At 42.9% G+C, this 288,358-nt stretch overlaps 4 protein-coding genes and 1 pseudogene across 9 annotated transcripts; 2 read left to right on the top strand and 3 right to left on the bottom strand.

The window, feature by feature from the left end:
* The first annotated feature begins 4,621 nt into the window (after positions 1-4,621).
* Positions 4,622-59,891, top strand: SLC7A2 (solute carrier family 7 member 2). 2 transcript variants are annotated; one of them, XM_053916413.1, is made up of 12 exons: positions 4,622-4,772; positions 37,177-37,567; positions 38,040-38,195; positions 42,185-42,350; positions 43,569-43,702; positions 44,686-44,908; positions 47,146-47,282; positions 49,907-50,009; positions 51,849-52,054; positions 53,052-53,218; positions 53,990-54,098; positions 54,612-59,891. In XM_053916413.1, exons 2-12 carry the CDS (start codon positions 37,192-37,194, stop codon positions 54,806-54,808), a joined length of 1,974 nt encoding a protein of 657 aa, XP_053772388.1. In that variant the 5' UTR covers positions 4,622-4,772; positions 37,177-37,191; the 3' UTR covers positions 54,809-59,891. The 2 variants fall into 2 exon arrangements, with proteins under 2 accessions (XP_053772388.1, XP_053772387.1); XM_053916412.1 differs by lacking the exon at positions 47,146-47,282 and adding an exon at positions 46,751-46,890.
* A 7,036-nt stretch (positions 59,892-66,927) lies between these two features.
* On the top strand, positions 66,928-103,472 carry PDGFRL (platelet derived growth factor receptor like). Its single transcript, XM_024562759.3, has 6 exons — positions 66,928-67,130; positions 76,634-76,931; positions 95,562-95,713; positions 99,802-100,095; positions 100,798-100,937; positions 102,319-103,472. The coding sequence occupies exons 1-6, from the start codon at positions 67,076-67,078 to the stop codon at positions 102,505-102,507; spliced, it is 1,128 nt and encodes a 375-aa protein (XP_024418527.1). The 5' UTR covers positions 66,928-67,075; the 3' UTR covers positions 102,508-103,472.
* MTUS1 (microtubule associated scaffold protein 1) lies at positions 103,461-231,999 on the bottom strand. Of its 4 annotated transcripts, XM_024562616.4 has the most exons (13): positions 231,745-231,999; positions 191,537-193,730; positions 188,317-188,512; positions 168,388-168,549; positions 135,239-135,453; positions 127,713-127,779; positions 113,646-113,860; positions 112,782-112,887; positions 111,647-111,720; positions 111,413-111,508; positions 108,933-109,049; positions 106,319-106,416; positions 103,461-105,752 (listed from the first exon to the last, which is right to left on the bottom strand). In XM_024562616.4, the coding sequence occupies exons 2-13, from the start codon at positions 193,586-193,588 to the stop codon at positions 105,539-105,541; spliced, it is 3,612 nt and encodes a 1,203-aa protein (XP_024418384.2). In that variant the 5' UTR covers positions 193,589-193,730; positions 231,745-231,999; the 3' UTR covers positions 103,461-105,538. The 4 variants fall into 4 exon arrangements, with proteins under 4 accessions (XP_024418384.2, XP_024418389.1, XP_024418387.1 ...); XM_024562621.4 differs by lacking the exons at positions 168,388-168,549; positions 188,317-188,512; positions 191,537-193,730; positions 231,745-231,999 and adding an exon at positions 166,378-166,997 and having other exon boundaries at positions 103,599-105,752; XM_024562619.4 differs by lacking the exons at positions 168,388-168,549; positions 188,317-188,512; positions 191,537-193,730; positions 231,745-231,999 and adding an exon at positions 146,538-146,974 and having other exon boundaries at positions 103,599-105,752.
* A 35,448-nt stretch (positions 232,000-267,447) lies between these two features.
* On the bottom strand, positions 267,448-288,092 carry FGL1 (fibrinogen like 1). Of its 2 annotated transcripts, none has more exons than XM_024562830.4 (8): positions 288,013-288,092; positions 282,968-283,046; positions 280,734-280,914; positions 275,340-275,499; positions 274,986-275,083; positions 271,679-271,767; positions 271,332-271,519; positions 267,448-267,702 (listed from the first exon to the last, which is right to left on the bottom strand). In XM_024562830.4, exons 2-8 carry the CDS (start codon positions 283,037-283,039, stop codon positions 267,543-267,545), a joined length of 948 nt encoding a protein of 315 aa, XP_024418598.1. In that variant the 5' UTR covers positions 283,040-283,046; positions 288,013-288,092; the 3' UTR covers positions 267,448-267,542. The 2 variants fall into 2 exon arrangements, with proteins under 2 accessions (XP_024418598.1, XP_045053204.1); XM_045197269.3 differs by having other exon boundaries at positions 287,956-288,081.
* LOC112306812 (U4 spliceosomal RNA) lies at positions 273,672-273,743 on the bottom strand (annotated as a pseudogene).
* Positions 288,093-288,358: the final 266 nt, after the last annotated feature.

Below are 288,358 nucleotides of genomic sequence, written 5' to 3'. Positions count from 1 at the left end.
GAAAAGGCATCTGTAAACATCTCACTCATTTAAACTCCCTGTGGAGCTTGGTATCTGCCCTCTGGTTGTATCAATAATTGACTTTTAATGTCTTGTCTCCCCAGCTGGGAGGTAAAGGGTTGGCTGAGACTGGAGTACTCTTTTCTTTTAAAACAGCCTCTGATCTGATACATTGTGCCCGGTCCAGAATAGGCTTATCTATTGCAGTAAAGGAGAATTGTCAAATACAAATTGAAGGCCAGCCACATTGGTAACTTAAAACTATGTTGGTCCCTCTGAAAAGAAGTCAAAGAAACAGGTGAGAATAATTAGCCCCAAACATCCCCAACATTATTTCAACATGGAATCTGTATGAAAAATTTATCTACATGATTTTAATTGTACAAAGTCTTTGAAATTCAGTGTGACTTTACTCCAGCACATCTCAATGTGGACTAGCCACAATTCACGTGCTCAACAGCCGCATGTGGCTAGTGGCTACCGAAGTCAACAGCACAGTTCCCAAAGAGAAGTTGGGAAAAAGTACTGAGGCAGTTGATGGGGAGTTTACATGATAGAAGGAACTCCCAAAGAGAAGTTGGGAAAAAGTACTGAGGCAGTTGATGGGGAGTTTACATGATAGAAGGAACTTAGTTTGACTCTATAATCAGTGAGAAAATACCATGAGTTTTTTAGAAGACTGCATAACTTGTCTTAACATGATGAAGATAGCAGTTAGGGAGATAAATGCATAGAAATCAAGGGAAAAGATTGTTCCTGTGATAAAGGATAAAGGGAGGAATAGTCGCAGAACTTTGCGCCTGATGGAATATAAAAAAGTAAAGGAGAAAAAGAAGTAAGCAGTAACTTCAGATACCTGGAGTACCAGGGACATAGAAGGAAGTGGAAGAGAGATACCGGTCTAAGAAAGAGATGGATTTGTTTCAACCGTATACTTTCAGGTGCTGGCACGAGGTGTGATTTGGAGCAAGGATGAAAGATGAAACCTGGCAAAGTAGCTTTGGGGATGGATACTATCAAGCAGATTGTGAGGATGAATGGAGATGAGAATGACTCAAGGATTTAATTTTATGAGTTCCACAGTTAGCACGCAGGACAAAAGTTCTCAGGACGGTGGGGAGAAAACAAAGAGGTAGCAGGAGCTGCGGAGGGGCACGATTTCGAGACAAAAAGGGACAGAGCGCAGGAAAGAATTTGAGGCAGGTAAGAACTGAGAAAAACCACTGCACATGATTAGGAAGCTGATTAGGAAGCCATCTCTAGAGCACTTAAAACCTTGGTGAAGACTAAGCAAAAGAAAATAAGGATTTACATCAGCTGAGCTCTTTCTAACCCCCACCAGCTTGCAATCCTTAGAGCAACAGACTCACTGAAGATGTTTGCATTGAGAAGGCTGACTTGGAGCAAATACTGACCCAGTGGGAATCCTGGCAGAAGGAAATAGAGACCAGCACAGGGTGGGTGGAGTTCTGGGTGATTCTTGATTAATGGCCAAGGTAAAGAAAACCCATAAATAAGCAAAGTGAAGGGTACAGGACTGAAAACCATGGCAGAACCATCATTTGGTCTTAGTTAAAAGACAAGCAGAAAAAAAATAAAGATAATTTGTCATTGTAAGGACTTACTGTATTTTTCCAACCACTTGTTCAATCTTTTACTGCTTACCTTGAAGGATGGGCAGATATGGAATGTGTCCAGTGCAAAGTTGCCTTCAATTTTTACGTTTTTGATAGGGAGTGGAGAACAGTGGCCTGAAAGCCCTTGAAAATCTAGTGGCCTGAACTCCAGCCCAGTCCTTTTTCTCTTTCAAGCTTTTTCAATTACAACACAAGCATCAGTGTCCAGTATCCAACAACTTGAAACAAAAATTGGGATTTTAGCTTTGCCTTTGTTGAAAAGGCTTGGGGATAATGGAGTCAAAATTAGAACTAGAGAGAATCAACACATTCAGTCTTGAATGGACATGAGCTTTGCTTTGGGTTGTGTGTGGTAAGTGTAGGAGTACAGGATGTGAAATTTATTCGGCTACATAAGTGTTTGGAAATTCCCTGCAATTTCCTTACAGCTTCAGACAAGGATCAGTGCTTCTGAAATCTTCGGAAGATGACACCTAAGTTACTCCCGCTGAAATGACTAAGTTGCGATTTCTGTTTCATTCCAGAAGCTTGACAGATGAGAGTGAAAAGTGTTGGAGGAACTCCAGAGAAGGGGAGGTGCAGCACCTCGGGTGAGAGCATTACTCAGCCAGGAAGAAGATGCTAATCCCATTCTCAGCAGCAGGAATAGTTGTGAAAGGAAATGTGAATGAAGATGAAGTCAAAATAACTTAATCCACTAAAATATTTTGTTTCTAAATCGTCTATTCTCATTTCCCTCAGCTGCCATAGCCTAGTTTAGAGGCTCATACTAGATCTGTGGATATTCTATTCTTTCTACATCAAAACGCATTTGAAACGTTGAGAAAGAACCAAAGATCAGATGAGGGGTTCAGTTAATCGATCATTTCAAACAGGAAAAGGATTATGTAAATCAAAGACTCCAGCATGTGCAGATAGCCATCAAACATCGAGCTTGTGAAAAAGGACTTACTCACTTTTCCTTAGAGATGAAATAGCTTTTGTTATTTACACAAACGAACACAATGTGCTTTTGTTTTAGGAAGTACCCAATTCCGATGGGCAGATTACTAGACAGACTTGAGATCAGTATTCTGACTAAACTGTCAGTTTCTAAATGCAAATAGTTTATCCCCAAATCATTATGCTCCTGCTTAATCACAAGCTGTCCCTTAAAGGTGTTTGTTTATTTATTTATTTTTATTTTTTGGAGTAAGCCCAGCACTCCAGTTACTTACTAGGGGTTCAGCTTTGGCCATTGTTGCACAAAGCCAGGACTTTTATTTTTTTTTAAGATTTTATTTATTTATTTTAGAGAGGAGAAGGGAGGGAAGAAGAGACAGAGAGAGAAACATCAATGTGTGGCTGCCTTTCACGCACCCCCAACTGGATACCTGACCTGCAGTCGAGGCATGTGCCCTAGACTGGGAATCGAACCAGCAACCCTTCGGTTTGCAGGCCAGTGCTCAATCCTCTGAGCCACACCAGCCAGGGGTCCTTCCGGATGTTTCAATACAAATATGTGAGGGAATAAATAATCTCTTAAACTTAAAAAGAGCAACCTCTATTTGAAAAACACACAGGAACAATTTAGATTGGATCCCTTCACTCTCAGAAATGAGACCAAGTTGACCGAGACCCCTGGGTGATGCCTCCCAGGCTTTGTGGGATTGAGTGAATTTGGTGTCGGGGGGCGCAGCATCACTTCCCTCAGTCATTGATGGTTCTTTGCATAGGGGATCTGTGTTATACGGTAAAAACAGGCTGACACGGACGGGGTCTCCTCCATCACACAGGACACCCCCTAGAACAGACAATACTCTTGCAGCCGCTGTTCTCAACACGGTGCTGTTTCCACTCCCAGTTGTTTAATGTGGGGGATGGATGGCTTCACTGTGTACACTTCAGAAATAGTCACCGTAGCGTTTCCAGGGGTGAAATCTCAAGTCTTTAGTCAGATTCTCTTGGGAACACATATCTTAAAAAAGTTAAGAGTCATTTAGAGTATGACATTCAAAATATATGTGTGATGCATCAGTATGACTGGAACTCGGCCAAAGTTAATAGTAGTGCTGGTGAATGAACAGAGACATTTACCATAAGTTTAAATAAAATAAGGTAAAACTTTCTATCAAACAAAAGTAATAATATACACTTGTTGCCTCGTTTTGGATGAAAATTAACATAGTTTCACATTGTGACTTTCCTCTTATCAGAGACTCCTGAAGTGAACAGTAACACAGATGAGAAACCTTGGTTGTGTAAGTTCTCTTGGTTTCTTGGAAATAGCAGATGTCATTTTCTTAGAGCCCACCCCCAAATGAGCATGGCTACCCACTCACATTGTTGGAGTTTCAGAGTAGCAACTGCTCAACTTTTATAAACCTTCTTGGTTCTCAGCGATGGAGCGGTACTATGTAACAAAGCACACTCACTTGGGCGTCTACTATCATTATCATAATTATACTATTATCGTTATTTTCTTATTTACCAATTCTTTTGAAAATGAAAATAAAGGTGAGATGGCTGGCGGGGTTGGGGGGCGGTAAATGCAGACAACTGTAATTGAACAACAATAACACAATTTAAAACAGAAAAAAGGAAGAAAATACAGGCGGGACAACAACCCCACTAGGAAGAACACTGCTTAGAAGCAGCTTCGGGAAGGCCGCTGAGGTTGGGACCTCCAGGGGGAGCGAGAAATCTGGGACCGCTGTGCCTTCCTTCGCTCCCTGCAGGGCCCGGAATCCCCGGCCCAGCCCATCCGAGCGTCCCACCCGCCCAGCCCCAGGCGAGCGCACGCCCGCGAGTGTCCCCGCCGCAGGTCCCCCAGCCCCAGCGCCAGGACGCCGCCTACCGCCCGGATCGGAGGGGGCGGGAAGCGGGCTCGCGTGGGGGTGGCGAGCGCGGGGGAGGGGAAGGGAGGGGGCGGTGCCGCCCGGCCCCTCGCCCCGCCCCCTCCCGCCCCTGGAGAGGCTACACAGAGGGGCGCCCACGTGCCCAGGCCGCCTTTTGCAGCCCTGCGGCCAGGACGCTCCTCTCCGCGCGGTCCAGCCCGGCGGCGGTCGGTGCTCCAGCCTCCCGAGCCGCGGGACACGCCGCTCTCCGACCGCTCAGCCTCCACCGCCCACTAGGCGCGGCCCTACCGCGGCCCCAGTAAGTTGCCGCGTCTCCGGCCTCGCGCGGGGGCGGCAGGCTATGGGGGGCCTGGGCGCCCGGGCCGGGGCGGAAGGGCTGGGGCAGGGGCGTCGAGGGCTCCCTTCCAGCTGCGCGCAGCTGCCCGTTGTCCGCGCTCCAGCGACGATGAAACGGGAGGCCAGGGGCTGCGGGACAGGGCTGCCGCCGCGAACCCTCGTCCTGGGGCCGCGCTCTGGGCAGCGCTTCTCCCCGTCGGGCACCCGAGGTGTCGGGGTCTGGGCGGGCGCGCCAGTCGCAGGAGCTGGGGGACAGCCTGGTTTGGCGACTCCGCGAGGGCCCTGTAGCCACTGTTGTCACGAGGGTCCCTGGGCACCCCTCTCCGGGAGAGCAGACCGGGCCCCCCCACTTTCTGAACACCGATGGGTCCCTGAAGTCGTCTGCTGCCACCTTGGGTTCGTGGGTTAAATGTAAAACACCGCTTAGAGTTTGGGAAGCCTTTTCACATCTTAGACCTGCCCGGGACTGGTAGGCCAGGTAAGGTGGCCCGTCGTGGTCCGGTGTTTGGGATATGTTTAAAGTAAATGGGTGCAGTTTTAAAACTGTTTGAGATGGGCTGTGCCTTTTTAAAGCTTATCTCATGCAGTCTTCAGCCTTGAACTCGAAATGCCCTTCCTGATGCTTAGGGAATCACGAGGCCCGTTGCCAGAGCAATGTTCCTCCAGAGAACTTGACCACCTCTGTGGACACGACCTCCAGTCCGTGGAGTAACGTGTTGCAGAGTCTGTGCCATAGAGGTATTGAAAAGAAACAGCTCACAGGTCGTCGTCTGGAGGGAAACACAGCCTAGATCTCGAGTTAAAATTGTTCAGTCTTTCACGTATTTATGCAGAACTGCCTAAAAGAGCATTTAGGTGGCAAGACTTAGAGGACTTAACGTGGGGACGTGGTCAGATGTTATTTCAGCAGAGCTCTCTGAAGTCGCGGCTGGGGGTCTAGCCTGTGAATTTAGAGTGTAGGGGTTCTCTGACTGTGTACCTTCTCATTCTTGCCCCACCAGTCTTCAAAACTTCAGTCGCCTCCCCACCGCCCTGAAAATTAATAATAATTATGTCCTCAGCAAATGGCGAACATTTGTATTTGTGGTCTTTTTCTAGGGGATGTACGGGGTGAGAATATTCATGATATACCTTCTCGTGGTTGGCTTTCCCCTTTTGTCTGGCTAAATCCTCCCCCCCCCCCCCTTTAATGGCACTACAGGTCAACACGAAATGATTTCTCAGTGCAGAAGGGCATAAGCATTTCTTATTCCTCCTTTTACCAAAAGGTTGTTAATCGGCCACTCTTGATGGACTCTGGGAGGCCACGTCATTTGTTAGGATTTCTCAGTTTCTCCCTTGCCCCTCTCGTGGTTTCCACTGTGCCTTGATTAGGGAACGTCATTTATCTTAAGGCATCCTAATCTTCTAGGGTTTGCCAGGGCCTCGGAGACCAGCGCAAAGTCTGGGTGGTATCTGTCAGGATTTGGTTTGTGGACTCCTGGGCCGCTGGCGCACGTCAGCAGAGCCCTTTATCACTGTCCGGAGCTGGTAAACACAAAGAGAGGCTGGCAGGGGAGATCTGGTAGCTGCTGGAGTTTAAAAAATCTAGACTACTCGGGAGTTTTCCATCTTGTAGTCTCCCCTGTTTTTGTCATGTGAACACAGGCCTGAGGAATTGTCAGGCTCATGCTTTTTGCTTTCCACGGCCAACCTGCTTATCTTGGCAGGGCGAGAGCCTGGTCCCCTTCCTGGACGGCCCAGCTTCCGTTCTCGTCCCCTGCTTCCTTGCTGAAGTTACTGCTGTTTCCCCTGGCTCCTCTGGCCGGACCTGGCGCCCCCATCTGTGGCCATTTCATCTGTATCCAGCCCACTTTTTCAAATGGGCTTTCCCTTCGAGTGTTCCTTTGGTGACTTCTCTACTTAGCCCAATTTCGGTTTTCCCTGCTGTTTTGTTATGTTTGCTTGCTGCTTCATATCTGTCCTATCAGAAGTGCATGCATTTTTTTAAATGTTCGAAGCCACCTGCTGGTTTTATTTGAGTGTCCTTCAGTGACCAACTTTGAGCACGGAACCTTGAAACCACCCTGGCGCTGCTATTTATTTCCCCAAACATGACATGAACACATGGATTCGAAGGACCTGCTTTTTATGCGCGACCTACTGGATGTGAGAACAAAAGCACTATTTCTGAGGCATGCCTGTGCTGCATATCTCAATTAACCCTTTGATTTCAATTATGCGATACTTCTTGTCTAGGTGGTTTTGAAAATCTAAGTGGTTAACTCAATTCTGCACCTTCGATCTGAGTATTCAAAACCACACAGATAAAGCCATGGCCTTAAAAAAAATGGAATTGTTCTTTTCATTGTCTTCTGTTTTAATAACTTTTCCTTCTTCCATGTAACACAGTGTGTGGCCCACAATATATTCTCTGTATGTCTTCATTTTGACTCAGTGCCGCTGATTGCAGTCATTTGAGAAAGGGTGTTATGTCTAGCTTCAAGTGTCTACTTTTTCTTTGCAAATCAGTGAGCCCCCACTCTGTGCCAGACACCGGACCGCCGAAAGGAATGTGTAGCTTCAATTTTTGAGGGATGCCACACTTAGTTTTACGTTCTGTAAACCTTCGAGGGATTTTAAGAGTAGATTTTGCTTTGTTGTAATTTTAGATGAAGTCACAACACCTGTAAACAGATGGTTTCAGTACTGCCCAGCCCCCAAAACAAGTAATGAACGTAAAGAACACACTCATCCCTGACTTAACGATGGGAGTACCTTCTGAGAAATGCAGCGCGAGGCGATGCCACTGTTGTGCGGACATCACAGAGCGCACGCACACTGTCCTGGAAGGTATAGGCTGCTACACACCTAGACCACGTAGTATAGTCTGCAGCGTGTTGCTGCACAAAACAACAGGAGACTAAATCGTGATGAAATCAGAGAAAACGATCACGAGACAAGACAAGAGGCTGCTGCCAGTGTAACGAGGCATACTGCTTGCAGCAATTTTTTTTTTAATAAGTAGAAAGAGTACACTCTAGAATAACGACAAAAGTATACTATAGTAGATATACAAACCGGTAACACAGTTGTTTATTACCATTTTCAAGTATTCTGTGCTGCACATCATTGTGCGACCGGTAGCACAGTCCCAGCGCCGGCACAGGCACCTAAGTAACGTGTTGTGCCCTGACCATAGGACGGCTGTGCCATCGCGAGGTGATAGGAATCTTTCAGCTCCCCTGTAATCTCTCAGGACCGCCCTGCAGATGCGGCCCATGGCCCATCTTTGACCGAAGCGTCGTTAAGCGGCACATGCCAGTGTATGAAGATGACTGAAAGATGAAAATGAAAGATGAAAATGACTGTGTGTGAAGATGGCTACTTACTACTCCTGCACACGTGCTTGGTGTTTCTGTTTTAATGGTGGTGACAGATTTGCCCCGATGCTTCTCATGTTTCCCTGGAGTTGCCTTTCTGGCTGTTGTTTCAGAAGTGTTGCCTGCGGCTGTGGAAGTGTGGTTGATGCCATTGGCAAAACCAAGCCAGCAGCTGCGGATTCACTTCCAGCAGGCTCTAACTAGTTTACCAGGCTCTAACCAGCTGAGTTAAGATAATCAGAGCATGATTTACCTATTAACTTTTCTTGTCCAACTTGGTAAACATAACTGTTACATATTAACCTGTGGAAGCAAGCAGTAGAGGGTTGTTTTTCATGTGGTTCTGGGACTCCTTAAACTTGAAATGCTTCTGTAACTAATGGCTTCCACTGCCCTTGGTGTTGACTAAGATTTTAGTTAGTGTGGTTTGTGTTTAAAGGCTGGCTTTGAGTGTGTGGGGTCACATCTCTTCCGTTCTTATTTAGACTTTAACTTTGGATGTCTCTCTTCTAGGAATTCTGTGGTTCTCTGTTTTACTGGAAGTGCACAGACATAAGAGATTGTTGAAAATCTTGGGGTTCTTGCATCCAAGATGGAATCATCAAGCTAGAGTGTCCTGTGTGATGATTTAGTGCGGCCAACGTCTTGTATTTAATTGTATGCCACCTCCCCACCCCACCACAGAAAAAGGAAATAAATTAGAAAGCAGAACCCACACCACACGCCCACTCCAGTGCTGCACACTGGCCCTGCTCTGTACAATGCAAGCCTCACCTCGGGTTGGGCAATGGGGCGGTTGACATAAGAGCATTTCATAACCTTTTTCCAGGAGTAAGGGGGGGAGGGGAAGAGACTATTTTGTATTCATTTTTGGAATATTTTGCAAACAATACACAACAAAGAATTTTTATGGCCCTTGTTGATTCTTGCTAGTTTTTCCCACAGTTGTGGGGGAAATTCTTGTCTTTCCTTAACCCACTCTGGTTTCATGGAGGCGACCTAAGTCACCATACAGTTAAAACCCAATGCAGTGCCGTGTGCGTGGTCAAAGCCCACTTTCTTCCGAAGGACAGCGAGCCATCACAGTGGGCAAAGCTTGATGTCACTAGGAGCTAGACAATGTTGCGATTTAGTTAGATGCTCTCTTTATTATTATTATTATTATTATTATTATATATTTTATTATTCTACTTTTGCCCATTTATTTTTTTTGTCAGATATTAAGATCATTGGATCTGTTGCACTTTTTTAAAAAAAGATTGTTCATTCAAAAAGGCAAGTAATAAAATAAAGCTTAAAGCTCGCCTTTTACACCTCCAATGCCTGCGTTGGCGCAAAGATGTCAGTTGGTACCTCGGACATAGTTAGTAGGTAAAGGTTGCTGTGAACGGCGTTTCCTTGCCTTGGCTCTGGGTGTCTAGCTGTCTTGTTGGTAAATGGAGACCATGGTGCTTGTCACTGGTGGAATTAACAGTTAGTGCGTGTTGACCCCCAAGGAAAAAAACGAGATCCCTTTGCATGTTCAGCCTTATTTCTTTACTTCCTTAGTCTGAACTTGGGGCAGATTTTTCAGAATGCAATTCAATTTGTGCCTTTAAAAAATCACGCTAAAACCTCTAGAACTTGGAATACATTTGTGTGCTGGAAGTGGGACATCATCTCTGATCACCTATGATGTATATTTTCCCAAAGCATGTGAGTGACATGTCCCTCCTTCCCCGCCTTCCTGCTGCCTGATTCCTGAAAGAAGGTATCTCTTTGGTGGAAACAATTGGATTTGATTTTTGTGAAACTAATAGGCAAAAGTGTACAGTAGTTAGCAATTGTATGAGCATCCAAATTAGTGAATGCTGTTTGATATATTGGGATTCCCTTGGAATAGGAAATATGACTCTGGAACTTTGATTCTAAAAATATCCTCCGAGGTGTTCTATTTGGAGTCTCCCATGATCAGCGGTTAGCGAATCCTTTTGGGTGAGTACGGGTTGTAGATATCTAAGGCCCAGACCTAGAGTCTGTAGAGAAGCAAAGAATAAGTAGCTTGGTCTCTGTTCTCTGGGCGTTGACCACCCAGTGAAGGCATTGACAGTACACACAGTGGGAAGAGAACGCTAACGACCCCATCGCATGATACGAAGAGCAGAAGGTATCAGGAGGAGAGAACACTCTAAGGTTCTCTTCTTTTGGTGAAGTGTCCCCACAGTGGAGCGGTCGGTCATCACTGTTCAAAACCACTGCTTTTCTCCCTCCTCGTGTTGCTCTTTGGAAAAACTGGGGTCACTTGGACTTCAGTTCTTCTGAGCAGTTGCTCACCAAAATTTGCATTTTGGAGAGCAGTGATACTTATTAATACTTTGGTAAAATTGCTCATTGTTTATTACCTTGGGCCTCTAGAAAACTGTGACAGTTAACTGAAAATTCAAACTATTCTATAAGGTCTTAGAGAGCAAAGTTAAAGCACACTCAGAGATTCTGTTTGAGGTGGAAATTGTTATTTAAAGAAATCCTGGGGTGAGTTCATTTCTATGAGGTCCAAATCACTGTGCAGTGTTATTGTTTAATGGACCTTAGGTGCTCGGAATTCCATTAATCCTAATTCTTTATTTGCAGCACGCTGCTGTCATTCCATTATTGGTTATGGAATGACCAATAAATACTATTAATTTTAGGTTCTTGGGTTGAGTGGTAGATGGATATTCACTGTATTATTATTTTATAATAACCTATGAGTAAATTAAATTTTAAATAAATTTCTCCTGACTAAATTAGTAAATAAAATTTTACTCATGTCTCCTTTGTGTTCTTCCTTCAAGTGGAGAACACCTATATTGAACCAAATTTTCCCCTTTTCTTCAGAAGAACAGAAATTGCTTTTTCCTTTCGGAAATTCCCTTTAGGCAGGCATACCTTTCCAGACCACCACAATAAAATGAATCGTAATCTTTTTGCTGGTGGAAGATCTTGCCTTGAATTTGTAAAAAACGCAGTATCCATGAAGCGCCATGAAGCGAAGGGCAGTAAAATGAGGCGGCCCTGTACGCCCTTCTGTAATGTTCCTGGTCTCCTGAGGCAAAGGGTGCCTACTGTTTTGCATGGGCTCGTGGTCCACAGGATGTTTGCAGCTTACTTAGGTACTTAGTAGTCCTGATAAAGTTTAAATGAAAATGTCCTAATAGTTTGTATCAACTCCGGTTTGAAAAGCCCGTGCTTAAAAAATTCAGGCTACTCTGTATAGGCCCTTTTATCAGCTTTGGTGATCATATTAAACAACCCAATTTTATACTTGTATTTGAATCCAACAGCAAGTTGTATCTGGCTTTGCTAATTCTGTGTAATTTGAGTGATTGTTTCAGAGACATTTTCGTGAGACCTAGAAGGAGCCCTGGGTGAGTTTTGACAGCCAATCCTGAGGCATCTTTAACATTTAAGAGTGTGGGGGCCACATGAGGAATTTACCCGTATTCCAGGGCAGCCAGGGCGAGAAAATGAAGCCACCTCGGCTGTGATGAATCAAGCCAAGTTGAGCTTGCTATTTCAGCATTTAGTTTTGAGATGTTGCATTGATCGGACTTTTATGAAGGAGTTGACAGAAGGCGTCATAAATTCCATCTAAGTCCAAGACCGGCTGAGAGATTAGAGTGCTCATCACCGTACAACAAAACGGTGCTGCGCAGTGTTTCCGAGAGTCCCAGCTTGCAGTACGTGCTGGGCACCGGCTCTGTGCCTGTGTGAGGTTGTGCCAGGTGGTGCATGAGATGCTTCCGTGGACCACAGGTCAGTCCCTGTCGAGCTTCATGGTGCTCAGAGTTACTTTCCTGCCAAATGCTCTTCTCTTTGGCTTGTTAATCTATATTATGAATTTACAGTAACATATCAGGGGGAGAGTTAAAGGTCATATTCTTTATAGAATCATACCAATACCACAACGTGAGACCCATGCAGCTTGAGCTGTCTCAGAAATGTCACTGTGCAACTCTTAAAAGAGAGGACACGTGAATCAAGTGGGAGAAGGAGGGAGTCAGGGTGAAAAGAAGAGATTGCATTGACTAACCGTTTTCTAAGTTTCATACAGTTTTCATCAACTGCATTTGAACTAGTGGTACTTCCAGCTCTTTGATGTACCTAGGAGGAACGCCTCCCCTTTAAGTCTGATATTCTCTCCATTCCGATTATGTTTATGCTTCTGCGGAAGGAAGAAGATCCACACATTTACACATCAGATGCCCCTGCCCCAATAATTTGTGTAAGATTTCTGGGAGTTCACGATGCCCTGAATGCCAACCAGTGGACACTTAGGGTTTCAGGAGCCCAGGATGCGACCCCTGCAGTTCAGAAGCCACTCCATTGCCTGGGAAACCTACCTTAGCAGAGAACCCTTTGGGGCAGGGGGAGGCCTCCGTGGTCATACCCCTTCCGTCTTGGTGACGTAAGGCGGCTCATGGCCTCCACAGAAGAGCGGAGAGCGTGCTCAGAAGCAGTGTGACTCTGGGGGGCCGGGAGTTACAAAGCCTTGGCAACGACACGTGATGACCTTCCCATTTGTGCGATGGTGGGGGTGTTTCCCTGGCCTCAAAGGAACACTTTGCACTTCAATTGTCTCCAGTGTCACCACCCTTGTGTCCTCCAAATTCTCAGGTTCACAAGTTTCTCTGTCTCCCTGTGGGCCAGGAAATAAGTTTGATTCAAAGTTCAGCTGAGATAATTTTAATTAAGGAGTTATAAATACATACGTATGGAAATGGAAAAGAAATGATGGATAAGAATAGTCAGTGCCCTCTTTTCTTCCGTAAAATTGGAGCATCTTTAGAGTGACATTTGAAATCCAACTTTGCAGCTCAAGGTCAGTGTGATATGGATCTTCTTGCAGCATCACTGCAGAGCGTGGTCCGTTTTGAAAGTAGAAAATAACCCTCAGCTTTTCTTTCTTACTCGTCATGTTGATGTAATGATGTCTAATGAATACCAGGCACAGCAAGCAATTTAAAAGTTGTTTTCTCTACTGAAATTCTTATCTTTTGCAAGACTTGCCTTGTAAGTGGTTAAGATTTGTAACGTTTTGTTGCAAAACAAAGCCCTCTATAAATGCATTACATTTGTGACACTGTGGTGGCGTAGGTGGAGTTGGACTGGGTATGCTGTATTCATCGAGAAAACGGCACAAAGCACATTTACATGCCATTGAGGAACAATAGTGGGTGCTGATGACATTTGTACTATTACAGCTTGGACAACATACCCTGGGCTGATCCCGTTTTAAGCTCTTGTGAAACTTAGAATGTCACCTTTAAAGTGAAATCACTTTTTTTCATTAGATGGTAATACGTGAATAAGGGCTTAGCGTCCTGGACATGTGGTTGTACCACTGTAAAAATGGTGAGACACTGTTGTGATAGCTGGTTTCATATCCCTTACTCTAAACTTAATGACGAGCCCTGGCTGGTGTGGCTCAGTGGATTGAGCGCCGGCCTGCGAACCAAAGCGTCGCCAGTTCATTCGCAGTCAGGGCACGTGCCTGTGTTGCTGGCCAGGCCCCCAGTGGGGGTGCGCGAGTGGCAACCACACATTGATGTGAGTTTCTCTCCCTCTCCCTCTCTTTCTCCCTCCCTTCCTCTCTCTGTAAAAATAAATAAATAAAATCTTTAAAAAATAAACTTAACAATGCCTTGCAACCTGTCTTTGGGCAATTTCTGAAGCTTTGGAAGGTTCATCTCTAGTCTGTCTGGCTGGGGACAGTTACCGAGTTGCTGGCACGACGTGTGTGCCAGGCATAGTGCTAAGCAGATTTGGAAGGGAAGCAGGCTTCTGAGAAGAACATTTTAGAGTTCTCTTTTTATAGATTAAGAAACAGGTCTTAAGACATGTAACTCTTCTGAGGTCAGGCAGCTAGGGGCAGAGCAAAGGCCTGAGGTCAAGCATTTTGACTTAACAAAAGCACTGATTCACACGTGGCCATTCTGCTTTTTGGAAAGTATATCATAATCACTATAATATACTACGTATATGGCAGGAATCTCATAAATGGGGATAAAATGCAATTCTAACTGAAAAGCTGTTAGATTTTAATATTTCTTAGAAATTAACATTTGAGTAACACACTTGAGCATAGGACATTTGTGTGATGTTAATTTTTTTAAGTGGCATGCATTTACCCCCTCAAAATGGAAAAACAGAATCTTAACCTAAAGTAAAGACTGCACATATGGGTTCTAAGCCATCTAAAGTCATTAGGGTTTAAATCTCGTAAGTGGTGCTTTTAAGCAAGTCAGTTCTGTTTGGAATGCTATTGTGCTATCTTCTTTAGAAAGCTGTTTGAATTGTTATTTTTTCTGATTATCGCAGGTAACAGATGGTTTGCACTTAGTTCAGTGAACCAAACAAAAAAAAGAGCAGACTTTGCATAAAATTTCTGTTGATAGTGCATTTTGTCTCGCTGAGATGGATCATGTGAACTTTCTGAATAATGAATAACATATTTACATTATTCTGGTCTTTTTTGCTACAGAGCACAAAAAAATGTGAGGGTGAACAACCTAATATTGTCACTTTAAACGTTATTATAAATTCGAGTATTGCCCTATTCTTACTGCATTGCTAACTCTAGGTGCGCCACCCTCCCCGACCACGTCTACAACTGATAAATTGTCCCAGTGACTGAACCCTGAAGGCACCATTTTTTCCACCGAACTACTGGAAATAGTATTAAATTGATTTTTATAAGGATTTTGAGCCTTTAGCAAAGCCTCAAAAACCCACAGTATTTCTCTATCCCAATTTTGAAAGCATGTAGTATAGTCGTGTTCTAAAATCTGGCTTTCTGTTGATGGCCCATTGCCGGCCTGTTCATAGCTGTTGGTTAACTTTTGTGCGCAGTGGTGAAAGGTAGAGGTGACAGTTGCATGAGGCAGGCGGGACGGTGTCACTAGAGTAGAGGTAGCTTGACTGGTGATGAGCGCAGACACCAGCTGTAGTTGGTACCCATGGAAATTTCAAGTTCAATTGAAAGACTCTTCTGTTTTAAGAATGGGCCTGTACTTCATCACACATAATTTAATGCATTACATATTACACCAGGGGCATCAGGAAAGTTAAACTATATAATTTCACTTCTAACTCTGTATGCAGGAGTCACAACTCAAGCCATTTCCAAGAATTTGAAGAAAAGTGCTCTGTTAATTGAGCTAAGTGTAATGTCCCTTCAGTGAAGTAGAAAGAGAAAAAAGAATGCAAGAAACCCTATTCTTTTCTCTTTTCACCTTCAAAAAAATGATCTATGTAGAATAATGTTTAAGGAGGAGAAAGTAATTTTGCTCCAGTGTTCACCTCAGTGAAACTTGTACAGAGATTATTTCCTGAACTGAATTTTCCACATCTTTAAAGGCATTATGGTCAAAATCGATAGTTTTAGTAAATCATGGGATTCTAGGCTCAGAAGAAGCTTACATGCTCCTGTCCTGTTCTAGAAGAAAAATAGCAAGCAGCCCATTCTCATGTATTATTCCCTAGGGTTTCCCACCAAGATCCCGGTGACATCTCTTCACACCTGGTCTGCCGCTGCTCACAGATGCTAGAGACCCTGATATGGAGCTGGGGTGTGCCTGGGGGTAGCCGCCACTGGTGGCTGTTTAAGATAATTCAGCTCATAATTGAGAGAACATTTGCAGCTGGCTCCAGGGCCTCTTCCTCCCCCCCCCCCCCCCCCCCCCCCGCCTCTCATTTTTCTTCTACTTGGAAGTGCAAATGCACAAACTATCCAGTTACACCGGAGCCTAGCGCTCACCAGAGACCCAGTTATCCCAGCTGCGCTCTTGTGGACCATGCTCTGGGTGTCTCCCTTAACTATCTGCTGTCCTTGGCATGTAGGTTGTGCTTTCTCCTTTGGATACAGTCAGCCTTGAACAGCATTGCTACATGCACTTGGCAAAGGCACCGGGGCGCACGCCAGGGTGTGTGGGGCACCACACGTCAGCACCCCCTTGGCAGTATCTTTGCTTTCCTCCTCTCCCTTCTTCTCTTCCTAAACCCCCTTTCCCTCAGTCCTGGCTGTAAAGGCGAGGTTGAGGATAACTGTCAAGGTTTTCAGGGTACAAAAGCAAACAAAAAGTGACTCCAGGGAGTGACACTCTGTGACTTTTTAGAAAAACCTGTTTCCCCATCCTGTTTGCAGTATCGCAGTAGCTGCGTGGAAGAGCACTTAGTGGTGACTCTAAAAATGGGCCAACGCTGTGCTTTCCAGAGATGCCAGCCTCTCTGTCAGTCACCACCCCCAGTCCTTGCTTCTCTGAGTGACTTTTAAATGGAGCTAGAAAATGCTCAGCTCATAATTTAAATGTAAGTAGTATATTTACAGCTTTACAAACTCCTGTTGTTATCAGGGATTGCATTTGGTATTGTAAAAATCTTTCCCAGTGTAGATGCAGTGAATTAGGCGTGTACTAGGTAGTATCTGTCTCTAAAGCATTGATCATGTATATATTTAAAAAACTATTACACTTAAAAAACATCTGGCAGGACATAATTTAGTTCAGTGTTTTAAAGGGTAATAACCATTTTACGAAACCTTCATGTTTCAAGGCACTGAACTCTGGGGGCTTTACAAAGCCGAAACGACAACCCTGCCCACTGAAAAAATTCCCCACTTAGAACTTATTGTTGAAAGTTAGAATTTAGAGAGTTGGAACTGATACAAGTGCCACCAATGTTTATGGCCCTGCACAAGCCACCTCCCGACAGACTGTGACAGACAGAACCAGTGCGTTCAGAGCATTCATTGTTGCCATTCTTTAAGCAAATGAAACCTTTGGCTCAATGGCCCAAAGGTGAACTTTTAAGCTTTCTAATTTAATTTTTCTTTCTTTTAAAACATATGGCCACTGAATAGTTATGGAATGCCCACCAAAGGCAGAACTTTGCTATTTCCTTAGACACTGACAAATAAAACAGGACATTTTTTTTTTTAGCTCTTGGAACTTATATTCGAGGTCAGACTTTCGGTGTCTCTGTACCCAGGACAGAATAATAAATGATATGGCCTTTTTTAGTGCAACATAGTAAGGAATGGTGGGGAACTGTGGAGAACCCGAGAACAGTCCATTTTAAAAATACCGTGTGCCCCAAAACATACATTCGGAGCTGGCAGGAGTGACTGAGAAGACATTTATAAAGAACCCCGCAGCGTCCTTCCCAAGGTGAAATAGGAATGTAGCCCAGAAAGCCTATATCTTTATTCTAGATCTGTTTAAATATGTCAGAACACACTGGTATAAAAAGGAATTCCAAATACCTCTTCCCGTCTTAAAAATTCACAGCGAGGAAGAGACTGGGTGAACGTACAGCAGCTGTTGATGGGCGCTGACTCCTTACAGCTATCTAATTTTGGGATAACTTAAGATTTTTGGAAAAGTCTTACGTTTCCCAGATTTCCCTCTTCTCTGAAAGGCACTCTGAATGGGAGCAGAACTCAGTTTTGCTCTGTAGAATGTTCTTCTCCTGCTTCTTGGATCCCTTATTCATCTCTCAAGCTAGCTTCACTCTCCTTTCACTCATCCAAAAATGTTGTCTTCTAAAAATGATCAAATAAACCTCCTCTCCAAGATTCTATTTTTTCAGATTATGAGCCCCAGCTGCCTGAAGTCCTGGAAGCATAGCAGTCCTGAGGGTAGAGGCAGTGGAGACGGATATATTTCACTGCAATGAGGAACAAAAAATGTCCTGTTCGTGTGTGGTCTGAATATCCCCAGTGCTTAGCATTCTCACTGTCTGGGCTAAGTGGGTAAGCGACAGAGCTTTTCTGGGCTCGTAGGAAGATGTTTTATGGGTGATGGAGAGGTGCATTGGTAGAGCTGTTATTACAGGTATTACCTGCTATTCGGAATGAAATATTCCATACAGGGGTATAGGAAAAAGGAGAAAGAGGAATTGTAGTCGTTAACACTAAAATAGACTTGTTGCATCAGATGAACCTTTAAACTTAAGAAAGGTTTGCCAAATCAATATTTATTTGATCTGAATGGTGGATATGTAATGATGTAATGCCCCTTGACACTTTTCCAAAGTCACCAATATTACAAGGACATACCTGTGGGATTTTTATCTTCTGGTCACTGGGAACATGACTGTGCTTTTGGGGGGAAGAGGATGTGGAGTTGGGCGGAAGGTTTCGGACAATGTGGACTTCGGTGTAAACTACCTGTTATCTGACTTCATTTATACGTATGCAGGGAGTCACGAAAAACTTAGTTTCTAAGTTACAAAAAAGAAAGAAATCATAAACCATAGAATGTGAGTTGGCAGATACCTTAGCTAATGTGAGTTGGCAGATACCTTAGCTAATACCCTTCTAACCAAACCTGGTTGCAGAAATTTCTGGATCACGTGTTCTCTTTTTAAGACAATGACAAATCGGACACCTTTAGAGGTGGGACACTTCTTTTGGGTAGGAATACTCTTCTATTAGGGAGGTCTGTATTTTCTTGGTTCGGTATCATACTATTTTACATTTATTTCCTGTATTTGGAGTTTTTGTCTTCTAGTATGTGGATGGATAGAGTTGTCTTCCTACACATTGTCATTCACACATTCAAAGGAAGCTATCATCTCTTCTCTGTCTTTCTTTTCTTGTTCGTTTATTCCTTAGAGCAGTTCTGTCTCACAGATGAGAAAAGCGAGACTCCAGTGGCTTGCCCAGCACCTGGCTGGTAACTTGAAGCTTATGGGCCAGACTCCGAGCAGGGTTCCCTCTGGGGCCTGCTCCATCCCTGCTTAGTGTGCCTGAGTACTTGCAAATTCTTTAATTCCTCTTCAAGTCAACATGGTTTCCATGGCTCTTCTGGTCTCTCTTCACTGTACATGCTTGGTTAGCATTCAAGAAAAAAGATGGTGGCTACTGGCCAAGCATGCAAACATTCAGAAGGATTTGAGTGGCTGCTCTGTGCTGGGTTCTCTGTAGGTATTTGGGACGCCAGTGAACAAAGCAGTCAAATGAAGTCCCTGCCTTCTGGAAGCTTCAAGTCTGAGGGTTTATACTGGGGCCCAGCCCCCTTCCCCAAAACCAGCACCCAAGAGGAGTTTGGAATAAGGGACTAGAGTGGGACTAGCGGAGTTTGTTGTTGAGTTAATGCAGGAATTCTATAGGCAGACTTCAAATGATGTGTTAAATATACATCTAATATCTCTCTTAGTCTCCCCTTTTTCATCCCTTCAAACAGATTCCTTCTGTTTGTGGATTAAGAAAATAATGTTGGCTTCAACTGAATTATACCAACTTATTGGCAGGCACAAAATGAGGCCCTAGAAAAAAGTTGTTAATAGAAGGAAAAGAGCCTGATATTTTCAGAGGCCATTTGAAATAAAATCTGAGCAAAATTAAAACACACAAAAAAATGTGATTTGCAGGTCCAGAAGACTTGTGTTTTGAATTCAGAAATATTGGGGGAATTAAGAATATTAGGTACTGCAGAACCCAAGAGAGGGATAAGGAATGAACTAGACAAATTGTAAAATGAAAAAAACCTTTCAGAAAATCTTATATATTTTAGGAAAAGCAGTGAAGTCTTCAGCTTTTATATTATATTAAAGCCTTCTTTAATATAATCATCACAGTTTTTAATTAAGTCATCACAGGTTTTTCTAGCTAGAAGAAATGAGTTTTAATATGTGTTAGAATTTTAATACAGACATAAGTTATGATGTTTATCCAGTTATTTTTATTAGTCCTTACCTTTTTACTTACATTTTAATGGCTTATATTTTAATAACTCATACTTATATTTTAATAACTATTACACTTTCAGTATTAAGATAGTGATGGTTTATGGATTTGAAAGGTTAAAGTCTGTTGGAGATGAGGTTTTAAAGTTCCAAAGTCTCCCAGACTTTTTTTTTTTTTTCATAACATCTGGATAATGGCCTTCAAATTATCTTTCATTAGCGGTGCTCAGCTGCCAAGAGCCTGAGAAGAGCCAGAGTTCTGCATTTCTCCTTGTGGCATGGAGGAAAGGGCAGGGGCTTCGGAGCTTCACAACCTTAGGTTCAGAGCCAGCTCTGTGACCTTGAGCAAGTTACTTAACATCTCCGAGCACCAGCTTCACCATCTGAAGATTGGCCATGTCCCCCGGGGTGGCTGGGAGGGTTAAATAAAATAATGTCAAGGGCCCAGACGTAACAGGAGACCAAAGAATGATCCCAATTACTTCTTTTTATTTTCGTGTCCCACATTTATTCCTTTTTCCTTATTTCTTCTGTCCTTCCTTCTTTCCTTCCTTTTTTTTTTTTTTTTTTCCTCCACAGCATTCAAAGCTGAAGGCACAGCATCCTGCAAGTCTTGAGCGTGCTATATTGGAGCCGGATGATGTGATCGTGAGCTAACATTGGCTCTTAACCAAGCAGGGGCGACAAGTTTCTTTCCTTAAGGCATGCTCTGGATAGGATTTCAGCTCAGTTTAGAGTGCGTAGTACATAGCTGGACCATTTACTGGCAGAGAACTTCGTGTGCTTCAGTCGCTGGGATGTGGTTAGTTAACACTTTGCTCCTCAGCGCTCTCTGCTTCCTCAGTCCGGGGCTCTTCATGGGAATCTTTGATCACGGAAAGAAATGTAAACTTCATGCTTGTCTTTTTAGATGGTGCACACCAATCAAAATCTTCAGTGGCTCTGACGAAAGTGAACCGTTAGGGAAGAGAAGTCGTGTGTGTGTGTGTTTAATTGAGAGCCTTCATATTATGGCTCTTAAAAGGCTACTGACCGTATTATAGCTTATTCTGGAGAGTCAGACAGCCTTGATTTTGTGTCCTGGCTTTGATACATGCTAGCTAGTATTTGACCTCTCTAAGCTGTGGTGTTGTGATTTGTCAGCCGGAGACAGTAACGGACCTGCCCCCAGGGTCGTCGGGCACAGGGTCAGCTCTCAGCAGTGGCAGCAGGAATACTGTAAAGGCCATCGTGGCGATGGTATATTTGTGTACATACTGTGAACCTATCTCGTTCTGGGCACTTACCAGGACTCTCGTTCACTGTTAAATTGGTGGTTGAAGTCTCTTTAAGCAGTATTAGTGAAAGCCTCTCTTCTTTTACATTCCTGCTGCCATTTTCTCTTTCCAGGAAGGGAAGCAGAAGTCGCCTGTCCCTGAATCCTGGTCTTCCAGCTCTGCCCCTCCAGGTCAGCCTCCACTGAGGATGGGACCCACCGGCCTCTTCTTTTGCCTCCGACCCTGCTTTATATATATACACTAGGCTGTGGTCTCATTTCTGCTTCCTGGCAGCAGGTCTCTCATTAGCATGGGGCGCCTGGATCCGCTTGGCCAAAGAGGAAAGCCCCAGGCAAAGCCTTGAAGAAAGCCCAAGTCTTTACTTGTGTCCGTGCCCAGAACGGCGTGCGTTGCTAGCATGCAGCCAGTTGCAAAAGGAAGAAATCAAACCCAAATGTGAAGGCACAGTTTCTTAATGCTTTTGTTTCCCAGATGAAAGTGTTTTCTGTCAAGCAACTTCCTGGGGGAGAGAACACCCAGTGGGCATGCTCTGGAAATTGTATTTGAAAAGTCCTTTGAGGTTACAGAATATCACTGAGACTATACACTAATGACTATAGTGGCCACACAAGCTGGGCAAGAGGAGGAGAATGATGCAGGCGATACCTGGGGCCTTGGAGACTCAAACCCTTGCTAGTCATAGAGAAGCAGAGCTGAGCGTGTGTCCTTGGCCCTGAATATACTATGCCACCCTGTTAATGGCCAAGAGGAGAGACTGGGCAGGATTCTTACTGCTTCATCACATTGGCTCAGATGATATAATAAACGGGACTGTTTGTCCCAAACATCTGCTCTTGTTTTTACCTGGGCATATCCATAACCACCCAAAATAAAGATTAGCTTCGTTCGCAGCCTCCCTTGAAGGCTATGTCCAACATGCTGATTAGCTCATAAACTGAGTTTTAAATTTCTATAATTATATTTTTTCACTTCTATAAGTTATATTGAGGTGTTTTTTTTTTTTTTTAAGAAAACCTCCCTGGCTATTTTGGTAGTCTCTTGTTTTAATTTATTTTTAAAATTTAATCTTTCTTCTTAAAATTTTTTCTACATGATTATTCCATATGCTTGTCTGGTATTTCTAGTATCCAAAGTCTTAGGGAGTTTAAATCTGTTGGTTGTTCCCATGGTGGTTTATTTTGTATGTAGTTGGGAATTTTCTACTGTGAACTTAATTTTAAATTGAACTTAATCAGTGAGAATCCTGCAGGTGTGAATAGGGTGGCCTTTCCTCCGCAGAGGATTTGCGTTTGTATATATAAATGAGCTAAGAGAGTAAAGAGTCCCTTAGGTGCATAAAACAACTACCCACCTGAACCAGTTAGCGCCTTCGTCTTGCCCCGGCATAGTCTTGGTTCCAGCTCTCTCACCTTGAGGAGGGTCTGAGGCTTTGTACTTACACAGGCATTTATTCCCTTCACATTAATGTAGCATCCGCTGCTTTGCTTTTATCTCACTCATTCACATGTATCCTGCCTGTGTCTGTCTGTCTGCCTGCCTTCCTCTCTATGTGCATCTGTCTGTCCGTTTGTCTCTGAGTCTTTGCCTTGGGAAAGTTTCATTATTTTCTGGTGAGCTCTGTTATATTATGTTGTAATTTATCCAGGATTTTGTTGTGTTTTTACAAGAAAGCTCTTCAGAATACACAGCCTACGCTACTTCTGGAAACAGGAATCCTCGTGTACTTGTTGAGAATTAGTGGTATGGGTATATTTTATCGTTTTCAAGGAGCAGTTATGAGGGGACAGATGTCCTTGTACCCAAAAGATGTAACGGTTCCGTCTACTTGCAGGACGAAGCCTCTGGTTTCTCAGGTCTCCTGACATGTAAAAGACGGCATTGTAGAGCCTCCAAGAGCCTCTGAGGTCAGCGTGCTGCTCTTTGAGCATTAAGGGAATTTCTGTGTTAAGAAAGAGAACTTTGTTTTTCAAATGCAAAATCAAGGATTTTTTTTTCCCTCTCCTTTAAATGCCTCCACTTCTTGGATAAAGAGGAAAAGGATGTGTTTATACAAAATCTCTTGGAAGAGAAGGGTGGGATGGGGGCGAGGATGGACGGGCGCCCGCCCCTTCAGTCTCCCTGGGCTCCCCCGACCTGCCTCCCAGGAGCGAGCTGGATGGAGAACCACTGTGCAGAGGTTGTGCGAGGGCCACCCAGTCAGTAAGGAATCGTTTCCTCTCCAAGCTCTGCAAGGCGCTGCGTGTGGACATGAGGAGTCGGAGATAGAGTTCGGCATGACAAGCCACGCAGTGTTCTCGACAGAGCACCAGGGGAATGGGCGACCTGGATCCTCAGCTGTCCCCTTAGCTGTCCATGTGCCTGGCAAAAGTCCCTGGGCCTCCGTTGTCTCCTTTACAGTTAAAAGTGCAGGACTGGCAGTCCATTTTATTCTCAATCTTTTTTTTTAATCATTTTTATTTTTTAAAAATTTTTTTAAGATGTTATTTATGTATCTTAGACAGAGGGGGAGGGAGGGACAAAGAGAGTGAGAGAAACATCAGTGTGTGGTTGCCTCTCACGCGCCCCGCACTGGGAACCTGGCCCACAACCCAGGCCTGTGCCCTGACTGGGAAACAAACCGGTGACCATTTGGTTCGTAGGCCGGTGCTCAACGCTCAATCCACTGACCCACACCAGCCAGGAATATTCTCAATCTTAATTTCTGTGCATCTACAAATCTTTTTAAGGAAAAAAGTGGCTTTTATACATGGATTATTTTTGGTGTTCCAAGACATGAATGTCAAACACGTCTCTGATTTCTATTATAATAAGATAGGAACAGCCACTGCCGCCCATTGAGTGCCCGCTCTGCAGTGGGCACTTCACATGTATTTTCTCCTTTGACCTTCATAGCAGCCCGATGAGACCGACTTCATTTTACCAGTGAGAACATGAGGGCGGAGAGGGAAACTGCCCACCTCCGAAACCCCAGCTCCTTCCACTCTGGATTGCTTTTAAGAGTCGGTTTTTATCACCAACTCTAGGGTCAAATGAATGTGGGTGGTAATATTATCACACCTGATTCTCACTAGAACTTTTGAAGGCATTTACTTTTGCATGAGGGCCATCTTAAATTTATTATTTTTTTTGATGACTAGAAGGATGAGAATTGTTTTGTTGTCATTGCCGTTGTAAAGGGGCAAATGAAAAGCAATTTTCTCCCCTTCCCCCTTTAATCTCCAGTCTCAGGAATGAGTAAAATAATTGGCTGAAGTGTTTATGCATTTCTATACACAGGCTGACTTTCACATCTAACTCTGATTTTTTTTTCTAGTCTGTTGGTAGCAGGGAAAAATACAGAGCCACACTGTGCCACCAGGAACAAGTTCTTAACACGTGCGATCTGTTCTCCTGTGCTTACTTGCTGTGTTTCCTGATATATCCTGATAGCACTTTAACATTTAGAAATGGAGAGATTACCAAAAATGATCGATTGGGGCAAGAGTCAAGGATGACTCAGAGCTCAACTCCGTCCCTGTGTCCAGATAGTTATAATTTAACATGGAACCATTTTCCTGCATATTTTCCCACATTTTTGCTACATTTGTGTTATTAAATTTATCCTTTTAGCCTACCAGGGAAGTTTGCTCTGACTTTTTAAGTTAAATGCTGTCCCTCCCTGGAGATCTGACATGTGCTGGGTTCTTGGTCTGCCCCACTAGAAAGGATATTTTGGTTGTATTTCTCTACTTGAGGGAAAAGGAAGTGTTTAGAAATCTTCAAAAAAAAAAATCAAACAAGCTCTAGAATATGGAAGAAGGAAGTGGCCCACAATCATAGTTGCAGTTACTAGTAGTTGCGTATTCTCCTGATTCCTCAACAAGTTATCTTTACACTCACAGAAAGATGTTCCAGAGCAAGGACATGACACAGATAAGGGTTCAGATGTAAGGCCTGTGGGAGTCGCAAGCCCTGCGGGAGGCACAGTGCTAACCTGGAAGGATGTGTTTGCTGGGGTTTTAACTCAACAGTGAGCTGTTGTCCTTCCAGTCGTCGAGGTAGAATTCTGTGGGCTTCATCAGTGATTGGGCGCATGTACACTCACGCTGGGAGTCCCACAAAGCAGCTCAGTGGTTCTCGAGCCCTGGGTGATGAAATGCCACTTTGCTGCCTGCAAACAAGGATGTTCCTGCAAGCGGGGTTGCGTGACTGTGAGAGATTGTTAAACAAACTTGGTCTCTGCTGACATAAGATACATGAAGTGGGGAGGCTGGGTAGTGAGGGTTGGGAGGGTTCAGAGAGTTTGCACAAGCTATACTTTTTGGTAATAGTCACAGAATGTTTGTCTCTTGGTGACAAGAAAATCAGTTGCTTTTATACCTTAGAATGTTCCGCAGTGACCAGCTGGCAGACTCAGTTTTACAAAGCAGGCTTATAAATATTCACAGAAAATAAGGATAGAGCTCCATGGACGGTTTGTAACCCTCCGAGGTAAGGCTACTGGGTGAGAAGTAAAGACAAACACAATCAAAATCCCCATCGAATGCTCAGTGTGAGGAACAAGTTGGGCGGGTACAACAAAGGCTCCCAGAGGCTGCCACGGGAATTCACTGGACGTGCTCAGGCTTAAAAGATGGGGGAATAAAGTGAATGGTACGGACCTGTGAAAAATAGCAAAGGAATGTTTGAGTGGAATCTCTATGAAATTTAGTCAAGAAGGAGAAAGGAAAGGGGAAACCCAGTGCCATAGCAATAGGTGACCGAGGGGAGGCAGAGCTGCTAAGTCCCTGTTTTGCCTTTGTCTTCACTAGCAGGGTGGCTGTCTCACTAGAGGACAGAACATGTCACTGAAAGGGAACCCGGAGCCCAAACTGGCAAGAGGGAGCCTAGCTGCTCTAAACTAGTTCCCAGTTTCAGGCCCGGGTGAATTATATCTCACAACATTAAAGTAAGTTGTAGTTACGAGTCTGGAGTCACCACCTGGAGTCTTGGAGGCGCTCAGAGGGACGAGAAAGGGAGCAGAAGAAAGGAAAGAGGCAGGTTTCCTTATTTTCAAACGGAGGCCAATGTAGATCTTAGAAACCACTGACCAGGGAGCTGGATACTGTTCACCAGCAAAACTCTAGCCATTTGTGGAATGCAGTTGGAAAAGAAATGACCGATTTGTTTTGCGTGAATTCAGCAAGAACAAGTTCTGCCTACCAAACTCCACACTCTCTTTTTACGTGGTTATTTGATTGGTGGATTTGGGACGTTTAAATGTAATGTATGAGGACTTTGGCAAAGCATCTAACACCACGTGTTATGATAACCTTGGGATAAGTTGGAAAGAAATGTGGGTTTTTCATTAGTTGCATGATGTGCCCAGAGTGTTGATTAATGGCTAGACACCAGCTTAGAGAGAGCCTTAGTGGCTTGCCACGATGCTCTGTCCTTGGCCCTCTGAGGTTTAAGCACATTTATCATTTACTTGGATTAGGATAGGAGACGTGCTTGTTAAATTGGCAGTGACATGAAGATAGGTAGGATGCTAAATACATTGATGGATGGATGGATGGACGGACTTGTATTAACACATAATCCCAACTTAAAATTCTGGAATTAGGTTTTAAAATAATCAGTGAAACAAAATTGAATCAAGAAGACCAGTGTATATAAATATCTTTGAGAAAAAAAAAGACACCTGAGGGTTTTAATGGACTGCAAGCCAAGTATGAATCATTCATTCACTGAGCAAATGTTTATCTCACTTCTGTCTATATTTTAATTGCTCTAAGTACTTTGAAAATGCAAGAAATGAATAAAATATAGACTTGCTTTCAAGAAGCTGTTAGTCTAAAGGAGTGTATTAGTTTCCTAGAGTCGCCATTAAAAAAATAAATAAAAGTACCACAGACTGAGTGGCTTCAAATAAAAATAGTTACTGTTCCAGTTCTGGAAACTCGAAGTCTAACCTCAAGGCATCAGCAGGGCCCAGCCCCCTGTGAAACCAGTGGGGAGAATCCCTCGGGGCTCTCCTAGTCTCTGGTGGTGGCCATCAAGCTTTGGGGACCCTTGGCTGGCAGCTGCATCCCTCCACTATCTGCCTTGGACATCACATGGCACTTTCCTTTTCTTATAAGGACACCATACTACATCAGGGCCCACCCCAATGACCTCGTCTTAATTTGATAACAGCAACCAAAAAGCCTTTTCCGAATAGGTGCCCGGGTTTAGGACTTCAACTTAACTTTTATGGGAGCACAGTGCCTCCGAAACACATTCATCCAAGCAGTTCGACTCCAATCCCAGTGAAGAAAAAGTGCCGTAAAAATGCCATGTGTCGTGGGGACAAGCGATAGGGAGACCTTACTCAGCTCAGGGGAGGGGGCGTCCGGGATGACTGGGAGCCATCTAGTCCAAGAGGAGGAGTAACTTTCTAGGAAGAAGAAACAACTATGCTGAAAGCCTGGAGGCAGTTAAGAGGCTTAGAGTTCTGAGAAAGTCAGGAGGAAGCCCAGAATACCTGGAGGGTGTGAGCAGGAGGCAGAAGATGGGCAAAGGAGGCAGCAAGGAGCGCGCCTGTCTTAAGGTGGTTTGTGGTGTCTATTCAAAATAAGACAAAAAGAACTAATAGAAGCATGTAGACTGGAGGAAGATAATAAGCAAAGTAGACTAGTTTAAAGCAGCTAGGTTCCCTCTTGCCAGTGTGGGCTTGACCACATCTGCAACACTTTGCCTTGTTGGGAGTGTCATTGAAAGTTAGTGTTTTCACATGTGGTTCTTGTTCTTGGAGTTAACATATTTTTTTCTGAGAGGAAAGAAGTCTTAGGATGATAGCCACTTGGGACATTTCAAATGAAAAGACTTCCATCTTTGTTCTTTGGGCAGAATGAGGCCGATGGGTAGGAGTTGTTGGAGGGCTTCGTGCAAGAAGAGGTCTTGTGTTAGTAGCCATGGGAGCTACACAGAGAAGATGATACCTTGAGACTTAGGCCTGCCCTGGCCCAGGGGGGATGAATGGCCACCTCTCAGAGATGGAAGGAATTCTGCAGTGGAGGTGAGGTGGGGAACCATTTCTTCTAAGGTCTCCTACAAGAGGCATCCACTAGGGTTTCAGTTATGAGATGTTAAGATTTCTAAAATGCATTCACACGTATTCCATAATTAAAAAATTAAGGGCATTAACAAGGCTTTAAAATGAAATGTCACTGGGGGATTATTAAATAACTGAACTCCCCGGAAACTCTTTGTAATGCAGTGTTACAATATATGTCAGTGATGTCTCAAGTAGAAATACCTTTGCCGAGTTATTCCCACGCACGTGTTCTTGCAAGGCCGTGGAATCGCGGTGTCACCGCTAATCTCACGTCTTCGGCACAGCTGTCTCTCTCCTTCCGCTGATGTTCGTCCTCTCCGCCGCCCTTGCCGGCCTTGTGCTATCCAGCTTGTCTCTAGGGATCAGTTGCCAGTCATTTACGTTAAGCCACATAAATCCTACTTGGAAGTGATGGTATGTAAATGTGCACATTCTGTTTGGCGCCAACCAAGCAGGTTTACCTTCACTGGGGGTCGGAGGGAGCGGAAGGACACGTAGTACACGCAAAAGTGTTAATCCTACCCGGTGCCTCGAGACCCAGGACGCCTACCAGCTGCCAAAAGTATATTTAAAAGGGATTTTGACATTTCCTTGTATCTCCTGAAGGAGGTCCAGTGCATATTCCACACCAGCACTTCCCCAAGCCCCCTTTCCTCTCCGCCCCGCTTCTCTTGGCCAGATGGACGCCCTCTGGGCTGCTGGCTTTTCTTCTGTCCCTGGCCCTTTATTATACACACCAGCCTGGCTTCTTGGCTTTAATTTTTCTAAGTGGGTGGTGTACATTTTTTTTCTTCTCTGAGTCAAAGGAAAGCTCAAGAGTTGGCAGAAAAGGCAAGAAAGAACCTTTCTGCTGTCTCTGCAGTCACTGAGAAGGCCTGGGAACCGACACCCTCTGCAGAGCAGAAAAACCCGGTCAGTCAATCTCGTTCCTTCCGTGTGGACAAGAAGGCCCGTGTTCTAGGGGTAATAGGTGGACACTCGGACTACGGGGTTCGTGTGGAGAAGGCAAGGAGGGTCGGCTGAGGCCACGTGACGGGGGAGTGGTTTTGAAACCAGGCTGAAGTGTGTTCAAGTCATGGAAGTGGAGAGGAGGCGGGTTAGCTACACGTGTTAGTGACCAGATCCAAAGCGTTACAATCCAACTCACCCTGCGTGTTTCGTAACAATTCATAGCTGTTATTTAGGAGGATGCTGATATTTGTAAACGCTTACAGGCATGTTTTAAAATGAAGGACACTAAACCCTGACCAAAGAATTCATTTACAAATCGCTGCACAGCAGGGTTTCAAATAATTGCCTCCTGTCCCCAGGTGTCCTTTGAGTTCAGAGGTGGGACACAACAGGGCTGGGCTCCTGGACAAAGAATCAGAGTCTAAGAGCTGGTATTTCTCTCACCACTTCTGAGCACTCTGAAGGCTAGAGGAACCAGCTTTGCAAAGAAATAGGAGGAGCGTGAATATGGAGGGAGTTCGTTTGTCTTTATTCTTGTTATATTCTTGTCTTCATGCTACAGGCCCACCATAAGCATCTCATAATCCAGACCATGGTAGAGCTTTTGGAGGCAAGAAGTTCATATTATTGTTTTATTTCTGGGGAACAAAAAGATGAAAAATAAGTGTTTTTAAAAAGAAGTTTGAGAAACTGCTAATAGTTATCTGTGTGTATATATTTTAAATTTCTGCTTAAATGGCAGGTCTTGCAATCCTTGATACTTTTCATTTTCATAAGTTGTATTCCTTGTAGAGACGACTCTTCTCATAGTGTTTGTCTAGAAAACACTTACTGATCAATGGTTACTGAGTAGGGCTTTTAGAAGTGTAAGGGATACTTTGAATTTTAATTGTATAGTAAGTTGTTGCTATTCAAAATTAAAAACCAAAATAGATGTTTCCAGGAACTTCTGATGAAGATTTTGCAGATACATATGATTATTTTAATGATTTTTTTGCTTTTTTTTAAGGGAAATAATCTCAGTTGTTATTAAATATTAATAAAATTTAGGATCTTTTTCCAAGAAGGGAATTCTTTTTTCAAATGAAGTAAGAAAAAAAGGTGAGCTTTTGAGTAATTGATTTTAAGAAGTGGCTGATTATATAAATTGTCAAAATTTCAGTGAGTCTTAAAGAGCAGTGATATTGTCGAGTTTTTAGAGAAATTCAGTTGGTTCTTACTGACGTTCTTTGCTCTAAGGACTAGTTAAGCAGCATCCAATCTTTTCTGAAAATGAATTCTGGAATGAAAGAGTGGATAAGAATCAGATCAATTTTGGCTCCCCCAAGGAAGACTTCTCTGCCAACCCCAATCCCAGACCCCATTCTGAACAGGGTGCCATGCCCCCCTGTGCATCCCAGTAGTACCCTGGGCTTCCTTCACCCACAAGCATGTTATGTGGGGATGGCCCAGTTGTAATTGGCCTGTATGCCCCTCCCCACCGCCCCTGTGCCCCACTCCCTGGATTTTTGTTGAGAAATTGCATTTAGACCATTTTATTTTTCTTTTTTAAAAATTCTAAGGCTTGAGCTTTTACAGAAATTGACAATTCATTAAGTAATTGATAATAATTAATGTGCACTAACTACAGTTTCCCCAACATACAAGTCTCATCAGAATTTTTTTCTCCGTTTTTATAATACTATTACAAAAATAGAGCAGAAATCTGACAAGAATGGCAGACCTCGCTTTTAAGGATCTCATTGTTTCAGGTTACATTAATCTTTAAAAGCCTTAGTTTGCATAGTCTAAACTTAAAATGTGGTGGCTCTGAGTCGTGCTGATGAAGGACTGGCACTGTGTTAATTGCTCCCTCGGAGCACACAATAGAAATGTTTTATTCAGGCTGACTTGAAGCCAACAGGAACTTCCAAACCTCTCTCGGCCAATAGCAGTGTTTCAACAATCTGCCAAGATGCTAATGATAAAAGTGCTGGTGATACACTGTCTTCTGTATTTTAAGAAGTAACAAATCAGAAATGCTTCTCAAAATTGACAGTACAGTTTCAAAAATGACCATTTTTAAAGAAACGTCTTTCCAGCAGGACCATAAATCACAAGTACACTTGGTATATTATCTATCTAAATTTCTTGAACTTGGACTAAAAATGCACGTGAATTCCTGCTGAATTCCTTTCCTGCCACAGTTTGAGGGAAGGAATTTTGCCTAGCATTGAAACAAAAGTGGTTTAATTTTAACAATTCCTGAAATTAGGTACCATTGGGAGGGTGTTGGGCGGTGGACTGAGGGGGTACTTTGCCCCGGTTTGGGAAGAGCATGGTTAGAGGAAACGGTGCTCTAGAGTATTTCTCGATTCTTTGCTCTCAGACGAGAAGAGCTTTCTTTTACTTTAACACTCCTCCTAGTTCATGGATATACTTTAGCATTTTTAATCTGAAATTCAGCTACGAATCCAGAAATAAGTTTAAAAAAACATTGTGAGCAGTGGCTCTTAGTCAACAGGGGCCTGGGATCCTCCCAGTCACCTGGATTTCACTGGTATCCTGGACTTGGCTCTAAGTTGCATGATGGCGCATTAAAATTGGAATGCAGGTCATAGAGAACATTGTTTGCTTGTTTTTTTGTTTTTTGTTTTGAAATAGTTGTGTTCATCGTTTTAGGCAGTGTCTTGAGGAGTAATACTGAACCAATCACCTTCTTATAAAGGTGAGCAGATTGGACTCCTGTAACCTCAGCAGACAGCCACCACGAGCTCGTAGCATTTGGCGAGATCACTGAATAAGTGGTAGGATTTGATTGACAATAGGCAAAGATTTAGAGATTTAAACTTTAGTAGTCTAGAAAGCCCACTTGTCTAGAGTATCTTGTTGCATGAAATTGGCATGTCAAATGTCACTGCATTTTCTGACAATTCAAAGAGCTTGACATGGAAATTTGAATTATGTTCTAGAAGCCACGCTGACCCTTACTTACCTGTAGCTTTCCCCAGCCCCTGGCACACGGGAAACACTCGGCAAATGTTGGCCATTTTAATAGCATAGCACTTGTGTGGAGGTGGGAGTGAAATCTTTGGAAAGGACATCTCCTGACGAGTGGAATGGCACGTACAGGGTGACAGGGGCTAGCAGAGGACACTTCCTTTGGTAGCTGGTTGGGGAGAGGGAACAGGTTGTACCCTCTGGCATCTGGGGTGATTTATTAGCCAAAGATTGCTAAGACCTCACGGGAATGGGCAGCACGCCACCAAGTCCTTGACCGTGAAAATGGGGTGCTGACTGAGCAGATACTCCAGTTACAGAGGTGCTGAGGGCTCTGCTTTCTTCTCTTCGCCTGTTAACTTCCGCTCTTCTCCAACGCTGACAACGAAAGCGGGACTCGGTTCTTTTTATTATTCTGCACCTGCGTGAATGAGACAGCGAGGGAGGCCTCATGCCTTCTTGTTGCCTTTCCTGAACCTAAAGGGATTCACATGTTTTGAAGCACCAGCTGCCTTGACAAGACTTCCAGAATTCTCTATCAGCTGTTTGTTTGCCGCATGTCCTTAGGACAGATGCTTGTCTCTGTCTGGATTCCATATCGGAAATTTCGAAACAGTTTAATTCCTGGTAGTACCAATGTAACTTCCTGGAGAGAAAATATAAATATTATTCCTACAGTGTTGTGACTTGTAGAGGCCTCCATTGTGTTTTTCATTTTCACCCTTTTCTGTATTTGCATTCACCTATCAGGGGGGAAGTTTGGAGGAAGGTATTCTACAGGCAATTTGATTGGGAGAAAAGATAAGCTTTGGACCAAATGTAAATGAAATGTGTATGAAAAAAGCATTTTTGTTTTCCAGAAAAATAAAGGTTTTAGGTTTGAAGGCAAAGGTTTGTTGTTATTGTTTGGTTTTGGTTTTTACTAACTAAAGTGAACAGTTACCTTTCAGATTATCTTTTATTTCCTGATTTATACTTTTGATGAATTTTTTTGAGAAATTAATCTCCTAAATGTAAATAAAAAAACAAAAGGTCACTAATTCCATGGTTTTATATCCATATTTTCTCCCTTTTACTAAATTATTTAGCCATGAATGGAATTTGAAAATACGTTTTTGAGCTTTAAAGTTGTAGAAATGTCACTGATGTTGAGTTTGCAGATTGCCAAACCCAAAGGTCAGATTTAAAGGACACACATACACACACACACAGTAGGACAAAGATCCAAGTGCCGTGTGGTTTAATTCCTTTTCCCTGTCGGTCTACAAAGTGCAGATGTCTCGCTATGATACTGGCAACTGAGACTGGGAAGGAGACTCGGGTTCCAACTAGGATGAGCTAATTTGTTGAGGATTTGCTGGAGCGCCTGCCCCACCGGATGCCATCGCTCCTTTCCCTGTGAGATTTATTGATGGGGCCTGTGACACTGAGACAGAGCACTGAGTTTGAAAGGTCAGCCTGGACTTAGGCGAGGAGGGGAAAGATGCGTTTCTATGCAACTAACTGCTGCATCAAACTTTAGAACCAAAGTACAAACCCAGGACTGATGTCTGACAGCGATTTGCCCGTTGGAGAAGATTCCTGTGGTTAGCTGAAAGAAGTCTGCTCCGTGATGCTGTCCCTTCGTCAGGGCTGGGGACTCACTTGAACTCAAATTCCACACTGCCACCTTTGCGACCTGGATTGAAGAAGATTGAGAAGGAGATGCTGCCAGGTTGCTGAGGAAGGAGTTTAGCTTTTTGGCGAGAATTAATAGGGGCTCCGTCAAGGAGTTAGGTTTCCTGGAACTGTTTATTTAGGAGGAAGATGTACCTGTAGCGTCAGGCTCCTTGGAATCCTTCAGAGATTTTTCTGCTGCTGAGTCTATTACAGAGCCCTCCCAGCCTTCCCTTGGCTGATTACATTTTCAGATCTATGCTGAAGATGGACAAATTTTTCTCCTCAGTAGAGAGGCTGCTGTCTTAGCATTTAGTGAAATAATTGTTTATTGAAGAAAGGTTAATATCTGTTTCTGGTATCACTAGAGTTGCTTGTGACCTCATAGGCATGTTGATTAGAGTTTTATTTTCTAAGGCTAAGGCCGCTGGTGTGAGTGTTACGGAGACCTCTGCATGTATGCACGGTTCGTGTTACATTCCAGTCCTTGGTCACAGTGGCAGTAGCTGACAGTGCTCCCGGGACAGCAAGGTCTGTGCCCTCCAGACCAACAGCGTGATCTTAAAGGGCCTTGTGTGTTCCCCCGACACAGTTGCCCATCGATGAGGAGGGGCACCAGAGCCCAGCGAGGACAGTGGCTGCAGACCTGGGCCAAAGGATGAGTGTGAGGGCAACTGTCTTCAGCAATGAAGGACCTTGCAGCCATGAGAACAAGGCTGTCATCGCCATTTCACATAGGGAACATACCCTTTAAAGATGTTTTAAAGGAAGAGCTATAAAACGTTTAAAATATGTGAATGCGAAATTACACCATTCATAGGAGACACACGTATCCTTTTTTCATGCTTCTGTTGCCACTATACTTTTATGTATCAGTCTCCCCCCGCCCCACACAGAGTATTTTACAAAAACCCAGGATTCTTTTTTCTTTATTGACTAAGCAGTGTATGATACACCTGCTAGGACTCAGTCAATGTTGGTTTAACAATCATTCATCACATTGACCCAGTATGTTTTACATTGCTTTTCTCCCATCCCTTTATATTTCTGCAAAATTGATTTTGTGCCCTGGCCTTTGCAGTCAGTGTTTTATCAGCTTTGCGTGGTTGAGAATGTTTGTGCAGCCTGTCAGTTCTGGGAAGAGTTCCTGACGTAGGCGTTTCTGTTACTCAAAAGCCATCGGGTGCCTGACGAATGGCCATTTTATCTTATTTTTCGAGGGCAACATGGAAAAACTGAGCCTAACATACTTTCCAGAAGCACTCAGAGCTTACCTGACTAAAGCTGTCCATTTCTATCAAGGACAGTTCATCTCCCTACAAAAGTGAAGAAAATGCACTTTTGTATTATAAGGTGAGATGATAGTCACTTATCATTTTGGTTAACTGTTCACAATCAAAGTTTAACTATTTGTTAAAAATAGTGAAAGGTTTATTAGTTGGCTTGCTTATTCCCTTTCATTTTCATGCTTTTTTTTGTAGGTTTTTAAAAAAGAAATTTCACAAAGAACATCATGACCATAGTACTAGGAAAAGGATTAAAAAAAAAAAAAACACCTCATCCACAATCTTCTCATGCTCCAAAATTTCTTCTTAATCGCCCATGCTTTATTCCAGATACCTTCTCTAAAATATCCAGTCGTTATAGAATTTGTGTCTTTTTTGTGAAATCTGAGGATAAGTACTTCATCAACGGTGTTTTATTTAATGACACACACGTATGCCTCATTTCGTATATCAGTTTCCTAAAGTTGTATACAACATGGTCCCATTTTCCCATGACCTTAAATCGTTACTAAATTCGGTGAGTCTGCATTTCTGAGCATTTTCTAGTTGGCAGTGGTCTCTAAATCCTGGTCTTTGCATTTCTCTGTATAAAAACATTTAAATGTTAGGGAAGATGAGCGTCTAGTAAATACCTTCCATTCTGCCCCACCCCACACACCTCAGCTGACCTCTCTATAACTTCAGGTTTTCACTTCTTCATTCTTTTTTAACTGGAACACTCTCCTATCTTATCTTCTAGGTGTGTCCTATGAGAAATAGCCAACTAAGGGCTAGTTAGGGGAAGAAATTAATACGCATTTGAATTATAGAAGTATTGACACAGTTTGATTTTTGGAAGCCAGGTTATTGGCAACATTGGACATGTCATTCATCTGTATTTACAAATTTTTCACCATGTATTTGTGAAGTGCCATGCTTGGCGTTCTGCCAGGTGGTGTGGGAGATACTGATGTATAAAACTTCATTGTTACTGTAAGGAACCTCCCACACTTGCTGTCTACTTTCATCATTCTATTTAAAAAGAACACAGAAGCCCTGGCTGGAGTGGCTCAGTGGACTGAGTGCTGGCCTGCAAACCAAAGGGTCGCCAGTTCAATTCCCAGTCAGGGCACATGCCTGGGTTGCAGGCCAGGTCCCCGGTAGTGGGTGAGTGAGAGGCAACCACACATTGATGTTTCTCTCCCTCTCTTTCTCCCTCCCTTCCCCTCTCTCTAAAAATAAATAAAACCTTTAAAAAATAAAAATAAAAAAATTGTTTTAAAAAGAACACATAATACTTGGCATGGACTTCGGGTTTACTTATTTGGGAACTTCAAGTAACCTTAAATAAGCGTGTGTGTTTTACTACAAATTCATAGTTAAAGCATAGTAGAACAGCAGTTTGAGTTGGAAAAATCCAAGCATGTTTTGGGGGGAATTTTTTTTTTTATTCTAAAAGGTTCAAATGGTTCCACATTAAAAAAAAAATTGAACAGGATGAAATGAAAAAAGAAGCTCACACATGTTTGTTTGCTGGAGCTGTGGAGTACATAATGGTGGGGTTTTTATCTGTTTTGGGAATATCTAGACTGCAAGTCCCCTAAAGCTGGAGACCATATCTATGCACCACATCGCTCTAGGCTTACTCTGAGCACAATCCCTGGCAAGTAAAGATGCCTGAAAAATACGAGTTAAATGGATGAAGGGGAAAAAAAAAGACAACTGAAAAGAAGACGTCGTCATTCACCCCCTTGCTTGTAGTGAAGTCTAGTCATCTTTTGGAATGTAGGTTTATCTGCATATCTTTAAAAATTGCAGCAAAAAGAAATGAACAAAAACAGCAAATCTTTTTAGTCCTTCAGAGCTCCTATTCCTTCGTGCCCCAAATCAGGCATTGTTGCAGTCTCTTATTAAAAGGCATGTGTGAGTGAACTCTTAAGAAATTCACAGCTTTGGCTAATGAAGCCCTCTGATTGCTGTGGGACACAACTCTAGCAACTAGTGAAAAAAAAAAATCCAGGTACCATAATAGTGCTGAGATGCGGGGCCGCCCATCGGAGGCATGAGGATTCCAGATCAGCTTCTAACATACTCCCTTCTCTCCCTCCCTCAGGTTGACCTTTTCACCATGATTCCCTGCAGAGCAGCCCTGTCTTTCGCCCGATGTCTGATCCGGAGGAAAATCGTTGTTCTGGACAGTCTAGAAGATTCCAAATTAAGTCGTTGCTTATCCACCGTGGACCTCATTGCCCTGGGGGTTGGAAGCACTCTGGGTGCTGGGGTTTACGTCCTCGCTGGGGAGGTTGCCAAATCCGATTCCGGCCCCAGTATCGTGCTGTCCTTCCTCATTGCCGCCCTGGCTTCGGTGATGGCAGGCCTTTGCTATGCTGAATTTGGGGCCCGAGTCCCCAAGACGGGCTCTGCGTATTTGTACACCTATGTTACCGTTGGAGAGCTGTGGGCCTTCATCACCGGCTGGAATCTCATTTTATCCTACGTGATCGGTAGGTTTCCCAAAATCCATCTGATTGTATGGAACGGGGGCAGTAGCACTCCTGAGCATGAGGCTTTAGGGGCCCCTCCTAGGTCTGCTTTAGTTCATGACTCTGTGATCTTGAGGGAACCACATGGTCCCTGTGCGTCTCCTTTTTCTTACCTCTAAATGTCTCTCTCACTGCAAAATTGGGTGATTCTGCTTCATCTCTGAATGTGCATCTTAGTGGATTTAAAACCTTCTTTTGAAAAAAATTTACCATTCTTTAGTGCAAATAAAGTGACCTGATGGTGACGGTCTTGAGCATTCGATTACTATTGATTGCATGATTATAAAATGATGAAGATAATTTTATGTGGGAATAAAACTTTCAATTCTGCCTGAACCTACCCATGTTTATCCTAGAATAGAGTAGCAATTGATGTCATGTTAATTTTCTCCCGGTGACCTTGTACTCTCCGAATGTTCTGTGTTTTGGGAAGGTACCTCGAGTGTTGCGAGAGCCTGGAGTGGCACCTTTGATGAACTTCTTAACAAACAGATTGGTCAGTTTTTCAGGACCTACTTCAATATAAATTATACCGGCCTTGCAGAGTATCCTGACTTTTTTGCTGTGTGTCTCATATTACTTCTATCAGGTAAGAAAAGCAGTTACACTTCTCCCTACGTCAAGCCAGACCAATTGTCTCAGTAAAATAGGTCACCACCGAAACTGGGGCCCGAGTTCCCAAGACTACGCAGCATGTTTATACGCTTAGGTTATGACTGGAGATTTGTGGGCTGGGCTAGAACCACATTTTATCTTTATCACATCAGGTATGCTTCAAAATTAAATTAAATTGAAAGGAAAAGATGCTCAGCATCACTAACCATCAGAGAGATGCAAATTCAAACCACAATGAGGTACCATCTCACACCAGTCAGAGTGGCCAACATAAACAAATCCACAAACAAATGTTGGAGAGGATGCGGAGAAAAGGGAACCCTAGTGCACTGTTGGTGGGAATGCAGACTGGTGAGGCCACTGTGGAAAACAGTATGGAATTTCCTCAGAAAACTAAAAATGGAACTGCCCCTTGACCCAGCAATTCCGCTGCTGGGATTATACCCTAAGAACCCTGAAACACCAATCCAAAAGAACCTATGCACCCTAATGTTCATAGCACAATTTACAATAGCCAAGTACTGGAAGCAATCTAAGTGCCCATCAGCAAATGAGTGGATCCAAAAACTATGGTAAATTTACACAATGGAATTCTACGCAGCAGAGAGAAAGAAGGAGCTTATACCCTTTGCAACAGCATGGATGGAACTGGAGAGCATTATGCTAAGCGAAATAATTCAGGCGGTGAGGGATAAATACCATAGGATCTCACCTTTAACTGGAACATAATAAGTAGAAGAAAAAAGGAAACAAAATATAACCAGAGACAGTGAAGTTAAGAACAATCTAACAATGGGCAGGAGGGAGTGGGGAGGGGACAGTGGGGAGAGGGATTTACAGGAGCTACTATAAAGGACACATGGACAAAATGAAGGGGGAGGGTGGATGTGGGGGAGGGAGGTGGGTTTGGCTGGGGTGGAGTGGAGGGATGGGGAGAAAATGCAGACAACTGTAATTGAATAACAATACAATTTTTAAAAAAAAAATTGAAAGGAGTGGTAGAAATAGCACTTTGGGGTTAATAGCACCTGGAATGCACTAAATAATAGCATGAAGCACATCAATTTTACAATACTAATTAGAGATTTGCAGAAATGGCAATGAAGTTTCAGTAAGGAAGAATGCATAATTTTTGGCATTATATTAGATCAGCTGAGGGTATTGGCAAGCATACTAGTTCTAAAAAAATTCTATTTATTCCATTAGCTATATAATGTAGGCATCTGGTTGAAAAGGAAGCATATTCTAACCACCTGTTATTTTTTAATGGGACACTATATAGACAAACGTACTTGGTACTAGAATTTTTTCATTTTCATCAGCACTGTGGCATAGTGATTTAGAAAGGCACAGGATTAGAGTCAGAGAAACCAGGGGTCTCATCCTACGCGGCCACCTACTATCTCTAGAACATGGAGTGACTTCAGTTTTCCGTGATTTGGTTTGCTCATCCATAGACACCAGTGTCTATCTGGCACAGGCTTCCTGTTTGGTACCTAGTAAACATGTAGATGACAGGCTATTTTATTTTGTGGGCATAGTCAACCCTTGCTGTCCCCTTTTGTTTGTTTTTAACTATTTGAACATTCTCTATGCTGATTGTCATCCCTACCTGCATTCCTGTTTAAACCCACGGAGGATTGCACTAAGAATAAAGTCCATGTTTGTTCCCACTGCTCACTCAATATGCCCTGGGTGATCTGCCCCTTCTCTCCTGGCCAACCTGGCCTCTAGCTACGTTCTCCCTTGGTTACAAAGATGTGATCGAAACATCTTTCTATAATGCGTGTTCACTTGTACAATCATATAGTTTTTAAAATACCTTTACCTCTGAAAAAGTTGGTCGTTAATTAAATGTTTTATAAAGAGGTAGTGTCAGGGACATGAACGAAATTCATAGATCAAAAATATTTGGCATTGAGCTCTCATATCAAGAAAAATCACCTTAATTGTTTTCAACAGGTGTTTGTTTTGGTTTCTGAACAGCTTAGCCAGCATTAAATTGGTTAGGTCAAATTTTATTTAGGAACGGTTTCAGTGAACCTAAAATACCCAGCTGCAGTCTCTAAACAATGAGAGCACGTGGCCGTGACCCGGGTAGAGCCACTGAACTGGGCGACAGGGCACAGGCCTTGCCAGGCCTTGCCTTGCAGCGCCGATCTGGCCTTCACCCACCGGCATGTCTTTCTTTACTTCAAATCGAGGCTTAGCTTGCATGCTGACATTGCTCTCGGACTATTTGAAGGTGAAACCTCCTCGTATAAATCTTTATTCATCGTGTAATGCCAAATAATTTGGCAAGTGAAGCAGCGTTTCTTATCAGCCCAAGGGAAGTCTGTGCAATATTTGGATGAGATATTCATGGGTCTCTAATCAGTCTGCTGGCTGGAGAAGCGGGTCTCGGAATAGAGGGTGCACGTGAGGTATTGGGAGACTTCTCTGGAGCCTGACTGTGGCTCTGCTGCTTTCCGGTGTGTATGGTGGTGTAAAGTGTCTGCTTCCCAGCCGTATAGAGGCTCCCAGTCTGACAGATAGTTACAGAGTCGCAGTCATACTGACTATATGTTAATGCGGTTATATCACTGTACATTCTGGGAGTTACACAGGTAGAAGAATGAGATTTGGCTTCTCCCATCTGTACTTGGGAGTTATGCTGATTTGGTCACAGGTGTGTAGACGACAGAGAGGCAAGCGAACCCTTCCATCACAATCCTTCCCCCAAAAGTGAAAAGGAAACTTTGTGTAGTCCGTAATTCATGTCTCACACAGGATGGATTAAGTATATAAATACGATAAATATAATCATAAAAGTACTAAAAGAACACAAAAGTGAATGTTTGGTGGTTAATATTAGGGAAAATCTAAAGGTAAAAACTAGAAAGGAAAAATTTATATTCTAAAACATTTTTTATATATAATAACACTAATAATAAAAGCAAATGATAAACTGGGAAAAACATGAATAATACATGATAGGCAGAGGTCTTACAGCATTATTATTAAATTAATGCATCTTATAAATCAATATGAACAAGAATAGCCTAACAGGAAAAAAAAAGGGCAGTTTGAAGTGGGCCAAACATTAGGGAGAACATTTTGATAATATGAACCAAAAGCCTTGTATAAAAAGTACATAGCCTCGATAGAGTATCAACTGAGAGGACATGACTGTAAAATAATTAGAAAGTATAAAATGGTATTTGTAAAGAGATGATTATGTCAGTACTGTTTATAGTTTTAAGAAACTAAAGTGACCTGACGGTCTCTAAATAAGAGACCAAAGTGCAGTGTGTCCATAGAGGGGAAGGGTGTGAGGCTGTTAAAATGAGGCTGTATGTTTGCTGACGTGGAAGTGTGTTTGTGTGTGTGTGTGCACACGTGTGCAAGTGCGAAATTCTGGGCGGGAGGTTGCACTTGATTTTAGTTCCTTTATATGTGTTCTGTCTCTTCGACTTACTTGAATAGGAAACTGACTACTTTTACAATCCGAATATAAAATAAATTTATTAAAATGAGAATCTATTTAACTAAATGTCTTTCTGGCATGACAGTTGGATTATTTTGTTTATGTATGTAGTAAACATGAGGCAGGCATATGACTGAGCTTTCATTTTCAAAATATTGAGCCATTAACTTTGAAATGACTTTAGAACAGCCTTTCATTAAAATTAAGTTCCTTTACCTCTCCCTACCCATTGGTGATAACAGAGGAGGTTACTAGATTTCTCAGCTTCTTGGATAGAGTGGTGTGAGCACAGTCTGCCTTCTGAAATCGGGGTGGTTGTATTCAGAAGACGTTGTTTCTCAGGCAAGTGAGTAAGAACTCGCAACAGACAGGGATAAACGTGACTTAAATATACGAATGCTCGTGAAATAATATCCCAATGCCTGTAACTGCCTCAAAATGCCATTGCCTTTCCCAACACTCAGGTAAAACTTAAACTGCCCTTTCTTTCCCTATAGGTCTTTTATCTTTCGGAGTGAAAGAGTCCGCTTGGGTAAATAAAATCTTCACAGCTGTCAACATCCTGGTCCTTCTCTTTGTCATGGTGGCTGGGTTTGTGAAAGGGAATGTGGCTAACTGGAAGATTAGCGAAGAGTTCCTCAAAAACATATCAGCACACGCCAGGTAAACTGCTTGATTTGGGCTCCTTCCCCTCTTATTTTTATGTTTTCCTCACCTGTGTCTTATGTTACGTTTTCCGCTAGAACTGTGGTTCTATGGTTCTCAGACTTCTTGCTCTATAGAGACCTTTCTGAAGTCCATTCTGTTCGAAGAGTCTTCTTCCCCTGCTCCCCCAAACAGAAACACACGGGCATGCTCACTGCGGAACAGGTATTGGAAGCCAACTGCTGGTCCTCAGCCTCAAGCTCTGCTCCAGGTTTAGGGGAAGAACAGGGGAGATTCTAGCCATTGAAAATGGCTTTCTTTTCCCCAAAGGTTTGCCACCTCCGCATAACAATGAGTATTTTTGAATAACACATCCTTTAGTTCTTCCTTTGGGACCACCATTCATTGCATTTTTTCAGCCCTGTAGTAATTTCTAGGCCTTGTTTTTTGGAGAATGGTATTGGTTGCATAAGCAGACCTGTCCTTGCATTTCACTTTAAACTTGATAGTCCCAACAATTAAATTAATGATAATATAGGAAAGGGTGATTTCATATATTAATATATTGAATAAATAAATAAATTCTATGATATTTATAAATAAATCCTATGATTTATTTAATCATAACACTCGTGTGCATGTAAAATAAGATCACAAAAATATCTATTATATGGAGTAAGGCTTATCTACATGTTTTTCTTTCTATGAGTTGTTTGTAGTCATTCTGATGAGGCAAAAAATTAGTATCCTCTTTTTTTTTACAGTTTTTTGCATGTAATAAAATATTCAACTTCAGTAGTACTAATCGAGCCGAGAGAATTGTATCTCTCCTTTTCAAACATCTTTGTCATAGACGTTTAAACGTGCAGCCTGCGCAGCTGCCCGTGAGAAGAGCTAGTCACTTGTTTTGGTGTCAGATCATGGCTCACAGGTGGTCTCTGCTCTCAAAACCCTGCCTGGCTGTGAGGCCCAGCCCGGGTGGGCCTGGGCATGCGGCTCCGGCTGTCCATCAGCCTCCGAGATCAGTGTTGAGGACCCCAAGTGGGTGCCGTTGTTGGGGACACCACTGTCCTCTCCAGGACAGAGGACAAGAATCGGGGTTTGCCTTTAGTCCTGTATGCGTCAGCTTCAAAGAGCTGAGGAGCACAACAGCCTTCTGAGAATGTTGTTCCACACATCACCAGAAGATGCAGTTTTCTATAAAAATGACTTCCTGACATTTGCACTTTTCCTCAGAGAGCTGCCTTCGGAAAACGGGACAAGCGTCTACGGGGCTGGTGGCTTCATGCCTTACGGCTTTGCGGGAACTTTGGCCGGGGCTGCAACCTGCTTTTACGCCTTTGTGGGATTTGACTGCATTGCCACCACCGGTAAGAGCAGAGTCCTGGCTTCAGGCAGAAGGGGAGGGCCCTCCCTGTACCACACAGGCACCCGTGGGTGGCAGCAGAGGGTCAGGACCGAAAACAGGATTTGGATCTGGTGCCAGACCCAGGTGTGACACCTGCCGCCTATAATAAAAAGACAGTGAATGAAACTCTCTCAGCCTTGATTTCCATGTTGGTAAAACTGGGAGGGTGGGACCTACTCCTCAGAAGGTATGAGAGTTACCTAAGGTACATGCATACATGTGAAAAGTTACTTTGAAAGAACACACATGAAAAATACCCTGCAAGCTGTCAAATACTTTGTAAGTGTTAGTCATAATGACTGCCCTCAAGCTTCTGTCCGGATGCACTGCCCCAGGGAGTGATAATGATGGCCGTGCTCTTCAATCATCTCTTCTTTATTCGCATAATGCACTGTGCTAATTCTTTTCTCTTTCTTTTATACAAGAAGGAAATCACGCCAGAATGACTCTCTCAGTGTCTACTCTGGATTCATACTTTTTGCATGGCCTAATGGTTCATTTTGGATGCTTCCAGTGCCAAATCTCATTAGAGGGATCCAAAGTATACTGTTTCCTATTGAAACTAGAGTTTAATGTAAATAAGTAGATGGGTCGGGTAGCAGTTTATCTGAAGCCTTCATACGTAAGGGCGCACAGAAAGAATCCCGTGACAGTCATTTAATCTCCATGGATGAATCGTTTCCAAAATGGATTAAGAGCGCTTTTCTACCACTAAACATTTACTAATCCTGGAAGAGCATGTTTTTTTCTTTCTTTCTGGAATTGGATTTTTATGTAATAGCAAAGTACCTGCAAGAAGAGAGAACATTTCACGTGGAATAGATGGATCAAGCTAAGAAAACAGAAGGGATGGGAGCAGAGTAGGATTACCGTGGAGGAGGAGGTGAATTCATGGTTTACCCATTGATGTTTTATTCTGCGTGCAAACCTTTTACGTTTCCTTAGGTGAAGAAGTCCGGAATCCTCAGAAAGCTATTCCTATTGGAATTGTGACTTCATTGCTTGTTTGTTTTATGGCCTATTTTGGGGTCTCGGCAGCTTTAACACTTATGATGCCATACTACCTCCTCGATGAAAAGAGCCCCCTTCCCGTAGCATTTGAGTATGTTGGCTGGGGTCCTGCCAAGTACGTCGTCGCCGTGGGCTCCCTCTGTGCTCTCTCTGCAAGGTATGTTGCATTGCCTCTGGGGCTGAGTCTGTTCGGGCTACTGCAAAGTGAGGTCACTGTCTAAAGAACTCCTCTTGTGTATTTTAAAAATAATCCTAATATCCGGGACACATGGTGCAGCTATGTATTCTCTGAATGGTTTGCCTAGAATTGCTCATAATCTTAAATGATAAAGTCCTCTTCCCCCGTCAGTCAAGAGTCAGTACTTCAAGGTAATGATGGTCCAAGCTGCAGCAGAAATACATACAGCATTGGGGCAGGCACCCCTGTATACACACATACATCACACGTACTCATATGTGTATGCGTTATGCTGGTATGCTATGCAAGTATGTTTCCCTGCTGGCTCTGGTGTCACTTGTGGTGCTTCGGACGATGCAGACCCTAGGTGCGGACTTGACATTTTCTGTTGTCTTTTAAAGCCATATCAAGTCTGTGTGCATGGAAACTCTATGCTGTGACATTGTTAAAATAACTCCAATGAGCTTTACTTGTGAAACACTGAGACTTTTTCACATAGCATTGACCAGAGTGAATTTGGTCAAGAAACAGAGGTTACCATTCTCAAATGAATGCTGGAAATTTATATAATATCTACGTGAAAAGGAAAGGGTAGTTAAAACTCAAGTGTTTGGATTACCAGTAGCTGCTTGATTTGACCCTTCAGAATCATTCCTCAGTTTTCCTGAGCCACTCATATTTTAAATTAACAAGTGATTGTAAGATATTTCATTCTAGTTTTATACAGTGCTGTACAGTAGAGCGTTCTTACAAAGAGAAAAAGAATCTCTGATTGCAAATTTTTTTAATGAAAATAATTTTCTAGAAGCCTGATGTTGGAAAAAGATATCTTTTTATATAATTCATCAGCCTAGCTTTTTCCCCCCAAAATCTACTTCATCTTCTCTTCAAGAGAATATGAAGTAACAATTAGAAATTGCTTTCATTGGTTTCTCAGCCACCTGCTAATGGTGAGGTTTATTCTGAATAGTTTCAAAAATCTGCAATGTGACGACACCTTGCTATCCAATCTTAGAAGAGACGGATACACATTCATCCGTGGCCATCCTCAACCTAGCCTTATTAAAAGATAAAGAAGATTGATGTTTTTCATAAAATATTTTACTTATTTTCTCTTAAATGGTTATTGTTCATAATGAAGTAATGTATGGGATGGCGCAGCCAGTAAACATACAAGTTTTTCAAAATGTCCAAAGTTTTCTTAAACTGTTAATCATGGCTCTATCTATGTAGTAATTTCATAGTGAGGTGATTTTTTTACCCTTTTTATATCTTGATTCTCTTGTGATGCTGGGAATTATTACTAATGTGATCAAAGATCGGGCTATATGAGGAAAAATAATGGTAAACTAAACATTACCAATACATAATTATTAAATAAATGGAGGGGCTGTTCTGTGAAATCAAATTACTTAATCTCTTTTTAAATCTCTTTTTATGCGTATTATAATACGTATCTGTTTGAGAATTTTATTTTCTGAGTTATTGCCACTAAAAATGTCTTAATGATATGATTACTTTGGTATTTTTTGTTGTCTTAATTATTTAGATTTAATTCAGTAATAATCACAGGCATGCACAAATCACCTGCATTATTGGTTTTGGTCTGATAATTGCGCTGGGCAGAGATATCTGCAACAGAATAATAAGTAGCACAGTGGTAAACATCGGCAAATACTTTTAAATGCCCAATCATAATATGTTTTAAAAATATGTAATCCTAGCCGCGATGCTGAGGTTTTTACAGTTACCTAATTTCAGTTCTGGGATGTAATTTTGCATGGATGTCTGCCATACTGCATGTGTTTGCCTTTTATTCAGTCTTCTTGGATGCATTTTCCCAATGCCACGTGTGATCTATGCTATGGCCGAGGATGGGTTGCTTTTCAAATGTCTAGCTCAAATCAATTCCAAAACGAAGACACCAATAATCGCTACTTTATCATCGGGTGCGGTGGCAGGTGAGAGAAAGTTAACTTCTATAAAGAAAAGGGGGATCTTTTCTCATCAAGGATTCTGAAAAATATGGAACGCGAGGTGGTTTTCTGTTTCGATTCATGTGAAGATCAGTAACTTGTTTTGTGAATGTTTCCCATTTTGAACGGTTTTGACAGAGGTTGGTTCTGTACTGTCGTGTGTCCAGTCTGTACCTGTATCTACCTGTCCAGAGTAATGCTTGTAATAACTCATGTGGATTATGAATTTTTCTATTCTAGCCTTCTGGGCTCTATGTTTCCTTTACCCCGGATTCTGTTTGCCATGGCCCGGGATGGTTTACTGTTTAGATTTCTTGCCAGAGTGAGTAAGAGGCAGTCACCAGTTGCTGCCACACTGACCGCAGGGGTCATTTCTGGTAAGCTTTACAAATGGGGGCTGCTCAGCATTGGACTTGAACGTTTTATGCGCATGCATGGACTTACAAAGAGGGTCTGCTTGCTGTGCATGTAAGTTAAGAACAAAATTACTGGTAAATTAGGGTGTGATCATTGGGATGACACCTGGAAATCACAGTGGCAATGGTTTACTGAAGTGCATTCTTAACTGACCCTGTGGGACTTTTTGCCATTTTGTTGTTTTAATCTTTGGGGCCTCTCACAAATGTGCAAACGGTTGTAATGGCTGCCCCCTATATGTCACTTATTGTATTCTTCTCAGATTGATTAACGAGCACACACGATTACATTGTCAACACATAAAATTTTAATTACAGAATGATTACTTAATTTTGGACATATTAATTAAAAATAATGATTGATTATTTTCTTTTTTTGTTAAAGATTTAAGTTGAATATTGCTAAAGGACCACAGGATGTTTGAAAAGCTAATGCTTACCCATGCCTAACTAAGCGTAAGGAATGTCGAGGACAGTCTGCCCTTGGAGTCACCGCAGTTAGGGTGCTAGATGTCCCCACTTCCTGGTCCGTCGGGCTCCCCCAGAGCTTCTCACACCTCATGAACCCCATTAGGAATCCGTTTTTCCTTTCACCAGTTTTGTTACTTAAAACTCCAGAAGCTACCTTTTGACATGCCATAATACCAATGTCAAATGCCTTTGGCCAGATTTTTTGACAGAAATTTTCAGAGATTTTACAGATCAAGAGAATGGCCCTAAAGGTCCTATTTCAGGAAGCAAGAGAGAGGCCCTAGCAAGCTTCATAGATAAAATGATAAACCATAAAAAAAAAAAAAGATAAACTATCTTGGTGTAGCGGAAATTCAAACCAAAAGTGGTAATTTTGTTGAGGTTCTAAATTGTTGGAAAAATAGGTTAGAGAATGCTTGTATTTAATTATGTGTGAAATGGGATTTATTTTATAGAGTCAGAAGATATCTAAACAGCTTGACTTTGTAAATATTTTCTAATAAATGTGGCACTTCATTAGGCATACATTGGCAGGTCAAGTCACTTTGTCACCGCTTAGGTCTCTGTACCCATAAACGGAAGCTGTACTAGATAATCTAAAGCCCATTTTAATATTAAACAGTTCCTTGTGGTATTGTTTAAAATCATGACAAAGGATCACTCATTTTATTAATTTCATAAACACTTTTATTTTTCCTAGTGAAACATTGCCTGGTAATATTAGAATTTTATATATTATAGCTGTATATATTCGGAATTTAAAAAAAAACCAAACTATCCTTTCAGGAAGAATGTAATTTGGCAGCATAATAAGATATTAAAATTTAATTAACAAGATAATTCTAACAAAAAGCCTTTTTTTAATGCTCTAAAAATATTTTTTGTTATTTTGTACTCCCATACCTGACTTTGCTTGTTTTCAACTAGATCTGATTGCTTGTATAAATAATTAATCATGTCCTTCTGGCTTGGCTACCTTATTTCGGCTAGCTGGGATTCTTACAAAACATGCAGAAATGCTAACGACATAATGTGTGAGTGTTCCCGCCATGGAGCGTTTTCAAAACAAGGCCTGAGCTGCACTTAAAAGAAACAATACATTGTTGTAGGAGGCATGGGGGGTGCATATGGGGCGGAACCTTGCTTCTGCTCCTGGTTTTAACCTGTCCATAAACTAGGGGTAACAATCCTGTTGTTATAAGGGTTATAACCCAGAAAAGCACATAAAATTGCTGGGGTTTTGGTAAAAAAAAAAACCAAAAAACCCAATACTGGCCATTTTGTGTAGCTGAACCTAAATAATTTTTCCTGTCTCTCAGGCTTATTAAATTGAACATAAAAGGAGGTAGAAAGCTTGCAGAGAGTTCTAGAACACCATGTAAATGGAATGTGGTATCTGCTTACTAAGCTGGGGAGAGCTATGTGGTAAATTCAAGTTAACATTAGCACTTTTTTGATGTTTCAATGGAGAAAAATATTGCTAAGTGCCAGTTGACTCTTCTGCTCTGTGAAGTATGTTTTGCCTGTTAACATACTGGGACTTGGGTGTGGGGCCATAGAGTGAGCCCTCAGATCTAGTCAGTCTGACTGGAGTGAGTGGTTTTAATCAGAGTAGAATTTAGCCTATGAAAGAAACATAATTTAATTGGAAATTATTTTGCTTTGTGTATACCTCAAAATGCAAATGGAAATTAATACAATGAACTCTCATCCTATTGAAAGCTCTTTTATTTGAAGTTTTTTATGGTCTTAAAAAAGGACCTAGCCAATATTTCTTAGCACTGTTTTTCTTCTGAAATGTCAAAAGAGAGTAATAATATTTTCGTTTTTTGCCAAGCCAATATTTCTTTAAGTAATCAAAGTAGATGGTTTTTAATAACCAAAGTAGTAGTTACCAATCTGGTAGCTGAGGGATTTTGCAGTTTTGTTAGCAGTTTATATGTTCTAAAGAACATTGTATTAATTGTGAGAAATGCAGTTTTCTATACTTGAACTGAAACAAGACGAAAACAAACGAAAAGTCAGTCCGTGGTCCCTGACGTGAACATTGTCAGCTGTACGGAATTTTATCACAGGCTGCTTTCTTCACCATCCTTTTGTTCCCCCCCCCCCAGCGGTGATGGCTTTTCTCTTCGACCTGAAGGCCCTCGTGGACATGATGTCCATCGGCACGCTGCTGGCCTACTCCCTGGTAGCCGCCTGTGTTCTCATCCTCAGGTGCGTCGTCCCGGTGAGAAGGCTCTGCAGGGCATGTCCCCTGTTGCAGCCCAGGAAGCAGAGCTAGGGCCGCCCTCCAAGCTCTCAGGGAGTGAGCAGGCTCCAAGCTCAGAGGTCGTGGGCAAAACAACATCAGTAGAAAGTATCGGTCCGAACTTGGTCCTTAGCAAAGAATCAAATACAATTGGTGATTAGCAAGAGGCTGGCCCAATTCTCTGCGAAGGGCAGGTTCTTGTAATATATAAAGACACTTAAAAATACTATACTTTTCTAACAAGAACTCAACTGCTAAGATTTTATACTAAAGACTTAATCATTGAGGCACACACACCCAGATAGAAGTAAAGGATGTTCATGGAGAAGATAATTGACATTAGTGAAAATCTGAACTAACCTGAGTAGCAAGGAGAATGGTTAAATCAACGAGGGTACATTTACTTAGTGGACTGTTCTACAACACATAAAATGACACTTAATTATTTGGAGAAATGTATCAGTTTTAGGATGGAAAGCTCTATGTAGCATCTGAATTTATTTAAATAACGTAAGTTTACATGAAGAAATCATTTTTGCTTGTATATAAACATACATGCATTTATGCCTGACTGGTACTGTACCAAAATATTAGCAGTGATTAACCCTGGGCAGTGGTTTTAATTTTCTTCTATGTACTTTTGAGTATTTTTTTTTCCAGTGAACATACTTCTTCTTTAGATGGAGGACAGATGTTACTTTTAATTTTTTTTATTTTTTTCAATTATAGTTGACATTCAATATTATTTTGTATCAGCTTCAGGTGTACAGCATAGTGGTTAGATAATCATACACTTTACAAAGCGTTTCCCCTGATAATTCCAGTGGCCAACTGGCACACCAAACAGTTATTATAATATTACTGACTGTATTTCCTATGCTGTACTTTACATCCCCATGACTCTTTTGTAACTACCAATCTGTACTTCTCACTCCCTTCACCTTTTCCTCCAAGCCCCCAGGCCCCCTCCCCTCTGGCAACAATCCCATTTACCATTGCATCAAACAAATAAGATACCTGGGAATACATTTAACCAAGTAGGTAGAAGACGTGCCCTCAGAAAGTCGTAAGACACTGAAGAAAGAAATCGAAGAAGATGCAAGTGAGTGGGAGTGTACAGCATGTTCACAGATAGGAGGAATTAACATTGTTCCTTGCACATTTAAGTGAAGGCTGCCCAGAGGGAAGAGGCGGCACTGGGGAGCCTGGGGCAGACACCAGGAGGGGAGGCAGGCTGGTGTGCCGACGCAGGCTGTGGAGGATGAGGAAAAAGTAATACAGGAGAACGGCACGCCCGGGGTTGGGAGGTGGCTGGATGGCTGGGTGAGCTAGTCGGGCTGAAACCGGAGGACTCAGGTAGGCAAGTTGAGGGAGATGAGGCCAGACAGCTAGGTTGCGATGAGGCCTCCGAATACCAAACTGAAGAGTCTGTTATTTTGTCACTGAGACTTAACCAGAGTTTCTGTGCTGTTTTGGGGAACATTTCCTTGGGTCATAGATATGTTCAGAATAATGATCCTGTTATCACAGTTGCCTCACTTTAAAGCGTGACTCTCTTCTGCATCTCACATGTAACGTTTCTAATAAAACGGCCACCAAAGGGAATTGAGAGTTGCCACAGATATCTGTCGGGCAGGGTGGTGGTCGGACACACGTGCTCTGGGGCTGGACCCACAAGCAGCATCCGGTTATGGCCCAACAAGCTGTGACACTGTGAGATGTCTCACTGAGAGTTTCAGGAGCTCGTTTCATTGGGGCCGACTGTGTCTTTGAGAATCAAGACAGCAACCTTTGTTTGGGGACAGGTACCAGCCTGGCTTATCGTACGAGCAGCCCAAATACGCTCCCGAGAAAGAAGCTCTGGAACCGTGTGCCAGTGCGGAATCAGAAAGCGCGTCCCAGGTCACCATGCTGCAGGGACAGGGGTTCGGCCTGTCTGCCCTCTTCAGCCCCTCGGCTCTGCCCACAAAGCAGTCGGCTTCTCTTGTGAGCTTCCTGGTAGTGTTCCTTGGTAAGTCCTCACCTCTGCGGCGTCACAGAGCCCCAGCAGGCGTGTGCGGGTGGAGCAGGTGGGATGGGAGGTAGGACGAAAGGCCTCACGTCACCCTGGAGTAGGTTAGCAACTACCTGGGGCCCTGAAGTGTCCACCTAGTGGGCCACTAGACTTTATATTAGCAGGACAAATTTATCATATTTTGGTAAATGAAGAAGACAGGAAGAAATTCATAAGGTGAGAGTGTCTGGAGTAGATAATGGTACATTGCAGTAGCTGTTAGGGAGCTCCCTGTGTAAAAGCATCCGGCCAGGTACACCTGCCAGTCACAGAACTGGGACCCCAGGAGGCTGGAGGCAATATAGACAGTGCTGTCTGCTTACCCACAGTTATGCAATCTCTCACATATTGAGAGACGTTTATTGAGCATCATCTGTGTGCCTGGAACTCTGCTGGCACTTTGGATATCAAGAGAGCTGGCCCTTGCACTCGCTGGGCTTTACGATACAGGATTATTGTTGCCACAGCTAGGGGAAGTGCAGATTTCTCTGAGAGCACAATGGTGGGGCCCCTAACTCAGACTTACTGGTCAGAGGTAGGGTTGGTGGGTGGCGATGTCCCTCTCAGAAACAAGGAGAAAAGATGCAGGTCATTTTATTTGTTTACAACAGCTGAACATGGACAGGCTTGCCATTTCCCATTTGAAAAAAGCGGAATACCAACCGCCGACAGTGGCCCATGAGTCCACGTGCTATAGTCTGAGACAGTAACAGATGAGGACCCAGGTGGCACATGGGCAGGGCAAGCAAGGCCGTCGTGCCCGAGGGCAGGTTGACTTCCTAAGAGGAGACGGTTGTGAGTAAGCAAGCGGCGTTTCCTAAGTCAGGGAAATCAGCCATTTCTGCCCGTCCTGAAAATGAAGGATCTGAGTACTTGGCAAAGTGACCGTTGCAACTGAGGCACCTGAGGGAAGTGTGCGTGCTGACCTTGTGTGACGTGCGTGTCTCCTCTGCAGCATTTCTCGTTTTGGGCCTGAGTATTCTGACCACCTACGGAGTCCAGGCCCTCGCCGCACTGGAGGCGTGGAGCCTCGCTCTCCTGTTGCTGTTCGTGCTGCTCTTCTTCGTCGTCATCCTCACCATTTGGAGGCAGCCCCAGAATCAGCATAAAGTCGCTTTCATGGTTTGTGTCGTGAGGGTTAGAGATGCTAAATATGGGGCACGAGTTCCCTTGGACATTAGTTTTTATCACTTTTTTTAAGCCTTTCTGAAGTTAACCAATGAACAAGAGTGTCTCAATTCTTTGAGATGATCCTTTTTGTCACAAGTACTCTGCCTGTGTCGGCTGTGCGACTGCCCTTTTCAAAAACTTGAGGATGCTCCTATCACACACAGTGTTATATATAATAGCACACAGATTCCTTGTCAAAGAATCTACAGTAACAAAGGCGTAATTGGAATATCTTATTTTAAAAGTCAGTACCCTCTCAAGAAGCTTATTCCCACCAAAAGCCCTTCCACTGCACAGGAAATTCTCACATTCGAACTAAGAGCAGGTTTCAGCTGGGAGAGAGCTTTCTGGAAGCATCCCCCGAGATGCTGCGTGTATCCACAGTCCCAGAGGCATGGCTGGTAGACGCCCAAAGTATACCTGTGAACCCGAGCTAAACTAACCCTTAAAGCCAGTTGCTTCTTAGTGATGATGCAGGTGTTCACAGGCCACACAAATCCTCTGTTGCTTTGGGCCACAGTAAATAATGTAAAAGGTGATGCTCTCCTTAGTTTTCTTTAGAAGAGTGGCTTTTATTCAGGTTGTCCTTTGCCAAAGACTATAAACTTACAGACACAGAATGAAAATGTATAGTATGTCAAATTAGTTACCACCACATGGAAATAACTGGGGGAATGTGCTTTCAGAGTCTGAGTATAGTGAAGAAGACACTTTCCCCTGCAGGTTCCGTTCGTCCCGTTCTTGCCAGCGGTCAGCATCCTGGTGAACATTTACCTGATGGTCCAGCTGAGTGAGGTGACTTGGATCCGGTTTAGCATTTGGATGGCACTCGGTAGGTCTTTTAATGCTCTCACTTTCTCAACGTTGGCTCTGTCTTTCCAACTTCATGCACTGATTCAAGAAATGCATCCCTTCCCTCTTCCCAGAAATAAAGGTTTTTCTTGTCCATTTCCTCCTTTTCCAAGTTTGAGAACATCTGAGTGCTTACTTTTCCACATGTTTTCAGATGCTTTTTAAAAATGCAAGTCTCCCAGTAACTCTGTGGAACCCTGTAGGTTCAATTTTCTCCAACATGATGGATGAGAAAAATGAAGCCCCAAAATGTCACAGGATCTCACTGACAAATGGAGCCAAGTTTCCCATCCCAAAGCTCTATTTCCAGTGTGCCAGTAGGTTTTTGGAGACATTTTGAGTGAGCTAATAGCAAAACAACCCCCCCCAAAACACCTTTTTTCTAATATCTAAATTTGTTGTTATTAGAGCCTCAGAGCCCTGTGCCTTTGTACTAAATTCTCGTGTCCCAGCAGTCATCCACCTAAAATGCTGCTCTTCTGTTCTCTGAAAGGGTTCCTGATTTATTTCACTTACGGCATTAGACACAGCCTGGAGAGCAATCCAAGGGATGAAGATGACGATGAAGACTCGTACTCAGACACCGTTAATGCAGCAACGGAAGAAAAATCCGCCTTTCAGGCACATGACCACCACCAAAGAAACCTCAGTTTACCTTTCATACTCAGTGAGAAGACGAGCGAGTGCTAATGCTTGCTGGAGCAGAGTCCACAGTCTTAACATGCACATCCCACGCTGAGTAACCTGGACAGGGTAGCAGCATCGTGCCGGCTTGTCATGGGCTTGCTTGTCATGGGACATAGTTCCCCCTAATTTATACTCACCTGGACAGCACCTCCTCAGGCAATGCATTACATACCTGGGGAAACCTGAGCTCTCTCCTAGTGCTGAGTATCTCCCAAATAATGTGTGTGTGTGTGTGTGTGTGTGTGTGTCAGGGAATACAACTGTTAAAAGTTGTCTGTACTTGGCTATTATTGCATTACATTTTTCCAGTGTTTGTCTTGAATTGGTGTCGTATACTGCACACACTGAAATGCAGGTATTCACCGCATAGAAAAGTGTTTTGTATATGCTTGGTGTTGTTAGGGAAATGACTTGCTTTTCCTCATTAGATTTCATTAATGTCAACCTAGAACATGCTACATGTGCAGTTACTCATCTGGGTGCCTGTCATTGGTCAGGAGTAACAGGAGGGGACAAGAAATGAGCCTTTTTCTGTAACTCATAAAGCCAGCAATGGGTTTAGTACAGAGTTTTCTTGTATGAGTTCTGGCAGTTTGCTAAAGCTTTAGCCAGTAGAAGTGTTTGCAGCCGCCTTGCTACACAGGGAGGCGTGACCTTTTGTCACCAGGAGGCACCCCTTGGAACTGCTGTCTTCTCTTAGCACAGTGGTTCTTCAGTCTGAGGCCTTCACCTGCCGAGAGTGACATGCCCCCCCTCCGCCCGGTCAGGGGCTGAAAGGCAGGGAGTGTGATCTCCTCGAGACCCTCTGTGCCAGAATGTGGTCCCCATGGCCAGAAAGCTGGCATAAGTAGCAATGATGAGGATGTGTTGGAAAATCAGAGTTAGACACATGCTTGGATAAGTAGCTTCCAAGCATCCTTGTTTTGAAAGTCACTTAAAATCAGCCAGTAGAGTCTCCACATTGCGCAGTTGGTGGGGTGATTCATACTTTTTCCATTACTTACTAACCAATCACAGTTCAGGGTCTTTTAACCCTGTCAGACAAAGAATTCACTCCTCCATTTCCATTCTCATTTTGTCTTGTCCGAGATACAAGGGGTTACAGTTACAAATTCTACCTTTACTATGTGCAAACGTGGAAAAAAATGAAGGGACGTGAGAAGGAAAAATTTCCTTGTTCTAATTTTAAAGTGCCTATTCAGATATTAAAGGGCATTTGGCTTAGTTTGAGGGGGTTAGATCTAATTTGTTTCTTTTGCAAACATTTAGGGATGTTTTTCCTCCCTCGTGCAATAATAGTTTAGCACTTATAACCTCACTTATTTTTAAATGGCCACACTAAAACTATTCATATGAGCTCCAGTATACTATAATAACCCATCAGTGGTTGGGAAATAAAATATTGTGATTAAATACATGATTATATAAAACTCCAAGCTAAAAACTTAACCAAATGAAAGCTGTAGAAACCAGCAATCTTTATACAACTAAATAATTCGTTTTTAGATGCAAGATTCACTGATTACTCTATGTGACTTTGTAGGGTTCGCTAATAGTGGATCTGCAGTGTGATTTGTTTCTCATGAATTATATATTTCTTACAAATCCTTAAATGGTCCCCTAGTTGAAGCTGGAGGCTCAGCACTTAGGTATATATGGGTTACATTCCCAACACAAGTGTTACCAAGCACACCAATTGACCGACTTAATCCCAAAACAAGGCAAACATTTCTGTCAGCTCTTCCAAGAGATCCGTTATGTTATTGCTGCATTAAGAAGCAAGTTGCAATGGAGTGGTCTAACCAAGAGTTCGGAGTGATTAAATATCAATCCAACGGGCAGAAAGCCTGGCTCTCTGGGTGCTGGAGTCCTGGCTTCCCTGACTCAGAACTGACATTCCACAAGCCTCAGGGTGTACGTGGTAACACTCTCCCCCAAGCTCCTGGTCTCCCTGTAGAGGAAGAGTTAGGCAGGCTGGGAGTGAGGACTGAGTAAGGACCGCAGGCCTGCTCCTGAGTCCTCACAGCCATGCGCTAAGGCCCGCTTTTATCCCATCGTCAGTCTAGAATAGGCCCTTCGCAGGGGACATGAGGGATTTCGTGGACGCATACCTAACTCTCTTATCGTAACAGAATCCAGAAACTCATTTAGAATGTGACAGGCAGCTAAAATTATTATGCCCACTGTGTTCATTTAGGAGCAGAATTTAGTTAAAAAAATATTTTTCCACACTGAAACACTTTGCGAACACAAATATCTATGAAAAGACGCTTTGTCAGTGACTGCTTTTTCTCTGTGAAGACTCAAATGTCAGTCTGTGTGAGTGTATATATATTATATATGTATATGTATGTCTGTGTATTTCAACTGTCAGTATAAAAGACGGTTGGGTTTAAGATGAGCTTTGGAAATAATACCATTGTGTGGATTAAAAAAAACCCCTACTGATGTAGAGGTAATACAATGTTTTGTATTGATAGGTACGCTTATATAAAATATTTAGGTTTTAAAGTATTTTGAAATACATAGTGATTTTATATATATGATATTTTCTATAGATAGATTCTTTAAAGAAGCTATATTTATAATGTTTCTAAGATGAAATCACTAAACTCTAGTACATCGTAACAGGTACTTTCTGACATGAAGTGGGGTTGGGGACATCAGGGTGTGCCTGGTGACTTGTCTCTCTGCCACCTTCTCGGCATCTCTGCCTCAGTCTGTCCAGAAAAAGCCGGTACTACCCACTTGGGTACCACTTCCCTGTTCCCACACTGGAATTCATAACCCTTGGAACAAAATGGTGTTTTTACTTTCTTAGGAGTACCAAAAAAATTTTTTTTAATTAACCACACTTATATAAAATTCTGTCCAGAAATTAAAAAGTACATAAACATATCCTCTTCATTGTGATTGCATAAAAACAGCTTAATATAATTTTTTTGTACTAGGAAATATGGTTTTATAACATTTTCAGTGAGAAACTTCCTATGATAGCACCTTTATTTGATGCTCTTTTAAAAGAGAAGGTGGTTAATGAAAAGCCAAATGAAAACTATCCTACCCTACATTTAACAAGGTAGTATGCAAATTCAAGTTTAAAAATTATTTATGAGAAAACTTATATTTGAGCTTATAAATTATTGCATATTCACATTTTTCCAAGAGATAGATATCTCTTGGAAAACTAAGACCAAAACCTCATTTGGGATATATACATTAAAGCAAAACTAATGTTGATATATATAAAACTTTACTATTATCAACCATAGTTGATGGAAAATATTTGTTTGAGAATTATGTTCCTTTAAAAGATAAGAGCCTCTCTCAATTTTTCTGAATAAACATTTTTAAATTTTTCTAGTAAAAAATTTTTAAATTTTATATTCTATGCCACTTAAAAGATCTACTTGAGCCATTTACTGTATCTTCAAAGAAATTTAACAACAGGTTCCTCAAGTTCAGTTTTTACATTTTAAATATTAGCCAAAATATTTTTGTAGGTAATTGTTACAGTATTTTGAATTGGAGTCTATATTTACCAAATTATTTTCTACACTTATTTGAATGCCTTGCAAGGACAATAAAGGAAAGTAATCGCCCCCAGTGCCACGGGGAACAGGTGGGTTTTGTCTCCTGGCCTCATAGATGGGGCCTCGTAGATGGGGCCTGTTCTGACATCACAACCTGGGATGTGGTCATGCCCCGCCCCTGGATGTCGTCCACGATGTTGTCTGCCTAATTTCTGCTGATGAGCTTCAAGTTAACACCAAAAATGCAATTTCCGCTGAATTTTAAAGGATTAGACCGTACATCATGGAGTATTAAAATCCACACGATTGGTGCGACTTTGGGGCAGGAGGGATTAACTGTTTAATTTTACTACTACTAGTGCCAAAGTAAAAAAGTGCCTTCTCTGTACCTGTTCTACTTAGCGTTCTCTAACACATCCTAAAATATCAAGGGAAAAAGTGCCAAAGTTCACGTATAGTGCCTAATACCAGCCCAAGTCACTTTTTAATGTAGATTTGAAAGTAAGGCTGCTTGCCTTTGTTATTTAGCTGTTTATTTTTCCCCTCTTTGTCTAATTATGTTTAAACATGTTTTAATGGCTTTCTGTTTTCTGGGTTTTGAGAGGCCGTCGCTGTTATTGTTGTGGTTGTTGATGTGGTTGTTGGTTTTTGTAACATTCATTATTGTTTGTATGTACACAGTTTAGTCGTACTGATTTCAAAGGTATTTTGTTATGGCTTGACCCAGCTGGCAACCCTATTTGCTGGGAGCACTACACTTAGCTTTTATTCATTACGGCCGAAGCCACTGCCACAATCTCTGAGCTCTGGAAGCTTTCCCTGACCACTGGGGCTCCGTGGGGGTCGTAAACCAGGACCCTGTGCTGGTTCCAGAGTTGGGCACCCTGCAAAGGGCGAGCATCCATAGCTACTCCTGTTGGGTGGGGTCTTAGGGTGTCAGGGGAGGGTATGAAGTAAAAGCCCTCACATGCAATAAGGTAGTTCGAGGTCCTTAATGTCAGTTCCAAATGTCCCATGAGTACACTAAGGTGAATGACGAGGACAAAGGAAGCTCCGGGTTTCCTGGAAGGGATGGCTGCTCCCTGGAACCAGCACCAAGGGGCCTGGCTTACCTGCCATCCCTGTCCGCCCACTGACAGCCTTGGCGGGGGAAGGAACCTCTCATCACCACCTGCAGGGCAGTGTCCCTGGCCCATGCCTGGTTGACAGGCTCTTCCCCTTTGGTGTCCACTAGGGGTGCCCAGTTGTCTTATTGCTTTATTTTGTGATTGTACTCAGTAGAAACTGTCAGTGGAGCCCAAAACCCTACAGGAATTCTGCCTGTAAAACCAACCAAGACATTGGACTTGCGTGAATGTAGATTTTTTGTTTAGTAGGTAATTTTACATTTAAATGTTTTCAATGATAATCAATGTTCCTTTTTACTTATAAAGTTGGATTATTTTTTAGAATTTGTAATAAATAAAAACTATTGCTGCTTTACCACTGTAAAATAGGCTTTCTAATGTGACCATGTATTTTTTAAATAAATTTTAATACAACTTGTAAAACAATGTAGTATGCCTGTGTGTCACATGTACCAAAGCATACATTTTGCACATACCTCATTTAAACTGCTTCTTTCATTTGGGAAACTTTAAAGCTCAGAAATATAGTGCAATCTAAATTGAAAAAATTACACGGTTAGGAATACTCACCTGGTTAGCCTATGCCTAACCAAGTCCGAGGAGATAAAAGAGATGTCTCACATATCCTCAACCCTCATGGCACAGTCCAAAAAATACGGAAGCACATTACCCCAGGACCACACACTTCTGAGGTCCTGCCACTTCCACCGCCATTTAACAGGCCGATCTCTTTGACGTCACTTTTGTCTGTGAGAAGCTCCTCAGAGTGTTCCTGGCCAAATCATAGCCTTTAATAACGGGTGATCAGTTGTGTGTAACTAAGAAACATTTTTACCGTATAGTGAATAAATACCCGCCACCTTCAGTCCTTTTTACCCTCTGGGAAGGACGAGTCAAAGCGCTTTCTGACATGGCTCATGTTATTTAAAATTGCAAACCCCTTGAAGGGGCGTGTTTAATTTTGGAATGTCTGTGTGTGTATATATGTACACTGAATTCTTATCGATTCTAGTGAATTGCAGGGAATACCGTATTGAATTTTAAAACTTTAATATCAATTTAGCCAGCATTGAAAACCAAGCTAAAACAGCGAGGTATTTCCCAAGTAGAAGCCTAAAACCTCATCTGTCTAATTGTTGATTAGGATTGCTACTAGGTTTTGATGGCCCACCCCTGCTCTGGTGCCACGTGATCATGTGAAAAAAAGTGATGTCCCACGAGCGGTGTCGGGCTGTGGGTCTAGGCGGGAACCCGGGCAGACAGGACACCTTCGTGTTCTTTAAACACGGCCACAGAGAGGCTTCCTGTCCAGGCTAAGGCTCAAGCCCCATGGAGTGCTGATTGGGCTAACAAGTCTCCATCCCAGACGGAGTGATTCATTTCATTCATCCTGTAAAAATAGCTCATAAAAATTCTCGTAGGCATACAAAACTCACCCATTATCGCATCATCTCAAAGTAGAGTCAAAGTATGGGGGAAATGACGTAAAAATAAACTCAGCTCATAGCTCAGCTCATAGCTGATTTACTTACTTGAACCAGTTCAGTAGCAGATTCAGAGCCAACTCTTAAATACTTTTAGACACCGGAGATTTCAGCTGTCATAAATCCTGGCGAAAGGACCCTCGTGACTCTGCTGAGACTGGAACAGTCGACGTGAAGAGGCAAACGCAAGACCAACGGCACCACCCAGTAATGTTATACAGCTCAGGGTGCGCTCGTAGCTCCGAGACAGGGACCAAGCTCGTTTCTGGGCTCTGGGTCTTTGATCCACGAGTACTACAGCCCTCTCGTGGTTCAGGCTTCCGGGGTTTCCCAATGGCTGAGCCAGCAGGTCTTCATTATCTTCCCCACCTGCTCACGAGTGCCTGACATTTCTTCACGAAAAGGTCAAGGGTCTCATCACCTTGGTAGAAATCAGACCCACAGTCCAATGTTCTTGGAACTGAAACATTGACTTAAGTTGGCATTAAGTTGTCGATGACTAATAGAAGGTGCTTTTCAAAAAGGGAGCGTTTAAAGCCCATAAGCAGGAAAAGCAAACAGGCATGGACATTTGAAGTAGGAAGGAGAGGATGTTGGTTTTAAGTCATTTACATTTTAGCTTAGAGTTGCCCCTCTTTCCCAAACCCTAGAGGCTCTTATAACTAACGGACAGGCAACGCACCTTTATAGTACGCTGTCTCCTGGAGCTCGGAGAGTAATCTCCTTTGCCCCCACTATTTTGAGACCAAGGTTCTGAGGTCCTTGCTCCACCCTACAGTGAGCACCAGAAGTGTCTGGCATCTCTGTTAGAATGACAGTGTTTAAAACAACTACAGTTAGTGCCGGCTAAAACCTCGAACCATTAATTTAAAAAATATTGGTTATATTTCTGTAGTTAATTAAGAGAGGCCGGGAAGGTGTGTTGGGGGTGGTGGGGAGGAGATGCCTGAAATATAGGTGGTTTCTTTTTTCTTTTTCTTTCTTTCTTTTTTTTTTTTTTTTGCTTACCTAACAAATTCCTGGTGTTATTCGCCACTTTGAAGGGGGATAAGAAGGTAAAAAGAGCAGAGGAGTAGGATGATCTTTCAAGACAGAGCAGTTTTCACTATCATTCATTAAAAGGTTTATTGAAAATGCTATGCATAAAATAATTCACACACAAGGAGACCATAACAGAAGCACTGGTAGCCTTCAGGGCTGGCTGCTGCTGCTGCTTAGCATTCACCAGAGACTCACTGTGTACCAGCTTGTGCTTCTGAAGAAAAGTGAAGGAAATTATGCTTTTTATTGACCTTCATGGGCAGGGGCATCTGCTTGCACCCTGGATCATGCTCACTTCTCTCTCGCTTCCATTTCCTGACTTCTGTTCCTCCCCTCCGCCGCTCTCCTCTCCAACTCTGCGTTGGCCAAGGCAATGCCCAGGGCTGCTGGCCGCGCCCTTCAGAGGAAGGTGGCGATGCACAGTCGTTCAGATGACGCTGTGCCCTCCTGAGGGTGACGGTGGTTCCCTGGACACTGAATTTAAAAGGCTCTTTCTGTTTCTTCAACCTCCTCCCTTCCCGCATCAGGGAAGAGCTGTTGATTCAGGGAAGCTCAGACCCCTGGCCAGCGCCATCCCTGAGCCACTCCGTGCTCCTGGAGGTCCGCGGTCAGTGGATTACACACACACTATTTGCTAATTAACACAGGAGTGGGTGGAGGGAGCAGACAGGCAACCGTTAATAAAGAGAGCATGGGTTTCGCAGGTAATATAATCATCTATCTAAAAACCCGAGACATCATCTAAAAACTACATGGACAACAGTATGGTGATTACCAGAGGGAAGGGGGATGGGAGGGAGTAGTAAAGCATCAAGGGGTCAATTATATGGTGATAGAAGACTTGGTTCAGAGTGGTGAACACACAATGCAATATACAGACGATGGATCATAGAATTGTACACTTGAAACCTACATAATTTTATGTATCAATGTCACCCCAATAAATTTAATTTAAAAAAGATACAAACATACAAACATTAATCATGCCTTTGGAATCCAGGCTTCAAGTCATATTTGACTTTGACCTGTAAGATAAGGCATATTTTAATTGGCCAATATTATAGCAATGGTTGGAGAAAGAATGGAATAGGTCAACATAAACAGAGATTCTAATAATAATATTCTTTCTCACCCTAGAGACAAAGCAAATGGGGTTTCACAATGAAATAGAACCTACAAAAAATACAAGTTGGCAGTTTTGTTTTTCAAATTCAGAGAGACATCATGAAGTTGTCTCATTCAAAGATAATAAGCCTTGAGACCAGGCCGTTTCACGCCTTGGAAAGCCCCTGCATTTCTTGCAACCCTTGCTCCCGTCCTAACCGACTGGAATCGTCCTGGAAGGCTGCCGTAATGACGGCCTGCAGGCTGCAAGGCCCAAGCAGCAGAACTGTATCTTCGCAGTTCTGGAAGCTGGAAGCCCAAGATTCAGGTGTCAGCAGGGTTAGTGCCTTTTGTGGCTTCTGTCCTTGGCTCATAGTTGGTCAACTTCTCCCTGAACCTTCACAAGAGCTTCCCACTGTGCCTGTGTCTGTGGCCAAGTGTCCTCTTCTTACTTCCAGGGACACCAGTCAGATTGGATTAGGGCCCACTCTCATAACCTCATTTTAACTTAATCACCTCTTTAAAGAAACTGGTTCCAAATGTGGTCACATCCTGGAGGTCAGCACTTCATCATTTAAATTGGGGGGGGGGGGCGATTCAGCCCATAACACAGACCTAGGAGAGTTTAGATACCTAAATTTAACTAGGTATACATGATATAGAGGAGGCTTGGGAAGTAAAATTCCAAAATTGTTTTCTATATACCACTTACCCAATGTGCAAGTGTAATGGGGGAAATGTTATTCATAGCAAAACAAATAAACAAGCAAGCCAAAATAAGAAATAAGCCTAACAAGTAACAAGGAAGACATACATGGGAAAAATATATAACTATATCTAACTATACATACATGTATATATGTACACACACACCACATCCATATTCACATAGCCTAAATTTAGCTAGTGTGTATTTGACGTAAAAGAGGCTTGGAAATGCAGAACTCCAAAATTGTTGTCCTAATACCAGCATTGTACAATAAAGTACAATGGGAACATACATGTAGACTTCACTAAATGCAAAGATGTATAACATTATAACTTTCTTAGATGGGAAGATTCAATATTGTAAATATGTCCACTCTTCAACGAAACACAAATTCAATGAAGTCGTAATCAAAACATAGTGTGGCTTTTACGGAGATTGACAAGCTGATTCCAAACTTTGGAAAAGAAAATTTACGATGATGGGGGCACCCTCACCCAAACGCATAAAACGTACCATAAATCGGTACTAATTAACGCAGGGAGGTGTTTCTCTAGGGGTAGATAAGAGATCAATACAACAAAATACACACAAACAGACCCACCCACATAAGCAATTTAGTACACACTAAAAGTCAATTCAAAAAGATGGAAAAAGGACCAATCCCTTAACACCTGAGAGTGTGAGAGTGACCATCCAACCGGACAATAAAATTAGATTTCTACCTTGTGATACCAAAAAAATGTACTCATATATATAGAGAGAGATGTATTTAAAGGCTAAACATGAACAACCAAATTATGAAAGTCTGAGATGCAAATATAAAATAGTTTTATACTTTGAGGCAGGGAAGGCCTACCAAAGGGAGTATAAAACCTGGAAGCCATGAAGGAAATTTATTGAAAAGCCACAATCACGTAAGCACGTGTAACTGCCTGCAGGAATGCATCGCTAGCAAAACTGAGACAGGAGCAAGGTTGGAAGGAAATGGCTGCCACACGTGTAATTCCCAAGAGCTTACCAGCCAGAATATATTAAGATTCTTCTAAGACAATAATGAAAAGAACTGAAGTTTCAAAAATGGGCCAACATGACAAGGTGCTCATCCTAAATAGTAAAAAAGAAATAGGAACTGAACGAGCATGATTGAGATTCCACCCAGGGGCCGTGAACTCTGGAGTCTGCGCCTCGCTGCAGAGACTTTACACAGTTCACATTGGGTTAGATATTTTAAAGTTTCACGTGAAGACAGATCGAATTGCTGGCAAAAGTGGGCTGAGGCACAAGGAGGAGGGACAGGGAGACCCGTGAGGGGGCTGCAGCCACATCCCCATCAGGGAAGATAACAGCGGGAGCCTAGGCAGTGAGTCCAGGGATGATGTCAAAGAGGGGACAGAGAGACCAGGCAGGACCTGGCGACTGTGAGGAGTGATGAACCCCAGGCTCCAACCCAGAGTGACAGCTGTCAGCTTCACGGGGTCAGAATGAAAAGGGATCTCAGTGTGGAGCAGCCCACGCAGATTTACTCACTTCTGTGCGTGTTCCCGTGCTCCTGGAGTTCCTTGCTCAGAATGCTGCCTAGAACGTGAGTGTAACTAGTTTAAATGCTTGTCTCCAGGCCAGTGTCCACTCCTCAAAAGTAGGAATGATGTCTTAACCTTTATATCCATAATAATGAACACATAATAAACATCTAGGGAGCTCAGGTGAGTTTTGGGAGAGTTGTCAAGAGTCAGTGGCAGAGACAGGACTTGAACCTTGGACTTCCATACTCCCAGGCAACTGTTCTCTCCCTTGCAAAACTAGGAATGGTGAAGCTAGGCCCTGAGCTGGCTATGGAAAACAGAATTCTTGATTCATCAGGCATGAAGTGGCTGCTAAGCAATAGTTTGTTATATGCTTCTTCCCATGGGAGTTGAGGGAGAAGTCCCTTCCTGTTCTTTCCAATCATGCTTGCTTTTAGTTGGAATGTTTAGATGAACCAGCCTGGAAGCCAGGCCCTGCTCCCCACCTGGGGGAATGCACTGGCCTGCCCGTACCTGCAAACTGCTTTGATCTTATGAGTCTGCAAGAAACCTCTGATGGCTCTCTGCAGAGAAGCACACGGATGGCTAAGTCCTCTACCCCACCACAGCCCCACCGCCCACAGCCCCAGACTGTGGGTTCAGTCTCATTTCCCACATGACTCCCGTGGTGAATCTGCCCTTCCAATCTGGTCACGGAGAGCTGCTGAGCCACTTCTTGCTTTGCTCCTTAACCCGTGCTCTCCCGGGTGGATGGCCAAACAGTGGAGAAGATACACTCCTCTGCGCCCAGACACCTCGCCCCTGGTCTCCAAATTCATGTCCTACCCTTCGATGGTTTCCCCTCACTCCTCTCACCTGGACTCACCTCTCTGAACCTCTGCAATATTCATAGCATATACCGCACCATTTAGCATTTAATTATATTTCGGTTTGCAATGCTTCTTTCTTTTCATCTTAATTACCTCCTCAGCATGCTTCCTGATAAGCATGAACACAGAAGGGTGAGAGAAGAACGTGCTAGAACTGAGGAGCCTCCTGGCAGAAAAAAGATGTTACATTGAGAAGCCCAGAGCTCGGATCTTAACTCAGAAGAAGGGGGGTGGGGAGGAGAGGGCAGGATGTGGGGGGCAGGGCAGCGCTGCTGCTGCTGCGTGGATCTGCTCTTTGGCACAGACCTCAAGAGCAACCGAGGATAAGGGGCTTGTCAGTGAACACGGGTGATAGACCTTCTGGGAGTGAAATAGGGGCACTTTCTACAGAGCATTAGGGCTCTGCCTGAGCTGGTCGGGAGACATTTCAACAATTACGGTTAAATGTGACCCTCTAAGGTACCCGCAGAATTGCGCTGGGCCTTCTCGAAGTTGGTAAAGTTGAGAAAACGCCTTTTTGGAGAAACGGAAGGAGTTGGCCGTCCTCATTTCGTCCTTCGCTCTTCCTCCCCTCGCAGGAAAAAGCGCTGCGCTTCGCTGCTCCGCCAGGGGGCAGGAGAGGACACATTACACAGAATTAAAAAAAAAAAAAAATCCCAAAAGTTTTTCCCCAAAACTGTGTTCCTCGTGAAACTGAATCCTCCAGCTGTGGCGTCCCAGGCGCCCGCCCCGACCCGCCGCGGCTCCCGCCCCGAGGCGGCGCCCCTCGCCCGCCGCCACCCCCTGCGCCCCTGCCCGCGCCCCTGCCCTCGCCCTGTGCTGTCCGCGCGCCGTGGACCCGCTGTTCCCAGCACCTTTGCCCCGACCCTTTGCCCAGAAGATGAAGGTTTGGCTGCTGCTTGGTCTTCTGCTCGTGCACGGAGCGCTAGAGGATGGTGAGTGCCTCTGAGTGCGGGGTTACAAGTTGGTGCCCCGACTGTAGCCGGGATCCCCCAACACTTGTCCTCCAGCCAGCTCTTCCTCCAACTCCTGACCTTTCGAGGCTCCGCGCTGGCGCCACTCCCTGCCTGTGTGCACCTGCCCCCTCCTAGCAGGGTCTCCTTATCTCCCTCTCTCCACCTCCTCTGGGTGCCCTGGGACGGTGGCAGCTACCCCGACTCTTAGTTCCCCAGCAGAAACGCTCCAGCGTTCCCAGAAAGCCTTTGGCGGCAAACGGAGCATCCCCAGCCAGCGCCTGGTCCAGCCCCTGGTGTCAACGTGTCGGTCTGGGAGGTGGCGCGGAACGGTGGCCGGCTTCCACCTCCGAGCCTCCGCGTTCACTCCGGGATCTGTGCCTTTGAGGGCGGCTGCCACCTGAGCAAGGCGATTGCTGATTCTTTTGCAAAATTCAAAGTGTCTTCCTCCTCCCAGCCACAGTCCCGGGTTTATTTCTTGTACCACCTAGGGCTTGACTCCTGCAAGATCCTCCTAAGTCTTAGACCAGATACTTCTATGGATTAAACTTCAAAAGGAATCAGAACCCCACAGCTGTTAATTATACTTAACTGAGTGGATGGGAAAACAAGAAAATGCGTGTTTGTACAGCCTAAGGGACTCTTGTGGCTCTACTTTTTCCAAAGTGTGCTTGTCCTGGGTCCACCCTGTTTTGTAGAATCACGACCAAAGGGTCAGGCTTTATTTTTACGTGTGTTTGAATGTGTTGTTTATGTCTATGTGTACATCCATATCGCTGTTAGCGTTTACTTGTCCTGCTGGCTCCATTATTCATTCGATTGGTGTTATTTGTACAGGACATTTTGCGTCTGGGGGCATCCTGGCATCCTGAACCCTCCCTTGGAATTCCTCAGCTACAGCCACAACTTTTGCTTCGTTTTGGTTGAAAAGCAGCTTTTGCTGTTATGCAACCTCACACTGGAGCCAACTCGACCTGGCTCACATTTTATCCACTACTCAGTCCTGACCAGTTCCTTTCTTTCCCATGAAACTAAAAGTGTTTGCCAAAAAAATACCACCTTCTAGATTGCAAAGTTCATGGTGGTTGCAGGACTTGAAGCTGAGCATGAGGATCCTTAGGCTTGGAGTCTTGCTGAATAAAATGTAGGGAGTGTTTCTACTGGGGGCGGGGTGGGGGGTTGGTGGTCAGCAGGTACTCTTTGCCCAGAGCTGGCTTGAGTTCATGTTGTAAAATGTGATACTAAAACGCTCCTGATTGCCAAAGTGATGGAAATGCAACATTTTTTTTAACAGGGCAGGAGGTGGCCAGACAAAATAATGTCAAATAGCCCACTCACTTGATTATACAGTTCGCCCAGATGCCTTTTTCGGAGGCTCAGGGAACAGGGTCAGCCTCTGCCTTCTGGATTTCTCCCGTTACCGTGCGCCCAGACCGCGGGAACGGTTACAAACTGCCTGAATCAGTTAGCACTGTTTGAGTCAAATGTCATTTATACCAGCAATGAACATTTATGAGACAATCAGAGAAAGTTCAACACAGACTAGATGTTCTATAAGAAATGATTGATTGTAGGTGAGACAAGAGCACTGTGGCTTTGTTTTTAAGGTATATACTTTAACATACGTAGTACAGACAGTGATTAAAATACTGAATACATAATTAGAAAAGTAAATCTGCCTCGTTAAATTATATAGCAGTTTCCCTAAACCTATTCGGGATGCTTTTTCTGTTTTGAGTTGCGGTGTGGCTGGCTGGGGCCAGGAGCAGGCCAGCGAGAGTGCCAGGCTCTGATTGGCAGGCTGGGATGTGGTGCACGGCCAATTGCAGACACGAGGTCATGACTCAGTGTATCCCACTGCCTTTCCATTTCTCTGATCACTCCTGGGAGAGGCCTCCTGATAGAAAACAGCTTTCCTGCAAGCGTGTATTGGGTGTAGGGCTCTGTGTGCCTGGCCTAATTCTAACCCAGTAGCATTTGCCTGGCTTAATTCTAAAATGCTTCAAATTTTTAGAAGTAATGTTATTTCTCTTCATAAACAGTGGGAGCTGGAAGGGCATATATTACTCGTGTAGCATGAAAGTGAGGCATGAAAATAGTTACTAAACAGCCCGAGATCCCACTTAGAGTGGCCGTGGTGGCAGCACCTGATTTTCAGCATCCGAATGGAGCGTGTGCCACTGTATTCACTGATCGGTGCTGCTATTTCATATTTCACGGGCACTTACCAACTTTTGACCATCTACATACTTCATCCAATGTCAGAAGCAAGTGATGCAGCCTACGTATTGATTTGCTCCAGCTGTTTTGTTGATCTTGATTAACACTAATTTGATCTTCGGTCTCACATGGGTTTATTTGCGATCTTGCGAAAAGTTATCTTTCTGGGAGGACCAAAGAGATTCATTATGATATGAGGGCCATACAGCCAGGTCTTGGTAAAGAGGGCAACTTTGATGATGATTTTCTAACCTGGACTCTATCGTTTTTTGTGCCTCAATTTATTCCTTGGAAAAAGAGGGTAAAATTAGTTCTGAAGTTCTTATAATGAGAGAAGAATTGTAAAAAATTCTCATTGTTGACAAGTGCAAATCAAGGATGTTTGGAAGCATTTAGGATTTGGGCCTGTGTGTTTGACATACGAAGCAATCTCTGAACCTTAGACCCAGAAATAAGAAAAGTTGACAGGAAAGAGAGAGATGGGGTGTGCCGGCCGGAGGACCGAGAGACGTCCCGCGGAACCGTGGCTTTTCCCACACAAAGTTGTAAAGCCTTCACCCTGTGGTGCTCACGATCTAATGAGGAAGACAGACGAAGAATAAACAAGTAAAGATTCATTTCGGGAATGATAAGTGGCATGAAGAATCACTAGTCGGGGTGTATGAGTTTCCTAGGGCTGCTGTCTCAGAGTAGCACAAACTAGGTGGCTTTAGACAACAGGACTTTATTCGTGCACAGTTCTGGAAGACAGAAGTCCAAAACGAAGGTGGCAGCGGGGTCAGGCCACCTCTGATGCTCTGACTAGTGTCCTCCTGGCCTCTGCCAGCTTCTGCTGGTGGCAGTGATGCTTGGCTTACACCTGGATTACTCCAATCTCTGCCTCTGCGGTCACCTGGCTGTCTCCTCCCTGTGTGTCTCTCTCTTCTCATGGCTCACTTTCGTGTGTGTGTGTGTGTGTGTGTGTGTGTCTTCCTGTAAGGACACCAGCATGTTACATTAGAGCTCACCCTAATGTGCTGATCTTAACCTGATTATATCTACAAAGATCCTATTTCCACATGGAGTCACAGTCACCAGTACCAGGGGTTAAGACATCAATGTGTCCTATTGGGAACACAATTCACCCCGTACCTCGGGTCAAGAGGATGGAGAGGGCTGCAGGCGGAGTGAGAGCGTGGTTTGAAGGGGAGAGTCAGAGGAAGCAAATGCTGCAGGTGTCTCAGAGACACCAGGCCACGGGCACCCAGGGCACAACAGCCCCAGGGTGGCCAGTGTGGCTGAAGGACCTCGAGGTATGAAACCGGCAGTGGCAAAACCTTGTAGGGCCCGGAAGACTGAGGGCTTTATTCTAAATTAGATGAAAGCCGAAGAGGGTCTTGAGCAGAGGCGTGCCCGGGATCTGATTTATGCTTTCAAAGTTCAGGGGGTTAGGGTGGAAGCCGGAAGCCTACCTGTGGGGCAATGTCAATGATCTAGTGGCTTAGTCCAGGGTGGTCACAGTGGATGGAGGGAGAAGAGATTGGGTTCAGGGTCTATTTTGAAGGCAAAGCCATGAGGATTTGCTGCTGGATTGAACGTGGCTTAGGAGAGAAAGCAAATAATCATGTGTGAGTCTGAAGTTTCTGTCCTGAGAAACTGGGTGAAGCCAGTTGCCACGTGCTGATAAAGCCACTCTGGGAAGGAGCATTCTGAAGGCATCCAGAGTCGGTGTGGACATGTCCAGTTGGAGTTGCCGGCCAGCTTTCCAAGTGGCAGTGCTGAGCAAGCGGTTCAGACCTGGAATTGAGAGGCAAAGTCAGGACAGGAACAAGGCAGCTCTCAGTATATAAATGCTGCCAACACCCAGGGGACTGCGTGAGACCGCTTAGAGATTGAGTGTCTTTAGCGATTGAGAGGAGTTGCAAGGATAAAGCCCTTGGGACTCAGACCAGGCAGGAAAGGGAGATGAGGAAGGGCTGTCTGCGACTGAGGAGAAAAGCCAGGCCACTGCTGGGTCCTGGGAGCCAAGCAAATAAGCGTGTTTCAACAGGAGAGGGATCATTTCCCAGTATGTGTACAAATGTCAAATCATTATGTTGTGCAGCCGCAACAAACACACTGCTATTAAATTACCTCAGTTAAAACAAAGAAAAAGAAGCGTGATCAACCCTGTTATAATGGATTTTCTGAAAAATGTTTCAAAGTAAGGTCTTCACCCTGGAATCCAAGTATCTAATTCTTAGAGATGGCTATTTTAAGAAAACGGTGCTTTCAGAAATGGCAGGGTACTTTGGAGTGGGATTGTCAGAGGGAGTAGGGAAGGAAAGCCTCTCGTCTTTTTACATTTTCATCTCCCAAGCATCAGTGCTTTCCTGCCTGCTCAGCTTTGGTCTTGGAAAGCTCTCTATGTTCCTTTGGGTGTTTCTTGAGGAATGGAAAAATGAGAGTGAGGCATGGCTGTCAGTGTATGCAACCCCTGAGCTAGCTGTTCAGCACATGGATAGTGTGGTGGCTTGGATGCTACCTCTTACTGACCATGGGGAGCAAACACCAAACAGCTACGAGGCTTTGATGTGAATAACTGTTCACATGTAGTCCCCATCTAAGCAGCAGTCAGGGGTCCTTCGGAAGAATGCATCTTCTCCTCCAACATGGTGCAATAGAATTAGAGAGGTTCATAGTCAGGTCATCTCTATTGAACAAGGGTTCATTGACTCCTCAGTTGATGCCGAAGAATCACAGTCCTTTCTCCTGCTTTGTAACATTTATTCATTCATTTTGGAGACAGGATTTTGCCCAGCGTTCCCGCACTTGGGGAGTTTAATGTATGCCTTGGGAAAGCATCTCCGGCCCTTCCAGGGAGGTTGTGCTCTCATCCCTGGCGTCAAGTTCTGTTTGACTTGGAACTTGTTGTCAAAGCCCGGAGCAGAGCAAACAAAGAAACCACTTAGACAATGGCTCTGTGCACGAGATTTGTGCAAATAGAGTGAAGCTACTACAGTGTTCTTGTCTCTCTATGAATTAAAAGGCAACGGCATGAGCCAGAGAAGGCTCTAGAGCTGCAATCGAAGGGTCTGGCTCTTCACTACCTTCTTGGGGAGCCTGGGTGAACCACCTGGCCTCTGTGATCTCACTTTGCTTCCATCTGTATTAGGAAGAATAATAGTGTCTTTGCCTCCATCACGCGTTTGTCACGGAGCTCACCATCAGACAGTAACCTGACCGTAAAACAAGCAGTGCTCACCTGGCACCTACTGTGGGTCAGACACTGTTCCCAGGATTTTAAAATATTAACTCACTTATTCCCAAGGACCCATGAGACAGTCATTAGCACCATATAATTCTCAATTCACAGATGAGGAATCTGAGGCAGAGAGAGGCTAAATAACTTCTGACGGTCACACAGCTGGTAAGTGGTGGTCAGGACCTGAAGGCAATAATGCTACTTAACGGTTTGTGAATTTTACCTCCTATTTCTCTAGAAAATGCAGTTGTCTCCCAAAAATGCAATGGTAATGGGCTTTCATTTTTATTTATCTACCATATAAATTCTTACATGTTTTAGGGCATGTAATTTATACATAGTTAGAAATAATTCGCATAGTTAGGCTGAAGAGTCACACTCTTTAAAAAGGAGACATGGGATTTGGGAGTCACCCAATCCTAGGACTGCCTGGGTGTCTGTGGGGCCACTCATCTGACTCCTTGAACTTAGTGTCATTCCCGTAAACCAGGGAGCAATTCCATGGTCAAGCAGCTGGACCAGCTATATAGCTAGATTGACTGGTGGGCTTGCTTGGCCAAGAGGTTAAATAACTTTGTGGGGCGAATAGCACACATTTGGATGCGTAATAGTCATGATTAGGTAATCAAATATTCCTGAGCAGGGTAGCCACCAGGATCTGATAACTCACAAGTCGGACAAGTTGTGCCGGCTGCCTGAATTCCATAGGATTTACAGACAGTAGCCACGTTTGATAGCTTGAAGTCCTGTCGTGGGATAAAGAAAACACAGCACGTTATTACTTTTTATTTCATCTTTAGTGTATGTTTTTCCCATTACCATTTAGTCCCCTTATATCCCCCTCCCCCCAGCAGTCACCACACTGTTGTCCATGTCCAGGAGTCCTTTTTTCTTTTTTCTCAATCCCCCCACCCTTTAACTTCCCCCCAACCTTAGCTATCACCCTGCTCTCTCACTACGAGTCTGTCTCTGTTTTGCTTGTTAGTTCAGTTTGTTCGTTAGGTTCCATATATGAGTGAAATCATATGGTATTTGTCTTTCTCTGACTGGGTGATTTCACTTAGCATAATGCCCTCCAGGTCCATCCATACTGTCACAAAGAGTAAAATTTTCTTTTTTACACCTGAGTAGTATTCCATTGTGTAAATGCCCCCTAGTTATTTTACCCACTCATCTATTGATGGACACTTGGGCTGCTTCCATATTTTGGTGATTGTAAATAATGCTGCAATGAACATAGGGGTGCTTACATTCTTTCACATTAGCGTTTGGGGTTCCTTGGCTATATTCCCAGAAGTGGGATCACTGGGTCAAAAGGCAGATCCATTTTTAATTTTTTATGGTATCTCCATACTGCTTTCCACAGTGGCTACACCAGTCTGCATTCCCACCAAGAGTGCACAAGGCTTCCCCTGTCACTACATCCTCTCCAGCATTTGTTGTTTGTTGATATATTGATGACAGCCATTCTGACCAGTGTGAGATGATATCTCATTGTGGTTTTAATTTGCATCTCTCTGATGATTAGTGACTCTGAGCATCTTTTCATATGTCTATTGGCCACCTGTCTGTCCTCTTGGGAGAAATGTCTATTCAGGTCCTTTGCCCATTTTGTATTGGGTTGGTTGGAAAACCCAGCATGTTAGACATCAATCCAGAGGTCCATGAATCTCATAGGTGCAGTGCAGCTAAAAGGCACAGATGACTTGACATCATAATAGTAGGCTTTTATTTTCTACCTTAAGAAAAACACAGTGACTTTCACTCTATTGCAAAACAGAGGCTTATGCTTCACAATCGATGTTACTGATGAGGGTACATCTATTGGTTTGACACGTTGTCAATGGTTACAGTGCCTCTCCTGGGAGGCTCGGAAAGGGTGTGTGTATGTGCCACTGCCCACCCCCTCTGTCCTTAGAACCCCAGGGGTAAATAAACTGAGGCACGGGGTCAGGGGAAGTCTTGGCAAACAGTAGGCTCAACAGCAGGTACTGGGGACTCTCTTTGGTGACTGGGGCTCAAGAATACAACTCTGCTCCCTGGAGGGACTGAGAAAGCTCAGCAAGGCTCATGACCCAGAGGAACCAGAGCAGAGGCAGGGACTCAGGCCTGGGGAAGGAACATGAAGCCACAGCTGGACCTGAAGTCACAGAACATCCAACAGGGACCAAGGGACAAGGCCTGCAAGCCCAATCAAGGCACCGAACCGAGGAGATGTTGTTGATATTGAGCTGGGAGTGGGATTGGGTCCAGAGCCCGGGCCAGCCTGAACTAAGAGCAGAGGCTAGATGGCTCCTATTTCAAAAGGCAAAAGGCAACACGCAAAGGAAGCCGTGTTCATCATTCCGCAGTTGAGTCCGGAGCATTGCCTTTCCGGTACAAACTATAACAGCACGGCTCCATGAAAGCTCAGAGGGTGCGCACACCCATGTAGCCAGCTTGGATCAAGATGGAACATCTGTGGCAGTTTCCCTTGCATCCTCTCCCCTCCAGGGAAACCACTACCTGACTTATAATCTCTGAGACTGAAGCCTGAGGTTTCTGAAAAATCAAGTGTCCGATATTTATAAATCGGGAAATCTGCTTCTCTGCCATCCTTTGAGGAATGAGATCTAGCACCCTGGGTGTGTGTGCCCGTGAGGCAGAGCCCTCTGTAGTAGGAGCAGCTGTCTCTTCTGTTTAATCACTTGCCTGGCCTGCTGCATCAGACCTTGTAACACTTGTCTTTTTCCATCTCTGGATGCCAAGTTCAGTGTCTTTGTACTTGTGGTCATTCCAAGGTAGTATTGGATAAACATGTACATTAAAAACGGAAAAAGGTGACTTTTTTCCTGATTTACCCCACTTCTCTATTTTAAACAAATGTCTGTGATTCGCTCAGTCAGCCAAGGTTCTACAGTTATCTATTCAAAATACACACAGGACGTTTACCTACACTTGGTGAAGCGGGCGCTTGGCCTGGGATTCAGAAGGCCTGAGTTCCGCTCTCCCATTCCGCCTGAACCAGCTGTCTGCAAATTATGTAACTTTTCAGGGCTTCCTTTATTTTTAATCTACAACGTGAGGACTTTACCTAAATGACCTCTCGGGGTCCTGTAAGTTTGGACATTTTATGACTCTGTGGGCAGATATCAAGGTCACCTTGGAGCTCATGCAGACAGATGGGCACGCTGACCCTACAGTCTCCTTCTCATCCCTCTGGGGGTGGCCTTCTTGGGCCCAGAGGCTCACCAAGGACAGGGCAGTGGGAGTCTTCCCCTGTGTGCAGGCTGTAAGGGGAGCCTTGTCTGTGCCGAAGGGGAAACAGTGATCACATGGACTTCAAATAGGTCAGTTTTTTATTCTAACCATTGGCCAGCAAGTCTCCACGATGTGATAGAATAGAAACTCCTCCCCCCAAACATTTCGTTGGCTAAGTTCTAAACCATTGCTACAGCTCCTGTTGAGTTTTAGTGACTGATAGGTAGTTTTAAATGGGTACGGTGTAGTGCTTGTTTCTTACTAAACCCTGTATTCTGCGTGGACATCGTCGGCCCCTGGAGCACAAAGATGGCACTGCCCGCGCTGGTTTCGGAGAAAATTCTCAACGGGTCGAAGTCTCCTGGCGAAGTGTGCGGTGCTGATGATGTCGCCACTTTCTGGAGAGGACATTTTCCTACGTTTAAACAGTAGGTTCAAACTGCACACTGATAGCCCCGCGGTTGCAGGGGCAGGAGACAGACCCCCCGAGTGGCTTCAGTTCTGCCATTCTGCGCGCCCCCATAGAGATCGTGAGACAGAATTTGAATTACAAGGAAAGTATTTTCCTTTCCTAAGTGCAAATTTCAGTTCATATGTGAAATATATCTACATAAAACCTTTGAACCTGCAATATATTCACTTTCAGTAATTACTTATTCTAAAACTAAAGAATGAGCCAAGAAAATCATGATTTTTACTGAAAATAATTTTGACACATGACGAGAGGGGTATTAAAAAGTGATGTGTTTTAGCTGTTCAATACTCTGGGTGGGTTATTATTCTCTCTTTGCATTTGTACTAGTTACCGGCCAGCACCCTCCCAAGAACAAGAGTCCAAAGGAGCCAGGGGAAAACAGAATCAAGCCCACCAACAAAAAGGTGAAGCCCAAAATTCCTAAAACAAAAGACAGGGACTCAGCCGATTCGCCTCCGAAGACACAGTCCATCATGGTGCAGATGATGGATAAAGGTCGCTTCCAGAAAGCTGCCGCTACCCTGAGTCTGACAGCCGGGCAGACGCTGGAGCTTCGATGTAAGGGGAGTAAAATCGGATGGAGCTACCCCGCATACCTGGACACCTTCAAGGACTCCCGCCTCAGGTAAGCAAGTATTTATTTACTTACTTACATTGAGTTAGGGTTTGGTTCCACTCCGTAACTAAGTATTATACTGTTTCTGACATCTACCATTTCACTCTAACAGCTTATGAAAATGGAAGCTCGGTGAACAAAAGTCATGGGTTTAATTTCTTTGACCAGTTAAAAAAAAATTACGAATCCTATCAATGTTGGTTTAAAACAGTGAAATTACATAGGAAGTCATGTGACAAATAATTGAAACTGTGATACACGGAGATAGATATTTAAAAATTCATATTGTAAATAATAATGGACCCAATGCTTTATGTTATTTTTTAAGTAATCATAACGAAAACTGAAATGACCTCACAGGAGATTCCTATAAGCAACTTGACCTGAAACCAACTTAAACTGTTTTTGAACTTTTCAGCTGCTTCTCATTAGTTTTACATTTCCTCAGTATGTGATTTTCATATTCAGAGGCATCAGTGGGTAAGAAGGCTGAAAATTTCTCATGTTCGAATGACTACCTTTAGGAGGCTGCTTTCTTGCTCAGGAAAAGTGAAGATTTTGAAACCTGTGAAAAGCAAGGAGACAGAGCGTGCTTCACGGGTCCTGGGTGGGGGGAGCCTGAGGGGTCAGGGGATGTGAGTCCCCTGTGTCTTCAGCAAAGTCCCCTAACTTCCCTGGGTCTCAGTTTTTTCATGCAGAGAATAAAGGGGACCAGACTACAGAATTTCCAAGATCCTTTCCATCCAGTTCTTCATATGATTTAGAATAGAGAAATGCAGGATATTATCTGTTTGGGATGACTGGAATGCGAGAAGAAAGAACGAGGATAGCAGGTGTCCCAAATTCTGCATATTTGAAACAGCCATATATCTGCACAAACTCCACCTCTGACCTTCACCTTCCTCAAGGACACCACCATCCACTCAGTTGCTCAGCCAGAAGCCTGGGGAACGTCCTTGCCTTGTCCCTCTCCCGAAATTCCCACATCCGGTCAACTACCAAGTCCAGCCAATTCAGCCTTCCTAAGAGCCTGTCCTCTTTCCAGCTCCGCTGTCACTGCCGCGGTCCCAGCTGGTATCGTCCCCTGTCACCAATACTGCCACAACCACAGCCAACCCAGGTGTGCCCTCCTCCAACCTCTTCACTGCAGCTGAGGTGATGTTTTAAAAATGCTCATCTCTTCCTGTCATTCCCCAGCTTAACACTTGGTGGGTGTCCATGGGGGATAAAGTCCAACATCCCCACGTGACTGCTGAGACCCTCCCTGGTCTCCGCAGTGTCTCTCGAGTCACCACTCACCTCTAGATTAGTGTCTCTGCTTTCACTGGCTGGGCTCCGGTGATTGTCACCGGATTGTCAGTGCCTCAAGCTCTTGGAGCTGAAACCCTTGCCTGGACCCTCCCTGGCTGGGTGGGTCAGTTGGTTGGAGCACCAAAAGGTACACTAAAAGGTCATGGGTTCAATCCCCAGTCAGGATGATTTCTGGAGGCAAGAGATCAATGTTTCTCTCTCACATTGATGTTTCTCTCTCTCTCTCTCCCCCTGCCTGTCTCTCTCAAAAAATCAATAAACATATCCTCAGGTAAGGATTAAGAATAAAACAAAACCTGCCCTGGACCCACTCATGGACTCACTTCACCCGGCTAAATTAACTTCAGCCTCGGGGTCACTTTCTCTGGAGCCTGTATCAGCACCCCCACCCCCAGGCCTGCACCGGAGCCCCTGGTGCATTCTCTTTTGAGAATGCCTGGATTTTTTTTTTAAATGTGTTTTTCACTGGGACTTAACTAAGTGCTTGGCATTTAGCCTTAGCTATTGAATGACGGAATAACAATCTTTTCCCCTTTCTTTCTCACACACATACACTTTGGGGAATAAATAAATTAAAGTATATGTATAAGTAGTATCTCTCTACCTAACCTCTGGTGTTAGGACCGCTTTCACATTTTATCCTGCAGATACTCTTCTGGTTTCATGGAATATAACAGCGTCGGGTTTTTCTTAAGGGACGGCAGGTGGGATGAGGAGTGAGGGTGAGAGAATGAAACGGTTTTTCCCATTTTCATCCCCACACTTTTGAAGTCCACACACGGGGCGGGGGTGTGTGTGTGTATGTAGCCCCTGCTTGGAACAAATCTGGAATTATTTGTTACCATAAACCTTTTAATTTACCAAAGTCAGATGTACACATTTTAAAAAAATCAGAGTGGAGCTGTTTTAAGTTTAGTCTTTGACTTAAACAAAGTATCCTGAACCTAGATGATTTGGTCCTTAAAGATTTAACCTTTTCTAGGAGTATTTCCAAAGTCGTGTTAGCCAAAATATGTTTGAAAATATCTTAAGGACTCAAAGTAAAGTGAACATAAATCTGAATTGAAAAGAAATATCTAGTAGTTGAAAAAGTCAGTTTTGACTTAACATTAAGTAGTATTCATTCAAAGCACAGTGAGGGCTTTATAAGAAAGTAAAGACAGATGTGGACCCCTAAGGACTTTTCAAAAAAATGTGAAAAATGTGAAAAACATCTAGTCATAACTCCATATCAAACAACAACAAAAAAATCACGATTTATTTGACACCAGAGATTCAACAAATTGACTCTTGACATCCTTCCCGGAACGTGGTACTTTGGGGTAGAAGAGAAGTATTCATTCCGTGTTTTCTTTTCCCATGAAATGAGTTCTTTCCATCGTCCTGACAGCTTTGGGTTGGAAGCGTCCCAGGTGCGCTTCCAACAAAACTTGGTCGTTTTAAGCAATCTTGGCAGCTTCTGGAACTAAGCTCATGTGCTACCATATCTGTCCAAATTTAATCCTCTGACTGGAAGAGGGAGCGTGTTATGGAACAGAGAGGTCAGGCTGACACACAGCAAGATTCAAATCCTGTCCTTACCCCTAACCGACACGGTGATCTTTGATCCAGTAATTTTGCTGGAACCGAATTTCCTCATCTGGAATATGGAGGTAGTATTACCTATGGTAAGTGCTGCCTGACCCATGGCGAATGTTCAAGAAATTATAGCTAACTGTTAGTAAGTAACATGTATTTCTCAAGCCCAGTAATCCACATGTTTTAGGACATTTGATTCTGACCAGGACTCACATAAATCAGGGAATTGTGCACAGCTATGTGGCGTCTAATATAGAGGATCCAAGAAAGTTTGTACACTTCTCTCCCACTTTCATTTAATTGATCAGTTCTTTGTAATCTGGGGCCTGTGTCCATCTTCCCCCAGGAAAACGTAAGCCCCATGAGGGCCTTTACAACACCCGTTTGATTCAGCATCAGATTCTTAGCACCTAGAACAGTGCCTGACACCTACCAGAACTCAGCAAATATTTTCTTGGCTTCTCCAGGGGTTTAGGCATCACCTCAGAAGTCAGCTCCTAGTCACGCATGCCTTCATTCACTCAACATTTAAAGATGTTTACACTCAGTGCCGATGTGTGCACCGTGCGAATGGGAAGGAGGGTAACAACAAAGTGTGAATGCATTTGAGATCCCTCTTTACCCATTCTGACCATCTTCACTTCTCCCCGTCTCTTTGTCTTAGACAGCAGTCTGTTATTTCTGCTGAACTCTTGAACATGTCTTAAATAAGTTATTTTGCCCTCTGGCTTCCTTCATTCCTATTTGGAAATTTCCAGCCCCGAGTGAACCTGTTTACTTCCTTTCTCTTGTCGCCCCAGGACGCTGAGCCCTGCTAAGGAACCATGTGTCTGGCCGGGTGGGTGCTGTGAGTTTGCGGTCGCCTCACTTGCGCCTGGCAAAGCCGAATACATTTCTTTAGAGAGCTCACTTTCTGCCTCTTCTCAAATCTCTGATCTCCATCTCTCTCACTTTCAGCTAATAAAATTACCACCTCATTGATCGGGAAATTTGAACCCTAAATTGCCTGGACTTCCTCTTGTCACATCTCTTTCTTCCCCGCTCTCACAGTTACAGTGGCGACAGTGTCTCCTCTTGACCAAGGCCAACGCTTCATCTCTGCCCTGGATCTTGTGCTTACAGCCTTTCCCAGGAACCCTAAGATTTCAGTTATCACCCCGCCGTTCTGGCTCGTCACCCTTCTCAACAGGACCATTTCCATAAACCTTCTCCACACGAGGAGATCCCACCTTGGTCCCCAGGTACCCTCCAGCCACCTTCCTCTCTCTCTTCACCTTCCCAGCCAGACCCCTGGAGGAGTCTCTACATTCATCATCTTCTCTCTTCTCATGACTCCTCAACTACTGCACCCGACACCTGCCCCCTGCTCCAGATGCATTTTTATCCTCAAGGTCAAGGTCACTAAAGCCAGAGTTCATGTTTCAATTCCCTGATAGCTGTTCCAGCGGGTCCGTCTGCAGAAGGGAATGCTCTCCTCTTGCTCGCACAATGCCATCGTCTTCTGGTTTTCTTTCAGCCTCCCCGGCCCCTCCTCACAATATCCTTCACCGGCCTCGAATCCTCTGCTGCCCTAGGTAGTAAATGTGGGTTCTCTGCCCTCTTCTCTTCCCTCTGCCTGCTGCCAAACGCTCATTTATCCATGTTAGATTAAATGTTTCCTCTAAGCTCTAGATCAAACTCTGCAGCTGCTTGCCCAACTGCCTGGACCTTTCAGGAGCCTTTCTTTAAAAGTAACCTGAGCTCATGGTCCTTCTGCACCCCTGCTCATCCTCTTGTGTCTTTTAGTTTGTGAATGGCCCTAATTCCATCCAGCTGCCCTTGACCAGAGGCCCAGGAATCACCTTGGACACCACCCTTCTACACCCAATCAACGACCATGCCCTAACGGTGCCACTCTGTAATTATTTCTTGAGTCTCCCCACTTCCTTCCAGCAATAGCGCTAGTCTCTTACAGCAACAATCACGTCACCGGCTGATCTGCACCCAAGCTCGAACCTGACCTCAGTCCTCCATGCAGCAGTCAGATCTGTCACAAAAGCACATCTGCCCCCCCCCCTTTTCCTGCCTGGAGCCCCTCAGCTGAGCAATTCTGTTGCTCTTAGAATAAGGTTGAAGCTCCTGACCTGACCCACGAAGCCAAGCATTGTCTGGCCCCACCTTTGCCTGCGGCCCCATTTCCTCTCTCTCTCTCTCTCTCTCTCTCTCTCTCTCTCTCTCTCTCTCTCTCTCCTCCGCACCCCAGGCCCCACGGACTTTTCCTAATCCCCAGGTGTGTCCGACCCCTTCCTGCCCGGGGCCTTCGCGCATGCAGCTAATGAACACACAGGAATAACTGCTCTGCCTCCTTCAGACCCGGGTCCCTCTCATCCTTAGGGAGAGTTCCTGGCTCCTGGTCCCCTCTGCCACTGGCCCCCTTCACACACCCTCCCTGCACATCGATCACGCACGGTGCCATTCCTGTCGCCTTGGTCATTGATGTTTGTGTCCCTCAGTAGGCTGTGAGCTCGGCAGGAATGATATCGGCTTCCTCACTGGTGCTTCCCCAGCCCCCAGTGCAGCTCCTACTACGCAGTGTGGTCTGTGCAGCACTCCAGTGAGACAGTGGTGCCCAGGCCCCGAGAGCAAGCTCGGTGAACTTCAGAGATGAAAGGGACCTCCGTAGTGATCAAGCTTAAGCTCCGGCTTTGAAGGAATGAGGAGACAGAATCATAGAGAACAGGTGTCTGGTCCAGTGAGACAAACTGGTGAATGGCAGACGCAGTCTTCAACTCCAGCCTCCTGCTTCCCAATGTGGGGCTGACACCCTGCTCGGGTGCTCTGGGTGTGGCTAGAGGCACACAGGTAGACAGAAGGGCACACTCGGCTTAACGCAGGTGGTAGCTTCAGGGAAGATAGATCTGTTGTCTACTTTTTTTTCACTTTGGGTACTAGACTAACAAACCTGATTTCTGAAGTTAAGATTCAAGACAGAAATAAAATTCTTTTCCAGAGAGGTGCACTGAGAGTGGTTGAAATTTCACATTGATTTCAGACGTTTGGGGCATTAGGTGTTAAAGTATTGCCTCGGGCTATTTAGAAAGGGGCTCTCTGAACAAAGGCCATCAAGAAGCCCCATGCTAGAAGGTGGGCTTCTAACCCCCAGGGATGGAGCCAAGGAAATGGTTCTCCTGAGTCTCCCATTCTGTGATGCTTTCTTCGTTCGCCTTGGCAAGCCTGTGCCTTCAGAAGTCCACCAGATGGCAGGCTTTAGCCGTGCTACAGTTGTCTTCCTTTCACCAGTGAAAAGCATTTCCAATGAGGACCAATTAGGTAAAATAATTGCACACTTGTACTTATGGTTCTTTCATCCTTTTAGGCCATGCAGTGGTCACAGTTTAGAGCTATATTTTAAGCAGCACAGAATTCAGCTTCCCAACAAACACATTTAAAAAGGCGTGGGCATTCGTAAGTTTCTGCGCCCACTCAAGCTCTGAGTCCTGCTGAGACTTCCGGAGCACCAGGCACTTTGGACAGCTTGGGTGACTTCTCGGTGGCAAACAGTAACATATTTTCAGATGCTGCAAACTGGCTCAGATTTCAACTCCAGACTCAGTATACCCCGATCACATAGATCTCCATTCCCTTTTGAGATCAGAAAAGAGTGAGGGTGTTTGACAATAGGTATTGGCATTTATTGTATACACGTTACTATTTGTTTACTGTGTGCGGACTCCTCTGCCTCCTTCCCTGTATGTTCTCCCACTTTGCTCCCACTTCCCAGCCTCCCTTAATTTATTTTTTTCCTCTTTTCCAACAAGTTTTGTTTTATTTTGTGCGTGTATGTGTGTTTGTTTTTGTGTTCAGCATCTACAATGTTCATGGCCCTGTGCTGGGTAGATGCTGGAGATACAATAGTGAGCACGGCAGACCCACCCTCAACAGCCAGAGAGCTTTTCATTTTGTGGGAAGACAGACTATTAACTAAGCCATATTAATACATAGCTATGTGAGTGCCTTGTTCGCAGAAGTTCGGAGTCCGGGAGGAGAAAACTCAAGCTAATATCCAAAGGCTGAGAGTTAACCAGATAAAGAAGGGGATGGAAAAAGAATATAAGAAAATTCCAGAACAAGGAACAGCATGAGGAAGTGCCTAGTGCTGAGGAAAAAGTGTAGCACCTGAGGCATTGAGGGTGTGTGAGGAAGATGGGGTGGCTCAAGGTTGGGGAGGATGAAGGAGGTGACCAGGCAGAGAGGACGCTGGCAGTAAGCAGGAGTCAAACCCCAGGGGGCCCTGTCAACCACGATGAGGAAGTGAGTGTGAAATCTACCAGTCACTGATATGAAGCCTTCTTAGCAGACACACACAGACAGTACAGAGAGATACGCACCGCGGTGCGAGGGCTATTCCTTCTCACTGCCTCTGGGAGAAAGACGGCGCCCCTCCCAGTCTCAGCTGTGCCCCATCTCTCTCCGTGTGTCCTGGCCCCGTTTTCCGCAAGCTGGGGTCTATAGACATGTTTTTGGACCTCAGTTGCTTTGCAAGAATTTTTTTAACTGTGCTCTTATTTTATTAATATAAAAAACATTAATATAAGAAATTTCTGGATCATCTGATCAACCTCTGCCAGTTGATCAACACAGTCCATTTCCATCTTCTCTGGAAACATTTTGTTTCTTCAATATCATAACTCACTTCCAGACTTTACAGCAGGAAGCTCTTGGCACAATGCTGAGCCAGGTAATGAAATAAGAAGAAACTTAGAGTAAGTGGCCCGGACGATGCCTCAACTACAAATCACTGTGGAGCGAGAGCAGGGAGACTCTGGAGATCTAAGCAAGGTTGTGTCTGCGGCACAGACACAAAAGCAAGCTGGGCTGAGAGTGGCAGTAAAGAAACCCCACTCCGCACCTAGGAATTCGGGTGCAGGCATTGCCTTTTAGGATGTTGCTGTGGTGTCTGAGAGGGTGGTAGCATTTTTCAGTCAAGCCGAGTTCCGCCGAGGCGTGGCTGGGGCGCAGGAGGCCTCCCTGGCAGCCTGCGGCCAGCTCCTCTGAAAACAATGAACAGCTTCTGGAGAGAAGGGAGCACAGCTGGGTTTTCACTCAGCCACAGTTGGCAACAGCTCACTCCCTCCCCTCCCCGCCCCCAACACGAAGGGTGGGCGGGCCGAGGAAGCAGAGGGTGGGCTCCAAGCCAGTCCAATCCTGTGGTCCAACACGGGAAGGAGAGTGGTCTGGGGGTCATCCCCATACGCGGAGGTTGTGGGTTCGATCCCTGATCAGGAATTGAATGAACGCATGAATAAGTGGAATAACAACACCCGTCTAGTCTCAAGAAAGCAGTGTATTTCTCTACGTTTCTGGTGTTTGTTCAGAAGATTTACCATGCAAGTAACATCAGTATGCGTGGGCACCTCGAGAGTGTTGGCGAGATGGGAGGTTCCATGAGTTCATGGCGCCAGGTGCAAACAGGGCCCAGCCCACGGCCGCTGCATTGAGTGTTACAACTTGGCCATAGCACGCTCACTGGCAGTGTGCCAGCCCATTAGTAACACACCGCTTGTTCCCTAACAAGGGTGGTGGTGGCTTGCTCCATTGTCTTCTGTCACTCCTCTCCCAAGGCCTATTCTTCCCCAGGGTGTGGCTGTGGCTGAGGCTGCAGCTCGGCAGAGCTGGGCTGGGCGGGGAGAGGCGGGAGACAGGGCTGGATTTCTTGTGTCCCACAGAGAAGTGCTGATGGATTTATTCTACACAGTAAGATGAGAATCGCCAGAAATGAGTTGTTAGCATAAATGAATCATAGGGTTGCCAACTTGGAAAGGTGACCTTGTAAAAATTGCCTTTACAACAATGATTTACTTATTTCTGTGAGTTTCTCTATATCCCCTAAGCTGTGTCTTACCATCACCCGTGAACTGGCTGTGCGACCTTGGGTGAGTCACTGGGTCCCTGTGACGTGAGGGATCCAACCAGACGGCCTCTACAGTACCTTCTAGTTCCAAAACGATTGTTGGTGCTCGTAGTACATTCACTTAGATGAGGTGCGGACCAAGCAGGAAGAGCCTTCGCACAACTTATGCAACTCAGCTTCTCTCCTGAACTCTGCTCAGTTCTGCTCACAGTCACCAGTAACTGCTGCCTGCCTGGTGTTATGCCACGCAGAAAGTGTGGGTAATGTGGACCAGGGTAAGACACGGTTCCTTCTCGGGAAGGGGTCATTTTACTAGAGAAGTATAATAGGGAGCTGAAAAGGTCACACAGCACAAAGCAGCAGAGAGACAGACAGACAGACAGATAGATGGATCTCCAAGGTCTGTGATAAAGGCTTGAAGTGCAGGGTGGGAGAAGCCTGGCTCTGTGTGTCCTGGGACAACTGCAATGGCACCTAACACTTGTGAGTGCTCGTGCTGGGCCAGCGTCCTTCTGGGACCTTGTACCATTATTACCTGATTTAATTCTCATCACAACCCTGGAAGGTAGGGACCACTATTACCTCCACATCTCGGGCGAGGAAACTAGCACAGTAAGATTAGTTTGTTAATAACCGTCACAGAGCCAGTGAGGTGTCACAGAGACAGGATCTGAACGAAGGACATTGGACTCCTGCATGCAGGCTGTTTTACAGATGCCCCTGAGCAGAAAAGCTCTCCCTCGGGACAGACCTCTGAGGAGCAACCAGGTATGTACCGGCCAGAGAGGAAAAGAAGAGAGCCTTTTAGAAGGAAAGAGATGGCAGCAGGGCTGGGGTGGGAATGAGCCGGTGCGGCTGGGGTCGGTGAGGACTCTGGTTGGGTGACGAGAAGGGTCCACGATGGATGAAGGAGCTGGGCAGCAGAAAGACTGGAATTCTGGGCGAAGATGGGCGCCCTCGATTCTGTGAGCCCTGGGAGCGGCTCACTTGTGAAGTGGGGAGACGATAACAAAACAGTGTTTGGAAAAGTACGTGGGACACACTTTTGCAGAGCACTTGAAAGAGACAGGGAAGATGTTTTTTCTAGAAGGATCAATTTGTCGGCCGATAGAGTGTAAGGATTGGAAGAGAAATGGAGAGTCAGTGTTGCTATTAAGATTCCGTCTGGGTGGAAGGTGCAGCTATGACTCCAGTAAAAGAGATGGGGAAACCCGGGGTGGGAACCAGGTGAGAGGGGAGGCTGCGGGGGAGACTCCCAGGAGGGGGCGCAGCCTGGCAGCCACGGGTGCACGGGGACCACAGCGGGTGTGAGAACAAAGTCACGCTGCACTTTGGATTATCTTTTACGCTCCGGCTGGCCTTTTTTTTTCTTTTTAAATCAGAGCAAAATAATATAATGTAAAATAATAAAGTAATGGCTTTTTTAGGTCTCCAAAGGAATACCTGCTGGTCCTGCCTTTGGAATCCACATTCTAAAAAGGCAACACGATATGAAACTCACCTTCAGATTTTCAAAGTACAAATGAGCCACCCACCATCACATGGTTAGAGTATCTGTAGTTTGTAGGTGGTGTAACTTGTTCCGCTCTTATATTTTTATTTTCTTCTTACAAAGTAATACATGCTCATTTAATTTAGAAACTAGAAACTAGGTAAGTTAACAGAAGGCAGAGGCCACCGAATAAACCAAGACACACTGTCAACGCTGCAGTGTAGAATCGCCTGGTTTTATTTTTATATATAAAAAAGTGTATCGAAATGTACCAACTCCTCAAAGATTACTTTTCCCCTAGTGTACCATGAATACTATTCGATGTTGTGACTGTAATACCACCGTACATTTAACTGAATTTTTATTGTTGGAATCTTAGATCATCCTCCCTCCCCACCCCCATCCCCCATTTTTTTGCTATCATAACTGTTGCTGCAGTGAGCATCTAGATAGCGATGATTTATTCCAAAAGTGAAATGCTGGGCCACAGGCATGCTCGGCTGAAGGCCTTTTATTCTAGGAAGCCTAATGGGACTTCCTGCTTGGTTAAGCTCTCGTTTATTAGTCCTGGTTTGGCGGGTGCTGTTGAAGAGACACCCATGTCTCCGTTTCTGAAAATCTGAGAAATCTCTGAAGGAGGAAGAGTCGCTTTCCCTTTGTGAAGAAGCCAGATACACTGGCTGGAGAGTCGACAAGAAAGGGTGATGTCAGCAGGGTGGATGAGGTGGAGTGAGGATACAAGGGGAGACTTCCCGAACCATGGTCAGCCTGTGGTCAGAATCAAGGACAGGAGCTGGAGAAAGGAAAGGGGTGTAGGTGGGGCTGAAGGGCTAGCCCTCATGAGAGAGAGATAAAAGTGCCCATTATGACGTTTTAAATAGCACAGAAGGATCTGGTGTAAGTCACTGTAGAGGAAAAGACCTGTGTCACATTTCACACACGTGAACATAAGTTGTTGGAACAGAAGTGTTACAGTTACATTGTAAGGGTTGTGAGCATGACCTTGGACAGTCCTCAAACACAGAGAGAGAAAGAGGTATTTCAGCTTTCAGCTTCATTTCTGATATTGAAACTGTATTCTCTTTGAAGTTTCTCAGTTTGCATATTTGTTTCTCATACATATTTCTTTTCATCTCCTTTTTTCAAAATCATAAACTGTGGGGCTTTGAAATGTCTTGCCCAGCTGTCTCCCAGGGCTTGTGTCTGTTGACATGGCTCCGTTCCCAGCATATCGTGGAGCTATTATTTTTGACACGTTCTTAAAAGGAGGCTTAGTATAAACACAGCCCCTATACAAACACTTGAAACGCCGACGAGCAGATACACATGAATCTCTATCTCCCTTGATGCTTGGCACAGTTCCTCGCATGTTGTAGAAGCTAAATAATTTATAAATGTGGAATGAATGTTGAATAAGGAGGATATTTGATGGCATCTTTTTACCTTACTCCTTATCTCTGTTTTATGCCAATAGGGGCATGAGTCTCCAAGGCAGAATGTCGGGGATGATGTAGTTGAGTGGCCCTGGGGAGTCATTCACAAAGACCTTCAACTTCTCCGGTGGCTCCGATGCGAGGGGCAGTTCCCTAAGCTCAGTCTGCTCACCTGTATTATGGGGATAATAACAGTACCGACCTCCTAGAGCAGTTATGAGAAGGAAACCAGTCAAAATATGTAAAGGGCTTAACACAGGGCTTAACACAGATGAAGCACTACTTAAGTTCTAGTTATTATCAGTAGTTTCACTCACCATCACCATCTCAGGGGGCTGAGAGAAAGGAATGTGTACATGGATACGCTCAGTTTTACAGTAAGTGCTTAGTAACTGGTTGTTTTCTTGCCCTGTTTCCTTCCATTCCTTCCTGAGGGGTTTATGATCCTTTACCTATTTATTTGGGTTTATTATCCATTTCAATAGAAAATGAGGTATCATGGAGAATACTGAGCTAATATATTCAGATCTTCCGTGTTATCGTTTGGTGTGTGTGACCATATTTAACAGGACTTGCAGGCTGGTTAGAGGCATCATCTCTTAGTCAAAATTCCTTCCGTCCAGCCTTGGCTGGTGTGGCTCAATGGATTAAGCGCCGGCCTGCAAACAGAAAGGTTGCTGGTTCAATTCCCAGTCAGGGCACATGCCTGGGTTGTGGGCCCGGTCCCTGGTTGGGAGCATGTGAGAGGCAACCAATCTGTTTCTCTCACACAGCAATGTTTCCATCCCTCTCTTTCTTCCTTCATTCTCCTCTCTCTAAAAATAAATTTAAAAAATATTTTAAAAAATTCCTTCAGTCTATTTCACTTCATAGGAAGGAAACCCCTGCCCTTCTCATTTACATTCGTAACCTGGGTCTATGTGTGCTGGAAGTTCTACCACTTCCAGCCGGGAGAGCTCGGACAAGGCCCTTCTCTTTCAGTGCCAGCTCGTCAAAAGGGGGAAAAGTACCTCCATCCTAATGTTTTGAGAACTGAAGAGGACCCTTGTGATAACAATATCTAAAATATATTGAGAGCTTACTCTGTGCCACGCACAGTTCTAACTCTTGAACTATCTGAAGAGCTTATTGCAATGCCCAGCATTCCGTGGGCAGTGCCCAATTTTGCTGTGGTTGCTACAAGTTGAAGAGGGAGGTGTACCCTCCTTGGAATTCCCACGGCACTTGGATAGGGGAATTTGAGAGCAGGGAGCTCTTTACACATCATGGGGTCCCTCCCGCTCTGTTCCAGAACCTCCCACTTAATTTGCACTTTAAGTATTTATGGGACCAATGACTAATTATCTTGTCACCCAGGGCTCACTTCCTGCCCTTGACTTGTAGAAGGACAAGAGCTTGGACCCCACCCTTCTCGCCCAGTCACTGCCCCAGGAGAGGTGCACAGTGGCCCCTCACTTTGGGAGCTGCCAGCCCCCACCTGTGTGCCATCCCACGAGATAGGCCCCGGTCAGGACAGAGTGTGGTGTGTGCATTCAGGAAGCTGCAAGTCTCCACTGACAGGGATGGACTCTGTGTTGGTAAAAAGCCACGAGAGCCCGTTGGAAGAGCTACACACGTTTGTGCACACGCACACACATGCACACAGTCCTGAATTTTGAACAAACGCTCTTTGAAACCTGGATTTACCCATCACTGAGCTCACTGTGCACCAGGTCTGAAGTGCCAGCTTGGAAGAATAAGGCCTTAGGTGAGCTGATGCGCTGGGATGTTCAGAGCTACATCCACTTAATATAAACTCTGCTTTTCTTAATTATACTTTTTGGGGGGTGCTTTGTTGCAGCACCAATTTTTGCTCCACTAAAACCTCACATCCTCCACTTCTTCCATCCCAGGGGATTTGTTACGTGGTTATAAGAGAAGGGAAGGATCTCTCTCTGGGTGAAGCATCTCTGTATAGCACTGCAGGGCTCTGTGAATTTGTGTGTTCATATCACAGTGTAGACCCTTCCCTCGGCAACCTTGGGTCACAGTCCAACCCCTTGGGTAGCCTGCCGCCTGGACCGTGTGAGGCCATTAGTAGAAATAGACATTCAAATCCAGGCATTTAGAGTGTAATCCTGCTAAATAATTCGTTTCCTGTTTTATAGTGTTTGCATATGAGAGGGGGTGGAAAAATCCAGAAATGTTTTCCAGTGTATTTCCTTCCTTCCACCCCCAATCCTGCTAAAGATACAGCACACAGGTTTCATGGGGTGGTAGGGTTGTTCCCAAGTGCTAAATTCTTATGTGCCCAGTGCCTTTCCTGTTGGGAATGGCCTCATGTACTTTTCATCGCCACAGTGCTAGCAAATACTGGACCCAGAGGAAGTGCCAAATAGTTGTACGGATTACTCGCTGATTTTGTACCCTGGTGTTGAGCTCTGCAGGGGATGTGGCTAAGACATTATGGTCTGCCTGGGAAGACCTCCACTTCCTTTTTCTCTCCACCTTCGCATATTTTACCTGTTGAAATCCAGCTCCATCCTCACAACTGAAAGTGGCCTTTCGGTGGTTGCCAAAGACTTTCATTCTGCCCAATGAAGTGTGTGTGAGTGCGTGTATGTGGTCAGCAATCTCTCGTAAAGGCATCTGATCTTTTGAGCATCAACTTCTTGAATATTTCTCCTCGACGATTCCCTTTCCCAGTTCCTTTACTTTTCCGATTTTCATTCTCGTCCCTCTCTCTACCTTTTCTTTTTCTTCTGGCCCCCTAGTTTGGCTCTAGATTTTGTCCTCAATCTTCTCTTCTCTTGGCTTGTTGCTTTATCTTGTTGACTTCCTTCATTCCTTCAGCTTCCACTCTTACTTCTATATAAATGACACCCCGCACAGAAATCTAGTGCTGTTTTCATCTCCTCTGTGCCAGGCTTGGGTTTCCAGCTGCCCACAGGACATCCACACTCACATGGCCCACATTCGATCACAAATCCAATATCACCAATAGTGACTATTTTTTCGCCTACCCCACTCTCCTTTCTCTTCTCAACTGTTCCATTTCAGGCAGTAAAAACCCCATTCTTTTCAACAGAAATACAAACCAAGTGGTCATTGTTGATGTCTCTCTTTCTTCCACATCTTATACAACATCTGTCATCAATTTCCCCCAAGAAACCATTCCTTAAATTTGCTTCCATGCCACTGCCAACAGCCAGCCCAGCCCCAGCCCTTGCCCAGCATTGCAGTTAACAGCCTCTCAGCCTCCCCGACTCCTGTTCTCTTCACTGGTGTCCCAGATTAGGCAGACCCATCACTCCCCATTCAAAAGCTGAGGGTGGTCCCTGCTGCCTGCTGAGTGAAACGTGCACCCTTCTTGCTGTTCTCAATCATCTGCCCGTGACTCCTAACCCCTCCCTGTGTCTCCGCCATAATTAATGGATTGAATCTCTAAATCATTACTGAGTGTCTTCTACCCACCATGCATGGGGCCATGGCCAGAAGAGAGCAGACCAGGCCCTGCCCAGCCCTCACGGGGCTGGGGTTTCCTGAGTGAGTGAGCTCACTTGCTCAGCCCCCCTTGCTGCCTGTCCATCCCCTTCCACCACCACCATTGAAAGTCCAGCTTGTCTCGCCTCCTCCTCAAAGCTGCCCTCAACCTCTTCGGCCCACAGTGGTGAACCGAACCCCTTTGCGGAGTTCCTGGTGTTCTTGTTGCAAGCACCCCTTTAGCTATTCTCTGATTTTTTCATGTATGTTAGTTTTAATTCCTGCCTGGATTGTAATATCCTTGAGGTCCACCGGTTTTTATTTGCGGTGCTAACGATTCCCAATGATGGGTGTGTGTGGTCATTATTGAAGTAGTATTCACAATAGCCACTACTAATCTGCAGTAATGTGTAATGAAGATATAATTAGGATAGTACAATGAAGTAGGCATGTTAGGAGTGCTTTATATGCATTTTCTTATCTAATGAGTATTCAGTACAAACTTAATTGACTTAAGTAATTGACTCAATATTCAGCAGCTGGGTCTCAGGGAAATCTCTCTGTTGAGACTCAGTTTCCTCATCAGCAGTACTGGGAGCGGGATATCTGCTTTTGAAGGTCCCAGCCCTTGGTTCCATTCACTTTCAGTCCACTCATTTCTAGGGAATCTTACTGTGTACTCTGCACAGGTCTAGGGCTTGGAGAACATAAAACAAATAGGGCACAGTCCCTGCCCTCAGGGTTTTTACCATGCATTGTAATAACAGGCAGCCAGGGGTGCCTGAGGGGTAGAGAACAGGGAGCCAATTACATCCCTGGGACAAAGCAGGGAGGTTTGCTCCTGACAGTTGATTCTAATTAGAAGGTTCCTGAAGGAAGAGAGATTTCTGTTCTGTTGAAAGGAGGCAGTTGACTGAGTGGGAGCACAGAGGCGCCTTTTGGTAGAACTGGCGGGCAAAGCAGCTCTTCAGCGGTAAACCAGAGCAGGCTGTGTTTCATGCCAACCGACGAGACATTTTGCTGCGCGCTAAATTTAACGTGGTGACTATGCTGATGTTGCTGTGCCATGGGATGGGAGAATCCCGACTATATCCGTTACGTGTGTGGGTCTCCAAGGGGTGAAATTTTTGGATGTTCGAGATGCATCCTCTGATGAAAACCATTTATTTTGGCATCTGCACATGCTGAGCCGCAGAGGAGCATCTGTCCCAGAATGCGACATCTGGCTGGATTCCTGACACAATTAATTACAATGACAATCAGCGAATGCTACCTTTTCACAGCAATAAATATTTATTTATGTCTCTCCTCATTTCAAAGTAGAGCTGAAGGGGTTTGCAAATGTAGGCACAGGCAACAAGATAAAAATACAAGAGGTAAAATAGGGTGAGTCAAAAGAGAAGTGTGAATGCCTGAAGAAGACTCTAAATACTTTTACCTGGGGTGAACTGCACAAGTAGAGCTCAGCATCTTAGCAACTAATGGATGTTTTTCCTAAAGGAAAGTGGAGGGGTTTTTTTTACTTACTTTTTTATAATACACTTTTTATTTGAGAACGATTTCGACTTACAGACTTATTGTGCAGAGACAGTACGGAGAACTCCTAAATGCCCTATGCCCAGTTCCCCCAGTACTGATGTCCTACGTTAGAATGGTACATATGACACTATTAATGAGCCAGTACCCATAAAATATTATTAAGTTCATAGTTTATTCAGATTTTTCTCTTTTTACCTAATGTCCCTTTGTTTTAAAAATTTTAAAAATTTTTCAGTGACAATTGACATACAACATTGTATTAGTTTGAGGTGTACAACACAGTGATTAAACATTTATATAACTTATGAAGGGATCCCCCCAGTACGTCTCATCTGAGACCATACCTAGTTACTTAACATTGCAGATCACATCTCCTGGGCTAAGCTTCACACCCCCATGACTCGTTCTGCAGCTGGCAATTACTCCTTCATCCCTTCACCTCGTGCACCCACCCTTCAAACCCCCTCCCATCTGGCAACCATCAGTTTGTTCTCTGTATCCATCAGTCTATTTCTGTTTTATTTGTGCGTTTATTTGGTTTTTTAGATTCTGCATATAGGTGAAATCATATGGTGTTTGTCTTTCTCTGTCTTATTTACTTCGCTTAGCATAATACCCAGTAGGTCCATCCCTATTGTTGCAAATGGCAAAAATGTCATTCTTTTTTATGACCAAGTAATATTCCATTGTACATGTGTACCACTTCTTCTCTACCCGTTTATCTATCAATGGACACTTAGGTTGCTTCCGCATCTTGGCTATTGTAGACAATGCTGCAGTGAACGCAGGGAGACATGTATCTTTTCAAATTAGTGTTTTGGAATTCTTTGGATAAAATACCCAGAAGAGGTCTCATCATAGCTTCTCCTTTATACCCTTAGTCATAGGACTTCTGCTCCGCTAGTCTTCAGGCTGTTCTCAATGACAGTTGTTCCGTAATTTAGTTGTAATTTTGATGTGGTCGTGGGCCGAGGCGGGCACCGTGTTTACCTACTCTTCCATCTTGACTGGAAGTCTAGAGGAACATTTTTATTTTCATTTTGTATGTGTAATTCTTTACTTTTGGTTATATTTCATATTAAATCTCTTGGAGTAATATTAATACCATTACATAATTTCCAGGTGAACCAGATCGTAACTGGATACCTGTACACTCCGTGTGCGCTCACCACTCCGTCTCGTTTTCCTCTGCTACCAATAGGGGGCCCTCTTGACTCGCTTTGCCTCCCCCACCCGTTTTCCTCTAAGAACCACCACCCCCGTTGTCTGTGTCCATCTGTTTGGTTTTGTTTATTTTGTCAGTTCTTATTTTCCTTTTTGTTGGATATTCCACAGGGAGTAAAATCACAGGATTTTCGTCCTTCTCTGTCCAACTTATTTCACGAAGCATAATCTTGAGAGAATTATACAAAATTTTTGTTTTTAATACAATAATGTAGCATCTTGAAGATTCCAAGCGTGTGTTCAGAGCCTTATCCTTATTGATGAGAGAGACTTTGCACCCTGTGTAATGCTGGGTTATTTCATTTACCTCAACTGCTGTTGCAATGAGCTCATTACAAACAAAAGCTGAAAGTAAAGCACCTGCCTGAGGCTTTTTGGTCGAGTTTCTGTGGCTGCATCACAATGCACCGGTGACTCATTCAAGGAAACCCCAGGTCTGAGGTCAAAGAGGTTGAAGAGGTCAAAGAGAATTTCCTCTCTTTAGAAAACGTAATTGTCATTTTTTAATCTCTTTTTAGGCAAGGCTCCTCTCTCAGCCTCTCCCTCCACACACACCTTTTCCCCAAATGTACTTTCACTAGTCTGTGCCCTATGAGAGTGGGCACTCTGCCCGAGCCCCTGGGGTTTGTATGCGGGAACCGGGGAGCAGAGAGTGATGGCTGCGAGGCCCCCAGCCCAGGTGCGTGACCCGGCTTTGCGTCTGTTGACAGCGTGAAGCAGAATGAGCGCTACAGCCAACTGACCCTGCTCAACTCCACCGCGGCTGACACTGGCGAGTTCAGCTGCTGGGGGCAGCTCTGCACCGGCTACGTCTGCAGGAAGGACGAGACCAAGACAGGCTCCTCCTACATCTTTTTTACAGGTAACAGGTTTGCTGCATTACTGGAGCTCCTCACACTTCTGCCCTTGCCCATGTTCAAGGTTCCCACTGTGTGGGGACTATCAAATAATGACCCTCAGACCACCCGCTCTGCCAGGCTCTGGGCTCAGTGCGTTCCATCAGTTAGTCTCTCAACAACCCTTCAGGGTATTACTATCATTTATATATTTTTTTCCCAGTGGAAAAGTTGAGCTTTAGAGAGATGAAATAAGTCCTTAAGGTCATACTGCAAGTAATGACTGTATCGATGGATTTGAACCCAGAACTGTCTGACTCCAGAGTTCATACCTACATTTGTCCAATAGGATAGCCACTAGCCACCTGTGGCTATTTAAATTTAAATGGGAATTAATTAAAATTAAACAAAATTCAAAACTGTTTCTCAGTGGCACATAGCATGTTTCAAGGGCTCCATTGCCACCTGTGGCTAGTGGCTGTCCTGGTGGACACCGTCGACAGAGTGTCTCCACTGTCATAGGAAGCTCTCCTGGACAGCACTGCTGTAGGTAGGCTTTCAGTCCTACGCCCCTAGAACCAGCAATGATCCCCTTTCTGGAACCTCCGTAGTCACAGGATGCCTGCCTGAAGGCTCCCTGTGTTTGTTCTTATGAGTACTGAGATCTGAAGTTTTGGGGGCAGGATTCCCCATCCCTTAGCCTCAGTGCGGTGTCTGAAAGGCTGCAGGTCGGAGGGAACTCTTCTCCGACCCCATAGCACTTGGTACGTTTTTGCGGGTGGAGTCGCACTGGGAGAAGCAGGCCTTGCGGAGGAGCTTGCCAGCCTCTTTCCTCTGCAGCTCCCTAGACTCAGGTCTGGGGGATGACGTTCTCCAACAAGGCTCGGGTCAGCTTTCAGGAATCTTACACATGCCACCCCCTGGTGCTGCTGTGGTCTAAGGCATGCAGGTGAAGTCAGAACGCCCTCCTCGTGTCGGGGCGGGGCCTTCCTGAGAAGATTTGCCTACTTCCTGAATCCACCCACCCATCAGACCTTAGTGATTTAGGCTGAGGACTCAAATGATCTTCTGCCCTTGCCATTAACCAAATCTCAGACGTAATCCCTTCCTGTCCAAATAGCTCCTCTCTGGCAAGCAGATGCATGGGCGGAGCACTCTACAGTCCTGGGGGCCCATGTATCTCATTTCATTTCCACAATGCCACCCCCCCGCCCCGGGAACTAAGGAGAAACTGCCTTGTTATCTCTGTTTTAGAAATAATGATGCTGATGCTGAGGCTCAGAGGGCAAGGGGACCCGTTGGATGCTTCATGACTTACAGTGGCGGAATAAAGAGTCAAACTGTTTTCCTGACCCAGGATTCAGTGTTCTCACCGCCCTAACCCGTTTCTAAAACCAGGTGATTCGTGGTTGGGCGGACAGACAGGCACTAACTGGAGTTGTTGGGAGGACGGCTAACCGTCGTTCACAGGCAATCCCCACGGTCCTCGGTCCTCGTACTGGGCTGTGTTACTCGGAGGGCCTACGTGCCTCACGGTTACACCGCTCTGGGAAGTGACCGTGACGAAGACAACTAATCTGGACTAAGAAGAGCCAGTGATTTTAGATGAGGACCGAGACCATGTTTCAAATTACAGAATGAAGAATTCCCGCCACAGTCAGCACTCTTGTGTCTTCCCAAAACACTGGTTTTTGAACAGAGTTTGAACGGACGACCTCCACTGATCAGAATGTCCTATTAGGGTTGTGGGCTCTCTTTGGTTGTTAGAGGCAGGTGTTCTTCCTCGATTTATGGAAGCCCCTCTGTGAATCAAAGGAACACACTCCCCCTCAATTAGTGTTTACTTCAACATTCAAGAAACCTGGATCCAAAAGGGATGTGACCTAATGTGTTGTATCATTTTCTCATTCCTCAGCACAAAGCTAAGTGTTCCGGTTGGGTTTTCAGTGTAGGGTCCAGCCGTTTGTCTCTTCCGGCCTGGGTGGGTTTGCAAAGCCTGGATGGGCTGTCAGGAGAGCTGAGCTTTCTGCTGCTGGCTCCGGCTTCCTCAGAACATATGCTTCCCTGCCGCCCACACAGGGAGACGTCTGGCATTCGTTCTGTGTGTATGTCTCCCGGGGCTGCCAACACTGGGAAGCTTCTTTCTGACTGCTGTTAATTTGTGCAATTTTTGTGTGAATTTGTGCAACTGTCACACGTCACATTTACTCTTATCCAGGAGGCACTCAACGGTGCTTCTTTCCCTCTCTAATTTTTTATTGAAGTATAACAAAGAAAAAACACAAATTAAAACCACACAGCTTAATAAATTATCCTCAAGTCACATCTAACTCCCCCACCAGATCAAGGAGAACATTCCTGACAATCAGCCCTTCTCATAGCAAAGGGCCCGGGCTCCACTGGTCACATGTAGTGAAACCACATTAATGAGCACTTTTATGAAGTTGGCTATAATTTGGATTTTCGTGTATAGCCTATTAACTCTAGTTTTTCTTTTCTGGAAATCTAAATTTTCATGTGTTTAGTTTTTTCAAAGTAATGTTTATTAGCTACTCAAGTAGATACAAACATATTTGCAGGGAGCATATGTCATCTATAATTTTTTAAATGAACTTTAACATACTTTTTTTGGTCGATGGAATGTACTGATGATGGAATGTACTGATTACACACAAATTCTTTTTTTTTTTTTTTCCTGTTTGTTAAAGCAACTGGTGTGGTCTCTTCTTTCAAAGCACGCAAAGAAGTAAGACTACATTTTTGTGTTCGGAAATTCTGATTGTTATCTTCCTGGCTTTGCTTATTGGTTCAGTTTCCTCTATGAAACCTTAAAACAAAGTTGCTTCTAAACATTACAATCATAAATTACTTAAAGGTTTTTGCCAAAAAGATACCTCTAGTGTGGTCTACTTTGGATTCTTCTCTTTAGAAATGGGAGAGGAGACATCCAAGGCCATACACATTCACTCTTTGTGACCATAGGACCATTAGGTGACAAAGGTCCCCCTCATCTAAGTCTGAAAGTCACTTATTCATGAAGTGGCATGAACCACCCAGCCTGGTACAAAGCCTAGCAAAGCACAGGGCCTCACTGGGCCATGTGGTGCCCTTTCCTGACTTCAGTCAGAGCCGGGGCACGACCTCCGTGCGAGTGAACCCCCACCCACTGCCAAAGAACTCCTGGCTCGTGAAGACATTTGATAATATGTCCAGAACTTCTGTCCCCAACCTAAAACGTCCCGTGACTGTGGCACAAAGAGGCGTAGGAAAGGAGAAAGCCAAGAATAATCAGCTGTTTCAGGAACACTGCAGGAAAAACATGGGAAACAATTGAACAAATCTTGGGGTATAATTAAGTTAAAAGATTCCTCTTAATTACTATAATATTCTCTCATAGTATAGACAACAAAAGATGTAATGCACCATGCCAAAAACCAACCCAAAACAAACAACTCCCCCCCCCCCAATTCAGAGTCCTTTGTACTAAGGAAAGGGTGGGCACGGCAGTCCTCATTTCTCTAAGATAAGAAGACCATTTCCCAGTGCCTAAAGACCACACTGAGTGCTTTCAGAGGAAATGGGCAGAGTGTAAGAAACAGCCTGGAGGTCCGCAGCCCGTGCTCAGCCCAGCTGAGCTCAGCACCGGAGATGAGCAGGCTCCTCACCTGTCTCTACTCGGTTCCCTTTCCACTGACCTTGGCAGAAACGAGGTCCCCTGGGCTGGACCTCTCTGAGGAGCTCTGCTGTGCTGGGACGCACCCTCGGACGGCAGTTACTGAGCACAGGTTGTGGGGTTATTTTCTCCAGAGACGCAGCAGATGGTTTAAAACTGCTCGTAATATAAGGCAGTCAGTCTCTTCCCTGCTTCCTCAACGTGGGTAATCCATGGGCCTGATTTGGACTTGAACTGAGACCTATTTTAGAGACGATGGGAAGTAACATCCTTCTTCTGAAAGGAAAATTATTTTAAAAATGGCTTCTCCTATTCATAAGGGCTCAATATGCTGAGTATATTGCCAGTCCCCTCTCATCATTGTGCCCTGCGGATAAATCCATACAGTGTTCCTTACTGTGTCTCTCCAGAATAAGTAAGCCTGTATCTTTTCCTTTGCAGAGAAAGGAGAACTCTTTGTACCTTCTCCCAGTTACTTTGATGTTGTCTACTTGAACCCAGACAGACAGGCTGTGGTTCCTTGTCGAGTGACTGTCTCGTCAGCCAGAGTCACTCTCCATAGGGAGTTCCCCGCCAAGGAGATCCCCGCCAATGGAACAGACATTGTTTACGACATGAAGCGAGGCTTTGTGTATCTGCAACCTCATTCTGACCACCAGGGGGTCGTCTACTGCAAGGCCGAGGCTGGGGGCAAGTCGCAAATCTCTGTCAAGTATCAACTCCTCTACACAGAAGGTAAGGGTGTTTCCTATCAGTGCCTGATTTTAGTTGCTTCCAGCTGGTAAGTGGCAGGTACTGATGTTCCCAAGTATGAGTAGAAATTAGGAGGCACAGCATGCTGTCCTTAACGGCTTTTTCTGCACCACCACTTCTAGAATGTTCTACACCCTTGTCTGTGACTCTGACGCAACAACCCTTGACATCCTTGTCTCTGAATTCATCCACCATTCACTCTGGTACTGACTCCGTATGACTGATCAGTTCTTCCAAACCCCCAACCTGTTCTCAGAATACTCTCTCAGATGAGAACGTGCTCTTTGTTTTACCCCAAATCTGTCTTCTCAGGGCAGATATCCTCCTGTTTACCTCCACCCCTGTGGTTGCCCTTTCTACATTCTACTTGCTTCCTCCCTAGGTACCTCCTCTCTGTTTGAGTTCCCTTCCTACGAACCCCCTGGCAGACCTTTTAGCTTCCTCCCCTAATTACAGGGGAAATGGCTGCACCTGGGAAGTTCCGGGTTATGACCCCACTCAGGACCAGCAAGTTAGAGAAAGAGAGGCTTCTAAGGATGCAAGAGCAGTGGGTTGGAAGAGGATAATCGGGAAAGGCAGAAATGTTATACTTCTGTCCAAAGAAAAGAATGTTTTTCCAGCTTTGTCTTCAGTGTTGTACTCATGGATTTCATCTCACTTTCCCTGTCTCCTGTTTAATTCCAGTTCCCAGCGGCCCTCCATCCACAACCATTTTGGCATCCTCAAACAAGGTCCAAAGTGGGGATGACGTCAGCATCCTCTGCACCGTCCTTGGGGAGCCTGACGTTGAGGTGGAATTCAGGTGGATCTACCCAGGGCAGAAGGTAAGCACCTCACCCCAGACTCCGCCAGTTGTTTTTGTTCAGGTCTGTCTCCCCCTCGCCCACCTCCCAGGGGGCAGACCTTGACTTATGAAGGGCACCTGTGTGGGCCTATGGTCGGCACCAGGGCTTGCTTGTTTTCTTCTAAGATGTTTCAGTATATTTACAAATGGCTTTTTAATATAATAGATGGAAAAAGGGTGACTGGTTTCCATTAGGCACTTCACTCAGTGTACCCTCTTCATATGTGATTTTTCTTCATAATCCTTAAACAAGAAGGGACAGGGGCTTGAAAGAGACAGGAGGGGACCTCCTTCTGGTGTCCTGAGTGCCGTGCTTACAAGCTGTGCCCTGTGGTGAGGAGCTCTGAGCAGACATCCATGAAGTGGGCACAGAAACACAGGCCCCGTCCAAAAGGCGCTGTGAGGCCAGAGATCATTTTAAAATAGACTTCCCATAAAAGCAACTACAGCTTATAATTTAGCCTCTGTGCGTGTTCTGCTAATATAAACAGCTTTGCTACCAACATGGAACAACCCTTTTGTTGCCAGAAGAGATTTGGCCTCCAGAGATGTATATACTCAGTAGTCAATACGCTTCTGCTTAAGGCCTGTGATTGGTGGGAAGTAACCCTGCCTGGAGAATAGTATTTTCCAGCATTCTGGTACCAGGTACTTGTTTTTAAACAGCTGTCACAATTAGAAGACATTCATGATTTTCAATAGAGATTTTTTAAGTGATAATTGTTATTTTATGAGAAGAAGGGGGGATTATTTTAGTAACACTATATTACAATTGTTAAGCTAATTCAGAAAACACTACATTCTTATCACCAAATTTGGATGAAGCGTCTCAAAAGTGACCATGACTTTCTAGAAATAGGGAGTCACGTCATCCAGGGCATCACAAAATCCATCCTTGGTACGACTGTTCTACTGGAGCCCTGGGCACATTTGACTCATCATACTTCATTTTATTCATTTTTTATTCATTTACATAGTATTTTGGGCTTTGGTTGACTATAAATTCTGCAAATAAAAACCACTGAGTGAGAGGGTGAAAGTGGGCCACGTGAAGGGAAGGGTGGAAAATTTTATGCATGTTTCTAGGACTAATACCAGGTCTATATCCTTGGAGTTCCAAAGAAATCAACCTTATATTAAGTAAGAACTTACTAAAGAAAAGGGCAGAGAGTCAAACAGCATAATGAAATCCCAGACTCCACTTCGAAACGCATGCAGCCGACATGACCAGACAGTGTTAGAGCACCCGGGAGCCTCATACCAAATAGTCTTTGCTAAGTGTGTAAGAGCGATGTGTGGAAGGGAGCTGTTTATAGCGGCTTGTCCTTCTTGCCTCAGTCCCTGTGGGTGTCGTTAAACAGGATGAAAGGCCTGTGATGATTCAAGACACTTGGAGGCTGATCCACAGAGGACTCGGACACACCACAAGAATCTCCCAGAGCGTCATGACGGTTGAAGACTTTGAGACCATTGACGCAGGGTATTACATTTGCACTGCCCAGAATCTCCGAGGACAGACGACAGTGGCTACCACTGTTGAATTTTCCTGACTGGGAAAATGAAGTATAACAAACTGATGGAGAGCCCATTTGTGGATACGACCAGCTTGGGCCTTCTTTCGACTAGTGCTTTGCCAGAGGCTGATGTCAAGTGACAAACCCCAGCCCCTGCTCGTGAGTAAGACCCAGACATCCAAGTCCCCAGGAAGTCATCCGGTCTAATAATAGAAGTGTTAACTCCTCTGACAGAAAGCATGTCTTTTGATTGCTTACCTACGTATATGCGTTTCTAGTTTTTATACTAAGAAAGCATATATGTAAACAACTTTATATAATCATTTCTATTAAATGAGCAAGTTTTTGTAAAAAAATTTTAAAACTGGGCTAAGTGCTCATTTTTTTTTAGGTTGGCAGAAGGATTTGTTAGTAATGTTTGGGTTAATACCTAATATTGCATTTGATTTAACCACAATCCAAGAGAATCTAAAAATGTAGTAATATATAGTTCAACTCCATGAACTATGATATGAAGGTCTCCAAAAAAATTATAGAAACTTGCTTTTTATTTAAAAAAAAACTGCTGCACTCAGAAGTACTAGTTTTAGATCAGTACATTCAGTGAGATATACAGCATGTGGTTTTAAAAGTTTAATTTTCAACATAAAATAGGTGTACAGATCAAGGAAAATTCAACTTCAGTTAGATTTCTTTTTAGCTTCTTCAAAAATATGTACACCATAGTTGTTCCCATTTTCTTACCTTAAAGAGCAGAAATTAATAAGATCAGTCAAAAGTTATTTCTCCAAAATATATAGCTCTCAAAAAAACCAGAAAAGCTTAGCCTAAGTTTAGCTCTGCAAGCCAAGTTTCAGCCATGGCCGACTTTGTGGTTGTACTGGAAACTCCTGGGAAATAGCTTAGGAAATACAATTTCAGCTCCTATGCTGCGAGAAGGGCTCTAACTGGATAACATGTTGGAGAGTGAAGTATGCCACAGGTTGCACTTCTTATATTAAATATTCCAGCATTATTTATTTAATCAAGGTAAAAATACACTTTGCATCATTACAAACTGAGCATAATTACAGTTTTTTTACACATCCGTCTATTTCATGACGTGCCAGCATTTTGCATCCTATGTGAAACATTTGGTTTGAAAAAAACCTTCAAGTTCTCTGTTTTGTTTCCTGCCTTCTCTCCAGTTGTCTCCCATTCTCTGAAGGCATTTTATACTAATTGTTAAGGTTGATTTCCCCGGACACCTAAACGGTACGGAGGAGGGCAGAGAACAGCACGAGATTTACCAAGCGAGGGAACAGATGGCGAATCCAACTTTGGCTAATGACATTGAGAACAACTTGAAAGGGCAAAGAGATATTTCAGAAGGTGGCAGTGAACCTAGTTCTTATGTATCAGAGCGAACATGGAAGGTTACATACATAATAAACTATTGAAGTTTAGACTTCAGACACAATCACTAAGAATAAAATAAAACATGCATCATGAATATTAATCTGCTACGTAGTGTACAGGTAAATGATGACTCAAATATCCACCTCTAGTATCCTGAGTCTGTTCTTACCCTAGGGGTTATTTGCACAGCCATCGAACGTCAGCAATGCGGATTAGTAAATTCTGATACCGCAATGCTGACACATGCAGGAGAGGGGGAAATGCCACAGTTCCTCCTTCCACCTCCCTCAAAGTATTAGAATTGCAGGAGGGAATAGGTCAAGTTTGGAAAAGAAACAGAAATGCAGTCTGGAGGAGAGTTCTACAATATAAGCCACGTTTTCTACTTGTCAGCTGGCCATTCCACCTTCCCAAAGACAGAAGGATTCCTCAAAGGGCACATGGAACCTTAGCATTATCTTCTACTAAATGCTGCATCATTGGTTTAATCAAGGTACTCCTATTCATTGATAAGCACTACCTTTCTGAGTTCTGCTAGCCAATGACTTGTTCTTTATTCCCGCTAGGGTTTTCCAAAACTTGCACCATCAGATCCAGGCTGTGGTTTCTTTGGAAAGTGGTTTCAGCACCGTGAGGATGAGCTGGTTCTGGAAAAACATTTTCCATTATCCTTGTCCCAGAGAGAAATGGGGAGGAGGTAGAAGGTTAGCTTTTGTGGCTCTGGCTGGGGGAGGCAGGAGGGGGCGGAAATGAGGGTACTGAGAGAAGATGACAGTTTCTACATCACAGGACAGCGCAGGTTAAGGTGGACATGAGGCAGAAGCAGTCACTGCTGCTGCCCCTTCTCTTCACACAGAATCTTAGAAAAATTAGGGTTTTGCATTTGCTCGTAGCCTGAGAAAATGGATCATAGTAAAATGTTAGGTTCACGTGGGAAAGTTAAAAATCTACAGAAAAATAACCTAGTTAGTTTTAACTGACATGGCTGAACACTGAACGAATGCCAGGATACTTCAAAAGGACACCCAGGCTGCCCAGACAAAGGACAAGTCGAAGCTCTTCCCTCCCTGCCCTTTGCCCCCGGCGTCAGAGGGCAGAGTGGAGTGGGTGGTACAGAGTCATCATTCAAGCAACTATTGCTCTTTCTTCTATGGCTTTTTGCAGAAATGCTTACATTGACTTATCTGATTAGTACATATGCAGAAATATTCAGCTTTTAACTTTCAGTACACAACGAAGGAGGCAGCATCAGACACAGGACACTCCGCGACACCCACTTTATTCACACATCCCCCAGATAAAAATCACAAGAAGGTGCCTTTGATGAAGGACATTATAAAGGTTACAAATCTTTAGCTGAAGAGGCCCCTGAGAGTTTTCCCCCTATGCGTACATGAAGAAGGCAATGTTCTTTAAGTGCGTTGTGCGTGTGTCCGTGCAGATCGATTCCGAAATCATTTGGGGATGAGTCTCCTGGCCAGAGAGTCGCGTGTCACCCCCCCCACAGCTCCAGTCTCACAAGAAGCAGATGCCGGGGGTCGAGGCTTTCCAGTTCTAGTGCGGTAATAACACGTCAGCTCATGTGGCTCTTGATCCCATGACCACGGTCGGGGTCAGCACTGCACACCTGTGACAGTGCTCTCAGACAGTCTCCCCACTTTCAGCAGCGTCATCTGGGCGAAACGCTGGGGCTGGGGAAGGAGCCCGAATTCCTTGGGGACTGGAAGGGGATGGCAGAGGACGTGGGGGACCTGTCGGAGCTGCACAGGTCCCCGTTGTGCAGTTTCCACAGCAGCTCCTCATTCTCCATGGACAGTCGCTTGTTGACTTTCGACTCCTTCTCCAACCATTCCTGCAGGGTGGCCTGCTCTGTGGTAAGTTGCCTTGGAGACAAAAAAAAGAGCCAGAAACCACGTAGATCCACGTTTCTAAAACAAATGGACTTGGAACAAATTTTCCTTACCATTTTAATTTGAGAGTCCAGAAAAACGACCCATTTGGAAAATTAAGAGGTAGTTCTGCAGAGCTACTGGCATGGGCATTGGGCTCGCTGAGAAACCCATGACGTGGGAGCTGCTGCCCGAGAGAGAGCTGCACTTTGGGGCAATTCACAGGAGGCTCAGTGACGCTCCCACAGGTAATCTGCATGTCTCATGACTGTCCTATGTTTGGGGCTGTTCTCTATTGGGTCCTGTGATGCTCATTCTCTGAAAGCATTCGCAGCAACAATAAGCCAGGGGCTCTGGGGGGAAGGCTGGCCTGCTTGGGTCTCAGGGTTTAGTCCAGGCCCGTGTGGTAAAAGCATGAGGTGCTGCCATCACATTCTCCAGCCAGAAACCGGCCCCTGTTTCACCACCCTCTCTGATCCCATTTCAAGGAGGCACCTGGCTGACACTAAATGCAGAAGATAAGGGGAGGAGATCAGAAAAGCAGGGCCTTTTCTATTTACCTTGAAATTGCAATGTGCTTGTCTATCCGAGCTTTTAATTCCTCATTCTCCTGCTGAAATCGCTTCAGTTTGTCCACCAGTGCTGTGTTGTTGTCCACCTTGGTATAAATAAGAATGCAAACGATTACACACTACAAGTAGGTAAATGAAGCCCCTCCTTTCCTAAGACACCTTCCTGTCTTGAGTGCACTTTGGAGAGATCTAATTAAGGAAAGTTTAATTGTATATGGAAACATCTATACACAGACTCGTGGCAAAACAGAATCTAAAGCAGAACAGAGCATGTAGGGGCAGCTGAGTTGTCCCAGGTCACATGCTATAGAAGTCGCCCAAGAACTGCTGTGCTGCCTGACCTGGGCAACTCTGGGGCTGTGCCTCTCAGGTTCAAGGTGGAAAAACAAAAGCAGCAGCTAGACAGAGGTCTGCCTTTATCAAGGGCACCAGAGCTTGTTATGGCCCATTTTGAAAAACATAAAATAAAATAAAAAATCCCCACACTGGATGAACACCCAAAAGGCCAACAAGTCGCAGTTTGGGGCGATGTTCGACATGGCCTTAAACGTGGTCTCCCGGTTCCTCCTCAGCGTGTCCCTCTCAGTGGCCACACAAAGCAGCAATTCCCAAAGCTCCGTAGAGCGTCCAGTGAGAGGGACGACAGGACGGAAAGCCTCCGTCCTTGGTGCCACTGAAGGTACTTGGCTCTCCTGCGGGCCTGCCCAGGCTAAACTCTCGAGGAAAACAAACTGATCAGTGGTGAGGTTCAAGGGTTAACTCCCAGAAGACATTTAATCAGTTAATGTGAACAGTTGCTTCCATCCCAGCTCACTTTCTAAAGGGAAGAGTTTATTATTTGCTTAGGAGGCGACATCACAGCTTAATTAATTCTAAGTCCCTGTCATTCGCTGTCCTCTGTGACTAATCCACTTTGATCATGGCTCTGAGTGGGGATCCTATTGTTCTGCAACATAGTATCCAGAAAATGCTCAGGATAAGTCAGGAAATAGCTCTCTAAAAAATGAGACTAGAATGTGAGAAAAAGTGGGCGTTGGAATTTCCAGTAATTATAAAGGAATTCAAGGTAAAACACGAGTGGGGGAAACCTGCAATCAAAGACAAGGCGGTGACTGGCCTCAAAACTGTCTCCCATCCGGCCCTCGTGGCACGGAGGAGGACACCAGCCCTGCAGATGACGCAGAGCTAACTGGCGGCAGTGTTTCCATGCCGAAGCGTTCATACTGAGAAAGCCTCTCTGCTTTCCAGGTGTCTTATTTTCCAGAGACCTGAAGTTTGCACATAAATAGGTAACAGTGGGTTTCCCCGTCATCATTCCAACCCGTTCTTCTGCACGTACACCGTGCAGCGCTGCCTAATATCGTGATAGCTCTGCGCCTCGGCAAGACACAGGAATGTTTAGGAACCAACACCAATTAAAACGTGTTGGTAATTTTACCGCAGAGCCTGTTCTTACTGCACAGGATAGTCTGAAAAACTGTGAGGCATGAAAGCCACATGGGGCCACCAATTAATATTAACAGGATCGTCCGCGTCATCGCTGACTGCCAGACTTCATAGCACTGAATAACCCTTGGCAGGAAGCGGTATATGTACCAGGTTGGGCCCATTAACAAACCATGAGTTCTTTTCCTTCCTTTAAAAGTCAGACTTTCCTGGTAATTCAGAGTGCCCATCTAGTCACGTGGCAGCTTAGTCCTTACCTCCCTCAATAGACAGGCAGTAAGTAGTCTCTAGAAGAAAAGCAAACCAAACACCAAAACCCAAATGAACAAGAAAGCAAACAAAGAGTGACTCCATGCGCCCTATTGTCCAGGGCTGGCCTGGGTGTGAATGAGGCACTTACACAACAATCGGTCACTTAGAATTGGGAGGAGAGACAAGCGGTGCAGCAGGCCGAGTAGGGCAGTGGCCGGGGTCACTGAGGCTGCCTTGCCGGGCCCTTGCCCACCTACGAGACTCCTGGCTGGAGCAGCTGCCCCCCAGGGTCGGCCCAGGCTCCCACGGAACCCGGGGCACCTTGCTCAAACACCAAGTTCTGGATACACTCGTCACAGGCTGACATCAGTTCTCGGTCCTAGAGCTGCAAACTGGACTCCATTCACATTTTCCATAATGTGTGCAGTTTACACAACTGGATTTTATGAAAGCACAGTTCTTTTACCACGTTCTAATTCCCAAGAAGCAGGATGAAGAACTTAGATAGCAAGAGTAAATTGCTCACAAATCTAACTGTTTGGGGCATACGAAACCTGCCCAGAGTTGGTGGTAGGTTGAAGTACTGCTTTTACATTATTTAAAAAATCTTCCAATGCAGGTGAAGATTCATTGACCACTGAATTGGGAGCCTGACTTGTCTGCTGTGGTTTCCCGAGGACCCCATGCTGCTTTACATGTTCCTTGGCGGGGGGAAAAAAGTTCCTGAAGGCAGCAATGACTGAGCCTTGAACAATCACAGAAAAGAAAATGGACCCTGTTTTACCATCTGTGAAGTTTTCGAACAACCCGCAGGAGCAGTTACAACCGCCCCACAGTTGCAGCTCAGAGCCCAGTGCGTTTCACCGACACGGTTCTCTCTGGGGAGGCTCTGAAGGGGACCTACCAGTTTCTCCATTTTCATCAACTTTACATCCTGCTGGTGCAGCTTCTCGTTCTTGATCTCCAACACAGCTTTCAGGCTCTCCAGCTCTTGCTCCAGATACATGATCTGAGGGTTTTTCTGGGAGAGACACGGCAGAACATAGCTCTGACTGATCCTTAAATACAACCACACCGTTCTTATCCTTCATATAAACAATCTTTGCTTAGACTTAGAAATCAGATAAAGTGGCAAGAAACTTCTACCTTCGTACAGTAGCTTCAAAGAAAAGAGGTAAGAAGAAGGGTTAGGATAACTTCAATCTCTAAGTCACTGGTTATAAGAATGAAATAGAACATTTCATATCTGAAAACAAGTGTTTCATTCATTTATCAGTAACTTAATGTGGAGAAATGACTGGTAGCACCAAATGTCTTACTGGACATAGGAGAAAAACTATCGCTTAACAATACAAAACAGAACGCTGACTAGAAATCAGGCAAGTCCAAGTCCATTACTGGTGTTTGGAGGGAGGAAAGGGAACAGCAGTTCTCCCTCACTAAAGTCAGTAACTGCTCAGGAACGAAAAGGCAGGACCGTATGTAGGGGTGTCTGGAAAACAACCGAAACAACAATAATGTCCTGTGTCCTTTGGATTTTTATCATGATGGGACTGTGTTGGCCTGGCCATCCTTCTAGGGCAGCTGTAACACCCTAACCTTTTATTTTGTGACACCCCAACACCTCCATGGCATGAAGCACAAGTACTACTAAAAGTCTATCAGAAATAAGCACTGCATAAGGGGAGCGACTCCGGGGCAGATCCCCCAACTCCTTGCTTTATTACGGAAATTCAAGTGAACCGTCCAGAGTGTATGACACAAATAGACAGCAGATGATCTATTGATCAGATGCTCAATGAGAGAATTTCTTAGACAAGAATCAGTGGCTTAGATCATCAAAACTACCCTCCTGCGCCAATGCTCTGGACCAATCCTCAGGGAGAATCGGGGAGTGGGCCCTTGGGGACCATTAATCACACCCCTCACTGCACAACAGGAGAGACAAGGTCCACGGCTCCAAGGCCCTGCTCAGGGAGCACATCGGAGCCGGAAAGTGCCGGGGCAGCGACTTCAACTCCAGGGTCCTCCCGAACATTTCTGATGTTTCATATCTGTTATCCTTTTACATATGATTGTTTTTTAACCCTAAAGATAGCAAATCCTATTTCGTTTTCTTAAAAAAGAAACAGCATCACTTAGTCTTTCAATTTTTAAAACCACAGCACCGGCAGCACGGTTACCCCCACCCCATACATCCCACCCACCCCCTCCCTGAGGTGTTCTCCCTCCCACACCCTCGCAGGCCCAGCCTGAGGGGGCAGCGTGGACATTCCTGCTTCCCTCAGGCTGTGTCCTCAGTTTTTCAAAAGCCTCTGCCTCCCCAGGAAGCGCTTGAAAATCTCTAACCCAAACCATTAGGAAGGTTTACCTCCTGCAGGTTAAGTCTAGATTTTTTTTTTTTGAAACCACTCTTTTTTCTAAGAATCTTCCAGAATAAATAGCTTTGAAGTGCCATTGAATATGACTTCATCTAACTGTATTGAGATGTCTCGGGGACTGTCATCGGTAAAGAGCTCACCCCACACAGGTACTTCATGAGCTGGCAACAGATTTTAAGTAGCAAATAAGCTTTGCTTCTGCTGTCTCAGGGCCCTGAGGTATGGAATGGTAAGTACTCAAAACATAAGCAGGAAATTTTTTTTCTCAAACAAAGGAGTGGGGCAGGGGAGTAAGGATATGAGTTACAGGAGAAAGTTGACTTTACAAGAGAAATCCGTACTTTTCAAAAGGGAGAAACGATCCACACAATGAAATACTCTTCGGCCAACAAAAGGCAGGAAGTACCTACGCATGCTGTAATACCCATGAACATTGCTAAATGGGAGAAGCCGGACACAACAGGCCACACACGCATGATGCCGTTTGTAGGAAGTGTCCAAAGGAGGCGAACCCACAGAGATGGAAAGTAGCCTGGTGGCCTGCTAGGGCTGGGGCTGCGTGGAAACGGGGGTGACTGCTAGAGTGAGTACAAGGTTCTTGTGGAGTGACCAAAATGTTCTGGGATTAGATCCTGGCGACCAACACACAACTTTGTCAACCTACTAAAAAACACTGAATTATACATTTTAAAAGGTGTCTCAACAGAGCAGTTAGCAAACAAAAAAAAAGTGAAGACTTCAATAGTTCTCTTGTCTTCCTGTAGGTATTAGATGAGACCACTAGCGACATATATTGGGTTCCATCTGCATGTCAGCTTTTAGGATTTAAAGAAGACACCACTAAACAAAGAAGCCGTTCAACACAGTTTCAGGAGCAGACTGCAAGACTGAAAAGGATTCCAAATGCACGCCGTTTCTCCAGCTACTGAACGCTAGTGGACTTTACAGAGTAGCTGAGGAGAAGGAAAGCTCAGTAGTGATGGAGGGATCAGACACAACTTACTGAATTTGCTTTCTCTCTTGAGATTCTTTTTTGTTCTTCTGATTTCAGCTTTTCATTTAAAGCCTCATTTTCACTCTTCAGATCATTGATTTGTTTCTGAAACATAAAAAATGAAATGTGGAACGTAAGTCAACAGCAGACACCAGAAACATAGCCAAATGCACACAGAAATGTACCAAAACCATACAAACCTCAAGAACAATGATTTCTTTTTTAGTATTGAGATTTACCCACCTCTAGGGATTCTTGCTTCTCAGAAAGCAAATCCTCAAGTGATTTCTTTTCTAATTCATGGCTTTTCTTGATTTCTGGAAAGAAGTGATATTTTTTAACATCCTATGAGATCACTGTATTCTGTCGTTCAAGCACAGAGATGTAATTGTTGATGATGAAATGATACGACTGTTACTTTTTATTTGTATGATGCTTTTATTCAAACTAAGCTATTCTCAGACTCGCCCTATGAGGTGAGTAAGGCATATTTTCCCATTTCATTGCTGTGAACGCGAAGGCCCACGGAGGCCAAGAGCACGTGGGAAACACAGGCAGACCTCCAGGGGCGGCCTCACCCCCTGGCCTGCAGACGCCCAGTCTGGCGCTCCTGGGATTTCCACTTGCATTTCAGGAATGCGTGTTCCAAACAGAAATTTAAACGTAAACCCATTTCTAGCAAGAAGGAAGAAAAACACCATTTACTAAATGTCTACCCTCGGCCAGTCACTTTTACATGTTGTCACCTTGGACTTCACACAACAACTCTACTTTCTGATGAGAAAGGCCTTTGCCCAAGGTTGCACAGCCAGCTCTTACCACCCGTCCACACGCTCCTCTGTGGGATACAGTGAGTTTAGTGTGGCAATTTCAGCTACACGGCCAACTATGTTCTGCAAGAAATGGCTTCTTATTCTTTTCCTTCGGCTTCCACCCTTCCAATTGTGATGATGTAATAAAAACGAGTCTGTCTGTATTCGACAAGCGCCGTCTTGTTCTTCACAGCAGTGTGGGTGTGTGAGTGTGTTGGTGAGCAAGAGCGCTTAGTAGGGCTCCCATGCCCTGGCCGAGATACAAACTAGCACCTCCGCTTCCCGGGGCCTACGGTGGTAGAGCACAACTTTCCTAAAAGGCCTTCAAGTTCATTAAAATTTTGCCTACTTCCTGATGTGCTGTCGTTTATAAAAACTATTATTTGCATCCTTAGGGGAAAGGACATCGGCTAACAATGAACAATGCAAAAAGAAACCAAAACACTCCGAACTGAATGCCACAGGGTGTTCTCTGGAGGGGGAAGTTATGAATCATTTCCCTTTTAAAACACATCATGCTGTTCCATTAGATCTTATTCTATTTACATGGACAAAAGCATTCTTGCCTGAAAGGGAGGTTTCATAGACCTTCTTTAGTAATTTTATTTCATCTGAGTGGCTAGCTTCAATTTCCAACTTAGAGGTTTCATGGGCAGCTTTTAAGTTGTCAAACTATAAGAAAAAACACAACAAAACAACAGTTTTTACCAGCAAAATCCAAAGTCCTAAAGTGAACAGTTAGCAGCAGCATCAGGAAACTTGACATCTAAGCTTGCATCCAAGTTGAAGGACTACCGCGTACAGACCAGCCCCGCTTGCATTTGCCACTCCCAGGTCTCCACTCCGTCCCCACTCAGGGTCACCAACACACAGGGCTCGCCGGTGGAAATGGCTGACGTCACAAGGAATGAGGACATGCTTCCCGGTGACAGGACCACAGAAGATCCTCACCTGTCATGTTGGCCTATACACCTTGAGTCCCTAACACACGGCATGTAGCAGGCACTCCAATATTTGCTAAGTGAAAAATCGATTTTAAAAGGGAACAAGGAAATGAAAGTGCAGCGTATGGTATACAATTAAGTGAAAAATGGGGCTATTAAGTAAGTGCCATTTTTAGAAAGTAGAAGAAATTCAAACCAATGGCTCAATAGCACAACATCAGAATGCTCGCGAAGGGATCATTTGTAGGTAATAAGAAAAAGGGTTGTTTTTAATTTTATCTCTTTCCTTCCCTTTTGCTCAACACTGGTACATTGCTTTAATCATAAGAAAAAAATTAAGAAACCCTTGTCATTTTTTAACTTAAAAAAAAAGTTCTGCAAGGGATGTTCAACAAAGAGAAGTTCACAAAAGGAAGTGGATCATCAAAGAACAATTAAAACTCAAATAAACAGCCAAAAACATGCTCAGGCTCCCGAAGCACAGACCTGCTCTTGCAGTTGAGTTTTGTACTTCTCTGCTTCTTCAACATAAATGTTCTGAAGCTTCTCACACTCCTCGGTGTAAAATTCTTTAAGCCGATTCTCTAGCTCTGTTAGATCGGTCTGGTGCTGCTGGTTTAGCTTCTGGACGAACCCTTCATAAGCTATTTGCAACTCATTCCTGGCTTTTTCTAATTTCTCACAGGTGGTTGAAGCGGTGACTGAAAACGGATGAAAAAAGAGAAGACCACATTTGATTTGTTAAATGTCCTAAATTCGTAACATTCACACACAGCTGTGATGTCTCAGTTCTTTGATGATCAAACCTAATAGTACAGAAGTGAACAGTTAAAAAAACAAAACAAAACAAAACAAAAAAACGGAACAAGGGGAAATGGGTCCTGGCAGCAAAACACACACACAACACTCTCTCTAGCAAGCAGTAAGAGAAGTACTTGAGAAGAGCCAGGTTCCCAAGTGAAGATAAGATAACCCTTTCAAGGGGTGACCGATCAGTGTAGGAGCTATACAGATACAGAGAGGAGAGTCTGATTGGTTGGGTGTCTCTAGGACAGCCAACCAGTAAGAAGAAGCTAAGACACAAAGGAACAGGGAAGATCAGAGAGAAGCAGCACATGGGTTAACCTTGTACTAAATGTGAGCTGATGTCAACTTATTTCAAAAATATAAAAATTTTTTAAAACCCCAAATTAGACTATATTGAAAACAAATCACCAGAGCATAAAAGCTTCAGGAAAAACGCATTTTAAAAGCTACATAACATAATACGATATAATAATAATAATAATAATATTTACATATTATTATTGAAAGGTTAACATATAAAAAAGGCAACGTAATTTGACACACATAATTTAAAATCAGACCACCCACTCTTCATCACTACCTGAACCAGAACTGCCCACAATATACTGCAGAACTCACTCACACACACACACACACACACACACACACACACACACACACACAGACTCCCGTGCACTAACAAGCCCTGAAAGATCTCTATTGTCTCTCAGGAAGGTTGACTTTGGACTTGTCCAGCCTCTCTTCACTGATATTTAATACAGGGAAGTGGGATAACATGAAACGGGGACTGGTGAGTCTTGAAATTAATTCTTACCTCTCTTTCAGTAAGGAGTATGTATTTTAGGAGTTTTGGAAGGAACAAGATGATTTTAGGGCAGAGAAAAGGAAAGCTGAGATCGATGATGATTTTACCTAAGTACTGTGGAAAGGGCTGGCTCCTGGGGTGAATTCAGGCTGTGATGTAGGCTTGTTTTCTTGGGAATATGCCACGTGGCAGTAGAAAAACCAGCCACTGTCCCGTATCAGTATTGTTTCAGAGGTAAATGGGCCATATTGAAATAATGACAAGAGCAGTGTATCCTAAAGAGAACCCTTGAACTTCAAGCAAACTCTCAAGTATTTATTGACAGGGAGAGGAACTAACATTAAAAACAAAAACGACTACTTGATGACTGGCACCGAATGGGGCTCCCCACGTGTCAGCTGGTCGGCCCCCACAGGAGTCATGTGGGGACCTTCTTTCTAACTGCAAATGTGCACAAGGAAACCAACGGAGAGAGCAAACAACTTGCTCCTGGGCCCACAGCCGGGAAGCGGTGGAAGAGCAGACTGCAGCGAGAGGTTCGGATTCGGACTGTCTGTGTTCCTCCCACCCTGTCCAGCTGCCTCTTGCGCCAGGAGCCGAGACCCGAGACGGGGCGTCTCCTTGGGAGGCTCCCTGTCTAACCGAGGAGACAAGACATGCACATAGAGGAAGCAGTGATACAGGGTGGCACCTAAGGGCCCAGTGAATGGCGCTCAAGCTGGCTGACGTCCAAGTAGGGCGGTCTGGACGGTTTGGTCAGCAGATTTTTTAAAAAACATTGAAAAACTTTTTTGGAAAAAATATACATAACAAAATGTAGTATTTTAATCATTTTTAAGTGTACAGTTCTATGTCATTAAGTAAATTCACACTGCTATGAAACCATCACTACCACCCAACTCCAGAACTTTCCCCCAAACTGAAACTCCCAAGCAACTTAACAATCACTCCTCACTGCCCCTTCCCCTCAGCCCCGGACAACCACCATCCTACTTTCTACCTCCATGAATTTGACTACTCTAGGTATGTCGTAGAAGGGGACTAGTGTAATATTTGTCCATCTGTGACTGGCCTACTTCACTTACCATAATGTCTTCAATGTTCAGGTGTCAGAGTTTCCTGCCCTGTTTTGAGCTGGGTGACAGTCTCCTGTAGGTATGGACCTCACTTTGCTTATCCTGCCATCCCTCCGTGGACACGGGCATTGCTTCCGCCCTCTGGCTATTGTGGATGACGCTGCCATGCGCGTGGGGGAAAGGCCCAAAAGGTAGAGGGAGGCCAGAGTACAGGGGCCACTGCCTGGAACCTCGCTGACAAGGCAGTCCTTGGGGATGAAACTCGGGGAGTTCCTTTTTTCTTTAAAACAATTTTGTAAAAGATAATGGCTACATCGATCACGACAGAACATCTTCTTCACATTCCCTTTTCCTCTTGTGGCACTAATTTCTTATCAAGGGAGAAAAAAACGAATCTAGGAGGCCGATGCCAGTGAAACGAGTCAACACAACCTTACCTTCTGCTAAATAACTTTACACAGTGCACAAGCGGGATGTGGGGCCAAGGGCCTCTTGGCGCGACTCCTCTATTAGAACTCCACTGGAAAGCGGGCAGCAGAAAATTATTTTGCAGGCAGTCAGTAAAGGTATCAAATAGCTTTCCCATCAGAAAAAAAAAAAAAAAAATGCTGCTTTCGCACACTCTTTTTGCTTACTTCCCTTGGAAGTCCAGATACCAGGAGGGGAAAAAACAACAACAACAAAAAAAGGAATGACGTGATCCCAGCCCATCCAAATGCTCGGATCAGAACGAGAACTATCTAAGCGCACAAAAACGTGGGAGCTCGCCCCCGTGAGCGGGGTGAAGGGAGGACAGACAGACAGATGGCAGGGAAGGGCCAGATGGGGAGCGGGTGCTTTACTGCTGCTGGTACAAGTCCAGTGCACGGGCCAGCCCCGGCGGTGACATCAGCCTGCAGCTGTGCGGGGCCTCTGCCCTGTTTACCCCGCTGCTGCTGCGCAGAGAGCAGCTGGGCTGAAGGGCCCACTCGCACAGAGGGCTTTACTTTGAATTAACTGGCCGGGGCTCCCGAGGAAATATTTATTTGGCATAAAGACTAATGAAATACTTTTTTAAAGGGCACACGTAAACATTTATCGAGGGTCCTCAGAGTGTTCCTGTCAGCTGGACACACTCTGTCGGGGGTGGAGGGGTGTCACCCCGTGTTTTAATCATGGACTTTCCCTTGCCCTTGTCACAGTTTAGGAGACATTTCTAATGTCACGTCTGCTTCTAACTCTTGTTCTCAGTCTCGTCTCTTCTTCTGCAGAGTCCCACTTGCTTTCAGTCAATTAATCAGACCCCCAACAAAGCCAAAACCAAGCATAAACTCTTTCTGGATTTAGACTAAGTAATAGGCAGGGAGTTTTCCCATGCTGTTAGCTGACGCTGTTTTGAAGGAGTTATTGCATAAATACAAAGTCCGTCCAGTACAAAGTCCTTCTGTCCTCGTTTTTTAAATCATTCCATTAGGCGATTTTTGGAAGCATGTCTGACTACGGGCGCCCAAAGACCAAGAAGAAGGAGTGAGGGATTGCAACTTCCACACGCACACTGGGAAAGCCATCTCCTGCAGTCTGTCTGAAAGTGAGAAACACAGTTTTCAGCGAGAAAAAAAGGCCCCCACTCATTTGCAAGATTGGCCCTAAAACGTAAGGCCATGTTAGAGAATGGAAGTCAACATTTTCCCTCTGGGATAACCCAGGCCTGAGAATCCTAGGCCAACAACAAAACAGGAAAAACCTAGGGACACTCCCTGATAGCTTAAAACATTGACAAAGAAGGAGCAGATATTTCAGAAGTGGTGGAATGCTTGATGCTTTTCCTTTTCAAAGAGGACATCTAGATTTAAAGGCCAATGTCAGAGTCAAATATAACCTCTGAAAAACAGAATTGGAAAAATAGAGTTGGATTTCTCCCAGGTCCTTTAGCAGTAATCCCCAAGGAGAGGAAATGGAGCTATTGCCTAATTAGTCCTGGCAGGCTTTCTTGAGAGTGGGAGGTCAAGTTTTTATTATTTCCATCTTGTAGAGACTAATGTCCCTGCGGCGACTGATAAATGTACTGTCTGCTGAGAAAACCTTTAGATAACCATGGTCCTACATTGTTAATATTCTTTTGAAATAATGCAGAGATTCCGTATTCTTATATGTGGGTAGCCTGCTTCATCACGAGACAACCACAAATATTTTCATTGTCAAGAATATAAATAAATGTCTTAATAGAAAAGACCTAGAAGTCTTAGGTTCTAATGCCAGCCCCACCATTTAGCTTCAATGTGTTTTGGGCATATTACTGAAGCTTTCTAAGCCTGCATTTCCTCATTTTTTTAAAATGAAGAGAATATGTTAGTGCCTTCCCTGTGGGATGACATAAAATAATACAGGTGAAGTACTTGGCCCAGTGCCTAACTGGAGTCCGTATGCAATAAATGTTACTGTTATTATTAGTAGCCTTGCAAAAAGTCCACCGATTCAAATGTGTTTGCAGAGTCCTGAGACACATGCTTGGGACCCCATGACAGCATGTGAGAGTCAAAAAGACGCACTGCTCGTGTAGTATTCAGAGACAGTAACGCACACACACAACTGTGCATTACAGCATGCGTCACGTCCTATCACACATCAATGGTGGTGGGAAGTGGAGATTTCCATTGTTCTCGACATCACATGCACTAGGATGCTCCCGACTTTTAGGTGATTTCATCTAAATTGGACGGAAAATACAACTAAGAAAAGGAAAAATAAAACGGGGGAGGTAAGGTCACACGGAAGATCCTGCAAATTGTTACGGCGCTGTATAAGAGACTGTGACAGAAAGAAAAGACAAGCAGGAAGAGAAGATGACTTCATCTCCCAGTGTCTGCACATATGTCCCTCAGATGCGCCCTGTAGGCCAGCTGTGGGTGCCAGCCCTCCCTGAGCAGGGAGCCCCTGCTCTGCCCCATGTGTGAGGGAGATGAGCTCCACTTGCCCGCTCTGGGTCCCTTTCTCAGCCTCTCTCAGGCCACCCGGGAAGTCAGGCACTTGCTTTCAGTTCTGGTCCGTTACACTCCTTTCTTCAATAGTATACACTTCTTAGGTCAAACAGAGTTTCATTTTATTTAAACTTCTAATTGTGGAATAATTTCAAATTTACAGAAAAGGTACAGAGAGAGTACGGAGAGTTCGTGTATACCCTTCTCCTAGCTGCCCCGAATATTAACATCTTACACAACATTGATCTTACTTCTCTTGTTCCCCTGTCCTAGGATCGTGATGGAGACACTACCTTCTACCACAGTTGAGTGAGTATTTCTCAACACTTCCAGAGCCAGTGACTATGTTGGTTACTCTCTTAAATGGGATTTCAGTCTGTTTAAAATTAGAGGTAGAAGTGTAACTGGACAAAGTAACCAAGAAGCTATTTTTAAAAAGTAAATTGCTACTTTGTGGCAGTAGCCTATGGAAGGACAAGAAAAGGGTAGGGATCTAGACATCTGACAACAGTAATTTCCAACTTTCTGCAGATCAGTTTCCTGGTCCGCCAGGTGGGAACAGATACCCCCGGCTCCGCTGCCCTTACAGTTTGGTGAGGATAAAGTGAAATAGTATCATACTTGTAGAACGAGCCTTCACAGACTGTCTCAGGAATGGTCATCTACTCCTCAGAGCCCAGGTTTTGCTTCCCAAAAGACACTACTTTTTCACGTGACCAAGAAGTTTGCAGACCTGTGGCAGAAAAAGGTCTTTTACTAAATTTCAAGAGTACTTACAAAAGGCTTTCTGATTGCCCCTTGAGAATTCTACGAATTGACATGAAATGATTTCAAAACTTTTCACTAATCATAACTTTCTAGAAATTTACTTTTACAAAATGACTACACTACCAAACAAATTCTCCCATCAATAATAGCACCTAACTTTAAACTCAGTTCATACTCTACGGACTGCTCTCACACTTAGTATTACAAGTAATATGGTAGCTAACAGAGTTAAAAGGAAAAATAAACAGCAATGGGAAAAAAGTTGAGGACTTTAATACCCTACTCTCAACAATGGATAGATTCTCCAGAGAGTCAACACGGAAACAGCAGATTTGACCAGACTATAGACCAAATGGGCCGAACAGACCCAGATGAAACATTCTGTCCAGCAGCAGCAAAGTAAGTACGCACGGAACATTTTCTAGGGCAGACCATACGTTAGGTCAAAAAACTGCCCAGAGCAAATGCAAGAGGACTGAAATCATACCAAGTAGCTTCTCTGACCACAATGGCTGGAAACTAGACATGAATAACAAGAGGAAAACTGGAAAATTCATGAACACATGGATTGAACAGTCTCCCAAACAACCAACAGATCCAGAGAAATTAAAGGGGAAATAAACAAGTTTCTTGAGACAAACAAAACCAGAAATACCGGAACTTATGGGATGCAGCAAAAGCATTTCTAAGAGGGAAGTTCATAGCAATAAAGATCCCAAATAAAACCCCTAATTCTACACCTTAGGGAACTAGAAAGTGAGCCCAAAGTTAGCAGAAGAAAGGATCTATTTTCAGTTAAAGACATAGGTATTGTATAAAATCGCATGTTACTGGAGAGGGAACTGAAGTGGCCGAACTGGGTCTACAGCTCAATCCGCTCAGCCTTTTTCAGTGCAGGTTCTGAACCTGGGTATCGGAGCGACTCTTTTCTCAACTTGAGATCAGTCAGAGAAAGTTAATTCCTACAGACAACAGGACGCCTCAGGAAGTTAGGGCTTGATTCTCTTGTGAAAACTAGAAAGACTGCAAGATAAGGCAGGTAACAGTGATCTTCCTCTCCCTCCTGCTCCCCCATACTGATTAGTCCTAGCAAAGAAGGAGATGATCCGGCCCAGGCAGCGGATCTTAGAACAGAGGTAGGTGGCGGCGGCTGCTTCTCTTCCAAGGCAGGGCTTTGTGTCTCCCAGATTCCTCACCGGCCAACACAGATGTGCTCAGAATCACGACAGCAACCGTCCCGCACTGGGGAAAGTATTTGGGCTTGAAGGTGCGTGGGACACGAAAGCCTGGCTGAATAACTGACACGGTGCCCCACGGCTCAGGCCTGAGGGAAACCAGCGAAGACTTTAAGGAAATCACACTTCAACCAAAAGGAGAAATTTAATGTTAAGAAAAAGTGATTTTGATTCATTCTGAAGAGTGCAAGCTTCAAAGGGGCCGGTAAATGTTGTGGACATGCATACAATTCGGAAGCCTGTGTACAGGAATGGACTCAGTCCAGTTAAAGCTAATTGGTATTATTGACGCTCTGACTGTGCTTCCTTGATTCTCACGTACTTTTTCACACAAAAGAAACTGCATTGGGGATGCAGCTAGTGTGGCCTCCAGTGCAGTTCAGGGCGTGCCTGCATCGGGATCACCTGTGTGATCATTAAAAGTAGACTCCTGGACTCCATTCCAAGCCGCCTGAGTCAGAACCAGGAATCTGCATTTTTAACCAGGTGTATTTTATTATGCAATGAAATTTGAGAAACACCGTTCTAGACAAACAGCATGAAATTAGGAAAAAAATGGACAAGGACAAGTTAGGACAAGGAAAATGATTTAGTGGGCTTCCAAAATGGTTACCCTTGGTAATATTATGCATCTGTACAGGTAAGAGAGTATGGCCTTTTGCTTATAAATACAGCCAGCCCAACTCTACATTTAGGAGAGACAGACATGGACAGGAAAAGAATGAGCTAAGTTTGAGGTATCAACTCCATCTGCAATCATCTCAGTGAGATGAAGGATTATTTTTTTCATATGCAGCTGGTTTTCATTATATTAATAGATGTTTCATTAAAGCCAGTTTCAAAAATCACTTCTGGAGTTCTGTAACTCAAAAGTCACGTAAAGGGTTTTAAAACTACTTTGACTACGCAGCCTGGGTAAAAGCACAACTGAACGGTGGAAGAATTAACACATTCCATGAGGAGTGAGGCAGCCGCACGTTGGGAGGCGCCAGCTGAGTGTGGGCTGAGTGAGGATTAGACCATGTGTGCACTGCTCTTGGCAAAGCCGGGCTACTTTTTCCTACTAGGTAATGACAAGACATATTTTAATCTAACAAGACTTCTTGGACTCTCGACTCAAATAAAAAGATCCCAAAAGCCATCATCAGTGCAAACTAATGTTTATATAAAACGATTTTCCAACTGTTCCATATAGTTTCACCATGCTTTCCTTTGTGATTAACAGGAGTTTGACAGTCTAGTCATTCTGGGATCTTGTCCAGGGGCTGGGCTTTTCTAATTTATTGACCTCTGGAAAGTTACTTAAACTTTGAGCTTCAATTTCTTCTCTTCGTTTTTAATAAAACGCAAACCAGTAGACTTAAGAGCTGAACAAGTGACGTTAGGAAAGAGTAGGGACTCAGTAAATATTAATGCTTCGGCCATCGCATAACTTTTACAGAGAGGGAAAACCAACTAGTATTTTATGTCATTATTATGTTAATTCCCAGAACTGTTAGTGATTTAAGGGTTAAAAATCTTATTTGTATCATGAAATAGAAACAATCAGGGCAAATATATACAAAGACGTCAGTTAGCTACTAATTCTGTTGGCTAAAAATAATTTTGAAATAGAAAAGTCCTTTTGGAAAATGTGATTCCAATGATTAACACTAATAAAAAATAGGAACCCCCAAGTATGGTAACTACAGCTCCCTATTGCAGCAGCACGACTCTGTAAGGAGTAAGAATGACAAGTTTACATATTTTCTTCCTCATAGGCCGTATATTTGCTGTGATGTAGCCCATTCCATTGAACTGAACTGGAACTGATTTCAAGGGCAGATACTTCCAAAATGATCTGCTTAACTGGGACTGTCTGACATAAAGTAAAATGTTTCTAAGAGAATTATAGTTCACCTTAGTTTATTATTCACTCCTAAAAGCAGAGACATGATTTTTAAACAGTTTATAGGAACACATCTGTGCACAAAACCCACCAAGTATTAGCATATTGTAAGGGTAAAACCAATTCTCTCTAGCAACTGTCCTTCACGAGTAAAATCATTCATTCACTGAGTACTAAGTGCCAGGCACAAAGTACTAGCTACAGAGCCACAAGATGAAGGAGACACTGGCCTTGCCCTTGAAGAGCTCACGGTTCTGGACTGTGAGAAGAGGTCTATAAGAATAAATATAAGAGAAACTTGAAGGGCATAGTAGAAGGCACAATTAATCAACTTGCTTGAAAGATTTGGGCCAAACTCAATTGAAGACAAGATATTTTAGGTAGGACTTGAAAAATGAGTAATGAGAAGGGATTTGAGAGGCAAAAAAAAAAAAAAATAGAAAGTTAGAGGAAAGAGGAGAGCGTATTTCAGGCAGCAAGGGTACCAGGTGCCCAAGATGTGCTGAGTAGGTTCGGATGAACCCAGAGCGGGGCCCTGGGGCGGGAAAGCCAATGAGAAGAAAGGGAAATGAATGTTCAGGCATCGTGAAGTTGGACAGGAAGGTTACAGTCACATCTTACATGGTGGCTTCAGTATGTTCGGACTTCTTCCCAAAGTCAAATTGGAGTCATTTGTGTTTGTTAAAAATGTCCAGTAGAGGACACGGGTAAGACTGATTGTAAGGAGAATCCCGGCAGCACGTGGACAGGAGAGAAGCGAGCCCAGGGACAAGGTGACCTGTTAGGTGAGTGCAGTGATGCATTCCGGGTCAGAATTGTGGCACTTGCATCGGTGCAGCAGCCGCCGGGATGCTGAGGAGGGATGGGTCTGAGCGGATGGAGAACACAGACTGGTGTCTGGCGGAGGATGGAGGAAAAGGAGTCTGACCTCAGCTATTGGCTCGGGTGGTAAGTCAATAAAAGTGCCACCGCAGGAGAGGATGAATAGACTTTGAGGACTAGGTTTGAATGAGGAGACACAGCGGCGGGTGCAGGAAGCAAGGGGCTGGGAAGTCAGGAAGGAGTGAACACACTGCGCTGGCTCTCCCAGAGGCGGCTCCCCGCTGGGGAAAATACCCCCGCCACTAGGGACAAAGGGGACCAGAACAATAAACTGGGAGGTCATCACCTCGCAGACTGCAGCTGAAGCCATGGGGATGGGTGGGGAACAGCTGACGAGGAAACCCCCTGTACACCGCAACCCTGTTGGAGGGGTCGGCGAAATTATGCTACATCCACAGACTCCCATCGTCATTTAACGTGACCACAGTGACGATGACATGAGGCAGTATGGGAAAGTGCCCGCCGTGAATTGAAGAAATCAGAGTATACGTAAAATACCATGGGTGGCTCACGAAAACATCGTGCTGGGTGAGAGAAGCCAGATGCAGAAAGAACATGCTGTATGTTTCCATTGATAGGGGATTCCACAACGGACAAACCTAATCCATGGTGACAGAAAGCAGGCCAGTGGCTTCTGTGGGAGGGGGAGTCTGCTGACAAGGGGCATGAGGGGGTTTCCTGGGATGAGAGACACATCCTGTAGCATGATGACGGTGTAGGTTACGGCAGGGTATGTGTGTGTCAACCTGATGGAACTATAATCATTCCATGGTAGGGAAATCAGACCTTAAAAAAATATATCAAGAGCACAAACTTGTATGTATTCATACAGATAAAGCAGAATATATAAAAATAAGAGTATGTCAGGATAGTGGAGCTATGAGCTCTTCTCACTTCAAAATTTTAATTTTCATACAGTGTTTTTCAATAAAAAGAAAATTTAAAGCCTCAAATGCCCACACATATTTATCAGGTACCCATAAAATGGAAAGAATATATTTTTTTCATAGGAAAGAGGAACGAATCTCTGTAATTAAGGAGTTTACTATCTGAAGGCAACGAAAACACAAGAGAACAATAAATACATGAATGCGAACCATCAAGGGCTCACTGGAGTGAAGGCAGCCTCTCGGTTACTTCTAAGACAACCACAGGGGGGTTTTGAAGAGTTTCTGCGGAAGCAAGTGGAAAGGCATCCCACGAAGGGCCATGGCTCCCACAGCAGAGGCATGCAGGCTGCATGGGAGGTAAGGGGGGCTCATCTGAGTGTACGGGATGAGTGTACGAGCGTACACACGTCGGGATAATGCATGTGAGGACAATGGGCAAGTCAGCTGACAGAGGGGACAAGGTAGGTTCTGCAGAGCAGACTGCATTTGGGGTCAGCGCCCCTGCATTTGTGAGTTGTTCTTTAATCTTTGCGGTTCTTAGTTGGGTGGGACCCTTTCCTCAACTTTAAGGGAGCAGGTAAACACAAATTACCCAATGGGAGAGTGATGCCAACAGCTCCCCATTATTTCGGAGGGAAAAGGTTGACACTTACATGACGGTGACAGTGGGTTCCCCATGACGGACCGGGCACCAGGGTAGTTGCTCCAGAGACAGTACCATTTAATTCAAGCTCCCCAACAACCCAGCAAAACACATATGAATGTCACATGACCAGTGAGGAAACTCCTCAAAGACATTCAGTAACTTTTAACTAGGTGTGGATGGACAGAAACCAGGCTATGACTCCACACCCCAAGCACTCCACTGTGTCAGGTAGGGACTGATCACGTCTCACTTCCACTTGGGCGTGAAGACGAAGAACAGCCTGTCTTGAGGGATGTCTACTAACACCTTGTCTAATTAATACTCCTTTCTGCAGTTCAGTCTATCATCTCACAATCAGCAAATGTGGTTAATCACTGCACAGCTGTAAACTGCACACATCTTAATACCTACTTGGTATTCAACTGCAGTCAACCCTTGGTGCCAGATGCTTTACCAGGTGTTATCTCACATAATCCTCACGACTACCCCTGAGGCAGACGGCGAGGACAGCCCTTTACAGAGAATGCGACGTGACTGGCCCAGGTCTCCTAGCTACCGCAAATTTGAACTTGGACCATGTGACAACAGCCTAACCACTTTGCCCTTCTGCCTCCAATTTTAAAACTGAGTTTTAACCTTTGCCATGTAAACCTGACATTTTCTCAGTTCATGCAACCATCAGTCATGCAACCACGCAACCATGGCAGCTTCGAGAGCGTTCTTCCTGGACCGTTCCATCAGAAGAACTACTTAAAGGCTTCTATTCTGTCCTCTTGCAGAATCAAAACCCTTCCCAAGATGCTATACATGGTTACTCGAGCAATTCCACCTGATTCAGTAGCAGCCATGGCATTCTCTGAGGTAGCCTTGGGTGACCGAGAGATAGGGACAGGCCAACCACTGCAGCCCGACTCTGTGATAACAGCGGTAAAGGACACCAGAGCACACCCTCCTTATCACGGACAGAAAGCTGAGAGCGGGTATGAACTGCAACGGCTATTTCCTGTCGGGCTGTGTGACTGCCTGGAGGTGTTGAGTACCCGGGTCCCAATTCAACTCACTTAATTGTGTGATCTACCCAGAGGTAAAAAGAGGATGCCCCATTCAAGCAGAGTGAATGGGGGCAGTGTTCCGCTGGCGTGTCTGCCTTGTCTTGGGAAGAAGCTGAAATGTGAGCCAGCAGGAGGCTCAGCTCCACCTCTCCTGGGCTATAATGAACTCTGAGCCCCCCAAAACAGGCCCTTGCCTGATCTCCTAACTCTACATCCACCAAATTACTCAAGGCACAGAGAAAAGTGAATTAAGTTGGTCATTTGGATAATCAAAAGGGCAAAAGTCTCATTAAGTAACATGGCAGAGAGCCTTAGAAGTCTCTGAGAGAGGTTTCTCAGCTGTGCTTTTCTTGAATTGTTTCCCTAGAACTCTCAAGTCGTCAGGGTCCTGAAGTTCCATCTGTCCCAAAATGACTTTTCCATAGAGTCCTTCATTTCCACAGCCCAAAATGAGGTCAGGAGAAGCAGAGGCCCTGGCTAGCTGGGTCTTAAGAACCTGGGGGATTCGCCAGGAGTTTGGCGTGGCCCCGCACTGAGAGGTGGGAAGAGAAGAAATGCAGAGAGGATCTTGACCTCACGCGTACAGAGTGTTTGAGTCCAGCACGTGATGCTGACAATGCTTAAACTCTGGTCTCACCCCAAGAAAAATGGGCAGTTTCTCCTAGAACTAGAGGAACACAATTTTCATCCCTGGCTGTTGCCTGTGCATTATTTATACATATACCTGCACACGGTGTATGTGGATATGCAGAAAAACTGCAAATGGCAAGGAGCTCGGCCTTTCAATGAACTACTCCAGACCTAGCTAAAGCAAAAACAAAAACAAAAAAAACCATACACAAAAAACAGCACACAGGGGACCCCCCTAGGCAGCCAGTTCACTCCAACATGGTAGCTGAGGCAGGGGAGGCAGTGTTGTCTCGGCTGCATGAACCCTGAGGACTCTTCCAGGAGAGACAAGAACTCAGGCAGAGGCCAGCCTGGAGCAGCAGAGCTGGGTGGGTGGCTCGAGGCCCCCGGCTGCCTGTGGGACGGGGTCCTGATTCACCATCCACCCCATTCAAATAGTAAGATTAGACCAGGGACAAGCCTCCTTCAGCCAGGCTGCCCCAAGATGCAGCATCCGTCTAGCTGGACTCACTACTCACAACCCACCCCAAGGCAGTGCCATGTAATTACTGTTCGCAGAGAGGGAATTTTCTCACCACTCTCCAATATGAACAGTGGCTCAGGAAAAAAAAAAAAAAAAAAAGATGGAATCATTTACCAGGAGCCCAAACAATTACAGAAATCATTCTGTCCCTCTCTTCAGGAAGAGAAGTGTTTTGGTCATCAGCAGCTCTGCTAGACTTAGATCAGTGCCAGGAATTCTGTGAACTTTACATCAAGCTGCCAAGATTCAAAAGAAATGTCGATAGTAAGTGTTTGCACAGACACCCCAGAGCAGACAGCGTGCCCCTGCAGACACCAAGCAGACAGGCAAAGAGAACTGTCCCATCTGCCCCTCGCCCCGTGACACTTAGAGGAAAAAAAAAAAAAACTCTTACCCAGCTCTCCCCGGAGGTTAACAAGTTCTTGAGATAGGGCTTTGTGTTGTTTCAGCGCTTCCTCCCGCTGCGGAAAACAAACATCAAGTTACTAATGTTTTCAAGAGGGTCCCTTTCAGCAAGGCACACATTTGTTATCACCAGAAAACCGAGACTCAGAATCGAGCAACCGAGATATGAATCATTTAGGCGAACAGTTTGTGTTGTTTGAAAACACAGATGTCCCTGAGCTGTTAAGGAAATGCGCGCTTCAGAAATCTGTATTTTCCCGGGTCCGCATGAAACTTTCATGTGAAGCACTGAGAAATATTTACTCGGAGGCACGCTTCACTGCTGACCTGTAGAGCCAGCCTTTCAGCTAATGCATACTGTACTTAAGACGTAATGCAGTCTCCCCCTCCAAGGGCACCAGAGACCTAATCAGTCTAAGATAAATATTTAATGTTCCAAACATATGCACTTGCGTGCACTTTGTCCTGTATTTCCACATTTTAAAAGAAAGGTGTGTTACAATCCTGTACTTCTATAAGGAAGACACAAAGTTTGTCATAAAGCTATGGCAAAAAAAAAAAATAATCCTTGAAAGACAGAATTAAATTGATTTTACTCAGGTACACAAGATTTTCTAATTATTATAATATTTTGAATCGGCTAGAATTCTAAGTAGATGCTAGAGAAATGAATCAAAGAAAACCAGGAGGCTGTTTCCATACTAATAAAGCAATTATCAATCTTGCAAAAAAAAAGAACAATTTCCCAGCGACCAGGCACTCACAGCAATCACACATACACACACATATACACACATCACACGAATGCAGCAATGAGATGCCGTTTCCTGCCCAGCAGGGTCCCTAGCCCAGGGTGTAAGGAAGAAAAAGGCAGAAGTCGCAGCTCTCTGCAGATGCCCCCATCCGATCAGCCAAGCCGGAGCTCCCACCGCACCTTGGCCACAGTGGTGCAGAGGTCATGACTCCCAGCCCGTGCCGGCAAAAGTCACTTGTCATTTAAAGCATTTCCCCATAATTCCAGACCACCTCTGCCTTAGTCCCTGACATTCTTCCAGAAAAGCACTAGAAACAAATACTAATTACCCTTGTCGCTGCACATGGAGAATAGAGGCACATTTTGCTGCTGGAGCAGCCCATTTTCCAGCTTCTGTCTCCAACTCTCCCCTCCCCCCACACTGGCCAAGAAGTGCACAGGTGGCCACGCCACCCACCGGTCTGTCTACACTGACAGCTCTACCAGGAGGAGTGCCATTGGCCCCGGTTAGCCTTACTTCACGTCCTGCAGGTTAGCGTCTGCCTCAGCCGGCTCTCCCTGCACAGAAGCTGATGCTGCAGCTTGTGCCTTTGGCACAGGCAGCCTGCGATCACTTAAAGCCACAGCCCTTCTTTTATGAAAAACGAGAGCCAGACATGAGCCTGATCAATCGCCACTTACTTAAATACCGGCAGCTACGGTGGAAAGAAAAACTGACCTTCTCTACATGGATAATGGAGTCGTTTTTAGATTTGTGAGCCTTTTTTATTCCCCTCTCTAATTGAGGTCATTAGATTATCACACTCCCTAATAGAAAAGGGAAATGTGGTCTCCAGCACCTGTATAGGGAATGAGCTCATGAACTAGGTGTATGACGATGCACCTAGAAGTTGTGGAAATGACATCACAAAATGAATGGTGTTTCCCACAGAATTTGATCTGAATGCTTAGAACATGGTCCACTGGTGTTTTAAGAACAACTGACTTGAGAGTTGAAGATTAGATATATTTGATAACTTTTACTTTTTACTTTGTGAAAGCGTCTCATTAAAGAGCTAAGGAAGTTAAGGATACGCCTGCACCGACATATGGGCATTTCACGGCGACCGAAATTTAGGAGACTTTCTCTGTGAGACATTTTCATCTTAATGGCGTTCTAAATGCTCGGTTTTTAAAATGCAGGAGCAAGTGTTTCCAAAGGCAGAGATCAGTTAGTCTGTGTCTCAAAAATAAAGAAGTAGTGGGTTTTCTACTGTAGAAATTAAAGTTTGAGGACAATCAACCTGGATAAAATTAGGAGTTGAAAAATACATACATTATATACTTCTCTTAATCTCAAATTTAAGCCCTGGTTTTGTTTGCTTCGTAATCTAGTTCAGGTAAGCGTCAGCAAGTTTTGTCACTCGAGCTACAAGAAAACCAGAAGACCGTTTTATCAGGTACAAGCAATCCTGCAACACACCCAGTGAAATGCCTTACAAGTCACTGTTTCCAATGGTAACCAAATTGCTACTAGGAAGAAAAGCTGGCAAGAAGTTCTATCACTTTTCCATAAAAAATTCAGTTGGTATATAATTTCCAGAAGTCATTCTGTGAAAACTTTTCCATCATATCACAGATACATACCAGGTGACTTTTTTGCTTATTAAAGGGATTTGGGGACAAGGAATTTCGGTACCATGGGGACGTTTCTCCCAACTCTAGTGCCCTCAACCCTCCTGCCCTCAGTGGCCGGAAGCCATGAATATCTTCCAGTCTCTGTCAATCCCAGGAGCAGGGACGGGAAAACCGTGAGGTCATCACTGCCTCCGCTTGGTCCAAATGGGTGTGCCGAAGTCAGTCAGGCTTCCTTCCTGACATGTCCTGAATTGCTCTTTCCGGTTAGGACTCCTCCACCCAGGTCCTGATCCTCGTTCACCCACTCCTGGACCATCAAACACCCCTCCACACCGCCTTGCAGAGGGCTGCTAGGTCATCCCATAGTCCCTGCACATGTAAACGTCCTGGCTCGGAAAGCCTCTTCCACTGAATGCGCAAAAAAGTAAACAGCACCCCGAGTCCACGAACCTCAGTCACGCAACTGCTGTTGAGACTCCCGACCCCTCTTCTGTCCAAGTCATGCCCGCCACGCATGTCCCACCCGCACGCTCTGGATTGCCGGGTCTGCTTTACCTAGCCCACTGCATAAACCTCCAGGGAATGCTGTGTGTCAATCAGACACCACCCTCCTTCCCCAGATGCCTACACAGGACATCTATCATTCTGAGTTGGTTGGAAAATTATTACTCATTACCAATTTCCCAAGCACCGTTCCAGATGCTGGGAAAAATAGGAGGGACATTTAAGACGCAGTCCCTGCCTTTGAGAAGCTGGGGATCTAGGTAGATCTAGAATGTCCAGGCCCAGTTCTCTCATTGTATCTCGAAGATGATGACCTCATCTGAGGGGAAGCAGTGCAGGGTCCTGGAAAAACCAAGGCCTTTCGATACAATTCTCTGTGATATGCTGACCACAGTGACTGACAGGTACGTACTGTCGGTTTCGGCCCAACTCTTCCTGGTAGCTTGCTCTTTAAGATACATACCCTTTACTGATAGAGGATAAAATGTGTTTTGTCACTTACATACTGATGGCCTATTCCTTTTTATTCATCTGCTCCCACATCAGTGTCTCTGTCTTAGATAATAAACTCTTTAGTCCAGAGAACAAGTTTATTTAATTCTCTTTGCAGCGTTAACATGCAGAATGTCATACACTGTGAAAAAAGAGGGAGGTGGGACTCTGGATAGAAAAATGCTTTTATACTCATGCACTAAATACATGAAGTGCTCCAAGAAAAAAAAAAATGAATTCACCATAATTTAATTAGGACTCCCTGGGACGCAAGCACTTAGTCCCTGGCCACCGTCCCACCAGCGGGCCTGGGCTTGCCGGCTGCTGAGAGCGAGCTGCTCAGGGGGTGGCAGGAAGGAGGCACGTCAGAGAGCTGGGACATGGGTGACATCGGACCTCCTCCCCAGGCCCACGCAATGAACTGTGCCCACTTTTGCTCTGAGGCTACTTTCCTTAGCGTAGACTGCTAGTGCCATTCAAAACTCACCTGTGTTTAGGGGCTGCTTCAGGATAGGTTCCTCTTGCAAAAAAGAGAATTGGAGGCACAGTGGATACCAATCAGATGTTGGCGGGGGGGTGGCCTTGAACCTGTTCAGGCTTACCTAGGATCTCATCTGTAGACACTTTTATGAAGAACCTGGGATGACTACCAACACTGTCCCACACTGTGGTGGTCTGTGTGGAAGGCTGCACAACCATGCAAAGATGGAGCAAGACTTAGAGCTAAAACTACACTGTGTTCTTTGAGAAATACAAAGTATGGTATCTGTTTCCTGATTCATGAGACATTTATGAGAACTTCTAGTATGTAATGAGTTCTATCTGCCACTAAAGTGGTTATTAAATAGATTTGCAACAAAAGGATAAGTTAATGTTCCAGGATTCCTTATCACCAACCACATTTACCCATAATATATAGTTCCAAAACCATTGAGACGAAGTTAGCAATAACAAGATATATATGTATATACGGATCAATCTACACCTACAAAATCTATATCAATCAGTCACATCTGTAATGGAGGGTTAAGAGAAAACTGTTCTGAGGAAATTGCTTAACTTTCCCCCCGGTTATGTCTTTCCTTTCCAACTGTTTTATAACAGTGCCCTGTACACATTAGGCAATGAGTAAATATTTGCTGATTGATTATAAAAAGCTAGCAAAGAACACTCACATAAAGACTATATGTTCAACTCACATCTGGGGCCCCACCCTCTCTACTCATTCGTTCATTCATTCATTCAGGTATTCACTGTGTGTCCTTTATGTATAAGGCACAGCCACAGCTGCTGAGGGGTTTCCCAGGAAAGAACTAAACCCAGATCCTGCTCTCAGCGAGCGTCCCATCTTAAAAAGCAGAAACAAGGGCTAACTGCTTACCTACAATACAAGGCAGAGAGTGGCAGAAATCTAAGTGCGTCCGGAATCCAGACAGCAGACAGAACATAGAGCTGCAAGGACCAGGAAAGTCTTCATCAAAGGGGGAGGTTTGAGCTGAACTTTTAGAAATTCAGAGGAGTCCCATTACATGGGCATTAGGGCCTACCTTAGGAATAAGATGAAATTCACACACAGTAAAAGTATCCCTAAAGCTCAGTAAGAACTAGCTCTGCTGTGGCTGACAAAGCATCTCTCAGTAGGTCCCGCACTGTGAGGTTTCTCCCTTAGTGTGGGAACTACTCCTTCTCCAACTGAGCACCTGATAAAGTGTCTTTGGCTGGTGTTTAGGGGCCAGGTCATACGGGAAGAGAGTATCTTTAAACACTAGGATCACACAGTGTGGAAGGCTCATGCCCACGAGGTGTACAGGGACTGAGAGCACAGCTGGAGGAAGAGGTAACTCCTGTCTTTCATCTCATACCCATGCCTGGGCCTCTGCTGCCTGCAGGGCATGGGAGGCAGGACTGCCTGATCTATCTCATTGGCACATTTAACCTTGGCTGTCTGTCCATCCGATGAATCTGCCAAATAGAATGCAACTTAAATGCAGGTGGTGAGGGGATGCTACTATGAGAAAGATCTGAACATGTACATGTTGGTGGGAAAGGCAGTAGTCCAGTAATGGTGTTTAAACAAAGGACTAAACAGCACAGGAAGTTCATAGGGGATTTTGAGTTCATAGTGTCCGAGACCTGGGTTCAAGTCCTGATTCTCCTCTTACTAGCTGGCTGATGATAGTCAAGTTTGTTAACAGCTCTGTGCCTCAATTTTCTTATTTGTAAATTCCAACGTACGATTTTGGAGAAGATTTAATAAGTAAGAGTGTCTGCTACTTAGTAAATACCCAATACATGTTAAATCCCTCTTGCTTCTCCTCTCCTTCCCTAACTATATAGCTGGAACATCGGGCAGTGAGGGTTAAGGTTAAAAAGGGCAGTTGGCGCCAAACTAGAGTCTCATATTCCCAGTTCTATACCAGAGTTATTCAAAAGAAACATCATGTGAGCCGTGCATGTAATTTTAATTTCCTAGTAGCCACATTTTTTAAACACTTGAAAGACTAATGTTAATAAGACATTTTATTTAACCCAGCACATCCAAAATAGTATCATTTCAACTTATAGTCGATAGAAAATTATTAATGAGATAGTTTACATTCTTTTTTTTTTTTTCATTCTAAGTCTTCAGAATCCGTGTGCCTTTTATATTCACTGCAGATCTCGATTCAGCCTGACTGCACCGCAAGAGCCTCAGAGGGTTAGCGGCTCCCGCGGGGACAACGAAGAGCCATGGAAGGGTTAGTCCGCACAGTAGAATTCTCGGGGGAGATGAAGCTGTTAGCAGTGCTTGGGGTGGATTAAAGGGGAGAGCGCACGCCTGCAGACCGGTTACGAAGTCATCCTTGGAACCTGGGGGACAGTTACCTGGCATCTGAACAAGGTTGGCGTGGGTAGGAAAAGAAAAGCAGGGATGAACGGGAGAAATGCTGTGGTCTGAGAGGTCACAGAACCTGATGATTGATTTAACATGGGAGATAAGGAGCGCAAAGAGTTGAACGCGGGGTTGTGAGGCTAGACATAATAAAGTGAATAATTGGTTTATAACTAAAAAGTCAAACGAATTGTTCCCTCAACTAGATATTATATGGTTTCACTTGGTTATGTAAACAAACTCTAGAATTCCTTCCTTGCATATTAAGTAAAAACAAAAATACCGTTTACTACTATAGTTTAAAAACTAGGTAAATGTCTCCATCTCCCTCTCAAAAAATAGACTTGGACAAAGCTGTAGAATGTTCATTTAATATTCATCCAAACTGTCTACTAGCTTGGTGGCCCGTCAAAGGCACAAACCAAGTCTCATTCACACCTGTCTCCCCTGTCCCCACACAGACACCACATCACAGAGGCCTCTGCAGGAAGTAAACACAGGTTTGTGGGATTGAACTAAACTACACAACAAGCAAATGGACCTGCTTTCTTCTTGCGATGTCATGCACACCTATCTTCAAAACTGTGATTTCAAAATATCTAAAGAGCTCGTTATTTCGACCACAGTGTTTCCCTTAGAAAGTAGCATTTGTTGCTATGCCAGAAGCACATGTTCATAGAAACTTGGTTTTCTCACTGAATTGTAACTAGTTCCTGAATTGACATCCCTGTAGCATATGGGCAGGGGGGTGGGGGCGTGGGTAGTAAGCAAGCAAAGGAAATCTGTTTTGCATTTGTTGTGCCACAAACTATTTTAGGAATGGACAGAAATTCTTCAGAGTTCCCAAACCAATGCTGGGAGTTAGTGTGAAAGTGTTCTTTGACCTATAAATATTATATAATCAACCTCACTTTTCAAAGCGTTAAACTAAGTGTGATCGGGAAAGCCACACAGAGTTAGACAAAAATGAAGTGAAAAAATGTTAATGTTAATATAGGCTGGAGGGCTGAGAGGCATCACTGGCAAAAAATATCTCTTAACCATTGTTGGTCTAAGAGACTCCACCTAGAGAAGAAAAAGAAGTTCCTACCGGAAATGTTTTCATCCCACATTTCTAGAGAGTCACTCGGGTATCAAGAGAGTTGGCAAAAGCATAACCGGATGAATTATGTGATTTTACCAATCGTCAACATAAAGATATTCACAAAACTAACCGCGAGCACCGCCCCCACCCCGTCTCTGGCCCCCACCTCAGTGAAGAAGTACACATCCTTACCTCCGACAGTAGGTGCTGAATCAAAACCGCCAAGGCTTCAAACCTGGTGTTACCGCAGGAAACAAGCTGCTTCAGGTGCAGGATAAATCTACTCTGGTTTTCACATTTTGTTTTACACTGAGCCAACTCAAGTGCTTTCTCAGAGGACAGCACATCGGGAGACGTCTGCGTTTGGATGCATAAACCTCTGGGAGTCTTTTGTCTGCCGTTTTCAACTGCGAAAGGAATTGATAATAGGTGGTAAACTACATGATTCCGATTTTTATAATAATCACCATATGCATTCAAATACAACATGCATTCTGTGGCTAGAGAAACCACAGAAATGCATTCAAATTATGTTTACATAAGGAAAGCATATGAATGAGAACTGGAAGTAATCAGATATCTGGAAGCTTGGAATTCAGAAACACAGACAACAGCTTTATTTCTGACCTTAAAAGATTTCTATGGGGCAGAATTATCTCCACAAAACTAATAAGTTCAGCAATCCAGAAATAGGAAAACTGCATACAGAACAACATTGGTTTCATAGCTTCTAATTCTCTAAGTAAATTGGAACAGAAACCAGACTGTCACAATCCCTCTAGCTCTATATTCTGGAAGAAAACCACAGGTTATAGGACTTTAAATGCCCTTCCCTCCTCCCACCCATTTTTTACCAACTTCCATCCTTTCCCTGCTGATGGCCTGGTCATTACAAAGATTTATGCTGCAGACAAGACATTCCCTAAATCTAATAAACCATCATGTACATAAAACCTACTCACATGTTGTCCCTCATCTTTAAGTTCATTGTCGAGAGTCCTACACTCTTGACTACACTGTTCCGTTTCCTACCGAACACAGGCGTTGCTGGTTTTTTCCCTTGCAAGTAGTGATAATGACTTAAATATTTCTTAAAAGCACATGCTAATGCTCACAGCCATCTGAGGCGCCATGCCAAGTTAATTAGTCAGTTGAATTGCTCTGTTTTAAATGAGAAACTGTTCCGTTTTGGAGCCATCCCAAATGCCTCAGTCCCTTTAAGTATCAAACGGAATTGGAAAAACAGGAAACAAGCTGCTTAGCTTCTTGAAATAAGCAGGCCAAATAATCAAAACAAATCTCCATCTGAAAAATAAAAAGCTACAAGAAACTAAAAGAGAACCCCGCCCTTCCTTGCGGGCATGCCCTATGGCGGCCCATTCTGTGGCAACAGACAGACCTAAGACAGTCGTATCAATTGTACTTACTTTCTCCAATTTTAAGGAAAACCACAGTGATTTCTTGAAGGAAAATAAACAAAGAAGCCTCAGTATTCATGTTCCAAGAACCAATGGCAAAATATGCTCAATATACTTTTTAATTTAAAAACAGAAAAAAAGGACTTTCGTTTTCTGTGGTTTCTTTCCGTGGTTAACTCATATTGGTATCAATGCGTAATAATTCTCAGTTCTAAAAAGATTAAAATATCTACTGTGTTTTAAAGTTACTTGAAAAGAGGGGGAAAGTGTTTATCTATCATTCTTTACTAGTAATCATTAATAGTTGTCTGTCAGTAATGGCCAATTCCCCCAGCAGACGGAGAAAGTACCTAACAGTCATAACACTAAAGTCCTGAAGGAAGAACAACTTCATGGAGCCACTGTGTTAATGAAAAATAATCTAAATATTTTATAATATGTCAGCATATCTGAGCTTAGTATTCCTTTACTTTCTCATTTCCTAAAATGTTTTTAGAAAGTATTTTTCCCTCTACATACAATAATAATATACAGTGTTTTACTGTTCATAGAGTGTCTCACTGTCCTCTCTTTTGCTGCTCCCAGTCACTTCTGATAGGGAAGGGGACATTCAAGGGTGTAAAGGGCCTCGCCCAGGTGGGGACAGCATCTATGGGACAGATTCAAAGTCGGATCCTAGGCCTCTGAAGGCAAGTCTCCACTGTTCCCATGAATTTTGGGAAGTGGAGATAGGGTGAAAAGGTAATATAGTTTGTAACTAAAACTAGATAAGTATGCAATAATCTTGATATAATGCTACTTTGATACACTCAAGCCCATTAACTGAGAACTCTTCATTTCAATAAACCTACATATAAACATCTATGCTTTATACAGTGTTTTATATATTTTATACAGAACAGCAATAAACATTTTTAACTGTTTGACCACCTAGAATTTACTGCAATATATGTAAATATAAGTTCATTCTTCTGATGATCATCACTCTATGTCCTATCAATACTTATTGAAATATTCATTAATTTATTGATACATTGTTTTGAGTTCATTTCTTGAATCCTTAACAATATTCGATTTTCTTTCCAGAATTTATATGCTAATCAATTTTATAATTTAATACAATATCACAGTTTTAAAACCACTAGGTTATAATTACTTATAAACTCTGAGCAGTAAACCTTTCATATTAACATTTTGGGAGAAAACATTCTGTAATAGTCTTATCTACTTAGTCATTCAGATGAATGAACATTTAAGACCATTTAAAACCATTCTGGTCACATCTCTCTGCATAATTTCATTGACTCAAATTGATGTTTGAAAACATAAAAGCTTTGTGAGAAGCCTTCTCTAACACACCCTAGTACAAACTATTGAATTCATAGCTGGGAAGCCAGAATTTATCCTAGTATTAATACTGCATGGGAGTGATGTGGCATCTGTAGAGGGGTTTTCATCGCACACTTGTTTACGAAGAAAAGATCAGAGAAACAACCTGAATGTCCATAAGTGGAGGACTGGTTAAATAAACTGGAACACCATAGCTGTAATGTAGCACTAAGAAGCTCTCTGTGGTAAATGGAAAACACACACACACACACACACACACACACTAAAGAGCAACGTAGGTAATATGCCCCATTGTATAAAAATGGGAATATAAGAGCATATTTTATTTTTTGCTTATAAATGCATAGCAAAATTATTATATAATACATATAAAAGTACTAACCATGTTTAATTTCCCAGAGAAGGGAACAGGAACCAGACAGATACAAGGTATTCTAATGCATTTTTTTAAAAAGATTTTATTTATTTATTTTTAGACAGAGGAGAAGAAAGGGAGAAAGAGAGAGAAACATCAATGTATGGTCGCCTCACATGCGCCCCCTACTGGGGACCTGGCCTGCAACCCAGGCATGTGCCCTGACTGGGAATCGAACCAGCGACCCTTTGGTTCACAGGCCTACACTCAGTCCACTGAGCCGCACCATCCAGGGCACATTTCTTATACTTTTTAAGCATGGGGTAAATATTACCCATTCAAAATGAAAAAGTAATAGTATTTTTTTAAAGTTGTTAAAATGAATTCTGAGCATTTAAAAATCTTTATTTAACACTTAGCCATGTACAAAACATAGTCAATCCATGTTTCTTCCTTGGAGAACCTAGACAGAAATCTAACACGGATTTTGTTGTATGTGAAAACACAGGCTAGATTTACACTTAAGGAGAATAGAAAACATTGATGTTATTCTTCTCAGAGTACATGTCTTCAAATTTTAACAAAAGAGCCAATAAGCTAACAGACTGTGATCTGCCTAGAGCTGGAAAAACAAGTTGTGACCTCAATCTTCCACTCCATATACTGTGCTCCCTACGGACAAAATTGTATCACGTGGTGGCAGATGACCCAGTTTGAGCATCCTTCCCACCCTCCTCTCGCCTGGCTCAACTGAAGATCAGAGATGATGCAAAAGTCTCCAGTGACGTGCAAAGCCCCAGCGCTCAAAAAACAGGGTATTCTGTAATACTGAAACACCGCAGTTTCCCTTAAAACCCACGGGACTCACTACTTATAGGACATGAGCATAACATGAACCAAACGTTGCCCTTCCATTCCATTTATTAACATATTACCACTTGGATAACACAGCTGTATTTAAAAGCATAAAGTGCTGTGTTTATTATACCTAGTAACAGGGTATGGTCTGATTTCAAAGAATCAATTTAATGAGAAACCTTTAAATTAAATGGTAACGTCTACATAGGCTCCGACGTCACTCAACAAGATGATTACCACCGCCGTGTCTGAGTCGACCTCCCCAGGATGCATTCTCACGGAATTGAAAATCAGGAAAACAAGTGTTAAATCGAAGACAGGTGCTTACGTGGAAAACAGTTGGATAACACTGTTTGCTCTCTTCGTTCTTTCTACTCAGCAAATGCCACTTAATGAAATTTAAAACTAACCTAATGAACTTATTTATCATCTTAATGTAGTAGATAACGAGAAATGGACCAATTTTTCAGGCTCAAGCTACTCAGGCATATAGATCTCCATCTCAAGGCTAAACATCATTTTTGAGAGACATGAGCTAACCGTCATCACATTCTAGCTGCTGAGGACACATCCATCCTAAGGCCAAACAAGCCATTAACTGAACTCTCCAGGATTTCTCAATATTAAAATCGAGTTGGAGACAAGACCTACCAGGAGTGCCTTGGCTTGCATGAAACCCAGAACTAAACATGGCATGTAGTAATGATGTCACCTACCTTTTTGTATACTCACTGACCTACTCATTTACTCACCAAATGCCCTGGTGTCCTGGGGGACAGAGGAGGCAAGAAGTTGGTGGTGTTCAGGGATGTAAGAAGACACCAGGGTTCCCTGCTGAACTATTTTCCCTAGTGTTAATCTCCTCCTGGTCCATCCACTGTCTGAATGTAGGTGAGACATTAGGTGGTCTGTGCTTTCTATACTGGACACTGCATTGAAAACTGACGTTGTGGGTTAATAAAATGTAGGTGATGAACTAAGGGGCTGGTAAGGGTTCTCTAAATTTCTACCTGCAGCCTAAACAGATAACTGATTCCTTCTTTCTGCCTTAATCTGAACTTATAGGTCTCAAAGCCTTTATAGAAACACCTATCTCTACACAAGTTCTTTCAGTCAGTGGTTCCTCAGGCTTTGATGATGGGTGTTTACCCTGGGATAGTCCACGAAAACACGGCATTGAAATGCAAACTATGGGGAAATCTGTGTTCTAATAAGAGGGAGTATTCAGTTAGGAAGTGATCACCCAAGTGACTACTGTTTGTCCAATAAGCGTCCACCGGAAGTCTCCCTTAACAAACTGGCCCTTGCTTTGAAGGAACCTCTCTGTAGCAGAGATAGAAATATGCCATCAACAATGGCAATAGGACTTGATGATTAGATAACAGAATTATGTATACAGTGTGGTGAGACTTCAGATGGAGAGATACCTAGACCGGGGGTTGTCAAGAAAGGATTCTACAGTCACAGATGGACATCTGAACACTTGGCAGACAGAGAAGCCGAAAAGGGTGGCAAATGCAAAGGCACAGAGAGGTACAGAGAGGGGGCCAGAGCGGACAGCAAAGTCGGCTCTCCGCAAGTTACAGCAAGATGAACTGGCTGGAAGCTTACGTGGGGGCGAGAACGTGTGTGCCATTCAAGGTTTTACTTGTCTGAGGCACAGAACAATGCTGAGCAGGAGCCTGGAGGCGCTGAGGGAGGAGGTCTGCAGGGGTAAGGTCAGGAGGGAGGCCCAGCCAGAGAAACTCATGGGTCGGGGCAGTAAGAGCAGGCAGGAAAACACAAATGTGTTTATGAGGCAGAACAGGAGGATTAGTGACCAGATGGATCAAGGGAACCAGGGGTGAGTCACAAGTTCCTGTGAGGAAATCACACTGAGAGGAGTAGATCAGCACGTGAGAAGGTGAGGGCAGAGAGAGGGGGAGGTGTGGGACATGGTGAGGAACATGGTGACATGCTCTCACACTGCTCTTTGTTCTCCGAAGAGAGTCTAATTCCACACTCCCCTGCTCCATCACACTTTCCAAATTTAATCATCTGCCACGTCCGCTCTTTATTTCCCGTTGTCCTGAATACTGTCCCTAACACACCCCCTGTGAACACACACTTTCTAGCTGCATCTACAAACAGTGAATCCCCCGTAACCTGTATAAGCCCACCAAGAAATTAAAAAATATATATTCATGTCTTCAATTATCAGTTTAAATTTGTGTAAACCTTAACAATGCAGGAATAGGACACCCACCACAAATACACTACTAAGAAACATTAATCTTTTCTTAACACATCTTAAGTATATAAAAGCCGTATCTAAAGTTGAGAACATTCTTTCTCAATGTAAGTATTATTTTATAACTGAAAATTCATTGAAGAGATCAAAATCAAACATCAATCTCTATGTTCAAACAACAGAATAACTTGAAAGCATTTAACTGAGAATTACAAGATAGGTAATCATTACCCAAAAAACTTTCATATAGTAAAAGGGAGAAAACAACAAGGTCTATTGCGAGATTCAACCTGCTAAATGATGTAGTCCCCTTATTTATAAGCAGCTCATGTCAGCTATAAATAAGGCCCTAACCCCTCTCATACCTGTGCACACTACATCGACTGGAGAAGCCAAACACTCAATGTCCCAGACTCCCTTGTGGGTAGAGACAGCCATGTGACTGAGGTTTAGCCAATGAGATGTAAGCTTTAGTGGTTTGGCACCGCCCCCTCCCTACCTCTCTTTCTTTCCTGCCTGGAGCAGCCATTGTGAGATCACCAGGCAACAGTCATGAGGAAAGTGCAGAGAGAACAGCCGAGATGGTGGGCCTGACGCCACTGAGCCACCGAACAACGTCGGAGCTGCCTTTTCAGTGAGGCCAACGGGCTCCTTCTTAGTCGTCGTGACAAACTGCAGCTGAAAGCAGTTCTACTGGACAGTCTCAAAAATGAATACCAAACCTAAGAATACAATTTGATGACTCTCATTCTAATTGAACAAATATAGTCACGCTCTGCCTCACTCTTACAGAGTATCTAGTCAAAATAGTTCTCTCCAGTACAGCTTTAAGAAAATGAAAATATTCTGTTCTGTTAATAACAGTTCTCCTACCCTTCTTCAATAGACAGGGTCCGGGGGAAGTCAACGCCTGCTTGAGTGTGGTTGGCAGGGTAATAACGTGGGGATAGTAATTCACAGTTTTAATTGGAACATTTTCCCTAAAATGTCATAGGGTATTCCCGAGTGTGATATTGTTATGTTACAGAACTACATGCTTACGATTTTATAATAAAACAGGGGCATTATTTGTGCCTGACCCTGTATATGTATATACATCCCTCCGTTTGCTATAGTAATTGCTTTTAATGTCACTAGCTCAGCAAAGAGAATCCTCACGTTCGGTGCAATTGCCTTCACTTGAATGAAAGAGAGCATTCATTCCTGAAGGTTCAAAGTGGCACTTTTCAGAATAATATAGCTATCTCCAGTTTCATAGAAAAACTGAACTCTCATAAAACTGGTCGCAAAAGATATTTCTACTCAGAAGGTCCTTTCTCCTTCAATAACTCATCCTAAAATGGGAACTAATTTGTTGAGGCAAAATTCCAAAGCAGACCGGGCCGAACGCCTTGGCAAGCCGGAGCCATCTCTCCTGGACTTGGCGGAAGATGGCAGCGTCTCCCTGACGCCGAGATCATCGTCCCTGCCTGACATCCCACCACGTCACCAGAGCTCTGACAAACCCGCTCTTTCTTTTCCTGCCCCTGCTGACAGTGACATCTGCTGACAGTGAGAAAGTGACATCTTGCATCCAACGGCACTCTCTGTCCACGGGTGCCGCACAGTAACAACACACTAACACTCCCAGTGCCCTGTGTAAGGGCTCAGGGAAAGAGCCTATGCTGTCCTGGGTCCTTAGAGCCACTGTCCTTACTGCTAGTGCTTGTCTCCCCACAATCTAGGCCCAGACATACTAAAACTCCTTTCTTTCCTTGAAGGAGCCATCTGCTCTTACCTCCAGGCTTCCACATGCTGTTTTCTCTGCCTAGAACACTGTTTTGTTTCTTGGCTGATTCCACACATATCCTGAGGTCCCAGTTTAAATGCCACTTGTTCTGGGCGACCTGGATGAAGTTGGCCTCACCTGCTAGCAGCTGCCCAGGTGCCTCGTCCACACTCTGTTGCGATTACTCCATGTTGTAAGCCTTCCTCCCTCCGTTAAATTGCCGGCCATGTGAAGACAGTCAGGGCCATGTGTGACTTAGTCCTGGCTACACTTTCAGCATCTGGCATTGTACCTGACACCTACTACATGTCTAATAAATATTTATTTACGAAGTGAGTGAATGAATCCTGCAGTGCAAAAGACAGTTTAGAAGCAGGGGAAAAGCTGGCGCCAAAGACCAAAAAGATAAAATCCTTCAAATAGCCTAAAGTATTAGGTTAGGTGATATGAAACTGTCAATATTTGACCTTTTTTTTAAAGATAATTATTTTATCGTTGTTCAATTACAGTTGTGACCTTTTTTAAAAAAACTCGTAAAAAGAGTAAATTCAAATGCTTCGGCCTAATAGTAAAGCCTGAACTAGAGAAACTGCAGAGGGTAAAAACAAAGAGCCATTTCATAGGACAGAGTCTTATATTCTCACAACCAACTAGCTCTGGATAAATGAAGAAGACAATGATTCAAAGGTGATGGAGATCTGATGATGGGATAAGGGGAAAACATGGCGCCATGAAGAGAAATAAATGAACCAGGAGTATTAACTGAGTGTGACAGAGAAGGAAAGAATTAGTTGAGATCATATGCATTTTCAGGGGTAAGATATCCTGGGTTTTTAAACCAAAAGCCAGAAGACTCACAGAATCCCAGGTTCCAGGGGCCGCAGAAATCATCTCATCAGATTCCTGTTTGTTACAGCCCTGTCTGGTTAACTGACCAAGGTCACTCACTTGGTTACTAGCAGAACCAAGGCTACATTACAACCCTGACTCTTGGAATTCAGGTCAAGACCACGGCCACTGCGGAACCAACACAACTTCCTTTCGTAATACAAACACAGCTACAGCTTGCAGCCACATGGATAAGAGTAAAGGCAATGGGTTCGCTGTCCTTTTTATTGGAAGATTTCTCAGACCTTAAAGTTATATAATATATATAAGCTCACAAAAGACTCTTACTTGGGGTAAGTAGAATTATATACTTAACATAATTTTCAAATACTCTCCATGCACAAAACTCTCTTTTCATCACTACTGTTCACTGGATCTAACGGAATTATAGCAAAATCTGCCCCAGGTAGTGGGGCTCAGTGCACTGAGTGCCGGCCTGCAAACCACAGGGTCACCACTTTGATTCCCAGTCTAGGGCATGAGCTTTGGTTGCAGGCCAGGCCCCCAGTAGGGGGCATGCGAGAGGCAACCACATATTGATGTTTCTGTCCCTCTCTTTCTCCCTCCTCACCAAAAATAAATAAATAAAATCTTCATAAAAAAAAGAATTATAGCAAAATTCATAGCCAGGAAAACCTCTAAGCCAGAAATTCTAAACAGAGGTCCCAGGTTTTAGTCCCATCTCTACCACAGATCTGCATCCTTGGACACATTAGTTCGCTTCTCTGGGCCGCAGACTTCTTGGTATAAATTAAGATAAACTAGATCCCCTGTAAGTGCACGCTAGCTCTAAAAATCACAGCTGCACTCAAACAAATGTTTCAAAATATTTTTATATAAACTCAGAAAATAAAATGCAGCTAAAATATCCCTATCAGTCAAACTCTGGTAATAAAAGACTTGTCTCTTCTGCTTAAGCTGCCTTGGAGAGCTATCTGCTTCGCAAAAATACTACAACCTAAAATGTTCACTAATAGAAGACTGGTTAGTTAAATCCTGGCTTGCCCGACAAGGGGATGGTATGTGACCATTAAAAAGAATGACTTAGATAATAAATACATGTTAACGTGAAAATATGAGATCTAGTCACTCTAAAAAGCAAGCGACACAGGAGTACATATATAGCATGCTTCCATTTCTGTGTCACAAAAAAAGGATATAAAAGATCGACGTAGGCTTCCACGTGATCAGACAATTACCAGGAAGCTACAACGCACCCATGAGAGTGGCTGTCTCTTGGGGAGGACAGGGGCTTGGGGAAAAGGGCCTCACTTGGAATTGTACAACCTCCTGTGCTGTTTGATTTTCCTTTTAACTTGGAGAATGGATTTTTTTTCCAAGTTAACATTAAAAGCTTTTGGTGCTATTTTAGATCATACACATTATTACTAATATAGGCACCCTTCTGTTGTTTTTTTTTTCACCCTGTTATTTTCTAAGGTTGAAAAAATGGCAGTGACATTTAGTCTGGGAGAAACAGAGCCACTGTTTACCTCCTAACTTACCTCACTTACCTGTGGCGGTCAGCGCAGACGGACCTCAGGGGAAAGGCTGGCTAACTCAAGGGACAGGCCAAGGGGAGTTATGAAACATGAGGAAGAGGCGCTGGGAAAAATGAGAATCATCCCACAGAGGAGGAAGATTCCTCTGGGAAACCACTAACGGTCAGCTGCAAAAAATCTCTAGGGACAGGGATGAAAAACAAGACACACGAGGGCTGACAGGCATGTGAAACAAGAAAAAAATCTTCCATTTGCACACCCAAGCAATCCCGTCACAGTCAACACTAAGTAGCCAAATCAAACAGAACAGCACCTCAGTTTTCAGAGCATAAAGTGAACTTAATTTACCACAGCTGCAATTACCATCTAGCCCAAGAGGCAGCAAGGTGAGGCGACAGACTCCCCTCCAAGTGACACAAGGGTGCACATTTGCCTGAAATGCACGCCGCATTTATTTCTATCTTGGGCACAGAAAATAAAAAGCAGACACAAGCACACACATCAGAGGCAGTCTTTTGTAACTGCGAGCATTTTCACTATGAGGCTCGGAAAACTTGATTTGTGGTTCACTCATTACCTCTCCACAACAACCCGGGTGTTTTATTTCAGAAATGTTCAGAATATGGAAATCTTTTAGTATAGTAAACTGACATCATAATCTCAGTGAGAAATTACATAATGAAAAACTACAGAAGCCCTCCTATTTCATCCCGTCCTTTAAGGGAAAGAAAAATAATCTTCTTAATGTATCTACATCCTTATTTCCAAAATCCTGTGAAGTAAAATGTAATTGAACGGGTGTTGATTTTCACAGATTTGGTTGGCATCAGAGAAAAAAGCTAGGGAGAGCCAAGGCAACAATTCTGCTTTCCATAAACAAACCAGCACACATCTCCTTGCAAACAGTGAAAGTACCATATACTCATGTGTTGAAACAACAGAAACTGCTTTTTTTTTTTTTTTTTTTTTTTTTTTTTACCAATTAAGCCTACGTCTCTCATAGAGAGAGCTTTCTTTCCCCGTTTATCTGTCTCCTTAGCAAATTCCTGCAAACATCTGCAAGTTAATCAAGACGTCCCCCCATGCAACACTAAACAGAGACCCTCGCCAGACAAAACAAACCTGTGTGGAAGATAACAGTGCTTTTCCTGAACCCTGAAGGAAGTCGAAGGTTTCGAAGCAATCCTTTGGCAGTCAGACGTACGTGAATGGTGGACAAGGAGAATTTGGGAGACAACAACATGTCTTCAGAGCAGGTGTGAAGGTTTCACGGAAGAAACAGCTTCCATGGAGTATCACATACTGTCTTTAAACTCAGCACTCGGCCAGGCCAAGAAATGCAGAGGGAGAGAACATGCCTACATAGCAGATGTCATCCCAGCGCACACACACAAAGGGAAAAACAACAAACCCAAAGCTATCCAAGTGTTTCTGGCTTCCCTTCTCCCTCCCAGATGTTGCCCAAACAGTGCTCTTCCTCTGAATAAAACCTCCTCTCAGTGGACCCAGCAGTGCTCAGCCTGTGAGTTACATCACGCTGTACATGCTAATGGGCTTGTTATGGTTCTCATCAGAGATGGCAGAGGGGAGGAGGAAGTGGGTGGTCCTAGGGGCTTTATATAACAACCAATAATGTCACAGGTTCTGTAACGACTTGGAAGATTGTTAAGGGAAATTAACCACTTAACAGTGCCTCATGTTTATTTAGAATTTAGAAAAAAATTAAAATTTCATTAAAGGATCTGCCTTCTGGTTTTTAATTACGTTCACACTAATAAATCTGGGAATTCTTCAGATTATTTATATGGAAATCTATCCATAAACCTGACGCCCTGGATAAAATTTTTAGAAACGGCTTCAAGCAATCAATGTTTCCAATTATAATTTTTAATAAAATGTTTATGACAGTAATGACAGATCAATAAAAAGGTTAAAGTTCAACTTTCACACTGATGTTCTGAAGACCTTACTAATAACCAACAATGAAAGGTTAATGCAATTTCTGTAGCAGGTATCATGTAAGTTTCAGAGGAATAAAAATGAGTCAATCTGACAGGCAGTATCCTAAGGACTACACTTAGCGCTTGACAACCGCATTTATGGAAAATCAGGGAGCCTCTCACAGCAACGTACTGAGACTGGCAATACTGGGAGGGGTAGAGTTCTGTGTGATTTTTACTGGGACCTATTAAATGTTTATTGGAGTAGAGTGGTTTATGAAAGTACATTAATATGATAGCAAAAGACAAAGGAAGCTGAAAGATAAAAGTATGGATGGAAGAAAATTTCACTGGCAACATGCTTACTTCAAAGTAAAGCAAACAGTACTGCAAACATCATTAAACCTGGAACACCCCAAACTCCTGAAATTTGTTTTAAGAAAGTACAAGAAAACAATGTGTAGAAAATGATCTGTGCTTGTTCCCAAGATTTCCTTAAAAATATAAGACTCCGTAACAAAAATCAAGGTAGAAATCATTAACTATAGATAATCCCATTAGCTGCTATTAAATGTGCAGGAAGCACTTGCTGTTTAGGAATTCTAGAGAGCACTTTGGGTGTGACGAGGGGAGTCAATAGGCAGGAAAGGAAACTCGGAATAGTTCATTCTCCCTCTGCACCCCCCCACCCCCCACCCTTTTCAGAGGCTATCAGCTACGGAGACAGACCCAACCAACTCAGTCAAGGGTTAGCTGCAGGGAAACTACACCGTGTTCGTACCCGGTCATGGGTCTTGTAAATGCACTGTACCCATGGCAACGAAAACACAAATAGCCATGGAATTCAAGCCCAAACAAGCAACATTGAGGTGTGGCCTTTACATTTTATCACCGTTTATTATTACTAAAAACAACAACCCTTTTACCAGATTCTGCATATTAATACAGGGTGGGGCAAATGAGGTTTACAATTGTGCGTACACAAAACACAGTTTATTCTTGTGTTAAATGTATTACTTATTGTATTATTTTCTATAAAACTGTAAGCCTACTTTTGCCCCCCCCATGCTATAGTCCTCCAACCCCTCCCCCGCAAGAAACTTATAAAAACCAAGATGCCAGTCAGCATTAAAATTGAATGGTAACTAAAATAAAGTTAAATATTAATATAGCAAAAATAGACAGGACACCACCCCATACAGGATCTATTTTTTTTTTTTTGGTTTTGAATTGTTAATAGTAAATTCTTAACTACCCTGGTTAAAAAGGAAATCCTTTAGTCTACTCAAATCAAGAAATTAGCAACATGTCACCCACTCATTTTGTCCATTAAAATTTTTTCTTGCACCACACTAGACTACACCACATGTATTAATAGTAACATTACTAATGAACTTTTTTAACAGCAGAGCAAGGAATCACAAGAATAAAGAGGAGAGGGCTTCTGGGAAAGATGGCAGACAGGTAAAAGCAGCACTCAGAACAACCTGTCACAACCACATCAAAATTACAACCAAACTATAGAGCCACCATTATTCAGAATTGCCTGAAATCTAGCTGAACAGAAGTCCTGTAACTAAGGCTATAAAGAAGAAACCACACTGAGACTGGTAGGAGGGGTGGAGAGAGGGAATGGGCTGGTCCCACACCCACGTGAGCTGGATAAAAATTGGAAGGGATTTCACGGCTGCAGCAGTCCTCCAACCGGAAGTGAGGGGTCTCAGTCCCACACCAGGCTCTCCAGCTCAGGGTTCCAGTGCCAAAAAGAGAAGTCCCCATAACTTCTGGCTATGAAAACCATCAGGGATAGCGGCTGAGTGAGACGGAGGGCTGCTGAAATCCCAGGAGTTCCTCTTAAAGGGCCCACACACAAACTTACTCAGATTCACTCCCTCTGAGCTCCAGCGCTGGGGCAGCAGCTTAAAAGGCACCAGGGACATACAGGGAGGAACTGAAGTATCTGGCGTCAAGGTGAGGGCTGGAGGGGAAGCTTTCTCCCAAACAGAAGTGTAGGCAGAAGCCATTGTTCCTGTACTAAGCCAAACCCCCTCTGAGCCAAATCCCCACAGAGCAGGCAGACACCATATCTGAGTCTCCGACAACCTGACCATCACGGTTAGCTCCGCCCTGGTCATTCCCTGAGACCCTGCCCCACCCAACTTGCGGGCTCACTGAAGCTATTTTCAGTGACCTTTCCATATAAAAACATCCTGTCTTGGCTCATACAATGGACTTTCCTAAAATCTCACAAACAAGCAGAAGCTGGCTTTGGCATGCCCCTACCTCTTGCTAAGTGGCCCCAGGGCAGGCACTAGCAGCAGCCAGCCTCAGTTTGCAGTTTGGCCTCTCCCAGACACCTTCAATTCCTTCTGCAGATCATTTTGTAGCTCATGCCAGGTGGCCATGGGCAAAGCGCAGGCGGTAGCTGATCTTGGCCTGTACCTCCTGGGACCAGAGCCAGCACACCTGATGGACAGCTTTAGACCATGCTAGAGCACCACCCAACTACCTCCACAAGTGACTCCCTTAAGGGATGCACCCAGCGAGCACCAGAGCCCTGCCGAAGCTAGTCCTGCTCTGTTTGGTTGGCCCCTGCATAGCAGATCCTCCACTGTGGTCCTTGCAACTGACTGGCCTAGAGGTAGATCCCTCCCATTGACATGCCAACAGCAATCAAGGCTCAACTACAACAGGAGGAGGAGGGTGCATACAGCTTACGCTGGAGAACGCAGCTTGGGTGACTGGGGAGGCTGTGCCACTGGGCCCTACAGGAGACCTGCTACATTAGGTCACTCTACCAAAACCGGGAGGTGTAGCAGCTCTACCTAGTATATAGAAACAAATACAGAGAGGTTGCCAAAACAAAAAAGAGGATACAAACATGTCTGAAATGAAAGAACAGAATAAAACTCCAGAAAGAGAACTAAACAAAATGGAGGCAAACAATCTATCAGATGAAGAGTTCAAAACACTGGTTATAAGGATGCTCAATGAACTTAGGGTATGAGTAGAGAAACTCAGTGAGCACTTCAATAAAGAGATAGGAAGCATATAAATGGAGACAGAAAACATAAAAAACCACCAGTCAGAAATGAAGGATACACTAACTGAAGAATAATTTTCAGGGGATCATCAGAAGAATAGATGAATCTGAGAATCAAATCAGTGATCTGGAAGATAAGGAGGCATAAAACAACTAATCAGAACAGCAAAAAGAAAAACAAAATCCAAAAAATGAGGTTAGTATAAGGAGCCTCTGGGACATCTTCAAGCGTACTAACATTTGCATCATGGGGGTGTTGGAAGAAAAAGAGAAAGAGCAAGAAATTGAAAATCTATTTGAGAAAATAATTATGGAAAAATTCTATAACCTGGTGAGGGAAATAGACATAGAAGTCCAGAAAGCACAGAGAGTGAAACAAGATGAACCCAAAGAGGCCCACATCAAGAAACATCATAATTAAAATGACAAAAGGAAAAGGCAAAGAGAGAATCTAAAAAGCAGCGAGAGAAAAGCTGTTAGTTACCTACAAAGGAGCTCCCATAAGACTGTCAGCTGATTTCTCAACAGAAACTTTCAGGCCAGAATGGATTGGCAACAAATATTCAAAGTGATGAAAAGCTAAGAAGTACAACCAAGATTACTCTACCCAGCAAAGCTATCATTTAGAATCAAAGGAAGGATAAAGAGCCTCCCAGATAAGATAAAGCTAGAGTTCATCACCAGCAAACCAGTATTACAAGAAGGGTTAAGGGGTCTTCTTTAAGAAGAAGAAGATGGGGGGGGGAGGAAATGCAGACAACTATAATTGAACAACAATAAAATCAGTTAAAAAATGCAAAAGGCAAAAAAAAAGAACAAGGAATGATAAAAAATATAAATAATAAAGTGGCAATAAATACATACCCATAAACAATTATTTGAAATGCAAATGGTTAAATGCTCCAATCAAAAGATATATGGTGGCTGAATGGATAACAAAGAAAACCCTTACATATTCTGTTTGCAAGACAATCTAAAGACACACACAGACTTAAGGGATGGAAAAATTCATTTCCTAAAAATGGAAACAAACAACAAAGAAAAGCTAGGGCAGCAACATTTATACCAGACAAAACAGACTTTAAAACTAAAGCTATAATAAGAGACAAAGAAGGACCTAGCAATTCCACTTCTGGGTATATCTGAAGAAACCCAAAACACTAAATTGAAAAGACATGCATCTGTATGTTCATTACAGCATTATTTACAATAGCCTAGATATGGAAGCAACCTAAGTGCCCATCAATAGACAAATGGATACAGAAGAAGTGGTGCACGTATACGATGGAATATGACTCAGCCCCCCAAAAGAATGAAATCTTTCCATCTGTAACAACATGGATGGACCTAGAGGGTATTGTGCTGAGTGAAATAAGTCAGACAGAAAAACAAATGCCAAAAGATTTCACTTATATGTAGAATCTAAAAAACAAGTAATCAAGCGGAATACAAACAGATTTATAGATACAAAGAACATTTTTACAGTTGCCAGATGGATGGGGTGTTGGGGGAGGATGGGTGAAAAAGGTGAAGGGATTAAGAAGTACAAATCGGTAGTCACAGAACAGTCATGGGGATGTAAAGTACAGCACAGGCAATGGAGTAAATAAGGTTATAATAACTATAAAAATAAGCAGTGCCAGTGAAAAGAAAGAGTTAAAAGTCAGAAGGAATAGTTCTTGTTTCTACAGCAAAGTACATGCACACAAGTCAGGTATCCTAGATAACAACTAAGAACAGATCAAACTAGGTTTCCATTCTTTCCCAATCATAGTCTGCCCCCTGGTGGTACTTTACCACAAGTGAGCCAAAGCAAAGGGGCAGCCTTGACCGTCTATTAATGGTAACAGCCAACTCCTCATGTAAGACAACCTACTATGTGCCAGGCACTCACCTAAACTCTATATATGTATTCACTCATTTAAATGGTAAAATAAGCAGATACAGTAGAGAACAACAATTTGTAAATATATATCCATTGGGGAGCTGGCGAAGTACAGAGCTTTAAATTCACTCAAAAATATTCTTTGACTACTCATTGATCAGCTGTTATCACTTGTGCCCTACCTGTAGTTCCTGGAAATTATACTAAATATAAAAGTACTTAAAGATAAGAAAGTATCCATCTTCGTTATTATACAAAGTCTTAATCTGATTTAAGAGAACATAATAAGGATCACCAAGGGTAATAAGGAAAAATCTAAGGATCTTTCGGTATCTAAGATACAGCAATACAATTACAGCTATAAGAATGAGGAATAAGATGAGTTTTATGAAGTTCAGCAAAGCTTGTCTTAGGACGTCAAGTGGAAAAACAAAACCATGATTTAAAATTGTACGTGAAGTAGGATCCCAACTTTAAACAAAAAGAATAAAGAATATTGAAGCAGGCCTATCAAAATGCCAACACTGCTCTGGAAGGTGGGGTGGGCATGATTTTTAATTCCTTTGCTCTGTGTTTCTGTACTTCCCCATTACCTTTAACAAACACGAGAGGCAGAAAAACAAACTTTTAAAAAAGCCTAAGTGACGGAACGGCTTTATGAAAAGCTACGAAATAAGCTGAGTTTCTATTAATGACACACATAAGGAAAAACAATGGAGAAGTTGTGTAAGTATTTAGTAAGGCTTAAAACAACAGATGATGATGTGGTGGGGTTGATATAAGTATTAGGAGGTCAATGTGCCATGATATCACAGCCTATTCAAAGGAGAACCACAGACCCCACTGTATGGGTGTATGGGGGTGTGTGTGTGTGTGTGTGTGTGTGTGTTTAATCAGGGACTTAGCGGTAGAAAACAAGGATGTTATGATTCTGAACATGATTCTGCACGTGCTGTGCAGGGCTGCTGAGATGCTAGGAAGTACACGCAAACACGGTCTGATGTGTTTGTTGTTAATGGTGATGAAGCGTCTGGAGAAATCGATATTTAAACCAGAGATTCAAGCCTCTCTGTCCAGTACATCTTCCCCAGAACTCTAACTTGAAGTATCGACCTTCACATTTATCTCCTTACTTTCCCTAGCAAACACTAGTAGTCACATTTCCTTAATTTTTATGCCTCATAATCTTTATGACTTTATGTTCTAATTTTTCGTCCAATTGTAGAAAGTTCAACTCAGGGACCAGTTTTCTTCACCCTCTCCCCCCTCCACCATAATGTCCTATTCCTTAGCAGGAGGAACAATACCTATACAATATAGTGTAAATAATGATCAAAAAATTCTCATAAGACAATGAGAAAAATTTGAGCCCCTACACATTCATAAGATTGTAAGTTCTCCAAGATCAGTGACATTGTCTTTTATTTCTTTAGTCTCCAAAAATAAAAGCAGTAATGTTTTATCCATGTACAATGTTTGTTTTAAAAAAAAACAACCACATGTTCATTGTAGAATTTTTTAAATGTTAAATTACATGCAAATCACAGTGCTCTGTAACCAGTTTCTAAACTTAATATAAGCTTAATAAACTTATTAAACTAAAAATTTCACTATCTTTCATCGCATTAAATAATCCTATATATTATTTAATGGCTTCAAAAATGTTATAAAAATGTCAATGAGCATAATGTAAACATTTGTTGTTTATATCAGTCAGATTGTTTCCAACTTTCCCCCCTTCTAAATAATTCTGAAAAGCAATAAATAAGTCAATTATTTTCCTAGAATCGATTCTGATCGATAGAATTCCTGGGTAAAAGCTTTTGTGGCCTCTCACCAAAGAGCCTCAGAAAGGCTGTTGTAATTTATGCTCCATGTAACAGTGTGTGTGAGGCAACTGTTCCATTCAGTCACTAAAAATAGACAAGAACTGATAGCACGTTATTTTAATTAGCGCTTTGTAAACTTTTTTCATGTTTCTTATTCCTCCATATTTCTTCTTCTGTGTCTGTCCATTTATCTTCCTGTTGGGGAATCGTCTATATCTTGCTGATGTGAAGAAGTCTTTAAATACACACCAGTTGCATATGTTGTCCCATTATGTTGTTTCCTTGTTAATAGTTTGTAGTTTTTTTAATTGAGATATAATTGACATATGTTAGTTTCAAGTGTACAGCATAATGATTCGATATTTGTACGTGTTGTGAAATAATCACCACAATCAGTCCAACTGATCAGTTAACATCCATCACCGTGCTTATAATGTTTTTGACAAAGGAGAAGTCTAAAACTTTTCTTCTTTATTCATCTTTTCTTCTATACAGTTGTTCCTGGAAAGGCCTTTCCCACCCAAGTCTATATTCTTAGCACTCTTATCATTCTAATTTTTGTGTGAAACTTCAATCTGGAATATACAGGTTAGGGCAAAAGTAGGCTTACAGTTTTGATATGCAAAACACAGTTTATACTTGTATTACTATTTATTAATGATTGCATTGTTTTCCATAGGAAGAACTGTTAGCCTCCTTTCCCCCGCCCTGTATTTGTGGGTAGTATGTGAAGTAGGCATCTAGTGTCAGCCAAAACAACAGCCTTTGTTCCAACAAGCACTTACCGAATGATCCATACTTTCCCCAGATTTAAAACACTAAGTTTATGACATATCGAAATAGCATCTGCCTGTGAAGTATGAGAGGAGAGTTACAATCATAAACCGACACTGCAAGACCTGTGCTCCCACCAGCAGACACCCAGGCCCCCCCAGTCTGACCTCGCCACAGCAGGTCTGCCACTTGCATGCATTTCCTGACACTTGGGAAAAGGGACACAGAGAGCAGCCCTGGCCTCCTGTGCTGTATTTAGTAAATGGATATGGAAGGAGCAGTGCGTTTTCCACTTTCCGGGGCAGACACCATGGCACCTGAGACTGATGATCTTGTGTAAAATAATCAGGGGGCTGGATACACACCACTCGGGGGCTTCGGGTTCCCAGACGGCTTTAATGTGTCGTAGAACCAAGGTAATAATAGTGCGTGGCATGTGTGACATCTTTCCTTATAAACAGTCAACCAAGTTTTATTTAGAGTCCATGCTGGCTAGAATCCTATAACATCATAATCTTTAAATAAATTACAACAGCTAGACCCCATGAGGATGGTGCTTGACTTTTCAGTGGTTCCTCCTGCTTGCTTTCAGGATTTGAAATAATTCAACTTCCTGGCAAAGAACTCCAAAAGTTCTAGAACCGTGAGAACAATGGAGAGGATTACCATTGTCACCATCCCTAACAGGAGAAGCAGCAGGCATTTGAGAGCAATTCTGTGAGGGCAGAATCACTTCCTCCATGGGGAATTATCCACAAATGTTCCTGTATTCCTAAGTGAGAAATTTGAGACTTGGAGAGGCTTAGCAACTACTAGCCCAAGGTCAGAACAAAAGTAGAATGAGGCAAGGCCAAGGCCACTAAAGACCATTCTCTTCCTGCTTCTCTTCATTGTCTTATGAGACAATAGAATTGTCTTTGAAATAACTGATTTAAGGTTCAATTTTAAAAAATGCTATAAAAATGTTTCATGATTACAAAAATTTAAAAAATAATACCCACTATTGATCCAAGTATAGTGAACGCGGCATCATGCATCAGTCATGGAATAGGTGGACATGATGCATTTGGAGAGCAATTTGGTTACCTGGTGGAAGTGACTGCAAATATGTTTCTTTTGATTTACTTATATTACTTTTATGAGTCTACCAGAAGAAACTTCCCCAAACTTTAAAAGCGATCATTATAAAGAGGCTTATCACAGAATCATTTTTAAATATGATACAGAAGTGCCCCAAATATTCAAGAGTAGTTAAACGATGTTGCGTATGCTACATGCAAGTTGTTAAAGTGATGATGTAATAAAGTTATCTGAATTTTATTTAAAATGAAATTTTAAAAAAAAACAAAAGGGTGATTTCTAAAGCTCTACATGTTAAACTTTTTGGAATTTAGCAAACTGCTATAATTAAAAATAAATGACTATGTTACTGAAATGAAAGAATATGAAGTTGGTGAAGTTAATCTTCACCACTGTTTGTTGCTTTAAATAAAAAACCTATCTCAAAGCCATAGGACAATTATTTAGACTCTAACATTCAGAGGAAGATGTTTGTATACGGAGGCAATGTCTTCTCTATCATCTGAAAGATGACCATTTGCAATCAAAATATGAAGAAAGTCAACGTACTTTGTAGACATAGAATAGTACAGCAGGGAAAACCTTAGTGATCAGTCATTTCAATTCTACAGAATAGGAAAACTACAGTTAAAGAGGTTACGTGATCCACCCAAAGTCACTGGCTGTTTGGACCCCACTTCTCAGCATCCAAGCTGTCCCTCTAAAGCCAACACACTGTGACTTTTCCTCCACAGGCTCATTATAACAAAAGGTTAGTCTTAAGTAATGGCAATAAATAACCAAGCAGAAAACCTAGGAAAGTCAAGTTCATGATTTTGGGAGAATACATGTTCATACTGCAGTCTAGATCAAATTACAAAGTTGACCCTTTAAAATACATCTTTTTTGCCACTGCCCATATTAGAGCACTGATTACTAACTGCAGACAGGCATTCTTACACTCTGCCATACACCCCAGCTCTACTCCAAGGTTAAATGCTTGGCCAAACAAAACCACACCGTATGTCATACTTTCTTTTCTCATGTAACGAGAAGTGAGTTTTCCATTCTGCTAATCTTACCTGTTCAAGGGTCAATGACATTCTTGGAAATAAGTCACAACATCAGTCCAGCAATGTGACATAGGAAAATGCCTATGCTAATGTTTTTTCTTTACAGTAAAAATGAGATAGACATTGGGGATGATTATTTACTACACCTATCAAAAGAAATATCCATTTTAATAGCTTACACAATCATCAACTTGAGACATAAAGACCGCCTTTTCAAGTTTCAACTATTTGATACTTGAAACTTTGCAAGTATTTAATTCAGATGAAAACAGGCACATCAGACGATAATCTCTGAAACTATGTGGCTGTTATAAATGGAAGACAGTGATTCCCACATAGGTACAGTGTCTGTGACACAAGCCGACACCTTCCATGGCTGGATCCCCTGTTCCATCAAGTTGTTGGTGGAATCATGCAGTTCTAATTCTCTGGAAGTCGTCTCAGTATCCAAGGTGGACATTTCTTTTCAGTTATTGGTATATGTCTAGATGATAGGGTTTATCACCAATATAAACCACAGATTCATGTCACCCCAGCAAGGGGGGCATTTGATGCTTCAAAAATGTGTTTGAGATCCCGGACAGATAAGAACCTGCTGGCATGCTAAAGAATCTTTTTCCATATTTCTGCCTATTTTCTCTTCAGTTCAGTAGAAAGGCAAAAGTGTCGACAAAAGTTACCACACGATCCTTTGCACACACACACATACACACACACACAGGGTGCAGAGCGACAGACACACACGGCTGCGGGAGACTAACACTCTTCTGGAAAGATAGTAACACACATCAACAATTTCAAAAAGATTCCTACAGTTTATGCATATTGTTCAGTTCAGCCTTCATCCCAGATGAAGTCTGGGAGATAACTCCTGTGGCCACCCTGCTATGCAACGAGCACACCCAGGCACCGCGAGCAGGGACACCACCCCGCGAGGACAAGGCGGAGCGCAGCGGGAGAACACTAATGTGCACGCTCACTGGTAGCCTCAAGGACAAGCTTCATGTCTGACCTGCCTCTGCTCCAGCAAGTTGCTGGCTGGCGCTGCCACCTCTGCCCTGCAACAAAGGTGCCTAAGCCCCAAAGCGAAAACATAAAAGGGAGTCCTGCTCAAATAATAAGGACCATCTTTTGCGTTATTTGTAAACCTTCTCTCTCTCACTCACACAGGAATCCTCTGGGGCAGGATGGAGTGCTGGGAGAATAAAAAGACTTTCCAGGCACTAAGAGAAATGCTAAAAAAAAAGACTTTGGGAGACACTTTGCTAGGAACCATCTTTGCTTGGGCTGTGGTGTAACTCTGAGTCCACTACGTTAATTAGGCAAAGGAGCTCCCACTGAAGTAGACCTACATTATTTCCAAGGGAAAATTTCAGGGTAAAGGTAAGAGGGAAGACTTAAGTGAGGAAATAATGTACTTTAGGTAGACTATGTCAATGACTTTGGAAAAGAGCATCTTTATTTAGCTGTTGATTTTGCTTCTGTTTTCTTCATTGGGACTCTAAGGACAATCTTAGCTTATCAAAGGACAGTGATACCAGAATAAAGAACAAAGCATTAAAACATAATAGTGATAATCTGTAACTTGTTGGTTTTCTATCAGAACTAAAATTTGAAACCATGGAGAAACTATCATGGCAAAGTTTTAAGTAGATGTCTTACTTCTTATTTCTTTGTTTGCCCAATAACAACGGAAACCCTTGATATCAAAAATAAATAAATAAATAGCTTTCAGTCGCATAAGACATCTGGGCAAGACCATGATTGTTTGGAGTCTTCCTAAATTGTGAATTTCCTCTTCACATTTGTGGCTTTCCGTTGGACTAAAAAGGTGAACAGAAATCTGCTGTGGCATCCTTAAGAATTGTATTTGTCTTGGAGGCAGGGAAAAGAGCAGAGGGAAAAGAAAGACCAAGGCTAGTGTTCATGCCTTCTGAAAATGAGGATGCATTTTCACATCGTATTTTTGCTGAATGTGTGTAGGATCCCTACTGAGGTGGTGAGATGGTGTCCCTCTGCTGTGCTGTGGGCAAGTGGACGTTGTGGCGACCTCAGGGACTGTAGCCCCCACTACTATCACTCATGGCACTGTTTGGGGCGGGGAGAACACACATTTTTAAACCTCATAAATGTCAAAAACATTAAGAGGAAAGGTTTGAAAAATAGTACCAGCATGTAAGATGAAACATAGAAAACCATTTCAAATTTTATTGAGTAGTAGTTTTTAAAAAGGAAGCAGCAGCAATGACCTAATTAAATTTTTAAAAATTAGTATTGCCTTTAAAAAATTTTAACAGCATTTATTATTTTTTTCTGACTATATATTTCATACATGTACATTAGAAACACTGGAAATGTAAATGCCAACTGATAAATGTAGAGGAAATAATGAAATCAGAAAATCTTCATGGTAACTATTATAGAAATACTTGATTCAGAACAGGAAATGTCAGTGGATGCTAACATTAATGGATAATTCTGATGAGAAACATGATATTTACATGTCAAATATTGCTAAATATAGTAAAATATTATGCTACAAGGCAGTTGTTAATTACAAAGGAAAAATAACAACTTTACAGTGGAGAAAACTGGCAAACACCTCCTTAACCATAATTATAGTTAAAGTCACCAGGAAAGGGCAAGTGGAAATCATGTGACTCTTTTGTCCACATGGTTTTTTTTTACATTCAATATTATTTTATATTAGTTTCAGATATACAGCACAGTAACTAATTATATAATTTACAAAGTGATTCCCCCAATAATTCAAGTACCCACCCAGTACCACACAATTACTTCAATATTATTGACTACATCCCTATGTTGAACTTTATATCCCTGAGGCTATTTTGTAACTGTCAATTCGTACTTCCCAATCCCTTCACTGTTTTCACCAGCCCGACCCCCGCCCCTCTGGCAACTATCCATCTATTTTCTGTATCTATGAGTTTGTTTGTCAGCTTATTTTGTTCTTTAGATTCCACATATAAGTGAAATCATATGGCATTTTTCACAGTCAGACTTATTTTACTTAGCATAAAACCACCTACGTTCATCCATGCTGTCACAAATGTAAGATTTCATTTTTTATGTCCAAATAATATTCCACTGTATATATGTACCACAGCTGTTTTATCCACTTGTCTATTGATGGACCTTGGGTTGCTTCCATACCTTGGCTATTGTAATAATGCTGCAATGAACAAAGGGGTTTACATATCTTTTTCTAAAAATATTTTACTGTTGTTCAAGTATAGTTGTCTGCATTTTACCCCAACCACTCCGCACCCCACCCCGGCCAAACTCATCTCCCTCCCTTGCTTCCATCCTCGCCCTTGGTTTTGTTCCTGTGTCCTTTATAGTTGTTCCTGAAAACTCTTCCCCTCACTTTCCCCTCCCAACTCCCCTCTAGTTATTGTCAAGTTGTTCTTAATTTCTATGTCTCTGGTTATATATTGCTTGATTTTTTCTTTTGTTGATTATGTTCCAGTTAAAGGTGAGATCACATGGTATTTTTCCCTCACCTCCTGGCTTATTTCACTTAGCATAACACTCTCCAGTTCCATCCATGCTGTTGCAAAGGGTAGGAGCTCCTTCTTTCTCTCTGCTGCGTATAATTCCATTGTGTAAATGTACCATAGTTTTTTGATCCACTCATTTACTGATGGGCACTTAGGTTGCTTCTAGCACTTGGCTATTGTAAATTGTGCTGCTATGAACACTGGGGTGCATGGGTTCTTTTGGATTGCTGTCTCAGGGTTCTTGGGATATAATCCCAGCAATGGAATTGCTGGGTCAAAGGGCAGTTCTGAGGAAATTCCATACTGTTTTCCACAGTGGCTGCACCAGTCTGCATTCCCATCAACAGTGCACTAGGGTTCCCTTTTCTCCGCATCCTCTCCAACACTTGTTCATTGTTTATGTTGGCTATTCTGACCAGTGTGAAAGTGGAATCTCATTGTGGTTTTAATTTGCCTCTCTCTGATGGCTAGTGATGCTGAGCATCTTTTCATATGTCTCTGGGCCCTCTGTATGTCTTCCTTGGAGAAGTGTCTGTTCGTCTTTTGCCTATATTTTAATTGGGTTTTTTGTCTTCCCAGAGTGGAGTCATATGAGTTCTTTATATATTTTGGAGATCAAATCCTTGTCCGAGGATCATTGGCAAATATATTTTCCCATATAGTTGGTTCCCTTTTCATTTTAATACTGTTTTCTTTAGCTGTGCGGAAGCTTTTTAATTTGATGAGGTCCCATTTGTTCATTCTTTCATTTATGTCCCTTGCTTTAGGAGATGCACCAGTGAAGATGTTGTTGCGTGGAATGTCTGAGATTTTCCTGCTGATGTTTTCCTCTAGGACTTTTATGGTGTCATGACTTATATTTAAGTCTTTTATCCACCTTGAATTTATTTTTGTGTATGTATAAGTTGGTGATCGAGTTTCATTTTTTGCATGTAGCTGTCCATCTCTCCCAACACCATTTGTTGAAGAGGCTATTTTTACTCCATTTTATGCTTCTTCTCCCTTTGTCAAATATTAATTGACCATAGAGACTTAGGTTTATTTCTGGGCTCTCTATTCTGTTCCATTGGTCTATGAGTCTGTTCTTTTATGCCAGTACCAGGCTGTTTTGATTACAGTGGCCTTGTAATACAGTTTGATATCAGGTACTGTGATCCCTCCTGCTTTGCTCTTCTTAAAATTGCTGCAGCTATTCAGGATTGTTTATGGTTCCATGTAAATTTTTGAAATGTTTGTTCTATGAAATATGTGAAATATGTCATTGGCACATTAATAGGGATTGTATTGAATCTATAAATTGCTTTGGGTAGTATGGACATTTTGATGATGTTAATTCTTCCAATTCATGAGCATGGTACTTGCTTCCATTTGTTTGTGTCTTCCTTAATTTATTTCTTCAGTGTTGTGTAGTTTTCTGAGTACAGGTCTTTAAAAAAGTACTCTAAATTCATACTTTTAGTTCTCTATAATTAAATAATCTTTGAAAAAATACACTGTCCAGAAGCTTAGCTCCTACAAGGAATTTCAGAAGTACTTTTTGGCTCTTCCTGAGAGATTACCTGTGAAATAACACTCCAGAGTGTAAACATTGCACTTGGTTCTTTTCTCTCCATATCCAAGAAAAAAATCCAAGCAAAAATACCTGGACAGTTTCATTGTTCTCTTTTCCCATAAAAGTTAACCTTTAATCCATTTCCCCTTGCTAAGAATGCAAACCACTGGCATGTTTATCACCCCATACTCACTGAGCCAGAGGGAAAACGGGGAGGTTCATTCATTCACCACCCGGACGGGATTTTTTTTACTGTTTCCAAATAATCCTTGACACCCAATTCTAAGCATCCAAATTTTATTCTGATAGTCAACACTTATAATCACACATTTCTTTACTACCAACGTTCATCTCTTTCTTCAACTCACATTTCTAGAAAAGGGTGAGATGTCTACCTTGTTTACTGGTATGTTATACATTTGAAACAGCTAGAAGCTTTGGACTAGGCTAAACTATCCCAACCCCTGCAGTAAGTGTCTTTACAGACGTCACATTCGAACCTACAGGAGCATGCTGTTTTTCTTTCCTGACCCACGTCAGGTCTCCCTGCAATGGGCCATCTGTTCGTTCTCCCCGTGCCCAGATGACATCTGCAGTATCAGGGTCAAATCAGCACAGGGCCTGCCCTCCTACTGGCAGTTTCCCACCTTTCCTTCCAATTCTCTCCTTCCTCAAACCTGGAGACCTGAAGTTACTGCTACTATAAAACTTCAAGATAACTTTGTAAAGCATCAATAGGGAATAACTTCATAATCTTAAAACCACACCACCAAAACTTCACAGAGCATATATTTTAGATTTCCACACAAAATGGGTATTGGATATCAATCAGCATTTCATCCTTTGCTAAACCAAAATCCAAGAAAGGAAGTAAATGATGTTATTAGAGTCTTAAACATGTATTACAACAATCCAGGTTTTAGTCTTACTTTTCTTCAAACATTTCTAAAATAATACTCAGCAGCAAATAAAGCAGCTAATCAGATTTTGAAAAGCTGGACTGAGTTTAACTTACATACCTAATATAAATTTATGTGGTCCTGAATGCACACTTTTCATTACTGAGCTTTAAACACAAAGACCTCTAGTTTCCAAATAACTCAAAAAAAGAATTTCTCACTAAAACAAAAGACATTTCTTGTAGGGGACAATACTCCTGTCCCCTTGTGTCTCTGTCACACGCAGGAGTTCTCCTGAAGCAAGGTGTCTCACTGCCACTCTGTAGGGTTAATACTGTTAAATGGTCCCTGGATGCAGCACCAGATCTACCATCAACTTTGCTAACACGTGAGAGTCAAAATCCATATTTCGAGGACACACACAAACACGCTCTATAATCATCTATGGTACACGCTTCCTACCTTTGCTCCTCCCCACTTTACTAATGACGGGGACGAACTGTGCTGAGCTGCACACATTTCTGCGACCAACACCGACACAGCGTACCCTCACTTCCCTGCACACTCTCCCCTGAGTTGACCCACCCGAGTAAACCCAGATGCTTCACTGTGAGGCATGATGCCATTTAAGTTATTTGTCCTGCCCCCTGTTTCAGTTCCTTCTGTGGCAGCTGGTTGGTTTCCAGATGGTATCTATATTTTCTCTTGTCCAGAGTTACTGTAAGACATTCTTCAGCAGAAGTTCCAATGTAATAAGAGAAGTATAATTATTTCAATTAATGGTGGAATCTGTAATAAGCGAGCTGTGGTCCTGACTTGGCTGCTACTGAGCTGCGCTGAATCTCTTCACCTCTCTCTGTGTAATGAGTGGGATGATATGGTACATCAGCTGTCATGCGCCCCCACTCACTGATTACGGTACTCGATCCCACTGAGACCAAACACATCCTCAGAATTCTCCCAAACACAGTGCTCCAGGAGCTCGGACCACTCAAGGACGGCAGGTCTGTGGAATCAGAGTGTGAAATTCCACATGTGCTCACCTAGGTCTTTGCCAGCTCTACCTCACAGTCTGAAATTGCTTCTGTTCCTAGCTGTCTCAGTTAAGCCAGAATACTAGGTTCTCTGGAATCCTTAGTTTCCATTTCCTCACGGTCAAAACCTAGTTCGAATGGGAAAAGGAGAGGGAGGGAGATGACTGAGTAAAGAGGAAATGAAGCTTCTCTGAAGCTTCTGCTCAGAGAAGCCTAAGCAGAAGCAATGACTTTCCTCTTAGAGAAGGGCTTCTCATTGTTCCAGACCTTTATTTCATACTACGTTTTAGCATCTAGTTAACATGAGTATTTGTTTTGCTTATTAAAGCATGTATATACACAAAGAGCCAACATTCTGTTCATTTCCTGAATTATTATTTGTGTGTGTGTGTGTGAATCAGCTTAAAACTCCTCACTGTGCCAGATCATCTGCTCACCTGGCCTGAGATCAAATCACTAAGTCTAAGCTTTCACATTCCAAAGGCAGAATCACTCGGCTTTGTAATAACAAGAATGTCTTATACCTACCCTAGAAAAACGTTAAAAGGATGAAAACAAAGCCAACAGCAGTCTGGATAACAGTATTTTCTTACTAAATAGTCCGTTTAGACAAGCACGAGCACAAAGTGCGTCTGGAATACAGGACCAGAGTATCCATGGCCTGTCTGTCAGCCCTTCCTCACCCTTGGCAGACATCACCAGTCAAACCCAGATTTTGCTCGGAACCTGGAAAATTTTTCAACACTGTACTCCAGGTGATTCTTAGCAACTGACCAGTGTTGGCAGGTGAGACAATACCCACTTGCCATCCTGCAAGGAGGAAGAGACTGAGGGTAAACAACACGAATCCTTCTCTCTGTCAGCTTCGTCACTTCAACAACCCCAAGCACACTCCTTCCAAACTATTAGGTGCCATTTTGGTGTAAGGACGAGAAGAAAAGTGGTCAGACGCTTTTGCTGCTGCAAGGGTTTTGAAGATGATCTGGTCCTCCCTCCCATGCACCAGGTGAGAATACCGAGGCTGACAGAGTGAAAGGTTGTCCAACTTCACATGAGTTAACAGGAAAAGCAGGAGGACTCTTGATTTGAATGAACCTTTTATATGTAATACACCAGGGGCTGGCCATGAAGTTCTGAAGGCAAAGAATGTTCCATTTCTTTAGTTAGCCTTCTCCTGCTCTCTTATTTCCAAGAGAGTGCAAATAGCTTTGGTGTGCATCTCTTATGTTTCCTCCCACTATCTGTCTCTCAAAAATAAATGTGTTTTTTGTGGTCAAAATGGAAGGAAAGGGAAGCCCTTGGACTTCATATTTGCTAATGTTATGAAATTATGCACTCTCCAAAGACTTCCTTCTACATTGGCACATTGGTCCTCAAACCTTCAACTCTATTCAAGACCTACAATATATCATTTATTTTTATCCAATGATCTTAAAAACTGGACTTCAGGTATCTGATTCTGAAAGAGCTTATAACAGTCTACCTCTATAAATGAGCACATTTGCAATGTCTCATGCTAATACCCAAAGGAAAAATTAACATCATAACGTTAAATTTTTCTATGCTCCAAAGAACACTTGCAAAAAAGCCCTGCTAAAACCCCCATATGACAGAGATTTATTGTCTTATATATCTTGAGTCAGTCACTTTAAAATTTGGTCATGTTATTTCCATGGAATCTCAAAGCACCAAGAACCGGATGCTAATTTTACAACAGCATATGCAATCTCAGAAGTTCTTAAATGATGACACTAGCATTATCACATCACAAAGAAGCAAGCAGACAAAGCAAGGAGATATTCTTTAAAAAGGTTCGAATGCTGAGCCCAATATGAATCAAAATACTGATGAAAAGATTATTTGCTAATGTGACCCAGCCCTATCAGAAGCAGAAAAATTTCAGCTAAGGTATTTTTCATGTTTTAAGGTATTTCTAAAAAGTACACATCTTTAATATTTTTGGATATAATGAGTAAAATAATCAAGCAGGTGATGTTTTCATTTTAATTCTAGGATAGTGTTTTTCTATACTCATGCAAGTATAAGCTACATACACAAAAAATACTACTTAATCAGAAATGAGACCATCAAATAATCTTTGATAATAGTAATTTCATGTGCCAAGAACATTGACAATGCTGAGTTATAATTGAGTTCTGACACACATAAAATATAAAATAAAATTGATTCTATGTAGAATCATTCAAACTTAAAATCTGTCCAAGAAATACAATGAACACAACTTACAAGTTATAAAAAATAGCAATCAAAAGCCACTAACTCGATTTAGTGAGTAAAATTAAGAGCATGCTCACAAAGAAAAGAATCAAACCAGAAATCACCGACGTACTTCTGCTCCCAGTAAGCGTGGCTAACAAAGGACCCACACAAAGGCTGTAGGACCCCAGGACCAGCAGTGTCAACAAGGTAGCATCGTAGTGCCTCTCTGAACCAGCCGGCGGGGTGAGTGTAGAATTGATCAATATGTTCGCAGAAATATCCGTTTCTGTACAGCTGCGAAATCCTCCTGGCACAGTCATCTAAAAGCGTCAAGGCAAGCTTAAGCAGGAAAAACTGCAGCCATGTTCACGCCCATATCCTTCATGCTTGCTCTCAGTGAATGAGCATGGAGGGGGGGAAAAATCTGTAAGCTCCGAGGCATTACACAAAACAGATTAGACCAGCTCGCAAATCACACTGAGAAAGAAACGTGTGGATGTGAATGCTTCATCTGCAGCAGGGACACATCGCTGCCAGACAGGCTCTGTGGGTAGAGGGTAAACCCCTTTGTTAGAAGACAAAAAGGGATAGACAAAAGCATTTTATAACCTCCTCAGAAGTGTCAGACACGGCACTGTGACGGTGGCCAAGGCGGCTTGGTGTCCATGGAAGAGGCTGGGAGTGGCGCTACAGAACGTGTTTGCTGCCAGCGTCACAAACTCTGTGGCCACGCAGCCCTCGGGGAGCCCGTGGGGAGGCAGTTCTGGCAGTTTGTTTTTAAAATTCCCATCGCACACAGAGAAAGCTACGAGTGTGAATTTCCTTTCCAAATTCATCGAGAATTATCTGTTCCACGCAAACCCCTCTGATTTGATGCCACACCTTCGAAATCCAGACAATAAACGGATAACAATCCTGTTTAATTTTACGTAGCATAACTCAGCCTTCTCCCTACAGCTCTGCTATCCAGCTACGTATTAGCATGGGACCGGCCACTGCTGCTAAGGGAGCGCTCGGAAATGTGCTCAGTACTCCGATGCCTCATCTCCCAGAGATTCATTCTCAGTTCTCTCCATGGCTCGGTGCCCTTGGGCCAGTGACAACCTCTTGAGCCTGAGTTGCCTTATATACAAAATCAGTAACAGCAGAAGTTACTTGAGAGGAAATAAAGTGAAATAATGTATGGTAACCCTATAATAGCGCTCCACACTCAAAAGGTGCAATAACCACTACTCTACTTGGTCCTCTTCCCCTCACCAGAAAAGAGGTTGATCTCTCCTTGAAACAGAGAGAACGCCCCTCCCCCCATCCCCCCACACCCTTCCATCTTTTTGTATCTGGTTTTCTTGTTATCCATATAAATAATTTTTTATTCTCAACTCCCTTTTAGGTAAGGATCATTTCTCTTCCAACCTGTATTTCTCACTGCATCTATCATGATGTCTGTACACGGCAGGCACGCTGGAAGTGTTCAAATTAACTGATTTTGTGAGCAGATTTCCAAGGAAAGGAGCAACTAGATACTAAGACCAAATACGTCTTTTGAAGGAAAGGGAGAGCTCAATTAATTTGCCCATTTTATACACAGAATTCACACTAACGAAAAACTTTAAAAATATTCTTCTGATTTCAAATTACTTAACATTAGGCTTGAACTTATAATATATGCTAGTCCTATTACACTGAATCTAGCATCCACAGATTATAAAGCACACATCTACAAAATTTTGTCTTTTATACAATAAATAGAACTAAAGTTATCTTTTGTTCTGATTTCCAGTTGGGTTCCAATGGCCCCTAGATTGCATCCTTCCCTTAAACAAACTGAAAAACACTCCCACTTCAAATGACACACTTTAGAATCCTTCATGTAAAAAAAAAAAAAGGTCCTTCCACACAAATATTTCACTGTTTGCACATTCAGATGATTGCACATTCTTCAAAAGAGTGTCGTTGAAAGAATGTTTTTCCTGCCAAACTTTCAAAGCAAAAAGCAAAAAAAGCTGGGAGAGGAAGAAACAGTAGGCATATGTTCCCATGAATCACAGAATTGAAAATTCTGATAATTATTTGCAGTACACTAGATTTCATATAACTACAGTTTCAACAACCCCCAAAGGCTGACATGTGACCGACTCACAATTATTGCTGTACGTGTTCAGATCACTGTGGGTGCTGGCAACGGAGGAGGGGCTCCCTGTCCTCCGGAGCGCAGAACTCTTCAAGGACGCGTTGGATTTAGGAAGTGGTCTAGGCACGTTCACCCAGGACGGCTGTGCAGTTTTCAAAGACGTAGGTTTTCCTTGAGGGGAAAGAAAAAAAGTTCTACTGCTATTTATTTCAAAAGTTGTAAACTTGTAAACTCAAACTCCTACACTAAGAACCGAGTGAAAATATAAAATGAAAATTCAGAATCCTAGAACTTCAGATGAAGTCTTCACCCAGACTTACTTATTTTTGACATAGCAGAAGCAGAAGGGCAGAGATGATGGTGAGGCACGTAGGGGGGCTGTCACCACGTGGCCTTGAGTAACTAACTCATGCCTTCTGTGACACAACGAGAGATCGGAAAGGGCCACGGGGGACACAAGCTTTCGGCAAAGTTGAAATCAAAGAATAAGCAAACTGATGTGACTTCTCTCCCCTCTACTGTTGATTGAGAAGTAAACAAATAAGCCCATTCATGCACTAGGCTACCATATTTTTAAAAATAGATGAAACATTTAAAACAACCAAACCAGAAGGAAAACCATATCAATTTGATTAAAAAAAAAATAATAAAATAACTTCATTTAAAAAATACCTAATCTCTAACCACCAGGTGGTGCTATATTAACAGTATTCTTTTTCTCTAGGGTTTTTTTTTTTTTTTTTTTTTTTTTTTTTTTTTTTTTTTTTTTTTTTTTCCCTGAGAGAGAAACACAGGATTGTTGTTTCACTTATTTATTCATTTACTGGTTGATTCTTGTGTGTGTTCTGACCAGGGATTGAACCCGCAACCTTGGTGTACCAGGACAATGCTCTAACCAACTGAGCCAAACTGAGCCATCTGGCCAGGGCTCCTCTTATTTTTTCACCCTGACTCCTTATTTTCCAAACTTAAATGATCACCATTGAATTACTAACTCTTTCTTGCAGCAAAAGTGTTTCCACCTATCAACATATATATGCTTCACATTTTCTGGTGTCTTTGAAATCACACTCCCTCACACTGGCTGCTTGAATGTGGGCATTTCCCAAGTTTGAGCCTTTACTCATAACTTTCTGCATACCCATCTCTCTCGCAGAGTCTGGTTTATTCACTTTAACCCTGCCCCATATGGATTAATCTCAAACGCTCACCTGCAGCCCCATCCTCCTTCTGAACCCCAAGGCCACTCACACTTCCATTTCCTTGCTGAACATTTCAACCTGGACAGTTAGATAACCTCCTACCTACCGATGCTAATTTTAAGTCTATTTTTCCTTTTTCCCCAGCCTCAAAACACCGGACTTGTCTTTGTTTCCCACAGAAGTGAAAAGACCTTAGATGAAAACGAGAGTGTCACATATTACTAAAGGCGTCGTGGTGAGTAGAGTAATTTTGCCAGGAAATAAAGCTCATCTCTTTGTCTCAGTGGTTTCACCTACAAAAATCTCACTGTAATAGAGAAAAAGGAGCTTAATTTCCTTAGGCCTGACATGTAAAGTCACTCCTATTAAAGCTCTACCAGTCTCCAGCCTCACCCTTGTGCTACCCGTTTACGTGGGCACGCATTCTGTTCCAATCATGCTACTTTTCTCTCTGACACCAGGATGCTACCATTCTAATGCAGAGGAACATCATTTCTTTTCAAAGAGGTCTTCATCTCAAGCCAGCTCTTACAAACCCTCAGTCCTTCCCCCCTCCCTATGTTTGCCTAAACAACTTGTTAGGCATCTTATCCTCCCCAACTCCCTCATGCGGATCTCCTGAACATGAACACCAAGTTCATGACCCAATCTACAAATCTCCATTTCCCCATTATCTACAGGGTATTGTTTTTAATCCTCTCAACAAATATTTAATTTTAAAGGCGTAAAAGGCAGTCATAGGGTTGATTCCTACCAACTTCTTCCCCTTATGCTTTGCCATGCCTCCACCCCTCTAGTCTCTGCTATGACCGTCTTTGTGAGGGAAATGGCCTACTTTCCATCTACCAGCGGTGTCCACCCTGTGGATCGAGGGCCACATGTGGCCCAGGATGGCTATGAATGTGGCCCAACACAAAATCCTCAATTTACTTAAAACATGATGAGATCTTTTTGTGATTACATGTCGCAATGTATTTAGTGTGTGGCCCAGAGACGCCGAAAGGCTGGGCACCTCTGATTCTAGTCCTCTATCCTGTCTGGTGAACACAAAGCCAACAGCTGGTTCTTTTAAATCGTTGCCCCTCATTTGCAGCCTCACCCCGGACCCATGAATCACAATCTCCAGTTTAACAAGATCCCCAGGTGATTTGAATACACATGAAGTATGAGCACACTGTTAAGAATCAGGACCTCTTTGTAAAAGCCTTTCCTTCCAGGACACCCTCCTGTGTGTGCAATGGACCACACCTCCCTTTCCGCTCCTACCGATCTTGCTTCTCTCTCAGCATCTGTTTCAGTATGTCTCTGGACTGGCCTCTATGCTCCTGGAGAACAGGAAGAGGTCCTTATTCCATTCTGTCCCTCAGGGCCTAGCAATGTGTATAGCGTAGACTGACTCTGAATAAATGTTTGCTGGATTAACTTTTCTTTTTAGGCCAAGAGTAAGGTGGGGGAAACAGGGAGAGGCAGGTAAAGGGTACAAACCGTTAGCTATCAGATGCATGAGGTCTGCGGCGCTGATGTAAAACATGGTGACTATATTGATAACACTGTATTATAGCATTGAAATTTGCTCAGAGAGAACTTCAATGTTCTCACCAAAAAAAAAAAAGATAAATATGTGAGGTAGATGCGTTAACTCAATATATACATACCTTTCATAATATACACATACCTATAATCACAATATACACTTTACATATCTTACAACTTTATCTGTCAATTATACATCAGTCAAGTGGGAAAAAATTAATGTGGAATTATAGTGATGATTGTAATAAAGCTATTAAAATTTCTTTTAAAGGCCAGAGTAAATAATTTTGAAATCATATTGTCTTCTCTCATTATCTACATTAAAGCTTTAAAAACTTAACCAAGTTTATTTGTCCTTCATTAATATTAATAGACTCTTCAGTCTATTAGCTAAATAAAAGGAGACATTTTTCTTTACATCTTATTATAATTAGCACGTCCTAGATATTCAAATATCCATAAGATTTTTCAATGTACATTTAGCCACAAGTTTTACTTACTTTGGGAGGTATAGAAAAACAAACTTTTCTCATATAAATTCACCAAATTGCTGCCCTTTCAGCAAAACCATTCTGATGAGTCATCATCATCGAAACCAATGAAAAGGTTGGGCAAGTTACAGATGAACATTTCTGGGCCACTGCCACGTGCAATCAAGACTGAACAAGTTTGGAAAATCAACTTAATTCTCAGAAAGGGATGTTTCACACACTGTTTCTGACGGCATCATGGGTTCACAGGCATTCCTCAGCGTGCTTCAGAGTCACTACGGACCAGTGCCCCCTAGAACCCAACGCACGCACTGCCACCAGAAATAAGCGCTCCCTCGAGCCCAGTGACCATTCCTCTGGCCTGCCAAGTCACATTGCCACGCCTCCCACACTGGGCACCCCCACATAATGGCAATTGGTAGTACCAGCCAGGTGTGGCCCATTCTACCACTGCTTGTTCTCCTGACATTGGGCACAGAGTGTACTGAATAAAGCTGACTTTACCAAAGGACTAGCCCTTTGAAACCCAGAATAATCCTAACAGTGCATTACTATTACCACCCCCAGTTCACAGATGAGAAAACTACTGAGGCGCTGAAATGGCCTAGTGGGGTCACACACCTAACCGGTGACACTGAGGCCTGGCATACAGGCCACTTCCACCAGCCCAGTTCCCCCTACTGTGCCCCAGAACTGAAGCATCGAGGTCACAGTCAGGGGGAGAAGTGTTAGCGCGGAGGCTGCCCGGAGTGCCCCTCTCACCAGAAGGGCGCTCTGCGGGTGCAACGACGAAAACGCTGGGGCTGTGGCGAGGTGTGGAACCGTTTCACCAACAGCCCTGACGTCGACCTTAATGGGCACGTTGGCCTACAGCACCTGTACGCAGACTTCACATAAAGCAGCAGTAAAACACGGGCATCACGAACAACATCAAGGTAAGACCTGTATCGGGCTGGGGGGCTGTGAGCAACATGAGCACCAGATTCTACAATGATGAAGTCAACACAGGACCGCTCTGACGGACAGGTCTGAAACGGTGATGTTTACCAGTTTACTTCACATCACGTAATTTATCCCAGATAAGAACCATAAAGATTAAGATCTACCTGCAGAGATATTACCGGCCTTAGTGGTTAAAGTCCATGCCTTTAGCATGAACTCACATATAGACAGCTGATTTGATTCTATTATCGTGACCATCTCCTGTCCAGGGAAAATATGGGATATTTTGTCTGTCAATTATACCTCAATCAAGTGGGAAAAAATTAATGTGGAATTATAGTGATGATTGTAATAAAGCTATTAAAATTTCTTTTAAAGGCCAGAGTAAATAATTTTGAAATCATATTGTCTTCTCTCATTATCTACATTAAAGCTTTAAAAACTTAACCAAGTTTATTTGTCCTTCATTAATATTAATAGACTCTTCAGTCTATTAGCTAAATAAAAGGAGACATTTTTCTTTACATCTTATTATAATTAGCACATCCTAGATATTCAAATATCCATAAGATTTTTCAATGTACATTTAGCCACAAACTTGTCCAGGTGAATAACATTCACCTTTGCCTTAGGTACAACACAGAGAGCCCCCTGGATTTGAAACATGCCTTCATCAAACAAGCAATCTGCTCGGATGACCACCTTGGAAAATCCAATTAAATGAACGGTACTCAGCAAAAAGAAAAAAAAAATCATTAAGGAACACCTTGCAAAACAAAAAATCCAATAGAAAGCTTTATTAAGTGAAAAAAGGATACTGTTAATATTGTCCCATTTTATAAGTTTATACTTATTGAAAATTTCCAGAAGAATATACCAGAATTTTATCTCTTATGGGACACAGTCCAGTGGGAGATGGAGGCAAAGAGAAGGGGAGAAGCAGGAATGGGGACTGTCCCCTCCACACTTCGTGTGCTGACGCGTCCCTCCATGTGAATTCTCTTACCACAAGCAGCATACTTTTATAACAAAAAGATATTACTAAAGTCATGGGATTAATATTTAATCTAATAAAGATACTCAGGACAAAACAGATAAAGAAACCAAGGAAGCATAGATTGGATGAATAAAGTAAGTAGACTCTAATAATTATTTTTATTCCCAGGCATTTGTAAGCGTTAGGTATTTTTTTAACTTTTTAAATTTTACTAGGGGAAAAAAAGACTTAAAAAACCAGTAACTCAAATTGACATTTTTATAATATGTGACTATGACAACAACAGTCACTTTACTTCTGGAAAATTCTTTATGGTACTATAATGGTGTGTTTCCTAGGCCTGGAAATTAAAGCTAAAGAATGAACTTCTAAACGGTGCTCCTTTGTTCTGACACTTACAAATGACGCATTCCCTGGGAGAAAGCTCCCAGGAACTTCACCCGCGAGCGCCTTTTGGCCTCCTCCACTCTTTAAGGGAAGGCCTGGGAAAGAAGGTGGGTCCCGCACGGCCCACAAAACACACAGTAATGTGAGAGGTTTCCAAAACCACAGAAACACCTACCAGTCAAATCAAGTTCTCATCTCTGAACCTTCAACAAGACAAGAATGAATTCGGCATTAGTATATTTGCCATGAGGCTATTCAGCACTGAAAAAAATGACTTGCTGCTTTTTATATTTAGTATAATTCATGGGTTTTGAAGATGTTTTAATTACCGTTTTTTAAAAACTGACACCTCTATTACCTATACAAGAAGTACAGATCATCTTTATAAAAACCTGCACAATAGTAAGATAATTGCAAGTAACAGCAAAGCACAAATGTATCGGGTGCTAGAAACACCTGACGTCTTACTATAGAAGTCACTACCGAGAATTTTCAGTAAAAATTATATACGAGGGAACACATTGCCTCTCATCACATTAAAATACTTTGTTCTGTGATTTGCGTCACTTACTAGGAGTACAGGGGTCTTGGGGAAGAACCAGAAAATGAGATTGGACAGGAAGAGAGTTGGCAGTTGGCATTAGGTAGTGGAAGACGGCACTAACTTCCAGGCTAAAAACGTTAGACCTTCATTGCTGGCGGTGGGACGTGGAGGGAAGACAGAGAGGCAGGGGCACTGCAGATTTCCTAGCATCTACAGCAGAACTTGACCGTGTGGCAGCAGTGTGCAGAACTGACTGAAGGGGAGAGTTCGAAATCGGGGAAACAACTTATGAGGCTGACGGACCTGGCAGGGCTAGAGGCAGTGCAAATTTTAACTGGACAGCAAAAAGGCGATGGCTGAGGTCAGTGATATATGAATTAACAGTATATACCTATTACATACTATGAGTATATAGGTCGTTCACTAATAATACATACCTATTAGTATATAGGTCATTCATATATTACTAACCTATATAGTTTAAGATATAAATTATATTGTTATAGAAGTATAATAAATATTAATGAGGCATGCAAGTGGTAGGGCCATAAACCACTAGAAGCAGGACAAAAAAAAAAAAAAGCCAAATAAACAGATACAGTTAAAATATTAAAAAATGAGAATATGCTTATAGCTTTAATTATAAGTGGGCTTCTTTAAACACAACTATATAGAGAAGGTAACCTTGTGCATAATTATCTGCAATAACTAGGAATTATTATAATAAATTAAACTACGTCTACCCAAAGGGATAACAAGCAACAATAACTTATGGAAGACATAAATTACACATGCTCAAAATTGTGGCTGCATATTCACTCTCGACCCAGAAGAACCAAATTCTCTCAGCATTAATGTAGATGTTAAAAATTTTCTCTTCAATGGTAGCAAAGTATTGTCTAACAACTATTTAAATAAACCTGATACTATGCTTACAAAATAAATAATGTACAACACTTTTCCAATGTACCAGGAAAAACTGAAAAAAGATCCCTTCCTTTAGCCAACCCAAAGTAGTCATCCACATACACATGTACATGCAACACGCAGCATTTCTATGAATAAAAATCAAAAGTGCTAGTATTATGAAGATATTACAAAAATGAGGAGCATAAAATATTTGAGTAAGTGAACCTACAGGTTAATTCTTCCCTGAATTAATATATTAGTTGAAAGCTATTCCAATCTGAATCCACATGTGGTGGTTTTGAAAGGGAGATTTGGAAGAATTTTTTAAAAGAATTTGTTAGTAAAAATTACTCATAAAAATCCTAATAAAATTCAAACAGCAAGTCATTTCTTAGTACATTTTATAAAAGAACATTTGGTCCTTTTGCAAAAAGCTCCCTTTTCATTTAAAAGCACTTCTCATTTATAGACACAGGGAGAATTGTTTTAAACAATTTAAATTAGCCCATAATAAGTTAGAATGGCTGAAATTTTCTGGAACATAAAAGTAATCAGAAAGACTACAACTCAACAACAATTAAACAATCTGATTTTTTTAAATGGACAAAAGACTTGAATAGACCTTTTCTCCAAAGGAGATAGATACACGATAGCCAACGAGTACATGATAAGATGCCCAACATCATTAGTCATCAGGGAAATGCAAACCCAAACCACGTCACACCTATTGGGATGGCTATTATGAAAACAAAACAGAAAGTAACAAGTATCCCTAAGGATTTGGAGAAATTGAAACTATGCTTTGCTGATAGAAAAGTAAAATGGTCTGAGTCCATGAAAAATGGTAGGGTGGTTCCTCAAAAAATAAAAAATAAAACAACCATATGTTCCAGCAATTCCCCTTTGGGCCTATATCCAAAAGGATGGCAAGCAGGATCCTCACGAGATGTTTGTACATCTACGTCTCATAGTACTATTCGCAGTAGCCAAGGGAGAGGCAACCCAAGTGTTCACTGACACATGAATAGATAAACAAATGGGGGCACATACAGACAATTCATTTTTTTAATCCTCACCTGAGGACATGCTTATTGATTTTAGAGAGAGGAGAATGGAGGTGTGTTGGTGGGTAACACTTGTACAATAACGTGAATGTACTGAAATACCACTGAACTGTGCACTTAAAAAAGGTCAAAATGCTAAATTTTATGTAATGTCTATCTTACCACATTAAAAAAAATTTTTAATTAGGTGAAAGAACTTGGGCTACTAGTTATCATAGGATATTATAAAAGAGTAAAAGTTTGTTACTAACATAAATCTATGTTGACAGATTAGTAAAGTGGTATGTAAGTCTCAGAAATATAAAAATTCAGATCAGGATAAGGGAGGTATTTCAGACCAGTGAAGACATCTGTGGTATTAAGATACTTCAATTTCAATGTCTCTGGTTATATTTTGTTTGCTTTTTTCTTTTGTTGATTATGTTCCAGTTAAAGGTGAGATCATATGGTATTGTCCCTCACCGCCTGGCTTTATTTCACTTAGCATAATGCTCTCCAGCTACAGGAGCTACTATAAAGGACACAAGGACAAAATCAAGGGGGAGGGTAGAGGTGGGGGAGGGAGGTGGGATTGGCTGGGGTGGGGTGGAGGGATGGGGAGAAAATGCAGACAATTGTAACTGAATAAAATTTTTAAAAAATTTTTTAATTAAAAAAATGGCAGTAAAAAAAAAAGATACTTGAATTATAAAAAGTTAAAATTGGAGAAGCAGCATGGTACCATGATGAAAAGTCAAAAATCTAGCGCCAGGCTCCACCACTCGCTGGCTGTGAGCAGGCCCTTTGACCCCTCTGAAGCTCTATTTCCTCACACGTAAGAATGGGGGTGACCGTAGTGGGTCTTACCGTCACAGGATCTTGGGAGAGTTCATTGAGTTTGCATTTTTAAAATGCTTAGAACAGCACCTGGCACCCAGTAAGTGACATTTAAATATTAACTACCAGTTGTAACTGTAAAAAAATACTGGGTTAACAGGGGTTAAAACAAAACTATACAAATTTCATAATAATTAAATATAGATCAATCTTCCTTTTTAGTAGAGGTTTTGTGAAGCATAAACACAAAGGAAATAGTAAAAGATGTATTTGACAACATAAAAATGCAAAATTTAAAAAAAATAACACCATAGTGAGATTAAAAGGCATAGAGTAAAATACGGGACAGAGGACAACAGACAAGGTCAGGCCAACAAAAAAGAATCATATGCCCAAAATATAATATAATATACAGCAAAAGCTCTAAGCCAAAGGGTAAATAAAAATAGCCAAGACTTAAGAAAAATTTAACCTGATTACATCTAACATCTTTCCTGGCTCCCCAACTGTCATTCCTAATCCCCATTTTCATTGCTCACATTCTATAGAAAGGTTTAAAAAGCCAAAGACTTGTGTTCCCAACCTTTCTGCAAGTTAGGGGCAACCTCGTGACCCCATCTGTACTGATCAGGCTTGGACAGAAGGGCACTGGGGGGTAAGGTGCCGAGTGATCCCCCGCCCCCATAAATGTTGACAGTCATGCCAGGAAGAAGCCCTTATCTGGGCTGCTGTCCATCACTTCCAGCCTTTGTACGCAGCCGCAGGAGGACTTAACACCTGGAACCCTCAGCAACCTTATTTTAACTGAAAAGTCACTGACAAAAGCACCAGGCTGAGGCAGGAGGGGTGGAAGGACCAAAAGTTGACATTATTGAACCACCAAATCTGGAAATGCCTACCTCTAGACTTCCTGTTATGTAAACACACAACCTTCTGGTTTTAAACCAAATTGTGTTCTTAATGAAATCTTCCCATTTGGGATACCATGGATGGACCTAGGTGGTATTATGCTAAGTAAAATAAGTCAGACAGAGAAAGACAAATACCATATGATTTCACTTACATGTGGAATCTAAAGAACAAAATAAACAAGCAAAACAGAAACAGACTCACAGACAGAGAACAGACTGGTGGTTGCTGGAGGGGAGGTGGATTGGGAGCAGGATGAAACAGGTGAAGAGATTACGAAGTACAGATCCGTAGTTACGAAAACAGTCACGGGAATGGAAAGTACAGCACAGGGAATACAGTTAATAATGTTGTGATAACTATGCATGGTGCCAGGTGGGCACTGGAAATATCAGGGGGAACACTTTGTATATTACTGTCTAATCACTACGCTGTACATTTGAAACTATGAGTGTCAACTGTAACTGAAAAATGAAATAAAAAAAATAGTTCTTAACTACCACGTTCCCCTGTCAACAGCATTTGATGCCGTTGATTTCTTCTTTCCCCTTGAAACACGCACTTTACTTGGCTCCCAGAACACCACTCTTGACTGCCTTTCCTCCTACCTTCCTGGCTGTTCCTTCTTGGTCTCCTTTGTAATTCTTCCTGTCTCCCTGGCCCTTTAAAGCTTAGGAGTACCCCAGAGGGGCCTTGTAGGGATCGAGGGAGGTCCCCAGGGGTGCTCCTGATGTGCGCCCTTTCTACACTTACTCTGACGATGTCATCCGCCGAGGGGCTTTAAATACCATCTAAAAGTTGATGAACCCCAAATTCATATCCCTAGACCAGACTTCTCCTACGTACTCTAGACTTGCATACCCAACTTTCTCCTCTACGTCTTCACTTCTATATCCATTACACAACTTACCATCTCTGTAACTGAGTTCCTGATGTCCACCTTCCAACATCTGTGTCTCCATCACCCCTCCTCACCTCAGTAAACGCCAAGACTGTCCTTCCACTGCTCACACCAGAACGTGTACAGTCATCCCTGACTCCTCTCTCCTGCTCTCACCCTCGCCTCTCGTCCAAGCGAATCCTGTCGGCTTCGCCTTCAACATGCGTATCTGGGATCTGGCCACCGCCACCGCCACAACCGTGGTCAGAGAGCCGCAATCGCCTGCCATGGTTGCACCAGTGCCTCCTCCCTGACCCTGTCCACGCACCAACCCGGTGTTTTCTCCACTTAGCTTCGGAGAGATCTTGTCATCACTGTGGTTCAAAGCCAAAGTCCTTCCGACTTTCCAGACCGTACCTGGTCTGGCTCTCCGCAGCTTGTCAAACCTTCTCTCTTGTTCCACTTTTCCTTTCTCTAGTCCTTGCTCCTCCTAGTACACACAGGTCAAACTTGACCTCGGGGTCTTTCCACTGAGACTGTATGGTTGTCTTCCACAGGTTCATGCGGCTGGTTCCCTTGAGCCTTTACTCAAAAGCCACCTATCCCTGGCCTCACGAGCCAAAATTTCATCTCCCTCTCTTTCCTTTCATACACCCCCCAACATTTCATATCCCCTTTCTTGGTATTAGTATTTTTCATTTCTCTTTAGAACTCTACACTGTCAAACACCCTATATACACTATGTTTACTTGTGTGTATACGGTCTGTCTGTCCTGCCAGAGATAACTTCTCTCCCTCAGCACTCTGACCACAGACGCTACATTTATTCAATAATTATTTGTGTATGTTCCATTTTGTAGTTTCCTAAAGAATGAACATTTGGCAGGAGAGCTAGAAATGTCAACATTTTTATATAGGTGTTGGGAAACACTCATACACTCTGAGCAGGCGCACGGACTTGTACTGTTTCTGAAGGCCAATTTGGAGAGGCGCATCAAAAGCCTTAAAATGCTACACCCTCTGATTCCGCCAAAAGGAATGCATCCAAGGTACTTATCTGGCCAGCTTATGTACTTATTATATAGTTCTTCTGAATAGAGTTGTTTAATATAGTACTAAAAAATACTGGAAACCACCCAATGTTTAAAAAAAGTCTGAAGAAGTAAATCACAGCACATTCAGATGATGAAATATAACACAGTCATTTAAAAATCATGTTACTAAGAAGATATAAGAATTTAAGAATTGAGGAAAATAACTACCATACCTTTTAAATAAAAAAGAAAACGTAATCAGTTAATTACGTGCCTACTGACCGTTAGGTATGGGGTCTCCAAAACACTAGGAATGGTTTGTCCCCATTAATTTTCTTTTAAGGTTTTATTTATTTACTTTCAGAAAGAGGGGAAGGAAGGGAGAAAGAGAGGGAGAGAAACATGCATGTGTGGTTGCCTCTTGCGCACCCCCAACTGGGGGACCTGGCCTGCAACCCAGGCATGTGCCCTGACTAGGAATTGAACCGGCGACCCTTTGGTTTCCCAGGCCAACACTCAATCTGCTGAGCCACACCAGCCAGGGCTGTCCCCGTTAATTTATGTAAGCAGATGTGCATGAGGATATGCAGAAAGAAAAGCACTGAATAGTTATAAATTATGAAGTTAAAAATCATTTGGTGTGGATAAGATTAAAGCTGAATTGTTTTTTTCTTCCTATCGTCTGGACCTCTTTGTTGACTGCCAGAACACCAAGGTGGATTGTGTTCACATTGCCTCCCTGCCCTCCTCCGTATTTCCACACACGTGTACTAACTTCCTCAGTCTTTACGTTCTAAACTCTGAATCCTAATGGCCTCTTCCTTTCTACTTCCTAGAGCACCAGCCAAGTCCTGAAAAATACCTTGACCTATATGTATCCCTCTGATTTTTACTTCTGGGGTCCAGTGGTAAAGATTACACACCAGAAGGGATTGACACTAAACGGACTGGTCCTTATGTTCTAGAATTGCCTATATTATAGCAAGAAAGAATTTAAGTGAACTGGTATTGGGAATCTACTCTCTAGTGAAACCCAACAGGGTTTGTTTTTTTAGTATTATAAGGAACTCTGTAATGAGGGACAAACTCGTCATCTCCCCTATTTAGCTGATAATACCTTGAGGGCAACAACCATGTCTTACAATCCCTAAGGGTCTGTAGTATGACTTGCACAGGATACACTATCAAACTGCTAAGTGAATGAATTATCTTCCAGAACAGAACACTTCAGTAACACTCTACATTCACATACTGCAAAATCTGACTTTACAACTCCACATTCATGAGTTAGTGAAGGCCATGTCATATGAGCAGGGTACAAGAAACTGGACTCTGCAGGACCATCGCCATTTGCTTAAATTCAAGCCTGAACTTGAAAGATAACGTCATAATAGTACAAGTGAGTCACAACAAAAACAGACCAAGTCTTAGGAGGTCAGTGATTTCACAGAGAAACAAGAAGGTCCCATAAAGCAATAAAGCAAGGTTCTCATGAGGACGTGCATCTCTGGAAGCAGAGTACCCGTGGCGGTACTGTCAGTACCTGCCCCTGCAAGTGTCTCCGCAAGACGAGCGCTGCTGCAGGTGGAGCCTAAGCAAGAATGACTCCTGTGGTCACAGGCCTGGGAACACGAGTCCCAGGACTACAGGTGTAATAACCCAAGCATTTAGAGGGGCTGCATCTTGTCCCCAGCTACGTACAAAGATGGACAAGGGTCTTCACACGCTTGTTTGTTCATCAGCAAGTGTACTGACTGGCTGCCAATGAGCTCACCTGGCACTCACCTGGAGAATTCCTAATAAGAACGAGAAAGGCACGTGGTGAGCCTCCTGGCTCATGAGCAGCTCGGGTTCATGAATGGCAACTTTGAACAATGAGGCCATTGAAACTCAGAATTGATCACCTCAAGTTTATGTCCTTTTCTAAGATTACAAAAGTAAGCAAATCCATAAAATTTGCACAAACTCACAGGAAAGTCAGCTGGAAGATATGAGAAAGACAAAGCTGTCCGGCCTATTATCCACAGTGGCTACTCTGAATCTTGACTCTTAAAACTCCTCTTTAATCTCCAAGTGAATCTACTTCTACACACTGCTGCATCCTCTTCTTTATTTTTAATTTTTTTAAATCCTTACCCGAGGACATGTTCATTAATTTTAGGGAGCGTGGAAGGGGAGAGAAAGGGAAAAAGAGAAAGAGAGGGGAGAGAAACATCGATGTGAGAGAAACATGCATCAGTCGCCCCCCATATGTGTCCTGAGTTGGAATTGAACCCACAGCCTAGGTATGTGCCCTACTTGGGAATCAAACCTGAAACCTTTTGGGTTGCTCCCACCAAATGAGCCACCCGGCCAGGGTTCCCTTCTTCATTTACCTGCGCACTGGACATGTGCCGATGCTTGCATTGCCTGGGCGTCAGCCACCCGTCGCTCCTGTCTTCGTCTGCTCTTCTCCCAGAGGCGTCCTTACCCTGCACACATTTTCACTGTCTCAAACCTCAAGCACACCCACAGCCCTTTGCACTCAGGACGAGAAAGTTGAGGACACACCTAGGACTACTCAGCACCAGCGGAGCCCTACCAGACTACCTCTTCCTTCAAAACACTGTGGCAATTTTCACTCTGCTCTCAATTCCCAAACACCGGTGTGCTTCTTACCAGTTTGTGTCCAGACTGTTAGAGCTGATCTGCCTTACCCTCTCTCGGGGCTCACCTATCACTTACCGCAACACACCATCTGCTCAAGGCATGCTGGCTCTCCCCGAACACCCCGTTCCCTTTCATAGCTCTACCTGTGCACCTTTGGGAATGCCGCAACCTCCCATGCCCAGCAGACTCCTACAGGAACATTCCAAGGCCAGTTCAAACGTCACCGTTCTCCTCCAGTGTTCCCTTAGGCTGGGTTGGCGGTGGTGTTCCCTTGACGGTGAACACACAACACTCCGCACAAGTCTCCACTCAAATCAAGCCGGGCAACATTCTTAAGCACCCGTTGCATAATAGGGACACTGTGTGGAGCACTGGGAAATATAAAAATAACTAAGGCCTGGACTTCATCCTTATGAATCTCAGTTTTGTAGGAGACAGATATGCAAGAAAATAATTTCAGGAGAGAAGAGTGAGTGCAAGGTATCCCAGAGGCCAGGACAGTTCAGCTGGGGTTTGAAAAATGAAGACTGTGCATTCACATGATTTGCTTCAACACCCCTTTTCACCTCACCTTCCAACTAGTGAGCTCACTGAAAGGGCATTAAACATGTTTATATCCTCAGAATCTGACTGACTGCCCAGCACACAGGAAGCACTTAAAACATTTCTTGAACGGAAAAATATGAAAGACTGCATAGTAACATAGTTTGAGTCATTCCCTAAATTACCCAGAATTACTTGCCCAACAAGAACTGTGTGGAATGCCTGCAAAATGACCGATAATTTACAGTGATGATGTTAGTAGGGTAGAGAAGACACTTGTCTACCAGGAACCTACAAGGTGTTGCTCAGTAGGCCTCCCCCCCACTTCCCAGCCCCCAGCCCACATGCTGGGCAGCTCCGTATTCCGCAGGCACTGGCCATACTGCCTCACCTTGACGTTGCACTTGCTGCTCCCTCTGCCTGCAAAGTCCTTCCATCTGTTATCCAAATGGTTCCCTCCTTCTCCTCCTGCACATGTTGACTCAAAAGTCACCTGCTCCTTGAGGCCTTTTTTGACTACTCTATTTAAACACCCACCTCCCTTCAACGTTTTGGCTCATCATTTATCTTCATCTTGCATAGTAAACATTGTGCTAGTTTATGTTCTGCCTCACCTTAGAATTCCAGCTCTGCAAGGGCAAGAATCTGTCTCCTCTGTGCACTCCTCCTTCCCAGCGCTCCTGACGCTCCGGGCACACCAGGCGCTCAAGAGCTGAAGGAACTCGGGAGGGTCACTGCACACATGTGTAATGGAGGCTGAGAGCAGGAACCCAGGGCCAGACTGCCTGGTCGGCTCCCTGCCCCCACCAATGAGTAACTGGGTAACTCTGGGCAAGTTACTTAAGCTTTCAAAAACTCAAAGTCTTCATTTGTAGAGTGGGGATAATCATAGTATCTATATCTCAAGAGCTCTAAGAATTAAATAAAATTATGCGTACAGAAAGCTTTAGAATAGGACTTGGAACCTCATTAGCACTCAAAACATATTATCGCTATTATTTTTTATGGAAAGAAACCTTGAGATATATTCTTTAAGAAATGTTTTAATTACATGCAAATATAGAAACATCTATGAGCAACACATTAAAGTTAGTTTTTAGAATAAGAGGTGATAGTTTTTAGTTTTTAATAATGAATTTATGTAAGCATGTGAATAAATTTTACATATTTTGCTTGCTCTCTCAAACTCTTGCCTAAAAAAGGCTAAAATGACATAAAATAAATTGAAAAGATTTTAAATTTCCTTTAACACGAAATATACACCAAAAAAAAAAACCCTGTTTACAAAAGCAGTAAGAAAAGAAACTTACGGGATAGGCAAGTCATTACAAGTTTGGGCTGTACTGTTGGTTTAAGAGGAATTTATCTTACTAACCCACAATAAACTGAATTAAGGCAAAGGGACGCTCTTTTGAAATGTTATTTCTCATTCTGTAGAACAAAACAAAAGCCCATCTCTTTCATGAGGCCTCTCTGCAGGCTCTGGTGCAATCAGGCAGGCCCCTGAACATTCTTCTTTTTTCCCCCAAGTCCTGAAGCTCGCAGGGGCCTCTTCCACGCCCCTTACACATCGCTTTGTGATGCTCCGTGGTTGCTGCATAAACATTCCCCTGCCCTCCCGGGGCAGGTAACGGGTCCACAGGGAAGGTAGTGCATTCTGTACAAGTTCTGTCATCCAGCCTGACTCGGGCTGGTCCCTGGGAGGGCAATTACATGTCTGCCTGAAGGAACACACACATCTGTAGTCCACAACCTGCTAGGAACTGGTAGTGCCCCCGGGCGTGGTGACAGGCAGGACCCTGAACATGCCTGCATCCATCAGGCGGTGCCCACAAAGCAGCCGCATTAACTGGCAATAACCATGTAAAAATCATTTATGTCATGGTAAACAGATTTAGGCCTGAAAAGAGAAATGCCACAGTTTCTAAACCATTCAGCCGAGCACAGGAATTTTAATTCACCGAAACTCATGGTCATCCCAGTACTGTTTCCTGAGAGGACAATGTGAAGGTGAAGAGCACAAGGACAGGGCCCCAGCCTGGTCTGAATCCCACCTCTGCCCCTTTCCACCTGCATAACCTAGATGGACTAACTTCTCAGTGAAGGTCTTCTCATCTGTAAAATGGGGGTATGCCTCACAAAACTATGGTGTGGGAGAAATCATTAAGAGACAGCCTGAAACTCAGTGAGCATTTAATAAGGGTGAGCTGCTATCATGGGCATTATAATCCCTGTTAGAAATAGTTTCCCCCACTATCTCACCTTATTTGAGTGGCTTAAAACACACACATACCTCAAAGAAGCAAAGGGACTTCGGGTGTGCCCATCACCTGGTTTTATAGAAACTTCCAGGTTTGGCGAAATGAAAGCACTCCATTGGGCTCAGTTACAATTCTTTCTCATACTCACTTTACAGCTTCAAGAAAGTAGCTATTTGAACTCCGGGTCTGGTTTTCTACTTAGTTCTCTGAAAGAATTTATTGAAAACCCCAGGCTGGCTGGAACATTCCTCCTGCTTACCTTTGAGCGGAGTAACTTGGTCTGAGTACAGAGGATATCCATTTGGTTTCAATTTCTAATACACAAGCTCGTCATTGTACAGTAAATGGCAACATGCTCGCAACACTCTGAAGGCACATTGTTTGTGCTCCTTGATTTCTGTTCTACTTTTAACTCTGTGGCGATTAAGTTTCCTGCCCGCTACAACAAACACCTCTCAATTTCTTGTAAGCATCCAAACAAGTTAGTTGCTGTTAACTTTTCAAAAACTTAATACAGCATAGTCAAGTCTTTCAATGCCCACCCATAAAGCTTCTGGTCCCATGAATATTTCTTTCCCATTTATATATGGAAAACCACCAGGTAAAATATAATTTAGTTTTAACTCAGATTGAAAACTCTGAATGTATAACTTAGTTATCAAGCTTGTTTACCCAGGTTAATAAGAGCTTAATAAACTTCCCTGTCTTTTCATTAAGACTAAACAGACCTACTTTTTTCTCTTTACAGAATGACATTATGCAGTATACAGTAAAGGGACTTTAAAAAATGATTCAGCCCAGGCTGGGGGCTCCATGGGTTGAGTGCTGGCCTGTGAACCGAAAGATCACCTGTTCGATTCCCAGTCAGGGCACATGCCTGCATTGCGAGCCAGGTCCCCCAATTGGAGGCATGTGAGAGGCAACAATAGATGTTTCTCTCCCTCTCTTTCTCTCTCCCTTCCCCTCTCTCTAAAAATAAATAAATAAAATCTTAAAAAAAAAAAAAAGATCCACTCTTTGGTGGAACCAATCACCTACATAAAAGAATCCCATCTTTTAAAACACAGGGTGGACAAAGGAAGGTTAGTAATAATAACTAATAATTAATAAATAACTAATAACACAAGAATACATTCTGTTCTGCATACTCACCAGTGTAAACCTACTTTTGCCCACCTCTGTACATCTGGGTACTGGTCTCATTTCTTAAAAGGATGAGCACTTCAGGTTTTCTGGGATTTGAGCATTGGGTGGTCCAACAGTAGTAGCCCCTACTCGCAAAACAAGGGGAGCTCCAGAGTGCCCCCGAGAAAGATGAGTATAAAAGTTGACAGGGCCTTCCATTCTCCAGCCCTCATGCTTCACAGATGCTATGGCTGCAGGCCAGGGAGGGTAACGGACATGCCAGGTAGCTCCCTGGCGCCAGAGTGACCTGAGAGCACAGGGCCACTCACTACAGTGCAGGCCGCTATGGCCATGGCTCTCCAGGCCACTGAGCCACAGGCGCTCCCAATATCTGAGCAGGATGGAGCTCCCCGACCTCTGGCCAACTCCATGGACCTTATCGGCAGCAGCAACACCAAGAACCAAAGCTTTGAACTCCTTTAGGCCTCAACTCCCCAACTGCAGTAATATCCAAAACAGGGACCATTGCGTCTCCGAATGTCTGCAGCTTCTCCTCGGTGTTTCTCCCAGACGAGGAACGTGCTGCTCATCTTTCCTCCTCTGCCCACACCTGTTCCTGGGCCTGCGCTTCAGAACCTCAGGACCTGGATGCCCGGGCTGCATCTAAATGAGCCACCCCTAAAACCCTGCCACACACTAGGGGCTTCTCCCACAGGAGGGCTCGTGACGGGACTGGAAAACACAGCCTGCAAACGCCAAGTGAAGACAGCCTGGGGGACTTGGTTGGTTCTGTTCACATCTGTAAAACGTTCTCACAGGTGTGGACACATCGTGCCAGCGGCACTTTTTTTTTTAAGGCCATTCATTAGTAGTCACTATTTTTATAAGGGAACTCACTTCTAAATCTTTCTGACATGGTTTTAATTTGCTGAAGGTGCTCCCTGTTAAAATAAGGGGTGTTCCCTGCAGAGGATGTTCAGTCAGCCGGAATGGCCAGCTGGCTTTGGTCTCGGTCCCTGCGAGATAGGCCAACTTCTCCATTTCCTGTTCTCATGTGTAACACAGAAATCCGGAACATCTGCCAAAGTGAGCGAGACACTCAACAGCTACTCTTGAAGCTCTCAAATTTCATAAACCTAATATGATTTTAAAACTACTATGGCTAAACTACAAACCAATATAAATAGAAGCTCCTGTTAGAAAAGTTTAACTTTTTAGTCACTCTTACGTCCCTGAAAATGTCTGATACATCTTTCAGTAAAATTTAAAAAATAAACCTAATCTGTTCACATGCAGTGAGGGCCCGGTACAAGAATTGTAATTAAGTGTTATTAAGCATGTAACCATTTTTTAGAAATTTAAAAATGAAATGATTCATATATAACAGGTAGACAACTGTAGATGTATCTTCGTGTGCTTCAGAATAGCTGACAAGTGGGCTTATGCACATATTTCTCTCCCCAACCAACCTTTCCAAGGCTCGAATACAAGGGCTGTGTTCTCGACTTCTTCTTCTTCCTTCCTAAATGCTTCCGTGACAGAATGCATTAGTTCTAAAACCAAAACCTGCCTTTCGCTCTCTGACGCGCCTGGTTTACACTGGAATAACTCACACACTGCTCTAAGGCACATCTGACTTGTTGTATGCTTACCAGAACTGGACACACGCCTGATCCTCTGGTAAGATAAGGTTCGATCAGAACTGAGATTTCTGCTGTTGCCATTATACCTCAAACAGGAAACAGAAGGCCCCACTTTGGCTTTCGGGCCAGGTTTTATTCTCAAACTGGAGGAGTCGGGCTTGGGTGTATTCCTACCGGTGGGGGTTGCAGTTTCTGAAGCAGAACCCTGGGGAGAAAATAGGATGTTAGTTCAGATCACACCTTCCCCATGCGATTCCGCTGCAGCGTTAGCTACATGAAAGGAACAGTCTGTTTCTATGGTGTGCCATTTTTAAAAAAATGTTATTGAATTTATTGGAGTGGCATTGGTTAATAAACCTGAGTTTCTAGCCTGAAGATTTCAGACTCAAAACTACGTCAACTCTTCCCTGAACTTCCACCCTCCCAACCTACTCTACACACTTCGGACTGTTCAGCCCCTCCAGGCACGTGGCATCGCCAGTTCCTGAAGTCAGTCTCTATTACCTCTCTCTCTAACTATACGTACAGACACATCTACACTTACCTATATCGACATATATGTATACACACATACACACGTCTGTCTGTGCACGCACATACTGCTATAGGCTGAACGTTTGTTCCCCACCCCCCACAACATTTATAAATTGAAAACCTAATCCCCAGTGTGACCATATTCAGAGGTGGGGCCTTTGAAAGTGGATTAGGTCACAAGGGTGGAGCTCTCATGAGTGGGATTCGTGCCTTTATAAAAGGGACCCCAGAGCACACTCTTGCCATTGCCGCCACGTGAAGTTACGGGAGAAGACAGCTGTCTGTGAGGAAGCGGGCTCTCACCCGACACCGACTCTGCTGCTGCCTTGAACTTGGACATCCTAGCCTCTAGAATTGTGAGAAATAAATGCCAGATGAATATTTAAGTTTCATTCTTACTATGAAGAAATTCAAATTCTTTCAAGATAATTCTTAAAATCATCCTCTGCCTTCTGTCCTCATCAGTGAAACCATTCCTGAGATGACCAGTGCCATGCCCTTCAGGCCTCCTCTGTGGCATCTGATGACAATGAGTCCATCTTTCTTGGGTTTCTCCAACACGGCTCTTGCTGGTTTTCCTTCTACCTGTCTGCTTTTCCCCTCTCTGGACCCTGTTCTTTTATACCTTTCCATGATAGCCATCACGAGGGTGCTAAAGTTGGCCGTGTTCTCTTTTCTCACCCTACCCTCTCCCTAGATGACTGTGTCCACTGTTTCAACCACCGCCTACACATTGTCATGTCCACAGGCTGCATGTTCAAGCCAGCACTGTCTCCGGAGTTTCCCACAGATCTAGCTTATACCCGCATCTGCCCACCTGGCATCCTTCAGGCACCTCTACCAAACAACGCTGACAATAATCACATGGTTGTGGTTTACTGATCAACATATATCCTATTCAAAATGCATGCTCAACTCATTTAATCCTCATATCCCTATGAGGTTGATACTTTCATTGTATCCCATTTTATAAAAGAAGAACATGAAGCAGTTTCTAAAAATAATTTTACCCATGCATCTCAAAACTTACCTCTTCCCACATTCCCCACAACATCCTTGGACACCCAACTTAAACAGTAAAGGCCATTTCTAGGAGCACCGTTCTTACTTCTCAACCCCCTCCTGATGGTGTTCTCTCCCTTCTCCACCCAGGGGGAAGGAGGCCTGCGTCATTTCTTGGCAGGATTCCCGAAACCGTATCTTCGGGATCTTCCTGGTCTCACCAGCCTGCAATTCGTCTTCCACTCCACAGCTAAGGCAATCTCTCTAAACTCCAAATTAGGTTCAGCAGCTTCCCTCTGTCTTCCAGATAAAGTCGAGTCTTCTTAACAAGTTACAGCAAGCCCTTTGGGACAAGTTGGTCCCTGCCATTTTCTTCAGCTTATTGCTTATGGTTCTGCACTTGTGGTTCCCATCATACTCACTACCTGGAGTCCCCTAAATGAGGATAGCCTATGTCTTCATCTTTATACATGTTACCCTCCCACCCAGAATACCCCTCCAGTGCACACTTGCCCTTTAAATTCCAGCCAGCGACTAACACAGCACCTCCCCAAGAAGCATTCCTTGGCAACACTCCCCCCGTCGCCCCCTCCCCATTGTGCCTCCTGCAGCAGCGCAGCCTATATATAGTCCCAGCTTAATACCAACACACCCCTTTGGCCCATCTTCTAATAATACCTGCCGCACTAAGCACCAGGGTGGCCGGCAGCTGTGTCTTTCTTTTCTACACCCCAACAAGCACCATCACAGCATGCAGTGGGCTCCCCACGAGTGTTCCCACGCTGCACATGGGAGATGAGCGCTGGCGCCTCCCCCAGGAGCAAATGCCAACAGTGTAAGCTATCATTTGTATCCTCCCTCTACAGGAAGAAAAACTGAACCTCCTGGAAACTAACTGGCCTCACGTCACTTGCCTGTAAATGATGGCACCACAATGGGAAACCACGTCTAACTCCAATCTAATCCTTGAGCAGTGCGTGAATTCTTTTTTGTTTAAATGGAACAATAAAGTTTCCCACAAATATCTGACAGTTGCTGCAGAAAACATACTGCTTTTCCACTATCTTAGAATAAAATGGGTTGTTTACTTCAGGTACGAGAAATCAACACAACTGGGCTGTAAGAGACCTCTGACATCACCTTGGGGTCTCAAAAGATGACCGGCCCAAAGTCACATTAGCTGATCAGAGGTGGAATCCAGGGTCCTCCAGTGCGCAGGAGAGGACACCCCTGCCCAGAGCCACTTCCTCAACAGGCGGCCAGGTGTGCCTTTTATGTCGATGCCGTTTACCTGCACTCCCCAGCCAGTTCTATAATGTGGTTCAATACATTTTAAAGTTCATTAAAAAACAACTTTTTTTTTCATGAATATAAAACAATCAGATGTTTACCATAACTTCAAATAACTAATTATACTCAAATATTAATGTGTTCCCTTAGCTTACTATTCTATCCAAAGGTCCATTAATACTCAATACAAAATACTGAACTTCAGGAACTTTTTCCCAACATGCAGGTTTCCAATTAACACTCTAAAATGTGCTGACCAGAGAAAGAACTTTAACTAATATATTAACACCAGAAAGCAAATTTGCACAGCTAGTTCTGCAATATTATTCACAATTAGTGGGTAACCAGTTGCTAAAACATCTCTCGATTTCCTCCACCGTTCCCAGGCAAAAATTTCACTTACCAGAAACAGAGACCCATATTCAAAGTCCTCACTCATGACTTCCTTTTTCAGTTCTTGTTGTTCCTGAGGTGTCCCGATTTCTTTCTCACCCTTCTTTTCGGGGCTAATCCTTTGGATGCTGGAAACATAGGTCCTCTCCAAACAATCTGTGCCTTCCATTTTAACCGGGAATAGGCCTTTGCACTTCTGAAAAGCTGAAGCCACAGACCCAGGCTCACACGCCGAATGAGAAGAACTTGCTTTGTCAACATCTTCCTGATTTGATTTCATGGCAGATGTTGTTCTCGAAACCTTGTGGGAAGCGTTTTTAGAATGAGTTGCAACATGCTCAGCCTGGCTAGTAATGAGTTTATTAAATTGCTGCTTCTGTGTCTTGTTAATTGGGATTTCTGCTTTTGTGTCTGTGTTCAAGTCAGATCTTAGTTTTTTGCTCAGAACTGCCAACGGTCTTGAGGAGGACACTGATGATGGTGATGAGGCACTGCTTAACGCGGGTCTGGGCGTGACCTTCGACAACGCAGGGTCGTGAGACTGTAACGCTGGTCTAGACATAACTTTGGCTTTGACATTCTTGAAGTTCGGTCTTGGGTAACTTATGATTTTGGTTTTTCTAACTTTGCTGCCTATAGAGGTATTTGCTTTGGTTGGTGGTTTTCCTGGATTAGGTTTAGTAAGCTCTCGATGACTCTGCTCCACTTTACTACTGTTCTCTGTCACATCAACGGGTGAAACAAAGAAGGTTGCGTTCACGGGCTTGGGGACTGGCGTGGACATGCAAACTGTCTCACTTGTGCTAATGAACATATCACTTTCATCCCAACTCAGGTCAAATGATGAAGCCAGCTTCTGTCCTGGCGGTCTGCTGGGTACCAATTCTATGGTGTGATTTTGGATTCCCAAATCCTTTTCCTCGGAGGCAACGTGTGTGTTTCCAGCCCCAGTGACTTTATGTTCTGGGGTCAGCACTTGGGCTTCACTTTTATTAAAAGCTGGCACCAGGAAAGGGCATTCGTCATCTATGCAACAATCAGACACTGTCTCTCTTAGATTTTGGCCCATTTCCTTTTGCCCATATGAGCTCTCTGAACGTGTCTCACTATTTGGTTCCTCTTTAGGTAAACAAAAGAACTCTCCCAATACAGCCCTACCGGGGACATCCATGCCATCGGAAACGGGTGTTAGAGTGTGCATCTCTTTTTCTCCAACTAGTCTTTGCTGTGGCCCATCTGTGTACTCACTGGTGACATTTCCTGAAGAATACTGATACGCATTTCCAATATCTGGAACAAAAGCATCCGTTTGCATCACCACCTCAGAAAATGCCGTGTAAGTTGCATCTTGGGCCTCTGCAGCACTGGTTGAAGGGTGTTTAAAGATGTCTCTATCATGACTCGTTTCTGTCACATGTGCCTTATCAGAATAGAAAGATGTGTGAACAGAACAGGATAAAGATGTATTTCCACTTCTCAGGCCAGGTGGTTGCAGGCTTCCAGAGGCATGCAAAGACTGACTCTTTCCGATGTCATGGTGTTTAATAAAGGTGCAGTTAGCATGATCCACTTTCCTGTCAAACGTTCGGTTTAGCTGCAAGGCAGCTGGGTAGTCAGTACAGTTCAAATCTGCATCATTAGGTTCCCACGCAATAGGCCAAGAAGTCTCAACACTCGGGTCCTGAGCTGATTCTGGGGAGTGACAATTATTATGCAGGTACTTGGGCTCCTCTGTGTTTACACCATGGGCGGAAGACTGGCATGGGGAATCTTTATGCATATATAACACCTCCTTACTAATGAAATCACTTGAAGACTTTTGGTGATCGAGCACTTCAACACTTGAAGGGTTTAAGGAAATATTCTCACCAATGTCCACGGCAGAGTCGGTTGTATAATCAACCACCATGTCATCTGGGTTGGCAGAATCCCAACTGTTGGTCAAACAGTTTTGTGTAGGTGGTGATTTTTGGTTGTATGCATAAGTGTTTCCATTTTTATCACTGATAAATAAGGTCTGTAGTTCATCTTCTGTCTTGTCTTCCGGACGATAATCATTCATCCTGAATATGAGCTTTAACTGTCTGCAGTTTTATTTCTTCTCTAAATCCTTTCAAATGAGAGAGAAGGAAAAACTGTCCATCTTCTCAGTTTTTCATCACAGTTGAAAGTTTTCTTAGTGTAAGATGTTTTGAAGCTGTTCCCTGGAAGAAATAAAATGTTTAACTCAAGGAAATGTTGGAAAAATTAACAAGTCACCGCTTGATTCACTTCAATCACTTTATTTTTACATTTAGAACCTGTGACTATGGACACGGGTACTTCAGATGTTAGCTAAAGTATCTCCCCTCTGTATAAGTACCGTGCACTAATTGGGCCACTGGAGCTCCAGAAGTATCCCCCCTTTTCAGAGATGCTTTTTCATGTGAGGGAATGGGGCAGGATGAAGACAGAGATTGCCACAATGGCCTGTGACAGATGTCACATCTTAGATGCCTCCTCTCTACTTTCAGGGATTCTTACTTACCATAAGAGAAAAGAAAGACAAATTTGAAAATAGTGTTTTCTTCTTGCTGGTTGAAAGAGTGACCATGGGTCCTAGTTTGTGTACGGCAGTCCCAATTTATGCCTGTTGTCCCAACATCATTAGTAATACTGTCCTTTTTGTTTTTCAGAAGGGTCCCGATTGTCCCCTGGAGGGTGGCTGATTGCCAGACAGAACTGGAAGGCACAGCAAATGAGCTGCAGATCAGTGCAGATTTAGGGTATTACCACTTCTCTTTCCCCTGTTCTCATTCAATAGCTCAGACATAGTCCATTTCAGAGTTGAAAAAAAAGTTATTGATTCTTAATAGTTAAAGTGTACTCTACTGGAAGATCCTAAAAATGTTAAACAGAGTTACTACATGACCCACCAACTCTCCTCTTAAATACCTACTAAAGAGAAGCGAGAGCAAATGTCCACACAAAAACTTGTACAGAAATGTACATGATTCTTAATAGAAGCATTATTCATATTAGCCAAAAAGTAAAAACAACCCAAATTTCCATTAAATGGCAAATAGACAGCTAAACGTTGTATTTATACCCTACAACTGGAATATTCTTCAGCCACAGAAAGGAATGGAATACTGATACATACAACGTGGATAGAACATGACAACTTAAAACATTATACTTAATGAAAGAAGCCAGTTGCAAAAGACTACGTGTCACGTGATAGCATTTACACGAAGTGTCCTGAACAGACAAGCCTGCAGAGATGGAAGGTTGATTAGTGGGTCTCGGGTGGAGGGGCAGGACAGAGGAGTGACTGCTAATTGGGATGGCGACTCACATGAGGGTAACAAAAATATTCTAAAGGTTATGGTGAGACTTGGACAATGGTGTGATTATACTGAAAACTACTGGATTACAGCTTAAAAAATCATTAAAAACAACTCGTGAAAGTTTTTAAATCGAAGGACTTCTGCAAACTAAATTTTCATTATGCTTTTAATCATACCGTGATGCTTAAGGAAGGCCCACGTGTTCACGCTAGCACATGGGTATCAGCTCACTGAACTGACTTCCTAATTCTGACAGTTAGTGTCAATCAGATGTCATAGTTCTGGTTCTGGAGAAATACAATATCCCTGAGGGAGAAAAAAAAGACATTCTGGACGTTCTGTAACCTGTCAGACTGTGAATTATGAGTAGACTTATTTTTCCATCTTGCAATCTTTTCTTTGCCTTCAAACTTCAGGGACCTGATACCACCAGGGGGACAGGAACGATGGAAGGACCGAGAGGACCGGTCTCTGCACTGACGGCGCTGTGTGTTCCTGGCCACGCACCCTGAAACGGCCTTTACCAGAAGGAAAAGAAAGGCTGCGATGCTTATCTTCACCGCACTCATGCGTGTGCGTACAAGCACGTGTGTGCACACCCGCTCAAAACACATTCTGAACCCTAAAACAAGCACTGGATGATTGATACACCGATGGAAAATGTAAACTAGCCATTTTTCTCCATGGTAGCTCTTTAGTCAATAAAGAAATTGCTGAAGTAATATTTTTTGGCTAGCACCTTAATAAAAACTTTCATGAAACAAATTAATATGTTTAGTCCTTGGGTATGAAATATGTTCAAGCAAAATGTTTACCTTGAAAAGTACACTTATTCTTTTTTTTTTTAGATGTATGTGTGGGGCATAATTTCAAAAAACACTAAATATGCTACACCTTTCTAATCCCATAAAGGCCAATCCTCATTTATGAGGTTCTGGGATAAGCAAGTATGAGCGCCACCAACAGAAACATTTAATACAAATCATAAAGTTATTTGTATAAATAGATTTATTAGATTCAATTGACAGAGCTTTTACTACCTGAGTTCCCTCTTCCAAAGTACATAAAAGATGATTAAACACACACACAGCCTTACCCCTGATAAAAACTGAATAAAGCAAATGATTCATACATCAAAGCACTTGAAGCAATTTTTAAATACAATACATGTATAGTGGAAAAGTTATATTTAAACCGTTTCTGGTTTTCTCCTTTACAAACAACACTGCACTGCACATCTTTGCAATCTTTGACTGCCTCTGGTTATTTCCTTTGGAAAAACTGCCCGGGAACAAAAGCCCTGGTGAGACAAAGGAGTCAAAGAATGCGATCTTTTAAGGCTCCTGCCAAGTTGTTAAATGAAACAAAAGGCAGGATTCTTTATATGTGTTAAGATATGTATATAATAGATATGTGTCTTGAGTTTCTCTTTTAAAGCTTATGCATTTTGTTTAGCATTGTTTCCCAAGCATTCTTCTGTGTCATTGTAGCATAAAACATGAGCAATGGTTGTGAAATTCCACTAAAATCTAAATGTTCTAGGTTTACAAATCAGTAGTTTCCAAAGCATAATAGAAAACCAAAGAAAGTACCACCCATCCTACTTTCACATGACTGTTAAGCACACTTAGTGGGGTCGATGATTTTTTTTTTTAATTTACAAATACAAATAAACACCAACATTTTCTCCAGAAAACACCACAAAAAATGTATTCAGAAGAAACACTTCAGGCAAGTTTTGATATAAAATAAATGTACTGAAGTTCCTTCTACTTCGTAGATAAGAGCAAAGAGCTAGTGGTGCAGAGATTTGGACACCAAAAAGATTCTGCAGTTAGGTATATCGGTTCCAGGATGACAATGTCACCATTCACTAAAGAAAACAAGAGCTTCAAGTCACCATTACTATGAAGACAAAGCCAGGGACAGAAAAGAGCTGACCAGCCAGCCCTCCGAATTTTCTCAAAACATTGAAAGTTAGATATTTTGTCTTATGGTCAATTTCATTCCTCTCCTACTCTAACACTAGTACCTAAGGGAAGCCCTTGAAACAGGAGGAAAGCTGGAGCTGGTTTAGTGGATTCCTAAAGGAAATGAAAATCAACTTGTGAAAAAACACAGGTTGACTCAGTGGGTCTGGGGTGGGGCCTGAGAGTCTGCATTTCTATCCATCTCCCCAGTGATGCTGATGCTATTGGTTCAGGAGTAGCCGGGATGCAGCAAACAGCATGAGACTAGAACCTGCCTCACCAACCAGATCAAGACACTGAGTGGCCGGTCTGAGCCAGGTACCTTCACCCTCCACTGTACAACGTGTTGCTCTAACTAGGAGCAGACTTCCTTTAACTTTGAACCCTTAATTTTGCTTTTGAACTTTCCTCTGAGACAGCGAATACCCCCTCTACAGAAAATAACTGGAGCTTTTTAGTTTGAGAGAATGTTGCATCTAAGTCCCACTTGAGTGTATTCCTTCTATGTGGAGGAAGTTCAGTTAGTACAATATTCTTGCCCTTTTCCTGTCCTTTTACTCACTTCACCCAGGACAAATGAAGTGGCGTAAAGGATGCTGGAAATTTGGGAAGAACTACCCGGCCAAGGACTATAGTGAAGTGAGGGCGGCGCTGGCCTCAGGTTATACATTTTTTAAGGGGGCGGGGGCAGGGTATTTTTTAATTTAAATTATTGCGGTGACAATGATTAGTGAAATCATACAGGTTTCAAGGGTACAATTTTATAATACACCATTTGTATACTGTATCGTGTGTTCACCACCCCAAGGCCAGTCTTCTTTCATCACCATTTATCCCCCCTTTACCCTCTACTACCTCTTCCTACCCCTCCCTCCCTCTGGTAATCACTACTGTTGTTTGTGTCTGTGAGGGTTTTTTGTCTTTTTAAGATTTTATTTATTTTTGAGAAAGGGGAAGGGAAGGAGAAAGAAAGGGAGAGAAACGTCAACGTGTGGTTGACTCTCATGCACCCCCTACTGGGGACCTGGTCCCACAACCCAGGCATGTGCCCTGACTGGGAATCAAACCAGTGACCCTTTGGTTCACAGGCCGGCACTCAACCACTGAACCACACCAGCCAAGGCATCTAGGAGGTTTTTTGTTTTGTTTTTTGTTTAATCCCTTCAGCTTTTTCACCCAGCCCCCCCAACCAGCCTCCCCTCTGATAACCGTCAGTCTGTTCTCTGCATCTAGGAGTCTGTTTCTATTTTGTTGGTTTATTTTGTTCATTTGATTCCACATATAAGTGAAATCACATGGTATTAGCCTCAGGCACTAAATTTAAGAGGGGGTCAGTAACAGTGCCCCACGGAGCCATACTGGAGCCCGAAACAAAGGAAAAAGTCAATTGACACAGACCATGTCTTTATTTTTAAATTTTGGGTTCTTTTTGCTCATCATGGATTTCTTGCATTAATGCTGATTTTTTTAATTACTAAATATTATTTATCTTGATCACTGAGGTTTTTTGGGTACCACTTAAATTCCCTCGTTCTTCTACCTTGGTCCCAGCCCTGCCCACAGAGAGCACAAGCTCTAAGCTGTCCCCAGGAGCAGGCCGCATCCCCATAGAGGAAAGGGGGGGAAGGGACATGGAGGGGTGGTGGCATGGGTGAGGCCTGCCCTGCCCCTGCACCGAAGTGACTGCGTGGGTCAGTAAGTCTCTCAAACACACCTGTCCCTCAACTAGCTTTCATCTGTAATTACAGATGAAGTTGTATAATTACAACCTGTAATTATAATTCATCTATAATTCCATCTACTTGTAATTCATTTGTAATTCCATGACAATCTGTCTACCTTATTCTTTTTCTTATTTCTCAAATGGTTCCCAACCAGAGAGAGGAAGAAGGTAGGAATAGCATCCAGAAGAGTGAATGAGCAATCCTGACCGTGTGCCGGTCACAGCTGGGAGCAGGGGCCCGGAGCCCAAGCCCCTGGGGAGCCAGGCATTTCCCCTTCAGTTCCCGGATTGTGGGGAGCCCCAAGGAGTCCCCCAGAAAAGGCTGCAGTGGCTGCCACAACCTGAGGAAGCACGTGGGGCGCCAGGCAATGGCCATCCACCCACTGCTTCTGGAGACCATCTGTGTTTTACCAACCAGCTCAGCCACTCTGAACAGCCGTCTTGAAAAGGGGATATTGTATATCAAGCCCTCTCCAAGCTGTAAATGTTACCCAGGCAACAAACCCTGAGACATGAACAAGGAGTGACATTTGCAGTGGCGGGCAGGGAGGCCCGGGAACAACATGTGGGGTAATGGGGGCTTCTGTCCCGAGCGAGGTGGATGGCACTTTGATTCGCAGCACAAGGCAAATGCTAGTTCACATCGGTGGCTTGCGGCCTGCGTGCTGCAGTCCAGCTCGCTGTCACAGTTGGGATGTTGGTGTTAAATAACACAGACGGGGCAAGGGGCTTCAAGCCTAAACCCCTCCTTCTTTTAACCTGAGTGGAAACTCCAGCACACGGCAGCCTTGTCCATGGGTGAAGTGGCCGTGTCCACAGGAGGAGGACTGCGCAGGTACCTTCAAGGAAACAAGGCCTGAGCTGCACACCTAAAGCAAAGCCATTGGGGCCTTGGCGACACCCAGGCTTTCGGCAGGCAGCCTCCTTGTGTGGGCCACAGGGCTAGACCATGAACCATGCCCGGCAGTTGCACCCGGGCACCAGCAAGACAGCAGAGAGTGGGCAGGCAGGTGCCAGTGAGGCTCAGCTGCAGCCTCAGGGAAGGGCGTGTGTTCGGGCCCTCTTACTCATTGGTGATCGACATAACATTTATTGCTTTTTAAATGACCGAGCAAAAGGCTTCTGGGCACTCTGTAGAAAATGAGAGCGTGTCTAGCTTTGACTTGTTAAGAATAGGCCTGGTAGGCTGTGCTAGAGGAGACACCTCTAATCCCATCCAGCATGCATTAGGAGACACCTCTAATCCCATCCAGCGTGCATTAGGAGACAAGAAGGAAATGGTGGGTGGGGTAAGCTGGGGCCCAGTGGTTGTTCCAGTCTCAAGAGTCCCAACAGCCCTCCCCACCCTCACACTCTCTTTCTAGTGTTGCCAATTAGTATTTGATTGGATAATTAAATCTTAGGGATAAATCTTCTCCAGGAGGCAGGTTTCTCAGACTTTAATTGCAGAGGAGAGGCTGGAGCAGCAGTTGGAGGTCACGCCCCTGGAAATGCCTGCTGGTCAGAGAGAGAGAGAGGTGTGCCCCAGGCAGGGGCCCACCCGGGGCAGCAGGACAGTCTTTGCAAACACTACACACCATTCCAGAAACTAGGTTCTAAGACTGTGGGGTTTACCCTGCATTATTATTTCAGGGTTAGGGGACTGGCTTGTTTTCACAGTGTGGAGGTGGGGGGAGCGGGGAGAGGACAGTTCTGTGACTTCTGTGTCCTCTTCACACACTAGGTGCTGAGCTAACTCCTCTAATAAGGCCTGGAGGTAACTAATCTTCCCGCATCCATGGTGGGGATGTGTCCCAAGACCCCCAGTGGGTGCCTGAAACCACAACTAGGACCCAACCCTATGTACACTATGCATGTTCCCCGGCATGCACACCTGTGACAAAGTTTAATTTATAGATTAGACACAGTAAGAGGTTAACAACAACTAATAGAGCAATTATAACAACACACTGTAATAAAAGTTATGTGAGCGTGGTCTCTCTTTCTCTGATGACTGAGATGTCTGTAGTGTGGAGGAGGCACAGACAAAGGGATGACTCAGTCTCTGGTGGGACCGAGGGGATGGCTCGAAATTTCATCGTGCTACTCAGAACAGTGTAAAATTTTAAAAGGTATGAATTCTTTCTTTCTGGATTTTCCATTTGATACTTTCAGACTGCGGCGAAGCACAGGTCACAAGCCACAGAAACCTAAAGTGCAAATAAAGGGGAACTGGCTACTACACGGCTCCATTCATAGAAAATCAGTGCCTTGTTCGAGTCCCTTCATGGACTGGTTGTTTGGAATGCAGAACACAGTTTCCATTATATAAAGAACTGCTGGGTTCCCAGACAGCCAATAGATGCCATTTGAACCTGTAATGCAGCATAACTTTCGCCCAAGAGCACTGCTACATCCCCCAGATACATGCAAAATACAGACAGCATCACATACGGGGCCCTAAAGGTCAGAAACACACATCCTTTGCTGTAGGCAGAGCCTCTACATCAATAAATGTCTTCTCTGGTCTCTAATGGGCAAGGTTGCAGACAGTAATCACTCTTCACCCACACACTCAAAGGAAAGACAGCAGTATCTTGCTCGCGTGTTGCCCAGATGGCGAGAGTGTCAGCATCCTTGCTCCCTGACCCACGCCTGCAGTCCAGTTGTGCACGCAGTGACAGGAAAAATTACATTCCCTCCCAACTTCTCTCTGCCTATGTGTAGAGTCAGCCAAAGTTAAAATAGTCCTTCCTCCGAAGAATGAGCAGCAGGAAAAAAAATTATTTGATGGGAAGATCTTGGTATAAACTCAAAGGTATCTTTACCTTGGTAGAAGCCTCCACGGGTAACAACTAACAGTTCAAATGTTTAGCAGTATTGGAAACAATGCACAGAGATTCACCTTTTATTATTAATAGGATGCTAATTTGGAACCTTAAACTTTAAAGAGGTAAAGACCTTGGAGCATGAGCACTTGCTATATATTCCTCAGGACAGGCTCAGTTTTGCTGCAATAATAAACAAGCCCAAGCTTCAGTGTCTTAACATAATGTCTAGGGGTGTTGGCAGGGAGCTCTGTTCATATCCCTGGTCAACCAGGGATCCAGGCTGACTGATGCTTCAGTCCAACAAAAACTTCCACAGTCACCAGACACTGGGAAAGGACCACAGCAAAGCTGACACTCTTACGAGTTCCCGCCTGAAAGTGACACACGTCACTTTGGCTCCCATTTTGCCAAAGCAGGCTACCATTTGCCCGAGAGTGAGAGAACTGGAAATATTTGTGCAAAGCATTATGGTAGTAAGGGAAGAATTTATTTCCATTATGAATTAATTATACCAACATTCAGTATAGGGCACATTATGTCAAACTAGGAGCTTCACGAAAATCGGCCATGCCTGACACTATAGTTTCTCTGCCCAAATTATATCACTTCAGCAGATATCACTTATCAGTGCTCTTCACAGCTTTCAGGAAAGAAAAAGGAAAAAAAGGCAAGACGTTAAGCGAAGGCTCCTGTCAGTCACCAACAATATCTAATTGTTCTCAAAACGAAAGATGGTTTTAACGACCAGTAAGTGTGGCAGAGACTGGCTGGTCCCCAAATTCACTTCTTTTTAATAAAGCTGAAAGCGCATTCCATTAGCAAAAACAAATCGGTACCAGTGCGAGTTGAGAGACAAGGTCAGACACTGGCAACTCACAGACAATTCAACGTCCACTGAGTACCCCACGCAGGACTCCCCGCGCACAAGCGATCCCCACTCTTGACTAGACGCCGAAGAAGCGGGGAACCATCTCCACGCTGCCCACCTCGCAGGCCACAGATGAGCCCAATTCCTCCAGGAGAACAGTCTGACCGCCGTGTATCACCGTGGTGCTTTGGAATAGCTAGGTCGCGACAACTAAGAGCAGCCAAAATATGACTGTCAGGCACAAAGGGCTATTCTCAGCGGCCGCCGTGCTCCACACCGAGATGGCGAGCCGCCCACGTGGCAGCAGAAAGGCAGAGGTCCAACGGGGGTGTCACCGGGAAAAAGAGAACCAGTGCCCACTGAAAAGTTTTAACCAACGGGAAAACTGGGCGGAGAGAAACCTGGTGGTGCTTTTGGAGCTGAGCTGGTTCTGCCACGTGGTCAAAGAAAACAAACAGGAAAAAGCAGGTGTATTATAAAGGGTCGCAGAGACAATATCCATGTGGTCATTTCTTTAAATATGGAAGTAAATAAAAGAAACAGTGAAGAGAGGAAATGTGATTGCCTCTGAGAATAGACATCAGGATGTTCTTTGATAGACTCCTTTTAATTAGCATTTTTTTTGTCTTCTTAACCTCTGAGCACATGATAAGAATTAAAGAGTTGTGTAAAAGGATTAATTCAAACCTTTATTATCTATCCTGTTTGGTCCTTTCATTATGAATCATCTTAATTCCTTTTTAAACCCTGGACAGCTTAGCTCTCCTGAGCTTTAGGAAAAGCTCGGAGTGAAAGTACGTACAGACTCCTGAACACACTGCCAAACTGGAGCTGCCAGTGGCCTTTTTCTGAAACTAAAAGAGTGAATTATTCAGTGGCTGCTCTGTACTGTTTATCCTGATTGGCTACTGGAACCTGCTCGTTTGAAGCCCGTATTCATGCTTCAGCATTTCTCCGGCTATTAACTCTAGGGAATGAATACCTGCTACAGAGAGGTCTGATAAGACCCCTGGGGAGTAGGGAGGGACTTGGAGGAGGCAACCAACAGTCTAGGATGAGACTGGCGGAGAAGCTGATCTCCCAGAGAGCACATGGGATTATGGGTGAGAAGATTTGAAATAAAAGAAGCACTCTCAGGCTCTCAGAGCTGCACAGGCTGTCTCTGGCTGTGGAGATGCCTGGATAATTGTGCTGCAGCTGCCCGAGTACTGGATGGGAAGGAACTCCGGGTGCAGCCTAGGGTTAGGCTGGCCTGGCAGAGGGTGGCAGGGTTATTCCTCTTCGGGTGTTCTAGAGGGAACAGGCTCTGAGGCAGAAGCCTGCCATTCTTTCAAAATTGTGCAGTTTTTGTATCTTACATTGTTTTAGTTTGTGAACTAATCCTACAGATATAAGATAATTAAAATTATTGGGGGGTAGGGGAAATGATAGAAGAACTCAGGTGTTAGAGTTTAGCTTTGATAGGTTTAAGTGATTAAAGCTATAACTAAAAGAATTAAGGAGTTTAGCCTTAATTGATAAGCTTAAGTGACTAATGCCTGTGGAAAGCTGTTATTCCAAAACTGCAAAGCTTTAGAATAGACTCCTTTCCTTGGTCACCAAACCTTTGCCTCTGGACTTTGCCTAGAGGGAGGCAGTGGGCAGCAGGACCCCAAGTGCTGCTCAGTAACATATCTATGGACCATCAAGATCAAATGTCACATTCTGCTCTAATTATGTGTCAAAGCAAAGAGGCTGCCTTGCAAAACTCATCAGAAACATTACAATGTGAAACTATGTGTGCTTTAGAAATGATGAAATAGACAGAGCTCAACACTTCAAAGTCATTGACTCTCAGGGTTAGAAGTGACCTTGAAAAATGATCAATGGATTAATACTAACACAACCTTTAAATCTCCTTAGACTCTGATCAGTCAAATGTCTGCCCACCCCAGAGAATGCACCAGGGTTCTAGGAAGTTCCCACTTCCCCTGCCTGGACACTCCCTGTCCAAAGTCAGGAAGTACCTACAGTACTGGGGAGTCAAAGTCTAGCGCTGGAGACAGAAAACCACAGAGAAGTGGCAAAAAAAAAAAAAAAAAAAAGGAAGGACGTTTAGTTCTCTCTCATGCAAAAGGTTGTCCAGGCTTAAGGAACCCGGCTCCACCCTTCACATTCCTCTGCTGTGCAGGCCCTCAACCTATGACCCCAAACAGCACTATCTGTGCAATTTAAGAGTGTAAAGAAGGGTGGGAGGAAGCAAGTATGGAAACTACCTCCACAGCACACCACACTTACACCACTGGCCATAGCTTAATCACAGGGCCACACCTGCCTACAAGGCACGCTGGGAAATGGAAATCAACACAGGCTACCTATACCCAGCTAAAAATTCTACAACCATAAGGAGGGGGGAAATGGAGACCAAGGGACAAATAGCCCCCTCTCCCGTGCTTACCGCGGACCCAATCAATGCCCTACCCTAAGGGCACTGCTCTTCACTTTAACGGTTACATTTCAATAGTGGTTTCTTAGAAACTAAGATGCTTTTAAACTCAGGCCCATTCTGCAGGTACCTCACTAGACTCAGAGGAAAAGAGCTTGAAGAGGGCTAGGTGGCCCTTTTCATAGTTTTGACATAGATGTCATAGTCACAACTATAGCGGTGGGCTTGTAGAGCCTAAGGAAAGATCTGAATCACGTTGAACCATTTTGATGTAACAGAAAAATGTACTTCCTGTTCATAAAGAGTCCATCAAGCTTATTTCCAGTCTGGTTTGGCTTTTCAATGAATACGCGTCCTTGAATGGTTCACATAAAAGTGTGATTCAGGGCAGTTGTGCTTTTGGCTCTTGGACTAAAATTTGTACTCACTTCAAAACTGAAGACCGGTAACAATGACAAAATAATTCCGATCAGAGATATTCTTTGAGGCCTGGATGTGACGGCCACCATGGGCTGGCACAGGCAGGCTCTGGGGCTGCTACGGGCTGGACTGGAAGCACTCGTGTAGGAAGTCAAGCCACAGCAATGAGCTATGAGCCGTACTGGAGGCAAGGTCAACATGCAGCAGAAGGAACGAAGAGACCACAGCTGAGAGATCTACGTTTGCTTAGGGAAGTCAGGGGAAACCAAGGAGCTGAAATGCAGGGACAGGCAATGCAGTCAGAAGCCTCGGCACTGGCTCTGAAGTGCGAAGGGACTGGAATGGCTGGGGACAGAAGGAAGTTCAACGCCATGGCTGTGCGGGATGAAGGGCAGCAGTCGGCAGGCTCAAGGGTTTGGATTCTATTCTGGGAATAGTGGGAGTCTGCCAAAACTGTTACGCATGCAAACCCTTTGGTTTGGCTGCAGTATGGGTGGCGTCCTGGTAAGGAAAGACGCAGGAGGACAGGAGACTGTGGGGACGGAGCTGAACTAACCTAACCTGGCTGGGGTGAGACAGAAGGGAGATGAAAACCCAGACAAGCTTAAAAGGCTCAGCTCTGTGTCATCCGCACCGAGCAGTGGAGAGCTTGGCACACGGTGAGTGCTCGACACGTGACACTGAATTAAACCTCACTTGAGAAGAACAAGTCACTTACACGAATATTGTCAGAAGGAATAGTGTCAGTGGATAGTACATAGTAAAGATGCACAAATCATCACATACTAGATTAATACAAAAAGGCCTTAAGCTCTCGGTATAAATTTTAAAGAGCTTTACTACATTCTCTTTTTTAAATAAACTAACATGAGTCGGATACTAATTCTGGGTGCACTAGGTGCTAAAGCGAGTACAAAGGAGATGTTCAAAGAACGAGGAAGAGATCTAGGTTAAAACAATGTATTAAGCAAAGAGACAAATACTGTATCGTTGGACCATCCAAACAAAAGTAATTCACTTCTTTCCAAAACACACACAGTTAAGAGCGTTTAAGTGAAGATACTCCACAATAAACACGATTGGAGAAATTTTGTTTATGCCACGGTAAAACAATGAAAATAAATGCCTCAACAGAAACACACCAATCCCTCTCCCCATTTACCCCTAAAACCACATGAAGTTTGTACTGAAAATATCTGTAAGACCTTTCATTTCAATAATTAGAATATTTTTCTAGAAATAGTCAAGAATTCCTGAGTTTCCTCAAAGTAGATAGAAGCCCCTCACCTCCGTCCCCCAGCAAAAAAAAAAAAAAAAAAAAAAAATCCAAGTTATAAGACTGTCAGCAAGTAACAGAAAGTGTATTCCAAACTGATATAAAACACCAGAAAAAATTTTAAATCATCCAAGGAAAATAACTTTTTGACGCTAATGAAAATTAAATAATTAACCAATACTCTCTTTAAACCTCATGGGTAAAGTTTTTTTAAGCTTATGTTTGCATTTTAATAAGAATGGGCATCTGAAAACTAACTTAACCTGTTGATAATACAGCACAGTAGGTCTTTCTTGGATAACCCACTCTAAGCCACTAAAAGCCTTTGGGGGATAGAAAGGCAAGCCCCGGGCTGATTTACAGCCCGCAGCACTGAAGAAGAGCTCCCAGCTGAAGTCTGCTAGAAGGTTCAACAGAAAGCCAATGGACTGACCTGAAATTCAGAAGCTCTAATTCCTGGATTTTATTCCAAAACTATACTTTTATTCCAACATTTTTTGGCTTAAGAATTTCCTAAAAACCTCAAAACCAGCACATGGAAGACCGCACACATTGACAAATCCTTCAAACTGCATTCCTGAATGCTTCGTCAGTAATTTTACTGAATAAAACGTTCTAACATGCTTCTTTTTACAGATGACTACATTTCAATATATCCTATATTCTTTAAACATATCATAAAATAGCAGAAATAGCAAAGCTGTGTTCTCCCAATCCTTATATCTTGTTGCTAGGATAGTGTGAAAGCCAAATTGCTAGGTCAAGCATACTCAGAGCATTTTAAGTCATAAATATTTAAATGGTTCTAGTTTTTTTTCCACCCCTCCCTCCCACCCTGCCTCATTCACTTACTCTTTGTTCAAGTACATACACACACATACAACACACACACACACGGGCACTCAGAGCTATAACAACAACAACAACAAAGGATCCAAACATTTCGGGTGACACAGTAAACTAAAATTTATATGGAATTTAAGTGTTTCCTACACACTCCCTGCTATCGCAGGTGTAACCATGAAGTGGCCATGGTCAGTTGTAACAACGTATCACATTTTTATGTGTTGCCTAATGAGAGTTTTTGTATCTGACAACTTAAGCTCAAAACAAAGCATCACATGTAACTCTTTTCCTCTCCAAAAAGTAGGTGTGAGTGTATTCACATTTATTCATAATCATCTTTGCATTTTCACACATTCCAGAATTTGTCCTGAAGTAGGGGTGCTCCAATATAATAAATATCAAAAATGTAAAGAGATAAAAGTATGTAAGATTTAAAAAGCAGCTTATTTTTTTAAAGCATCACTTCTAAAACCTTAGTGTGTTTAATTTAAAACATCCCAAATCAATTACATCAAGGTAACTTACATTCTTCAGAATATCAAAATCGACAGCTGTGAAAGTAAGCAAAAGAAGTATTATTCAAGTTTTTTGTCAAAAAAAAATCACTTAGGGTTGCACCTAAGAGACGGTGTTTTGATACAGCACTGCAGAAACTACAACCAGACTAAAAGAAACCCGAACACCAGACCGCAAAATGAATCCTCTCAAGAGACCACGGTTATTCAAAGACCGCTCGGCCTCGAGGCAGCAATACAGCTGAGTGTGATGACTTCTTCCCCAAAGGAAAGAATTTTCCTTGGATTCCCTGCCAGCAAAACATCACAGACTTTGCTGAGGCTTAGAGGCAGCCAACGCGTGTGCAGATGTTTCTTGGTTACACTGTATAGCACTTACAGCAAAACTCAAACAAAACAAAGATGAAGAGTGCTCTGAAATAAGCAACTTACTGGTCTGTCCAGACCTCGGAAAACAGGAGGGACTTGCGCTTGTCAGATTCAATCCGCACTCACTGTTACTGGCTGACTGCTTCTGGACTGAAGGAACCAGAAGAGCCCAGTGACTTAGACGAAAAAGGGGGGCTGGGGGTGCAGGAGGTTCTAAAGGGAAGATGTTAAGTAGGCAACTGCACCACAGCAGGAATCCTCTCTCATTTAAGGTATAAGTCTTTTTTTTTTTTTTTAAGGTATACTCTTTTATTACTCTATCTACAATTTTACTTCTCATTTCCTATACTAATAAATTCTTAGGGATTTCATAGCCCGTAAACTCAGGAAGTCCTAAGTAGTCAAGAAATTATCAAATTAATAAGTAATATATTTTATGTGTAATAGAAAGTTCTAGAAAGATAAGTACCATACCATTACAATGGTTCATCACCATCCCCTTAGGTGGAAGGGGGAGGGGAGTAGGAAGGATCTTTCACATTATAAATGTTTCATACATTTCTATTATTTAAATATTTATCATTACTTTTGGAAATATTAAAATATGTTTCTGCTTCAATGAAATAAGACACATACTTTATAGGCTGTCCTTTTTTGACCAAAGTTTATTTCATAGAAACTGAAATTAAAAGATCTGGAAATCACTTGTTCAGAATCTTGGGCTGGCTACCTGCTCTTTGCAACAGGAATACCTGGTGTCGTCAAAGCTGTTACTTTACAAAACGGTCAAGTGTAATCCCTAAATAGGTGGGACTTTCGAATTCTAACAACAGATGATGTAAACCAGACAAACGGGAGCCAAGAAGTCTTGTGTGCAGGCAGTCCACACGCCAAGTCAAACACTACCATGGGCAGACTTCTCCTGAAGTAAAACGTGACTCTTCTTCACGAGGACGGTTTTACTCTCCTCCTGTGAATAGAGCCCATCAGTGGAAGAGGGGCTGACTACCACCGTTGACTGGTTCATCTTCCAGCGTGCAGAGAGAGTATCTGGAGCTCATGTAATCCAACCTACTCACTGTGTGTGGGAGAAATCTGCCGTCTAGAGAGAAAAGGCTGATTTCTAGCACTGCCTCTATTACATAACTCTGGGAGTCACCCTTCCCACCACCTCTTACGGAAGAGAAACCCCAGGGATACAATTTACTCTAAAGATAATGCTAATGGTGCCCCCAGAATTGTGCGATGTAGGAACTCTGATGACTTCCAAGTTCATGCAACTATTTAGAGACAGAACCAGGATGAGAAACTCTCACCTCCAGCCCCCTTGGCGTACCACCATCCTGCCACGTAAAACTATGAGGGTGGAGGGAGGAAGAAAAAAGTGATGGTGCATTTCAGATAAAACCCCAATTTTCATCCCCTCTAACAGTATGTATTGAACCACCTGAGGAGAACGGCAGGAGTACCACAGACTAACTCTGCACTAAGAACATTAAACATACCGAAAGGAAAGCCTGCAGAAACTAGAGACCCATCTCTACAGAGCAGGAGAACTTTAAAACATATGTATAAAGATGCCGCACACCAAGAACACATGCTAAACAGCCTGTGTCCCAAAGCTGCAGGTGCGAACAGGAGTAAATACTTCACTTGTGTTACCCTGCGGCCTCCTGGTCTCAGTCTCGGTCACAAAGTAAACACAGCTGTCACGGGTACCTGCTAAAACCAAATTACCTGGACCTGCTTCCTAGTAGAAGAGGCCAGCTTCATCCCTACTGATGTCATACCAAGGAAGCACTTTTGGCTACGATCACCGATGCCAAATAAGATAAGAAACCAGCACATTCAGTTCCCTACTAGGTCTCCAAAGAGATTACATTTTCCTACAAAGGGAAAGTAGGCCAAGAACTAGACATCTTATGTGCAACCCTTTTTGTAACCTGGTCTCACTCAGTGATATAGAAGGCGCTGAGTAAAAAACATTTCAGATCTTTACTCAGGAGGGTAAAGAGGCAGAGAAGTTCTTACAGTTTCTGAAACTGCACAACTTCCCGTGATGTGTCACCAAAAAACAGAGAGGTCAGAAGTGGGGAGAAAATGTGGGCACAGGTCTTTGAAAAGTGTCATAGGAACCTTGTGAAGATTACAGAACAAGACTATTGCAATCCATACACCAGAACTGAAAGAGATTAATCTTCCAAAGACACAACCTGCTATGAACTAAATCATCCGTCCAGCTTCCTAAGCATGTGCAACAGACGCCCACACACAACTTCCCCCTCCTTCCACCTGCTCGTCTGGAAAAGCTAACGTGGGCTGAGAAACTACTTGTCGTTATTCCCTGAGACGCCAGTGAGAATCCAAGAGAAAGAAAGGCAGACTGTGAAACAGAAAGACTAGGAATTGGAACCCAAGGAAAGAAAGAACGAATTAAGCACTGATGGAAATTGGTGTCTCTGAACCAAACTTGTAAAGCGTTTTGTGATGGCTTGGGTCACCAAACCCAAGTGCAGCTGTTAGTCAGGGGGCTGCCAGGGTCTGGTATTAGCCATGGAAACTGGAGGCTGCCTGGAGGCACTTGGAGGTGCTGGAAGCACTTAGAAAGCCCAGTGTGCCCCTTGCCGGCCTTCACTCACAAGGGCACACTCAGCGGAAGATGCTGCCCTTGAATCCAGCACCAAGACCAAGCAGGGACTTCCCAGGAGAGCGTTCCCACACCTGCCTCATCACTCCTGTTTTCGTCCACCAGCATGCAGACAGGACACCTCCACACATGGGTGTCATCAGCTCGTGTTTCTGAGTGGGGACTTGAGCTCAAAGCACACGATACGTGCGTGGGGCTCAGGTGCAAAGCAGCTCATTCAAAGCCCCACGCTCTTCCCACACTGCAGCCCTGCCCACACTGCCCTCCTCACCTCCATTCTTCTCATGAGACCCCTTAGCTATACTGCGGGTACAGGTGACCCCCAACCTACGGTCCCCTAAAAGCAGCATATCTTCCAAAGTTCACCTGGAAATTTATGTTTGGTCCAAACTAATTCTCCTAGAGCAATGCTACTAATGAGGATTAGGTTCCCAGGCTGACCGCCACACAGAAACCTATTTAATCCATAATATGAGTTCCACTAGGTTCAGAAAGACCTGCTAAGCCTATCACATGTGGATAAAGACGGAGAAGCTGAACTGAAGATGGGGCATTACTTCAACAGCCAAAAACGCATTCCAAGTCAGGTAACAGAAGCGAAGAAGTTGCCTGTTCCACCAGACTCTGGCCACCACCAGCTACGACGGAACGCTATTCCACCATGAAGGGGAATGGCATGCTGATACACGCTGCATGCAAATGCACCCTGAAGACACGCCAAATGAACAGGCCGGACACAAGAGCACTAACACAGTATGATTCCTCTTATATGAGGCACCTAGAATAGGTAAAGTGATAGCAATAGAAAGTAGACTAGAGGTTACCAGAGGTTAGTGAGGAAGCTGAATGGGAAATTATTCTTTAATGAGTTCAAAGTCTCTGTCTGGGAAGATGACAAAATGTGGAACTAGACAGTGGTGATGGCTACACAGCCCCGTGAGTGAACATAATGCCCCGAATTACGTACTCAAAATGCTTAACATGGTAACTTTGTTATATATACTTTATCACAATTGTAAAGAAGGCAATACCACAAGCTAGAAGTGCCAGGGCTAACGGTTGAACTTCATTGCTACAGCTTTCCCAATCTATAGAAGAGGAGGAAAAGGTCAATATTATACCCCAGACCTTCGAATCTGGGGCAGCCTCATGAATAATCGAGACGGCAATGCTAACTCCACGAATGGAGAGGGTCTACACCCGGGGCGTCAGACTCCTTTTCACCGGGGGCCACAGCAGCCTTGTGGTTGCCTTCAAAGGGCCGAAATAATTTTAGGATTGTGTAAATGTAACTACTCCTTAACTGTTAAGGAGCTGAAATGACATTTGGCCCTTTGAAGGCAACTGAGAGGCTGATGTGGCCCCCGGGGAAAATGAGTTTGACCCCCCTGCTCTACACCATCACACCCATCACCGCCCTGACCGCTGCGGCCCTCCCTGCACAGCTGCCGGCTGGAACTGGACAGTCACCAAGAAAGAACCCCCTTGTACCCCGGAACAGATACCTCATGTGTGAAAGTCTTGTTATCGACATCATTTAAATTTTCACTCTGTTGCTACGAGTCACAAAACAGATAAGTGGTTTGAGAGAAGAGTAAAACTGTATTACCAGGCAGGGCATACCAGCTGAGAAAGGTTTTTAGACAAGGCTGTTGGAGAGGAAGGAGGCAGTGCTAGGAAGAGCAGCCCCGCCCACGGTCAACAGGCACGGGGCAGATCCCCAGAGAGCTCAGGTGTAGACCCCAGGGGAGGCAGCCTGGCCAACTGAGGGGTCTCCCTCCAGCTGGGCCTAAAACTCAAAGTGAGCACAACACACACAAGCCCACTGAGGAGAGAAGGAACACATAGGAACGCAGGAGAGTAGGATCCCCATGTAGGAACAGCTGCTAGGAGGCGTTTCATGGTTAAATGGAGGTGCTTAGACCCCACAAACCACTCATTAACCGTGGTGATACTGTTTCCAGAGTAAGGTGGATGCAATGACCTCTACTTGGAACATTCCCACTCAATGCCCACTTAGTAAGGAACTCCCTCCCCGGGGTTGAATAGATCTCACCTGGATTGCAGGGTTCCATCGAATAGCAAGAGCTGTCCAATAAACAGCCCTGTGTTCACATAAGTCTCAGGCACAAAGTCTCAGCTTATGTAAGCATTCAACTGCTGACTGTGAATCAGATCTTCTCAGCTATCCATTAAGCATCACTCACAGATGACGGATCCCACCTAAAACGTGCTGCCCTGGCAGGTGTGGCTCCGTGGGTTGAGTGCCGGCCTGTGAACCGAAAGGCCTATTCCCAGGCAGGGCACAGGCGTGGGTTGTGGGCCAGGTCGTGCTCTGAGAGGCAGCTGATCAATGTTTCTCTCACACACCAATGTTCTCTCCCTCTCTCTCTCCTTCCATTGCCCTCTCCAAAAAATAAATAAAATCCTTACAAATTTTTTTAATTCAGAAAACCTAAAAAGTTCAGGCAAACAACTAGTTTTAATATCTGAACACAAACACAAAAAAGTAGGTATGTGTCTGGCTCTCCTGACACCCTCCTCTTCAAATACCTGCTGGTCATTGTTCTTTTGCAAGGCAATGTCGACAGTCATAAAAGCGGATTTTATGTTATCTGAGTTTAAATGAAAACCTTTGAGTGTGAGCTCCGTTCACACCATCCCCCTTCTCTGAGAACAGCCGCTTTTCCTCGCTGGAGTGGACTCCACTGTATGAACCAGCCCTGAGACAGACGCTACTTCAAACAGGGTCAGACTTTCTGCCCCCAGCATTTGGGATTTGAAAACAGCCAGTTAGGCACAGAGTGTCCATGGAACTCCTGGGAACTGAAAAACGTATCAATCCAAGCCCCGGGGTTTAGCCTCCTACCTCCCCGCACCCAGAAGCAGAGGAAGAGAGTAGCTGCAGAGAAAAGAATGCTACCCATGTCCTGAGAGAGGCAGAAATGAACAACAATGAGGGGACTGACAAACCTGACTTGGTTCGTGACAATTCCTTCACACTGAGTTCTGAGGAATATCCCACGCCCTTATAACATTTACTTTTTTTCCCCCAGTAAGCTTGGATTTCTATTATTGTAATTAAGAGTCTTAAGTAAACTGCTGTCAAGAGTTTATCAGGGAAAGACAACTCTGATGACTTAGAAACAATCAAAATATTAACAAGGGGTTGATTTGAAAGTTACTGTATTATAACTCAATGAAATACTACCATTTAAAAACTGTAGTTTAGAAAACAACCAGGAAAAACGTGTGTTTTATGAATGCAACCATGCAAAATACACAGAAAAAGAACACTGAGAAAATGAAAACAGTAGATATGACTGGGGAACGGGGCTATGGGTTATCGATGCTATTTTCATCCTGTCTGTGTTATCAACTAAAACCAGAAAGAAAAAAACGTAATGACTGCCAAAAATGAGAAAACAGAAATGTCCACCACTGGAAGATGGAGAAAAAATCGCAGTACATCCATATAATGAAACACCACTCAGCATCGGAAAGGCCAGAGACTGGTACAAAAGGAAGTATGGCTAACACATCTGCTGAGTGAAAGATGGCAGAGACAGAAGGTAGGCGTGCTACCTGGGGAGATATTTACACGCTCCTGGGAAGGCGGAACAAGGAGGACAGGACTCATGTCAGTGTTTGCTCAGGAGTGGGGGAGGGATGCACACGGAAACTTGGAGATGACGGAAACGTTCATTTTTGATGGTGGGTCGTGATCACACAACTCTATGTTTGTTAAAATTCAATGAACTATCCGCCTAAAAAAAAAGGCCAATTTTATTGAATGTAAATTATACCTCAATAAATCAGACTTAACAGTAAAGAAAATGCTGAGTTTGGAAACCAAACCAAAGCTAGGAGGAGGTACCTCTGAGATAGGATTTCTGACACTGGGTTATTCCTCCATCGAACTTAAGTGCCCAGCATACACCAAACACTCTGCTAGGGGTTAACGTAGAGCGAACAAAATAGATGAAGTATAACCCGACTGTGCATACAGAAACGGTAGTCAGTGGAGAAAAGCACAGGCACTCCGATGCTCTCACAGGAGTCCGGGGTCGCTGAAAAAGCCACGTGTTTAGCTGAGACCTGAGGACTATGTGGCAGGTGAGGAGGCAAAGAAGGGAAAGATTTTAAATGCAATATTTTATCAACCATCACTAGCAACTCAACTGTTTAAACAGATTGAGTGCAGTTACATGTAAGCATTTTTATATGAGGTGGAATGGGGACTCCTAAGTAAGCACCCAGGAGAATGAAGGCTGTCATACAGCAGGATGGACAGTGGCCGGGGGGGTGAGCAAGGGTTCTGGGTTTCAGGGACCCTCAAAGAGTATTGTTGTTCCCCCTCTATTATCAATATTTCAAACATAGTTAATGCATACGCTCCCTGAAATGAGGTTGTCTAAGGGTAACTAAACGTTGGTTTACACAGATGTGTTGCACTTGTTTTAACTTTGGGCTGATTTACCATGGTTTCCACAAGCTTATCAAAGATTCTAAACAATTACACACACGCACACACACACTTACTTACAAAAAGTGAGCTAAGTGTTCCCTGTTTGGTAAAAACTCTTTGCCACACAGCGCTGGCGCAGCTCAGAGGTGGTGGAGGTTGGGTTCTAGACCACCGGTCACATAAAAGTTTTCCCAGTGCAGGTCAAAGTCATGTCACCCTTTACTGTAGTGATTCAGTGTGCAATAACAATATGTCTAAAAAAGCAATGTTTATACCTTAATTTTAAAAAACTTTATTGCTAAAAATGCTCACCACCATCTGAGCCTTGAACAAGTCGTAATCTTCTTGCAGATGGAGGCTCTTAGCTCAGTGTTGATGGCTTTTGACTGATCAGGGTGGTGGCAGCTAAAGGTTGGGGTGGTCGTGGCAGTTTCTTGAAATAAGACAACAAACAAGTTTGCCTCTACAGTTGACTCTTCTTTCGGGAATGATTTCTCTGTGACACCGTCTGACAGCATTTTAGCCACAGCAGAACTTTTTTCAAAGTTTGAGCCAGTCCTCTCAAACCCTGCCCCTGCTTTAGCAACTCAGTGTATGTCATATTCTAAATCCTTTGTTGTCATTTCAATAATCATCGCAGCGTCTTCACCTGGAGAAGATTCCACCTGAAGAAACCAGTTTCTTCGCTCGTCCATAGAAGCAGCCCCTCACCACTAACGCTTTATCACAAGACTGCGGCACTATTCTATCTTCACCCTCCTAAACTCACAGGCTGCTCCTTGGCAAACGCCTTTGCTGGATTCTTGTCCAACCAGCCTCTTAAATGTTGGGAGTGAGGCAGGGCTGAGCCCCTTAACCCCTTCTTCTCTTACACTCACATCTTGTTCTAAGTGCATTCTGTTTGATAACCCCTGATTCTTCCCTGAAGCTCCAGACTGGAATACCCAACTGCCAGTTCGACATCTTCAGTTGCCTATCTATCCGGCATCTCTAACTTCACTGTCTAAAAGAGAACTCCAGGCCTGCAGACGCCCACCAGCCTCCTTCTTTCCCCAGTGTTCCTTATTCTCAGTGAAAGACACCACCATGCACCCAAGTTGATCATGCAAATACCCTAGGAGTCAGCCTTGATTCCCCTTTCCCTCACTCCAAAGTGACTCCTCCAACAGGCACTACTTTAAAATATACCCCAAACACAACCGTTTTTCACCTTCACTGTTACTTCATATCCAAGCCACCATTGAGCAAATCTTAGCCTCTTGCCTCCTTACAATGATTCTCCAAACTGCAACCAGAATGATCCTTCTGCATTGTAACTCAGCGCATGCAAATGCCCTCTCAAAATCTTCGATGTCTCTCATCACACGTAACATAAAAAATAAACCCCTGACCTGGAACAATTGGCAACAGATTAGCCGTTGTGCTAAAGAGGACAAGAAATATCTTCAAAGGCAAGGGAGTCCTCGCTGCCACCCCCAAATCAGATGATTAATGTTGCTTATACTTCATAGTCAACTCTGAGAAGCAGTGGAAGAATCACGGAAAATCAGAGACCACCCATTCCTAAACTCAGCGAGTGTTCCCACAAAACACTCCCCCTCTTATCTAAGCAGACCTACAACTACCCTGAAGGTCTGGGACAAAAAAGGAGGCTCTTGGCCTTTGGCCACTGACTGTTTACATTTCTAAAGTGATCTGACTGCATCTTAAATAGAAAAAAAAAGTCTCTAAAATAAATATTAAGTTTTGAATATGTTATACCCAATCAGAAAACAGCTACCACTCTGAAAGAGTATGTTGTATCTTTATTTCACACTGAAGTTTATTCTAGTCCATATGACTTCAACATAAAATGTGCGCCAATGTATCCAAAGAGTTATTAGTAAGCGTGTTACATAATGCTCCCCCAAATTTTCTTTTTAAATGTATAGGTCTTTGTTCAAGTGACCTGTTGCCTGCAAGTCTTCACACAATGCTTCACTTTGTGTTCCCAGGCAGTATAGGAAACAAGGCATGCTACTGTTTCCATTCCTCAAACATACTGTGACTGACATTAAATACAAAATATTTTCTTGCAAACTAGAATCATCTAGAAATATATCCCACCACACCCAGCCTCATTAAAAAAAAAAAAAATCACCTCCAATATTTACTCAGTAAAAGTTGCTAAGGTGAGTCAATCACTGACACTTGTACTTCCCCCCACACAAGCCGGGAAGAAAACACTCACTGCACCCTCCACTTCTGACACCTGCCTACAGGCAGCCCCCCCACCACAGGACCTCTTACCAACGCCAGAAGACAGCAGAGGCTCCGCCATTCAGGCCCTGCTCCTAGGCTGTGGCTATTTTTAGGCCTATGGCCTCTCTCTGATTTCTAACTTGGCCTTAGATACTCCTGAGGCAATCTTTAGAGAGAAACCCTTCAGAAGCCAGGCAAGTCCCAGTAGGATTAGCACCTCTCCTCTGAAAACGCAGCAAGAAGCCCCTGAGCCTGCTAAGCAGAATGCCCTCCAAGGAGGGCAGGGTCATGACCTTCACAGCCCTACTGCCCCACCCCCCTCCTCTGTCTGGACCTCCCATTCCAAATGCGCCAGTCCCTAGAATGCCTATATTTCATCGGCGTAAAAAAAAAAAAAAAAAATGAAAGATTTCCTAATCTTATGATACTTTTAATCCGTGTGCCGGAAAATTTGAAACAACTCAGTAATGACATTTTTTTTCCCTGAAATATCATTTCTGGCAGCAACATTAAGATTTAAGATTTGTGTAACAGTGTTGGAAAGAGGTTGCTATTGATAAAAATATTGAAAAAAATTTTAGTCACCTTTCAAAAAGAGAAGAGCATACCCAGACAGGGTGGTAAGTTAACTACCCCTTGTGCTATTTAAAAATATAACCATATACTGTAACATCTGTAATTGGAACAGGCCTACCAGGAACACTAAATACGTCTGATTTTAAAACTCCACACCAACCACTGCTGCACCTCTATAAAGACAACTATAGCAACATGAACTTCACCATAAATGTGAGGTTGGTTTTTCCATCTCTCTACTGAAATGAAGCTTAAAAACCTCCAACTAGGTTTCACTATTTTGACAACTGAAATTTCATGGGAGAGCACACTTAAAAAGTAGAGGGAAAATGTATTTACATATTTCATCTCGGACCTTTCCTCCAAGGGCTTCATGGCACACCAAAATTGATCTCTTTCCTTCATCCCCGACTTGAGTTTCGCACGTCTTTTCTGAACACACAAGGTTACCGTATCAAAAATACTTGGTCTCCAGATCCTTACTGTTGACACTACATGAAGACCTCATGAAAACTTTAAGGATAACACAGTGGCTCCAGTAGTTGAGAAGACAGGCTGGCCTGACTCAGAGCAGCAGGTCCAAGGAATAACGAAGATTCACTCTCTGGTCCTGGCGTGGCCGTGAGCAGCTGTTTATCAGGAGTCTCTGGCCCCGGAGGTGAGTGGGTCACCCCCACCTGTCCAGAGGCACCTTCCTGTCCATCCACTCTGGAGTTCCAGGATGGCGATGCATGGGCAGGAGCGTGCCAGGAGGACAAAATAGCACAACATGGACCCCAGGAAGCAAGAAACTCAGCCGAGTCCCCTCCATTACCCTCACAGGCAGAACAAAATCTCACTGCTCCACAATCGGCTCTTTGTATTTCTCTGATGGGATTTCTCCCTATAGGATCTTAGAGTCTGTCCTCGATGGACTCAGAGGGAGAGATAGAGATGGCAGAATTTTTTTTAAAGAGAAAAAGGCATTAAATATGCATATTGAGCTACAGAAGAATGTGGAAATTCATAAACGCAGCTTCGTTCAGCGTTATATTTCTACTGCTAACAAGTTTCCTGCAGAGTCTCAAGCTCCATAAAAGTGATCCAGATCTGGCTCCCGATCGCACAACAGCCTGTGACAGCATTTAAAGTCATTGCAACATGAAAGTCAGTCAAGACAGAAACCTCTCTAAACAGCTACCCTCAGCAATAACTTCTCGACAGAAACAGCTCAGTAACACGCTGACTCCGTCCTCCACAGCAACCTGCAGCTCAGCTGTGGCCAACGCATCGCAGCCCAACAGGGGCCAGGACCACCGCTCCCCCTCCCACAGGCCCGTGGGCCCCAACGGCCGCCAGGCTGGCTCTGGGTTCAAAGGCAGAGATGGACGCAGTGAAGATTTGCACTAAAAATGGGAGGGAAACGCTCTACCATCCTCACTCTATAAATCTTCATGGCATTCAAGAGCCCAGCTTTTTAAAGTGAATAGTTCCAGAATCCACTCACGCCTTTCTCCAAATGATTCCAATCCCTTATAAAGTATTTGAATCAGAAGTTAAATGAAATAGCATGTCTCTTCTTGGATGCTAACTTCCTCGTTCAGCTGTAAAAGCAGGATGGCAGTGTGGTTGTATTCATCCACATTCCAAGTCGAGAATAATTCTGTTCCCCACCATTAAGTAAACACAAGACATTCTAGTTAGCAACACAAACCTTTCCAATTTCCTCACAACTGTTCTCTTTACACCAAAAACTTTCAAAAAAAAAAAAAAAAGAAAGAAAGAAAAAAAGAAGAAGAAAGAAAGAATCCTTCTGTGATTTTTACTATACTTGCCGCCTCCGATTAGCTGCAAAAGCAGGCACCCATACAATGGCACTAGTCCCACAGAAACTGACTGGCTGCAGAGTGGGGGGGGCGGGTAGGTTATTTGTGCGCCACCCTGCCAACTCCCTGCTGGTGAAGTGACCTCGTGCTACAAAAGCGTACATTCATTCAACAAACACTCACTAATGGCCTACCACATGCCAGCTGCTCTGCTGGGGGCAAAAGAGAGTCCCTGTCTGCAAGCCGCCTTCAAAGAGCCTTCAGTGCAATTGAGAAGACAAGACAGTGCACGAAATAATTACGAAAACTGCGAAAGTAGAAGTGACCAGAGCCTAGGGGAATGCGGAGGGCAGGCTCCACAGAGGGGACGCTTCATTGCAGCTCCCTGAAGAAGAGGAGGTGCACGAAACAGGCAGATGAGTGCTTCCCAGCCTCTCAGATTTTATGGACTAGGAAAATTTCCCCTCCTAAAACCTGGAGACACAACACAGGAAAGCCAGCTTTTAATTCTGCCACTAAAACCACGCCAGACAAAAGAACTTTTTACTACTACCAACAATTAGAAAAGGACATCTTTACTACTACCAACACGTCATAAAAGAACATTTTTTTTAAACACAAAAATGAAGGGGTGCGTCCTGCAGAATAAAGAAGGTTCTTTTAGCTGAGATTGTAGAAATTTAGCTTGGTGAAAATTTGAACACCTTATACATATTTTCCACTTCGCTGTGTCACGGTCAACACTTTGTCACAGGTCCCCATTCGGGAGCTTGGGGCCAGGTGGGAAGGGCAGCCAGAGGACAGGAAGAAGGGAGGCTGCCGGATGCCACAGAAGGGCAGTGTCCGGCCGCTCCAGGAAGACCGAAGCCGAGGACCAGGGAGAAGGAAACAGGTAACACAAGTGCTGGGAGGTCCGACGACTCGGGAAAGGCCTGCGACAGGTCAAGGGAGAGTCCCTGTGTGCTGCCCCCTCCCCTGGAAGCCCCAACAGAGGCCACAGCAACCAGCACACACATGGACAGGGCCACCTAAAGCCCAAGCAGAGGGGAAGCCTCAGCAGAAGCCAGGACTCCAGTGAGGCAGCACCTGGACGGCAGCCTCCACGGCTGTCAGACAGGACGGTGCCCTCACGCGTGGCTCAGGACCCAGGCAGCGTCCCCCCACCCACGTGGGTGTGCCCGGAGGGAGGAGGCAACCCCAGGAGGGAGCAGCCCGGGACTGGAGGTCTGAAGTGGCCAAGCTTAACTCCCTAGTTAGGCGGTGCGTTTGGGAACCGGCCCTTACACGCACCGAGGGGGGGAGGTGCTCATCTTCAGCAGACGGTTAGCACCCAACAACTGGGTTCAGGTCAGGGCCCATCACCGGGTTCCCTGGATTATTTAGGAGCTCGCCCCTCCCACCAACTGACACTGTTTCACACAGACTTCAGAGAGAAAAATCAAAATAGAATTTCAAAAAAAAACCCAACTCTTTCCTAATAGAGCTGACAGGTATTGCAGCGTGAGGCTGCTCTAACAGCTGGACAATGTCTGAGGCTTTTGAGGGCCAGACGGCTGCGAGCGGAGAGCTGTGTCCACGACATTCAGGGCATCAGGGACGGGCAAGGGGGGACTGTCTCTCGTGGACACGGTGTCAGTTCCTACTTGTCCAGCCACAGTCAGCAAAGTGTGCGAGGCCAGCAGGGGGTGGCGGGTGGCTACCTCTTCCGAGGATAGAGATGACAAAGTCCACACACAGCACTTCAAACTCCACGAAGTGCCCTCACGGCCATCCTCCCAGCCGACAGCCCGGGGGGCTGACAGATCCCCTGACCATCGCCATCCTCCCCTGCCTCCTCTCCTTTTACAGATGTCACACTTGATATTTTCAGAGCGTCGGCACCTTGTCCAAGAAACAGAGTTAATAAATAGCAATGCACATGAAACCCAGTTCAAATGCGCCACCTTGGCCCTCCTTCCCCACTCCTTCCCCCAGTTAGTTAGGAATAAAATCAACTAACTTTTGGCAGCGTGGAGGGCATGTCTATTCAGGGCGGGCTTCCCTGTGTACTCAGTGACCGGCCTACCTACCTGGGGCAAGCCAAAAAGAATCACAGCCCCATCTTCCTCATCTGTAAACACTGATAAAACAATAACAATGCATCTCCTGAGGGTTATGTTAAGAGTTAACAGAAATTTTTGGAAACTTTCTAACTCACACAGAGTTGTTAGTTGCTACTGTTATGATGGCAACAGCCATGTGAAACAAGATTATTATCCTCATTTTACTTATGACCAACGTTTAGCAACACATTCATAAGGTCAAAGGAATTCTATGGGTGATGGACATGATAGACAGTCAGATAGACAGACACACAGACAATGTTGGCTACATAGATAACTATCAAAACCCTCATAATTGTACACGTAAGCTAGATGATCTCATGGTACTTAATTTTACCTCTAATATTTTTCCATAGACCTTTGCTCAGTAAACAGCAGTATATATTCCAGAACGCATCCATTAATTCACACTGGAATGTGCAGATGTTTTCTTGGCTCCTGTTCTGTAATCCACCTTCCAACTAATTCCTTCGTACCCAATTTAAACACCTGGGATGTTGACTACACCTACTAACTACCATTTGTGTCTGATCTCATGGACATCAAACATGCCCTATTTATGCAGAATTTTATGTTCTGCTGTTACCTCCTGAATATATTCCCCTCCACCTTCCGCAAGGAGTTGCTTTCTGGCCATGAGCCTCCAGGCCAGCGGAGCCACAGACCCCGCATACCAGGTGTCTAGGATCCCAAACCAATAGACCTGAGAACCTAAAATACTCTCTAAGTCAGCCTTCCTTCAACACCATGTATATTTCTGAGCAACTGAACATCAAACACTGTTCTATGTACTTGCGATAGAGAGATGAACAAAAATTCTTTTTCTGGTGGATATTACATCATGTTGTTGATAGGTTTCAGAATTTCATCAAAAAGGAAGCTTTTTCATGAAGATCAGTAAAAAGTATGAGTCAACACAATAAGACTAAGTCCCAGGATTGTACTGAGCCAATACAGAAAGGACTGTGCCCATAAACCCACAGAACTAAAACCAGACCACCACTTACATGCAGCACATAAAGGGCACCGCCTAGGATTGCACGGTTGGGCTTAAAAAAAAAGTGACATAAAGACTCTACATTCTGTTCGTTTCTAAATTATATAGAGCTAGGTAAACTGCCCAAAAGGCAGCACAGGTTTGGCGGGGGGAGGGGGTTGCCCTGGGTGTGCAGAGCAGAGTTTAAAGCTAAACTAAAATCTTTTCCTGGAAGGGTTAAATGACCATGAACAGCTCCTTGTTCGAACCTTTCAGACAGTTGCCATATTTGTTCAAATAATTTTCCACCTGAATCACTCCCAGGCCAAACGAAAAACGTTGTGTGTGTGTGTGTGCAGTTGCGCAACTTGGCTGGCACCTCACACGGTATCTCCCAACCTTCAAAACCACCTACTTCCTGTACCCTTTGCTTGAAAATGATTACCTCTGTTAGTCTTTCCACTGGCAAATAAGACTTCCTTAACGGAGGTCAATGTATGTCCACATCTACCTTGCAGGAGCAGCCCAGAAGACGAGCCAACCTACGTAAAGGGATTTTTCAAGCCCTAACACTGTGCATTCCTTAGAAGTCACTTTGGTAACAGAGAACTGTTGACCTTCAGGCTGGAAACCACGACGACTCTCCAGGGGACAACTGTAGTTTTATGGCACATTCTCTTCCCAGTTCTGACTGACACCGGGCCTCGTCTCCTAGTTAAATTTCTACCTGGGCTTAGCTCCACTCACCCAAGAATTACCTGCCTCCTTGCAGCTTAAAATAAGGAAAATAGGATTCAAATTGTCTATTAAAAAGTGTTTCAGAAAAGCAAATCTTAGTCCCTGTTCCACATACATGATCTTGGATCGCTAACTGTAAAATGGGTACATTTTACAATGTATTGTACAACTGAAAGATCCAAATGATTGTTCCGATAAAATTGTATTTGGTTCCTCTTGAAAAAAGTCTGAAACTATAAAATCACACAGAAATGGAATGTATCGTTGTAATGATCTGTAGCGACCAATTTTTGCATTTATGCTAGTATTTTAATGGCTTACAAGATTTAGCATTCTGTTTTATGTTCAGTGGTTAGGTGCTGGAAAAACAACAAGCCATAAATCCAAGCTATGGCATCTGAAATGTTACATATCCAAACCAGTGCGTGACTTTGATCCCATCTCAGCCCAATGTGAAGGAAATTCTAGCAACAGCAATTTATTACTTCTTAAGGAAGTAAAAGCGATCAAGTAACAGCATCGCACTGGGCGTGGGGAATGGACCAGGAGGGAAGGAAGACCTGGGCCTTGCCCTAGGCCCACAACTTAATCGTAATGCGGACATCTCCCCAGACAGTGCCAGTCCTCACTTTGCTCTCGGATCAAACCGGGCTCTCACAACCTGCCCTGCACACTTCACAGAGTTGATGTGGTAACTGAATGAAAATGCCCTTAATGGCATATTGACAAGGTACTTTCCAAAACCATATGGAGCTATTATTTCACTTTTTGCTTGAAAAATAAAAGTTCAGAATTGCCTTAGTATGTAAATATATGGAACAGTAACATTTTACAACTGAAACTCTTAAATATAAATGTTGGACTAAGCCAGGGTTGAAAATTAGAACAGGGGGTATATATTAAAATCTTTTAAAATCTACAAGGGCTATATTGGTTCAAAGTGATGACTCAACTCTAAGCACTTTTAGAATGTGCTGATAGCAAACCAGCAACATAATTTACAGACTTCAGCAAAGATGAAAGTATCTGCTTTGATTTTTTAAAAAAATGCAGCTCAACTATAACAAAATATCAGCAACTCACTAAACTCAAACCCTCGAGAAAACCAAGGGGTTGCAAAGCTGGAGTCCAAGAATAAATAATCTCAACTGTTACTGGTACATACCAACTCTTTTTAAGGAAGAGGGAAAGTTATTAAATTCCAGGCTCCTATGCGGGTACCAGCAACACCTCCACCAAAGGTGAGTGGAGGAATTTAAAAGACCCTTCCTATCCATGAATCAGAAGAGGTTTAAAACAAGCAACAAAGGAAGGTTATGAGCATTTTCTCATGATCTTCTACATGCCTGACTCTGTGGTAGAATAATCCGAGGAAACAGGTATTATCCCTACTGTCCTGATGAGGCCAGTGGTGCAAAGGTAATGATATTACTTATCCAAAATCACACAGCGTAACATCGAAGATCTCATACAGGAACCCAGCCCGGTCTAACTGAGAAGTCTGGGCACACTCCATGACATTCCTGGATACCAGGAACATTTTTCCAGTTCTATAACCAAGTATGTCTCCAAGGTTCCATAGTGGTCACTAGGGTGAGCAAAATCCAGCAAAATGCTGACATGCCTCTATTTGTGTTATTATTCCAATTTTAGTTTCAAAACAAAACAGGAGGAAGGAGAGGAAAAAAGCAATACTGTGCCCTGTACACTTCTATTTATACAATATAAGTAGAAAATAATTTTCATTTGATTATGTGCCTCTAAGGTTATAGATTTTAAAAATTTAGCATAACAAGAGATAACCAACATTTTCTACTATAATAGTCACATCCACAATATAAAATTGAATTTTTTTATAAAAGGAGAATGCAGGATTTTTCCTATCTCCATTCCTTTTTCATTGTCTAGACTTAACTGTTCTTGTCTCAGAATAAAAATGAATTAAATCCTTCTGCATAGTTGTCATAAACATCTCCATAAAGCAACATCAGAAATTTTTAAGCATTAAACAAAAAAGTCCATACTTGAGTATTAAGTCAAATTCAATAACCAGCAATTCCAGTGAACCATCAAAAAGTTTTCCAGAAATGCAAGACTACTGAGAAACACAAATCGTACTAATGTAATAAGAGGAAGAACAACCCCAGACTGAAAATTCATCAGAATTCCTCTTTAAAATGTAAATACATATTTCTCTAAACAAGAAACAGCCCCAGTCTCCATTCATGAGCAGCTGTCAACGTGTGACTGTCTGCGTCCATGGAGATGGTCATGAATTCTCACAAGTAGAATTAATACTGTACCAGTATGTGCATGTGGGCGTGCTCAGTACTTCACTGAAAACAGAATTATCGCACAGAAGGAGTAGGCACCTTACACCCTCGCTAGCCTAACCACTGACGGCACCATCTTACACAGGCTGAGCTGTCTTCCTCTCTCTGCTTGCTGTGTATATCAGAGTGGATGAGGGGGCAGGGCATCAGGAGAGGACAAGAAGGACAAAGAGGACAAAGTCAAGGACAGCAATAAGGACACTAGTATCTAGGGCTTAAAAAGTCCATCTAGTAGCTCCGACCAACTGAAGGAAGAATTTCAAACTCCATGCCATCAGAACTCTCGAGAATTTATCCCAGGCTACATCTGGGACAAAGAATTCCGAAAGTGCAAATGTATTCAGCATGATAAGGTTTAGACCCTATCCTCAAGAAACATACAAGATGTAACAAAAAGGCAATGGGAAAGGTCACTAAAAAGATCATCCAGAGAAAGTACTGAAACCACAGACTGCCGTGCTGAGCATCTCACCTCTCAACTCCTGGTGAGAAGGAAGAGAGAAAAGGGACCAACACCGTCAAACCAGCTTAGGCTTCCGAAAATTGGTCAAGGTCGCTGGCAGAACCCCCAGCATGCAGCACGTTAACAATTTAGGAGAATATTCCTAGCAACCTGAACACTCACCAGAAGGTCCAACCTTGCACTTTTCACAGTGGTTGAGGCTTTCTGGCGGACTCCCCCGAGAACCAGGGCCAGATTTTTCCATATCTCAGCCTTTCTCCTTTGCAGTGTTCGGCCCACAGAAAGTGCTCAATACAAGGTCTGAGGCTCATGAAAATCAGACTTAAGATTCTAACAGCGAGGATTTTACTCATGCCTTCTTTTACCATTTAAGATGAAAACAATCCTAACTACACCCTGTACATACTTGATTCTACATAAAGGGTCTAGATGAAGGAGCTAATGAAACAAGTACATTTTTCTTAGTAGAAAAAGTTACCTTTTGCAACCCATTCCTATTTCTCCAATCTTTCCTACTCTCTCCCCAGCAAGCAGGACTTCCGTAATCCTCTCTGCTTTTACCGTCTATCGGTGAGCTTAGTAGAAATGGGCAAATATGGTTCAATTTTATAATTTGCCTACATGAGATGACTATGGTGCAGTGGCTTCATATGTAATAAAATACAGATTTTTTTTATAGTACAAAGTGATTTAACCAGTAGTTATTCTAGTCAGTACCACTCAACTTGACACAGAGGTTGGGAGAAGGGGTCATGCCCCGTCTGATGTCATCTCTGGGACTGCTTATATCTGCACTGGCTTCTGTTCTGGTTCCAGAAGCTAACCAAGTGACCTATGCTTTAAAGGGGCACACAGTTTCAACCTGGTATCATTGTTGAAGTCATCAAAACAATCTATGAGACAAACATGAGAGAACTCCTCATGGGTCACTGCACCACTGCTAGACACAGCACTGCTTATCTAAAATAAGGGGAAGGAGTATTGACCTTTCCTTCAGAACCGGTATGTTAAGTAAATAATGCCGGAGTTAAATATTACCAAGTTTCCAGTCCAGGAAAAGTATGGAAGCAAGCGAACCCGACAGTCGAGACTCAGTGAACACTGTCAGACATATTATTTAAGCTATATGTTTACTTACCCAAGAATGTATTTTTGCACCTCTCCTTCCTGCTTTTCTGATTAAGTGTGACTCTCTCCCAGGGGGGATTCTTTTTCTCAATGACAATTTAGGACACAAAATGTCCTAAAATGTTTTAGTGAATTGGAGAGGATCGGGGAGGGTAGTTGTGATGGATCGGCCCTCAAACCTTAACACTAATTTACCTGTCTTTGCATGGAGCTTAAATATAAACAGACAGGTACAAATATTTAAAAGTACTTGAAAGAATAAGGTAATTTAATGGCCTTAAGCCCACTTCCCATGGCACCCTCCGAGCCCCTTCGCGAGAAGACGGCCTCCTTCCCTGTTCCATCTGTTTTCCTCTGCCTTCACCTTGCCCCGGGAGACTGGCCGGGCTGCCCTCCCGCTCAGCACAGACAAAATCACACTACCCGGGAGTCCTTTCCTTGTGACCCCTTTACCCTTTCCAGCTGGTCTGAGAAACTTATAACCTGCACTCGCTCGTCATCCTCTTGCACCGCTCCAAGGGAATCTCTTCAACCCTACTGTCAAAGTCCACCTTCCTCAAGAGAAACTGTACGAGACTCGAACACTCTCTTTTAGCTTTACAACTTCAAAATGAAATAACACCTCTAGGGAAGTAATGGGCATACAAGAACACGCATTAATTTAGATCTGGGTCTATTAGCAAGACTTAAAAACAATTTCTCTGTAAGTAAATTCATCTTTCTCTCTTTCCAATATGGGGTTTAAACTGAAGGCCAAGGAAAATCTACTAGCTTTGAAGAACAAAAGTAAGATTTTGGAATCAAAATTTATATGCAGATGTGTACTCGTAAGTGCTTCGGGCTATTTACTTAAGTAAAACACCTCTAGACTGTGAACTTTGTTCACACTCTGAAAGTGTTACACAAACCATTTCTCCCTTCACTGTATAAAAGTCAGGCTGCGGGGCAATCGCAAACAGCAAATTAGGTTCCAGCGTCTGAAAGTGAAGTTTTACTGTCTCTATCTACACAGTAAGGGCTGGCCCACAACTCTGTCATCCCCAAAATGGAAAAATCGTTTTTATCTTGAGCCAAGTAAGAAAATGCCATACACGAGTAGCATGGATAACTGCCCACATAAAAGTAATAACTGCCGATTTCAAAGACTATCGAGGTCATTTAAAAAAAAAATAACTATCATCAGGGCAAGGTTTTATAAGAGTTGGTTTAGAAATAAAATTTTAGTAGTGGTAGCTGACGGTCAAACTCCATTCCTGGTTATAGCAGACTGCCCTAAGCCAAGGAAAAAGAACCCTGATCAAAGCCGGCTTTTCTGAACCGAGGTTCAGGCTGGTTGAGGTCATATTGTATCATCTAATCCCTCTTTTTTCTTTGAAGGCCTCAAGCCACCACTGCCCGAGCACCTGCGGAAGAAGCGGGGGCAGTCACCTGCACTGCCCCGAGAGGGTCCGGGCCGCATTCTGAGAGTCCCCAAACACACACACCATACCCTGCCTTCATGCTCCCGGCCCATGTTTGGCCCCGGGCCTCTTATTAGGTTCTGAAAGATGGAGAGTGGACAGAAGGCCTCTGACTCTGACCCACGGCACCCTCACGGGGGCCTGCAGGGGCCTCGGGGTGGCCTTCAGCCTCCACGGTGTGGAGTGAAAACTCCAGTTTGGGAAATCGAGAAGACTTCCCCCCTCCTCAAATAAAGAGTTTAATCGAAAACTTATAAACTACATAGACGGCTGACTAGACATCAGGAAAGACTCAGGTCAACAAATCAAGATAAACTACGATAACGAGTAGAAAAAGAATTCTGGCAAAATGATGCCATTACAGATGAACTACTGACGGTAAATGGATTGTGAGCCTCATTTGCACACTCACAGGACAACAGGTCTGAGAGACGTTCATTCGCTGGAATTTAAACTTCCTGTTGTTATTTGGAAGAAGGTTGTTCCTCATGGTGTACCGTGCACAACTATTTCTCATCAACACGCACGGTCTGCTTCGCAACAGCCAGCACTCCAGGGCCTGCCGGCTCTTACCATGGATTTGAAAAGCACCTACGCCAGAGCTGTTTTCTGAGGGGGAATCCTTTTGAAAGTCATCTTCTGCCACTGTCATACACAGTCCTTAAGCTATGAGTCGGGAGTGTTAAAATTGTTTTTGAGCACGTCAACAAGGTTGGCTACATTAAAGTATAAGTACTTTTATAAGCCCAAACCACTACAAATATGTGCTGTCTTTACAAAACAAAGACAAAGATGGGAAAAATATCTGCAACCTGAAAGGCAAAAGTTTATTATCAATCCATAAAAGGTTCTTATACATTGACAGAAAAATATGAATATCCCAAGAGAAAAATTTGGCACTCCATTCAATTAAAAGGGAAGAAAAATGGAAAATAACTACATTTTGGGGTGTTCAACATTATTTGTAATCAAACAAACGGAAATTTAAATGTTGGGATAGCACTGTTCACCTACAAAGCTGGCAAGAATTATTTTAACTTTTGAGGATGCTTCCCCGTACTAACAAGAATGTAGTAACACAGGTACTCACGGAGAGCCCGTAGAAACACACTTTGGAGTGACATGTTTTGGAAAACAAATGGTCAATCCATATCAAGAGATCTTTGAACCATCAACTGTATTTGGAGGACTCCATCCAAGGACCTATGCTCTGGGAAGTTTTATAAAGAATATGTATTGCATCTGTATATATTTAATAATAAATATAGGAAATAAGTTACAAGTTCAGCTCTAAGAAAATGGTTAAATAAATTGTTACATCTAGATGATATTATGTAGCTACTAAAACGAGATTCTTGAAGAACTATAACAACATGGGAACTTTTCATGATGTGTTAAGCAGTAAAAAAAAAAAAGAATTATCACACAACAGTATATATGTATAAGCGACATCATTGTAAAAAAACAGATCTTTTTGTTAAACTTTCCTTATGGATTATTGTACTTAAGAAAAATGATGAAAGCACATTATACATTGTAAAGCAATATACGAATAGGGCATCATTGTTTCCATTTAAATTGCCCATCATTTCCTGTCCTAATTATCCCTGAAAAAAAGTTTGTCTACCGAAATTGCAATTCCAACTATGCAAATCTTTTTAGTGTCAACCAAACCCTGTTATCTGTTCTGTATCTAAGCTCCTTAAGGAAGGCCTAGGTTCCCAGGAAGCGGTGAGTTTCACTTCCCCTTCCCCAGCCCCCCACCGTAGAGGGGAGGTAAGGAGGGACACTGATACCTCCCAGCCCACCCTCCAGCCCAGGCCTGAGGATTTGGACCCATGAAGGTTGAATCCCCATCACCTGGCAAAATACGAACGCTTTCATCCCCGTCCCCGTTTTGCCTAAGACTTTGATTTTATTCAAATAAAACAGCACACGCTGGATTTCCTTTATTAGTTCACCGACTACTGGAACAGTGTCAATAGAGTACGTGAAACTGCATGCAGGCTAAATGGAGAATTAATCTCTCCGTTTTCGCTCCAAAATAAATTAATCCGAGTAAAAATCAACAAATAACAGAAAAGAGGACGTCTTGAGAAGAAAACAAAAAGATCCGTTTAAGGCACGTGAACACAGAAACCCACTAATTATTACAGAGTAGTCCAGCCAGGTGACCGTAGGGGTGGATTTTTCCGGAGAGCTGGAGCAGCACCAGGGAGCCGCAGGAGGCGGTAAGGCCTGGGACGAGAGGCCCTGGGAACTGCAGCCACCCCATTAAAGCCATTTTCTGCCCTGATTACTTATGCTGAGAATCACCCAAGTAAACCGCCCAGCGGGAGGGCTGGGTCCGCTGCGCCTGGAGGCTCCGGGGTCTGGTGGACGGCTTCCCACTGAGGGTACTTGCTTGTCAGTCTGCTCCACTGAGTCCACAGTAAACCCCTTCGGTCACTTTCAAGGTGACAGCTATGAAGTCCGCATCCGTCCCTTCCGCGTGAGCTGCGCTGTGCCCACGTGAGACCTGCCGCCTGCAGCCTCCGCTCTGCCAGGGCTGTCCCGCCACCCTTCTCCCCCAACTCCGGCACGCAAGCCCCTCGAATACCCGCCCCCTCACCCCAAGGCCAGTCCTGCCACCTTGGGACAGGCGCGTTCACCACGTCCTCTCCCACCCGCGCCTGCGATCCCCACCGCGGACGGGCTGAGTGGCTGCGAACGACTCAACTCCGCACTTACCTCCGCGCCTCGGAGCCAACGCCGAGCCCTCCCGGGAGCCAGACGCAGCAGGAGGGAGACCTGCATTCCGAGCCCGAGAGCGCTCTGGAACCCTCAGCGGAGGCGCTCCACCCCGGCGGCCTGCGGTGCAGTGGTGCCCGCGGGGCAGCGTCTGCACCTGGGGACACACGGGCCGTCCCCACCCCCAACCGCAAGAAGGCGGTGGCTGCAGCAGGGAGGGATCCCGGAGTCCGAGACACCCCGGCCTCCCCGCCCCCGCGCCTGCCGGGCCGCCGCGGGGCGGAGCGAGGGCGGGGAGTTCGGGAAACTTGTAAATAGAAAAGCTCGGCCGCCTCTGCCCCCTCTCCTGCTGCGGTCCCCTCCAGACGGCCGGGCCTGAGCTCCCGCAGCTGGAGACCAAGGCCAGGTGGCGTCCAAGTGCGCTGCGCCCCGGAAAAACTTGGAAGATGCGCGAGGCGGTACCTCGGCACCGGCTCCCGGGCTCTCGCCGCTATCCACTCGCCGGCGGGCTCCCCGCTCTCACTCTACCGGATCCCAGTCCCGGAGCCCCGCGCGCTCTCCGGCTAAAAGCCGACGCGCTCCAGGCCCCGGCTTCCGCCCTGCACCGCGATGCACCTGTTGCCACGCGCGACCGGCGCCCCAGGCTGCTGCCTGCGCACCTGGCTGAACCTCAGGTTCCAGACCGCAGAGGTCTCTGTCGCGAAGCAGAACTCTGCCGCTCCCAGCGCTGGGAGCCCCAGGCCGGGCGGAGGAGAGGATCTGCCTGCCACTGCCCTGCAGCACCTGCATTCGCGGGGCGAGCTCTCCGACCCGCCGCCAGCCGTGGGGCCTGGCAGGGAGGACGCGCCCTGGGTGTGGCAGGGCTTGGGAATGGTGCAGACTTATCGGGGCAGAGGTTTGTAAGGGACCGGCGGGGACTCTTTCTTAAGTGTCCGACTCCCAGTCCGTAGAATTATCTTCATTATCTTCACTTCCAAGAGGTTTACTAGCAAATATCTGCTGAAGGTAAAAGAAATGAACTCCAGAGCTGCTAGATCCTCGAATAAAAAGTGCTGAGGACACTAGAACACCCAGGAAACGAGGCGTGACCTACTTTTCAATAAACACAAGTTAAGTCTTTATCCTTCGCTAAACCGAACAAATTTCATTCCCAGCTGTCTATTAGGTCCATAAAATATTTTCTTCGATAGGCATATTTTTAACACAAAGATTTTCTACGATGCTGTGCCACGTTTGAGAGGTGTTACTGATCGTTAAATGTCAGACAACCTAAATCCATTTTGTGTGTGTGTGTGTGTGTGTGTTTTAATTATCTGGTTTGGATGGGCTAAAAGCTTTCTAAGAGAAGTCAGCTTTTTCTGAGGATATTGTATTTGGCAAAGTTTCTGTACTATCGATAGTAGGTCAACTAACATACGTGTTGGCATTTACAGTTAGAAAGCCTTTTCACTCGCGCAGTGTTGCATTATTCCCTTAAGAAGGCACTGGGGTGTGTGGTCAGATTGTTGTTGCCATTTTCCAGCTGAAGACGTGGGAGCTCAGAAAGGTCACGTGACTTGCTCCAGGTCACACAGCTAGGGTAAGGCAAGTGCGAACTCAACAGGCCTCACTCCCACTCTTCTCCGTCAGTTTCCGTCCGTGATGACCGCTCTCGCGTGCTTTTGAAGTTCCTGTTGTAAAGACAGGCATGTAACTAACATCTGTATGACTTTAGGAAAAGGCATGTGATCACGTTTAGAGAGGCAGCATTAAACACCATTGAAGGATTCTTCCTTACGCCAAAAGCACCCAAAGCAAAACCAAACCAAACCACTGACATTGTCTCTCTAAGTCATCAGGCAATTATGCTAATGAGCAACACGCCTCCTCCCTAAACAGAATACTCCTGATGTTAAACATACCATTTAATCTTTATAACCCTCAGGTGACCCAGATTATTAGTCCAACGCACCGTCCCCAACCCCCCACCCCCGCCACTGCAGCCACAAACACACACACACACAGTTCCAGTGTGTGGCTTAGTTATATCTATATAGGACCTGCTTTACTTCATTTTTCCATGGGACAGATTAAAAGAAGAAAAAACAAACAAACAAAAAACCTTGTCTGTAAGTAATCAGAAGCAACTTTTGTAGCTGTTAGAGAATCTGAAACTTAGCTTCTAATTGCATCCACATAAAAACAGAAGTTACCTTCCAGGGACACCATCAGGGAACTCTGTGGAGGGAGACATGCTTGAAATGGGCCTGCTGACTTTTCTTTCTATCTCGATTCTGGGCAGGTTGCCATGTTCTTGATCTCTGAACTTGAATGCTGACCTGCTCCTGACTTTATAAACAATATTAAGGGTCAGATAATAACTCCCCATAACTTTGTAGCCTTTTGTCCTAAAAAAAAAAAAAAAAAAAAAAGTGAGCCTAACTTATTTTGTCCATTAGAAAAACACGGATCAAAACTACACTGAGTAACTACTTTTTCACTTAAATTGGCAGAAATTAGAAAGTTTGATAACCACTGTCTGTTGGCAAACGTATGAGAAGTGGGCAGTTACAAAGCAGATGTGCATGTAAATTAAAATGACCTCCATCAAGGGCAATTCACAACTCCTAACAAAATTATAAAGGCACATAGCTTTTGAGCCACTAAGTCTGCATGTAAGAATTTATCTTACAACACAAATGAGAAATGACAGGTATATATAAGCTTGTCCACTCCAGCTTCATTTATAATAAGAAAAGATTGAAAAAGATATCAATGTTCATCAATAAAGGACTGGTAAATTACAAACCAGCCATAAAATTACATCTTATAAAGTCTTTTTAAAAAATGAGAAAGCTCTTTGTACTTTTATGAAATGATCACCATATGTGCACAGCTTTTTAAAATGCAAAACAAGTATGCTACACTTCATTAAAAAGGGAGAAGTTATATACATTGGTATGTATGCATATATTACATATGTTTGTTTATATGAGTGTAAAATATCTCTGAAAAGAGATACCAGAAACTGATAAAATTGGTTGTGTTTTGAGAAGGAAGCTGGCCAGCTGGAGGACAGGGTTTGAAGAGAAACATTTTATTAAATGTAATTTTGTATTTTTAAAATTTTGAACCATGTGAATAATAGTACCCATTCCAACATTTAAGTTTATTTCAGCATTTGAAGTTTTGCCATCAGAAAACACTAAGATTCTCTCCCTACTAATTTCACTTACAGATAAAATAAATGATCGAATTTCTCAGGCATCAATGGGGGGTGGGGAGCAAAATGCTTTCAAATGTTTTCTCCTCTAGGTTATCAAAAAAGGGAGACTTTGGTACATGAAACTCTAACATGCCGTGATTTGGGTGCAAATGATGAGTTAACAAATTCTTTATAATTTTATTAACATTGACATCTCCCTGGGGTAGAGCTTCCAGCAAATTTTCCCAAAGTCACATTCAATGAAAAATGAAAGGAAAATTCCAGTTTAATTCCCAAAGGAGGAAACTTTGGTACATTGATTTAAGTAGAGAGGAAGTAATTCCATTGGAATTCCATGGAGTCATTTTACTTTATTCCCAAACTTGATCCCCTTTTTTAAAAATTTGTTACTTATTTATATTTACTTATTTTGTAAAAGATTTATTTATTTATTTTTAGAGAGGGGAAGGGAGGGAGAAAGAATGGGAGAGAAACTTTAACGTATGGTTGCCTCTCATGCGTCACGTACTGGGGACCTGGCCCACAACCCAGGCATGTGCCCTGACTGGGAATTGAACTGATGATCCTTTGCTTCACAGTCCGGTGCTCAATCCGTTGAGCCACACCAGCCAGGGCTTATTTATATTTACTTATACCACCACTTCATGGAAGGAGGGATTTGAACAACTCTAAAAGACAGGCACAGTATATTTAAAAAATAAATATTTGGAAGCATTAGGATCCAAGGAAAAACAAACAGGTAAAAGTAAACATACCACTGAGTCACAAATTAGACCACTGAGCTTTCTGGGAGGCAAAGGCCACAACCAGTTACATAGCTGTCATTTCAAAGGGGCTGATAGTTCTTCAACGGAAGCAGTGCTTTTCGTAGCACTGAATTCAGAGAGAAATTTTTTCACTCATATTTCACTTCTAGACGATGGAATGGAAATCAATATAATATGTAAGAAACTTTATATGATTACTTTTCCTAGTGGCTTAAAATAGAAATCGAAAGTATTACTATAAAACTCAACTTGCTGAAGGTATTCACCCACGTAAGCCTTATAACGATATATTGGAAACAAGGGTTGACCCTAAATAGAGGTGTGTATGGATAGTATCTCCTATGCTTTTGAAAGTCAAGTTTGCTCATGGTAAAATTCTAACATGTTCACAAATCCCTCAACTCAGAAATAGACACAGTTGCTTTATACAACATTCCCAAAATTTTCTAGTCACCTGCCCACTTGACAGGTGCGGAAGAATTGTTAGAAGTGGCAAAGACCCAGAGTGCTGGAATTGCGGGACACTGCTGATGACATTTTCCCTATTTCTGTTGAGAGGAAATGTATATTACAAATACCCACGTGACTTTTATTTTTCAAATAACTTTTTAAATTTTTTATTTCATTTTAGAGAGGGGGAAGGGAGGGAGACACAGAGGGAGAGGGACATCAATATGAGGGAGAAACGTCAATGGTTGCCTTCTGTCATCTGCAGGTGCCCCATGCGGGCAGAGCACAGAGCCCGCAACCCAGGCGTGTGCTCTGAGTAGGAATCGAACCCTCGACCTTTTGGTTTGCAGGACAATGCCCAACCAACTGAGCCACCCTGACCAGGGCTCCACATGGCTTTTCATTCTTGTACTCCAAGATGGTGAGACCAAGCATGGCCAAATACACAAACTGACTAGCTGTAGCAATGAGGGCACAGCAAGAAACAGCCTAAGAGAAGTCAGTGGTCCTGAATTATTTACAAATAACTCTCAGGTTCCTAATCATCCATTCTTCTCTCCAGTGGACTTGGAGACTCAAGCAGACTCTCCTGTCAATGTTCCGGAAGGGCAACTATCAGAGGAGCGATGTCCTTGTGTAGACGTCTTCAGCTTTGTACATACAGTGTCTCAAAAAACAAGTTTCTTGTTGCAAATCCAGAGCAATAGCAATAATAAGGAAATATAGCTTCCTCTTATTAAAATGATCTGAGAGCCAGCACCTGAGAAACGCATCCTCCCAAACTGTGGAAGGCATCTTCAACATTCCTATTCCATTTATAGACTCTGTGGAAGGAACCATTCTTAGAGCATGATGCCAAAATTATTTTAGCCCACACACAAACAAGTTGGTCCGTAATTCTGCTTTTGACCTCTTCATATTAGGAAGAAACTAAGAAAAATACAGCACCACCAGTTTGTTATGTAACCACTTTGAAAATGTTTACTTTGAGTGCTTAAAATGTCATAACTATAGAAACTACTGGTCTGTGTAATCCACTCTTGACAATGAATCATAACTGTGTCACACTTGGAATTGGCTAATCTTTGCTCCAATCAGGTAGAGGAATGTATTTGCAACTTCAAAGCATGTATTGCTTCATGACAAATACAACAACAAGTCTGTGGCTTTGAAGTCTTATACCTTTGAGACTGTCACCGTCTACTTAGACTTTTCCAATTTGCCTTTAATTTTTGCCCTTGGCCTTGTTCCCTTGGCCAAATATAAGCCCTTAGAGAGCAAGGGACAATGTTCCAACTTGCTCTCGTTCCCTCAGTCCCTGCTGAATGATCAGTGATCACCCGAAAACAGTGCCGAGTGCAAACCCATGGAGTCTGATGGGGTCAGGGTTGCTGCGTTGTCACTGGTACCCAGGGTCTAGGCCTTGTCTACTGACTGACTTGCAGTTGGTTCCTTTTGCAACTTTTGATCTTGATTCATAGTTTCTGATCCATGTTTGACTCTGAGACCCTCCCCCCTTGCAAAAGCTGCGTGGTCAAGTGGACCTGGTGCTCTGACCTGTAACAAATGTTTGCAAACCATACTACTGTAGGAAGAGCCGTGAACTAAATGAACAACAGCAATTAGCCTTCCTGTTGCATAAGCATTCTTCAAAATGGAATCACTTTTCTAAACATAGACTGGCAAAGAGCCACTGAAAGTATCATCACCATTATTTTTGCCATACAGTGGGTAGGACTAACACCACGTTTGCCTAAATCACATTGCAGGGTGCCAACATTGCAAGTCAGTGCCCAGTTAGTTACAGAAAGTAAGACCATCTCACCTGTGGATATCTAGAACACTGAGAAGTCAGGCTGGTAATTCAGGACAGTAATTTAACACCACCAAATATTTATCTATTTTGGATAGGTATTCTTCCGATCTCTTTTTGAAAACCTACAAAATCATAGTTAGTCCCCACTAATTTATAATCCAATTCGCTGCTCTAAAAACACACAGCTAATTGTTATTTGTTGTTTAACCCAAGAAAAAAATTGTATTGCCTGCATATCTTTGCATAGCATATCTTAAATAGGAGAATAGACGTACTACAAACCATTATCCCTCCAAAACGTAAGACACAAATTGAAATTAGAAGATTTAGTTTTAACACTTAAATATGTTTTCATTGATCGACCTATGTAGGTCTCTGTGTCTCTTTTATAAAATTAGTTCTCTAGATCTTATGGGATTGCGGTAAGATAAAATATAAGTTACTATTATTATTTATGTATTTATGATTTGTGTATGAGCTCATGTTTAGAATTACTGCTATCGCTCATTTCCTTTCCCATTGGCCTGTAAACTTGAGGTTATGGAAAAACTCGTCTTCCCCAAAACATGATTCCCGTCAGTCTACAAACACGTACCCTCCCTCCTCAGTCCAGCCTTTCAGTTCATCTGAGCTGTACAAGTGAGTAGACCAGTGCTCTTGAAACCGTTTCATTTACACTTCCCTATCTGTAAAACACATTGAGTGTGTATGCCCAATATTTCTTTATTTCTAAGTTAAATGTGGCACCAGGGTACTGATATATTATGTACACAATAAACTATACATAAAAATAGAAAAGGGTAAGATTAAAAAATAGGTAGACAGATATCTAGAGAGCAGTTCTCATATTTCCTCCCCATACCCCACCAGACACCATCTGTGTCAAGAAGCCACAGCATTTTTGTTAATGGTCTTTATTGTAGAAGAACTTTCCATTGCCGAAAAGTTAAAAGGCAGAAGTAAACATCACTTTTAGTGTAAATACTTAGAGTTACCTATTTTAACAGTTTGGCATCCTACAACAGGCTTCATTAAAATGTATGCACCTGGAACCCTTCAAACATTAAAATAAACAAACCCTGCATCCAGAAAGACATGGTTATGTTTAAAAAGAGACTTCAGGTCCACAGTGGAGTCACCATAACTTAACGCCTAACCTAACTGTAGTTTTAGCCTCTGCCAGAAGTGAAATTTTAAACCAATCCATCCAGAATTTCCTGGTCAGCCCTAGTGAGGAAATCTGCCTGGTCAGACCCTCTGCCTTCCCACGCGGGAAGGAGACCTTGCTGAAATAATCCACTCTTAATTTTCTTGTCTTGCCCCCATTCCTGCCTATAAAAGCCATCTATCTGGTACAGCTCAGAGCACCTCTGTGTTTACTAGACGAGATGCTACCAGATTCATGAGTCATTCAATAAAACCAATGTGGTCTTTAAATTAACTAAGTTGAATAGTTGTTCAACACGTGAAATTTTTTAACCTTCCCCAGTGTGTTTCTTTCCAACACAACAGCGAACACTGACCGGGTGTCGTATACATTTCACTCAATTCTGAAATAGTATCAGATTCCCCAGGTGAAGGGCTCGGTCTCACAAGACTGCCCCTGCTCAGATGCCAAATGCAAGGCCAGATTGTCACCTGTGCCTCTCGCACCTGGCTATAAGTTGGAGTTTCCCATGACTTCTTTTTCACGTTCCTGCTCAAGAGGCTGAGTTTCAAACCTCTGGTCACTAGGTCCTTTTGGTGACCAGCCCCATCCTAAGGCAATGTAGGTCACCTTTTCACATAAACTCAGGTGGGCTCAAAAGGATCTTCTTATGAATGGCTAAAGGTACACGTATCACTCCAGGAAGCCCAAGGGTTTTAAGAGCTTTGTGTCAGGAACCAGGGCCAAAGACCACATTTTCAATTACAAAATATAACTCAGACGCAGAAAGCAGAGTGAAACAAATTTATAACTCAATAAGTATTAAAAGTACACATTCTTTAAACCACTAACTGCCTTGGTCAGGAAATAGAATTTTGCCAAGCACCCCTCCCAATCCTGACCTTTCCTTTAGCTCATATAGAGAAGAGAGGAAAAATACCCAGTTCTTTCCCTATATTTACCAACTTTAATGAAACACCGAGTTGTTTTCCTGGAATCCTGCAAAGGTAATCAGATAGATCTCTGTTTCTGTTTTAATTACAAATTCATGTATTTCAATTCACTACAGTGATTATCAAATTTTCTCATCTTTGGCCTTTGGGAGCCTTTTTTGGCTCCTGAGGACTTGTCACAAGATATTAGTAACCTCTGAGAGCCTCCTTGCTATCCGATACGGGACTATTTTCTGGGATTAGCTTGGACATTTCCTGGGCCAGACTCGGAGTTAGCCATATCTCTAAAACGCTGGCTTCCTTTAGTGGTAACTATTCCTATGCCACAATCTGAGTGCTCAGGGAGTTTATTCATGCTAAGTTACTGCTTCTAGGCAGAGGTAGGCAATATTCTATGTCTAGTAAGTTTTCTTCCCTGAGGATCTTGCTTTACAAGAACAAAAGAGATAGTAAAGTTAGAATACTACATAATTATTTGTTTAATCACACAGTATATACACATTGTGACCTCAGAATATCATACCATTAATACCAATTCCAGTAAGATCCCTGAAAGCAACTGAAAATGTTTGTTGTATTTGCTATCCTCATTATTGTTTTATGTTTTTCATAGTTGTATTTTATCTATATGGGCAAGCATATTGCTGTTGGAGATTGTACTCACCCATCCTTATTAGCCTTGTTGTGCTACCAGACACACACAAGTACGTGTGTGTGTGGGTGTTTGATGCTTATCCCCAGTGCATAGGTCAGTGTCTCTGACCATTAGGGCCGTCTGAAGCTCGTTCTCAAGCACATTCCTCAAGAAGTGCTCAGGAGAACAATATTCCAGGTTTTAACACAGTGATAACATTTTATATGCGGACTCTGTCCTTGAAACCCTTCAATTCTCATTTTATGTCTTTGAACGTGTTAAAAGTCCCTCTATTCTGTTCTGTCTAAATCATTGCTGTCAAAAGTTTGATGAAAAATCTGGTTTTTTTCTTATATTTGTGGACTTTATTGCCCAGATGCCTAAAATTATTTTTTTTCTTTAAAATCTAGTAATTTCATTATAACATGCCTTGATGTTACTAGTTCTGGGTCAATTTTCACAGTAAGTAGTATAACTTTTTAATATGTAGTTTTAAATATTTTTTTTAATTTGAAAAAAAGTGTCCTTGAGTATGATTTGTTTTGTTTTTCTTCTTTGTAATTATTCTATGCCTTGCTTTGCTTTTATTCTTGAAGGACTTCCATTAAACATTTCTTATATCTTCTTTGCCTAGATTTCTAAATTTGTCCCTCTGCCTTGAATTCTTTTCATAGCTTTACTTTCATTCTTTTTTTTTTAATCTTTCTCTTTCCTCTTCTATTTTTCTTAAGGTACATCTCTTATGTTTACTTACTCTCATATAGGTTTTAGCTTGGTCTTCATTCATGAATTGATTTTGCTTCTACTTCTAACTTTCTCCGGAATTCTATCAGCCCGTTTCTGAGGTTTTCTAAATCTCATGTTTGCTGTTCTCTCATGTCGTTCAGCTCCTGTTGAAATAGCAGGTAATGGTTTTCATCTGTTCTGTAGGCCCGTCTCTGACATTTTTGTCACTATAGGGTTGTTGTTTAGTTTCTTCTTCTCTTTGTCCTTATAGTAATTGTGCATGGGACTTAAACTAGATTTTTGGCTCATTTTTAATGTGAAACAGTTTTCTTGAACTTTTGGAAGGAGGCAGGGTATGAGGAAGCTGCTCTGATTTCACAGCTCTGTTGCTCTCTTTCTGTGGACTATTTACTTGCAGCTTACTTTTTGAGATTTTTTGACTGTTCTCTTTCTTCACTTTCATGTGGACCCTCTCTTTCCTTTATCTCTGTGGTTCCTATTCTACTCAATTGGCATTATTTTCCCAGAAGATCCTCCTCTGTGCAGTGCGTGTCCTGGAGTGTAAACCCAGCTGATTAGCTTTAAACATTCCCTGTGCCCTTCCAGAAACCTTACACTCCCCTACCATTAGAATGTTCAAACTTCCAGTTTCAGTGGCTGTTCTCAGTAGAACCTCAAGCTTTCCTGTGAGCACTCTTTGGTGATTTTGGTTCTCAGATCCATAAATGCTTCATTGCTTCCCTCTGCTTTCTCAGCAGAACCAGGTGTACAGCTGCTGATACCACCCAGCTCCCGTAGCTCTTCTCAGTTACTTATATTTTCGGGTTCATGCAGATACCTGTAACCTGTTTTGTTGCAGCTGTCCTCCGTGGGTTTTGAGTTTGCTATCCTTGGCCCTCTGTCTGTTTTTACGGGCAGATTGAAAAGTTCAACAACTGATGGGCTCCCATCTCCCAGACACAAGTGGCTACCAATGGGGAGATCCTGTTAGCCACGAGCGCTGTCCGGCAGGCTCTCCCTCACAGCCCAGAGAATGCAATGTTCAGACAGGTTGCCAGACGCCCCTGTGGGTGCTGAAGAGGAACCAAAGAGAAAGAAAAGAAACAGAGCAGAAAGCACCAGCTTTTTTTTGAGGTCTCCAGTGTGCTGGATATTTTGGTTGTCATTTTCACTCATGTTATTTACTTTGATTTAATCTAATCATCACCACAAACTTGGCAAGTAGGAGACAAACCCAGGTCTTCATAAGCCCTGTGCTCATTTCACTTGGAATTGTGAGAAATCTAATCTCTCTGAAGGAATAGGAATGAACTAAAGTGCAACAGCGGAGAGGTAACTACGTCAGCATGACAGAACTTTGTGAAGTCTTGCTTTTGTCAAAATTTTGTTGTTCAGTTGGACCCTTGAAATAAGGTTATGAAAATCATCAGAATGCACAGGATGATGTAGGTAAAAATAAAAAATATAGAAAAAATAAATTTCCTAAAATGTATTGCAAAAGAAGTATATTTAATAATATACTGCCAAAGCAGACAAGTTAGAAGACAAAGAAATAGCCCCCTAAGAAGTTATTAATTTAAATAGCCGTATATAGTAGCTTCACAGGTAGCATGGATTCAAGAATTTCTTGGTTAAAATTCTGAGTTATTAACATTAATCATGATGATGATCCAAATAATCCCTGATTGTATACCATGCACCGTGATAGGCACTTTACACTTGACATGTTAATTGTTTAATTACTCACGACAACCCTGTTAAATAGGCATTTTTATAGCCATTTGATCACTGATCAAATGGAAACCCCATCTGGTCGTGAACGTGCCCAGTGTCACACAGCTCCTGAATACCAGGACTGGGATGGAGACCCAGACCAGTCTGACTTCCAAACACCAGCTGTGCCTTCATCCCTCTTCGTAGTTCTGTGTTAGGTGTACTTTTGTGCTGCAACCCCAGGTGTATGGCTCGAAAATAATACACAACCTTCAAATGAAGGTGTTTTCAAATGAAAAAGATCAGGAGGAATTGTACAGTCTGTTGTTAAAGATCTCTGAACAAATAATGTTAGAATCAGGTCACACTTGAGTCAATTTATGTAAAGAACAGAAATACAGTCAGGGGCCCCTGTCACCACTGTCCCTAAATAGAGAATATAAATCTAAATTTGCATATTACATGGCTGCATACTAAAATTTCAACAGTCAAACAAAATAATTATTATATAGAAATAAAACAGTCCACCATATCAACAAATGCATGAAATACAATGCATAAAGTTTAATTTGAAATATAGCTTTTTAAAAATAATTAAATCCTAAAGGGAAACTTTAAAAACATAACTAAAGAACCGTGCCAGGTGTTTTTTTTAAGAGAGACTAAATAAAGACATCAATATTTTTTATTCTACTGTATAAATTCATTGCAGTACAACTAAAATTCCTGTAAGAATTCGTAGTAAAAAATAAATGGGTGACAATATGAAATCATTTTCACGGGTAGTAAAGGTGGATTCAGCCTGCAAGATCTGAAAAAGTGAACACACAATCAAAATCATATGGTGTCAAGTTATTGTAGTTTGAAACATGAACCTGATCTGTAACAGAGATCAAGCAGACATCGGTCAAGGGGTGACCAGTTAATACCCTGTCTCCCAAATAGGGGGCTGACTAATTGGAAAGAACAACTTAGACAAACATGAGACCCAAACACTACAATAAGTTCTAGCTGTATCAAAGAGTAAAAGCATTAAAAAAACCCCTGAAAAGTAGCTTATTTATCCCACAGGGGGAGAGAACATGCACTTCTTTCTAATCACTAGGAAAATGAAGGTTGTTACCAGGACTAAGATAGATTAATTGAATATACTTTTAAAGCTTTTCATTTTCATACAACAAAATGTAAAATGAAATTATAACTAAAAAGTTTTAATATAAATAGATATATTACAAACATAACCTGCTAACAAATTTCTCCCAAAACTATATGTGGAAATGAATGATTATGTAAGTCAACAACCACCTGCTAAATGTGTCCACTCAAGAAATATAGATTAAATCATATTTTTAAAAAAATCACAGTTGTATTAAAAAGGAAAAAGATAAAGGCAAACCCAACCAACTTAAAATCTCCTTTAGAGATATATTAAATGGGAAAAAAATTCAGTTGTAAAACCCAGTCTTAAGCCTTTGGGGAGAGGGAATATGCGTACTTTCTTTATTAATGGGAGGAATATAAAATGGTTACATCTTTCTGGAGGGCTATAGATATAACACGCACTTCCACTCATTACCCATTCCCCCTCTCCGATGGAAGAAAACTAACTTACACAGCAATTTTCAGTGCAGTATTACCTACAATGGGGGGAACATTTGCATCAGCGAAAATGCCTACAAATATTTAAATGTTAAGTAAACCATAGTATATTATTGTATGCAAATTAAATGACAATTAAGTGGAGGGTGTAATACAAGGGTATGTGTCTATGAGATAAAGTAAAAACAATCTGAACCCATAGCATGCTACAAAACTCTACAGAAATACAGGAAAAGAATCGATCTAGATGAGAAAAGGATTTTGATTGAAAAAAATGATATAAGGCTGTACATTAGATTTCTTCCTTTTTAAATACAATTACAGTAGTGATGTGTAACATTTGTAGAATAGTTGCTATGTGCCAGGCCGTGTTCCAAGTGTTTTTACATGCACTGATTTTATCTGATTTTCACAGCAGCCCTAAGTGCTTGGTAGTACTTTAAACTCCATTTTATAGGAGAAAATCGAGAGGAGTCAAATAAATTACTCCACGTTCCACTGTTTAGCTTAGCGGTTCCAGAGTGACAGTGTCTTAAGAAAACTTAGATGATTTCTACTAGCTGGTTGCTTTAACTTGGCCCCCCAATTCTGGGCCTTCCATCTCTTACAAATATCCCCATTATTCTTCTAGGGTGAAAAAAGTAAACAATGAAAATCTGTAGAGCATTTCAAGAAGTCAAAACAATGAATTATTGAAGGTGGAACTTGAAAGGAGAAAACAGAACCATAATCCCAAAAAAGTTTATTGAGGGAGATAAAAATAATAGTGAAATTGGAAGCATGTTCTGGGATTCGAGAGAGCCTTTTCCACAGCTGCCTCCCCCACTGTGTGTGTGCACACGCGCGCGCACACACACACACACACACAGGACCTTCTCCCTCTGCACCCCTGGACCCAACAACTTGCATGGATGCACCCACCAGGCCCCAATAATCCCAAGGCTTTAAGAAAAATCAAGCAGCTCTATCTCAGAAAAAAAATTAGAATCCCCAGGAAAAAATCCTCAGGAATATGAAATAAAAGGACCACTCACTTCATTACTCAGGAAATGCACTAACAAAATCCTTGACTTTTAAAGGGGGATGTTTTCCCAATTACATCGACTATTCCCAGGGACGCCTGACCTGTCAGATTTCTTGGTGGCTGCTTGATCGAATTGTTCCTTATCTTTCATCCAGAGACCACGGTGGCCTGGAAACTGGAAGGTCTTTGAAATGGGTTCCTAAGCACAGCGTGTACTCTTGCTGTGTCTTCTGTTTGTACCCCAAGTGAAAATGAAAAGCCAAGGAAAAGAAATAAAGTTCAATTCAACCGTAGGTTCATGGCCCCATTGTGGGTAATTATGAGTACATATTATCTGCATGCGTGTGGTGAGGCTCTGCGGCCCATGGACATAGGATTTATAATAACCCCACGGCTGGTATTTCAGGACAACAGCCATAAAGCAAAGACTTAAAGGGTTTCATCATTAGACTAATTGTAATTCACTTGATCCTCCAATGTAACAAAACCCTTCTATCTACTTTTCCAACCTATTATTTCTTACATTCAACATCTTGGTTTGTCTGTCATTAAATATTCATTTTCCACAGGGCTTTTTGGAAGGCAAACAAAGCAGTCACTTTACTACTTTGTATCGATTCCCGGGTTGTCCTTGGGAAAAGCTTTCAGCAGGTTCAATAGTTTTGAAGGATACTTAGGTTTGCCCCATGATTGGCAAATATAGTTTTCTAATTATTTCAAAAACAGAATGCTAGAATTTGGATCTTTATTTTTTTTCATCTAGTCTACACTCTTATTATTAGTGAAGACCCCAAATGATACAGCGGTAACTGTACTCTTATCCATTTACAAGAACATTAAAATAGAAAATAGAACTACTTTGCATGCTTTTACCAGACATGATTTTAATTGCTCTAAAAGGCACTGAAGCAACCGGTGATGAATGGAGCCTTCGGGGAGGCCTGAAGCTAAGGGTCTCAGCTATATTTTTGCCTTCTTTGAAGAACTAAACAGCCTTATTGAGCTGAGAAGACCCTTTATGAATTCACTTACACCTGGTTTAGACCTGAACCTGCGATTTATAGAGTCTTTCCAAGCAGCCTGAGTACCTTTTCACAGGACGGTTGTCATAGAAGTATCCAGGTTCTTACGAGAGGCCCCTTTGGCTCGAGTATATGAAATGTCTTATCTTCCGTAAGGTGGATTTAGATCAAATAGAGCCCTCTACAATCTCAAATATGCTCATTGCATGTTTGGTATGGTAAATGTTTAAGAGGGACCAATTATTATTATGGAAAAAACACGTGGATACAAGTAATAGTCATTTGCTTTTTCTAGCTTTGTTGAGATATAATGAACATATAATCTTGCATATTTAAGGTGTGTCCATCCAAAATATTATAGCCAAGCCAGAAATATTTACTAAATGGATGCTATGTTCTCTATGTGCTTCACCATGTCAGATGGTGAAAAAATCTTTAAAAATCCACTGAGCAAAATATAAAGCAGTATATGGAGTGTAGTTCTTGTCCTAAGAGCTAACAGGTAATGATTGTTTGAAATTCATATAAAGCATTTTGCCCCTTTTCATTAGTCTTTTAATTGATTGTTTCATTATTTAGACTCCATACACCCATTTAACTACTCTGGTTGTGATATGAAATTGCTGCAAGTAACCTGCAAAATAAACTTCATTTTTGTTTCTCACTGCAATTCTCTTAAGAATTTCTCAGTAAATTGTCTTAATGATGAGTGTTATCCTTAATGTACCCTTTACTAAGCCATTCAGGAACTGTCACCATAGCAGTACTCAGCAAAGCACTTGAAATCTAAATCATTCCCAGTGCAGTCAGTCACCCCTGGGAGCTCTCTCACCCTCTCTCCACCGTGTGCAGGTGTAACCGGAAGTCAGCCATCTACAGCCTGACAGACGGTCCTCACCAAGAACCTGGCCATGCTGGCACCGTGACCTTGGATTTCCAGCCTCTAGAACTGTGAGAAATAAATGTCTGCTGTTCGAGCCACCCTGTCTAAGATGGCCATTTGTGATAGCAGCCCCAAATAAGATGCAGATACAGTGGTAATAGTCCCAGATATGGAAATAAATATGGATATGGGTATACATGTATGTATGCAAATGTGTGGATGTTTAAGTGTGTGCAAATTTCCTAGACCTATTTTCTGGAATGGCCTAGAAGAGCCTCCAGCAAAGAGAATACCTTTTACCCAGATGATTGTTTCTAAATACCTTTTCTCCATTAAATGTGACCTGAATTCCCTGGAGAGATGCTGATTCCAAACACAGGGCAAGAAAAGTAAGAGTCAGGAACACCTTATGGGGTCTGTAAGAATACGCTCAAAATGATGAAAACAGATGAAAGGACATGGGAGTCGGCTGGAAGTGGCTTCAGCTGATCAAAACTGGGACACATTGAGTGAGCATTAATGTAATGACGGTAATGGATTTTTTTAACCTATTGGATGAAGTCAGGATTGATGAGTCCATACTGTTATAAATGAAAGAAAGAAGAAAAGGAAAATGCTTTCTACTATGCCACCTAATAAATATTGAGGGAATGGTAAAATTAGAAAATCACCCTGCAATGAGTGAAAGCTTGGTGAAGGAAAGATAGTTACAGTCTTCAAGTTTCTCCGCACAACTTTGCACATTTAAGGGAGGAAAAATAAGAACTTAACAGAGGAGAATGCTTCTACACATCCCCCTAAGCAGATGATCAAAATGATCATCATCGGCAATGAAATTTAGAGTGAAATCTGCTTCTTACCAATTTTACTAAATGAAACGATGTCTATGTAATCCTTTGAAATCAATGAAAAAATAGCTAAGTAAACTCAAAGTGTTCTGCATGTATTTAGGTGGTTATTGATGAGATAAAAAAAAGAAAGAATTCAAGCAAGAATAAATAACAAATTCTGAAGCTTCATGACCTGATTTAACAGAATCACTTTTTTTTTTTTCCTGTCTCACTTTTTAAGCCATTTGGCCTACAAAATTCCTTCACAAAATCCGGTCTTCTTCTAGAACTTTCTGTTTCTCAGTCTATCATCATCATCACCATCCAGTTGCTCAAGACAGAAATTTGGGAGTTGAGCTTGGCATCAGTCTTCTTCAGCAGCCATAGCCCATCAAGCACTAACTCCTGACCATCTCTCCCCAAAGAGCTTCTGAATGTTTATTCTTCTTTCCATCTCCTCTGGCCCTGTCACAGTTCAACAGAAGCATACTCACAGGTTCTCCCCAAATTTCCCAAATCTCTAGTCCCTACCAAATCTTTGTATCGGGATGCAAATCTGATCACACCACTACCAGGCTTCCTTCTGATTGATAACTTCTCAGTGCTCTCCGAGAAGGAGACCAAAAATCCTAAACATGGGCCACAAGGCCCTGCACAATTGGACCCTTGCCTCCCTCTGCGCCTTCTCCCCGCACCCTCTGGCCTCATATTCCAGCCACAAAGGACTTTATCGTTTTCACGTTCTTCTCACTTGAGATCTCATTGGTCGTGATCCCTAAGCCTGGAATGTTCTTATGCCTTTTCTTGGTTCATAGTTATTTAGCAGTCTGAGCTCAGCTTAATAATAGATCCCTTTCGTAGAGAAGCCTGCCCCAGTTCCTAGCCTAGGTCAGGTACTCTGCACCTGTACATTGACCATAGTGTGCAAATAAAAAACAATTGCTGGTACAGAAATCACTTCATGACATTTCACATTTTTTTCCAACACCACAACCACTAAAGAAATCAGAAGCTAGCTTCATTTGTACTGGAGATAAAATAGATGTATAGATGGGAAAAGGAGAGCCTGGGAGGAGCTCTTCAGGCTGAAGGACAGGAAGAAATTTGGGAAAATCCATTTTTGTCAATGATGAGATGCTGAGTGCCATATTGAGAGTGTAAGGTACAGAAAAAAATGTTAAATACCTTTTGTTGTGCAATAGGAATGGACTCCCCTTGGGTATTTTCTGGAGAGGCTGTAATAAAGATTTGAGTTGCTTTTTTTTTATGTTCTGCTGGAATAACCAGCAGAGGGGCTGGTTTATATGGGTTACACACACTGAATGTTAATTTAATGACTCTCTCCCACCTCACCCTAACTTGTATACAAACTTAGAAGTTAAGTGCCCTGTCTGCTTTGCTGGTCACTTTAGATCAGGTGTTTGCACAATTAGTAGTAGATGCTGAATCAATATTGGTTGAAATAATGTGTGATTTGGGACAATTTGTTTAACCTTTCCAGGCCTCAGTTAATGTTATACTTGATGCTTCTCAATTTTTTCAGTAGAAATAGCACCAACTGCATGAGAACAGACATTTCCCCCCTTGAAGTCTGGGGCAGTCTGAAGCAGCCCAGTAGAGTTCTGATATTTCTGTGGAGTTTCTTCAAAGTTTCATGTTTCATCTTAAAACTTCTTTAAATTTTATATTCCATGGTAATATAAACCAGCACTTCTTTAAAATGAAGGTAATTTTACTTCAAATCTTCTAATAAAAATGTGTAACATTGTACAGATTACTCCCAGGGCTTCACAAACCTCAAACCTTTTGAGAAATACAAGTATTCATTAAATGATCTATAAAGCTCCCTTTTTGCTCAAAGGTTTATAATTTTTTGATTCTAACAAGTCAAACTATTATTTACTGAGTTTCTTTTCCTAGGCGAATACAAGGAGCCATCAGATAAGCTCTGGTTTTAAGGAGATGGAGCTTCGATCACAAGCCATGCACGCATAAAAAATAGTATGATGAGGTGCAGTGGAGTGAGCGAAGCAGCTCGGCCGTGCAGAGGAGTTCAGAAGGAGGTATAAGCTCTGACCCTCCAGCTCCCACCAGGGTGGCTCACTGGTCTGATTCCCACTCAGGGCACATGCCTTGGCTGTGGGTTTGGCCCCCACCGCCAATCGATGTTTCTCTTCCTCTCTTTCTCCCTCCCTTCCCCTCTCTCTAAAAACAAATAAATCAAATCTTTAAAATCAAAAAAAATAAAATTAGCCCTCCAAGCCTCAATTTCCTCATGTGTAACATGGGGTAGCAATGCTCACAGCTTTTATCCCAGATGGTGGTTATAAAGCTCATTAAGATAAAATATGCCCACTTACAAATGAGAAATAGTATCATTAAGTGAGCAGGGACATGTCACTCACCTGGTGCAACCCTGACATATGAGGAGCAAACCAGTTGACAGACTAGCTTGGGGAAAGGCCTTCATGGAGTTATGGGAAGAGAAATATACCACAAAGCTACAGGAAACTAAAAGAACATAATCTTTATTGATCTGAAAGCTCAATTATGGGAGAGATATCTGAAAAAAAGCAAAATATCGCAGGCCTTGATTTCCGAGTTAAGGAATTTAGAATCACTCCTGTAGACTTTATTTTTTAAAGATATGCCCCTTGGTATAATTTGCTTCATATTTTGAGACAGCTGGGAACGTTTTGGCACAGACCAAAGAGCTATTTTACATGTTTCAACTCCTTTAAAGAATATTAAAAGGAGAATTGAAGAAACCAGATAATTGCTTGCAGAGATCAAATGTCAAGATTATAATATTGCTAAAAGAATAAAGAAAGAGAATGTGGTTGTATTTTTTATTTAAAAATGAACTGGCATCGTGCCAGGTGTGTGAGAACAGAAAAGAAGTAAATTCAAAAAGGAGTTTTGATTTAACTCCTGGTGGGAGGATAAAAATAAGCGCCCCACCCCCACCCCCGCATAATTTGGAATAAATGCCAACATTATTGAATAAATAACACATGGTTCAAATATTAATCTGCAAATTAATCAACAAATGTGGTGAGATCTTTAAATTTGTAGAAGGCTAAGCTTCTTGGGCATGACGTAAGGAAAATAGCACCTGGTGATAATAACTTTCTATCTGATTATTTAATTGGGATAGTTAAAAGTCAAGTTAAAAGAAAAGATATTGTCAGTATAAAGCATTAGAATGGGTTCAATGGAAGCATGCAAATACAATACAAATCCCTATTTTAAGAAATTTCTGTGAAGCACACCTTCTTTTGCAAAACATAAAAAGTTACCATTGAAACCATATATGAGTACCAATAAAAAAGGCTGCCTTCGTCGTGGCCGGTATGGCTCAGGTGGTTGGAGCATCACCCTAGGCACCAAAAGGCTGGGGGTTTGGTTCCCAATCAGGCCACATACCTAGGCTGTGGGTTCGATCCCTGGTCAGGGCACAAATGTTTCAGGGCTATGGATGGATGTTTCTCTCTCACATCAATGTTCCTCTTTCTCTTTCCCCTCTATCTGTCTCTAAAATCAATAAACATATTTTAAAGTTTTTTTTTAAAAAAAGAAGGCTGCATTTGAACAGTATAATGTGCTACATCAGTGTAGAAAAGACAGTAAGAAAGAATGTGCCTCTTTGCAGCGTATGGGCAAAATAGCTCTAAAACAACACTGAGAACTGCTAACCGCTAACCTTGATTTGCCTGCAGGGCACAGGAGGGTAGGCAGACATTTCTCTGTCTGCTCTTCTGTGTTTTTCTTTCATTTCATTCATGTTAGTTATGTCATCCAATAAGCAGATGGACACACACACCAAATGATTGCAAACAAAATGGTTATTTTTGACATGGTTACTAGAGATTTGATGTTTGTTTTCTTAGTAAGTCAGGCAACTTACATTCGGTAGTCAGGTGGGTAAGACAGTTAACAGTCGTCCAGCACATTGGTCCCTCACTTTCACACACATCACAATCACCTGGAGGCTTGTGGGAAATATTTGTTGGCCTTGCCCCACAGAGATTCCGATTCCCAAGATCTGGGCTGAGACCTCAGAGTCCACTTTTCCAACAAGTTCCTAGACAATGCTGCTGCTGGTTTGGGGACCACATTTTAAAAACCACTGTCCTAGCAGTTCCATCAGTAATGAGTCTCCAGGGCTATAAAACTTCTCTTTGTACCCCAAAGCAGAAATAGGAATATGTGATGAGCTAGAAATCGGGCTATGGAAAATGTAAGCAAAACTTTATGGGTCTAAAGTTAACAGGACCTGCAGACAATGTCTCTGGGCAAACAGCTTCTCAAAGGTTTTCTCTGTGACCCTTAAATCAACCCCACGCCCAGCACTCAGCTCTTTACTGTAACACTGGGACATCTAAGATACTGCTCTGCTATGAGGAAGCTTTGGATCACGAGTCCCTTTTGGATAATCCTTTTAAATGTTTGTCCTGAAACTCAAGTACAGAGCAAGTGTAACTCAAGGAGTTTTATGACATGGTTTAGTATCCCTTGTATTTATTTCTGGTTGGCTTTTACCCTGATTCAGATTTGCCATGTTCGCTGAGCAATTTACAATTTCTGCGCAGTGAAGAGAAAGCCCGTGAAATACAGATGTGGTTTTAAAGGCGAGCTTTACTGCTAAGGTTATGCGAGCTTAACTTCTCTCCTGCTGCTTCTTCATCTAAAACTGGGCATAACTGTAAATACTCCAAGTTTGGGGCAGCATGATAGTAATAATTACATCTAATATTTATTGAAGCGAATATTACTATGTACTAGACATTTATTGAACACTTACTAAGTGCTTTGTATGCATTCATTCATTTACTTTTATTCATTTACCATTATTATCCCCACTTGCCGGTGAGTGGACTGAAGTCCAGAGAGATTAAGAAACTTGTCCAAGGTTACTCAGTAAGCGACAGAGCCAGGATTGGATACCTGCGTCCCTATGGCAATCGCATGTTATGCTGCATCGTGTAAAAGCTGGAGGTGAAGGCAAATCTTTCTTACCCACCCTTGATAGGACATATACATTGCCTCTTGTTTCTTTTTAATATATTGTCCCAAGATAAGTTTTTATAAATGTACAGAAAACACATATACATATGTGACTGTATATGTTTGTGTGTGTGTGCAAAGTGTAGTATGTGTTTAAAGACTAGTGTAGAAAGTTGTTAAATCTAGACAACATCTAGTGAATGCTTATTGATTGTTATACTCTTCTCTAGTTTCTGGTCAATTTTCATATTTTATTGTGTTATATATAAGGAGGAAGAACATTTACATTCAAATAGGAATGTTTGCCAAGTATAGACATGAGCTCATCATCAAGAACGTCCCACGAAAACCGAAGGAAGTACTTCATTAGCTCACTTATTTCTTTATAAAAAGAGTTTCTTTGGAATACAACCACTAAATAATCTATCAAGCACTGTAACTTCTAAATGATAGGATGAACCTTCGTGTATTTTGTACTCAATCAGAAATCCATCCTCTTCAGGACATACACAAGCATTTTGTAAACTAGTCACTGGGAAACACCGCAAAAACAGGACTGATAATTTAGTCTCATTAAAATTAAGAACTAGTCATCGAAAATAACACTAAGAGTGAGAAGGCAAGTTACAGACTGTGAGAAAATAGCTTCAGAACTTGTATACAACAATCTTATGCCTAGAATATATAAAGAAATCTCTAGGAAAAAGAGAAACATCCCATTGAAAAGAAATGGGCAAAAGACTTGAATGGGCACTTCCTAAAAGAGGATGTCCAAATGATCACATGGTATAAGTGTATGAAAAGATGCTCAGCTTCTTAGGCATCAGGAAAACGGCCATTAGGACCACACTGAGATACCCTCCGTGCCCATCAGAATGGCTAAAAGTAAAAAAGGAAACAAAATTGAAACATCTGCTGGCGCCAGCTGTTCGTGATGATGGGAATGAACTACACCTGCCCTGGATTGCTTACAGAGATTGAAATCGGAACTCCACTTCAAGAAACCCGACGGCAAGGTTTACTGAAGAGAAACATGCTTACCCATGCATCAAGTACTTGCATACGAGAAATTCATGTTTTTGAGTGCCAAAAGGCATACCCAATAGTGTCCCAAGAATGTGTAGGGCAACTATATCCATAATAAACCCAAACTGAAACAACCCGAAAGTTCATCAGCGGTAGAATAGTTAAGTTGCTGCGTGCTCATGCAATGGAATAAGAAGGGATGGACTACCATTGCGTGCAACGAAATGGGTGAATGTCTCTAACTAACGGGTTAGTAAAAGAAGGCAGGTACAGGAGGACACACACCACCGTTTCTCCCTACATGTGTCTGCACTTGTGTACAGGTTGGGGTGAAAGTAGGTTTACAGTTGTTCGTGTGGGAATAATACAGACATTAAGAAATTGCGATACAAGAGTAAACTCTGTGTTTCACATACGCACAGCTGTAAACCTACTTTGCTCCAGCCTGCATGTTCGAGAAAAGGCCAAACTACGGTGACAGAAGTTAGAACAGAGATTGTGCTTGAACGTTAGAGGGTCAGGAGTGGTCATTGATTGGAAGAGGTGTGAAAAGACTTTGGGGTTCCGGAATGTTCTATATCTTGATGTAGGTGGTGGTTATATGGTTGAATACATATGAAAATTTGTCAAGTTGTACAGTTAAGATGTATGCTTTTCTAAACACTCCACTGTACACCTGGAACTAATACAAAATAATACAGAATATAAAGTATGATTGAAAAATATAAAGCATTTTTAAAAGAAAAAATATATTTTTTTACTATATATGTGCTACAGCTCAAAAAAGAAAACAAAGCCAATATCTCCGATTAATATTATGAAATATATGTTTCCATGCTAAATAATTTCCAGCTCTGGGGAGATTAAAAGGATTGGATACGAATCTAGTCAGGAAGCATCCACAGCCGAGCTTGCTGAACATGGAAGTGGCATGGTAACATCACACTTGGCCCAGGGCACTGTGTGCAACGCACCAGAGGGACATTGTGGGCAGAACACTGAATAACTAACACACAGTGAATCTGCTTTCCATCGAGTCCTGTGTGAGTCAGAGTGAGGAGGAGGGGGGTGGAGCCATTCTCCCCCACAACGCCCCTGCTGACCACAGATTCTTGGCTTTGACTCTTATTAGGGGTTTTCTGTCCGATTTTATGGTTTCCCACATTCTAAAATGCAAGTATAAATAAATGGCACATGCTTAAGGCCCGCAGATGCCTTTAGATATTTCCTGGATGTCCCTGGGGACCCGTTCTCTACCTTCCTCCCGTCCTCAGCCCCCTTCATTCATAATGTAACAAGATTGGGCACTTGGACTTGAATTAGCTGGCAGCAGTTGGGTTTTTACTTTGGACTTTCATTTGCCTTTTGTTGCAGTGGCTCTAGGTGAGGTTTCATTAGGATACAACCCACAGGATTTCAATTAAGGAACTTTCAGAAATTGTTTGAAAGGTCATCTCTATCAGAGCAAAATCTCTGGGCTGGCTCAGAATGTTAAGAACACGCTGGAGCACCGTATGCTGCATCTTGTGAAACTGTCCCGGAACGTACATGCAACTGGCACGGGTAGAATGCCTTTAACTCCCACCCGGGGGATAAGGGTGCACCATGTTGGGCAGGCAGAAGGGAGACGCTGGAATTTCTCCATGGCAGCGTGGCTTAGAGTTCCTGCAAGGCCAGCGCATTAGAAATAGCAAAGAATATCTATGAGCTCTTCCCCTACCCGGCATTGTACAGATCAAGGGGAGAGAAACATCGAGGATCCTGAGAAAAAACTGAGCAGTGTGTTATCCTGGCCTCCAGCATCAGGTACAGGCATGCTTGCATGAGAGAATATCCCGAGACTCTGAATATTCTTTCGCCACTCCCCACCCCCGGCCACGTGAAAAACATAACCTTTTCTAACTGCTCTGAGTCAGAGGGTGCCTGAATCCTCACCCACGTGACTGATGCATGAGTTTGGGCTTTAGCGCAGAGACAATAATTGAAAGAGCTGCTTTCTTTTGTCTCTGTAGACAGTTGCAAAAGAAACGCTTTCAGGCTTTTATCATTGGGATATCAGATCCATGAGGCACAAATGCCAAGTAGCTAAAAGACACGGAAAAGTGAATTTGTTAAAATGACTCTTACCAAGAAGAATTAGATTTGTACTCAGAACATCTTGCCATTTATCCAGATTTCAAATAAAACATTCATGTCCTATGGTTATTTACTTTTCTTTGTAAAGTGGAATTTACAGAACTGAAATTGCTAGTTCATCTTTCCTTAGTGGGTGTCTTCACCCTTGCCCTCTACTTCTTAGAGATACTTTACATAGGGGTATAAATTCTAGAGCCAAAATTCCTGGGTTCAAATGCCAGCTTTTTGCCTACTGGCTGTGTGACTTAGGCATAATTACTTAACCTCTCTGTGCCTATGTTTTTTCACTCATCAAAAGGGGATGATTATTATAAAACCTAGCTCATGGGGCTGTTGGGACTGATGAGTAAGCAGAGACAAGCACCGAGAATAGCATCTGGCATTTGGTAGAGACTACAGTAGTGTCAGCTGTATTCCTGTGCTTGTTGACAGATTGAATCTCTTATACCTTTCACTCCACTATTTGCCTCTTCTGTTGCTATTTCTCTCTGGCACGACTCTAGCTTTCTCTCCCCATCAGCATGCTGAACTCATTGTTTGTTTCTTGGTATACATTTTCCCTCGACAGTTTTGAATCATAAGATTTTCTAGGTGGGAGAGGATGACTTTTATTATTAACTTAAAAAACCTCGCTAGAGTGTGGTAAGCCTGTCAGTTGCTAAGTGATTCATTTATCACCCAGTACTGCCACGCACTGGTCACAAGACAGTAGAAAAATGTAGATTGAAAGAACACTCACCTACTTTGCTATGTTTGGGAAATAATGTGTAATATTAAAACCACAACTCCAAATCGTTAAAATCAAAGGGTGGAGAGAGACCACAGAGAACACATAGTTTAACTACCTCGCTGACGCTTGTATGCTTTTGCAATATTCTATACCAACAGTGCAGCCTCAATAAACTCAGTCCCGTGATTATGATCTTGTCAGCTCAAGAAGCAGCTCGTTTTATCATTTAGGTCACTCTGATTCTTCCTCTGATTCTGGAGGTTCTTCCTAACTTCAATCAAAATTAGCATACTTGCAGTGCTCACCCATCGTGGATTTTAATTGATTTATTGATTTTTTCTTGAGGTTTTGTGGACTAAATATAACACCTCTTTCCATAAAAACTCTCCCATTCTTGCTGACTTCTAGCACGTTTCTCCTGGAGTTTGTTGCTCTCCCAGCGGAGCTAAGTATTACTCATCATTGCCACTGTGGGTCGTCTCTTCTGAATATGCTGTGGTTTATAAATATCCTTTAATTTTGGTCCAAAATTGAACCTAATATTTCATATAAACTTGGAGAAGTCCAAAGTAGTTACTACCTATATCTGTTATTCTAGATTTTAGATGTTTTACTTCTTCTTAATGAATTCCAAGATAATATTAGTTTATTTTGGGTAGCTACATTATCTGTGTAAATAATATTGTATTGATTCTGACCAAATGACTGTCTTAATACAGACCTAATTAGTGGCTCATTCTTTGAATGGCCCATAGCGTTTTGTATAGAGTGCTATTGCCTGACCAAGTGCAGAGGCATTCTAATTATCTTATTATGTTCTTGCAGTTGACTATGAACTCTGCAGAGGGGAATTTTTCCTTATGCTATTTGAGTGACTAATAACTTATGTTACCCAAAACATGTTTGTCAAGTAAATGTTGAATTAATTCCTTTATAGTGCTTTTTAAAGGTAACCATTTAACAAAGATCACTGTACCATAATGTTGCATGAAATTTTTTCTTTTAAAAAATTTTTCAATTATGTTTTATATTCAATATGATTCTTTTTTATTTATTTTATTTTGGTTTTTACATTTTTTGTATTTTATTTAATCTTCACTGCATTTTTTCCCCATTACCTTTTAGTTCTCTTATTCCCCCCTCCCCTCAGCAATCCCCACACTCTGTCCATGTCCGTGAGTCCTTTTCCTTTTTGCTCAGTCCCTGCACCCCTTACCCCCACCCCCAGCTGTCATACTGCTCTCCATCTATGAATCTGTCCCCATTTTTCTTATTATTTCTGTTTGTTCATTATATTCCACATATAAGTGAAATCATGTGGTATTTGTCTTTTTCTGACTGGCTTATTTCACTTAGCATAATGTTCTCCAGGTCCATCCATACTGTTGCAAAGGGTACAATTTTCTTCTTTTTTATGGCTGAGTAGAATTCCACTGTGCAAATGTCTTGTTGTTCTATCCACTCATCTATTGGTGGATGCTGGGCTGCTTCCATATCTTGGCAATTATAAAAAACGCTGCAATGAACATAGGTATGCTTATGCTCTTTCGAATTTGTGTTTTGGGTTCCTTTGGATACATTCCCAGAAGTGGGATTGCTGGGTCAAAAGGCAGATTTATTTTAAATTTTTTGAGGTATCTCCAATCTGCTTTCCACAGTGGGTGCACCAATCTGCATTCCCACCAACAGTACAAAAGTGTTCCCCTTTCTTCAGTATGATTCTATATTAATTTCAGATGTACAGCAGAGTGGTTAGAAAATCATATACTTCACACAGTGGCCCTCTCAGTGTTTCAAGTACCCACCTGGCCCCAGACATAGTTATCACGATATTATTGACTATATTCTCCACACTGTAACTCTGTGACTATTCCGTAACTACCAACATGCGCTCTTTAATCCCATGAAATTTTTGATAGAAGAGGCCCACACAGATTAATGAGGCCTGCGTATACCAAACCATCCAGCCGAAGGGTTGTTTAACTTGAGTCTTATGAACTTCAGAAGAAAGGGATTATTAAACCCAATAGCTTAGTCTAGCCTATGCCCTATGTATGCCTCCAGCCGTACACCACTAGGAACGGTAGGTAACAGCATGGATGGGTTGCTGTGCAGATTCAACACTTACCACCGCACAGTAACCAGCTTCGGAAGACTGAGGCCACGTACAGAGCTGCTGCACGGAAACCTGAAGCTGGAAACTTTCAGTGGATTCTGCTGCCTGGGCCGGTACACGTCTTCCTACATTCTAAACCACTGACCTTTATTTAGAGAACCAGAGTTCCTTTGGCAAGATTGCAGTGAATCTGACCTTAAACTAAACACTAGGGGCCTAGAAGATTATGGTTCTATTTATGTTGTTTCTGTTTTTACAGGTACTTCATATCCTCTCTTAATAGGTTTTGGTTAATAAATATTCTTTGGTAACAGCTGCTATATTGAACACAAAGGAGCAGCCACCTCAAGATCTTAATTTCTCCTGGGCTTTTCAAACTTGATGTTCTATTTCCAGCTTAGCTTTGACAGCAATACTTTCGAGTCAGGACGAGTAGAAAATGTTGAGACACATTCTCCTGACCATGAGGCCTGTGTGCCCTGGGAGACTCGGACACTGGGCAGTAGGTGTCCGTGTCTTTGATGTGGTTTGCAGCATGCATCCAGCCACAACCCCTTCCTTCCTGTCCAGAAATTCCCATCAGCTAAATTAGAACCAAAACAAATAGAGCTTCTTGCTTAATTACTGAAGGGCACCTCCGTGACCTGAGAAGGAAGACATTCTAATCCTTCCTTATCAACACCGTAGGCAGCATTGGTGAGTCAACCCTTGATAAGGTATAAGAAAGAATGTACCTGAGGGGCTTGTCCCTACCAGTTGGTTCCCAGTGACTGACCTTCTCCCCTGGCCCACACCTGGAGCCTGGGAGGATTAAGAACACCCTGAGGAGTCTGAGGCAGAGAATGCCAAGAGGTGGTGAGGCATGAAGCCCATGGGCCAATGTCTCGGGAGTGCACTGGGCTGGCCCCTTTGGGAGGAATGACTAAAGACAAGCGAGGAAAAAAAGCCCAGGATTCACTTAGGATGTGATCCATGAAGACAGTTACCTATGGGTGCCATCTTTGCCACCACAACTTTGCAGACTTAGCAAAACCATGTTGGGAATTCACAGTACAGTCTCACCTGTGAAGCAGCCGGGGCAGACCCACAAAGCTGCCTGGGGACACCGTGACAGACATAGGTCCTCTGTCAGCGCCCGCCTTGTGCAGGAGGGGAGAAGAATCTGCAAACAGTGGCCACATGCCTTACCAAGACCCCAGAACCCAGGTCACAGCCACTCTGTGAAGGGCCTCCGGTCTGGCACCCCCTTTCCTGACAAACTCAGACACGCCAGTGCTGGGAACAGCAGCAAGAGTGTCTTCACATCCACACCACTGCTGGACGTTCCTCGATCAATCCCCAAATCCCCTCCTAACACAGAAGAAAGCTTCTTAAGTTTTCTCCCTTTTATTTTGGGAAATTTGAACAGAATAATTTCTGGGTAAAACATACAAATATTTACTTTAAAATATACCAATGTTTATATTTTAAAGCTCTCTTCAGCCCAGAAAGTATTCTTTATTGAAGACTTGTCACACCTTGGAGTGGGAGACTGTTTTGTCAGGTTTTATTTATGGCTCTAGGAAAAAGGGAGTGACTGAGAGTGGCCAACGAGACTGCCCCACACTTTACAGAAAAGCAAACATTTTTGTTGTTGTTCTGGGCCTACTTCCAGAATGGAAAAGTTTCAGTCTCTAAATAGACTCTTGCAGGAAGTTTGGGATGATGGTGAAGATGCTGTAAAGAGAGTTAGTCACCCTAACTTCCGCTTTGATGAATACTCTCCTATGAAAATCTGAAGTGATCCATGAGCTCCAGAAACCGGCCTTTTATTAAATTATAAAGCAGGCAGAAGGACAGCTGGCACTCATGGCCCCTCGGCAGGTAGGTAGTCTGATCCAGGCTTGCCAACCAAAGCAATGAGTTCGGAGAGCTCCCCGGCTGTCTGAGCATCCTCAAGAGGCTGCTGAAGAATCTGAAGAGCACACCTGATGGTCACCTGCACACTGTAATCATCATCCCATTGCTTTTTTCCCCTGCTGTGTTTCAGAAAACTGTGTGAGAAGGTAGATCTGAACTTTCCACATGGACTTCTGTCTCATTAAGGTTCATCCTGGAAGAGTGTCCTTGAACTAAAACTGTCAAACTGCTTAGCTTCTCTGAATGAGAAGAGTGTTGAGGAATAACACCCAGGATCTTTAAACTTTGGGGTGAACCAGATTTATTTATGGAACTTGCCAAAACTTAAGTGGCCCAGGCTTCCAACTTGGTATTAAAAACAGCCTTGAGGGTAAAGCACGCTGTCTGTCCAAACCCCTAGTCCCTCTGAGTCACACGTCTTCCTACAGGCTGACTCACACACAAACAATAAGCAGATGTTCCTTGAACTTAGGTTTCAAAAGATCTCTGTTTAGAAAAAGTTCTTAACCATGTCCACCAAATTCCTTACATACTCTGAAAGTTTTCAGAATTATTCTTTCTTTGGCCATACGGGTATCCGAGTCAACATGGAAAGGGATTAAGAAGAAGAAAAAAAACCCTCAGAGATAAAACAGTATGGTGAGAGCTGGAGGGAAAGGGGGTGGGGGAGGTGGAGAGTGCTAAGGGGGGACAAACGGTGGAGACCTGACTTTGGGCGACGGGCACACGGTGCCGCGTGCACATGACATTTAATTGAGTTGTACACCTGAAACCTGTATGGTTTTCAACCAATAATTATTTACCAATAAAATTATTAAATATTTACCAATAATTATCAACCAATGTCACCCCAATAGATTCAATTAAAAATGTCACTTTAATTTGACATTACTTTATTTTGCATAATCATTGCATGTATAAAAATCTGTCAGCCCTGGCCAGGTAGCTCAGTTGGTTTGAGTTCTGACCTCATACACCAAGGCTGTAGGTTCCATCCACAGTCAGGGCACATACAAGAATCAACCCCTGAATGCACAGATGAGTGGAACAACAAACCGATGTTTCTCTCTCTCTGTCTCAAATCAATAAATTTTAAAAAGTCTATTAGCCCTGACTGGCGAGGCTCAGTTGGTTGGGCATCGTACTGCAGAGCAAAAAGTCACTGGATCGATTCCCAGTCAGAGCATGTGCCTGGGTTGTGGGTTTGGTCCCTTGCTGGGGCACATGCAAGAGGCAACCAATTGATGTTTCTCTCCCTCCCTTTCTCCCTCCCTTCGCATGTCTCTAAAATTAAGTAAATAAAATCATTTTTAAAAAGTCTGTCAGCTTCTGCCTTTTAGGAACATTTTTTAAGTATATGATTTTCTGCCCCTTCAACGTGAGTGAAGACACAGAGCTGTTGTACTCTGAAACCATGAGTATTAAAACAGGACAAGGGCTGCTGGGGTTATGGCGATTTTCCACCAGTGGGCTACTTGGCATCGTTTCAAATTTAACTTTCTCATAACTGGGGAATCGTGGGCTATTTTAAATCTTTTTTAAAAAAAACTGGTGGTTAAGAATCTGGTATTATTATCTTTGAAGGACCTTCTTTGAGGAGTACGTGATTCCTAAGAGTCTCAAATAGTTAGTTGGTTAACAAAAAAAGACTTTATAACTAGCTGACTCTTCTGAGGTTTCATTTTACACTGCAGGAGCCCTGCCTGGTAATATCACTCGGCTGGAAAGAGACGCTGTGGGTGTAACAAAGGAGGAGAGAAAAAGAGATGAAACAGCTAGCATATGCTGGCTACCTCTAAGAGCTCCAAAACTACCTGGCGTTCCAAAGAATGATGATGTGCATGATCGTTCTGAAGGGCAGAATCACTCCCTCTGGGAGAGAAGCCACCGCAGAAGCCAGAGAGTCAGCCACCATCCAACAAAGGGGTATATGTTCAGCACCCTGAAGAAAAACACCAAATGACCCCTAAATCAAAACTGTATAAGGTTGTCATCTTCTAAGGAACTTAAAAAAAATCCAGGACTTCCAAGATAGACTCTTGGTCCCATTCCAATTGCTATGTGACCTTGGAGAAACCTCCTTTGAAGCCTTCTGTGTCTATAAAACCTGGATAATAATACTATCTGTCCCAGATGGTTGAAATTGTAGAAATTAATTAGTTCAAGCTGGAAAGGTCTTTGATAATGTTAAGCGCTGAATATTGTTATTGTTATAAGTGCAGGTGGAGGCAATGTTACACGGCACATCTATAATTAGAAGGGCCTAGAAACTGCGAATGGTGCCAACACCCCAGGAGTTAAGAAGACAATACCCTGTGTCATTTTCTCCCCCCAAAGAAGGCAGCCTGTTATGACTGAATGCTGAATCCTGTCTTTTGTCCTCTTTAAAGGTTACAGCTTGGCTCAGACTTGCCCACCGTGGGGCACAGTTTTGCTAAGCGCATGTGCTTTTTAAGGCAGGATTCTAAATGAAATGCCGACGTTCTTGGTATATTATGATGTGTGTGAATTCATCTGAGTCCGGGGAGGAAGTAAGTCATTCCCTAGAAATACCTGTCGCCTGAAAAATGCAGGCAATTTCTTGATCTCTGAAATAAAGGGAGAGGTCTAAACCGTTTTTTAGAAAAGAAAACCTTTCTACTTTTCCTCTAACAAATTTCAAAAATCACAAAGCGTTAGGTGGAATCTAAATAGGTAAAATAGATGAAAACCGAGCTATGTCGAATGCAAGGACAAAGGGGTCGATCTTCCTGTTCCCCTCAGTGACCCTGAGGCGCGTTGCCAGAAGGGAGGGCTCTCCTGAGCCCCAGTGCCCCCAGGTCCCGGCCCCTGTCCCAGTCACCTGCTCCCCACGCACAGTCTGCACCTGCTCCTTGTCCGCAGGACCCTCTCCGGGGATCCTCCCTCTGAGGAGTGAAGGCCCAGCTCCCAGGGGAGGAAACAGGCCGAGAGAACACAGTGCCAGGCATGGGCCACAAAGCCAACTCGAGGCAGGTGTGCCCACTGTGGCCCCCCAGGAAAGGATCATTTTCTGGGACACCGCTTCACTGCACCCCATGAGGGCACGCCAGCCCTTTCCCAGACACTGCCACAGAGTCAGGAACCTCACCAGGTCCCTTCTCAGAGGACAGGCTGACAGGCCCCTCCCCTCCGCCCTGTCCCCAGACCACCCCACCCCGTGCGTAGTGTGCTCCAGAAGGTGCTGTGGGGCTGCGCTGGCCCCAGGGAGGCTGAGTCTCCATCCGAAGGCTGAGCCCTGGAACAACAACAATAATGTAACGCTCGAGTTTGTTGGCCCTATTGTGCCCTCAGCTGATATAAATGCAAAGCATACTTTCATTTTAGAACCTGATCATAAATAACTCTCTAATGATGACATTTCAGAGGAATTTATTTTAGAGACCGGGGTCTTCCTGATAGTTTGGCTCCAGGTAAAGCTGTGGATTTCCCTCTTTTACATCCAAACTTCTCAAATGACCTACCTGTTCTGGTAACTGCCTTTCCTGGCCTCTGGTTATTCTCTCCACTAGTCCATTGAAATGGACTTCAGGACACGAATAACATTCTCACGAAACCCAACAGTCTTTCATGAGAACTCTTTCTCTTCCGCCTTTTTATGGCGTTTACATTTTTGTATCAACCCTTCGGAATTGAAGACCCATTACACCAAGCCTTGTGTAACACTATACTTGTTAACTCCCTTCCCGATTCTCTGTAAAATCACTTTTTTTTTTTAGCTTTAAAAGCTTTTCTTCTTTTCATGTCCTAATTGTATGGGTTTTTCAGGCTACCTACTTGAGCAAATAATACCTGTATTTAAAGTTGTCACTGGTGCCCCACGGTTTATACCTTCACAAAGTCTCACCTGTGGAGCACTGTTCCCACAAGACCGCATTAGGAAACAAACGTTCAGAAACAGTGGGGAATAATTCCCACCTGCACATTTGAGAGACTGTGAAAATATTCTCTTTCACAATCTTCAGTGCAGATGGAGTGACTGGATGACACAACTCGGCCAATAAGGCAGAGATGGAAGTTGGTTGACCCTTTGCCCTTCTTCCTGCTTTTACCACGGACCAGAAGCAGGATCTGCAGTCAACAACTGAGATTTTGAAGGAAGGGCAAAGCGAATTGCAAAGATATCCGCTTCCACACTGCAGAGCACGGAGCCTAGGCCAGCAACCTCCCTCCTCCCGAGTTCTTGATACAGAAGGTCAACGAACCCCATTTGTTTGTACTCCCAACATCAGGTGAGTTAGATCTTGCAACTCAACACATTTCTAACTAGATATAAAGTTGCAACGCGTTATATGTCCCTCCTGGAACTTTAGAATGCACATTAGAATATTCAGGAACCTGAGAAATCCCCGAGAGAAATCTGTTGGCTTTGGTTTACTATATCATCTCCTGGATTCCTTTGATCAAGGGGCCCTTTTTCTTCTGGTGTGAGCTAGTGCTCTCTCCTAAGGACCACAGTTCCCTACACCCTTGCTTTTCAAAGTGTGGTCCCAGAGCAGCCACTTCTGCATCATCTGGAAACTTGTTTTAAAAACCAGAATCCTAAATTTAAAAACCCCAGAATCCTAGGCCCTACCCCAAAGTCAGAATCTACCCTTTAATAAGATGCTCAGAGGATTGGTATGACATTAAAGGTTGAGAAGCACTGCTTTGGGAAACACTGCTTAGAAAATAAAGTACAACTAACCTTCACATTCTTATGTGACCCATTATTCTGAGACATCTATTATTATTGTCCCTTAAAGCCCACTTCACTACAATCACAGCTGGTTCTTGTTGACTGCTTACTTTGTGCAAGGTATTATTCTAGGTACTTTACGTGTGCCATTCTTACCCAACCCCAGGAGGCAGGTACAACTGTAATCACCTTATAGATGAGATAGTCGAGGCTCAGAGACGTCAAGTAGCCTGCCCAAGGTCACACAGCTATTAAGTGGCAGAATCCGTGGTTTAAGGATATAAGGACCACTGAGTGATATTGCCTCTCCAATCTTTTATTTTGTTTCTCTGCTCTTTCCCACTTTGTCTACTTTACACACAGTTTCCCTCTGCCTGCAATGATCTGCCACATACTCCTAATTAAAACATGTCTGCTGAAGAGCTGAGTCCTTCTGGGAAGCTTTCCCTGCATCAGGCCAGGCCCCCTGCTATACATTCCCCTGGCATATATTTTTCCTTCATACTTATCAGCTTTTGAAATTATTTATATATGATTATAGGTATGGTTAGTGTATGTCTTCATTTAAAAAAACTGAGCTTCATGTGGGCTTGAGCTGAGTCCTCTGTGCTGGATACTTGCCAGCACTCAAATATTTGGGGCAGTGTCTTACCTTCAGTCCCACTTTCACTCCCATGCTCAAGGTCCTCTCTCTACCTCCCCTGTCCACATTCCAGCCACATGCACCTGTAGCATGGTGGCAACACATTTCGTTCAGTGCCAGAAGACTTGGATTGAGTCCTTCTTCCCTTACTTAGTAGCTTTGTAACTTTGAGCCTCCCACAATCTCAGATCCGTATGCTCTCAGCTCTGTGAGTTGGGAATACTACTACTCCACAAGATTGGTATAGGTGAGGCTTCTGAAAGAGGAGTATAACCTACATAAATATCCTGAAAATACGAGATAGTGTTTTATAGTGATTACAGTCCTGGGTTGTGTTTATAAGAGTTCCAGCTCTATAGTCAGAGAGCCGAGTTCAAATCCCCACTCACAGTATTTATTGTCCATGCAGTTGATCTGGCGATCTATTATTTGCTAGATTTTTATGTGCTTATGCAACTTCATTCCTACTTAATTTAGTATGTGTTTATGCTTGTGTCATCTCCCAGGTTAGCACAGATTCTATGCTTTTTATTTTTGTTCAGCACCACTCTTATCATATCCCTTTGCACATGGCAATGTGATCAATACTAACATGAGCCACATCTATGTGGCGAACATCCCATAATTTCTCTACAGTAAGTAACAAAGGCAAGTAAGAATGAAAAGTAGTACATGTAACAATTACTCTCATCATCCACGTGCATGTTCAGAATTGCTATTTTTCAAATCTCTTTAAACCAAGATGATCCGCAGCGATACAAGCCCAAGAGGAACCATTAAACAATATTTGGAATAAAGTCATTTGGCCTAATTTTCATCACCACGGATTTCAAGGAGTACCACCATCCGTGCCAGGTGTGCCAGACCACCCCGTTGTCAGTTTTAGCGCTGTAGGAGCCGCGATAGTACAGGCCGTTCAGGTTTGCAGAGTGACACCTAGTGGGAGAAAAAAATAAACGCAGAACAGTCAGACCAGGAGATTCCGACAGCCTTGCATTTTGCTAGCACATGATCAAAAACATCTTAACTATGAATTCTGCCATTTTCAGACGAGGAAATATTTACCAGTTCTCAGAAGCCATGATATTCCTACAGCAGATGTTTTGTTTTGTTTTTCAACTGGTGGGTTTTAGTGCCATAATAAGCCCTGAGGATACAAGTCTGGCCACTTGCGGTGAGTGTATTGATAAAGAAGCATTTTTGTGATGAACAGCCTTTAGACAGAGAAAGGGAAACAAGCAAACAAAAGCATAGGCTTGTAGTCCTCTGCCTTAGCAAGAACAGAGTGGTTTGACACCGCACGGTGTGGCTTAGTGCCCTACCACCGGCCCCATCACCTCCCCGATAATTTGCTCTTACACCTTCATCCATCTGCCGCCAAGACCTAGCGTGCACAATTCAAACTTTCTCCCTCCCTGTCTTAAAATCACTAGCATAACAATTATTTTAACCTCAAGGATACGAAAACAAAAGGCCTAAACCCACCATTTAAAGTTTTCCCAGCCGTCAACCAGTAATCATTCGTCCGCGCTGCCGTGTTCACTTTTTACTCTAACCTACTGCTCCAGTCTAGATAAGTTGGTCAGGTTATCATCAGTTTTAAAAAGCCCCCCTTCCTCTTTTTGTATTTGTAAATTTTGTCCCTGATGTGGATTGACTAAAACGTGTGATAATGTGCTGTGTACTGTTATGAAATAAATTGCTACATACTTCTTTATTAATATAACCAATGAAAAGACATCAGGCATTAGGATATCGGGAAGGCATTCACAAAGGATAGTTCTGAAATCTATGGAAAGCACTCGCATTATTGAATCAAACAACCTTACGATTTACCCATAAATGTCAGGTGGTTGGCTAGAATCCTTTGCCCTGCTTAGTGATTCACTCCTGCTGACCACACTGGTAGTCCTCCTGATCTAAACGGACACACCTAATCGAGAACATGTCTCTGAAGTGCCAAGAGCACACCGTGATTTGAAAGTAATATCAAAAACCAAAATGCTCTAAATTGGGTCTCCAGAATATATATTTTGGTGCAGCTCTGTCCTCCTAGAGACATCTACTACATACACTTTTTAAATTTGGTCTGTGGTTTGAATCCTGTTAGGAATGGACTGTATGGCCAACACAGGAAATCTTAGCTATTCTGAGAACAAATTTCCACCATCTTTCCATTTCTCGAACACCCTGGACTTGAAACTAGATTGGGAGATGGCTGGGCTCCCACGGTAAAAAAAATTAACACTCAGCAATTGACTTGCTGTGTGGTGCAAGAATGCCTCGCAGGTGGGTATTTATAAAGTGTCAACATTTCGTGCAAATTAGAAAAACTATAATAAGCCCTGACTGGTGTGGCTTAGTGGATTGAGTGCCGACCTGCAAACCGAAAGGTCAAAGGTTCGATTCCCAGTCAGGGCACATGCCTGGGTTGCGGGCCAGGTCCCCAGTTGGGGGTGTGCGAGAAGCAACAGATCAATGTACCTCTTGCACATCGATGTTTCTCTCCCTCTCTTTCTCCCTCCCTCCACCTCTTTCTAAAAATAAATAAAATCTAAAATAACATGATTGATACTTAAAAAAAGAAAAACTATAATAAGGAGGAAAATGGTAATAGAGTTAAACTGCAGTACTAGCAGGCCTGATGGAAGGAACACCAAGCCTGTGGAACAACTGGATTTTTCTCCAGCTTTTCTGATTTTCCATCTGCACAGTCTTATCATCTCCTCTCACTCCAAGGGCAACGCATGCTCCTTGGGTGACTCCAGCCACTGAATTGCCTTGGTCCTCCCTGAACCCCTACCTTTAAAGTCAAGTAAATCATTTATTCACCCCGGATCACATGTGGGCCAGTACCATTCAGGCACAATACAAGCTGAACAACTCAGCAGCAGGTACATGGTTTGGGTCCTATGTTAACACTAACTGATGTGATTGTTAATTCCTGCATAATTCTGTCCAAAATCGAACATGAAGGAATGCTTTCCTATCATTCACTTTATGAATGATAGGAAAGTTTCCATAATGCTGGTAATTTTTACATAATGCTAACTTATGCATTATGTACAATGCATTATGTGTAAAGGGAGGAAAAAAGAGGGGAAAGGGAAGTTGACCAAAGATGGTTGCTAAGAGAACAAGAAAACCACTAGGGAAAAGACTGTCATTTCCTTTGATTTGCTGAGTAGGAAAGATAACTTTGTCTCTCCGCCCCTCTCACTGGTGTGTATGAGCTTCAGTCCCCTTACAAACGACCAAAAATTAAATGTACTCACACTGTTAGAAAAGCAACATCCAGAGAAAATTCTGTTTTTACAACTACTTAGGCTCAACTTGACTAGCTGTGTCTCCCTAGAATCTGCAGTTCCAAAATCAGCATGTCAGAGTAAGCGATGTTCTGAATGAGGATTCTCATAACTTTCGGGGAAATCAGCATGTTTCTGGTACACCTCCACCTTGTCAGACAGAGGATTCTTAAACACTTTAAAAGTGCTTACATAACAAAAATGTTAAAATGTGGATTATGGGACTTAAATGGATAGTCCTCAATTACTTGGAAAATCTGACATTTCGGAAATAATTACTAAAAATTTTTTAATGGAAAATTTAAATGTCCAGATAATTTGAGATGGCTTGTGCCTTCTAAAGGGAAAAGAAGATGTTCAAAGCTCGGATGCTGCTTCGCAGTCTGAGCGCATCCGCTTTGCGGATCAGGCCCATCAGGTTATTTGTAAAGAAGATTCTATGAAGTTTCCATGCCTGCCTTAAACCTGTGATTACAACAAAGGGAGCTGTCTGGAACCCACTTCGGGTGGAGAAGACTTAAAGGAATCGCGGATACCTGGTCTCGAGAAGAGGAAATATTGAGGAATAAAATCAATACATCTCGGCCAGTAGCTGAAGATTATGTTGAAAAGGAATTACAATTACGCTGTAGCTACCGAGGGAAAAAAAACGCCAAAGTATAAGAAGGCAGATGTCAGCTTAATAAAAGAAGAAACTTAATACCATCAACAGTGGAATGAGCTTGCTGATTAAGTAACATTGAAGTATTTAATCAGAGGGGTGGAATTAGGTTTCAGGAATACTGTAGAGAAAATTTCTGCACTGGGAGGAGCTTGGGTCCGGTGATTTAATGCAAATCACGGTAATTGAAAAGTAGCATATACTACAGAGAAAAATTTATAACAATAACATGACCATTTCATATGATGGGAGAAGGTGAAGAGCTACTTGGTTATTGGAAGGCCGAAAGTATTTTTCCTGCGTGTAAATGCTCCCTATTTCTTTGTGCCGATTTGTGGCCTACCGTTTATGGTAACAGTCTCGTCATTCAGTCTGCAAGACTGTATTTGGTTTATTTCTAAGACGTATCTTTCAAGCTTTACTCACGTACACAATGAACAAATCCTCAAAACTACTCCGGCACTGAAGAATTCTAATAAAGATGATTACTTACTAATACCAGTACAGAGACCAACATGACCTCAGACAGGTATTAAAATCAATGCCCACCAGTGAGATTCCATCAGTGCCATTACAATTCTGTTCATAAAACGTCAAACCTGTTAAACCACCAGCCGGAGCGTTCTTCTTGGGCACAGTTCCCTTCGTAGTTGTCATTATCTCTGTCCCACGTGCTGAATTTCATTCTTTGATGACTACCCCACCATTGCTCCTCAGGATCGAATTTCACTGCAAGCGAGTCCCCAGCTGTTCCAGAATATTCTCCGATATTCAGCTCGTAGGAATTCTGGAGGAACAGAGGCAACTTCCACTGTCAGTTGTCACGTTAAAAAGGTTTATTTAATAAATGAAAGAATTTTATATTTTTATTTCCCCTGACTTCAGGGTTTAGCTTGTATGTTTTATACATTATTTTGTGGCATTACTTATTTGAAAATTTTAGTACCTTTTGATCTCCAACTTTGAAAATTTTGTATTGGGCATAACGGCTATTTTTTTCAAAATCTGCAAGGTCGATTTTTAAAGTGTAGTCTCCTAGAAAACAACAACAAGAAATTGTAGGGTTTTTTAAAAAAAAAACATGTGAGATAACATTGATTTACTGAGGACTAAAAATAATGATGGCTCTGTTTTACTTAGACCAACTCCTGGGTCAGTTCTTCAGGGAATAAACAGTGGCTCCAGTGTATTTACATGAAGATTTTATTGTGTATTTTACTTGAAAAAAAGTAGGGACACAATATTAAAGATAAAAACTTCTATATCATAGGTAAAAGCTAGTGCAATTTACTTTGCAAAGAACAACAGAAAATCTATTTAGTTAATAGATTAAGAGATCTAACAATGAAAGAAAAGAACTTTCAAAAAGTTTAAATGTTTTTCCTCTTTTTCTTAATTTTGGTAAGAATGTTGATCTTAAATATAAGTAATGACTGAATACTTAGAATCTTCAGGTTAGCTTTTCCTCATTGTCCCCTCATTTGCAAATAACAAGGACTATTAACTTTTGCAGAAACACGACTACTGTCAGGAACATAGAAAGTTATCAATCAAACCAACTGTTAAATAGTTTATGCTCTAGCCTCTTACTTTAATAAACAAAACTTCACGATAACCTGTAAGACCAGGTTTGAATTTGGAGTCTCAGATTCCTCCGGGTTCCAAGGTAGAACGTGGAGGCCCTGGAGAAAGCCCCCGGGGACCCCACCTGTCGGCCTGGTCTATGGTCTGCCTGCCTCTCATCCCATCACTATCTCCATCACACACAGCATGGGCATGTCCACACATGCGGGCTTTCCAGACTGCACACCCAAGCTCTGTTTACACCCACAACAAAAGTTGTTCCTTCACCGTCCCTCAAGCGTAGGGGTACATACACCAGCAGCACAACCTTCCCACAGGGGGATGGGCGCAGAAGCATGAACGGGTCCTGCAGACAAGCAAAGCTGTGTGAAACGCTGGATTCCCTACCGCTGGAGTGAGTCTAGGATGGGGAGGGGGCTCCTGTTGGTCTTGGCCCTCTAGTCCCACAGATTCCTTCTCCCATGGATTTCTCTAAAGTGAGTCCCAAGGACGAGCCCCTCTAACCTGAACAAGAGGCAGCGAAGGGTATGTGAACCAAGACTATGCAGTAGGCGGGAGCAGTAGGGCAGGCTGGTAACTCACCCACAAAAACACTTTGTATTATAGGAGAGATACAAAATCGGTCTCATTGTTTTAGGTAGCCACCTAAATATCTCTTTGGTTATGAAGTAAATCACAATGCAATTACAGACCATTTCTAAAGTACCTTTATTGCAAACACTTCCAGTTGAAAATTGTGTAATGGGGCTAAAGCTATTTTTGGAGGCAAGTGCTTAGCCTTAAGTGTGGATGATGTGATTAGTGGTGGTGAGGCCTAGAACTGATAAATACATTTTTGCTGCCATGAGAAGTAGCTACACTGAGCACTAAGCAAAAGATGAAAGGGAAGCTGATGTGTTTGCAAAGTGCATCTGGGCAACCAAGCACTCAGTAATCATTCAAAAAATAATAAGTATGAATTTTGCACATTTAGAAGGCACCAAGAGTTACTTTGGGGGGTTTTCACAGTTTCGATGAGAAACCAGATACTTATTAATGTGTGAAAGAAACAGAAGTTGATATGATAAATGTCACGTACCTAACCAAAACAAAAAAAAAACACTTAAAAGTAGGATAATAAGTATGTTACAATTTAAATAGCATTAGATACAAGAAAGGACAAACAAAAAAGTATTAGGCTTCTAGGACTATCCCTTCTCTCTCAGTTATTATTCCAGTGTCTCAAAAAACCCTGTAATTATAATCCTACTCACTATTATGAATATAGGAGCACCAATTGCTTTCCTTAACTTGGATGGAACCAAGTAAGACCCTTGCTCTTACCGTTAGCGCATTGCTAGTGTGGTTTAGCATGCTTTCTTTTCAATTAGCAATAATCACACCTCGGATACACCTCACTGGCTACGATACTGCCACTGCGCAAAGCTGTAGCATGCTTTCTTGAGCAATAAATACAATGGCCTTTTATGAAACATTTAGAACCAAACCTGAGTGGCGCTGCCTACAATCTCACACTGCAAATGAGGTAGGGAAGACAGTGGATTGCAGCAAAGACATGGAAAGAGAAACATGGAAAATTTGTTATCAAAATAATGATACTTTAGACAAATATTAAACTCTAGTTAAAGATAACCACGTAAAAGTATATAGGGGAAATTTTATAGATGTCTGCAATTTACCTTGAAATGTGTCAAAAAATAAAATGAGTTGGTGGACAGATAGATGGATAGATGTGGGAAAAACAAGTAGAGTAAAATGTTAATGTAGAGTACAGGTGGTAGGTGAAAACTTCATTGAGTTTTACTGTATCATTGAAGTTTTCAAAATAAAACTTGGGTGAGAGATGAAAACAAGGACATTAATGGGGTATGGTATTCAATTGCAAAAACAGCCCCAATCCCCCCGTTTCTTCACCTTCCCCTTAGCAATGGGAATTGGTAAGCCCACGCGGGAAGTCTCTTTCCTTTCCCCTTACTTCTGATCTGGTTCTGTGACTAGCTTTCACCAATAAAAGATCGTGAAAATACTATGTGCCAGTTCTGAGTCAAGAAACAGGTATTTCCTCCCCCTTCCTTGGAACTCGGTTAAGGCCCAAGCCAGCGAGCTGGAAGATGAGTGATCACCTGGAGGGGAGCTGAATTGCTCCATCTGAGGGCCTAGAAGAGCTGGCCTCTACCTGCCCAGAAAGCTGATCACAGACCCATGAGCGACCCAGCCAAGTCCAGCAGAGCACAGCCCTGATCGGCAAAACCAGCCAGACGACTTGTGCAACTGAGAAGAAAAACAACTGGTTGTGATTTTAAGCCACTAAATTTTGAAGTGAGTTGTTACGCACTACTATGGTGGCAATAGGTAACTGTACCTTAGGTATATTTTGAGGCACTTAAGACATTTCAGAAAGAATGATTATGACATTATATTTCTTGTCCAGACATAGAAAGTACGCACATGAGAAATCCCTCCGGCCCCAACTCAGGTCTAGTTTCCTTTTTCTCTAGTCACAGTTTTAAGCAGCCACATTTTACGAAGGGAATTATTGCCCAAAAGAGACCATTGCCATCTGCAAATTATAGTAGTTACTGAATTAGTTCTGTTGCCTATAATTTAGTGAAAAACATTTTAGTGTTTTTATTGCATTTCCAATGAATTTGATATTAGGCAAATCTTACCTTGTGTGGTTAGTAAGTGAAGATTTTTATTACCCAGCCAATATTCACCATCCTTTCGGACAAAATTTCCAAAGCCATTTTCATAGTCATCCCAGCCTCTAAAACATTTAAAGCAAAAGCTGATTTTAGCACAATGCAACTAGACCTTTGCAGTACCCGAGGTGCCCACCCCGCCTCGCTGCTGCTCCTGCACCCAGCGGTTTCTGGATTTGTCAACGCTCTTTCAGTTACTCTGGTTTAGAGACAGTGAGCGTCTGTCTAATTAGTAGAAATTAGGACAGGACAGAAGGGTTTACTTATTATAAACTTTACACTTTCTATTCCACATAAATCCGTACGTCGTAATTAGCGCACCTGCTGAAGTTCTCACTGCCGTCAGATCGTCGCTGAATCACAGTCCATCCTCCTCCATCGGACATGTCACAATAAACAGGGAGCTCTGCCGGGCTCTGGAGGGGCTTGATTTTGTAAAACCCACTGCTCTTATACCCGTCATTGAAAACCTCTGAGCAATCTGTTTATAAAACAAAGTAATGTAACATTTGTCATGTCTTTTTTTTTTTTAATAAAGGGAGCCTGTGAATGAGATTACTCAATACTAATGCAGACAGATAAACACATGAAGGAGATAATCAGCTTTTTAAAATTGCATCTGGTACATCTTCCAGTGGATATTAGCAAAGTCATTTCTTTTTCTATCTAACTCCTAGAGATGATCATGGGGGAAAGGAGTGAAATAGGGATCTGGTTTCTCATTTTTAATTTTTGTAGAAAACACTTTTTAAAATTATATGTGTTTAGTTATTACAGTTTACATAAATGGAACGTACAGATTTGTCAGACAGAATAGTGGAATTTTCTCTCCTATGAAGCTAAAATGAAAGTAGAAATATAACACCAAACAAACAATAAGGGTTATCCTGACTTAGAGCATTGCAAATCATTCAGAACACCTGGAAATGGACTCAAAACAGTCATCTTCTTGTAAGAGTCTTACAATCTCCCGGTCTCACCAAATTTTTTTACTAAGCCACTGAAATTTCTAACAGCCCATGTATTCTTAGATGTTTTTGCTAAAAACTGAATGTTTCTGCTACTCTTTTTCTCCCAGCATTCTTCTTTGACATGGTATATCTTTGGAAGCAAACATAGCTACCAGTTTGTCACCAAAAAGTAGTATCTGCTTCTTTAAACACTTGAGGGTGAGATAAGTTAATATCATTGGGTCTCACGCAGGCCGACCTGTGCAGACTTGGAGAATGTGGTGGGTGTGTGCTTCGCATTGCTTAGATGCCCAGGAAGCTGTGCTTCGGGTGGCTGAAGTGTTGGCCGTTACACAGAGATAGCTTCAAGGATACTCATTCACAGGCTTTTGGATAAAAATACTTTCAATGCTATAATATGACATTATGAACTTTCACATTTTACCCTTGCCATTTTGTTAATTTCCTGTCTTTTGAAATTTTTTTCTCTTCCTGATTGGATAATTTCATTATTGTAGTATATTTTTAAGTTCTTTCTTCATTTTCATTGTTTTGATGGCAACTCATCTACAACTCTGTTTTGTTACTAACAAAATAGACTCCACTTCAAACAGTTTGAGTAGGCAATAGGAATCAGAAGAGGAAAAAGAAAAAAACAAAGAAAGTTAGTGACTTCCCAAAGCCCTCCTCGAGTTGAGAACAATAACATACCACTGCTTTGGTACGATGATGAGCTTTGTAATGATTTCAGCTTTATCACATACTTATTTTTGAGATTCAGAAGCCCCAGTGGTCTCTATACTGCTGAATTATTTTTTTAAATCCTATTTTGTCTACTAAACAAAAAATAAAACAATAAGAAAATGATTACCTAAAATTAGTTCAATGTTGTTCAAAAGTCTACATGTTGTGGTCAAATATATTGCAGCCCACTTTTCATCAAAGTAGGCAGATCTTAACTTTCCTTGTTAAGAAAAGGAGCTTTTTGCTTACTTTTAAACTTTTATCAAAATGCTGAATAGTAAAGGCTCTTAAGGTTCAGACTATTTTCTAAACAAATATGGAAATAATTAGCTATAACGTTTGCCTCTGGAAAACTTTGTGAATATAGAGTTTTCAGCCAACATTTCCTATTTGTTTTTATTTTATGCCAAATATGAGTTTGTTTGTGTTTTCAAAAATTTTTTCTTCTTCCCAGTGGAAAATGTCAAACACAACTTAACATCCAGAGGAAAGCTTTCAACAGGGAGAAATAAAACAAAGCAAAAAACCCACCCAACTTACAATTCAAATAAGCACTTCCTTAGCAAATAAGTTAAGGAGCCTGCCGTGCAAACGTGGGACTTACATTGCCATTGCAGAAAGTTCTAACAATGTAGGGTTTTTAGTATTAGCTAGGTATTTAAAGCTGTAATTTTCAAAATGTTTTGACCCACTCAACTCCCTGGAAAACAGGCAGGAGGAGGGCAGGGGTAAAGAGCTCTGTGTTCATAGGAGTTAAAAAAAAAAAAGGATTTTTGGATCCTTACATATAGATTGAGGCCAGCACGCCCTGCCCCTTTGATAAACACGGCATTAAACTGGGCGAGGCGAATACTTTCTTTGATCACGCGGGAAACCAACTAGGTCGGGAGTCTGAATGTTTAAGCTTTTCATAAAGTGACATGACAGCCTGCCAAGTGGGCTTTTTCCTCTTGTCCCAGGATGGAGGCCGAGCTTAAAACTGAGAACCAAAGGCAGGAAGCACGGCATTCTAAACTCAAAGACAGGCTGGCAAGAGGTCAGCCCCCCACTCCACCCTCCACCCTCCACCCTCCACCCTCCACCCTCCACCCTCCATCCTCCACCCTCCACGGGGCTTGTTGGGAACGCCAGACCTGGCCCTCCCACTGCCACTCTCAACTCCCAGGTGACATAAGGAGGAAACGTAAGAGGAGAACCTCTTACAGTTCCCTGGAGAGCACAGTATTCTCGTAGGGTGGGGTGAGTGGGCCCTCTCTTCTCAAAACAAGGGACACAGGAAATACGGTAGTCTCCCCTTATCCCAGGTTTCGCTTTACATTGTTTTATAATAGTTACCTGTCATTCACTGTGGTCTGAAAATATTAAATGGAAAATTCGACAAATAAGCAACTCATAAGTTTTAAATTATGTGCCATTCTAAGTGGTGCGATGGAATCTCGTGAGTCCTGCTCCACCCAGCCTGGGTGGGTAACTCATCCCTTCTATTCTAATAGCACAGCTGGCATTCAGGGAGCTAACGGCTAAATGCTTTTGTAATCATGTACGTTAACTCATTTAATCTTTACAGCAGAGAAACAGGAGTTCACGTCGTTCCCATTATGCAGGTGAGGAGCATGAAGCACACAGAGGTAAGGGAACTTCCCAAAGACCACAGCGGTCAAGACGGGCAGCGGGACTTCGGAACCAGGCTTCAGAGTCTGCACCTTCACCACTGCCCACAGTGTGAGGGACCGTCTCATAGGGACTGGGACTCCCACGCAAGGGGACACGGTGAAGCCAAGGGGCTTGTTGGCTGAACGGATGTGATGCCGCAGGCTGTTGTGAATGTCACCAATTAATGTGAGTTTGGTACTGTAATCTTTTAATTTAGGTACATAATTCAATAGCACCCAAAAACTTTAAAAAGAGGCATCTAGTTATATATTATATAAAAATCATGTAGTTTGTGCATTGTTTGCATAAATTGCTAGGTTATATGTAATTAAGTGTTTTCTACCATGAGATGAATTAGAATTAAGAAAATAATTAATTTAATAATAATATAGTAACTTGTAAATGAGAGCAAAACATTTATGTTTCTATAGATCATATACATGAATATTTTTTAAATTCAAGGACACCAAAACATAAATTTTGGTGTGAGCAAGTCTTTATATATTTCATATAATATTATATATGACTATATATGTGTTATAATGTATTATATATGTATATATGTATTATAAATTAGAATTGTGTTATATATTTTATTTATGAAGTGTTTGCCCTTGTCATGCTTTCTAGTACTATCCCCATGGGCTGAAAAATAAAGTACAATTGAACTGTATTTACATTTATAACTTACTCCTTCTTCTCCTTCATTCTTGTACCATATATGAAAAAAAATTAAAAATGGATCTACTGAATTCAGGATTTTTTAGCTGTTATATCTAGAAACAGTCATCTAGAATGTCTGTTTTCTATTGTTCCATGTGTTATAATGTTATAAGAAATATACACAACATAATGGTTTGTCTGGATTCCATCCATATCACTCTTCTACCCAATTCCTGTTTATGCAGTCAGCCCTGCTCTGACCTTGGCATTTTAATTTCTTAGTAACTGATTCTTGCCATACTCCTTGGTGACCTCTTGTTCCCTAAAGTCCGCTTCCAGCACTCTCAACACGGGGATGGGGTTTTTAGCTCTTAAACATGATTGACAGCACAGTCCCAGTAACATCCAATTGCCTGCCTCCTGCCATTGTCTGACACGTGAATCTAGGCTGACACCTGCTCAGACTGTGTCTGAGTAGATACCGTGATCTTGAACTTGGTTTGGAATTTGGAATACTGGTACTTCCTCTGCATCCATCAATTCCTTGCCCTTGGGGTCAGTGTTGTACCTAGCTTTGGGTTCACATATCTGCATGCTCCTCCCTAGAATAACCAACCTGTTGCCTTTCTTTCAAGTTGTCATTCAAATAACTACCTTGTTATACCCTGGGAATCCATTTGAAGTATTTGTACTCTCTTTCACCTGATCTGTTCCACCAATTAAACTTTAAACATTGAACATTTCCTATATGCCAGTCATCATGGTAGGCACTGAAAATACAAGCAACTGGCTGGTTTAGCAGGGGGATTATGTTGTTACTCCTATCTCACTGTGCAACCTCGCTTTCATGGGTGAATGTGAGGATCTGTGATGTCCCGGGCACTCTGATAGGCAATAGGGTGAAAGAATGCATTAAAACATCATCCCAAACCTTACAACGTACCCAGATAATTAATTGGCCAAGATAAACTCACAAACAGAGACATGACAATTCATCATGGCAGAAGCTGGACAGGACATAGGAACAAAGCACTTTGATGGCATAATTATTACTTCTGACAACCGTTGGTTTACTTTAAAAGATGGAGGAAACCAGGTGGCTAGTTTTCTATAGGTCATAATATGTTCAGTGCTACGTACACGTGTGACAGTTGAAGATTATTCAGTTTCTTGGGGGAAATACTGGCCTCATCAAAACAAAAAAACCACCAAGCCATAGAATATACAGATAAAATAACTTTTTTATTTTCCTAAATAATTCTCATTCTTTCTACTTCTCTAACCTTTTATTCTATTACCTTATTTATTACCCTGAGGCAGATCAGAGTTGCAGAAGGAAAAACTGTATAAATGTGACAAGAACCAATACGCAAATAAAAACAAAGCTCAGTTGTGAAGTTTCACAAATATCATCTGCCATTCTCACACTGATGTTTAAACCATCTATTGCAATGATCTCTTATGAAACTAATAGGGATTCTCAGATACTGAGCATTGATATTAAATGTCCCCTGCAGAGATAGCAGAGGAAAAAGGGTGAAACATATTTGAAGATAGTTGAATTTGGTATAATGCTTCATGCTGCTTTTTACTGGAATAGGAAAAGGTCTTTAGCAAAAGCTGAAGTGATCCAATGATTAGTACCATCATTGCACATGGTTGTATAAATTAGTTATTGAAACACTAAAGAAAAATAGATTCTGACCTGCATATTGCCTCTTTCCTCCAAGGTCAATGATACTGTTGTCCTCTCCTTTATCCAGCAACTGGATCTCCTTCTCATGCAAAAGCTGTGCAATCTTGACCTGTTGCTGCTTGACCCGGGTCTCAAGCTGGTGCACCTGGGCTCTGAGACGTACCTGCTCCTGGAGACAGTTCTCGAGAGCCTGCAAAGCAATGGGTGTCTTGTTCTCATGGAAAATAAGTGATCCTAGTGAGTTGGATAAATTAACGATTCAATTTTGTTCCTAACTCCCATTTCAGAATATTATTCCAACCAGGAAGTAGTTTGAAAGTTCTAAAACTATTTGTTATTTGAAGGATAAAAAAGCATGGCTTATGCTAATGTGCTTGAACTACAAAATGTTATGATGTAACATGACCGAAGTGATTACGCTAAGATTTCAGAGTCGCTGTCTCATTTGACCCTCATAACAATTCCATAAGGTAGGAATGGGCTCAGTCCTGATGAGACGGCTTGCTCAAAAGTCCCCAGTGGGTAAGAGAAGTCAGGGTTTATACCCAGCTCAGGGTCTGCGTATGACACCAAGTGCTTTCTCACCAGTAAAACAGACGAGGCTTTTGAGTGAGCTGTTGGTATTCATGTGCTTTAAAACTATAATAGAATGCTTATAATCTTAGACATCAGGTCACCTTTATAAAGAAGGCCTGGTTTGGACTCTCATGTTCTTTAATATCACACCCATTTACCTGTTGCTGAAAATTTTACTGGATTCACTTTAACTTTTTGCTTATTTATCATTTTGTCCTCAATCAGCTTAAGAAGGGAGGGGAGGAGCCTGAGTCTTAAAGTTAACTCATTTACCGTCTCTAAAAAGACAAATAACCCAAGAATATTGCATGTGAGAGAGTTGATCAGCTCATTTCTAAAGTTGTACCTGACTGAGCAAACCCTCCTAAGGTAAAGCGAGTGTGGTGGGTGAATTGGGAAGGAGGGTGGCAGAGCCAGGTCTGCTGGGAAGAGACATGGAGGCCGGAAGCTGCAGTAAAGGCCCTGAGTTCTCAGCACTGGGAGAGCTACTGGGGGAGCAGGAAAAAGGACAAAAGACGAACCTTTGCCTTTTTCCCTTAACATCTCTGTTTGCAGCTCCTGTCACAACCTTGTGTGGTATGTGTAAATGTTCACTTCTGAGAAATCACCAGCACTAGTGTATACGTGCTTCACACTGCTTTTACACACACTACTTCCTAAACTAGGCACTTGGTTATAGTCAGAAGTATTTCCCAATTTACAGTTGTTTAACTTCCCATCCCCACCTTTATGTACTACCCCTGTATTTACTATTCCATAAATATGAGGATCTACTGTGTCCAGGGCCTCTACGAGACAGTCTGAACAGCACAGTTGGATAAGCTATTTGGGACACAAGAAAAAGGCACACTGCTTTGCCATGAAGGACTATAATGTAAGTCCATTACATTATAATTTGGCCTCACAACTGAAAGTCATACAACAAGAGAATGGAGACGCCATGGCAGAGGCCACTCCTCCCATCTCCTGGTCCCAGCTGTCTCTCTAGGACTCTGTCTTATTTGCTCTGGGTTTATCCCCTGAGTCACACCTGTCTAAAACATGAACAGCAAAGACATTTTATGGTGTTGGAATCCTGTGTTGCTTCCTAACAGTGGGAAATTGGTTGTGATATGGTTAAATACAGTGGACTATGCAATTTAAAAATAACCGAAGGGATTACAGGGCCACGCTCAATCGGTATGAGACTGGATACGTGGTGTTCGTAAGCTTAGTTAAAATTCAGCAGTTCTCCTTCTCTCAGAACTTTGAGTAAATGAGTATTTTTACCTTTTTACACATGAATTCATTGTAATTGCCTTCAAATAATCTGTTTAATTGATGCTAATGGTATTCAATAGTGGAAAGCTCAAGGTCCATTTTAATGAATGGTTTTAAAGTTCTTATGTCATCTTAGCACCCAAATAACCCCAGTAAATTTAAAAAAGATTTTACTTATTTGTTGTGAATACTGATTTTTACTTAAAAAAAAATTTTAAAGCCCTTGGTAAGTGCCTACTACGTGACGGGTGCTGCCACGAACCCTCATTCTGCACCGCTTCCCCCCATCCCACGTTAGTTAAGTTCTTTCAGTGCAACAAGTTACTATAGATTTCCCGCAGAATAAGAGAAAATTCAGGTCAAAGCGGGCATTACAAATACAACAAAAGCTTTTGCAATGAGCTTACCCAGCTTTCCCTGCCCGTTACCAGAGTAGTGGTAACAAGGATGAAACTCAACATCTTCGCCATTTTCCCCATTGAAAAACTGCAGGAACAAAAAGAATTTCATAAACTTATTGCCTGTGAATTTTTTTATGATGCTAGAGTTAAGGTCAGACTCAAGGGCATCCGGGAGGTCGGATGAAGTTCCAGGCCATCTGAGAGTCGCCAAGGAAATTCTCCTGGACTTCCCCTGGCCTCCCCTGCAGGGACTGATGCTCTCACTGTGACTTTCAATAGAATCGAACCTGTTCAACTGCAGAAATAAAGGAGGGACTTGGATCTTTGGGTGGTCTGCATCGCTGCTTGTACAATAGTGAGGAAAAGACACAGGCTCTATAAACACACGTGGTCCAGATTCTGGCTGAGCTGCTTCCTAGTTGTGTGGCCTCAGGCAGTTTACGGAAAGGCCCCCTCTCTCTAAAATGGAAATCCTAATTCCTACTTTGTAGCAATGTGGCACCTTTGATGTAATATTTTTAGATACCGTGGCATCTGATAACTGCTAAATGAGTTGTAACTCATTTTGTGTATGGAAAACAGCTTTTATTTTTAAAAGAAGAACGAATAATAAAGTCACAACAGGTAATAAGGTGACATTGTTTTTCTTAATGTTTTAATGTTTAGGCAAATTACCAAGATAATACAAAAATTTTAAATCCTACCTAAAGTTGTGGAGGAAAACTCACTTTACCACTTCTAAAGATTTAAAAAAATCAATCTTATAGTCATTACTCTTGATGAAAAATTTTGTTCATCCTCAAAATAACTTCTATGTGCTGCCAGTGGGGAGTTTTCATAAATTTTAGAAGCTAAGGAGCCTAGAAGGACAGAAACATCTGCATAATGTTCAAAAAAAAATTAATCCTGTGGTTTCTGCTAAAAAAAGAAACTGGAATCACCTGAATTATTTGTTAGCCTATTTTTATTCTTATAGAACCTATGACAATTTGGTCATTCCAATGTGTCTCTTTCTCAATTTTTATGTAATTAGAGAAATGGTTCCTACACCTTGCTGTCCATTAGCATTTCTTGGAGAGCTTTTAAAAAATCTCCATGCCAAGGGACTGAATCAAATATCTAAAGGCGGCAATCAGGCCTTACAATTTTTTAGACTCGCCTCTGATTGCTGTTCAGCACAGATTGGGAAGCAATCATTTAAGGTCTTAATAGACAAAATTTTTTTAGCCTATATTAATAAAGTAGGTAGTTCTTAGTCATACTGGGACCAACAAAACATTCCAGAATGGAAGAGGCATTACATTCCGTCACAAACAGCATGCATGACCATTTTGAGGAGTATTGTAAAATATAATGTGAATTTTAGAATATGTGAAATTTGTGCATTACAGAGAGTAAAAATGAGTCTGCTAGGTATAACTGCATAATTTTACGTCACACGTCGTTATGTCTGGCTGACATTTTTATATCTATTTACCTAGAACTGTGTTATGCATTTATAAACATCTTATTTATTCCTCAAATAACCGTACAAGGCACGTGCTATTATCCTTATCATACAAATGAATTATAGATCAGAGAGGCTAAGTCACTTCCCCAAACTCACACAGCTGGTGTATGGAAGACAAAGCACCTGAGCTTTCCACCTTGAGGACTAATGCCCCCAACTTGTATCTAGTTGGCCTTCCTCTCTCTCTCTGTATATATATATATAGAGAGAGAGAGAGAGAGGATGGGGCAAAAGTAGATTTAGAGGTGTGAGTATATGAAACACAGTTTATTCTTGTATTGTTATTGATTAGTTATTGTATCATTTTCCACATGAACAACCGTAAACCCACCTTTGCCCCACCCCGTATTTCCCAGTTATCTATAGAGAAATAGGCTGTGGAGAAGCATAGAGGCCCTCTGATGTGGACTTTTCCACTGCACATCCCTCTCACTCCTGAACATGGCTGTGACACATTTGCTCTTGGGTCACAGGTTTCGCCAAAGGCACCTTGGGTTCCCCTGGCAGGAGAGGAGCCGGCTGCACTAAAGCCGAAGCTGTCCCAGGGAAGGGCGACATCAGCAAGCATGCACTGATCATCTATCTGCCCAGCGCTTTGCTACATGCTGCGAGAGAGAAAAAGAGCTCCCTGAGCAAGGCGATGATTTGAGAAATAAATAGAAATAAATATTAAAATGGAAATTAAAGATAATATAAATTAAGTATACATGAAACCATGTGTAATTAAATGTAAACACTAAACACTCCCAGACCACCCCTCAAGACAAAATTAATTACTTCCTGCACTGTGAGCACACCCAATCTTTATGGACCAGGGTGGCATTTACTCACTCAAGAAACAGTGTGCGCACGCCTGCTGTGTTCCAGGCACGGTGCCAGGTGATGGGGTTCTCATTTAGTCAGTTTTTCACAGGTCCTCTCCAACTGCTCCCTTATCTGTGCTATTTTGCTTAAGGTAAGATGTTTTCAATCTATATTTTATTTATTGGTTTGAGAGAGAGAGAGAGAGGCAGACAGACAGACAGACAGACGGAAATACTGATTTGTTGTTCTACTTATTTATGCATTCATTGGTTCCTTCTTGCATGTGGCCTGACTGGAGATCAAACCCACAACCTTGATGCGTGGGGATGATGCTGCAACCAGCAGAGTCACCCGGCCAGGCCAAGAGTGAGATTTTTGAAGGCAAGCACTACGCCTTGCTAATTGTTGTGGTTGACTCAGATATTCCCCAGGAGGGAGAGTCTTTCTCAGAGGTGAAATGTGATTTCCTTGCCACAACACTGCAGTCCGTTCATAGTGACATACTTTTCTATGCTTATTTTGGTCAAGGGGAAAACAAGGGGCTAAGTGCATTTCGGAAAGTAAGTGTTAATCCAACTTTTAGTTGGATTGAACACATGAATTTGTTTTTTCTTTCTCACAAAACCCTGCTCCAGGGCCCCTTTAAGATTTCTGAGCCTCTTTTCCTAGTGCCTCATTGTTCCTTTCTTCATATATAAGGTTGAACTATAAGAAATGGCATATGTTTGGCCCTGGCTGGTGTGGCTCAGTGGATTGAGTGCCGGCCTGCAAACCAAAGGGTCGTCAGTTCATTTCCCAATCAGGGCACGTGCCTGGGTTGCAGACCAGGTCCCCAACTGGGAGTGCGTGAGAGACAACTACACATTGATGTTTCTCTCCCTTGTTCTCCCTCCCTTCCTCTCTATCTAAAAATAAATAAATAAAATCCTTTTTTCATAAAAGCTATTTTAAAAAAAGAAATGGCATATGTTTGAACATTCTGACCTACAAAAGTAGCAATTTCATATGATTCAAATTAATACCTATTGGTTAGATGGAAAGAAAACACTTGAATCATTGTAGTCTTTTTGCCAAAAAATGTAGGCTAAAAATAAAATATTTGTAGCTTATTTAGTGAGAGAAAAAATTTGGTAACAGCCTGTTTTTATATGAATGCTTCCATGTTAATACATTAATATACATAGATTTAAATATGTTTAAAAATCACTCACATGTAGTCAACATGTGAAATCTCGTAGTTCTGCCCTAAGCTAATCCTCAGGATGTCTATTGAAAAATTACAGCCTTTAGAAAAATGGTGTTCTTGTATGTATGTCTGAGCCGGGCTCATGCATAAGTGACAGTGTGTGTTGCCAGCGCTCTGGGAGACACTGGCAAAGCATATAACATGTGTACCTATTGTTATACCTTAGATTTGGTATAAAATAAAGGGCCAAAGAAATGCTTTCGTAGGTCTTTGTATCTTGGTGTCCTCAAATTCCCATCTCATTGCCATTAAAATAATCAAATCTGATCTTTCCCAGAGAAAGGAGGCAGCCTCCAGTCTTCAGATGCTTAAACAATAAGGCATATCAAAATGTCATATGTATTTTAATAGTCATTATGTTAATTTGATCATCATTAGAATAATTCCTGAGGATATCTTAAGTCCTTTAAAATTCCACAGTGCCCTCATTTCTAATTCTAGACGTTTTCTACAATCTTGAAGAAATGTTTAGGTATTAAGAAACTTGCTTATAAAATCTGGTTTTCATCATTCATCAAAGTAAACCATTATTATTCTGCAAATCTGGCTTGTGGTAACGTTATATCAGATTATTTAGTTCTTCATTATGTGACTAATTGTATTTCTTTTACAATGTTTTTGCTTTGGAAAAGTTGAAAACTTTTAATCATTGTAAAATAGTTTTCAATTGGCTATTCTTTGATGTACTGTATTATTTGATATAAATTACTCTAAGTCTATAAAGTCTAATTTCTTCCCCACTAAAATTTTTTTAAGTTAGTTGATTATAGTGGATTAAATTTAAAAGCAAAAATATTAAGTTTTGAACTTAAAAGTTTTATAGCCGATATGTAACTTTTACAAACACAATTATAAAAGTACATTAGTAGCATGTAAAATTTTAAAAACAGTGCATTTTAAGCGAGCTATTATGAAAGAATACAAGATAAAAGAAATAAAAAAGAAAGAAAAAGTTATTGAAGAAATCATGTTTAACAAGTTCGCATTCACAAATGGACTGCAACCTTAACGTAAGACAGTCGAAAATTTACCCATGAACATAGTCTTAGAGATTTTTATGTTATTTTCTTCCAACTTTACTCTTTGTTTAAAAATGGAAAATAACAGTGTCTTTATTTTTATACTCAGTGAAAGCCTTAAAAAGCTAAATGAGTTTGATCCCCCAAAATGGAAATAAAAATACTTCTGAAGTTTTTACATCTGAAGTGGAAATTATAATATGGTCCATTATCTTCCACGTTGCATAAATGAAACTTCAGATCTTATTATTTACATCAAATCCCCACCCAATTCATTCAAAATGTACTGGGAATGAGAAGGAGACAGAATTCAAAATCTCTTTTCCAAGCTGCAGAAACAGACTTTTCTCGCATCAACCTGCCCTCTCCCAATAGCTGACAGCTGTTTATTCAGTCCACTGCATATCATCCATACCTATGAAACAGATGAACACTGTTACAGTTATGTCAAGAGTGAAGAGGTGTTCAGTACCTTGCCTACAGTCAGAAACTCGGCTCAGGTGAGGTCCAGCCACTCGGCCCGCCGGGGTCCTTTAACTGCGCTCCAAATTTATCATTGTTTCCCTATTATTTGATTAGAAACAGGGGCAATATTGATTCTGGCTTTAACCCAGAAACAAATAAATGAGGAAATCAGTTTAACGGGAAGGACAACTAAGAGAGGAGAGTCAAGGACAAAGCCAATACTCTGATATTTTTTTCTCCCGCCTGCATACATTTTTAAGAAAGATCCACAAATATATCTTTGCAAAAATACATCTCTGATTTTTAACCTCTTATTATTGTGCTCATTCAGAGAATTTTTGTACTTCAATTAA

This window comes from Desmodus rotundus, chromosome 13 (assembly GCF_022682495.2).
Source record: "Desmodus rotundus isolate HL8 chromosome 13, HLdesRot8A.1, whole genome shotgun sequence".
NCBI lineage: Eukaryota > Metazoa > Chordata > Mammalia > Chiroptera > Phyllostomidae > Desmodus > Desmodus rotundus.
This window is presented reverse-complemented; position numbering and strand designations above follow the sequence as displayed.

What these genes read in the sequence shown, in the direction of transcription:
- SLC7A2 (XM_053916412.1), top strand. Translation starts at nt 37,192, where the DNA reads ATGATTCCCTGCAGAGCAGCCCTGTCTTTCGCCCGATGTCTGATCCGG. An exon ending in AGCATAAAGTCGCTTTCATG is followed by an intron (nt 53,219 to 53,989) that starts GTTTGTGTCGTG and finishes TTTCCCCTGCAG; the next exon opens with GTTCCGTTCGTCCCGTTCTT. An exon ending in TAGCATTTGGATGGCACTCG is followed by an intron (nt 54,099 to 54,611) that starts GTAGGTCTTTTA and finishes GTTCTCTGAAAG; the next exon opens with GGTTCCTGATTTATTTCACT.
- PDGFRL (XM_024562759.3), top strand. Translation starts at nt 67,076, where the DNA reads ATGAAGGTTTGGCTGCTGCTTGGTCTTCTGCTCGTGCACGGAGCGCTA. An exon ending in TTCAAGGACTCCCGCCTCAG is followed by an intron (nt 76,932 to 95,561) that starts GTAAGCAAGTAT and finishes GTCTGTTGACAG; the next exon opens with CGTGAAGCAGAATGAGCGCT. An exon ending in TCAACTCCTCTACACAGAAG is followed by an intron (nt 100,096 to 100,797) that starts GTAAGGGTGTTT and finishes GTTTAATTCCAG; the next exon opens with TTCCCAGCGGCCCTCCATCC.
- FGL1 (XM_024562830.4), bottom strand. Translation starts at nt 283,039, where the DNA reads ATGGGGAAAATGGCGAAGATGTTGAGTTTCATCCTTGTTACCACTACT. An exon ending in TAACGGGCAGGGAAAGCTGG is followed by an intron (nt 280,915 to 282,967) that starts GTAAGCTCATTG and finishes ATTGCTTTGCAG; the next exon opens with GCTCTCGAGAACTGTCTCCA. An exon ending in GGCAGTGAGAACTTCAGCAG is followed by an intron (nt 275,084 to 275,339) that starts GTGCGCTAATTA and finishes TAAATGTTTTAG; the next exon opens with AGGCTGGGATGACTATGAAA.
- MTUS1 (XM_024562616.4), bottom strand. Translation starts at nt 193,588, where the DNA reads ATGAATGATTATCGTCCGGAAGACAAGACAGAAGATGAACTACAGACC. An exon ending in CTATGAAACCTCCCTTTCAG is followed by an intron (nt 111,721 to 112,781) that starts GCAAGAATGCTT and finishes ACTTCTTTCCAG; the next exon opens with AAATCAAGAAAAGCCATGAA. An exon ending in AAGCACATTGCAATTTCAAG is followed by an intron (nt 105,753 to 106,318) that starts GTAAATAGAAAA and finishes TTTGTCTCCAAG; the next exon opens with GCAACTTACCACAGAGCAGG.